At 45.9% G+C, this 288,358-nt stretch overlaps 1 protein-coding gene and 1 long non-coding RNA gene across 2 annotated transcripts; both read right to left on the reverse strand.

The window, feature by feature from the left end:
- Positions 1 to 68,884: 68,884 nt before the first annotated feature.
- Positions 68,885 to 214,849, reverse strand: LOC147689529 (uncharacterized). The gene is made up of 5 exons (XM_086937864.1): positions 214,798 to 214,849; positions 206,544 to 206,663; positions 204,670 to 204,825; positions 173,664 to 173,816; positions 68,885 to 69,379 (listed from the first exon to the last, which is right to left on the reverse strand). The coding sequence occupies exons 1-5, from the start codon at positions 214,847 to 214,849 to the stop codon at positions 69,264 to 69,266; spliced, it is 597 nt and encodes a 198-aa protein (XP_086793990.1). The 3' UTR covers positions 68,885 to 69,263.
- A 21,261-nt stretch (positions 214,850 to 236,110) lies between these two features.
- On the reverse strand, positions 236,111 to 254,901 carry LOC147689530 (uncharacterized). The gene is made up of 3 exons (XR_015299756.1): positions 254,867 to 254,901; positions 254,690 to 254,751; positions 236,111 to 236,141 (listed from the first exon to the last, which is right to left on the reverse strand). It is a non-coding gene; the product is annotated as an uncharacterized LOC147689530 (long non-coding RNA).
- Positions 254,902 to 288,358: the final 33,457 nt, after the last annotated feature.

The raw sequence follows: 288,358 nt of genomic DNA on the forward strand, positions 1-288,358 counted from the left end.
GATGATCTGCTGTGCAATGGCACTGCTCCCACTCTTATTCCCAATCTGAGGGGTGGATCACCTACTAGGTCCCTCCTCTGGGAGGAACCAGGAAGGGGGGCGGTTACACCCCCTTTCCTTTGTCCAGTTCCGCGCCAAGCCTGGGTCTGGAAAGTCCCAGGACCGGTTTGGACTGGCCCATGCACGGGGACACCTTGTGTGCCCCGGCATGTCTGATTCTATTCAGCCCTGTCCTACCCAATACACAAAACCCTGTCTGGGGTGGTGCTCGCACCTCCCAAGGCAGGAAACCCTTTGTCCAGGCCACCATCTGCCGAGTTTCGGTCAGCAGCAGGAGGCCAGACTCGTGTCTGTGGTGGCAGCATCCATTTTGTGATGCTGACGCTCTGTTTAACTTTAACCGGGGTTAAGGCTACACACATGTCGTGTCCCTCTAGAAGGGTGGAATGCTATCCCCGTCGCCAGAACTGGCGAGGGGATAGTATTCCAATTCGTATGACACCTTACTCGACATGTTTTGATAAAGCCAAACCAAAGATAGCATTTAACCGCGAGGATTATAATGCACTTAAGAGTATATGGTATGGCAATATCCCGGAACAGCTTAGGGAGTGGTTCCCGACAGCTGCAGACAGGCTCAGCTCATGCTAGAGCACCATCTCACATATTTCCAAGCACTCTGCCTCCAGGATTGATGAGGCCTTCCATAGGAGTGGCTGATAGGAACATATGTGTCCAGTTTTAGGGTTAGGCACAGGCATACTGTACCTAAGTAAGAGGTGATTACACCAACTTACCCCAGCTGAGTGATCAGCCAGTTGTGTCAAATATGGAGGCCAGGCCAGGGGTGGCATAATACATGCTGCAGCCCCTGGTAGGCCTGGGATACACCTATGCCCTGGGTACCTAGGGTACACTACTACAGGGGCTCATAAGGTGAACCAGTTCCAATTCGTAATGCACCTAAAGTGCATTGGCAGTAATTTAGAGAGAGAACAGCAGGCTGTGGGTCTGATTAGCAGGCCCACAGCCACATTAAGTCAGAAACCAGTGAAGCAAAAAGCAAAAATTTGGGGTGACCATAGGATAGCAGACCCTACTCTCCTACATAACCCCCCCCAAACGCAGGGACATTAGACTAACCTTGACCAGTTGTGTCTTCATGTTCTAAGTGGAAGTACCTGGAGAGACCATCTGCGTTGCCATGGTCAGTCCCTGGGCGGTGCTCCACTGTAAAGTCCATCCCCTATAGGGAAATGGACCACCTGAGTAGTTTGGGGTTTTCACCCTTCATCTGATTAAGCCATAAGAGGGGCTTATGGTCGGTCTGAATCTTGAAGTGAGTGCCAAACAAGTATGGTCTCAACTTCTTCAGGGCCCACACCACAGCAAAGGCCTCCCTCTCTATAGCTGACCAACGTTTCTCTCTGGGGGTCAGCCTTCTGCTAATAAAAGCAATGGGCTGGTCCTGGCCATCTACATTAAGCTGTGAAAGCACTGCTCCCACTCCCATCTCAGAAGCATCTGTTTGGACAATGAACTCTCTTGAGTAGTCAGGACTCTTCAGGATAGGTACAGAGCACATGGCCTTCTTCAGGTCTTCAAATGCCTTTTGACAGATTTCTGTCCACTGAACCTTTTTGGGCATCTTCTTAGATGTCAGATCATTAAGAGGAGTCACAATGGACCCATAGTTCTTAACAAACTTCCTGTAGTACCCAGTCAGGCCCAAGAAAGCTCTGACCCGAGTCTGGGTAGTTGGAGGGGACCAGTCCTTGATGGTCTGGATCTTACTCTCCAGTGGTTGAACTTGGCCTCCACCTACAAGGTGGCCCAGGTATACAACCTTACTCTGCCCTATCTGGCACTTTGTTGCCTTGATAGTGAGGCCTGCCTTCTGCAGAGCCTCAAGCACTTCCTTCAGGTGGGCCAGGTGATCCTCCCAGGTGGAGCTAAAGACAGCAATATCATCCAGATAAGCTGCGCAAAAGTCATCCAACCCAGTGAGGACTTGATTCACCAACCTTTGGAAGGTGGCAGGTGCATTTTTCAAACCAAAGGGCATTACCACAAACTGATAATGCCCACTAGGGGTAGAAAATGCTGTCTTGGCTTTAGACTCCTCAGATAACCTGATTTGCCAGTAGCCAGCTGTCAAGTCAAATGTGCTCAAATACTTGGCAGAAGCCAACTTGTCAATAAGCTCATCTGCCCTTGGAATAGGGTGTGCATCTGTCCAGGTGACAGCATTGAGTCCTCTGTAATCCACACAGAACCTCATCTCTCTCTTGCCATCTTTGGTGTGAGGTTTGGGGACCAGAACCACTGGGCTAGCCCAGGGGCTCTCTGAAGGCTCAATGACACCTAATTCCAGCATATTTTGCACCTCAGTCCTTACACAGTCCCTGACGTGGTCAGGTTGCCTGTAAATCTTGCTCTTTACAGGAAGACTGTCACCAGTGTCCACCACATGTGTACACCAGTTAGTCTGACTGGGTGTCAATGAGAACATATGCCTGTATGCCTGTAGAACTTGTCTGCAGTCATGTTGCTGATGTTCAGTGAGGCTGCCACCTAAGGCCACACCATCAACTGAGCCATCCTCAGGGTTCTAAGTGAGTAGGTCTGGGAGAGGGTCACTCTCTTCCTCCTGTCCCTCATCTGTAGCCATGAGCAAGCCCAAGTCTGCCCTGCTGACATATGCCTTCAATCTGTTTACATGGAGCACCCTGTGGGGGCTCCTGGGAGTTCCTAGGTCCACCAAGTAGGTAACCTCTCCCTTCTTCTCCAGAATTGTATGGGGTCCAGACCATTTGTCTTGGAGTGCTGCTGGGGCCACTGGCTCCAACACCCATACCTTCTGTCCAGGCTGAAATTCAACAAGGACAGCCTTTTGGTCATGCCAAGCTTTCTGTAATTCTTGGCTAGCCTCAAGGTTTTTGGATGCCTTTTCCATGTACTCTGCTATCCTGGAGCGGAGACCAAGTACATAGTCCACTATGTCTTGCTTAGGCTTTTTGAGAGGTAACTCCCATCCTTCCTTCACCAGACACAGGGGTCCTCTTACAGGGTGCCCAAACAACAATTCAAAGGGGCTGAAGCCAACCCCCTTTTGAGGGACCTCTCTGTAAGCAAACAAAAGGCAGGGCAGTAGGATGTCCCATCTTCGCCTGAGCTTTTCAGGTAATCCTTTAATCATGCCCTTTAGGGTCTTGTTAAATCTCTCAACAAGCCCATTGCATTGTGGGTGATAAGGAGTGGTGAACTTGTAGTTGACACCACATTCCTTCCACATAGCTGTCAAATATCCTGACATGAAGTTGGCATCTCTATCAGATATTACCTCCTTAGGAAACCCCACTCTGGAGAAAACTCCAAGTAAGGCCCTGGCCACAACAGGAGCTGTTGTGGTCCTAAGTGGAATTGCCTCTGGGTACCTGGTGGCATGATCCACTACCACCAGTATGAATCTGTGCCAAGATGCTGTAGGGGGATCCATTGGACCAACAATATCAATCCCCACTCTTTCAAAGGGAACCCCCACCACAGGTAGTGGTATCAGGGGGGCCTTTGTTGTTCCACCTGCTTTACCACTGGCTTGGCAGGTTTCACAGGAGCGGCAAAACTCCTTGGTGTCTTCAGACATGTGAGGCCAGTGAAAATGAGGGACAAGCCTGTCCCAGGTTTTATTCTGGCCTAAGTGTCCTGCTAAAGGAATATCATGGGCCAAGGTTAGAAGAAAACCCCTAAATTGCAGAGGTATAACCAACCTCCTGGTTGTACCAGGCTTGGGGTCTCTACCCTCTGTGTAAAGGAGTCCTTCATCCCAATAAACTTTATGGGCACCTTGAGTATTCCCAGCAGCCTCAGGAGCAGCCTGCTGTCTGAGGGATTCAAGAGAAGGACAGGTTAACTGAGCCTGCCCCAAGTCTGCCCTAGAAGGTCCCCCTGTCCCCAGAAACTCAACCTGATCAGGTTCAAGTTCTTCAGAGACAGTTCCTTCAGGGGTCTCAAGATCATTTTCCTGTGAAGCCTGATCCTCACTTGTAGGCAGTTGGGAAGGCGCAGCCTTAACCCTCCTGTTCTTCTTCTTGGAAGGAGCTTGGTCCATTGTTCCAGGATCCAAGACCTGAGGTTCAGAGAGGCACTTTTTGGCCTGTGACCTGGTCACAGCAAGGACATGTGATGATAACCCTAACATCTCTGCATGAGTCCTGTACTCAACTTCTGACCATAGAGAGTTCTCCAGGTCATTGCCCAACAAACATTCTACTGGGAGATCAGCACTAACCACAACTCTTTTTAGGCCAGTTACCCCTCCCTAGGAAAAGTTAACAAGTGCCACACTATGTGTAGTAGTGACATTGCTGGCATTGGTCACCAGGTAATTATCACCTGGCATGTATTGTCCAGGGTCCACAAAGTTAGGTGTCACCATAGTGACACTGGCACATGTGTCCCTGTAAGCTTGAGCCACTTTATTGTTGATCAAAGGCGTCTGTCTGTATTTGCCCAGATTACTGGGACTTATGTCAGGGGTCAAATCTATGTCCCCAACACAAATCAGAACAGCCTGTGTAAGGGTTCTGACTAGGTCAGAATCTCCTTCAGTTCCCAAAGTGATACCCACTACTCCCTTGGTTTGAGGACCAGCACTGCTAGCTGTACTAGTGGGTGCAGTTGCCTTAGGGGCTGCAGTGCTGGGGGCTCCACCCTTTTTACACTCACTTGTCCAGTGAGAGGTGTTCTTACAAGTTTTACACCAGGGTTTCTTCTGACCTTCTTTCTTCTTCTTCTTGGAAGTTTGGGACCCACCCTCTGTCTCAGTTTCTGGCCCTGTTGAAGACTTCTGGTCTTTAGATTTCTGCTCCCCACCCTTCTGGTCTGTTTTCTTCTGGTCACCACCCTGGTTCTGGTTCTAGTTCTTTTGCTTAACTCTGGTTCTTACCCATTTATCTGCCCTCTTTCCCAATTCTTGGGGAGAGGTCAAATCTGAGTCAACCAAATGTTGATGCAACTGCTGGTTCTGACAATTATTTAAAATTTGTTCTCTCATCAGCAAATTATACAATCCTTCATAGTCTGTAACCTTGCTTCCCAGCAACCATCCCTCCAGAGCCTTAGTGGCACACTCAACAAATTCAGACCAGTCCTGAGTCTGTGTCTGCTGGGTATCTCTGAACATTAACCTGTACTGTTCAGTGATTAAGCCTAACCCATCAATCAGAGCACTCTTCAGGACCAGGTAGTTTCTAGAATCCCCATCACTAACTGTGAGGAGTCTGTCTCGGCCTCTAACTTCAAAGGAGAGCCACAAGATTGCTGCCCACTGCTCCTGAGGGATCTGCTGTACTCTGCAGGCTCTCTCCATTGCAGTAATCCATTTATGGATATCATCCCCAGCTTTGTAGGGGGGCACAATCTTACTCAGGTTTCTGTTATCAAAAGACCTGTCTTTATCCTTGTGGATATTGCTGCCACCAGTGGGTTCTATTACCCCACTCTCTCTAGGCTGTCTTGCTCTAGCAAGTTTCTCTTGGGCCAGGGCAACCTCTAGTTCTTACCTCTGAATTCTAAGCTCAGCCTCTCTCATCTTGGCCTCATGTTCCCTTCTCTGAGGGCTAGTCATCTCCTTCCTGGAGTGACCATGAGAGCCTCTAGAGACATGGGAGGTATTGGATTCACCTGAGTGATTCCTCCTCCTCCTCCCATGCCCCTGGTTAAGTCCATTTGGGTGGCTGGGCAAGGTCAGCCTTGCCTCAGTCCCAAACACACTTAAGTTAGCCTGGTTCAGCCTACTGACCAGCACCTGACTATTTCTGTCATCATCTGACTCGCTGCTTTCCACCTCCTCCTCTTCTTCCTCTTCCTCTTCCTCTTCCTCCTCATCTACTTGAGGAGCTCCAGTGGTGGAGGCTTCCTCATCTACCAGGATGATAGGACCAGGGGTGTCTACAGTGTCATCCTCTGAAGGATGGCCTCCTTCAGCATTCCCTGTGGGGTTTGCCTTAGAGGGCTTTAGAGTCTCAGACTGGTCTAAGAGCTCTCTTAGGTGGTCTGTAGTAGGGGAAGGCCCTGTCTCCAGACCCCTTAAGACACAAAGCTGTCTTAATTCCTTAAAGGAAAAAATAGCAAATTTGGATGGTGCCCTTGGAGGGTCACTCTCAACAGGGATGTTCCCAGTGGAACCCTCTGCTCCAGACATTGCTCTAGTGTGGGTGGATATGTTGCAATCTACCTACACTGGTGTTTACCTACTAAACCTATCTAGTAGTTGTAGCTAGGGTGTGCTACTCCCTTTGCTCTACAACAACTAAGTTCAGTAGAACTTAAGTATACTAGTCTTGTTTTATATGTACCTAACAGGTACCTGTATGATCTTTCAAATGATAATCTCAAAGATTGTAATGGTAAAACAACCGCAAGCTCAGATCCCAATCCGCTGCTCACCAATGTGAGAAGTTGGCCTGGTATATAATGTTCACTAATTCTTAGTGATCACTTTGTACCATGCCAAGCAACCCTTATGATGATGGTTGTAATTCAACCTTGTAGACCAGTTATCCTAGTGGTAACGTGGACAAAGCAGTCTTAGGCTAAACTCTGAAAGGCATGTGAAGCCAGCTGTATTACCATACACAACCCCCTTGAATACCAAATGAAAGGACACCACACAGATATATATTGAAAATATATATTGATTTATTAACTATAAAATCCCCTGGACTCTTTATGAGCACAGAAGCACAAGCGTTAAATCACAAGACAGTTTAAAATACACAAAAGTTGCACAATATGGATGAGCCCTAGGAGCCACCTAAACCATATACTAAGAAAGTGGTATAAGAGATACCAATAGGAAAGGGAACAGGCCTAGGGCCTTGGGAATCGCTGGAGCTATTCGGGACTAGCAGTGACTAAGTCGGGAAAGGCCCGCGGGACTCGGGTGCAGTGTTCAAAGTGCACGCACTTTCCAATGCAAAGTCTATGGTGCGTAAAAAGTACAAAGTTAGAAAGTTAGGAACCTTCCGAGTGACCTACGGAGCTGAAACTTAAGACACAGGCCCTTGAGATGTGTACCAGTGCAGGAGCACTGGCGGAGCTGAGTTACCTCACCCACAGGAAGCGGGTGCACAGGGTCGAAGTAGTGTCGGGGTTCGTCACGCTGGTCGATGGTGCTTGGAGCTGAAGATGCTGCAGGCGGCTCGATGTGAAGAGTTCCGGTGGATCCAAGGGTGGATCTGAAGATGTGAAGACCTGAAAGCAGAGGGGACAGTGTTCAAAGTCACTAGCCATTGACTACCGTGGAACCAGATTGGAACCAGGCGATGTCGGGTGCAAACAGGCGTTGTCGGGTAGCTTCTTTCTGCAGCCACGTGGACACCCAGGGTCGAGGACGTCCAGGAGTCGGTCACGAGCAGTCCCACGCAGGCTTCTCGCTGTTGGCGGTGTCGGCGACCTGATCGGAGCGAACAGGCCTTGGCAAATGCAAGCCACGCAGAAGTTGAAAGATGCTTATCACTCGGACCAGCAAGGTCAGAGCGGGTGCTCCTTTTTACAGGAGCTTGGGTAGGTCTGGAGCAACCAGACCTGCTGTGTAAATCGTCGGTTTCGTTGCCAAGATGGCCGCTGACCACGTGGCTAGTGGCCAGGATGGCGCGTCGAGTGGCACAATGCAAAAGGGCCCCACGCAGATCGTGGAATGCTGGAGGGCTGATCTTCGGTGCAAGGGCTGCTCGGTGGTGGGGGTTCTCAGTCCCCAAAGCACAACGTCGAGGATGCCTCAGAAGCTGCGCAGTCAGCTTTTCAAGTGTCTTCCAAGAGGTCCGGTCCCACGTCACTCGGTGCCTCCACGGGTCCCTTCTTTGCAGGGACTGTGGATCGGGCTCTGAGAGGTCTGGGAGTCTGGTTCTTGTCAGGCTCTGGGCTCGGGCTCCGGTGGGAGGCGGCGGCAAAGCAGACGTCGAGTTGCTGGTTGGTACCTGTGTTCACAGGGTGGCCACTCCTAGGCCACAAGGGAGATTCTCTTCAGTCTTCTGTGCAGCAGAATGTCGAAGTCCAGTCGTCTTCTTAGTTTCAAGTTGATTCAGGATGATCTGCTGTGCAATGGCACTGCTCCCACTCTTATTCCCAATCTGAGGGGTGGATCACCTACTAGGTCCCTCCTCTGGGAGGAACCAGGAAGGGGGGCGGTTACACCCCCTTTCCTTTGTCCAGTTCCGCGCCAAGCCTGGGTCTGGAAAGTCCCAGGACCGGTTTGGACTGGCCCATGCACGGGGACCACTTGTGTGCCCCGGGCATGTCTGATTCTATTCAGCCCTGTCCTACCCAATACACAAAACCCTGTCTGGGGTGGTGCTCGCACCTCCCAAGGCAGGAAACCCTTTGTCCAGGCCACCATCTGCCGAGTTTCGGTCAGCAGCAGGAGGCCAGACTCGTGTCTGTGGTGGCAGCATCCATTTTTGTGATGCTGAGGCTCTGTTTAACTTTAACCGGGGTTAAGGCTACACACATGTCGTGTCCCTCTAGAAGGGTCGAATGCTATCCCCGTCGCCAGAACTGGCGAGGGGATAGTATTCCAATTCGTATGACACCTTACTCGACATGTTTTGATAAAGCCAAACCAAAGATAGCATTTAACCGCGAGGATTATAATGCACTTAAGAGTAAATGGTATGGCAATATCCCGGAACAGCTTAGGGAGTGGTTCCCGACAGCTGCAGACAGGCTCAGCTCATGCTAGAGCACCATCTCACATATTTCCAAGCACTCTGCCTCCAGAATTGATGAGGCCTTCCATAGGAGTGGCTGATAGGAACATATGTGTACAGTTTTAGGGTTAGGCACAGGCATACTGTACCTAAGTAAGAGGTGATTACACCAACTTACCCCAGCTGAGTGATCAGCCAGTTGTGTCAAATATGGAGGCCAGGCCAGGGGTGGCATAATACATGCTGCAGCCCCTGGTAGGCCTGGGATACACCTATGCCCTGGGTACCTAGGGTACACTACTACAGGGGCTCATAAGGTGAACCAGTTACAATTCGTAATGCACCTAAAGTGCATTGGCAGTATTTTAGAGAGAGAACAGCAGGCTGTGGGTCTGATTAGCAGGCCCACAGCCACATTAAGTCAGAAACCAGTGAAGCAAAAAGCAAAAATTTGGGGTGACCATAGGATAGCAGACCCTACTCTCCTACAACAGGTATGCACTTGTGACAAACAGGGACCCTCTCCTCTAGTCAGGGTAAGAGAACTACTCCTTTAGAAATAACGCTTGCTCGCCCTCTGGGTAGTGTGGCGCGAGCAGACAAGGCTAATCTTCAGGGCGATAGTTAGTTAAGCATTTATGATCACATACAGGAAACCCACTGACCCACCACAAACGGACACCAGTCGTAGGATTGTATCAAAAATACGTAAACTTTATGTAAAAATATATGCAGGGTTATCACAAGACAATATAACGTTTAGCGAATGAAGGCCACCAGATTTAAATAGGCAATTGTTCTTCAGTGTTCTTGGTCAGCAAGGTACGATGACAGGGAAAACAAACGCTGCGGACCATGGATCCGATGCGAAGTCGGGATAGAGTTCCAATGTACCTTGTGATGAGTGTCCGAGGCATTTCAGGCGCGGCTACTGGTGAGGGCGGACCCTGGACGAGGCTAACAGTTCTCCTAAAGGATCTATCCGGCTCGTAGCCCCCTCGAGGTGCGAGGCGGGTGAGCGGGATGGTGTGGAGGGTTGTGGCGATCCGGGATCTGATGCAGCTCACGGGGCGAGGTGCCGTTCAGGCCTGCAGGGCGTACTACTTCTTAGCACACAAGTTCATACCTGTGGATCTGTGTGGGGCATTGCGTTCTTGGGCAGACAGGTGCAGCACCAGGCCTTTGGTACCACAGTACGGAAGACCTTCTTGAGGTGCGGCACGGCCTTGGTATGCAGGAAGGCAAAGCAAGACAGTCGGGTACGTTACGACGTACAGACCATCCAAGGCTATCAGATGCGCCCCATGTGGATTCCGGCGAAAGAAGATGAGAGGCGCACAGCGTGCTCCGTAGCAGGCGAGGTGAGAGGAGAGCGGGCGGCCCGGCACTGAAGCGGAGAGCGACTCAAGCTTGAGCGGGGCTCTCTGCGGCGGGGCGACCAGGCTCTGAGCTGTCATGACCTTGGAGGGCGAAGGCACCCGAGTCACAACTCTGGCGAGGGAATAAGAACTAAAGGCCCAACAGCAAACGGGCACAGGCAGAATAGAACCCAATTGTCCTGGGGTTCCGTTCAGGGGGCAAGCTCATGATCAAGCCCTTGGAGATAGTTTCAGGCACAGGTCTTCAAAGTCCTTTCTGGTCCTTTTCCTCTCCGTCCTCAGCAAGGCATCACTGCAGGATTCCTTCTCCTCAGCTTCTCTTGGTCCTTCTAGTCGGGCAGAGGTTCGTCGTGGTCAAAACTGGATCTAATTTCTTAGGAGCAGGGCTCCTACCTTTATACTCGGTTTCTTTTGTCTTGGCAGCCCAGGGGGCCTGAGCCTGGTTTAACCCGGTTTTGGAGTACTCTGTTGACAGGACGCTGCCATCTTCTTTCAGGGTGCAGGGCAAGGACATCAGACGCTCCGCAGGAGGTGGAGCCAGCATTGTGGTGGTGGAGCACAACCCTATTCAGAGTCAAGGACTACTCCGCCCACCCATCCTGGTATAAGCACTCTATTCACCACCTCGTCACCCCGACTGTCCCCGGGAATTCCCCAGCCCTGTCACTCACACAAACCCAGACAGCAGATACACATCCTGGCAGAGGCGGGCTGAAATAGTCAGGCGAGCAAATGCTAACTTTCTAAAAGTAGCAGTTGCAAACACAGGATATTAAAATAAACCATGCTAAAAGAAATATTTTATTATTCTGAATTCAGGCATACCAAACTCGACATGCCACCGTGTTCCCTGAGCCAGCCGGGACTATAGCGTGTAATAGTTCCAGCCGCTCACCTTGGCCTAAGAGAACATGCAGCCCTTCAATAGTGAAGAACGAAAAAGGGCGGTAATTCACTAGTAGGACATGCCATACACATCAGGGCTTGTCCTACCTTACGCTCACAATGCACCCTGCCCGTGGGCCTACCATATGGGTGACTGATATGAATGTTAGGGAAGGTTTAGGGACTGGCAAGTGTGGGCACTTGCACAGTCAGCGTGACAGTACCAGACTGTACGCAGGATCTGCAATGGCGGACCCGAGACATTTTTTATGAGGCCGCTTTGGTGGGTGGCGCAACCAGAGCTGCAGGCCCAATAGCGGCATTTGTATCTACAAGCCCCGGCACTCTTGGTGCACGTTACTGGGGACTGACAGTAAACCAAATAAGCCAATCATGGAAATCAATTACGGATACACTTTACATAGGGAGCATTTGCACTGCGGCACGGGTTGGCCATGGCGCAGTGCCCTGAGCATCGAACACCAGCAAAAACATCTGAGGCACATCAGCAAAAAGTGGAAAGGAGACTCACACCAAGGTGCCAGGTCTAACAATGGCCATATTAGTCTGCCATATTAGTCTGCTGGTCACAACATTCCAATTTCAATATTGCTATGAACAAAAGCAGGCAGCCAAATATGAAAAGATAGGCAGGGAATACTTTTCAAATTTAGATGTAGGAGTGGGAACCGTGAAGTGTTTCTAAGCTAATCAAACTGTGAAAATGCAATGAGCGGTTCACATATATGTCAGGACATTTCTTTACACGGGGCTTGTAATGGTCCTGTGGCAAACTTGTCTGCTGCAGTGATTAATCTGACATTCGGACTACTCTTGAATGGGAGTTTCCTCATGTTGAATAATGAAGGTTGCTGTGGGATGCTACCAGGCATCCCATATCTTGTGATGGTCAACGCCAGGGTTACTTGCTGTATGAAAGTATTGTTTCCCCAAAACACACACAGTCAGAGAGGTGCCTTTTTGGCCTTCACAGAACGGTTCTGTCATACGTTTTGATACTCTTAGCAGAATGAAAGCCATGCTTCTACAACAGAGAGTGCCCTTAAGATCCGCCGAGGAACGTATGAACTTCAAGTTGCAAGGACCTTGGCTGAGATACAGGCTCTGCTACATACAAACTGCCCCATACATTAAGCAGAAATGATCGGTCTTATCTTTAACATGTCTGATACGAGCAGGATTGTACATGTTTTTAAGGCCATAGGTTCAGGACTGTTAAACACCTTCCAGGCAGTCCTCGGAATCATTCGAAATTTTGTGCACTCTGTGTTTGGAGGTCTGCCCCTAATTCTTGCACTTGTTCCTGCTGCTACGCTACAGACGGCCTCTCAACCGGCATCACTCCCAGCAACATGGAGAAAGCTTTCCTGGAGCGGAAGTGCCGTGAGCGCCTGGTGCACCTCCTAGGCATACCTCGCCCACGGGACCGTAATCAATCTTGGTTCCTGACATTCAGACCAGTCTGGCAAGACTGCATCTTACCTGTTCTACAATGACTGTTTTGCAGTGAAGAGTGCGTGCTTGACATCTGTCTGGCACTTCCATCGGTCACCCCAAAGGACATTGATACTTTGCTGGACCCGGTAACTGCCCATGCTGTGTTGTCCCCAGCGGCTTCGAATACTAATTATGGCATTCCTTAAGTCTTCTCAGGTGCTGTTTGCCCCTGCTGAGGTACGAGATGGATCCACAGGCACACAGGTTACAACAAGCGCACAACTTGCTGAAGCACCTGATGCTGAAAGTAATGAATTCCATCTTTGTGCAATAGATCTACTGAGCGAGGTGTTAAAACCGTCCCCGGCAGCTGCAGAGATTGATATTATTTTCACACCCAGCCAGGACTCTTAATCTTGAATTGTCCCGAAGTGTGCTGAGAAAAAGAATTTGGCTTCCATATTTTCAAAACAAACAAACAAGCAAATTCCTAAACTGACACTTTTTCCTTTTTGAAAAGACATGGCATTCTCTCTGCTTGCAGTAGAACAATTCTTATGAAACGAACTGCATTGAACATTTCCTTAACGATTCTAGAACTTGCACCAATTAGAAAAATTTTCAGAATGGTTTTAGAATTATTTTTAAAGGTTTTTACATGAAAATTTTAATGGCAGTACTTATTTTAGTAGTTAGCACTTAGTAATGTCATCCATCCGAAGGAAGAGTTTCCTAATATAGGCTTTACAGAAACATGCCCTCATATAGGCATAACTCACGTTGCCCATATTTAGGCATAGATTATTCAGTCCTTATTTAGGTATGAATCATGCAGTCCTTTTGGAGGCATGATATTTCACCCACATTAGTCCACACTCTCACGTAACGAGTTCTTGGAAAATAAACCTGTTATACTTATTCCTGCTGCTCAGCCTAGAATGTATGACGAGAGTGCCTGTTAGAATGTTGAGTGTGTGAGACTGTCAGTTGGATGGAGGGCTGAGTGGCAGGAGTCTGTTCCTGGTGGGGTTTCCCTTTTATCTTCTTAACTTACCATCTTACTTGAATAAAGGAACTAAAAGGAACTACAAGGACTATGTCACTATTATTTACAACATTTTGGCGACATTTTGGAGAACCTACAGCGTGCAGAAAAAAGAGCCTATTTACAAGAGAACTAAGGAACCTACAAGGAAAAAAGAATTTCAACCTAATGAAAAGAAAAAATCAAGGTAACAGAACAGAAACAGAGGACTTAGAAGACAAGGTAAAACGCTACCGTTTTTACTCTATTTGGCACTACTAAACCCCAGCAGTGACCCCGTAATCGGTCGCCCTAAGAGTGCCAGATTAAGCATACATGTTCCAGGTGAAGTCATCTTTACTGGCGTTATGAATAGAGAGGTGTGCCATTCTCTGCTGCCTGCTCGTATTTAAACTGGAGCTGTGCTGAGGAGTGGAGCTGGGAGCAGTAGAAAGAAGTGCAGTGTGGCAGAGAGGAGCCGAGAGGAGAGAGGCCTTCGATGGCGGGAGCATAGGTCAGCTGATGGAATCTGAGGAGCAGCGGTGTCGAGGTGAGAGCCTGCGGCTAGCGTGTGTGCGTTCATTGACGTTTATCTGATCTACGATGAGGCAAGGAACCGGCTCTGAGGGGTTTCCCTGCTCTGATCGATTGTAGGTGAGGAGTTTTTTTATTTATTTTATTTTATTTAATTTAATGCATTTTTATTAAACGCGGATTTTACCCGAAGGTGTCAGAGCACTGTACAATAGAACCAGTTACGTTACAGAGAACTGTTGCAGAAACAAAAATAGCAGGCCATAGAATTGGAGCGACACAGCCAAAAGGCACACAATCTGAAGCACAGCATGAACAGACTGTACAAGGAAAAATAAGAATAAATATGACAAATTATACAATGACTAAGGAACTTCCTGGCTAACAATAGCAGGCCATAGAATCAAAACAACGCAGGCAAAAGGAACACAATATCAAACGCAGCAAGCACAGGATGTACAAACAAAAATCAAAATGTTTGTGACAAATTTACAATGACTAAAGAACTTCCTGGAGGGGTCTGAGAGGGAGGGAATTAGTTCTGAAGGTGTTTAACTTCAGGGTGCATTTTGGCGCCTCTTGTTTTTAAATTGAAATGTTAACGGTCACCTTCCTGCAACGGTCTCTGGCACGAGCCCTGTCTTCGCCTCTTGGAGCGCTCTGCTGCTTCCATGCTTTGTTGCACGCGCGTGCCTGGAGCCACCCGGCGCGCTCTTGGTGTGCGTGCCATCAGGTCTCTCCCGCTCGCGGGCCCCGGCGCGAGCCCTGTCTTCACCTCGTGGTGCGCTCTGCTGCTTCCATGCTTTGTTGCATGTGCGTGCCTGGAGCCACCCGCCTCTTGGTGTGCGTGCCGTCAGCGTAATGTCGTCTCCATCGTGCGCTCCAGCGGATGTTTGGAATTCATCAAGACTTTATACTTCACATTCGGAGTCGGCATTTAAAGAGATGCGTCGGCTGCTTTATCCGAACTCTTGTTTTCCAAGGACTTTCACACTTCGTGTTTTTTGGTTTGGAGTAATTCAACAGTGCCATCTTGTGGCTATTTGGCGTCATTGCTCCTTAACAAAAAATGTAAATGTAAATGGATACTTGTATAGCGCACTTCCCACCCGCAACGGTCTCAAGGCGCTTGTACAAATACAGCTGTGGAACCCATCCTGGCTTTCCCTGTGAGGCGCCCACTCCTGGGCACCCCCAAGGTGGAGGCCAGGCATCCTTAGCGTTGTGGGGGCCGTTGTGGAGATTAAGCAAGCTTTTGCCCAGAGTTGCAGAGTGGGACTCCATGATTGGAATAGGCCGAGGCGGGGAATTGAACCCTGGTCCCGAGCTAGACCTCTGCATCAGGGTCTGCCGCTCTAACCATTGAGCCACACTTCTCCACAAGAAACAAGAAACACAAAGGATCACTAGTCGAGGTCTTTGTGAAGTTTGCGAGTGAGACGCCTTGAGGCCTGAAGGGGTCCCATGAAGAGCTGCTGTGGCCCATCGTGTGGAGAAGCTGGTGAAGTGTTCCCTGTTCTCACCACATTCGAGACTGCAGACACTATTGTTCCTAATGTCTTTCAATTTTTGAAGACGTGTTGTAAAAATGAGAAAATATTGCGTTTTTTTCTTGTTTTTACAGCAGCATATGTTCTTTTGACTTATTGCTAGGGTTTGTCATTTGCTCAATAGTCTATTTGGGGCATTTCACTAATTGTGGTGTGTAAGGAATACAGTCATGTGTAGATTTGGGAGAAATTATCTAGCATTAATATCTAGCATTAAGATGTAGTATTACTTGTAGATTATGTTACATGAGATGACTGTTTAGTTCTATGTCACCAATTATTTCATGGTTGTATATGAGATGACTGTTTGGATTTAAGTCACTCAATATTTTTGTTTTTATATATAGTTGTGTATTCTACTGTTTATGAGATGACTGACAAGTTGTTTAAGTCACTCATTACTTGTATAGTTATGGAACACGGGGAATATCGTTCCCCATTATGTGGTTATTGTGGGAGCTAAGTGCTCCAATTACATAGTTACGTGGTTTTAGGACCTTAGTGTCCGTGCTTGCTCATAGGTACATATGTATCCTATTACATGGAGTTTGCTCCATATTCGAGATTTTAGTAGTTTTGGGACCTAAATGTCCCATTGTTGATCATTGGAACTTGTGTATCCTATTACATGGACTTTGCGGGAGCATAGCGCTCAATTTCTATATTTGAGTGACATATGTGTCACCTAAGTGACGTGATTGTTGTCACATTTTTAAGTTTTGGTCATTGTGTCTGTGATGGTTGATCTTTCTCCGTCATGCCGTGAGTTGGGATCCTTTTGCCTCCTACTGACATGTATGGTTTCTAGGGTTTTGTGTGTGGTGTGTTGGCGTGGTGGTGTGTTGTTTATTTTGTTTTGGAAGTAATGTTTTATTTAAAGTAGAGAGAAGGTGGTGTGAATGTTATTTGCTGGTTTGCGTGATTTGCCTGAGTCAATATTAATTGCTGATCTTACCTGATTTTATATTAATTTTGAAATTGCGTGATTTGACTTATTCTCCGTAATTTCATTCCTATACATTGTTCTTCAAATTAAAGAAGGGAGATGTGTTATACTTATTCCTGCTGCTCAGCCTAGAATGTATGACGTGACTGCCTGTTAGAATGAAGAGTGTGTGAGACTGTCACTTGGATGGAGGGCTGAGTGGCAGGAGGCTGCTCCTGGTAGGGTTTCCCTTTATCTTCTTAACTTACCATCTTACTTGAATAAAGGAACTACAAGAGACTACAAGGACTACGCTACCATTATTTACAACAAAACCTTATAAACTTTGGGTTTTTCCCTGACACAGGTTTTGTTGGTCATCTTCCAGAAACTCATTAATTATGCATGAACCACTATTCCCACAAGGTTCATCTCTGACGTCTTCCTCTGTCAGACAATATGTCAGTGGTAACCATCCATAGCATCTTCTGGGTATAAATATTCCACCCTTTCCTCAAGCAAACTAGAGGAGACCTCTATTCCAGAGGAGCCAGTGATTCCCGGCCTGACACACTGACCAGAGACGCTGTCATCCTGCATTCAGAGACTCCAGCTTGCAGTGGTCTGACATCCCTCGCGGGGTGTTGGAATTCAAGACCAGGAAAGAGATTCCACAACTCTCTCATTCTCAGGTATGGAGCTGGCTAGAACCTAGAGAGAATCTTTGCATACCATACTATAGCATATAGCACCTAATTCCTACATTGCACTTACACTAAGGTTAGGTACATTTGGGTACATTTAGTTAGGGACGCATTTTAGGAGTACGCACTTTTAGCAATGTGTTTTATGTATATGAATGTATCCATAAGTATTGCACAATGATAGAGCTATACTATTTCTTTATTATTGGAATGCTGTGCATCTTATATCTCCTAAACTGTTAAACGATTGTCACAGCTCATATCTCTTACACGGGAAAAACAACTGTTCAATAAATACTTATTGAAACGCCTGTCTGTTATTTCTGTGTAACTCTGAGAACTTAAGCAGGCACAAGTAACTGAACGAAAAGGTATCTATTGTTGCCAGGATTCTGATGGATCAGGGTTGTCATGTTCACTGGTTGCCAGAAGCTATTCCCTCCTTGTCTCCAAGAAGTTTCTAGTGGCCCAGTAAGCTAGCTGGTCCACAGTAAACAGGTTAGCATTCCCGATAGGGGTGGACAGACTCCGTTCTACGCCAAACCTATAGTGTATGTTATCCAAACGCGCAGAACCTATTTATGGAAATAGGAAGTACACGACATGGCCCCAGCGTCATGTCACGACTGCGACATGGCGCCGCCAACGTTTGGCAAGGCACTTATTTAACAGTATATTCTGAGTAGTTCAGTCGTGCTTTTCTCAGAGACCCTTACTCACAAACTCCAAAGACGCCTGGAGTGGGAAGGCATAAAACTCCGCCACAGCTGAGTCGGCTACAATCCGATTTATTTGCAATAAATGCGACAAGACAGTGAGCCTCATTTATGAGAGAGTCACCTTGCTGCTCTGCGCTGCGTGACAGGGAAAGGGCAGGAATGCACCGTACTGTGCTGCGTGACAGGGACAGGGCAGGAATGCACCGTACTGCGCTGCGTGACAGGGCAGGAATGCACCGTATTTAGGTCAATATGGCTCATTCCTGTCCTTTCTCTTGCGCTGGTGCCCTTTTAGCAGCCTAGCGCAGGCACCCTTGCACCTTCCTGCGCTAAAACAATCCTGTGAGTCGTATTCCTCTTTCCATGTGTTCTGAAGGTTGCAGCGCACCTAGAAAGAGGAAGCAACAAAGAGAAATAAAGCTATTTTTCCTTGTTAAGCCTACTTGGGAAGGTGCATCTTTTTGGCCATTCCCAGGTTTACTAGATCTTGTAAGTATGACTATGCGTCACAATCCTTGGACGCTGAGTGGGAACACCCACGCAACCCCTATGGAATGTGCATGGAACGCCCATGGAACACCCATGGAACACCCGCGCAACCCCCATGGAACGCCCATGGAACACCCACTGCAATCCCCATGGAACGCCCGCGCAACCCCCATGGAACACCCATGGAACACCCAAGCAACCCCCATTGAACGCCTTCCCAATGCAGAGTAACGCAACACATTGATTTGCACTGCTTTGCGTTACTTCAGATGTTGTTAGGCCACTCAGACCACACAAAGTGGCTTTGCGTGGCGTTAAAAATCTGACTTAGAGGTTTGTGTCACACGTGTACCAGGTTGCGCGGTGCAAATATGATGCAAACCTCATGATTAAGCCCCTATTTGCTCTAAAAAAAAATCACAAGCAAGAGTCGTTCTTCACCAAAGGAAAAGTAAGGAATAAATAGTGGGTTGCTACCCCTGGTGGTTAAATTGGATTTATTCTCTCAGGAGAGTATTATTTACATAGTGTGAACACAATAATTTATCCTTTGATAGTCTATGGTGGAAACTGCCATAGGAGACTGTGCAGGAGAGAATTCGCAGTCCTGTGAGCTGCAAATAGTTTCCTTAGTGCCCAACCCTCACTTTTAGATAGGACAACCATCAGGACACTGCTCCTGAATTGGTTCCAGTCCTGCCAAGAACCACAAATCAGGGGTTAGACTAACGCATTTCAGTGTGGTGGTCCGCATCAGCGCACTGAAATGCATTGTCACGCATTTATAGCGCCTCCCCAGCTGTCAAGCCGAGAACTAGATGCTAATTAGCACCACTGACATGAAGCTGGCAACGAGTGGTTTACATTGCTTTCAGCATGCTTGGGGGCCTGGATTTAGGGGCTACAGTATAACAACTTTATCTGCGGCACTGCATTCCGATTCAATTCTGTTGCGTGGCGACTCGAGTAAATGAGTGCCTGCATGATTTGCCCTGCCCCATGGTTTCTTCTGACAGGCACTGACTACACACACCCATAGGCATGCCGGGCAGGCGCGCAACACCCATTGGAATCAAAGGGCTTCATTCCCCACCACCCCCGTCGTGTGCGGCAGCCCAGGGTCAGACGGCTCCTGGGCTCACACAGAGCTGCACCGAGCACTTCACAGGTCTTTAAAAGATTCAGCCCCACCGAAATTTTTTCTTAGCCCCCCCCATAATGTTACTCTAGTTGCGCCTCTGATGCCAGGTCACCCGTGGCGTGAGCAGGCAGTGCAACAGTCAGTATAAATTTGGCAGCGGGCACCATGCGTTGTCGTGCCATGTGGCCGTAATATGATGACAGCTGCGACCCAACCGTCAGAGTGGTCGCACTTCAATTTCAGCAGGCAGCCTGCACGAGTCATCAAGTCCTGGACAGCAGCCACTGTCCACAGCCCGGGCTGTGCAGGGGGCAGTTGTTGTTGTTGCTCCAACTAGCTTTGAATCAGGCATACTGATGTTAAACCATGTCCACCCGTACCAGACTGCTGTCATTTTCTGTGCCTACCAAATAATTGCATTACAGTATCTAAACCATAAATATAGAAGCCTGCCACTTTTATAAGTATAAGCTAAGTATAAGCTATATTCAACATTAAATGTATCATACTACTAAGACTTCTTCCCCATCAATACCCTGCAGGTTCTCCTCTTCCTACCCCCCCTCCCTTTCTCTCTCTAAAACAATGCCCAGATGGTATACAAGAGCCACTCCGTTTTGTACATTATGAGCTTTGCAAATACTGTCCTTCGCATATAATGGATCAACAAACCCTTTCCAATATTAATGGATCAACAAACCCTTTCCTATAACAATGCGCCACTGTCTTGCGCGCATGCGCAGGGTCTCGCCTTCTCTACCGCGCATGCCCCGGTAGATAACACTCTACCACGCATGCGCGGACCGGGAACACAGTTCCGCCCATGCGCACAGTGGACCTGGAAGCAACGGGACTAATACAGGGTTTTTCGACCTCGCGAACCACTCTAATTTAACCAAAACAAGATTTCGACATGGCGATTAGCTACTGGGACCTGTAAAATCTTCCCTGTGCCATAAAATAGTTCAGTGACTAGTTAACAATGGCCACCGCGTTAACGAGACCTAGGCACCCTTCCTTACGGACACAGCTGTCCAGAGTCAGCAGCCCTTAATTAACTAGACCATCCCTGTTGTACCTATTAACACCACTATAAAAACACCCGCCCATGCTTCCATCCTCACTATCACGGAAGCCACGGACGGAGGAGGAAGAACAACGAGGCTGGGGGTTGAGTAAGTACGGCATAGCCGAATGGGAGATACGAAAACATAATGGCATTTGTGGTTTCACCACCACATCTTAGAAGGTACTAGAAACCCCCTATTTTCTTTTACTTCTTTTCCCATATTTTGTCTTACCTGCAGTTGGACCCTCAAATACCCTTCGGTCTAGAGTTGGCTCATGGGGCATTTTTCCTCAACTTGCTAAGTATGTATATAAAAAATATTGAGTACAGAATTCCTCCAGCTGAATTCACTGTACTGTTTTTGTAAATAGTGTGTGATCTCGTCTGTGTGTGTGCTGAACTGTGTCAAATCAACCACCTCTATAATTATTGAAACTATGGACCTCTCTTGGGGTTCCATGTCGCCAGACTACTGCTATATGCATGTTTGTCTTTCTCTCTCCCACAAGTAATTTAGAGATTAGCGCTGTGGGATCTGCACATTAATAATACCGTGCTCTTGTCTTTCAGGCATACTACAATAGTATCTTAACATTAGCAAGGGAAATATATTAATATTAGCTGTATATCTATACACATTGATACATTTATTTACCACCACACCTTTTCTTGTACATACACTTTACTGTGGAGAAACATTAGTGAGTGACAAGGGGATCTGACCCCGGTCCTGACGAAGGGGCATGGCGCCCCGAAACATGTTGACCCGCACAGGAAAGTAAGCCCATTAACCCGCTTACCCTTTCCGAAACCACTTTTTTATTAATACCAGCCAGTGTTTATTAAACAATTTTTTCTAACACTAGGCCAGGTATTTTTTAACACCACTTTTTCATCACTTCTGACCCCACTGACACTCACTCCAATTCACTCACATAGCACCCACATTTAAAAGGTGCTCCAGCGTAGTCGCTTGTTGCAGCACTGCCCCGTCCGGCAGCCGGGCGGGAAGACCCCGATGATGAAGCATGACACCAAGGGCCCTTTTGGTGTGTGAGGGGTATTTTAACACATTGTGTGTATTCCATAGACATCAGGATACACACTGATCCTCTTAGAGGTGGACCTCTCTGATTACTGTCACTATTCTAGTGAGCACCTTGCACCAGTCCAAACGACCCTTATGGTGATTGGTTGTAAGTCAACCTTATAGACCAGCTATCCTAATGGTAGCGTGGACAAAGCAGTCTTAGGCTATACTCAAGAGGGCATGTGAAGCCAGCTGTTTTACCATATGCAATCCCTTTAAATACCAAATGAAAGGACACCACACAAGTTATATATTACAAAATATATGTATTTATTTCTAGAATAATCCCCTTAACTATTTATGAGCACAGGAGCACAAGCGTTAAACAAAGAACACAGTATAACATACAATAAGCTGCACAATTATGGATAGGCCGGTGGCCACTCAATCTATATATTAAGAAAGTGGTATAAGTACCAAGTCATGAACAATGAATAGGCCTAGGGCCTTGGGAATTGCTGGGCCTACACTGGACTAAAGAAGGTTAGGTCGGAAAGGCCCACAGGATACGGGTGCAGAGTCTATAGGCAACCGCGTTTATAATACAAGTCAATGGTGCGAAAAAATCAGAAAGTTATAGGTTTCGGAGACTTCCGACTGGACTAGAACTTAGCCACTTAAAACTAGGACACTAGAGGTGTAATCCTCTATAGGAGCACCGGAGTTAGATCGTTACCTCACCCACAGGAAGCGGGTGCATAGGTGCCAAAGTGTGTCGGGTTTCGTCGTGAAGTTCTATGGAGCCTAGAGATGAAGATGCTGCAGGCGGCCAGGAGAGAAGAACCTGGTTGGATGGAAGATGTAGAGTACCTGAAAGCAGAGGGGACAATGTTCAGGTCACTAGCCAGTGACCAGCGAGGAACCAGGAAGGAACCAGGCAATGTTGGGTTGCAATCAGGTGATGTCGAGGTGTTTGTCTCCGCTGCCACATGGGCCAGGAAGGATAGAGGATAACCAACTGGTGAACACGAGCTGTCCCCGAAGGCTCTTGCTGTCACCGGTGTCGGTACTCGATTTGGAGTCACCAAGCCTTGGCAAAGGCAACCCACGCAGGACTCAAAGATGTCTTCTTGATTGGACCGGGAAGGGCAGATCGATGGCTCCTTTTCAGGGGAGCTGGGGCCAGTCTGGAGCAAGCAGACCACCAGTGTAGTTTTGATGTTTCTTCGTCACAGAGGCCACTAGCCAACGGGCAAGCGACCAGACAATGCGTCGAGCAGGAAAAGTTCAAAAGGGCCCCACCCAGCACTCGAAGAGTGTGGAGAAGTGATCTTTGGAGCACAGGCTGCTTGGGGCTGGGGCTTCTCAAACCCCAAAGCACAGCATCGAAGGAACATTGGGAGCTGCACAGGAAGCTCTTTGTCGAATTTACAAGATGGCCGTTCCCACGTCTCACGTAGCCTCCATGGGTCTAAGATTTGCTAGGACTGTGGATCGGGCTGTTGAAATTCTGGGAGTCCAGGTCTTGTTGGTCTCTGTTGTTCGAGCTCCGGTGGGAGCAACAGCAAAGAAAGTCTCAGTGTGCTGATGGTGCCTGCTTGCACAGGGTGGCCACTCCTTGACCACAAGGGAGATTCTTCAGTCTTCTATGTTGAGTAGGATGTCGAAGGGTCCAGAGTTTTGTTTCAAAGTTTCAGTCAGGATGATCTAAATTGCATTGGCACAGCTCCTACCTTTATTCCAAATCAAGGGGCTGGTCACCTGCTAGGTCCCTCCTATGGGTGAGACCCAGGAAGGGGGTGGTTACACCCCTTTCCCTTTGTCCAGTTTCGCACCAGAGCTGGGGCTGGAGTGCCCCAGCACCGGTTTCAACTGGGCTATGCATGGGATGCCTTGTGCGCCCCAGGCAGTGTCTAGTTTCATTCAACGCTCCCTGCTACAATCCACTATCTCCTGTCTGGGGCGGTGTAACACCTCCCTGTGGCAGGATACCATTTGTCCAGGCCTCCCCTGCCGGAGTTTCGGTCAGCATCAGGAGGCCAGACTTGTGTCTGTGGCAGCAGCGTCCATTTTGTGATGCTGGGGCTCTGGTTAGATTTTACCGCGTTTAAGAAAAGTAACATGTCTTCTCCCTGTAGAAGGGTGGAATGCTACCCCTGTCACCAGAACTGGCGAGGGGATAGTATTCCAAAGCATATGACACCTTACACAACATGTTTTGATAAAGCCAAACCAAAGTTAGCAAGTAACCGCGAGGATTATAATGCACTTAAGAGTATATGGTATGGCAATATCCCAGAACAGCTAAGGGAGTTGGTCCCGAAAGCTGCAGACAGGCTCAGCTCATGCTAGAGCACCATCTCACATAAAACCAAGCACTCTGCCTCCAGGATTGATAAGGCCTGCCATAGGAGTGACGTATAGGTGTATATGTGTATATGTGTCCAGATATATATGTTTAGATATAGGTATACTATATCTAAGCAAGGGGTGATTACACCATCTTGCCCCAGCTGAGTGATCAGCCAGTTGTGTCATTTTGGATGGCCAGCCAGGGGTGGCAAAAGATATGCTGCAGCCCCTGGTAGGCCTTGGATGCACCTATGCCCTGGGTACCTATAGTACACTGTACAGGGGCTGATAAGGTGACCCAATATCCAATTGGAGATGTACCTAAGGTACATGGAGTCCATTTTACAGAGAGAGCAGATAGCCTGGGACCCTGATTAGCAGGCTCCCAGGCCAACTAAGTCGAATACCAGCTAAACACTAGGCAAAAAATCTGGGGTAACCATAGTCAGGTATCCACCTTCCTACACTCTGAATGTTAAAAATAGATATCTCACTCGGTTTCAAGAAAATATTTCTTCTGATTCAGTTTTATTTTTACCCATATGCAAAATTAAATCTTTTACGCACTACCCAATAAAAATATTTGTTTCTACAAAGCATACATTGCAAAACCATGTTTCCCTGTATTTTAGGTGGGGTCATGATTTTATTTGTTATTAATTTAAAATTAAGCTGTTTTTTAATCTTACAAGTAGTGTTTAAATTTAAGAGGTTGGCTCTACAGTGTTGATCGCTTTATTATTCCTTTATAATATTTGGCAAGTCTAATGCACATGTTAGGTTTTATTAAAAAAAACACCAAATGCAATAGAAATTATTCAATAACCTTTATTAAAGTTACAAGAAAGAAACAGCAGTATATGTTTGACTCCACTGTGATGGCGCTGGCAGCTTGCCGGCGCCATCCTAAAATAGTTACAAGCTTGAAGCTTGAACTTGTGCCCCCAGATCCGTTCGCTCGCAGATTTGCGGATTTTCGGCAAATTCGCGGGAGTTCGCGGATTGCGAATTTGCCGAAATTCCGCAAAATCCGCGAGCGGAACGGATTTTACGCTCACACTTAGAAATTACACCTTTCCAAATTGCAGAGATCACCTTTTGTCCTTTTCTTTAACAAACTCTAATTCCTAAATACCTAAAACAAAACTCAAAGTTCGCTTCCAAAGTCTTGTAGGATTTCTCTTGAATAATTAGTTCCAAAAATTGTTCCGGTAACCTTTCTTGCGAAGGGCGCCTTAATCTAGAAAGTAATTACACTTATCTTTTCTTGTCTTTGCAGGTTCCGATGCTGAAAAGAAGATGCCAGGCTTTTATTCTCAAGAAGATGCCGAAGATCGAAGACAGAAGTTCTTAGGATCGTAAATCAGGTAAGCGGCAGTCTTCTTAAGGACGGGAGCTCAGCACGTCCTTTCTCTGGAGCAGGCGGAAGGCAAAGCGCTTTCCAGAAGGCTGGGTGCGGTTTAAATACCTGACCGCACCCTGCCGCACCCCACGTATGCGTGCGCTCGGCCAGAATAGGTAGGGGCGCACGCGAGAGAGCAGCTTCGTTGCTTTTGCCCTGAAGCAAGCTGCATGATTTAAAACTAAGGGCAAGTTAGCTTTCAGATACTAAAAGGGCATTTCAAAACCGATTGAAAACATCAGGAGAAACTTAGCAAAACAATAATCAAAGGTACCATGTTTCGATAAGCACATAGTGGCACAAAGAGAACATTCCGTGTTCAACAAAACACACACCCTCATTATACATTCTTATGGAGTGCAGGTGCACGGGAAAGGGGTGGGTTTTTTAAGGCGAATAGCGCCAGAATAACATTGGAGCTCCAGTGGAGGCCTCATACGGAATCATGACACCTCTCCCCTCAGAGAACAAAGGATTTTGGGGTATAAATATTGGGACCTTGATCCCATGAACTTAGATCACTTTTGGACTACAAGAAGAAACCTTTACTGAGGAGAGGAACCTGAAGAAACTGAGGAGAGACTATTCCCAAGCTGTAGTGCTGCTTGGGGGATTGGCCTGCAGTGGTTGCCTTACTGCAAAAGGGTCAACAGACTTCACCCCCCCAGCTCCCCAAAGTTCTTTTGGAAGTGTATGCTGCTGTTTTGGGCCTTCTGAGGGACTGCTTGTCACAAGTAGGTGTAAGAACGACTCAGCGACAAGAAGCGTGTCGCCGTCGCTGTGCCTGCCATCGCAACTCCGAAGGAGAGTTTTGCCGCTGGAACTGTCGCACTGCACCGCATCGGAGAGAAACGTGCCGCAATGAAGAGGAAGCGTGTCGCTGTCGCTGCTGCTGCCGTTGCAACCCTGAACAAGCATTTACAATGCAACGGTCTCGCCTTAGCAAAAGTTAGAGCTATTGGCATTGTAAATGACAATTTTTTTATTTATGTGTTGGTTTTGAAAAACGATAAATAAATGGCATTGTCATTTACAATGCCAATAGCTTAATCTCTCGCAAATGTGAGACCTATTGCATTTGCACCCAGACACACACGGAGAGACACACACACACACACACACACACACACACACTGCCTCACACACACAGCAGCCACACAAAGCCACACACACTGTCCCACAAACTTCCTGTCCCACACACTCACTGTCCCACACACACACACACACACACTGTCACACACACTCACACACACTGTCACACACACACAGACTGTCTCACACACACACTGTCTCACACACACTGTCTCACACACACTGTCTCACATACAGTGTCTAATTTGGGGTTCGCCCACTTAGAGCGGTTTATGAAGCACAGTGTTTGTGGGGACACCCCCCTCCAAGATGCACAGACACAGAACAGGCAGGAGACACGTTACCTAAAAAACAAAACAATCAACTCTCATGAACCATCAGAGTCCACCCTTAAAAAGCTGGAGGTGACCACCCAGCAAGTAGCCAGAGGGGGACCCCGAAGCTTACCTTGGTCACAGTGCAGGTGGCTTAGAGTCCGGGTCCCTTGAGGGGAGGGGCCGGGGTGTGCCCTCCTGCAGAGTCACTGCGCTCCAAAGAATGATACAGATCCAATAAAGGGGTGCAAGGAATCCTGGTGTCTCCAGCAGCTGGGCCTCTCAGAGAGCCCCTGTGAAACCTGCCCCTAGAGACTTTTGGCAGGCCTCGCAAGATCTCAATTATACAGCTGGTGAATAGCCACCTTTGTGTCCCCCCAGCACCCTCCAACTCCTCACCTCCTTCTGGAGTCTAGATAGATATTTTCATACATCTTCCATAGCTGGTATATACTGGTCTCCACGGAAGTTACACAAAGTAGCTACTGGCGATGCATCAACATGTTTGTGATCTTGTGCACCCTCTCCGGGGCTGTACTGCCATTGGACGGGAGTGGGCAGGTCTGGTGGACATTGACTGACATCGACGGCATTACCTTGCTGCCTCCGGGCTGCTGTTTGGCCATACATATTACACGGCTTGACTGACAGCACGGTTCCTTCCAAGGACAGGCGCCATTGGCTTGCAGCCTCACTCGCGGTCACGCACGTTTGCCCTGGCCCATTCCCGTGAATCCCAACAGTAACGAATCGTTGACCAAATTGGCGCATGCGGCGGAATGCAAACGTCTTGTTGATTAGACAAACGATCATATAGAGATATGGCCACCTTTGAGTCTGCTTCACCAGGCCAACATAACCTTTGCTAGCCATGTAATATACTGTTCGCGTTCACCTCAACTTCAAGCGCCTAGTAAGCGCTATATAAAAGCAATTTTAATTCAGTTCAATAGAGCACCTAACATTTGCACTGCCACCCCCGGAGCATCTTTCAGACCACCCTTCCCAGTACTTCTCTCTTCTTCACACCTTCCCTTGTGAAGCGTTCCCGTTTTTGTGAGGTATGCTTCTGTGCCCATTTCGCTCACCTCAGCCACCTGGAAACTGGTTTGGAAGATGGATAAACTGCCTATCTGCTCTGCATAGGGGAAATGCGTCGTTTTGACAAGCCAGTTGTGAATCGTTTTGAGTCCCACTTTATTCTCTAACGATTTTTTTATCCTTCGAGTCCGTTTAGGTGTACTGCATTGTTTTACTAACCTAAGTAGATAGCAACACAAGTCCCTTGTAACGAGAACTGCTGGTCTGTAAATGATCGTCAGTGAGCTTGTCTCCATCTATGTGTTTTTTTTAAAATTTGTAAATAAAGAACAATTGCAACAAAAAACAAAGTGCCGGTCCCGCAGGGAGCGCTGGCTGCAGGGCGCGGTCATGTGACTGCGCGCCCCCGCCCTCTCCTCCAGGAGTCGATGCGAGGCGCGGGGCTGCCGGGGATGGCCATTGTTCTGACGCGGCTTGTTTAACCAGCACGTGGGTGGGTTTAAGACCACTGTCCGCCTTTCAAGCTGTTCAACTTTGACCGAAATGATACCCGCCCCTTAAGCACATACACACTAATGAACTTTTACAAATAATTGACAGAAATTATTCTTTGGAAAGAGGTTCAAAAGTAAAAAAAAACTAGCGCATATTTATATATTAATCCCCAATGGTGATCAACAAAAGCAGCACACGTGCTACCCTGGATACTTACACACCTGGTGTCGTATTACACATTATCACTGTTTGCGCACGGCGCACCTTTCAAAAGGTGCGCCCGTGCAAACAGTGATACTGCACCCCAATAATTATGGTGTATGCGCTGCCCCCACGGCAGCCACAAACTCACACTGCCCATGGGGGAAGCACATTCATGTGAAAACACGGAGCAGCAGCTCTGTGTTTTCACAACAAAGAGGTTTAAAGATCCCCTTGCAAGGGGAAGGGGGGAGGGGGTGGTCACTGACTGCACCCGCGTGCAAGGCTGCCACCTTTAAATGGCTTCCCGAGGGCTTCATTGACTGTGCCCGCAATATGGCACGGGCACAGAGTCAAAGGAATTCACTCGTATCGTATTCAAAAACTTTATTCGATACATAAAATGAATCATAAAAGTATTGAACATACAATCATATCGCATTTCAAATAGGAACACATTTATACTAATAGTGTTAAAAACTAATTAAAAGACACATTTAAACAGAATTTTTTTTAAAAGAGACATAATAATAACAATGACAGAGATTCAAAAAAGATTTACAGTATAAGATTTTTACAAAAATTCTATACCTGTAGTGCTACCCATAATTCTTTCTAATCTTTAGGGAGATTCTGATAAAATTTAACAATGCACAACAGATTTCCACAGAAGATAAGGATAGCAAATATTCATAACCTTCCTTGTACGTGCAAGGTTGCCTACCCTTCAAAATAGTTTTAATAAACCGGAGTCTTGGCTCTTTGTACAGGGAGCAAAAGAGAACCAAATGCAAGGTACTCTGCCTGTCCTTGTTATTACAGGGACAAGGGGACAGTTTCTCACCCCAGCCCCCTTGTTTAGGGAAAGCAAGTAAAAAGTGAAGGGTCTCCAGCCTGAACCGTGTTAAAAGAAATCGCCATTGCACATTAAGGGTGAATGTTAAATAAAACTGCGGCTGTGGTTTACAAGCATAAGTAGTTCCAGTGCCAATTATATCCATAGGAGGCTGATTCGCTGACTTCAAATACTTTGTCTTTATCTCCTTTTTATAGTTCCCCTTGATTTTCTCGGGGCTGTGAAAATAAAAACCAAGTTCGATTTTGTTCAACATATTGCAGACATAAGATAACCAGGGGATCTGTTTAGAATTTTCTAAAGCCATGCAATCAGTAATGATTTCTTTTGTTAATTGCAGGTCTTCAGATTGCCAGATTTTACCCCATAACAATAAAGGTGACATACGGATTATATCGGATACGCTGACCATACCAATTTCGTCATGACAGAAGGTGTTTGAGGTGCTTTTAGGAACTGACAAGACCCTTTTTATGAAGTTATTTTCCACCACCTGTATTGCGGCAGGCATTTCAGTCCCCCACACCCCTGCCCCATAGGTGGCAACAGATAGGCACTTTGAGGTGTAAAGGGTTCTGAGATGCATGATATGCTTTTGCCCCAATTTACTACAGAAGCGGAAGATACCCTCTATCGCCCTTGTCATGTTCTGGGCTCGGACCTTCATTACCGGTGTCCAGCTTAGTTTACTGTCAAACAGATTACCAAGATAATTAAAATTATCCACTTTCCCAATTATGCGGTTGTTTACCTCGAACTTCCTAATAGACGACCCCTTTGGGCCACAGGACATTACAAAAGATTTTTCAAAATTTACCTTTAGGTCTAAGTCAAGCATAAATTTGTCAAATGCATTTAAACACATTTGCATGCTGTTGCCTGTTAGTGTCATTAGGACAGTATCGTCCGCATATGAAAGCATAGGGATGCTTTTACCATTAATTTTTGGGAAATCACAGCCCTGGTTTAGTAGGTACTGTTCTAATCCATTTGTGTGAACCAAGAAGAGGAAAGGCGCCAAGATGCATCCTTGACGCACTCCTTCCGTAGAAGGTATTGGTTTCGTCAGTTCCCCTCCAGAGCCAAATCTGATGGACACATTTGTAGCTTCATGTAACCTACGGAGCAAGGTCACCAGAGGTTCCTCAAAGCCCATATCACTGATCATCTTCCACAACTTGCTCCTGCAGACAGTATCGAAAGCGCTTGTCAAGTCCACGAAGGCCAGGTGAATAACAGATTTTTTGGCCTTCATATACTTGCCCATGATCAGTGCCAAATTGAGGCACTGCTCATTTGTCCCCTTTCCATGCCTGAAACCATATTGGGAATCAACTATCAATCCTACAGAATCTGCCCAACTTTCCAATCTCACCAGGATTACTCTGCCGAGGATTTTACAGGCAGCGTCTATTAAAGAAATCGGACGGTAACAACGAGGGTCAGATCTATTACCCTTCTTTTTTTTTTTTTTTTTAAATGTTTTAAAACCTTTATTGTAAAAAGCACACAGCTATTCAGCCCAACATCCCGGAGGCAAGGCAGCATAGTATAGAACGGTCATAGTGCCTAGCGATTCATTTCAGGACAATGCAGGTTGTTTTATTGTTTTTTAAACAAAACTTAAACAAGCGCCCAAGGGCGCGAAAAAGGCAATGGAAATGAAGAAGACCACTAGTCGGTAGGAGGCGGAAGGAGCTGGAGAAGTTGTAGAAAGAACTGAGACAGAATGTAGCAAAAGCGGGGGGGGGGGGAAGGAAGAGCAGGAGAATCAGTACAAGAGTAACATAGCTGTCGTCAACGTCTATGGTGACAAGCGTTCATCTCGTGGCAACGGTGCAGGTGGTAAACACAAGTCCCCTCTATAGGCATTCCAGGCACCCCATACCTTGTTCCACGTCTGAGGCCGCCCCCTGGCAGTATACACAGTCTTTTCGCGCAACATACACCAGTCCATGTTGGCCTTCCATTGTACCACCAGGGGGGCCACATTAGAACCCCACCTCTGCGCTATGTCCCGTTTAGCGACCATATTGCCCAGTGTGGCCCATCGGGTCTGCGCCGTATCATAGTCATTAGGCTCCCAAACATTCAGGAGGCACCTACGCGCCTCCGCCGCCAACTCCACTCCAGTCACCTCCCGCATCACTCTATGAACCCTCTCCCAATAAGGGGCAATAACGGGGCACTCCCACAGTATATGAAGAAAGGTGGCAAGGGCTCCGCAGCCACGGCGGCAGAGGCCATCCGGCGAGAAGCCCATGTGCACCAGCCTGGGGCCGGTGACATACACTCGGTGAAGGATTTTAAACTGGACCAATCTCAGACGCGAGGAAATGGCTACCTCCTTAGGGGAGGACACAGCACTCTGCCAGTCCTCATCGTCCAGTTCCAGCCCATCGGCCACCCACTGTTCTCGCAAGCGCTGGAGGAGGTCCACCTGGACGTTGATTAGTTTCTTGTAGGACAGAGAGATGGCGCTATCAGGCATATGCCCGTCCAACACCCTGTCCTCCAAGGGGGAACTTTCGGGGATGTCACCCTCCTCCGGCCTGGCGGCAGTTATTGCGTGCTGCAGCTGGGCGTAGCGGAAAAACTCCGTAGCACTCAATTTATACTCCGCCTGCAGCTGTGGGAAAGTCTTGACCACCCCCCTGGAGAGCATGTCCTCAACCCTCGAGATGCCTATGAGATCCCACTTCTCGAAGCCCTTGGTGTGCCAAAGCTTGCCCAAAATGTCAGAATCAAAGAGAGGGGTAAATCTCGTCAGTCTGCCCTGCCAGCCCTGTATCTTAGTGACCGTCCGCCACGTATGGACCGCCGCCTTGGTCGGGCCAGTGAGGTTACGATCAAAGGATCTAGAATATAGGGCGCGATAGTAATTGCCTCCGTGCAAAAGCCAGCGGTCCATGGCATAACCGGGGTTGTCCACGGGACCGTAAAAACCATGATTGATGGCGGTAAGTTGAGAGGCCCAGTAATATCTCCGCACGTCCGGTAGCGCAATGCCCCCATCATACCATGGCATGGTGAGCTTCCGAACAGCGACACGGGGTCGTCCGTCCCAAAGAAGGGCACGCTGCAGACTCTCGACCTCCCTGAAGTAGCGGGCCGGGACAAGGTCCTGAGTATTCTGCAAGGCATACAGGAACCTGGGCAGGGACATCATTTTAAACAACGCCGCCCGGCCCAGCAACGAGAGAGGGAGCTTACGCCAACTCTCCACGTCCCGCCGCAAACGGTGTAGCGGGGGGAGCAAGTTGTTGTCATACCTTGCCTTAGGGTTATGTGAAATATAAATCCCCAAGTACTTAAAGCCTTGTCCCGCCAGTTGGATATTACAGCCTCTGGGAAGGCGCGGTGTGTCGCCCTTGAGGATGTAGAGGGAGGATTTGGCCCAGTTAATAATCAGGCCGGAGTAACGCCCAAACAGCCTGAGCACGTCGCACGCCACGATAAGCGACTTGCAAGGGGAGGTGAGATACAGCAGGATGTCGTCCGCGTACAGGGAGACCCTGTCCTCAAAGCCCGGGGACCAGGAGATCCCATGCAAGTCAGGGTGCGAGCGCAACATCGCCGCGAGGGGCTCCAGAGCCAGCGCAAACAGGAGCGGAGACAGGGGACAGCCCTGTCTGGTGCCTCGCTGAAGTGCGAAGGGAGCAGACATACGACCATTCACCGTAACAGCAGCCAGGGGGCTAGAATAAAGAAGTTGCACCCAGCCCAGGAAGCCCGGCCCAAAACCAAGTTTCGTCAAGACTGCCCACAAATAATTCCATTCCAAGGAATCAAAAGCCATTGTGGCATCAAGGGAGGCCAGCACCGCCGGTTCAGTGAGGGCGTGAGCTCTGGCCATAACGCCATGCAAGCGTCTCAGGTTAAGGGCAGTATTGCGGCGGGGTATAAAACCGGACTGATCCGGGTGCACCAGGTCGCTAATAACCCCGACCAATCGGTTAGCCAACAGTTTGGCCAGGATCTTGGGTTCGGCGTTGAGGAGAGAAATAGGGCGGTAGGACCTACAAACATCTCGCGGCTTGCCATCCTTGTGAATAACCACAATAGTGGCCAGTCGCTGGTCCAGGGGGAAGACGCCATCCTCCCGGGCACGGAGGAACATGTCTTTCAAGTGAGGAGAGATCACGTCCGGCCGGATCTTATATAGTTCAACCGGTATACCATTGGGTCCGGTTGCTTTACCCGTACGCAAAGCGCGGATCGCCAAGGCGATCTCGTCCGCAGTGATGTCCCGGTCAATGTCCACCCTGTCCTCCTCAGAGAGGCAAGGAAGATCTATCGCCGAGAGGAATTCAGCCGAGTCGGCCTCGGAGCGGTCTGACCCGGAGGTGTAGACCCCCCGGAAATAGTCAGCAAAGGACTCGGCGATGGCGCTCGGATCAGTAACCACCACTCCGTCCTCGCACAGGATCTCCGGAACCACTCGGCTCGCCATCTCCCGCCTGTCCAGCCAGGCCAGCAACTTACCAGCCTTATCACCGACGTCATAAATGCGGCCCTGCTGCTCTTTCGCTAAGAGCAGGGCTGCATTCGTGGCAAGATCGTGATACTCCGATTGCTTCAGAGAGAGTTCATGCAGGAGGGCGGGTTCGGGCTCGGGCCCCAGACGGGACTCGAGGTCCAAGACCTCCTCCTCAACTTGCAGGAGATCAGCATCACGAGTTCTTTTGGCCGCCGCGATGAGAGCCAAGGCCTCACCCCGCAACACCGTTTTAAAGGCCTCCCAAAGGGTGACCGCAGAGCCCACTGAGCCAGTATTTTCTGTAAAGTATAAGGCGATGGCCTTGGCCAGCAGCGCTCGCATGTTGTGGTTGCGGAAATACCAGGGATTTACGGCTGCCGGGCCGCTGGACAAAAGGACACCGAAGTCAAAGGAGATCCACAACGGCGAGTGGTCGGAAATGCCCCTTGCCAAAAAACGCGCCTCAGAAATGGCAGGCGATTGCGCCGCAAGGGTGAGGACATAGTCCAAGCGGGACAGACTTCCATGGGCACCGGAGAGGAACGAAAACTGGCGAAGCGCCGGATGTAAAAGTCGCCAACAGTCCACCAGACCCATAGAGTCAAGGAAGGTCGGCAGCCACGTTTGGGAACCCGGGAGGTCTCTCGGTGGCTGTCGATCCAGGGTACCAGAGCAGACTGAATTGAAGTCCCCCCCCAGGATCAGCAGGCCCGAGGGCAGAGACAAAATGGCGCCACCAAGGTCCCCGAAGGTGCTAGACTGGAGACCAGGGGGAACATAAACCGACAACAGGGCCAGGGACCGCCCCTCCCACCTCCCTGCCACAGCTGCGTAACGCCCCCTATCATCTAGCAGGGTGACGTCTATCTCAAGCGGAAGGGACGCACGTACAAGGACGCCCGTCCCCCGGGAGCCCGAAGAGAACCCAGAGTGGGCGACCATTTTATAACCCTTGCGATTCAGGGCCCTGCAAGAGTTGCCCACCAAGTGCGTTTCCTGCAGTAAAACCACATCAGGCATGGTCCTTTTTATCAGCTGAAGCACCACCCCTCTCTTGACCCTGTCACCTAATCCATTGACATTCCAGCTAAGCACCTTTAGTTTCCTACCCCCCATCCCCAAGCAACCAGCCCCACCCGACTCCGTTCGACCCGATCATACATTGTTCAACAAAACACACAGTCCATTGCCTTAAAGAAGAAAAAGAAATAGAACAAACAAGGAACAAACCCCGCGAAATTGCACCCCCCACCCTGCACCCCTGCATGTGACTAAAAAGCCCCCCCAACCAGCAGTGTGCCTGTCGCCCCATAACTACTCTACAAAAAGACACCCAGGGGAGTAAGGACTCTCCGCGAACACCTCCCGCCACCCTCCATGTACTGACAGGAAAGATAATACGGCAACTAAGAGCGACATTGGATAGCCCCAGAGGCAAGCAAGAGAGTCATTTAGTCACCCATTACAGAACCAAGTCTCATGGGTCCGGGCCGCCAGCCGCGCCACCCTCGTGGTCCTCCTGTGCCTCTCGGCGCGGTGGTAGAGTGTCCAGCCAGTCACTGACGTTCTCGGCGAAGTCGAAGAACCGGGCACGGCCCTCGTATTCGATCCGGAGCTTAGCAGGGAACATCATAGAATACTTAAGGCCCAGGTCCCGTAGCCGGCGCTTCACCCCAGAATAGCTTTGGCGCTGTCGCTGCACTGTCCTGGTGAAATCCGGGTAGAAATGAACATCAGCGTTCTGAAATTTAAGAGGGCCATGGCGCCTGGAGGCCTGCAGGATGGCATCCCTGTCGCGAAAGTTAAGCAGCCGGGCCACGATGGGTCTAGGCGCCACGCCAGTCTTCGGCGGGCCACCCGGCACCCGGTGGGCGCGCTCCACCGAGAAAAAGTTACTGAGGCCAGGCGGGGCAAGATGTGTTCTGATCAAATCCTCAACGAGGAGGTCCGTCGCCGCCTCCTCCGAACCCTCCGGTACGCCGACAATGCGGACGTTCTGCCGCCTGGCCCGGCTTTCGAAATCATCCAGCCGCTTCGCGAAGTGCTCCGCCGTCCTCTGCAGGTTCCGGACCTCCGTTTGCATATCCGAAACGTCTTCTGTGAGACTGGCCGTTTTAATGTCCAGATTCTTGACCCTGTCATTAGTCTTGCCCAGGTCGGCTCTGATGAGGGACAAATCAACGGCCATGCCATCCACCTTGTGTGTGAGGACTTCATGCTGTTGCTGCATGTCTGCCCGAAAACTAGTGATGGCTCCCAAAATGTCGTTCAAGGTGGGCACAGAGCCGTCCGGCGAGCCCGAGTGTGGGATGCCCTTGGCAGAGGGACCTGTAGCAGGCGGTGTTTTCAGCTGAGTGTAGCGCTCAATCCGATTCTGCTGTTGTTGTTGCGGTTTATTGCGCCCCCCTCTATTAGACGGCTTGTCGAGGTCCCCCTTGCCCGCCATGTTAGGTCTCAAAGAACAAAGGGCTATGCCAAGCAAGTCCAAGCCCAGAAACCCGGAATGGTGTCCGGGACGTCAGCGGGAGACAGTTCCAGGTGCGCTTCGCCGTCCAACTAGCACCGCTATCCAGCACAATTCACCGGTGACGAAAGCAGGCTGGCACTCCGCAGTTCAGCAAGACGTAGTAGCGGAGCCCGCAGAGACAATGGCACCGAGCTGGCACTGAGTCCCACTCGACGTAGCTCCGCGTAGGAGACACCGATTTGAGTTCTGAAAACGGTGCTCGCCTCAGGTAGCCACCAGCAACGAGTATCCACCCTCGTGGATCAGGATTAAGGGCAGGATAGTTGCGGAGGATCGGAAGGTCCGCGGAGCTCCGAGCTTACGCGGCCATCTTGGTTGCCCGCGAAGCTCCTCCCTCTATTACCCTTCTTAAAGATTGGCACTACAGTTGCCTCTTTCCATGTGCCAGGGATGCGGCCAACCACTACAGCTTTAAAAACATTTAATAGAATGGGTGCCCACAGACTGGTATTAGATTTAAAAAGATCCAGGGGGACAGCATCAGGGCCTGGCGCTTTTAATGATGCTCCTTTCCCTAGGGCTTCCTCAATCTCAGTCAATGTAATTGAAGAGCTGAGGGTCAAAGCCGAGGGAGATGGTAGCACCACGCCCCCTGTCTCCTCAACGCTTGGAATTATTAAACAGGATTTAGGATTAAAAATCTTACTATAGTGTTGAACCCATTGTTCGGCAGTAACCTGCATAGCTATGGCTTCACTGTTATTACTCTTAAAAAGTGGGCGGTTTATGACCTCCCAAAAAAGCCTGCTATCTTTCAGTTCTGCTGCCTTTTCAAGATCATCCCAGGCCATATCTTTCAGGTCTTGCTTTCTTTTTATAATAGCGTCTCTATAAGCTTTCCTACTAATCTTTACAAGCTCTCTATTTCTTGGCTTTTGAGACAAAGCTAATTTTAGTGATTTGTGTGTGGCAGAGCACACAGAATCAAACCATCTAAAGGCCCTTTGGCCACCTTTCCCTTTAGGCTTTTTTAGGCACTGTCCTATATGGCAACACAACTTCTCAAAACTTCCTATGACCTTATGTGAATCAGATCCTGCTAGACATGTATCTATTTCAGCTTTACAGTTAGCAGTAATATCATCTTGCAACTGGGACACATTTATCTTCCCCCATTTCAGAGTAACACCCTGATTTTTGTTATATTGAAGAGATTGTTCACAGGACCTTGGTGATTCATGTGTCGGAACCCAAAGTGATAGAATTAAAGGATTATGATCACTAGCGGGATTTGCTACCACCTCCAACTTATCCACGTGTTTAAGAAAGGTACTTGATACCAAAACAAAATCAATTGTACTCATTTCACCCCTCAAGCCCTGAAAAGTCGGAAGATGCGGGGTGTCTGGGGAAGACCAGGGGTCTACTACAAACAAATCATTAGTTATGATGATATTATTCAGGGCGTCCCCCTGCGGTGTGTGCCTAAAATGGTTTAGAGGCTGGGCATTCAAATCCTCTAAACCACATACATTCGATCCTGCATGGATGCAAAGTGTACAATTAAAATCACCAACCCAAATGAGCGGAGAAGAAGGGTGCCTACAACGGACTTTACCCAAAGCATACTCCAAATCTTGGATTATTGAGGTATCATGTCCATTAAAGATGTTATAGTACCAGTTAATTAATAACACTGCTTCAGGAAAAAGGTGTTCCAATAGCAACACTTGATACCAGTTTGTTTCTACCAGTGTCGAGATTTTGAGATCCTGTAAGTTTGTAGACAACGCAGTCAATATTCCACCTTTGGCCCTTCCTGATGTAGATGGGACAGCCGGGACAGCAAGTGATTGAAAGCCCTCGATGTCACAGGTGGTCCTAGACCATGTCTCTTGTAAACACAGGATTTCATGAGATTTCACAAAATCTAACCAAATCTCATCCTCTAGCTTATTTGTTATTCCGAAGATGTTCCAGGACAATAGGGATATTAATGAAGATGAAGAAGATGAAGACCCTTGTGTTTCGTGACTATTTCCCAAATCATCTCCTACGACAGTGGTATTTGGGTTAAGCAATGATAGCCTATTCTGTTCATGGCCCTTGTCTGTGTTGACCATTGGCACAGCAACAGACCCTATCCGTGAATGTCCAGCAGTCGCATTTTCACCTTCCGGAATTTTCCGCACTAAGTTACCATCGTTAATGCATATCCCTTGGTCTTCTTTTATTCCCCCAGTTTTTACTGATGTTTCTATGGCCTTAGTCCTGGATGGCAGTCAATCTACCTCATCTAGGTTCATTAAAAGGTCAAAGCGATTCCTCAGTGAGATGTTGTTATTATAGTTATTATTATTATTTGGGAACCAGCCAGGGTATTCTGAACCCCGGAACCTTGGTTTTCGCGGGTTATAAGGGACTTGTATAAAATTTCCCATACTTGGTGGCCCCATGAAATTGACTGTCTCGTGCCAAGGAGTATAAAGGTGATGCGGGCCATAATTCGTATTTGGATTATGTGCCCAACCCGTTTGGTGTCTACCATTTATGCCATGTCCTTGGCGGGAGGAATTGTGATCAGGGAAGGACTGATAGAGATTGGGATAAAAATATTCAAGACCTATGCACTGAATGTCCCCCATCCGCTCAAACCTGGCCTTGCTACAAATAATATCCTTAACCCAGTTATCTCTAAAATTTATCAAAATACAATCACCCTCCAGGTCTTTTTTGCTTGGACCAACCCAGGGGACCCTCCGAACACTTAAGATTTTTGTGACTGTATCCTCAGTCAGTGGCCTATTTGTATTTAACCAAAATTTTGTTTTATTTAGGAGGTCCTCATTTTTCTCATATTTGTTCTCTGGGATTAATGGTACACCTGTCAGAATTGCCATATAAGGGGCAGACTCCGGGGGTATATTTACATAGATCTCTCTACCTTGCAATGGGGTTTTGCTGGGAGCCTGAGGTTTACTCTTCGGAGTTTCCTTTACTTCCTTATTAATCTGGGCCGGTGCAGATGTAGCAACCGGTGTGGTTACCACCGGCGTGTTACTTGGCTTAGTGCCCAACGCGTTCCCCTGCTTGGTTTTTATTGTAGGAGTCGGTGCTAGAGAGAGGGTGCCGCTAGATAGGGGTTGGGATATCAGGTTGGGCTTAGGGCCCTTTTTCCCTAAACTGGTGTTATCACTATTAGTTTTGCCAACAGTGGTAGCTGGTGTTTTTTTACTTCCTACCAGGTTTTCCAATAGAGCGGTGTTCTTAGATGTTAGGAACTCCAATTGGTCTAATTTTGAATTTATTATTTGAGTTTTCTCCATTAGGGGGTTCCATAAACTTTTTATAAGTTTCTCGATGCCGACCATTAGGTCTTTATCTTCCTTACCGGGGTGCTTTTTCCCTGATTGCGAGATGCTCTTATCAATGTTGGAAAGTTGGGATCCTATCTGAGATAATCTGTCCTCAAATGGGTTTAAAAGCTTTTTTAGCGTTTCCCACACTACGGTCAAAAATTCAACGTCTTCCCCGTTTATGACACAAAATGGTGTTTCATTATTCTCCTTTACTATTGTTAGTTTATCCTTGTCTTATCTCCAGCGAATCCACCACAACCTCTGATATAGAGTCAAGAGGTAGTGTGATGGTTGCTGGAGATGGGGATGGCAATTTGGTGGACAATTGGGATTTTGCAACCTTTACTTTTTTCCTAGCGTAAGATGTTTGATTTCCACGCTTCCTTTTGGTGTATGGCACTAACTGTCTCTTTTCTGGCGTTCCCCCAGCCTGCTTTGTTAACACCGATACCGGCACATCTTTTTTAGAATCATTCAATTCCTCTATTACTCCAGACATAGGTGTCATTGAAGGATTAGAGGCCAATGAAGTTGATGGTGGGGTCTCACCTAGTGTCGGTATAGTAGGAACAGTTGGCTGATGAATATCTGCAGTCGTTTCAAGCAATTTTAGTGGCTGGGCAATAGAACGGTCGGGAGTTTTGGCAAAAGCAAAGGCACCTAAAGAGGACTTTTTAGCCGCAGCTATCTCATGTGACAGCCTCCTTGCAGCGTCCAGTTCAGATGACACTTGACGCTGCATTTTGGCAATCTCATTGTCTATAGCGGAATGGGTTTTAGTGATAAAATCATCTAAGGTTCCGTTTTTTAATTTAGTTTTGGCAGCCCTCTCCTTATACTCCCGGGATGACATATTACCTTGTGATTACAGGACGGGCCCGTATATAGCGGCTTAGAGGGCTGGCCCAGCCCAGTCCACTCAGGCCTCGAACGGCCTCAAACGGTCCCGCCCTTGTCCCGGGCTTCTCCCGCGCGCTCTCCCGCGCTGCGGGAGTACTAATGGCTTAATATAGAGAATAAGCACCCAATAGGTGGAAGGGTAGGAGGGGTCGGGGAGAGCGGCCCAGGTGTTGCTGCTCAGGGCTGGCGGGTGCTCCTGGGAAATGCAGTCCCTGGTGAGCACACGCACTCGCTCGCAGCCCCGTGAAAACACTCCCTCACCTTTCCCTTCAAACTGCTGCAGGCAAGGACTCCACACGCAGCGGGACCCGCGGAGCGGGTTCCGCAAGAAGTCAGTCAAATAGCAGGGCAATCCCAAACGGGTGAAGCACGATCAGCAAGGCAAGATGTCCCACTCGCTGCCTCAGGGAGTACTGGTGATGAAGGCTCGGTGGAAGGGTAGGAGGGGTCGGGGAGAGCGGCCCAGGTGTTGCTGCTCAGGGCTGGCGGGTGCTCCTGGGAAATGCAGTCCCTGGTGAGCACACGCACTCGCTCGCAGCCCCGTGAAAACACTCCCTCACCTTTCCCTTCAAACTGCTGCAGGCAAGGACTCCACACGCAGCGGGACCCGCGGAGCGGGTTCCGCAAGAAGTCAGTGAAATAGCAGGGCAATCCCAAACGGGTGAAGCACGATCAGCAAGGCAAGGTGTCACTCATTTGCATATGGCAAGCAGCTATGCAAATGAGGGAACACCCTCTGTTGATAGCGCTGGCGCTTTAAGTGCGCCAGCGCTATCAGCATTATAGAAGGGGACGCTAAGGCGTCTGTGTCCCCTTCTATACTACAAAAGTGCCCGGGGAGCGCAAAGCGGGCGCAAACGCCTGTTGCGCCTTCGGGACACCTTCTGTAATATGGCCCCAGTAGAGCTCATTGTGTTAGTGACGCTTAGTTAACAAATGACAGGCTAAATTAATACATTCAAGATAGTGAGTCAACTTCTGGGTCTTTGGCCATTTCTTGAGACATCGAAATTGGCATGGTGTTTAAAAAAAAAAAACCAAAGTAAATTTTAACTATTTGATTTAGATGCTCTAGCAGCACACAAGGAATCGGAACTAATGCAACACGAGGGACAGACAGACCGTCTGACTACGCTTTGCAAATATCGAGATTAATATTCTGGATGGTGAACGTAAAATAGCATGTACACGCAGTGCATCCCATCATGCCCTTCTCCAAACTAAAAAAATATGTTTCTAAGTACACTTTTGAATTAAACCTCAGCTGTGCACTGGAAAGGTGACCAAATATCAGTGAATGCAAAAACCAATCTGCCCCGACAGGACCCTGCCTAGCTATTTCCATGCCTAGCAGACTTTGATCATCAGTTGACCCAGCCTTGAACTCATGAGAATCATAATCATCCATTTTCGAATCGCATTGGATTATCTAATATCGGAGGCCAATCTTCTACAATTTGTTTAGCACAGAGTTCGCTCTGGAAGACCAAACAGTCTGAGGATGTACTCGGTGGCGGAAGCTTGCTGCGGAATCCGAAAACAAAGACGCCAGGAGCGCCCATCGACAAGAAAGCGTAAAAGCTTCACAGAGAATTGTTCCATTCTCAGTTTAATTTTTATAAACATATGCTGCAACAGGAAAGTGTGCGTGCACAGGCACACGACAGAATTGTAAGGTAGGAACACTAATTGAAAGCCAGAGAACACAAGAGAAAGCAACATGGAGCGCAGGGAAAGCAACATGGGGCGCAGGTTGGGAGGAGAGAAGCACATATGGACGAGATGGCAGTGCTGGGGGAAGAGTAAAACATCATGGAGACAGCTGGCAAACATGCAGGGGGGGCATATGGACAAGAAAGCAACATGAAGCAGGGAGATGACGAAGAAATATGAGTCCGACAGCTCAAAACACACATTCATGGGAGTGCTTAAGCAAAAATAAAAAAGCCGTCTCCGGCAATGAGGAGCAGAGAGTTGAAAAGCGGTGCTCTGCAGGACAGCACCTACTTCCGGTTTGGCCGGTAATGCTTCCGGGTCGCCGCAGGCAGCGCGGCGGCCCGCCCTGCACGGGGAAGGGAGGCAGCTTTCGAGGAGGACAGCACCTGGCCGCGAACGCGTTCTCGTGCGCGTGGCCTTAACAAATCGGCGCGCGCGGCCAGTGCTGTCCTCCTGGGAAGCTGAGCCGCTAACAATAAGGTCTCTGGCGAGAGCGAGCTTCGCTCGCTTCTAGCCGAGACCTAAAGAAATAAGGTCTCTGGCGAGAGCGAGCTTCGCTCGCTTCTAGCCGAGACCTAAAGTAACAAGGCCTTGAGATCTCAAAACTGACTTCAAGTTAATGCCATTAACTCATTCAGTCCTTCTAGTTTCTCTGCATTCCAGTTCTTGTTGTGTTTACCTGTATACATGATAAATCCAGGATTATTAGTTGCAGGAAGCATAACAAAGAAAAACAGAACTGCTACGCCTAATAACTTGTGGCATGAGACAGCATGAGGTTTCCTCTGTATAAATGTGTTGCCCGGAGGTAGAATGAAAAAGACATTTAAGTGAACAAATAGTCTCATCTGACATCAGAAATAGTGGACGACAAGGATACCAGTACAGTCCGAATCAGTAGAAGTAAAGTTTGCACTTACAAGAGATAACAGCAAACGGCACACGTCACTAGCATTGTATTGATGACTCTGGAACAAAGGAAAGGAAAATACAAAATAAACAGGTGTGTCTGTACTGCATGCCAGGATTTGTTCACAAAACAGAGATGAAGAAAGCTTTAATGTGGAAGGTAGCAGTGGGTACATTCTTTTTAATGCCAATAGGTCCCGATGCTAAAATGTTTTAATATATAATTCTGCCATCAGGGTGCACAGCAAACCAAAAACTAGGGTAAAGGGAAAAAGAGCTATTACTTTCCAAGCACACACCACGAAAAATGAACGCAGGAGGCGTATTACATCTCAATGTGCTGTATGAGCTGTAGCTCTACTGCAAACATCCTTCATGTGACCTTGCTTGCTTAGCCGAGAGGAAGGGGATTTTCTAGTAGGCATCTGAAATACTCACAAAACTCCCACCCCAAAAAAGTTCAATCAAAACGATTACTAGGTTAACAAGGAGGTTATCCCTTGTGGGCTTAAAATGTCAGTTTCTTATATAAATACAGTTCTGTTTATGGGATTTGACTCGAAACAGTGCCTTGTTCCAGTCGATCGGTGAATGCACGTTCCTTTTGTTTGTTATACACCAAAACAACTTTTCATATAGCTGAAAGCAATGTCTGTTTAATCAACACACACGCTTACTATAAAACATCTAAATACAAATACATGTAGAACACCAAAACTTTAACTTCTGATTTTGCAGACATAAACGAAATGCATTGGGAAGCCTAAATACTCAATAAAAAGTCACATTTAATTGGAGTCCGAACATCTGCTCTATTATGGTCCTACTTTGACTATCTGATGCTCATGAATTTCCCTTCTCCAGGGTAAAAAAATGAATTCGTAAATTTCACGGCGCAAAAATTAAAGCTAATACCAGAGTTAACAAGCCGTGAGCGTGCACTCTCCCGAACTTCCGGTTTCGGGATGTGCACGCTCACGGCAGTCGGGGGGCGGGACTTCTGTCTTTGCGAGAAGTCCGCGCCCACGGAGTGAATGGCCCAGAGAAGCGGTGGCAGCAGAAGTCAGGAGTGGCGGCTGAGGCGGTAAGTGGGGCTTGGGGGGCTTGGCACCTGTGTGTGAGCGTGTGTGTATGCAGTGTGTGTGTGCATGCAGTGTGTGTGTGTGTGTGTGTGCGTGTGCGACTGGAGAGGCATGGCTGACCCTGGCAATCTGGAGATGTGCTTCTGGAGATGTGCACGGCTCTGGGAGGCTGGGTCATGCGCGTCCACGATGTGCAATCGGCGCTCGTGGCCAGGCCTGGCTCCGTTGAGAGCTGACTCAATCACAATAGGTCTCGAACGAGACCTAAAAAGGAGGGTGTCGCTGATGGAGCTGTCACACTGCACCGCATCAGGAGAAGAATCTCGCAATGAGGTTGGACTGTGTCGCCGTCGCTGTGCCTGCAGTCGCAACTCCCAAGGAAGGTGTCACCACTGGAACTGTAGCATTGCACCGCATCGACCAAGAGCACCTCGCATCCCTGAGAAGCGCGTCGCCGTCGGAGCTGCTTCCGTCCCATCTTGGATGTCACCGCTGTAGCTGTCGCATCGAGCTGAAGCTTCACGCATCGTGGGAGAAGAGCGTCGCCGCTGGAGCTGCTGCCGTCGTATCTTGGATGTCGCCACTGTAGTCCACGCATCGAACTGAGAACTTCTCGCATCCCCGAGAAGCGTGCAGCATCTGGAGGATCTTCGCGTCTTTATTTCTTTGCACCTGAACTTTGCTGTATTTCCCATCGTTGCAACATTTCTTGTCGTGGAGGGGCAACGCAGAGTGTCGCATCTAAGAACTGAACTAAGCTTAAATCTACCATCTTAAAGTAATCATAGTGTGTATTTTTGTCGTTTATGGTCTTGTGGTAACCCTATATAAAGTCTACTTATTTTTTATATAAAACCTGTGTGGTGTCCATTTGTAGTGTTGTCACTTGGTTACTGTGTGTGGTCACAAATGCTTAACTTACAAGGTCTCTGAGGTCAAGCCTTGACTGCTCTCTCCACGCTACCTGGAGGATGAGCAGGGGTTATTTTAGTAGTGTAATCCCTCTTATCCTGACCAGAGGAGAGGGTCCCTATTTGTTCACAAGTACCTACCTGTGCCAACCAGAGACCCCCAAATTAGAGATGCAAAGCGAGGCGTCGGGAAAACGGGTGCTAACATGAGATAATGCATGTTAGCACCAACTTGTAAATAGGGCAATCGTTTTATCTCCTCTTTTTTCCTTTAAAGCCATAAAAGCTGAGATAAGGCCCTTGTGTATATGCCCCTTGGTGTGTTGTAGGAGAGCACTCATTGCCCCTTTGCATTACTACTGACGCTGTAAGGCCAATTCTTAGATGAGACGTCTGCCTCGGAGAATGGGCCGCTGCCTAACTCTTCAAAGCAACAGGCTTTGGGCAGTCAAGGCAGTGGACTTAAACTTACATTCAAATGAGCCAAATTCCCCACAAAGTGGAGCTGAACAGTAACAAATGAACTTTCATCCAATAACATCCTTGGGAAGTGATTTATTGATATCATCTGAAATCAACACGTTTTGCGCTGCTCTGCCACCTTACCCTGTTGGTGACTTCACAGCTTCACCTCATTCGACAGCTCAGCAGAAGCAGGGTCACAGATGTAGCAGGACAGCAGTGCTCTCAGTCATGCAAAGCTCACAGGGGTGTTCGGTGGTTGGGGCCCTCTCTCATCACTGTAATGCACTGCAGACTCTATCCTATCACTAAAGTTTCCAGAAGTAAAAAGACAGCTTTTCTTGATAGTAAGAGCTTTCAGAGGCAGTTAATGCTCAGTGGCATGCTGTACCCTGTGATGAGGCTACTCTCAGAAGCATCTCTCACCATGAAGGGCTCCAAGCTTCAAAGCTGCACATGTCAAGAACTACGGGGCATATTAGCAGGAGCCATATCGCCGCTTTAGCAGCACTTTTTGCCGCTAAAGCTGCGATATTTTTATCGCCCTATCAGCAAGCTGTCACTAACAGCAGTTATCGACAGCTTTTAGGTGATAGCGACCGGTTTGGGGCCCGCTTTGCATGTCAGAGATATTTATCGCTAATGACATGCAAAGTGGGCGTACCAAAACTGTTAGCGACTTAAAGCAGTCGCTAACACAGCTATCGCCTTTTAGCAAGGCAGGCGAAGCGATAAAAAAAATCACGGTAAGCGAGATTGTCGCTGTAATCTAACGACTGCTAATAACATGACTTACCTGTTTATCCAATGGGAGGTGGATTGTCAGGTTAAGTCCCCATTGGCGTTAATGCGTGAATATGGCTGGATTTCCAGCGATATTCACGCATTTCGCCGCTATCGTTGGATATTTTAGCACAATGGAGAAAAACGTTGCTAATAGCATGTTTTCTCCGCTTGTTGTAATTGGCCCGGCCGCATTAGCGATTAGCTGAACCTATACGTTGTCCTCCTTAACTTGGCTGTATGTGAAAACGCCATTTTGAATGTTCCAGCGGCCATCTTAGATCATGAGCGGCCTCGTGGCCGACGTGCCCTTTAGTCCGTTGTCCGTTCTGCTGACCACTCCTATCTGCCCAGCAACAGGCTATTTTTAGTACTGGTCAAGTCGCACATGCGCAGTTCCCACTGACCCGTAACCCTCCTGGAATGTGCACCAAACTGACCAGTGGAGTTGTGCCCCCTCCAATGAGCTGGCAGTATTCCAAAACATGACCATATATGTCCTTAAATGTGTCTTAACTTGTGCCGCCTATCTTTTATTGCCCCAAAACTGTATATAAACGGGGTCACACCGGTGTTCGGTGTGATACCTCTAGCATTACCGAAGGGTGCTGTTTGAGTGTACCACCACCCCATGGGGTCTTAATAAACTTGTTCTTTGCCTTTTACAGCTTCCGTGCCAACAGTTCTTGAGTGTAAGTGGGTTATCTTTGGAGTGTGTAGGCCTTGGGAACCCCGAATTACTTCAATTGGCGACCACGAAGGGACTCATCGGTGACTCGGATGCCCGAAGGAGAGGTCGTGACGAAGGCTTGGAAACTCGCCATGGACGCGCGCTGCCACGAGTGACCCGAGTCTTGGCTGCCACGGTGTTTTTTCCTTTCCTTCCGATCTGACCTTCCAGGTGGCGCCGGTCTCCGACTGAGTTCCGAAGTGTCTGCATCGCAGAGAGAGTGCCGTTTGGCTGATTTGGCTTACAAGACCTTGGCAGTTGGAATCTGGACATTTGGGAATTTGGGTAAGCTTCGTGATCGGTAAGGTAGTCTTCGGACGCTTACTGAGGTCCTATGATTTGTGTTTGGTAAGGTAGTCTTCGGACGCTTACTGAAAATCTGTGCTTTGTGATCGGTAAGGTAGCCCCCGGACGCTTGCCGAAGTCCTATGATCTTTGATTTGAGTTAGCTAACATTGTGAATTTGTGATCTTTGAACTTATATGTGTAGTGCACTTCACATAGGCAGGCATGTAGAGATGTTTCTCTAACTTTGTTTTTTTCCTTTGAGCGGCACAATCGTGTGAAGAACTGTAAGTGCCATTTTGTCCGGTGTCACGCTTTCGTGATACTTTTCGAACATGCCTGTTTTCAGCACACTCCGAGGAATGTGCTGTCTTGGAGAAGGTACCTCAATTAGGTTAGCGGAATCACAGCCGGCTCCCCCAGAGGGAACACCAAATAGGGATATGTACATAAAATTTGGCCTTCCCCCTATTATGTACAGTAAATTATGGCATAAGTATACCAAGTCCGATCCTGAATTGCAATGGCCTCTACACGGGTCGTTTGATTTAATTAAAATACAATTTGTAGAGCAATGTTTGTTTCAACATAGGTCTAGACAAAATATGTTTGATTGTGTGCGAATGTGGGAGAAAGCGGCGCGTGAGCGAATGAAGCGTGAAGTTGCCTTGGCGGACAAAGAGCAGCGTAAGGCTGCTCGGGATAAGGCTTTACAGCTTGAGGAAAAGGAGGCTCAGGAGAAGAAAGAAAGGGAGGAACGGGAACGTAAATTGCAAACGACTGGTCAATTTCCTATTCGTCGACCACTCTATCCTGTCCTTAATAATGACATAGATGATTTTTCTTTGCTAGAACGGTCACCGCCTCCGTATGTTTCGCCGACGGCTCCGGATAAGGATTCAGGGGACGACGGACGGGATAAGTCGGACAAGAAGGGTATATCCGCTCTCAGGTTCACTGCGGAGAGGTCCGCTCACCTGCGCAGTTGGGCTCGTAAAGTGAATAAGCGTAGTATTACTCAGGAGCAATTGTTAACAGAAAAGAAAGGGTGGTCGGATCTTGAATTGATGTACTTTTTGTCTAGTCTGGCGGATGAAGTTGTAGGCGCATATCGTGACCTTTCTGATACGTTTGAACCAAAAGCATTGTCAGTGTATCGTGAAAATTTGACCAAAGGTGATTTTGATCTTTCAGATGTTGATGACCTGTTTGCACAATTGATCAAGCTGCGGGATGAGACAACCCGATTGCGGGAGGAGCGGAAAAAGAGGCAAAAGGAGTCCGAATTGGAGACTAATGGGCAGGCCAAAGAGTGTTCTCTCCGTGGTTCAGATAAGAATTCTGCGTTGCATGTTATGCCTATGCGTGAAGCCACACCTTTGTATGTTCCGCCAAAAGGGGAAGGTACGGATGATGATAAATTGTCGAAGGATGCGAAAGGGTATTTTTTGTATAATTGGGTATATACGCCGTGGAATAGAGCGGATGTTATGGCATTGAAAAATTCTTTACCTGATCTTCGGAAGAATCCGGCGGCATTTTATGAGGGGGTGGAGGGGGCTATATCGTCTTGTGTGATGACTCTGGTAGACATAGATTTGTTTTTTGGGCTAATATTACCACCTGATATGTGGAGGCAGATTCGTAAAAATAATGACGAAACGATATTGGGGGGAACATGGAAGGAAATAAATGCTGCAGATTTAGACAGAGAACCAGCCTGTAAGCCTTGCCAGTTAATTCTAGATCTGCCGGCAGCTATCTTGATTAAATTAAAAACGCTTGTTCCCTCCAAAAAGATTGATTGGACTATGCTAACATCGTGCAAGCAGAAACCCGATGAAACGGTTTCAGATTTCTTTACACGCTTCGAGGAAGCTTTTAATGATTACAGTGGTCAATCTTTAACAGATGATACGGGTCGGCATTTGTTTGTAGATAAGTATGTAGCTAATCTCCTTCCAGAGATTGCAAAGCGATTGAAGTCGAGTGAAAGTTCCTGGGCCACGGCGACCCCTGCGTCCTTGTTAACTATGGCTCAGTATTATGAGCGGCAGGAAGTGGAGGCTAAAGAAAGTGTAGAGAAAAATGCGAAGGAATTGAAAACAAAGGTGTTGTTGGCGCAAGTTCGGGGAACACAGGGTAGAGGGAATGAGAGAGGTAGACGAGGTGGAGGAAACGCATCGTATGGTCGTACGGATATTGCGGAGGATCAGTGTGCTTATTGTAAGGAGTTTGGGCATTGGGCCGAAGATTGTCCGGTACTTCGTGAACAGCGTAGTCAGCGTGGTCGAGGAAGTGGAAGGTCGAGAGGAGGTTATACTGGAGCGAGGGGTAGCGGAGGTGATCGTAGACAGGTTGAGGAGAGGGGCCGTGGCCAGGACGAACGAAATACGTTTGATAGACGGAATCAATATCAGATTTTGGAAGGAGCGAATGTGGAACATCAGGATTATGTGCATGCATAGGATTGCGTAGGATGGGGTAAGGAATCAGTTGAAGTGCCGGTAGATCAGCAAGGTCCATATGTAACAGCGGGTATTTTGGGTTCTACTGATCAATTTCTAGTCGACACAGGAGCTACTCGTAGCGCTCTGTCGAAAAACTTGGTTCCGAGGGCTCCACTGTCTGGCGAAATGATTACGTGTGTAGGGTTTGATGGTACACCCTCCCCCAGCCCATTGTCCAAGCCCCTTGCACTATGCATTGACAAATATTTCAGTTTTGGCCAATTTTTGTTATCACCCCATACCCCAGACAATATCCTGGGCATTGATTTACTTAAATATTTTCGAGCGACAATACGGTGCGCTCCAGAGGGAGTGCGGGTTATTCTGAATGACAATTACCCTGACCCTGACGATTGCCCTGACCCTGACAGATTTTATGCCATTTTAGACATTCCTGCTTTGGCCTCTCTGCCGCACACGTTGTGGGCGACCTCAGATACGGATGTGGGAGAGATGCGTATTCCACCGATACACATTACTGTTAAGGAGGGGGCCCCTCTACCACGAGTGCCACAGTATAAGATTTCGAAAGAAGGTGAAATTGCATTGACACATATTGTTCAGGATCTGATTTCTGCAGGGGTGGTGGAGGAGGTCCCTTATAATGTTTGTAACAGCCCTATTCTACCGATTCTTAAGAGAGACACTGATGGCAAGATCTACCGATTTATTATCGATTTGCGAGAAATTAACAAAATTGTCATTCCCCAATACCCGGTGGTGTCCGATATTACGACCTTGCTTACCTTAGTTCCACCGACAGCCACCACCTTTAGTGTTATTGACTTAAAGAATGCGTTCTTTTCCATCCCTGTTCATCCTGATAGCAGATATCTGTTTGGTTTTACGCTCAATAATAAATCGTATAGATTTTGTCGTGTTCCCCAAGGATATACTGAAAGTCCTAGCATCTATAGCCAGGCTTTGAAAAGGCAGCTAGATTCGTTTAAATTGCAGTCTGGCGTTGCGCTCATCCAGTACGTGGATGACCTTCTGCTTGCCGCTGACTCCTATGCACAATGTGAACAGAGTACACTTGCGTTGCTTTCCTTTTTGGCGCAAAACAATCACAAGGTTTCGAAGAAGAAGCTCCAATACTGTAGACCCCAGGTGACGTACCTCGGTCATCTGTTGTCTAAGGAGGGGCGTGCATTAACATCTGATCGAATTCAAGCAATTTTAGACACACCAGTCCCTCGCACCCAGAGAGATGTACGTGCCTTTACTTTTCGAACATGCCTGTTTTCAGCACACTCCGAGGAATGTGCTGTCTTGGAGAAGGTACCTCAATTAGGTTAGCGGAATCACAGCCGGCTCCCCCAGAGGGAACACCAAATAGGGATATGTATATAAAATTTGGCCTTCCCCCTATTATGTACAGTAAATTATGGCATAAGTATACCAAGTCCGATCCTGAATTGCAATGGCCTCTACACGGGTCGTTTGATTTAATTAAAATACAATTTGTAGAGCAATGTTTGTTTCAACGTAGGTCTAGACAAAATATGTTTGATTGTGTGCGAATGTGGGAGAAAGCGGCGCGTGAGCGAATGAAGCGTGAAGTTGCCTTGGCGGACAAAGAGCAGCGTAAGGCTGCTCGGGATAAGGCTTTACAGCTTGAGGAAAAGGAGGCTCTGGAGAAGAAAGAAATGGAGGAACGGGAACGTAAATTGCAAACGACTGGTCAATTTCCTATTCGTCGACCACTCTATCCTGTCCTTAATAATGACATAGATGATTTTTCTTTGCTAGAACGGTCACCGCCTCCGTATGTTTCGCCGACGGCTCCGGATAAGGATTCAGGGGACGACGGACGGGATAAGTCGGACAAGAAGGGTATATCCGCTCTCAGGTTCACTGCGGAGAGGTCCGCTCACCTGCGCAGTTGGGCTCGTAAAGTGAATAAGCGTAGTATTACTCAGGAGCAATTGTTAACAGAAAAGAAAGGGTGGTCGGATCTTGAATTGATGTACTTTTTGTCTAGTCTGGCGGATGAAGTTGTAGGCGCATATCGTGACCTTTCTGATACGTTTGAACCAAAAGCATTGTCAGTGTATCGTGAAAATTTGACCAAAGGTGATTTTGATCTTTCAGATGTTGATGACCTGTTTGCACAATTGATCAAGCTGCGGGATGAGACAACCCGATTGCGGGAGGAGCGGAAAAAGAGGCAAAAGGAGTCCGAATTGGAGACTAATGGGCAGGCCAAAGAGTGTTCTCTCCGTGGTTCAGATAAGAATTCTGCGTTGCATGTTATGCCTATGCGTGAAGCCGCACCTTTGTATGTTCCGCCAAAAGGGGAAGGTACGGATGATGATAAATTGTCGAAGGATGCGAAAGGGTATTTTTTGTATAATTGGGTATATACGCCGTGGAATAGAGCGGATGTTATGGCATTGAAAAATTCTTTACCTGATCTTCGGAAGAATCCGGCGGCATTTTATGAGGGGGTGGAGGGGGCTATATCGTCTTGTGTGATGACTCTGGTAGACATAGATTTGTTTTTTGGGCTAATATTACCACCTGATATGTGGAGGCAGATTCGTAAAAATAATGACGAAACGATATTGGGGGGAACATGGAAGGAAATAAATGCTGCAGATTTAGACAGAGAACCAGCCTGTAAGCCTTGCCAGTTAATTCTAGATCTGCCGGCAGCTATCTTGAATAAATTAAAAACGCTTGTTCCCTCCAAAAAGATTGATTGGACTATGCTAACATCGTGCAAGCAGAAACCCGATGAAACGGTTTCAGATTTCTTTACACGCTTCGAGGAAGCTTTTCATGATTACAGTGGTCAATCTTTAACAGATGATACGGGTCGGCATTTGTTTGTAGATAAGTATGTAGCTAATCTCCTTCCAGAGATTGCAAAGCGATTGAAGTCGAGTGAAAGTTCCTGGGCCACGGCGACCCCTGCGTCCTTGTTAACTATGGCTCAGTATTATGAGCGGCAGGAAGTGGAGGTTAAAGAAAGTGTAGAGAAAAAGGCGAAGGAATTGAAAACGAAGGTGATGTTGGCGCAAGTTCGGGGAACACAGGGTAGAGGGAATGATAGAGGTAGACGAGGTGGAGGAAACGCATCGTATAGTCGTACGGATATTGCGGAGGATCAGTGTGCTTATTGTAAGGAGTTTGGGCATTGGGCCGAAGATTGTCCGCTACTTCGTGAACAGCGTAGTCAGCGTGGTCGAGGAAGTGGAAGGTCGAGAGGAGGTTATACTGGAGCGAGGGGTAGCGGAGGTGATCGTAGACAGGTTGAGGAGAGGGGCCGTGGCCAGGACGAACGAAATACGTTTGATAGACGGAATCAATATCAGATTTTGGAAGGAGCGAATGTGGAACATGCGCTCTACAAGTCCAAATCAAATCAAATCAAATCAAATCAAATCAGGATTATGTGCATGCATAGGATTGCGTAGGATGGGGTAAGGAATCAGTTGAAGTGCCGGTAGATCAGCAAGGTCCATATGTAACAGCGGGTATTTTGGGTTCTACTGATCAATTTCTAGTCGACACAGGAGCTACTCGTAGCGCTCTGTCGAAAAACTTGGTTCCGAGGGCTCCCCTGTCTGGCGAAATGATTACGTGTGTAGGGTTTGATGGTACACCCTCCCCCAGCCCATTGTCCAAGCCCCTTGCACTATGCATTGACAAATATTTCAGTTTTGGCCAATTTTTGTTATCACCCCATACCCCAGACAATATCCTGGGCATTGATTTACTTAAATATTTTCGAGCGACAATACGGTGCGCTCCAGAGGGAGTGCGGGTTATTCTGAATGACAATTACCCTGACCCTGACGATTGCCCTGACCCTGACAGATTTTATGCCATTTTAGACATTCCTGCTTTGGCCTCTCTGCCGCACACGTTGTGGGCGACCTCAGATACGGATGTGGGAGAGATGCGTATTCCACCGATACACATTACTGTTAAGGAGGGGGCCCCTCTACCACGAGTGCCACAGTATAAGATTTCGAAAGAAGGTGAAATTGCATTGACACATATTGTTCAGGATCTGATTTCTGCAGGGGTGGTGGAGGAGGTCCCTTATAATGTTTGTAACAGCCCTATTCTACCGATTCTTAAGAGAGACACTGATGGCAAGATCTACCGATTTATTATCGATTTGCGAGAAATTAACAAAATTGTCATTCCCCAATACCCGGTGGTGTCCGATATTACGACCTTGCTTACCTTAGTTCCACCGACAGCCACCACCTTTAGTGTTATTGACTTAAAGAATGCGTTCTTTTCCATCCCTGTTCATCCTGATAGCAGATATCTGTTTGGTTTTACGCTCAATAATAAATCGTATAGATTTTGTCGTGTTCCCCAAGGATATACTGAAAGTCCTAGCATCTATAGCCAGGCTTTGAAAAGGCAGCTAGATTCGTTTAAATTGCAGTCTGGCGTTGCGCTCATCCAGTACGTGGATGACCTTCTGCTTGCCGCTGACTCCTATGCACAATGTGAACAGAGTACACTTGCGTTGCTTTCCTTTTTGGCGCAAAACAATCACAAGGTTTCGAAGAAGAAGCTCCAATACTGTAGACCCCAGGTGACGTACCTCGGTCATCTGTTGTCTAAGGAGGGGCGTGCATTAACATCTGATCGAATTCAAGCAATTTTAGACACACCAGTCCCTCGCACCCAGAGAGATGTACGTGCCTTTATAGGGTTGACGTCTTTTTGTAGGCAATGGATCATGGGTTTTTCGCATATCATAAAACCTTTGCTAGCATTACTGTCCAAAGCCACACCAATGCTTCTTGAGTGGACAGACGAATGTCAGAAAGCTTTTGAGCAGTTGAGGCTGGCCCTTTGCTCCGCACCTGTGTTAGGTACACCAGACTATACGAAACTTTTCACATTGTACGTGCATGAGAATGATGGGTGCGCGTTGTCAGTGTTAGTGCAATTACACGGGGATAAGCAGAGACCATGTGCATACTTCTCTGCAATTTTGGATCCTGTAGCACGAGGGTTGCCAGGGTGTTTTCGAGCGGTAGCAGCAACTGCAGTAGCCATACGACAGAGTGAGGGAATAGTGTTATCACACAAATTGTTGGTGTTAGTTCCTCACGCAGTAGATGCCCTGTTAAACCAAACCAAGACCCAATATCTCACGAGTGCACGGCTAACGGGATACGAGCTGACACTCTTGGCACCACATATTACATTGAAAAGATGCGCTACTTTGAACCCTGCCACTTTATTGCCCTATCCGGCCGAGGAAGGTCAGGAAGAAAAACATCATGACTGTGTTTTCCTGACCGAGGAACAGACAAAGGGTCGTGTTGACTTACAGGTTGTGCCACTTCCAGATGTGGATGGGGAACTGTGGGTTGATGGATCGTGCCTAAGGCTGCCAGATGGCACGACTTCCGCAGCATATGCGATCACGACACTTAAGACAGTGGTAGAAACAGCTAGGATACCACAAAAATCAGCTCAGGCAGCAGAGCTGATAGCTTTAACAAGAGCCTGTGAATTGAGTGCCGGATTATGTGTGAACATATACACGGACAGCCGGTATGCCTTTGGAGTGGCCCACGACTTCGGGCTTCTTTGGAGAGAACGCGGGTTTCTGACATCACACGGAGAGCACATTATGCATGGAGAGCTAGTGCGTGATCTCCTAAAGGCGTTGCTTGGCCCTAAGAAAGTAGCGATAGTAAAGTGCAGTGCCCATAAAAAGATTACGGATAGAGTGGGTCAAGGAAATGCCTTTGCAGACAGTATAGCAAGGCAAACGGCTATGTCCCGAACTAGCTCCCCCATGTACGTGGTACAATCACAGGCTGAGCGATGGAGTGATGCTAGAGCAGAGATACGGGATATCCAGGAATCAGCCACAGAATCTGAACTTGCGGCTTGGGCAGCAGATGGGGTACTAGATGACGAGGGTTGTTGGAGAAGCAAAGACATGGAGAAGTGGAAATTGCCTGCGGCTTACTTACAGGCGATGGTCCAGATGACACATGGACTGGCTCATGTCGGAGCTCTTGCAATAACTCGGCTTTTAACACGAGTTTGGGAACATCCCGAGATTGCTAATACTGCAACGAGAGTAGTGCAGACCTGCCTGGTGTGTTTGCAACACAATCCTGGAAAGGGGACTCATACTCCGAAAGGAGGTTTCGTTCCACCTTCGGCACCATTTGAAGTGCTTCAAATGGACTACATCCAACTCGAGCGCTGCAACAACCTGAAGTACGTCTTAGTGGTGGTGTGTGCTTTTAGCAAATGGGTTGAGGCCTACCCCACGAAAGACAATACAGCTTTGACAACAGCTAAGGTGTTGCTTAAGGAATTCTTTCCTCGCTTTGGAGTTTGCAAATTTTTGTGGAGCGATAATGGGCCCCATTTTGTTGGAAAGATTGTGGAGTATGTACTGAAGGGGTTAGGGATTCAGCAGAAGTTCCACGCTGTATTCCACCCTCAGTCAGCAGGTTTGGTCGAGCGGTATAATGCCACGTTGAAGCTCAAGCTAGCAAAAATTGTGGCGTCTACATCATTGAAGTGGCCAGATGCGTTGCCGCTAGCACTACTATCTCTTAGATCAGTACCTCATTCACGAACCGGCCTTACGCCCTATGAGGTGGTGTTTGGCCGCCCTATGAATATTTGCGGGGTGCCCAAGCCGCGATTAATACATGATGTGCCTTGTGTTATGATGAATGATTATTTGGCACGATTAACAAATGATTTGCTCTCTATTCATCAACAGGTTCGAGAAGCGCTCCCTGACAACTCTACTGGAGAAGGCCATGATCTTCGTCCTGGTGATCATGTAATGGTTCGCTCGTTTGAGAGAGCAAGCAGTTTGGAGCCCAGGTGGAAGGGTCCCGAGCAGGTCCTCCTGGCGACCCGCACCGCAGTACGAGTGACAAACAGGAAGCGGTGGGTGCATTCGACACATTGTCGCCATGTCTCTCCGGATCTGGTGACTCCTGCTGTGTTGACTGATTACAAGGAGATTTTGGAGAAAGAAAAGAGCCCAGCTGTGACGTCGGCCGAAGTGGAGGGAGCCTTCCCGGACCAAACTGCGATTGGGAGAGAGCGCTACAACCTACGCCCACGATAAGAAGATTTTTGTTTCCTTTTTAAATGACTGGTTGGTTACCGCTCCAGGTTTGTGAAACGGAAACCGGGAATTCCAAGGGGGGGGGATCAGTTCTGCCAGAGTAGCGACACCCGTCTTGGCCCGGAGAAGAAAACAACGGCTACCTCGGAGTTCAGCACCGCATTTTTCTTTTTTTTTATTAGGTATACACGTACGTGTATCTGAGACAATTTGTGGACGATTTGTGAACAATTGGTGCTATTTGAGATTTTGCACGAATATTCTTGAAATATGGCGTCAACGGTATCCCGTGATAAGAAAATATTGGGTGCCTTTCTCTTTGTCTTGACTATTGTGGTGATAGCTGTTATAGCCTGGGTAGTCGAACTTGTGGTGCCTGTACGTGAACATTTGCTGCCGACTACCCCGGCACCGTCTGAACATTTTCATTTCACACTGCCCTTTCATGAAGAGCGCCATCGCCAAACGTATTTAAATAACAGCTTCATTCAGATTCTTCACCACACACATAACATGACCAATACCTCGAATTGTTGGGTGTGTGGAATGTTGCCTGGGCACCAGAAGAGGGGGGGCACCCCACTTATTCCACTTCCGTTTTCACACAATGGGTCATGCAACGCTTGGTACACCCTCCTTTTTACGTTGAGATGGCCAACTAAAGGGGGGGTGCTTTTCCGTTTGAATAAAGTATGTTTCCATGACAAAGATGGGTTTCCCCAGGCTGAGGGTACACGTTTCGAATGGGAAGAGTATAGGCCTGACAATGTATCTGCCCCACGTGTATACAACAATCAGCGGAATGTTAATGTATCTAGTGCTCATGTTATAAATGTCATTGCCACAAAAGCCGATTTGTGTATCAGAAACAAGGGCACGATTGCAGTGGGGAAAAGTGAATGTAACATTTCTCTTACGTTTGATAGCCCGAATGGCATCTCATTTGTTGCATCAAGAAATACATACTTTATTTGTGGAACGAAGGGATACCATCAGCTTCCAGTGGGGTGGTTGGGCACGTGCTATGTATCGTTTGTGTTACCCCCTGTATTCATTGCCCCTCCGATGTACCACAACGATTATATACTGTACCATGATTTCGTTTTGAATAGGGTTAAACGAACTGTTGCGCTGGAGGACATTGACCAAACGGACACTGCGTTACAACAGTATGTGGATTTTAATCTGGGACTATTCTCCTTTGTGGGGGCTGCACTGAACAGCCGGAAAATCAGACGACTGACACGTGTTGTTGAGGCTGTTGCAAATGACACTGCCATTGCCCTGGGGAATATTACCGAGGAACTACAGATTTCCAGAATTGTCACCCTCCAAAATCGAATGGTGTTGGACGTTGTTTTGGCTGATCGTGGGGGGGCATGTAGGATTATCGGAAGCAGCTGTTGCGTATATGTCCCGGACAATTCTCCATCTGTGTATGATGCTATTTCCAAGCTTCATAAAATAGCTGCTGAAATACACCCGGACAATGGAACTTGGACACTTTCAGGGTGGTTCTGGTCTATGATTGCAACTTGGGGCTGGAAACTGTTGACAATTCTCTGTATACTTGTGGGAGCAATGTTTTCCATATGTTTATGTATTCAATGTGGTCCAGCTTTATGTTCAATGTGTTTATCAGCTTGTATACCATCAAGACGAGCTCTTGCCCATGACAAAATGATGCTTCACAAGGAGGTAACACAAATAATGTTAATAGACATCGAGGACGAACATTCTGACTATGTTCACTATGAGGTAGATTCAGCTAACCGCTAAAAGGGTCGTCTGTTGTAATTGGCCCGGCCGCATTAGCGATTAGCTGAACCTATACGTTGTCCTCCTTAACTTGGCTGTATGTGAAAACGCCATTTTGAATGTTCCAGCGGCCATCTTAGATCATGAGCGGCCTCGTGGCCGACGTGCCCTTTAGTCCGTTGTCCGTTCTGCTGACCACTCCTATCTGCCCAGCAACAGGCTATTTTTAGTACTGGTCAAGTCGCACATGCGCAGTTCCCACTGACCCGTAACCCTCCTGGAATGTGCACCAAACTGACCAGTGGAGTTGTGCCCCCTCCAATGAGCTGGCAGTATTCCAAAACATGACCATATATGTCCTTAAATGTGTCTTAACTTGTGCCGCCTATCTTTTATTGCCCCAAAACTGTATATAAATGGGGTCACACCGGTGTTCGGTGTGATACCTCTAGCATTACCGAAGGGTGCTGTTTGAGTGTACCACCACCCCATGGGGTCTTAATAAACTTGTTCTTTGCCTTTTACAGCTTCCGTGCCAACAGTTCTTGAGTGTAAGTGGGTTATCTTTGGAGTGTGTAGGCCTTGGGAACCCCGAATTACTTCACGCTAACATATCCAGCGACAGGCAGTCATAAAAAAATGCAATAGGCGCATTTTGCGATAAATATCGCTATTCCTTGCTAATATGCCCCTATGTTTTCCAGTTCCTTTTACCTGAAAAAGTGTGTGAGCTCCTGTCCAGCTATAAGACTCTGACACACATTACACACAGCTGGGATCATATCTCAAAAGTTACATTAAAGCAGAAACAATAACTGCAGTTCAGAAGCTCAGGAAATCCAGCAGCACAGTGGTTTTATAACCAGAAGTCATATCTGAAATTAATATAACTAAATGGGCATAACTTTTTAGTTTTACATGCATAAGGGTGTCACTCAAAGCGTCACTCGTAGGGCACTGAAGTTTCCCACACGATCACAGTGCACACACGGAAATCTCACACGTATGCAGACAAACTTGGCAGCTAGATCTTCTCCAATACATCCTAATTAAGTTTACTAACGTAGAGGAGGTCACCATGAGCCTCAGCTGAGTCTTTGAAAAAAATACAGCAGGCACTAGGTTAGCACCCTTCAATTTCTGGTGCTTTACAGAAGTTTTAAGATCTTCTTAGAGATTCTTGCTGCTCAAATGGGTGTAACTTTTAATATTTATATGTTTCTCTCCTATACACTGCTTGGCTATGCTCAGAAAAAAGTGTCACTCGAAGACATTGAAAGTCACTTATAATTACACAGAAATTATGAAAATGTCAATCATAAGCAATCTGAAACCTTGGTAGTCACATGGGTCCCAAGAGGCACCGCAGGCTTCCTGTTGATTTCTGGGTGGTGGTCCTGAACATTGTGCAAAGGACTTCATCTGCGGTGTCTTACCTCGACCGTTTCACACCCAGTGTCCCCTCTACTATCCCAGGAGTCACAATCTGAAATGAATCATCTGCTCCAAAACAGACACCACATGAGACTTCTGAGGAGTTTCAGGCTTCCTGTTGATCTGTGAGTTATTGTGCTGAGCCTCAGACAGAAGACTCAGGGTGACACTTACAAGCGGGCTGCACCACTGTTGAGTCACTACAGCGGCGAAAGCACTTCATTCACACCTATGAGGTGCAGCAAAGCCGCTCTGCGTGCCTTTGCAAGGCCTCATAGATATGGAGTAAGACCAAGCACTGCACGTCGCTGCCTTTCCTGACTCTACATCAAGGACACGTTCCATTGGCATTGATGTGGGTTTTCCAGCGCAGCACCCTTGGATTCTGACGCTGCCCCTGATTGGCTTAATCACGTAAACCTAGAGCAGCACCAAAAACATACATCTCCCCAGAGCAGGCGTAACAAGGAGAAATATATTTACTTCTCGTTTTTTTGCTTTCCATGTGTGTTGCATTGTGCAGCACACATAGAAAGAGTAAAAAGACTCTCGGTATGTTTTGTGTGGGAAGGTATCCTTTCCAGAGCAAAATCAATCCTGCATGAAATGGAGGCACCCTTGCACCACGGTCAAAGGGTGCCAGGCAGCCAATGGTGTGCCACCGCAGGGGGAAAAGGACAGGAATGCACCTTACTTCATCAATACGGTGCATTTCTGCCCGTTCACATTGGCGTAGGGAAGCACAGTAAGAAGACCTGAGGTGCTGCCTTACATCAATTCCTCATAAATGAGTCCCTTAGTCTGCCCAAGAATTTCTCGCAAACACTGGTGAGAAAAAGATTTAAGTCTTTTTAGACCAAAAATCCCATGGTTAGTGATCTAGACAGATGCATTATTTGTTGCACATACACCAACTTTATTTCATTGCCCCAACTCAACAAAATACTATTTCATGCTGATGTGAGCCTTGGGAAAGCTCATTGGGTACACACTAGCTCAGTGGCACAATGATTCTCATGCCATTCTCTCTATGACACATTCAGCTTGCTATACAACACTCTCAACCCAATGCGCATTGGATTCCTCTTGGAAGCTGCTTCTTAGCTTTTAGACACCATGAAAGCAAACAACTAAATGGTAACAGAATGCTTAATGCTGCTGACCCCTCCAGTCAACACTTCATTACACCTGTGCAGAATTTCAGAAAGGTAGAAGACCTGCTGGGCCACTAACCATTGGCTTCTGCAGGGATCAAGTTCTCCATTGAATAGCCAACCATTTTTGGGCTACAGCCTCCCCAGTGGTTCTGCTCCGGAAACAGTTATTGTCAGAATATCATTTTTAAAAGTATTGGCTCAAAGAAAAAACATGAATTTACTCGTATAAACCCAATTGGGTGTACCTTTTCCCCGATGGAGCAATATATTTGTAAATTACATGTAAGATACAATACTTATGTCAGTCAATATTCTGGTGATGAAGTTCTGGGGCCACGCCCTGGAAGCTTTCTCTGCCAAGTATGAAGCAGGCGTTCACTCAGAATCAGAAGTCTTCTTTCCCTGCACCTCAGCAGGGCAAACACTTCCAAACACCAAACTGACTGCGTATTAGGACTGAAATGTTATCACCTCCCCACCTGAAAGAAACACATGACTGCTTTCCAATCACACACAATGATCTAACAGTCTGTGTGTGTCTACATCACAGTAATGAAGGCAGTGGTCCCACAACAGCATGCCTCATCCCTCTTGGGGCAAAGTCATTGTGCGAAACTGGACACATGTGGTGCTATCTACTAGGGACTTACAAATAAATTAAATATGCTGCCTAGTGGTATACCCATTCTGACATTTTTAGAGAGGAGGTCACAGGCACTTTGCCACTGGTTAGCAGTAGTGAGGTGTGCACAGTCAAATGCCCACCAAAATGAATAAAGCAAAAGAAGGCATAAATCTGGGGGAATACCACACAAAAGATGATCATTACAAACCGTCATGAAGGCTCAAAGATACGTTAGAAAGCTAGGTCCAATTTCCAAACCAAATATGTGTCACGCTGCCATCACCACAGTAGCCAGAGGTAAAAGTATGAAAAGTATCAAGGTCAATTTAGTGACAGATTGGTTTGCCTAGGCCGCTTTCCCTGTGTTTACTTGTTACCACCCACAAAGCGTGATGTGGCAGAGCAGGATGTATATGGGAACACACAGGAAAGTCCCACAAATATAAATGCATTCTGTGTTGCACAAGTGTGAAAAATTGGGTCCCTTGACGCTGCTTTTCCCGTTCTGGTCCAGTCCAGGAGGACCACAACATACACTGTCCTCTGCGCCCGTCGCCAGCTGCCAGCAATCAGAGGAGCACCTGGAGGCGCCACAAGAGGGAGTGCGGTCTCCCGCAGCGCGGGTCCCATGACGCTGCTTTTCCCATTCTGGTCCGGTCCCGGAGGACCACAACATCCATTGTCCTCTGCGCCCGTCAACAGCTGCCAGCAATCAGAGGAGCGCCTGGAGGCACTACAAGAGGAAGTGCGGTCTCCCGCAACGCGGGACGCACGCGCGGACGAAGCCCGGACAAAGGGCAGGCCGTCTGTGGCCATCAGGGGCTGGAAGAGGTAGGGCTGGGCCCCCTCTGAGAATTGCTTCTGGTAAACACAGTGCTAGTCGGTCCTTTTGCCGTCGACTCGTGGTCGGCGAGATAAGGAGTGAAGACCGTGACTGTGAGTAACTGGACTGGGCCACAATCCCCAATCTTGTTTTTTGGTACGAACAGAGGGGTAGAGATGGGCCGTTTGGTATATTGATCAGTTTTGGGGTGGTTCTGATCTGCTAACCAGAGTGTGTTATGGTGGTTTTGTGCTGCTACTTGGTAGTGATTACATGCTAGCTGCTCCACTCGAATACACTAGCACTGTGCAAACAAGGTCATCTAAATTGGGTCATATCACCTCCCAAAATCTTCGATCTGTGACCAAGCAAAAGGGTACCCTCCCCTCTACATCTATACAGCCCACTGCAATCAATAGAATGCTCCGAAAAGCTATAGGCGAGGTGTCTAGCGAAATTGAGAGTGCCGAAAGACGCTTATCGCTAACCCCGCAAATTACCTTTACTCCCATGTCCCAAGACCCCGAGGCCCATGTTACCCCCAACAGTCCATACGATTTATCAGTGTCACCAATCGTGGACATTCCATGTGCTCAGATGATGAACAAAGAAGACTTTGGAAAATCCAAAGCTGGGGGAAAGACACCATCTGTAAAGAAAAAGGGGGCTAGCCTTAGGAAATACAAGCGTAAGAAGGGTAAAAGTAATCCTGTCTCGACCAAAGCAACGTGTGTTGGAGTTGATTCAAATATGGAGTATGTACCGAGACCAGTAACACCCCCTAGTTGGGCGTCCCAATTAATTACTGATCTGAAATCCCATTTCGAGCAGCTTATTAACTCACAGATTAAATTGATTGTGAGCTAGTTGGGTAAAGTAGTTACTTTATTGTGAACAGGGGGAGGCATGGGTGGCACAATGCCTACACCTGTAGCAGCTAATTCTAACAGTCTTGAGGCCATCCCTGTCAATTTGCCCCCAGCACAACCTAGCAGACACCTAGTTGTTCAAGCAAGTTCTATAATAGGGCGAACATTGCCTTTTATTCCCCCACATTTACAAGCAAGTAGCAACCCCAACAAAAACCCTTCGAGTATTGATGAGGCAACCACTGATCCGTTAACAATTATTCCGCAAGATACAACCCACAAGTGGCCTATTCCAGAACTCCTGCTGCTGGGCCAGCCCAGGGGGCTGCTACTCAAGGTGAAAAACAACTATTTACCTTGCATTAATTTGCCTCCTAAGGCTTCCCCTTATGTTGTCATATTAACGGGGCTACCAGAGTTGAGGCCAGACCGTACAGAATCATTTGTCGAATTAAAGAATAAAATAACGTTCTGGCTGGACAGGAACAGACCACTTTCAGGAAATGAACAGGGGGAAATATTGTTTGTTCGAAGGGTGAGTTGGTTGGGGAATAGGCACAAGGATATAATTGGTGACTGTGTGATAGTAAACTTTAGGGACCACAGAGTACTTTATCACTTACTAAGATAGGGGTCCTTAAATCAGACGAGCAGCATCAGGCCTTTGCCCCTGGGCTTCTTTTATCAGATGGGAAAACCGAGTTACGGTGGAGGTCCTGAACATCAAGGGAGAATTGTTAGCCCCAATGCTGGGATGGGGCTCAGCCATCCAACGTTAGGCGCTTTTCCTGGTAACCAAGGTACACCATGTCTGAGGAATAGATTTGACCCTCTGATGTCATTAGAGGAGCTCGATTGACTGGAGAGCATCTGTGCTCCCCACAAGAACCCTTTACAGGAAAAGGGATGTCTTTTTAATGCTCCCCGGGCGATACTTCCATCTTCACACTCCACATTGAATATGGCTACTAGTCACGAGGATAGTACAAAATGGGGCTTTCAGTTGAGGTACCAGCAAGATTCCTTGAATCCACCAATTTCAAAGGAGGTTGTTTTAGCAACGGAGAATTTTGGTATGAGTCCCTTTGACCCTTTGTTAGTTTCTCCAGTTTTAGATAATTACACTGGGTTCCAGGGCGGGTCATTAGGGAGAGAAGATATATTGGGGCCCAAACGGACATCTCTGCCCTCCCAGCAGATAGCGAGCCACCAAAACTCTTCCATGATTTTGTGGAATATTGCGGGCCTTTCATCAAGAATTGGCTCGGCTGACTGGACAGAATTTGTAATGATGTACGATATTCTGCTCTTTCAAGAGACTTGGGCTACTATGCCCCTTTTCTTCCTGAGATATTTACATTTTTAAAAGCAAGCGATACCTTGGGGAAGGGGCAGGCCATCAGGAGGTTTGACTGTTTGGATCAAGCAAGAGGGGGGATGGACAGCCCAGGAAGTTATCCTCGAAAGTCCAGACATCTTGATTCTGAAGCTGAAAAAAAAGGGAATGCCGGACCTTCTTTTGATTAATGTGTATGCTAGAGGGGTCCCGGGAGGCAAAATCTCGCCAGCAATGATGGGCGAGAATGTTTTTTAGATACCCTAAGTATTTTAACTGATGTCATCCGAGCAGGAGATTTTAAATGCACTTTTGAGGCCTTAGATGGGGAAGATATGGATTTAGGAAGTGAGGAGGATGCCAAGTGGGACATTCCCCAGCTCTCAATCCCGCCTATAAAGAGATGGACTGACGCAGCCCTGCATCTTAAGGGTCTTTGCCTTGCTAAAGGCTTCAGGGCTGCAAATGGGAGAATTATATTGGACAGGATGGCTGGGAGCACTTTCATCTCGGGCCCTAGAAGTAGTCGCATTGACTATTTTATTCTGAGTATGCCTCTTTGGCCATTGCTGATGGACATGATGATTCTCCCGAGATGTGAAAGCGATCATGATCCATTAGTTATGAGTCTCAAATCCCTCTCCCTGGTTACATCACCCCCCCAACGGTCCAGCAACACTGGTTCAGGCGAGCTAGCTCTCACTAATAATAGGAGAAGAGTTCCGTGGCAATATGACATTGAAAATGAAGAGGCAAGGGACCAAATCAAAGCTCTCATCGAGGCTGCCCTTCTTTCTCTCCAAGCCTGTGACTCCCAGGAGTCCATTAATAACAGGATATTTGGGATGCACAAAACATTGTTTGGGGACCTCAAATTGTATTTCACAAAACCACAGTTAGAGGGGAAGGGACCCCAATCCAGTAGAGCCTCCTGGTATAATGGCTCATGCAGGAAGGCTTTCAAGACTTTGGCTATGGCCATTAAATCTTGTGATGGGCACGCCACCAGACTAGCTCGTCGATCATATAGAGAGCAGCAAAAGATAGCCCGAAGTGCTTGGGAGGAGAAATATTGGTTGGATTTGCTGGAGGCTAGTAAAGATAGGGATATGATGAGATTTTGGCACACTCTCAAATGGGGAAGGGGCGGCATCTCCAATACCCGTGGAAATAATGTCTCCCCTGAAGCTTGGGTTTCATATTTTGAAGCACAATTTAGGGGACCCCCCAGTGACCCCTTAGCTCCCACGGACTTAACTCAAGGACCTGGTGTCCTTTTGACAAAAACAGAGGTCTTAAGAATCTTGAAACTCATTCCTAGTGGAAAAGCCCCAGGTCTAGATTGTGTCCCGGCTGATCTATATTTATCAGACCCCGAAACCTGGGCTTCATATATTTTATTCCTGGCTAATGCTGTGGCAAGTGGAGCATCATTGCCAAGAACATGGGCAGGAGCAGAGACTATCCCTATATTCAAGAAGGGGGATCGCTCCCTCCTTAACAACTACAGGCCCATTAGCTTGATAGATAGTATTCAGAAAGTGGTAGCTAGACTGGTCCTGGGTAGACTCCAAAATTGGATTGAGGAAAAAGAAATTTTAACACCTCTACAGGCCGGTTTTCGCTCCCACACTAGTACTGTCGATCAGGCCTCTCGATTTGAGGCTATTCATTGGAAGGTAGTACCTCTGGGTGGGGGATCGTTATATGCTGCTTTTATCGATCTAAAGACAGCTTTCGATTTGGTTCTGCATGCCAAACCATGGCAGGCTCTCCGCTAAATGGGGCTATCTCCAGCACTTTTGAATATTATTGTCAAGCTCCACCACGAAAACTATGCCCAAGTAGGATGGGGGAAGCAGGCGAATGTGACAAGCAAGTTTAAGGTTGGAATGGGAGTCAGGCAGGGGTGTGTCCTGGCCACTACCCTTTTTTCTTTGTTTATCAATGTGGTTACACACTACTTTGATAGACAACCAACAGATGCACCAATAATTGCGGGTCTCCATACCCCCCTACTGATGTTCGCCGACGACACTTTGTTGTTATCGCGAACACAAACGGGGCTGCAGTACGCACTCAACTGTTTTGAGGCCTTTTGTCTTGACAAGGATCTAGTTATAAATGTTACAAAGACAAAATTTATTGTCTTTCACAAGACCAAAATAGTGAGGGGGAGGGTTAGTTTAGAAGAGGCTCCCCTGATCAAATTGATGTATTTATGTACCTAGGTTTAACTATAGATAAAAACTTTTCCTGGAAACCTCATATTGATATCATGAACCTAAAGCACTCACAGTTGGTGGGCGTCCTGCTTATAGAGCACAAGCAATCTAAATCTAAGCCCATTGCTCCAGCGCTGCAAATTTATAACAATAAGGTGGGGGCCTCGATGCTGTATGGTGCGAAGTTATGGGGCTTCAGTGACTTAACACCCCTTGCCTTAGCACATAACAACTTTCTTAGAGCTCTCTCAGGACTCCCTAAATCCACTCCACTGCTCCCTTTGTATTTGGACACTGGAAGCAGGAATATTCAAGATCAGGCTCGGTTTCGCCCTATAGCCTATTGGCGCCGGCTGTGAACGACTCCCGAGTTGGCTCAGTACGCCCAGGCTTTGAGCGAAGTCAAGTCAATAAATACCTCTGACAGAATCCAGTGGCTTAGGGAACTCAAGTCCACACTAATAGCAATAGGGATGAGGAACCTGTGGGACTCTCTATCTTCAGTGGTGTTCACCTCCAAGAAGCTATTAAAAGAAGCATTTTGGTCTTATATCGATCAGCAGCGACTATCCCAGAGCAAAAGTACCATAACAAATGGATTCTTGGAGTTCAAGATGTCTTTGTTTTTAGAGCCATATTGGGACATCATTAGGAGCACCCTCGAAAGAAAATTATACCACCAATTCAGGGTGGGGTCCCTACCACTAAGGTCCTTTATGCTTAGCTGGAAATGGGGCTGTGATGGCCTATGTCCGTTTTGTCTAGACGTGAGGGAAACAACTGTGCATTTCTTTTTTGTTTGTCCATCCTACAGGCAACCACGTCTGAAATGGCTAGTCTCAACATGTAAAATGATGGGTTTTAGGGTAGCCTCTGCAGCTCTTAGGGTGCTCAGGACAGATACGGAACATGCCATTGTAATAGCTGTGGCAACATTTCTGGGGTGGGCTTGGATGATAAGGGCCAGAAAGTTGAAACTATTACAGTAGAATTTTTTTTTTGCTCTCTGTTTTTTATGTAAATTGTTTTTATAGTTTATAATTCTGGCTTTTCTTTTTTATCTTTGAAAAATGCTGATATGTATTGTATTTTAATCTTGTTGACTTTTATGATTTTTTTTCCAAAAATCGAAATAAAGACTTGAACAATGGAACAATGGAAAATTGTTGTAGGGGACATTGGCCAGAGGTGGAACCGAACATCGGGATGATCAGCTAGAGTTTGATCATCTGAACCTTTCAGAGTCCCCTCTCAGAGGTGAGTGGGCCTTTTTGGTGCTAGTCCTGGGAAGGAGCTGCTCAAGTATGAGATGATACTGGGAAGAAAGGGATGCAGATAGCTAGCCATGCAGCCTGCAGCATATTTCAAGGTTTAAACGTCCAGCCTTGGTATCCCTCTTTCAAATTCTCATTCTCTGAGATACAATGTCAGTAAGAAGTTAAACCCCTTTGAAGTCATGTTCATTGGTCAAACCTGCCCCGTGCACCCAGCGGCTCCCGCTGAGAGCTCTGGGACCAAGTACATCACAAATGTTGTACAATACCAAAATAACGTATGCCTAGGTTTTGACTAATCATATACATGTTCACTATAATGTTCATGGTGACTGTCGTTTTTATTGCTCTTCAAAGTTCACCACTCAGGGCTGTCTCCTTGCTCCAAAAATTCCATCCTCTCTTTGTCTGCCCGCTCTGTACTTTCAAACTCTTCCATCCACATCATTCCATTTCCTCTCTATAAATGACATATATATAAATACATATGTATAATAAATTTTCAAGGCTTCAATGTGCCTACAGGTGGAACCCAACATGCAGACAAAGCTGTCCCAATGGAAGTGGGATTGGCTGATAAACAGCATAATATTGTCTTTACAATGTGCATCCATTTGACCCTCGGCATCAGATGGTTCCAGTGGACACAGGGATCTGATTAAGAAGGGTGAGAAAAGGATGGATTGTTGACTTCTATGGCCATTTTACATTTTATTGGCAAGAATACACTTTAAATCAAAACGATATCCTTTTTTTTTCTTCAGGCTGGCAACTCCGACGTCACAGGCATCCTTGTTAGCACACGATTTCATGCTGAATCCTGAAACACAAAGACAGCACATCTCAGTTTCCCATCCTCTAGTGTGCTTTGAACTTTGGTGAAACTGTAGAACTCTGTTTAACTTCCATTGTTTGACTGGGTGAGATAGTATGTGAGTATGAAAAGCTGTATATCACATACACCTGCATGTTTGATGATTGAACTGAGACTTTTTTTTCTACACAAAGAAGGCTCCAAACAAGTCACTTATTTCCGTTAAGTTATGATACTAAGAACTTAATAAGAGAACATCATGTGCTATTGGCTGCACTTGGTGGGAACCTCATACCCAGATGGGTAAGGCAAAAATAACACATTTCCAGAATGAACACTTTTGCAACAATAAGTCACTTCAGTATTATATTATTTGTTCATTGTACTGCAGTCTACCTTCCTAAAATCTTTAAGCTGACACGTGTTTCGCTTGGTGTTTGGATTGATCAAATAAGCTTTCTGAAGGCTGAATTGGGCAATAAAACAAGAAACCAAAAGTTGAAACAAATAAAGAACCTCATTCCAAAGTTCATCTTATATGTTTTCAAAGTTCATCTTATATTTTTTCAGGTAAGCAGTAAGTATATTGCACAAGATGACCCTGCACACCCCAACAATTACTTAACACAATATAAATGCTTAATATGCATATGTTCACAAAACATCCAATTGTTCTCCCAAGAATATCCAAAGTCAGATTTCTTCTTTAAGCAATCCTTTTATTCACAATTGAAGATTAAAACCAATAGCCAACACGTTTCGTCCGTAACCGGACTTCTTCAGGGCTACATTTAAAAAATACAAAAAATATATATAAACATATGTACATGATATAGGAAACTTGTCCACAGAAAAATAATTCATAATGTTTAACAGAGAGTAAAATTACAGAAAAACAGATATTTTATAGTAGACACTATTCAGAAATAGACTTTGATTTTATCTCATTTTCTTCCAGGGAGAACACACACAAAAGACTGAATTTCAGTCATGTCTCTTTAAAATATTCATGTAACAAGAAGACAAAGCCAAGTTTACACTGGTTTAACACCTAGGTTTCTACAGGCAAACAGAATGTCCAATGAAAATTTAGGATAAGTCAGGAGAGTCTAAGCAGATTTAATTTAAAGCTAAGTACACAGATTATACAACATATTTCATAATTTGAAAATTCAGAATACCTTAATTTAAATATATCTGTATGGCACAGCTTCAGATTGGTCTTCAAACTTGCGTTTCAAAAATAGTTCTGTAAACAGATATATGCGAGTTTCAATATTTCATACATTGATCATATCATATCCTTCTTCAGTGTAATAAACCTCCATTATTCCTAAAGTTATCACATATCATTTTATTTTCTTTAAATCATTTTCTAATTCGGTATCGTGATCTAGTTTGCTCATGGAGATAATTCATGTTTAATTTTGACAGAGACAAGAAAGCCCTTCTATTTTGGACACTTGCTAAGAGGCAGAATTATGGTAAACTCAATAGTCAAAAGGAACACCTATGTTAAACACTTACTTCAATAAAAAAGGGGAGATCATATGTTCGAGATGTGCCAAAGGTCCTAATTTTCAATGAGAGTAAAGACATGAAGTAAGTGCCTGCAAGAAAGATTTTAAGGATGTTTACACAGGGCTAAACAACTGTCTATTACAGATATAGGTGCATATATTATTTTTATGAAGAGAACAGCAGGATATTAATTTTTTCGGATTCTATGAATCCAGACCCACTTAGTAAGTGGTTATTCATATGTGGCATGCAACATCGCATTTTCAATTTGTATGTCCCTTAACTGGAATTCTATCTGTTTGAACAAGAAGATGAAAATAATGTTTTTACTCTAATGTGAATCATAGATCTAAAATGCGCTATTATAAATTTCCTTCATCCTTTTTGAGACATCTGTACAGAGAAAAGCCGGGTAATAGAAGATATGCCCTTCTAATTCATCAGTTTTATGTGAACTATATGTACATAAAATACATTTGTTAGGACACTTTTCTTAAGGTCCTACTTGTAAAAATAATTGGCCCCATCATGCTGAACATGCTATTTGCATACCCGATTTATAAGCAATCCATAAAGGATGTAAGAGCCGAAAGTTCGCCATCTATAAGTACGATATTATTTGGCATCCTGCATAAACTCCAAACAATGCATAGTGTTTCTGATGGAGCAAAAGTACTTTTCATTGACCCAAGGATTTGATTGATCCCTGCATATATAATGTTGACCTCTGTTGGGGTTTTGTTTGACGTCTGGTTCTCTGTAATTTTACTCTCTGTTAAACAGTATGAATTATTTTTCTGTGGACAAGTTTCCTATATCATGTACATATGTTTATATATATTTTTGGTATTTTTTAAATGTAGCCCTGAAGAAGTCCGGTCACGGACGAAACGCGTTGGCTATTGGTTTTAATCTTCAATTGTGAATAAAAGGATTGCTTAAAGAAGAAATCTGACTTTGGATATTCTTGGGAGAACAATTGGATCTTTTGTGAACATTTGCATATTAAGCATTTATATTGTATTAACTAATTGTTGGGGTGTGCAGGGTCATCTTGTGCAATTTGATGTGTAAAACAAAAAGGATTTTTTGTTTTCTAACTTTGGGATCTAGGGGATTGTATCCCAGACCATCTGCACCCACACATATGTATACATTAGGAACTTGGTCACCGGTGCGGGCATAATAGCCTTAATCCCCTCTGCTGGCTTGAGTTTTGTATTTTGGGCTGGCCCGCATGGAAGTATCACCCTATAGATTGGACAACTTGTGAATTATATCTCCTTACTCTAAGGTCACAATGTTTGAGGACAATAGAGAGGAGTTGTTATGTGACCTATTTAATAAAGAAAAAAACACTGCACATCCGGTAGCTCCCCCTATAAAGAAGGATAGTCTTAAGAACAAATTCATCCGGCTTGAGAAACTACACAAGCAAGAGCTCGCCAAATGGTGGGATGGTGCAACACTCAAGAAATACCTAGAGAACAAACGCATCCCGAGAGGATTGCGTATTCTCATCTTCCCGAACTATGAAGATCTAGAATCAGATCTCCTAGGGGAATGGGAGGAGGGTTTGCACATGGCATCATTTAAAATGATGGACATCCTGATCCGCAATGCGGAAAGGAGAGGCAAAAAAATAAGGGAGGAAATACTGGCTCTTGAAAAAGAAATCAGTGAAATGAACTTACCAGATATGACTCAAAAGAATTATGAGATTTTAAAAAAGGAATTGGCTAGCTAGCAATTATATCTCAAAGGCAAAAAACAACAAAAAATAGAGAGAGATCGCGGTGATTATGAAAGGGGACGTATATTTACTTTTTCACGCAAATTTGATGATGTGGGAACAAAAAGCACCACAACCCCAATCACTGAAACACGGGCACCAAGCATCTCATCTAGTAGCACTTCTATTTCCTCTGTCTCTTCAGTTGAGACTGACCCAGGTGAGGGAACGAGCACATCCACCCTTAACCCAAACCCAGAGTCTGATTTTTTAAAGGAGGTACAGAGGTACCGCTTGGGGAACAACAAAAAAAGAGGACTAAACGAAGAACCAGGCGGGTTGGCCAGAAATACAAGATTCACAACCAAGGCAAAAATGGGAAAAAACAAATAGGCCCTTGTAATCAGATTGTGAACTATGATATGGACAGTGAAATGGGCAGTGACAGGCAGAATGATGTAAATGTGATTAATCTGTCTTCTAAGAATTTTTCTGTTGAAGAAATATCCATTTTGCAAAAAGGTTTACATTTCTGTGTAACTGACAAACAAACTTTGGACAATGTACATGTTGATCTATTTCGTTTCACACGCAATTTAAAATTAAAACAATACTTTGCAGAGCAACCTGATGTCCGTATTCCTGTCCAACATGTAAAAAATGTTTCTGAATTTACAATTGCTGAAGTTGACATCTCACATACAATTGCGACACTAGATGAACATGATGTAGTGGGGGATTTGATCATGCACTCGCGAAATCTTGATATGTATGAGGACACTACAATTGATAGTGGTTTAAAAAATCGTTCAAAATTCATACCACCAAGTCCTAAAACTGCTATTGATGAATTCTCCACTAGAGTTACACAAGACCTTTACAGACTGGAAGACATGCATTTGTTGAGTAATAGATGCAAGCATTCTTATAACATTAGCAAATCTGACAAACTTTTTTTACAGACTATATGTGACGACCCGTCCTTGGTAGTTCGTGAGGCTGACAAGGGCGGGAACATCGTCATTCTGGATTTCTTGGATTACTCCAATGAAATACGTAGACAGCTTAATGATACTACCTGTTATGCTGTGTTACGTGCAAATCCTATCAAAGATATTGAATGTGACATCAATTTCGAGATTAGTCGAATGGAGGGAATCTGGCTTAATATCTGAACCTGAATACAGATATTTAAGGGCAGACAATTCACATTTCCCATGTATCTATGCACTTCCCAAAGTGCACAAGGGCGGTGTTTTTCCTCCTGGAAGGCCCATTATATCGGGCAATGGAGGTCCTACTGAACACTTAGCTGAATATGTAGATTCATTTCTTCAACCTTTTGTACGGAACTTGCCATCCTATTTACAGGACAGCAGAGAACTTCTCTGCAAATTAGAAGATGTAATATGGGATGAGGAGCTTTTCACGTTCGTAACTATGGACGTGGAAAGCCTGTATACCTGTACAGAATTGGAGAATGGGATGAGGTCCTTACAGCATTTCCTCTATAAACGAAATGCATGTCATCTTGAACATACCCAGATGTTGTTGGCTATGGCTGAATTGATTTTGACACGTAATGTCTTCTTACATGAGGATGGGGTACTGCCATGGGTTCCAGGTTTGCTCCATCTTATGCAAACCTATTTATGGGTTTGTTTGAGATGGCGCATGCCTGGGGCCATGGCGCTACAGAATGGTTGGATGACATAATTTTCTATGTGCGTTATATTGACGACATCTTTCTTATTTGGAAGGGCAGCACTGATGGATTGAATGATTACTTTCGTTACTTAAATAGAAATGATCGTAATATCAAACTTACCATCAACTTCTCCAAACAGGAAATTGTATTCCTCGATCTAAAACTTTATGTAAAGGAGGGTACAATTCAGAGCGACATGCACAGAAAACCGACCTCGTGCAATAGTATATTGCATGCGGATAGTTGTCATCCTAGGAATACCATAGTAGCCATTCCATATGGCGAGATGATACGTGCAAATCGCAATTGTAGTGAAGATGCCAATTTTGAAAATACCATAGACAGGATGAAGACTGACTTTTTGGCTAGAGGTTATGCAAAAAAAGATATTGTCAAAGCTGAAAGTAAGATTAGAAAAAAGAAACGCTGTGAGACCCTGATTAAACAACCCAAAAAGAACACTAATGTTTCCCTGAACCAATGTGCATTCATAACAGAATATGGAATGTACAGTAGCCATATCTATAACATCTTAAGGAAACATTGGCATCTTTTGAAATCAGAAACATTGCCTACAGGTGTCATCTCAGACAACCCGAGGGTTGTCTATAAAAAGGGTACAACAATCAAAAATATTCTTTGCCCTAGTTATGTAAATCCCCCCCAAAAAAGTGGCTCTGCATGGCTAACAGAGAAACCGGCTGGTTTCTTTGTATGTGGCAATTGTACAGTATGTGAATACGGAATGAATAAGATGGTTAGCTACAGTTACAACAGCTTGAAGACACATAGGATCACCTCATTCATAAACTGCAATACAACCTTTGTTGTCTATGTGATTATCTGTCATTGTAACATGATCTATGTAGGCAGTAGTATCAGATGCCTGAAAATACGAGTTCAGGAACATATTAGAAACATAAGAAACAATGATATACACAGTCCAGTGGCGCAGCATATCCCCCAAAGTCATCCTTATGAAAAGGAGATTAAATTCCATGCAATTGACAGGGTCCCGTTAGGCAAACGAGGGGGAGACAGGACAACGTGTCTCAGACAACTTGAGGCACGATGGATATGCAGATTGAGAGCTGTGAATAAGGGACTGAATGTAAATAATGAATTCCATCATTTTTTGTAGAACTGTGTATTTCTACTTTTCATTGACCTAAGGGTTTGATTGATCCCTGCATATATAATGTTGACCTCTGTTGGGGTATTGTTTGACATCTAATCCCCCTAGCCTGAGTTCCATCAATCGATGTTTCCGAAATACCCATCTAATTTGATCTTTATCAACTTATGCTGCCTAATAATTTCAATTTGGTAGTTAATACTGAGTCAAGGTTTTTTTTATTAATTACTGAATATATCACTGGCTGCTTTTCACCCTTTCATGTCTAATAGAAATTTAGAAATCTCTTTATTTAATGTTTGTCATTTCGATTACACACAAATTGGGTTTATTGTGAATATGAACCCTTTTCACTCCGGTCATGTGGTTTTCTTAAAAAAATATCTCTTTGGGAGATTATTGAATTATATTTCCCAGAAAATGTTAGCATTCCCCTTTTTTTCTTTCATTATATATCACGTCCTACAACTTCAACATCTTTTGATCCTAAAAAGAACTACTTGATGTAATAGTATAGTCTTCATGATTATCAAAATATTCTAAAATGGCCACTTTCTTTGTTGCTTTTTTTGAAATAAATATCTTGTGATCATAAATAGTCTTTCTGGTCGTCTTGACTAGTTCATAATGGCGGCCACGCTCGGAGCGCGTAAACACATCGCCATGACACAATTAAGCATAAATTTGAAGGACCAGCGATGTCTCATAATTACCGGCATAATTGTATAATACTAAATAATAGGTCTGGCGTCTTCCTCTAAGAAGATATTTAACGAGTGATTTTATAATGAACAAATAAGAACTTGATCAATCTATGATGGCTGCCGTCATAAATACAAACATGGCTTTTGTGTTGATTTGACCGATCCAAAATGGCTGCCAGCTTCGTGAATTTCATATATTTGCGATTAACAATAAAAGTGCCCTGAATTTGATTATGACTCAGTATAATCGATTCTTATTCAGCTTGCCGCCTAGTAATAAAAGTCTATTAAAACATTTTTCCTGATAGATTATTTCAAAGAAGTAGTCTACGGTGTATTTTGACTAGGTTAAGATGGCGATTCAGAAAAGGGGGTAGTGATGGACAGACTGTCTGAATTAAGCAGAACAGTCGTACACAGTCAACAGATCAGGGCTTGCTTGAATCCTGATGGTGCAGTGAGCAAGGGACTCATGTCTGAGCATACCCTTCCACGCTTATGGATGGCAAAACGATTCAGAAAAGGGGGTGGTGATGGACAGAGTATCTGAATTAAGCAGAACACTTGTACCCAGTCAACAGATCAGGGCTTGATCTATCAGCGTTTTTTTGCTCACTGCACAATCCCAGCTCAGAACCTGGCTACATGCAGATTAGTCTGTCCCTGGCCCAGTGCATCATGGGAACAGGGCAGACCAAACTACCAAGCCAATTATTTTACTGGGAAGGAAACAAGCTTCCGTGGACCAATTTCTGGCATAACAGCCGTCTTCGGCCTGGCTTGCTTGAATCCTGATGGTGCAGTGAGCAAGGGACTCATGTCTGAGCATACCCTTCCACGCTCATGGTGGACAAAACGATTCAGAAAAGGGGGCGGTGATGGACAGAGTATCTGAATTAAGCAGAACACTGGTACCCAGTCAACAGATCAGGGCTTGATCCATAAGCATTTTTTTGCTCACTGCACCATCCCAGCTCAGAACCTGGCTACATGCAAATTACTCTGTCCCTGGCCCAGTGCATCATTGGAACAGGGCAGACCAAACTACCATGCCAATTCTTTTACTGGGAAGGAAACAAGCTTCCGGGGACCGGTTTCTGGCATTACAGCCGTCTTCGGCCCGGCTTGCTTGAATCCTGATGGTGCAGTGAGCAAGGGACTCATGTCTGAGCATACCCTTCCAAGCTTATGGTGGACAAAACGATTCAGAAAAGGGGGTGGTGATGGGCAGAGTATCTGAATTAAGCAGAACACTTGTACCCAGTCAACAGATCAGGGCTTGATCCATCAGCCTTTTTTTGCTCACTGCACCATCCCATCTCAGAACCTGGCTACATAAAAATTAGTCTGTCCCTGGCCCAGTGCATCATGGGAACAGGGCTGACCAAACTACCAAGCCAATTCTTTTACTGGGAAGGAAACAAGCTTCCGGGGACCGGTTTCTGGCATTACAGCCATCTTCCGCCTGGCTTGCTTGAATCCTGATGGTGCAGTGAGCAAGGGACTCATGTCTGCATACCCTTCCACGCTTATGGTGGACAAAATGATTCAGAAAAGGGGGTGGTGATGGACAGAGTATCTGAATTAAGCAGAACTCTCGTACCCAGTCAACAGATCAGGGCTTGATCCATCAGCGTTTTTTTGCTCACTGCACCATCCCAGCTCAGAACCTGGCTACATGCAAATTAGTCTGTCCCTGGCTCAGTGCATCATGGGAACAGGGCAGACCAAACTACCAAGTCAATTCTTTTACTGGGAAGGAAACAAGCTTCCGGGGACCGGTTTCTGGCATTACAGCCGTCTTCGGCCCGGCTTGCTTGAATCCTGATTGTGCAGTGAGCAAGGGACTCATGTCTGAGCATACCCTTCCACGCTTATGGTGGACAAAACGATTCATAAAAGGGGGTGGTGATGGACAGAGTATCTGAATTAAGCAGAACACTCGTACCCAGTCAACAGATCAGGGCTTGATCCATCAGCATTTTTTTGCTCAATGCACCATCCCAGCTCAGAACCTGGCTACATGCAAATTAGTCTGTCCCTGGCCCAGTGCATCATGGGAACAGGGCAGACCAAACTACCAAGCCAATTCTTTTACTGGGAAGGAAACAAGCTTCCGGGGACCGGTTTCTGGCATTATAGCCGTCTTCGGCCCGGCTTGCTTGAATCCTGATGGTGCAGTGAGCAAGGGACTCATGTCTGAGCATACCCTTCCACGCTTATGGTGGACAAAACGATTCAGAAAAGGGGGTGGTGATGGACAGAGTATCTGAATTAAGCAGAACACTCGTACCCAGTCAACAGATCAGGACTTGATCCATCAGTGTTTTTTTGCTCACTGCACCATCCCAGCTCAGAACCTGGCTCCATGCAAATTAGTCTGTCTCTGGCCCAGTGCATCATAGGAACAGGGCAGACCAAGCTACCAAGCCAATTCTTTTACTGGGAAGGAAACAAGCTTCTGGGGACCGGTTTCTGGCATTACAGCCATCTTCGGCCCAGCTTGCTTGAATCCTGATGGTGCAGTGAGCAAGGGACTCATGTCTGAGCATACCCTTCCACGCTTATGGTGGACAAAACGATTCATAAAAGGGGGTGGTGATGGACAGAGTATCTGAATTAAGCAGAACACTCGTACCCAGTCAACAGATCAGGGCTTGATCCATCAGCGTTTTTTTGCTCACTGCACCATCCCAGCTCAGAACCTGGCTACATGCAAATTAGTCTGTCCCTGGCCCAGTGCATCATAGGAACAGGGAAGACCAAGCTACCAAGCCAATTCTTTTACTGGGAAGGAAACAAGCTTCTGGGGACCGGTTTCTGGCATTACAGCCATCTTCGGCCCGGCTTGCTTGAATCCTGATGGTGCAGTGAGCAAGGGACTCATGTCTGAGCATACCCTTCCACGCTTATGGTGGACAAAACGATTCATAAAAGGGGGTGGTGATGGACAGAGTATCTGAATTAAGCAGAACACTCGTACCCAGTCAACAGATCAGGGCTTGATCCATCAGCATTTTTTTGCTCACTGCACCATCCCAGCTCAGAACCTGGCTACATGCAAATTAGTCTGTCCCTGGCCCAGTGCATCATGGGAACAGGGCAGACCAAACTACCAAGCCAATTCTTTTACTGGGAAGGAAACAAGCTTCCGGGGACCGGTTTCTGGCATTATAGCCGTCTTCGGCCCGGCTTGCTTGAATCCTGATGGTGCAGTGAGCAAGGGACTCATGTCTGAGCATACCCTTCCACGCTTATGGTGGACAAAACGATTCAGAAAAGGGGGTGGTGATGGACAGAGTATCTGAATTAAGCAGAACACTCGTACCCAGTCAACAGATCAGGACTTGATCCATCAGTGTTTTTTTGCTCACTGCACCATCCCAGCTCAGAACCTGGCTCCATGCAAATAAGTCTGTCCCTGGCCCAGTGCATCATAGGAACAGGGCAGACCAAGCTACCAAGCCAATTCTTTTACTGGGAAGGAAACAAGCGTCTGGGGACCGGTTTCTGGCATTACAGCCATCTTCGGCCCGGCTTGCTTGAATCCTGATGGTGCAGTGAGCAAGGGACTCATGTCTGAGCATACCCTTCCACGCTTATGGTGGACAAAACGATTCATAAAAGGGGGTGGTGATGGACAGAGTATCTGAATTAAGCAGAACACTCGTACCCAGTCAACAGATCAGGGCTTGATCCATCAGCATTTTTTTGCTCACTGCACCATCCCAGCTCAAAACTTGGCTACATGCAAATTAGTCTTCCCAGGCCCAGTGCATCATGGGAACAGGGCAGACCAAACTACCAAGCCAATTCTTTTACTGGGAAGGAAACAAGCTTCAGGGGACTGGTTTATGGCATTACAGCCGTCTTCGGCCCGGCTTGCTTGAATCCTGATGGTGCAGTGAGCAAGGGATTCATGTCTGAGCATACCCTTCCACACTTATGATGGACAAAACGATTCAGAAAAGGGGGTGGTGATGGGCAGAGTATCTGAATTAAGCAGAACACTTGTACCCAGTCAACAGATCCGGGCTTGATCTATCAGCGTTTTTTTGCTCACTGCACAATCCCAGCTCAGAACCTGGCTACATGCAGATTAGTCTGTCCCTGGCCCAGTGCATCATGGGAACAGGGCAGACCAAACTACCAAGACAATTATTTTACTGGGAAGGAAACAAGCTTCCGTGGACCAATTTCTGGCATAACAGCCGTCTTCGGCCCGGCTTGCTTGAATCCTGATGGTGCAGTGAGCAAGGGACTCATGTCTGAGCATACCCTTCCACGCTTATGGTGGACAAAACGATTCAGAAAAGGGGGCGGTGATGGACAGAGTATCTGAATTAAGCAGAACACTGGTACCCAGTCAACAGATCAGGGCTTGATCCATCAGCATTTTTTTGCTCACTGCACCATCCCAGCTCAGAACCTGGCTACATGCAAATTACTCTGTCCCTGGCCCAGTGCATCATTGGAACAGGGCAGACCAAACTACCATGCCAATTCTTTTACTGGGAAGGAAACAAGCTTCCGGGGACCGGTTTCTGGCATTACAGCCGTCTTCGGCCCGGCTTGCTTGAATCCTGATGGTGCAGTGAGCAAGGGACTCATGTCTGAGCATACCCTTCCACGCTTATGGATGGCAAAACGATTCAGAAAAGGGGGTGGTGATGGACAGAGTATCTGAAATAAGCAGAACACTTGTACCCAGTCAACAGATCAGGGCTTGATCTATCAGCGTTTTTTTGCTCACTGCACAATCCCAGCTCAGAACCTGGCTACATGCAGATTAGTCTGTCCCTGGCCCAGTGCATCATGGGAACAGGGCAGACCAAACTACCAAGCCAATTATTTTACTGGGAAGGAAACAAGCTTCCGTGGACCAATTTCTGGCATAACAGCCGTCTTCGGCCCGGCTTGCTTGAATCCTGATGGTGCAGTGAGCAAGGGACTCATGTCTGAGCATACCCTTCCACGCTTATGGTGGACAAAACGATTCAGAAAAGGGGGCGGTGATGGACAGAGTATCTGAATTAAGCAGAACACTGGTACCCAGTCAACAGATCAGGGCTTGATCCATCAGCATTTTTTTGCTCACTGCACCATCCCAGCTCAGAACCTGGCTACATGCAAATTACTCTGTCCCTGGCCCAGTGCATCATTGGAACAGGGCAGACCAAACTACCATGCCAATTCTTTTACTGGGAAGGAAACAAGCTTCCGGGGACCGGTTTCTGGCATTACAGCCGTCTTCGGCCCGGCTTGCTTGAATCCTGATGGTGCAGTGAGCAAGGGACTCATGTCTGAGCATACCCTTCCAAGCTTATGGTGGACAAAACGATTTAGAAAAGGGGGTGGTGATGGGCAGAGTATCTGAATTAAGCAGAACACTTGTACCCAGTCAACAGATCAGGGCTTGATCCATCAGCCTTTTTTTGCTCACTGCACCATCCCATCTCAGAACCTGGCTACATGCAAATTAGTCTGTCCCTGGCCCAGTGCATCATGGGAACAGGGCTGACCAAACTACCAAGCCAATTTTTTTACTGGGAAGTAAACAAGCTTCCGGGGACCGGTTTCTGGCATTACAACCATCTTCCGCCTGGCTTGCTTGAATCCTGATGGTGCAGTGAGCAAGGGACTCATGTCTGCATACCCTTCCACGCTTATGGTGGACAAAATGATTCAGAAAAGGGGGTGGTGATGGACAGAGTATCTGAATTAAGCAGAACTCTCGTACCCAGTCAACAGATCAGGGCTTGATCCATCAGCGTTTTTTTGCTCACTGCACCATCCCAGCTCAGAACCTGGCTACATGCAAATTAGTCTGTCCCTGGCCCAGTGCATCATGGAAACAGGGCAGACCAAACTACCAAGCCAATTCTTTTACTGGGAAGGAAACAAGCTTACGGGGACCGGTTTCTGGCATTATAGCCGTCTTCGGCCCCGCTTGCTTGAATCCTGATGGTGCAGTGAGCAAGGGACTCATGTCTGAGCATACCCTTCCACGCTTATGGTGGACAAAACGATTCAGAAAAGGGGGTGGTGATGGACAGAGTATCTGAATTAAGCAGAACACTAGTACCCAGTCAACAGATCAGGGCTTGATCCATCAGCGTTTTTTTGCTCACTGCACCATCCCAGCTCAGAACCTGGCTACATGCAAATTAGTCTGTCCCTGGCACAGTGCATCATGGGAACAGGGCAGACCAAACTACCAAGTCAATTCTTTTACTGGGAAGGAAACAAGCTTCCGGGGACCGGTTTCTAGCATTACAGCCGTCTTCGGCCCGGCTTGCTTGAATCCTGATGGTGCAGTGAGCAAGGGACTCATTTCTGAGCATACCCTTCCACGCTTATGGTGGACAAAACGATTCAGAAAAGGGGGTGGTGATGGACAGAGTATCTGAATTAAGCAGAACACTCGTACCCAGTCAACAGGTCAGGGCTTGATCCATCAGCGTTTTTTTGCTCACTGCACCATCCCAGCTCAGAACCTGGCTACATGCAAATTAGTCTGTCCCTGGCCCAGTGCATCATGGGAACAGGGCAGACCAAACTGCCAAGCCAATTCTTTTACTGGGAAGGAAACAAGCTTCCGGGGACCGGTTTCTGGCATTATAGCCGTTTTCGGCCCGGCTTGCTTGAATCCTGATGGTGCAGTGAGCAAGGGACTCATGTCTGAGCATACCCTTCCACGCTTATGGTGGACAAAACGATTCAGAAAAGGGGGTGGTGATGGACAGAGTATCTGAATTAAGCAGAACACTCGTACCCAGTCAACAGATCAGGGCTTGATCCATCAGCGTTTTTTTGCTCACTGCACCATCCCAGCTCAGAACCTGGCTACATGCAAATTAGTCTGTCCCTGGCCCAGTGCATCATAGGAACAGGGCAGACCAAGCTACCAAGCCAATTCTTTTACTGGGAAGGAAACAAGCTTCTGGGGACCGGTTTCTGGCATTACAGCCATCTTCGGCCCGGCTTGCTTGAATCCTGATGGTGCAGTGAGCAAGGGACTCATGTCTGAGCATACCCTTCCACGCTTATGGTGGACAAAACGATTCATAAAAGGGGGTGGTGATGGACAGAGTATCTGAATTAAGCAGAACACTCGTACCCAGTCAACAGATCAGGGCTTGATCCATCAGCATTTTTTTGCTCACTGCACCATCCCAGCTCAGAACCTGGCTACATGCAAATTAGTCTGTCCCTCGCCCAGTGCATCATGGGAACAGGGCAGACCAAACTACCAAGCCAATTCTTTTACTGGGAAGGAAACAAGCTTCCGGGGACCGGTTTCTGGCATTATAGCCGTCTTCGGCCCGGCTTGCTTGAATCCTGATGGTGCAGTGAGCAAGGGACTCATGTCTGAGCATACCCTTCCACGCTTATGGTGGACAAAACGATTCAGAAAAGGGGGTGGTGATGGACAGAGTATCTGAATTAAGCTGAACACTCGTACCCAGTCAACAGATCAGGACTTGATCCATCAGTGTTTTTTTGCTCACTGCACCATCCCAGCTCAGAACCTGGCTCCATGCAAATTAGTCTGTCCCTGGCCCAGTGCATCATAGGAACAGGGCAGACCAAGCTACCAAGCCAATTCTTTTACTGGGAAGGAAACAAGCTTCTGGGGACCGGTTTCTGGCATTACAGCCATCTTCGGCCCGGCTTGCTTGAATCCTGATGGTGCAGTGAGCAAGGGACTCATGTCTGAGCATACCCTTCCACGCTTATGGTGGACAAAACGATTCATAAAAGGGGGTGGTGATAGACAGAGTATCTGAATTAAGCAGAACACTGGTACCCAGTCAACAGATCAGGGCTTGATCCATCAGCATTTTTTTGCTCACTGCACCATCCCATCTCAGAACCTGGCTACATGCAAATTAGTCTGTCCCTGGCCCAGTGCATCATGGGAACAGGGCTGACCAAACTACCAAGCCAATTTTTTTACTGGGAAGGAAACAAGCTTCCGGGGACCGGTTTCTGGCATTACAACCATCTTCCGCCTGGCTTGCTTGAATCCTGATGGTGCAGTGAGCAAGGGACTCATGTCTGCATACCCTTCCACGCTTATGGTGGACAAAATGATTCAGAAAAGGGGGTGGTGATGGACAGAGTATCTGAATTAAGCAGAACTCTCGTACCCAGTCAACAGATCAGGGCTTGATCCATCAGCGTTTTTTTGCTCACTGCACCATCCCAGCTCAGAACCTGGCTACATGCAAATTAGTCTGTCCCTGGCCCAGTGCATCATGGAAACAGGGCAGACCAAACTACCAAGCCAATTCTTTTACTGGGAAGGAAACAAGCTTACGGGGACCGGTTTCTGGCATTATAGCCGTCTTCGGCCCCGCTTGCTTGAATCCTGATGGTGCAGTGAGCAAGGGACTCATGTCTGAGCATACCCTTCCACGCTTATGGTGGACAAAACGATTCAGAAAAGGGGGTGGTGATGGACAGAGTATCTGAATTAAGCAGAACACTAGTACCCAGTCAACAGATCAGGGCTTGATCCATCAGCGTTTTTTTGCTCACTGCACCATCCCAGCTCAGAACCTGGCTACATGCAAATTAGTCTGTCCCTGGCACAGTGCATCATGGGAACAGGGCAGACCAAACTACCAAGTCAATTCTTTTACTGGGAAGGAAACAAGCTTCCGGGGACCGGTTTCTAGCATTACAGCCGTCTTCGGCCCGGCTTGCTTGAATCCTGATTGTGCAGTGAGCAAGGGACTCATTTCTGAGCATACCCTTCCACGCTTATGGTGGACAAAACGATTCAGAAAAGGGGGTGGTGATGGACAGAGTATCTGAATTAAGCAGAACACTCGTACCCAGTCAACAGGTCAGGGCTTGATCCATCAGCGTTTTTTTGCTCACTGCACCATCCCAGCTCAGAACCTGGCTACATGCAAATTAGTCTGTCCCTGGCCCAGTGCATCATGGGAACAGGGCAGACCAAACTGCCAAGCCAATTCTTTTACTGGGAAGGAAACAAGCTTCCGGGGACCGGTTTCTGGCATTATAGCCGTTTTCGGCCCGGCTTGCTTGAATCCTGATGGTGCAGTGAGCAAGGGACTCATGTCTGAGCATACCCTTCCACGCTTATGGTGGACAAAACGATTCAGAAAAGGGGGTGGTGATGGACAGAGTATCTGAATTAAGCAGAACACTCGTACCCAGTCAACAGATCAGGGCTTGATCCATCAGCGTTTTTTTGCTCACTGCACCATCCCAGCTCAGAACCTGGCTACATGCAAATTAGTCTGTCCCTGGCCCAGTGCATCATAGGAACAGGGCAGACCAAGCTACCAAGCCAATTCTTTTACTGGGAAGGAAACAAGCTTCTGGGGACCGGTTTCTGGCATTACAGCCATCTTCGGCCCGGCTTGCTTGAATCCTGATGGTGCAGTGAGCAAGGGACTCATGTCTGAGCATACCCTTCCACGCTTATGGTGGACAAAACGATTCATAAAAGGGGGTGGTGATGGACAGAGTATCTGAATTAAGCAGAACACTCGTACCCAGTCAACAGATCAGGGCTTGATCCATCAGCATTTTTTTGCTCACTGCACCATCCCAGCTCAGAACCTGGCTACATGCAAATTAGTCTGTCCCTGGCCCAGTGCATCATGGGAACAGGGCAGACCAAACTACCAAGCCAATTCTTTTACTGGGAAGGAAACAAGCTTCCGGGGACCGGTTTCTGGCATTATAGCCGTCTTCGGCCCGGCTTGCTTGAATCCTGATGGTGCAGTGAGCAAGGGACTCATGTCTGAGCATACCCTTCCACGCTTATGGTGGACAAAACGATTCAGAAAAGGGGGTGGTGATGGACAGAGTATCTGAATTAAGCAGAACACTCGTACCCAGTCAACAGATCAGGACTTGATCCATCAGTGTTTTTTTGCTCACTGCACCATCCCAGCTCAGAACCTGGCTCCATGCAAATTAGTCTGTCCCTGGCCCAGTGCATCATAGGAACAGGGCAGACCAAGCTACCAAGCCAATTCTTTTACTGGGAAGGAAACAAGCGTCTGGGGACCGGTTTCTGGCATTACAGCCATCTTCGGCCCGGCTTGCTTGAATCCTGATGGTGCAGTGAGCAAGGGACTCATGTCTGAGCATACCCTTCCACGCTTATGGTGGACAAAACGATTCATAAAAGGGGGTGGTGATGGACAGAGTATCTGAATTAAGCAGAACACTCGTACCCAGTCAACAGATCAGGGCTTGATCCATCAGCATTTTTTTGCTCACTGCACCATCCCAGCTCAAAACTTGGCTACATGCAAATTAGTCTTCCCAGGCCCAGTGCATCATGGGAACAGGGCAGACCAAACTACCAAGTCAATTCTTTTACTGGGAAGGAAACAAGCTTCCGGGGACCGGTTTCTGGCATTACAGCCGTCTTCGGCCCGGCTTGCTTGAATCCTGATTGTGCAGTGAGCAAGGGACTCATGTCTGAGCATACCCTTCCACGCTTATGGTGGACAAAACGATTCATAAAAGGGGGTGGTGATGGACAGAGTATCTGAATTAAGCAGAACACTCGTACCCAGTCAACAGATCAGGGCTTGATCCATCAGCATTTTTTTGCTCAATGCACCATCCCAGCTCAGAACCTGGCTACATGCAAATTAGTCTGTCCCTGGCCCAGTGCATCATGGGAACAGGGCAGACCAAACTACCAAGCCAATTCTTTTACTGGGAAGGAAACAAGCTTCCGGGGACCGGTTTCTGGCATTATAGCCGTCTTCGGCCCGGCTTGCTTGAATCCTGATGGTGCAGTGAGCAAGGGACTCATGTCTGAGCATACCCTTCCACGCTTATGGTGGACAAAACGATTCAGAAAAGGGGGTGGTGATGGACAGAGTATCTGAATTAAGCAGAACACTCGTACCCAGTCAACAGATCAGGACTTGATCCATCAGTGTTTTTTTGCTCACTGCACCATCCCAGCTCAGAACCTGGCTCCATGCAAATTAGTCTGTCTCTGGCCCAGTGCATCATAGGAACAGGGCAGACCAAGCTACCAAGCCAATTCTTTTACTGGGAAGGAAACAAGCTTCTGGGGACCGGTTTCTGGCATTACAGCCATCTTCGGCCCAGCTTGCTTGAATCCTGATGGTGCAGTGAGCAAGGGACTCATGTCTGAGCATACCCTTCCACGCTTATGGTGGACAAAACGATTCATAAAAGGGGGTGGTGATGGACAGAGTATCTGAATTAAGCAGAACACTCGTACCCAGTCAACAGATCAGGGCTTGATCCATCAGCGTTTTTTTGCTCACTGCACCATCCCAGCTCAGAACCTGGCTACATGCAAATTAGTCTGTCCCTGGCCCAGTGCATCATAGGAACAGGGAAGACCAAGCTACCAAGCCAATTCTTTTACTGGGAAGGAAACAAGCTTCTGGGGACCGGTTTCTGGCATTACAGCCATCTTCGGCCCGGCTTGCTTGAATCCTGATGGTGCAGTGAGCAAGGGACTCATGTCTGAGCATACCCTTCCACGCTTATGGTGGACAAAACGATTCATAAAAGGGGGTGGTGATGGACAGAGTATCTGAATTAAGCAGAACACTCGTACCCAGTCAACAGATCAGGGCTTGATCCATCAGCATTTTTTTGCTCACTGCACCATCCCAGCTCAGAACCTGGCTACATGCAAATTAGTCTGTCCCTGGCCCAGTGCATCATGGGAACAGGGCAGACCAAACTACCAAGCCAATTCTTTTACTGGGAAGGAAACAAGCTTCCGGGGACCGGTTTCTGGCATTATAGCCGTCTTCGGCCCGGCTTGCTTGAATCCTGATGGTGCAGTGAGCAAGGGACTCATGTCTGAGCATACCCTTCCACGCTTATGGTGGACAAAACGATTCAGAAAAGGGGGTGGTGATGGACAGAGTATCTGAATTAAGCAGAACACTCGTACCCAGTCAACAGATCAGGACTTGATCCATCAGTGTTTTTTTGCTCACTGCACCATCCCAGCTCAGAACCTGGCTCCATGCAAATTAGTCTGTCCCTGGCCCAGTGCATCATAGGAACAGGGCAGACCAAGCTACCAAGCCAATTCTTTTACTGGGAAGGAAACAAGCGTCTGGGGACCGGTTTCTGGCATTACAGCCATCTTCGGCCCGGCTTGCTTGAATCCTGATGGTGCAGTGAGCAAGGGACTCATGTCTGAGCATACCCTTCCACGCTTATGGTGGACAAAACGATTCATAAAAGGGGGTGGTGATGGACAGAGTATCTGAATTAAGCAGAACACTCGTACCCAGTCAACAGATCAGGGCTTGATCCATCAGCATTTTTTTGCTCACTGCACCATCCCAGCTCAAAACTTGGCTACATGCAAATTAGTCTTCCCAGGCCCAGTGCATCATGGGAACAGGGCAGACCAAACTACCAAGCCAATTCTTTTACTGGGAAGGAAACAAGCTTCAGGGGACTGGTTTATGGCATTACAGCCGTCTTCGGCCCGGCTTGCTTGAATCCTGATGGTGCAGTGAGCAAGGGATTCATGTCTGAGCATACCCTTCCACACTTATGATGGACAAAACGATTCAGAAAAGGGGGTGGTGATGGGCAGAGTATCTGAATTAAGCAGAACACTTGTACCCAGTCAACAGATCCGGGCTTGATCTATCAGCGTTTTTTTGCTCACTGCACAATCCCAGCTCAGAACCTGGCTACATGCAGATTAGTCTGTCCCTGGCCCAGTGCATCATGGGAACAGGGCAGACCAAACTACCAAGCCAATTATTTTACTGGGAAGGAAACAAGCTTCCGTGGACCAATTTCTGGCATAACAGCCGTCTTCGGCCCGGCTTGCTTGAATCCTGATGGTGCAGTGAGCAAGGGACTCATGTCTGAGCATACCCTTCCACGCTTATGGTGGACAAAACGATTCAGAAAAGGGGGCGGTGATGGACAGAGTATCTGAATTAAGCAGAACACTGGTACCCAGTCAACAGATCAGGGCTTGATCCATCAGCATTTTTTTGCTCACTGCACCATCCCAGCTCAGAACCTGGCTACATGCAAATTACTCTGTCCCTGGCCCAGTGCATCATTGGAACAGGGCAGACCAAACTACCATGCCAATTCTTTTACTGGGAAGGAAACAAGCTTCCGGGGACCGGTTTCTGGCATTACAGCCGTCTTCGGCCCGGCTTGCTTGAATCCTGATGGTGCAGTGAGCAAGGGACTCATGTCTGAGCATACCCTTCCACGCTTATGGATGGCAAAACGATTCAGAAAAGGGGGTGGTGATGGACAGAGTGTCTGAAATAAGCAGAACACTTGTACCCAGTCAACAGATCAGGGCTTGATCTATCAGCGTTTTTTTGCTCACTGCACAATCCCAGCTCAGAACCTGGCTACATGCAGATTAGTCTGTCCCTGGCCCAGTGCATCATGGGAACAGGGCAGACCAAACTACCAAGCCAATTATTTTACTGGGAAGGAAACAAGCTTCCGTGGACCAATTTCTGGCATAACAGCCGTCTTCGGCCCGGCTTGCTTGAATCCTGATGGTGCAGTGAGCAAGGGACTCATGTCTGAGCATACCCTTCCACGCTTATGGTGGACAAAACGATTCAGAAAAGGGGGCGGTGATGGACAGAGTATCTGAATTAAGCAGAACACTGGTACCCAGTCAACAGATCAGGGCTTGATCCATCAGCATTTTTTTGCTCACTGCACCATCCCAGCTCAGAACCTGGCTACATGCAAATTACTCTGTCCCTGGCCCAGTGCATCATTGGAACAGGGCAGACCAAACTACCATGCCAATTCTTTTACTGGGAAGGAAACAAGCTTCCGGGGACCGGTTTCTGGCATTACAGCCGTCTTCGGCCCGGCTTGCTTGAATCCTGATGGTGCAGTGAGCAAGGGACTCATGTCTGAGCATACCCTTCCAAGCTTATGGTGGACAAAACGATTTAGAAAAGGGGGTGGTGATGGGCAGAGTATCTGAATTAAGCAGAACACTTGTACCCAGTCAACAGATCAGGGCTTGATCCATCAGCCTTTTTTTGCTCACTGCACCATCCCATCTCAGAACCTGGCTACATGCAAATTAGTCTGTCCCTGGCCCAGTGCATCATGGGAACAGGGCTGACCAAACTACCAAGCCAATTTTTTTACTGGGAAGTAAACAAGCTTCCGGGGACCGGTTTCTGGCATTACAACCATCTTCCGCCTGGCTTGCTTGAATCCTGATGGTGCAGTGAGCAAGGGACTCATGTCTGCATACCCTTCCACGCTTATGGTGGACAAAATGATTCAGAAAAGGGGGTGGTGATGGACAGAGTATCTGAATTAAGCAGAACTCTCGTACCCAGTCAACAGATCAGGGCTTGATCCATCAGCGTTTTTTTGCTCACTGCACCATCCCAGCTCAGAACCTGGCTACATGCAAATTAGTCTGTCCCTGGCCCAGTGCATCATGGAAACAGGGCAGACCAAACTACCAAGCCAATTCTTTTACTGGGAAGGAAACAAGCTTACGGGGACCGGTTTCTGGCATTATAGCCGTCTTCGGCCCCGCTTGCTTGAATCCTGATGGTGCAGTGAGCAAGGGACTCATGTCTGAGCATACCCTTCCACGCTTATGGTGGACAAAACGATTCAGAAAAGGGGGTGGTGATGGACAGAGTATCTGAATTAAGCAGAACACTAGTACCCAGTCAACAGATCAGGGCTTGATCCATCAGCGTTTTTTTGCTCACTGCACCATCCCAGCTCAGAACCTGGCTACATGCAAATTAGTCTGTCCCTGGCACAGTGCATCATGGGAACAGGGCAGACCAAACTACCAAGTCAATTCTTTTACTGGGAAGGAAACAAGCTTCCGGGGACCGGTTTCTAGCATTACAGCCGTCTTCGGCCCGGCTTGCTTGAATCCTGATGGTGCAGTGAGCAAGGGACTCATTTCTGAGCATACCCTTCCACGCTTATGGTGGACAAAACGATTCAGAAAAGGGGGTGGTGATGGACAGAGTATCTGAATTAAGCAGAACACTCGTACCCAGTCAACAGGTCAGGGCTTGATCCATCAGCGTTTTTTTGCTCACTGCACCATCCCAGCTCAGAACCTGGCTACATGCAAATTAGTCTGTCCCTGGCCCAGTGCATCATGGGAACAGGGCAGACCAAACTGCCAAGCCAATTCTTTTACTGGGAAGGAAACAAGCTTCCGGGGACCGGTTTCTGGCATTATAGCCGTTTTCGGCCCGGCTTGCTTGAATCCTGATGGTGCAGTGAGCAAGGGACTCATGTCTGAGCATACCCTTCCACGCTTATGGTGGACAAAACGATTCAGAAAAGGGGGTGGTGATGGACAGAGTATCTGAATTAAGCAGAACACTCGTACCCAGTCAACAGATCAGGGCTTGATCCATCAGCGTTTTTTTGCTCACTGCACCATCCCAGCTCAGAACCTGGCTACATGCAAATTAGTCTGTCCCTGGCCCAGTGCATCATAGGAACAGGGCAGACCAAGCTACCAAGCCAATTCTTTTACTGGGAAGGAAACAAGCTTCTGGGGACCGGTTTCTGGCATTACAGCCATCTTCGGCCCGGCTTGCTTGAATCCTGATGGTGCAGTGAGCAAGGGACTCATGTCTGAGCATACCCTTCCACGCTTATGGTGGACAAAACGATTCATAAAAGGGGGTGGTGATGGACAGAGTATCTGAATTAAGCAGAACACTCGTACCCAGTCAACAGATCAGGGCTTGATCCATCAGCATTTTTTTGCTCACTGCACCATCCCAGCTCAGAACCTGGCTACATGCAAATTAGTCTGTCCCTCGCCCAGTGCATCATGGGAACAGGGCAGACCAAACTACCAAGCCAATTCTTTTACTGGGAAGGAAACAAGCTTCCGGGGACCGGTTTCTGGCATTATAGCCGTCTTCGGCACGGCTTGCTTGAATCCTGATGGTGCAGTGAGCAAGGGACTCATGTCTGAGCATACCCTTCCACGCTTATGGTGGACAAAACGATTCAGAAAAGGGGGTGGTGATGGACAGAGTATCTGAATTAAGCAGAACACTCGTACCCAGTCAACAGATCAGGACTTGATCCATCAGTGTTTTTTTGCTCACTGCACCATCCCAGCTCAGAACCTGGCTCCATGCAAATTAGTCTGTCCCTGGCCCAGTGCATCATAGGAACAGGGCAGACCAAGCTACCAAGCCAATTCTTTTACTGGGAAGGAAACAAGCTTCTGGGGACCGGTTTCTGGCATTACAGCCATCTTCGGCCCGGCTTGCTTGAATCCTGATGGTGCAGTGAGCAAGGGACTCATGTCTGAGCATACCCTTCCACGCTTATGGTGGACAAAACGATTCAGAAAAGGGGGTGGTGATGGACAGAGTATCTGAATTAAGCAGAACACTGGTACCCAGTCAACAGATCAGGGCTTGATCCATCAGCATTTTTTTGCTCACTGCACCATCCCATCTCAGAACCTGGCTACATGCAAATTAGTCTGTCCCTGGCCCAGTGCATCATGGGAACAGGGCTGACCAAACTACCAAGCCAATTTTTTTACTGGGAAGGAAACAAGCTTCCGGGGACCGGTTTCTGGCATTACAACCATCTTCCGCCTGGCTTGCTTGAATCCTGATGGTGCAGTGAGCAAGGGACTCATGTCTGCATACCCTTCCACGCTTATGGTGGACAAAATGATTCAGAAAAGGGGGTGGTGATGGACAGAGTATCTGAATTAAGCAGAACTCTCGTACCCAGTCAACAGATCAGGGCTTGATCCATCAGCGTTTTTTTGCTCACTGCACCATCCCAGCTCAGAACCTGGCTACATGCAAATTAGTCTGTCCCTGGCCCAGTGCATCATGGAAACAGGGCAGACCAAACTACCAAGCCAATTCTTTTACTGGGAAGGAAACAAGCTTACGGGGACCGGTTTCTGGCATTATAGCCGTCTTCGGCCCCGCTTGCTTGAATCCTGATGGTGCAGTGAGCAAGGGACTCATGTCTGAGCATACCTTTCCACGCTTATGGTGGACAAAACGATTCAGAAAAGGGGGTGGTGATGGACAGAGTATCTGAATTAAGCAGAACACTAGTACCCAGTCAACAGATCAGGGCTTGATCCATCAGCGTTTTTTTGCTCACTGCACCATCCCAGCTCAGAACCTGGCTACATGCAAATTAGTCTGTCCCTGGCACAGTGCATCATGGGAACAGGGCAGACCAAACTACCAAGTCAATTCTTTTACTGGGAAGGAAACAAGCTTCCGGGGACCGGTTTCTAGCATTACAGCCGTCTTCGGCCCGGCTTGCTTGAATCCTGATTGTGCAGTGAGCAAGGGACTCATTTCTGAGCATACCCTTCCACGCTTATGGTGGACAAAACGATTCAGAAAAGGGGGTGGTGATGGACAGAGTATCTGAATTAAGCAGAACACTCGTACCCAGTCAACAGGTCAGGGCTTGATCCATCAGCGTTTTTTTGCTCACTGCACCATCCCAGCTCAGAACCTGGCTACATGCAAATTAGTCTGTCCCTGGCCCAGTGCATCATGGGAACAGGGCAGACCAAACTGCCAAGCCAATTCTTTTACTGGGAAGGAAACAAGCTTCCGGGGACCGGTTTCTGGCATTATAGCCGTTTTCGGCCCGGCTTGCTTGAATCCTGATGGTGCAGTGAGCAAGGGACTCATGTCTGAGCATACCCTTCCACGCTTATGGTGGACAAAACGATTCAGAAAAGGGGGTGGTGATGGACAGAGTATCTGAATTAAGCAGAACACTCGTACCCAGTCAACAGATCAGGGCTTGATCCATCAGCGTTTTTTTGCTCACTGCACCATCCCAGCTCAGAACCTGGCTACATGCAAATTAGTCTGTCCCTGGCCCAGTGCATCATAGGAACAGGGCAGACCAAGCTACCAAGCCAATTCTTTTACTGGGAAGGAAACAAGCTTCTGGGGACCGGTTTCTGGCATTACAGCCATCTTCGGCCCGGCTTGCTTGAATCCTGATGGTGCAGTGAGCAAGGGACTCATGTCTGAGCATACCCTTCCACGCTTATGGTGGACAAAACGATTCATAAAAGGGGGTGGTGATGGACAGAGTATCTGAATTAAGCAGAACACTCGTACCCAGTCAACAGATCAGGGCTTGATCCATCAGCATTTTTTTGCTCACTGCACCATCCCAGCTCAGAACCTGGCTACATGCAAATTAGTCTGTCCCTGGCCCAGTGCATCATGGGAACAGGGCTGACCAAACTACCAAGCCAATTTTTTTACTGGGCAGACCAAACTACCAAGCCAATTCTTTTACTGGGAAGGAAACAAGCTTCCGGGGACCGGTTTCTGGCATTATAGCCGTCTTCGGCCCGGCTTGCTTGAATCCTGATGGTGCAGTGAGCAAGGGACTCATGTCTGAGCATACCCTTCCACGCTTATGGTGGACAAAACGATTCAGAAAAGGGGGTGGTGATGGACAGAGTATCTGAATTAAGCAGAACACTCGTACCCAGTCAACAGATCAGGACTTGATCCATCAGTATGGTGGACAAAACGATTCATAAAAGGGGGTGGTGATGGACAGAGTATCTGAATTAAGCAGAACACTCGTACCCAGTCAACAGATCAGGGCTTGATCCATCAGCATTTTTTTGCTCACTGCACCATCCCAGCTCAGAACCTGGCTACATGCAAATTAGTCTGTCCCTGGCCCAGTGCATCATGGGAACAGGGCTGACCAAACTACCAAGCCAATTTTTTTACTGGGCAGACCAAACTACCAAGCCAATTCTTTTACTGGGAAGGAAACAAGCTTCCGGGGACCGGTTTCTGGCATTATAGCCGTCTTCGGCCCGGCTTGCTTGAATCCTGATGGTGCAGTGAGCAAGGGACTCATGTCTGAGCATACCCTTCCACGCTTATGGTGGACAAAACGATTCAGAAAAGGGGGTGGTGATGGACAGAGTATCTGAATTAAGCAGAACACTCGTACCCAGTCAACAGATCAGGACTTGATCCATCAGTGTTTTTTTGCTCACTGCACCATCCCAGCTCAGAACCTGGCTCCATGCAAATTCGTCTGTCCCTGGCCCAGTGCATCATAGGAACAGGGCAGACCCAGCTACCAAGCCAATTCTTTTACTGGGAAGGAAACAAGCGTCTGGGGACCGGTTTCTGGCATTACAGCCATCTTCGGCCCGGCTTGCTTGAATCCTGATGGTGCAGTGAGCAAGGGACTCATGTCTGAGCATACCCTTCCACGCTTATGGTGGACAAAACGATTCATAAAAGGGGGTGGTGATGGACAGAGTATCTGAATTAAGCAGAACACTCGTACCCAGTCAACAGATCAGGGCTTGATCCATCAGCATTTTTTTGCTCACTGCACCATCCCAGCTCAAAACTTGGCTACATGCAAATTAGTCTTCCCAGGCCCAGTGCATCATGGGAACAGGGCAGACCAAACTACCAAGCCAATTCTTTTACTGGGAAGGAAACAAGCTTCAGGGGACTGGTTTATGGCATTACAGCCGTCTTCGGCCCGGCTTGCTTGAATCCTGATGGTGCAGTGAGCAAGGGATTCATGTCTGAGCATACCCTTCCACACTTATGATGGACAAAACGATTCAGAAAAGGGGGTGGTGATGGGCAGAGTATCTGAATTAAGCAGAACACTTGTACCCAGTCAACAGATCCGGGCTTGATCTATCAGCGTTTTTTTGCTCACTGCACAATCCCAGCTCAGAACCTGGCTACATGCAGATTAGTCTGTCCCTGGCCCAGTGCATCATGGGAACAGGGCAGACCAAACTACCAAGCCAATTATTTTACTGGGAAGGAAACAAGCTTCCGTGGACCAATTTCTGGCATAACAGCCGTCTTCGGCCCGGCTTGCTTGAATCCTGATGGTGCAGTGAGCAAGGGACTCATGTCTGAGCATACCCTTCCACGCTTATGGTGGACAAAACGATTCAGAAAAGGGGGCGGTGATGGACAGAGTATCTGAATTAAGCAGAACACTGGTACCCAGTCAACAGATCAGGGCTTGATCCATCAGCATTTTTTTGCTCACTGCACCATCCCAGCTCAGAACCTGGCTACATGCAAATTACTCTGTCCCTGGCCCAGTGCATCATTGGAACAGGGCAGACCAAACTACCATGCCAATTCTTTTACTGGGAAGGAAACAAGCTTCCGGGGACCGGTTTCTGGCATTACAGCCGTCTTCGGCCCGGCTTGCTTGAATCCTGATGGTGCAGTGAGCAAGGGACTCATGTCTGAGCATACCCTTCCACGCTTATGGATGGCAAAACGATTCAGAAAAGGGGGTGGTGATGGACAGAGTATCTGAAATAAGCAGAACACTTGTACCCAGTCAACAGATCAGGGCTTGATCTATCAGCGTTTTTTTGCTCACTGCACAATCCCAGCTCAGAACCTGGCTACATGCAGATTAGTCTGTCCCTGGCCCAGTGCATCATGGGAACAGGGCAGACCAAACTACCAAGCCAATTATTTTACTGGGAAGGAAACAAGCTTCCGTGGACCAATTTCTGGCATAACAGCCGTCTTCGGCCCGGCTTGCTTGAATCCTGATGGTGCAGTGAGCAAGGGACTCATGTCTGAGCATACCCTTCCACGCTTATGGTGGACAAAACGATTCAGAAAAGGGGGCGGTGATGGACAGAGTATCTGAATTAAGCAGAACACTGGTACCCAGTCAACAGATCAGGGCTTGATCCATCAGCATTTTTTTGCTCACTGCACCATCCCAGCTCAGAACCTGGCTACATGCAAATTACTCTGTCCCTGGCCCAGTGCATCATTGGAACAGGGCAGACCAAACTACCATGCCAATTCTTTTACTGGGAAGGAAACAAGCTTCCGGGGACCGGTTTCTGGCATTACAGCCGTCTTCGGCCCGGCTTGCTTGAATCCTGATGGTGCAGTGAGCAAGGGACTCATGTCTGAGCATACCCTTCCAAGCTTATGGTGGACAAAACGATTTAGAAAAGGGGGTGGTGATGGGCAGAGTATCTGAATTAAGCAGAACACTTGTACCCAGTCAACAGATCAGGGCTTGATCCATCAGCCTTTTTTTGCTCACTGCACCATCCCATCTCAGAACCTGGCTACATGCAAATTAGTCTGTCCCTGGCCCAGTGCATCATGGGAACAGGGCTGACCAAACTACCAAGCCAATTTTTTTACTGGGAAGTAAACAAGCTTCCGGGGACCGGTTTCTGGCATTACAACCATCTTCCGCCTGGCTTGCTTGAATCCTGATGGTGCAGTGAGCAAGGGACTCATGTCTGCATACCCTTCCACGCTTATGGTGGACAAAATGATTCAGAAAAGGGGGTGGTGATGGACAGAGTATCTGAATTAAGCAGAACTCTCGTACCCAGTCAACAGATCAGGGCTTGATCCATCAGCGTTTTTTTGCTCACTGCACCATCCCAGCTCAGAACCTGGCTACATGCAAATTAGTCTGTCCCTGGCCCAGTGCATCATGGAAACAGGGCAGACCAAACTACCAAGCCAATTCTTTTACTGGGAAGGAAACAAGCTTACGGGGACCGGTTTCTGGCATTATAGCCGTCTTCGGCCCCGCTTGCTTGAATCCTGATGGTGCAGTGAGCAAGGGACTCATGTCTGAGCATACCCTTCCACGCTTATGGTGGACAAAACGATTCAGAAAAGGGGGTGGTGATGGACAGAGTATCTGAATTAAGCAGAACACTAGTACCCAGTCAACAGATCAGGGCTTGATCCATCAGCGTTTTTTTGCTCACTGCACCATCCCAGCTCAGAACCTGGCTACATGCAAATTAGTCTGTCCCTGGCACAGTGCATCATGGGAACAGGGCAGACCAAACTACCAAGTCAATTCTTTTACTGGGAAGGAAACAAGCTTCCGGGGACCGGTTTCTAGCATTACAGCCGTCTTCGGCCCGGCTTGCTTGAATCCTGATGGTGCAGTGAGCAAGGGACTCATTTCTGAGCATACCCTTCCACGCTTATGGTGGACAAAACGATTCAGAAAAGGGGGTGGTGATGGACAGAGTATCTGAATTAAGCAGAACACTCGTACCCAGTCAACAGGTCAGGGCTTGATCCATCAGCGTTTTTTTGCTCACTGCACCATCCCAGCTCAGAACCTGGCTACATGCAAATTAGTCTGTCCCTGGCCCAGTGCATCATGGGAACAGGGCAGACCAAACTGCCAAGCCAATTCTTTTACTGGGAAGGAAACAAGCTTCCGGGGACCGGTTTCTGGCATTATAGCCGTTTTCGGCCCGGCTTGCTTGAATCCTGATGGTGCAGTGAGCAAGGGACTCATGTCTGAGCATACCCTTCCACGCTTATGGTGGACAAAACGATTCAGAAAAGGGGGTGGTGATGGACAGAGTATCTGAATTAAGCAGAACACTCGTACCCAGTCAACAGATCAGGGCTTGATCCATCAGCGTTTTTTTGCTCACTGCACCATCCCAGCTCAGAACCTGGCTACATGCAAATTAGTCTGTCCCTGGCCCAGTGCATCATAGGAACAGGGCAGACCAAGCTACCAAGCCAATTCTTTTACTGGGAAGGAAACAAGCTTCTGGGGACCGGTTTCTGGCATTACAGCCATCTTCGGCCCGGCTTGCTTGAATCCTGATGGTGCAGTGAGCAAGGGACTCATGTCTGAGCATACCCTTCCACGCTTATGGTGGACAAAACGATTCATAAAAGGGGGTGGTGATGGACAGAGTATCTGAATTAAGCAGAACACTCGTACCCAGTCAACAGATCAGGGCTTGATCCATCAGCATTTTTTTGCTCACTGCACCATCCCAGCTCAGAACCTGGCTACATGCAAATTAGTCTGTCCCTCGCCCAGTGCATCATGGGAACAGGGCAGACCAAACTACCAAGCCAATTCTTTTACTGGGAAGGAAACAAGCTTCCGGGGACCGGTTTCTGGCATTATAGCCGTCTTCGGCCCGGCTTGCTTGAATCCTGATGGTGCAGTGAGCAAGGGACTCATGTCTGAGCATACCCTTCCACGCTTATGGTGGACAAAACGATTCAGAAAAGGGGGTGGTGATGGACAGAGTATCTGAATTAAGCAGAACACTCGTACCCAGTCAACAGATCAGGACTTGATCCATCAGTGTTTTTTTGCTCAATGCACCATCCCAGCTCAGAACCTGGCTACATGCAAATTAGTCTGTCCCTGGCCCAGTGCATCATGGGAACAGGGCAGACCAAACTACCAAGCCAATTCTTTTACTGGGAAGGAAACAAGCTTCCGGGGACCGGTTTCTGGCATTATAGCCGTCTTCGGCCCGGCTTGCTTGAATCCTGATGGTGCAGTGAGCAAGGGACTCATGTCTGAGCATACCCTTCCACGCTTATGGTGGACAAAACGATTCAGAAAAGGGGGTGGTGATGGACAGAGTATCTGAATTAAGCAGAACACTGGTACCCAGTCAACAGATCAGGGCTTGATCCATCAGCATTTTTTTGCTCACTGCACCATCCCATCTCAGAACCTGGCTACATGCAAATTAGTCTGTCCCTGGCCCAGTGCATCATGGGAACAGGGCTGACCAAACTACCAAGCCAATTTTTTTACTGGGAAGGAAACAAGCTTCCGGGGACCGGTTTCTGGCATTACAACCATCTTCCGCCTGGCTTGCTTGAATCCTGATGGTGCAGTGAGCAAGGGACTCATGTCTGCATACCCTTCCACGCTTATGGTGGACAAAATGATTCAGAAAAGGGGGTGGTGATGGACAGAGTATCTGAATTAAGCAGAACTCTCGTACCCAGTCAACAGATCAGGGCTTGATCCATCAGCGTTTTTTTGCTCACTGCACCATCCCAGCTCAGAACCTGGCTACATGCAAATTAGTCTGTCCCTGGCCCAGTGCATCATGGAAACAGGGCAGACCAAACTACCAAGCCAATTCTTTTACTGGGAAGGAAACAAGCTTACGGGGACCGGTTTCTGGCATTATAGCCGTCTTCGGCCCCGCTTGCTTGAATCCTGATGGTGCAGTGAGCAAGGGACTCATGTCTGAGCATACCCTTCCACGCTTATGGTGGACAAAACGATTCAGAAAAGGGGGTGGTGATGGACAGAGTATCTGAATTAAGCAGAACACTAGTACCCAGTCAACAGATCAGGGCTTGATCCATCAGCGTTTTTTTGCTCACTGCACCATCCCAGCTCAGAACCTGGCTACATGCAAATTAGTCTGTCCCTGGCACAGTGCATCATGGGAACAGGGCAGACCAAACTACCAAGTCAATTCTTTTACTGGGAAGGAAACAAGCTTCCGGGGACCGGTTTCTAGCATTACAGCCGTCTTCGGCCCGGCTTGCTTGAATCCTGATTGTGCAGTGAGCAAGGGACTCATTTCTGAGCATACCCTTCCACGCTTATGGTGGACAAAACGATTCAGAAAAGGGGGTGGTGATGGACAGAGTATCTGAATTAAGCAGAACACTCGTACCCAGTCAACAGGTCAGGGCTTGATCCATCAGCGTTTTTTTGCTCACTGCACCATCCCAGCTCAGAACCTGGCTACATGCAAATTAGTCTGTCCCTGGCCCAGTGCATCATGGGAACAGGGCAGACCAAACTGCCAAGCCAATTCTTTTACTGGGAAGGAAACAAGCTTCCGGGGACCGGTTTCTGGCATTATAGCCGTTTTCGGCCCGGCTTGCTTGAATCCTGATGGTGCAGTGAGCAAGGGACTCATGTCTGAGCATACCCTTCCACGCTTATGGTGGACAAAACGATTCAGAAAAGGGGGTGGTGATGGACAGAGTATCTGAATTAAGCAGAACACTCGTACCCAGTCAACAGATCAGGGCTTGATCCATCAGCGTTTTTTTGCTCACTGCACCATCCCAGCTCAGAACCTGGCTACATGCAAATTAGTCTGTCCCTGGCCCAGTGCATCATAGGAACAGGGCAGACCAAGCTACCAAGCCAATTCTTTTACTGGGAAGGAAACAAGCTTCTGGGGACCGGTTTCTGGCATTACAGCCATCTTCGGCCCGGCTTGCTTGAATCCTGATGGTGCAGTGAGCAAGGGACTCATGTCTGAGCATACCCTTCCACGCTTATGGTGGACAAAACGATTCATAAAAGGGGGTGGTGATGGACAGAGTATCTGAATTAAGCAGAACACTCGTACCCAGTCAACAGATCAGGGCTTGATCCATCAGCATTTTTTTGCTCACTGCACCATCCCAGCTCAGAACCTGGCTACATGCAAATTAGTCTGTCCCTGGCCCAGTGCATCATGGGAACAGGGCAGACCAAACTACCAAGCCAATTCTTTTACTGGGAAGGAAACAAGCTTCCGGGGACCGGTTTCTGGCATTATAGCCGTCTTCGGCCCGGCTTGCTTGAATCCTGATGGTGCAGTGAGCAAGGGACTCATGTCTGAGCATACCCTTCCACGCTTATGGTGGACAAAACGATTCAGAAAAGGGGGTGGTGATGGACAGAGTATCTGAATTAAGCAGAACACTCGTACCCAGTCAACAGATCAGGACTTGATCCATCAGTGTTTTTTTGCTCACTGCACCATCCCAGCTCAGAACCTGGCTCCATGCAAATTAGTCTGTCCCTGGCCCAGTGCATCATAGGAACAGGGCAGACCAAGCTACCAAGCCAATTCTTTTACTGGGAAGGAAACAAGCTTCTGGGGACCGGTTTCTGCCATTACAGCCATCTTCGGCCCGGCTTGCTTGAATCCTGATGGTGCAGTGAGCAAGGGACTCATGTCTGAGCATACCCTTCCACGCTTATGGTGGACAAAACGATTCATAAAAGGGGGTGGTGATAGACAGAGTATCTGAATTAAGCAGAACACTGGTACCCAGTCAACAGATCAGGGCTTGATCCATCAGCATTTTTTTGCTCACTGCACCATCCCAGCTCAGAACCTGGCTACATGCAAATTACTCTGTCCCTGGCCCAGTGCATCATTGGAACAGCGCAGACCAAACTACCATGCCAATTCTTTTACTGGGAAGGAAACAAGCTTCCGGGGACCGGTTTCTGGCATTACAGCCGTCTTCGGCCCGGCTTGCTTGAATCCTGATGGTGCAGTGAGCAAGGGACTCATGTCTGAGCATACCCTTCCAAGCTTATGGTGGACAAAACGATTTAGAAAAGGGGGTGGTGATGGGCAGAGTATCTGAATTAAGCAGAACACTTGTACCCAGTCAACAGATCAGGGCTTGATCCATCAGCCTTTTTTTGCTCACTGCACCATCCCATCTCAGAACCTGGCTACATGCAAATTAGTCTGTCCCTGGCCCAGTGCATCATGGGAACAGGGCTGACCAAACTACCAAGCCAATCTTTTTTACTGGGAAGGAAACAAGCTTCCGGGGACCGGTTTCTGGCATTACAACCATCTTCCGCCTGGCTTGCTTGAATCCTGATGGTGCAGTGAGCAAGGGACTCATGTCTGCATACCCTTCCACGCTTATGGTGGACAAAATGATTCAGAAAAGGGGGTGGTGATGGACAGAGTATCTGAATTAGGCAGAACTCTCGTACCCAGTCAACAGATCAGGGCTTGATCCATCAGCGTTTTTTTGCTCACTGCACCATCCCAGCTCAGAACCTGGCTACATTCAAATTAGTCTGTCCCTGGCTCAGTGCATCATGGGAACAGGGCAGACCAAACTACCAAGTCAATTCTTTTACTGGGAAGGAAACAAGCTTCCGGGGACCGGTTTCTGGCATTACAGCCGTCTTCGGCCCGGCTTGCTTGAATCCTGATTGTGCAGTGAGCAAGGGACTCATGTCTGAGCATACCCTTCCACGCTTATGGTGGACAAAACGATTCAGAAAAGGGGGTGGTGATGGACAGAGTATCTGAATTAAGCAGAACACTCGTACCCAGTCAACAGGTCAGGGCTTGATCCATCAGCGTTTTTTTGCTCACTGCACCATCCCAGCTCAGAACCTGGCTACATGCAAATTAGTCTGTCCCTGGCCCAGTGCATCATGGGAACAGGGCAGACCAAACTGCCAAGCCAATTCTTTTACTGAGAAGGAAACAAGCTTCCGGGGACCGGTTTCTGGCATTATAGCCGTTTTCGGCCCGGCTTGCTTGAATCCTGATGGTGCAGTGAGCAAGGGACTCATGTCTGAGCATACCCTTCCACGCTTATGGTGGACAAAACGATTCAGAAAAGGGGGTGGTGATGGACAGAGTATCTGAATTAAGCAGAACACTCGTACCCAGTCAACAGATCAGGGCTTGATCCATCAGCGTTTTTTTGCTCACTGCACCATCCCAGCTCAGAACCTGGCTCCATGCAAATTAGTCTGTCCCTGGCCCAGTGCATCATAGGAACAGGGCAGACCAAGCTACCAAGCCAATTCTTTTACTGGGAAGGAAACAAGCTTCTGGGGACCGGTTTCTGCCATTACAGCCATCTTCGGCCCGGCTTGCTTGAATCCTGATGGTGCAGTGAGCAAGGGACTCATGTCTGAGCATACCCTTCCACGCTTATGGTGGACAAAACGATTCATAAAAGGGGGTGGTGATAGACAGAGTATCTGAATTAAGCAGAACACTGGTACCCAGTCAACAGATCAGGGCTTGATCCATCAGCATTTTTTTGCTCACTGCACCATCCCAGCTCAGAACCTGGCTACATGCAAATTACTCTGTCCCTGGCCCAGTGCATCATTGGAACAGCGCAGACCAAACTACCATGCCAATTCTTTTACTGGGAAGGAAACAAGCTTCCGGGGACCGGTTTCTGGCATTACAGCCGTCTTCGGCCCGGCTTGCTTGAATCCTGATGGTGCAGTGAGCAAGGGACTCATGTCTGAGCATACCCTTCCAAGCTTATGGTGGACAAAACGATTTAGAAAAGGGGGTGGTGATGGGCAGAGTATCTGAATTAAGCAGAACACTTGTACCCAGTCAACAGATCAGGGCTTGATCCATCAGCCTTTTTTTGCTCACTGCACCATCCCATCTCAGAACCTGGCTACATGCAAATTAGTCTGTCCCTGGCCCAGTGCATCATGGGAACAGGGCTGACCAAACTACCAAGCCAATCTTTTTTACTGGGAAGGAAACAAGCTTCCGGGGACCGGTTTCTGGCATTACAACCATCTTCCGCCTGGCTTGCTTGAATCCTGATGGTGCAGTGAGCAAGGGACTCATGTCTGCATACCCTTCCACGCTTATGGTGGACAAAATGATTCAGAAAAGGGGGTGGTGATGGACAGAGTATCTGAATTAGGCAGAACTCTCGTACCCAGTCAACAGATCAGGGCTTGATCCATCAGCGTTTTTTTGCTCACTGCACCATCCCAGCTCAGAACCTGGCTACATTCAAATTAGTCTGTCCCTGGCTCAGTGCATCATGGGAACAGGGCAGACCAAACTACCAAGTCAATTCTTTTACTGGGAAGGAAACAAGCTTCCGGGGACCGGTTTCTGGCATTACAGCCGTCTTCGGCCCGGCTTGCTTGAATCCTGATTGTGCAGTGAGCAAGGGACTCATGTCTGAGCATACCCTTCCACGCTTATGGTGGACAAAACGATTCAGAAAAGGGGGTGGTGATGGACAGAGTATCTGAATTAAGCAGAACACTCGTACCCAGTCAACAGGTCAGGGCTTGATCCATCAGCGTTTTTTTGCTCACTGCACCATCCCAGCTCAGAACCTGGCTACATGCAAATTAGTCTGTCCCTGGCCCAGTGCATCATGGGAACAGGGCAGACCAAACTGCCAAGCCAATTCTTTTACTGAGAAGGAAACAAGCTTCCGGGGACCGGTTTCTGGCATTATAGCCGTTTTCGGCCCGGCTTGCTTGAATCCTGATGGTGCAGTGAGCAAGGGACTCATGTCTGAGCATACCCTTCCACGCTTATGGTGGACAAAACGATTCAGAAAAGGGGGTGGTGATGGACAGAGTATCTGAATTAAGCAGAACACTCGTACCCAGTCAACAGATCAGGGCTTGATCCATCAGCGTTTTTTTGCTCACTGCACCATCCCAGCTCAGAACCTGGCTACATGCAAATTAGTCTGTCCCTGGCCCAGTGCATCATAGGAACAGGGCAGACCGAGCTACCAAGCCAATTCTTTTACTGGGAAGGAAACAAGCTTCTGGGGACCGGTTTCCGGCATTACAGCCATCTTCGGCCCGGCTTGCTTGAACCCTGATGGTGCAGTGAGCAAGGGACTCATGTCTGAGCATACCCTTCCACGCTTATGGTGGACAAAACGATTCAGAAAAGGGGGTGGTGATGGACAGAGTATCTGAATTAAGCAGAACACTCGTACCCAGTCAACAGATCAGGGCTTGATGCATCAGCATTTTTTTGCTCACTGCACCATCCCAGCTCAGAACCTGGCTACATGCAAATTAGTCTGTCCCTGGCCCAGTGCATCATGGGAACAGGGCAGACCAAACTACCAAGCCAATTCTTTTACTGGGAAGGAAACAAGCTTCCGGGGACCGGTTTCTGGCATTATAGCCGTCTTCGGCCCGGCTTGCTTGAATCCTGATGGTGCAGTGAGCAAGGGACTCATGTCTGAGCATACCCTTCCACGCTTATGGTGGACAAAACGATTCAGAAAAGGGGGTGGTGATGGACAGAGTATCTGAATTAAGCAGAACACTCGTACCCAGTCAACAGATCAGGACTTGATCCATCAGTGTTTTTTTGCTCACTGCACCATCCCAGCTCAGAAGCTGGCTCCATGCAAATTAGTCTGTCCCTGGCCCAGTGCATCATAGGAACAGGGCAGACCAAGCTACTAAGCCAATTCTTTTACTGGGAAGGAAACAAGCTTCTGGGGACCGGTTTCTGGCATTACAGCCATCTTCGGCCCGGCTTGTTCGAATCCTGATGGTGCAGTGAGCAAGGGACTCATGTCTGAGCATACCCTTCCACGCTTATGGTGGACAAAACGATTCATAAAAGGGGGTGGTGATGGACAGAGTATCTGAATTAAGCAGAACACTCGTACCTAGTCAACAGATCAGGGCTTGATCCATCAGCATTTTTTTGCTCACTGCACCATCCCAGCTCAGAACTTGGCTACATGCAAATTAGTCTTCCCAGGCCCAGTGCATCATGGGAACAGGGCAGACCAAACTACCAAGCCAATTCTTTTACTGGGAAGGATCAAGCTTCCGGGGACTGGTTTATGGCATTACAGCCATCTTCGGCCCGGCTTGCTTGAATCCTGATGGTGCAGTGAGCAAGGGATTCATGTCTGAGCATACCCTTCCACGCTTATGATGGACAAAACGATTCAGAAAAGGGGGTGGTGATGGACAGAGTATCTGAATTAAGCAGAACACTTGTACCCAGTCAACAGATCAGGGCTTGATCCATCAGCGTTTTTTTGCTCACTGCACCATCCCAGCTCAGAACCTGGCTACATGCAAATTTTTCTGTCCCTGGCCCAGTGCATCATGGGAACAGGGCAGACCAAACTACCAAGCCAATTCTTTTACTGGGAAGGAAACAAGCTTCCGGGGACCGGTTTCTGGCATTACAGCCGTCTTCGCCCCGGCTTGCTTGAATCCTGATGGTGCAGTGAGCAAGAGACTCATGTCTGAGCATACCCTTCCACGCTTATGGTGGACAAAACGATTCAGAAAAGGGGGTGGTGATGGACAGAGTATCTGAATTAAGCAGAACACTCGTACCCAGTCAACACATCAGGGCTTGATCCATCAGCGTTTTTTTGCTCACTGCACCATCCCAGCTCAGAACCTGGCTACATGCAAATTAGTCTGTCCCTGGCCCAGTGCAACATAGGAACAGGGCAGACCAAACTACCAAGCCAATTCTTTTACTGGGAAGGAAACAAGCTTCCGGGGACCGGTTTCTGGCATTACAGCCGTCTTCGGCCCGGCTTGCTTGAATCCTGATGGTGCAGTGAGCAAGGGACTCATGTCTCAGTATACCCTTCCACGCTTATGGTGGACAAAACGATTCATAAAAGGGGGTGGTGATGGACAGAGTATCTGAATTAAGCAGAACACTCGTACCCTGTTAACAGATCAGGGCTTGATCCATCAGCATTTTTTTGCTCACTGCATCATCCCAGCTCAGAACCTGGCTACATGCAAATTAGTCTGTCACAGGCCCAGTGCATCATGGGAACAGGGCAGACCAAACTACCAACCCAATTATTTTACTGGGAAGGAAACAAGCTTCCGGGGACTGGTTTCTGGCATTACAGCCGTCTTCGGCCCGGCTTGCTTGAATCCTGATGTTGCAGTGAGCAAGGGATTCATGTCTGAGCATACCCTTCCACGCTTATGATGGACAATACGATTCAGAAAAGGGGGAGGTGATGGACAGAGTATCTGTATTAAGCAGAACACTCGTACCCAGTCAACAGATCAGGGCTTGATCCATCAGCGTTTTTTTGCTCACTGCACCATCCCAGCTCAGAACCTGGCTACATGCAGATTAGTCTGTCCCTGGCCCAGTGCATCATAGGAACAGGGCAGACCAAGCTACCAAGCCAATTCTTTTACTGGGAAGGAAACAAGCTTCTGGGGACCGGTTTCTGGCATTACAGCCATCTTCGGCCCGGCTTGCTTGAATCCTGATGGTGCAGTGAGCAAGGGACTCATGTCTGAGCATACCCTTCCACGCTTATGGTGGACAAAACGATTCATAAAAGGGGGTGGTGATAGACAGAGTATCTGAATTAAGCAGAACACTCGTACCCAGTCAACAGATCAGGGCTTGATCCATCAGCATTTTTTTGCTCACTGCACCATCCCAGCTCAGAACCTGGCTACATGCAAATTAGTCTGTCCCTGGCCCAGTGCATCATGGGAACAGGGCAGACCAAACTACCAAGCCAATTCTTCTACTGGGAAGGAAACAAGCTTCCGGGGACCGGTTTCTGGCATTATAGCCGTCTTCGGCCCGGCTTGCTTGAATCCTGATGGTGCAGTGAGCAAGGGACTCATGTCTGAGCATACCCTTCCACGCTTATGGTGGACAAAACGATTCAGAAAAGGGGGTGGTGATGGACAGAGTATCTGAATTAAGCAGAACACTCAAACCCAGTCAACAGATCAGGGCTTGATCCATCAGCGTTTTTTTGCTCACTGCACCATCCCAGCTCAGAACCTGGCTACATGCAAATTAGTCTGTCCCTGGCCCAGTGCATCATAGGAACAGGGCAGACCAAGCTACCAAGCCAATTCTTTTACTGGGAAGGAAACAAGCTTCTGGGGACCGGTTTCTGGCATTACAGCCATCTTCGGCCCGGCTTGCTTGAATCCTGATGGTGCAGTGAGCAAGGGACTCATGTCTGAGCATACCCTTCCACGCTTATGGTGGACAAAACGATTCATAAAAGGGGGTGGTGATAGACAGAGTATCTGAATTAAGCAGAACACTGGTACCCAGTCAACAGATCAGGGCTTGATCCATCAGCATTTTTTTGCTCACTGCACCATCCCATCTCAGAACCTGGCTACATGCAAATTAGTCTGTCCCTGGCCCAGTGCATCATGGGAACAGGGCTGACCAAACTACCAAGCCAATTTTTTTACTGGGAAGGAAACAAGCTTCCGGGGACCGGTTTCTGGCATTACAACCATCTTCCGCCTGGCTTGCTTGAATCCTGATGGTGCAGTGAGCAAGGGACTCATGTCTGCATACCCTTCCACGCTTATGGTGGACAAAATGATTCAGAAAAGGGGGTGGTGATGGACAGAGTATCTGAATTAAGCAGAACTCTCGTACCCAGTCAACAGATCAGGGCTTGATCCATCAGCGTTTTTTTGCTCACTGCACCATCCCAGCTCAGAACCTGGCTACATGCAAATTAGTCTGTCCCTGGCCCAGTGCATCATGGAAACAGGGCAGACCAAACTACCAAGCCAATTCTTTTACTGGGAAGGAAACAAGCTTACGGGGACCGGTTTCTGGCATTATAGCCGTCTTCGGCCCCGCTTGCTTGAATCCTGATGGTGCAGTGAGCAAGGGACTCATGTCTGAGCATACCCTTCCACGCTTATGGTGGACAAAACGATTCAGAAAAGGGGGTGGTGATGGACAGAGTATCTGAATTAAGCAGAACACTAGTACCCAGTCAACAGATCAGGGCTTGATCCATCAGCGTTTTTTTGCTCACTGCACCATCCCAGCTCAGAACCTGGCTACATGCAAATTAGTCTGTCCCTGGCACAGTGCATCATGGGAACAGGGCAGACCAAACTACCAAGTCAATTCTTTTACTGGGAAGGAAACAAGCTTCCGGGGACCGGTTTCTAGCATTACAGCCGTCTTCGGCCCGGCTTGCTTGAATCCTGATGGTGCAGTGAGCAAGGGACTCATGTCTGAGTATACCCTTCCACGCTTATGGTGGACAAAACGATTCATTAAAGGGGGTGGTGATGGACAGAGTATCTGAATTAAGCAGAACACTCGTACCCTGTTAACAGATCAGGGCTTGATCCATCAGCATTTTTTTGCTCACTGCACCATCCCAGCTCAGAACCTGGCTACATGCAAATTTTTCTGTCCTTGGCCCAGTGCATCATGGGAACAGGGCAGACCAAACTACCAAGCCAATTCTTTTACTGGGAAGGAAACAAGCTTCCGGGGACCGGTTTCTGGCATTATAGCCGTCTTCGGCCCGGCTTGCTTGAATCCTGATGGTGCAGTGAGCAAGGGACTCATGTCTGAGCATACCCTTCCACGCTTATGGTGGACAAAACGATTCAGAAAAGGGGGTGGTGATGGACAGAGTATCTGAATTAAGCAGAACACTCGTACCCAGTCAACAGATCAGGACTTGATCCATCAGTGTTTTTTTGCTCACTGCACCATCCCAGCTCAGAAGCTGGCTCCATGCAAATTAGTCTGTCCCTGGCCCAGTGCATCATAGGAACAGGGCAGACCAAGCTACTAAGCCAATTCTTTTACTGGGAAGGAAACAAGCTTCTGGGGACCGGTTTCTGGCATTACAGCCATCTTCGGCCCGGCTTGTTCGAATCCTGATGGTGCAGTGAGCAAGGGACTCATGTCTGAGCATACCCTTCCACGCTTATGGTGGACAAAACGATTCATAAAAGGGGGTGGTGATGGACAGAGTATCTGAATTAAGCAGAACACTCGTACCCAGTCAACAGATCAGGGCTTGATCCATCAGCATTTTTTTGCTCACTGCACCATCCCAGCTCAGAACTTGGCTACATGCAAATTAGTCTTCCCAGGCCCAGTGCATCATGGGAACAGGGCAGACCAAACTACCAAGCCAATTCTTTTACTGGGAAGGATCAAGCTTCCGGGGACTGGTTTATGGCATTACAGCCATCTTCGGCCCGGCTTGCTTGAATCCTGATGGTGCAGTGAGCAAGGGATTCATGTCTGAGCATACCCTTCCACGCTTATGATGGACAAAACGATTCAGAAAAGGGGGTGGTGATGGACAGAGTATCTGAATTAAGCAGAACACTTGTACCCAGTCAACAGATCAGGGCTTGATCCATCAGCGTTTTTTTGCTCACTGCACCATCCCAGCTCAGAACCTGGCTACATGCAAATTTTTCTGTCCCTGGCCCAGTGCATCATGGGAACAGGGCAGACCAAACTACCAAGCCAATTCTTTTACTGGGAAGGAAACAAGCTTCCGGGGACCGGTTTCTGGCATTACAGCCGTCTTCGCCCCGGCTTGCTTGAATCCTGATGGTGCAGTGAGCAAGAGACTCATGTCTGAGCATACCCTTCCACGCTTATGGTGGACAAAACGATTCAGAAAAGGGGGTGGTGATGGACAGAGTATCTGAATTAAGCAGAACACTCGTACCCAGTCAACACATCAGGGCTTGATCCATCAGCGTTTTTTTGCTCACTGCACCATCCCAGCTCAGAACCTGGCTACATGCAAATTAGTCTGTCCCTGGCCCAGTGCAACATAGGAACAGGGCAGACCAAACTACCAAGCCAATTCTTTTACTGGGAAGGAAACAAGCTTCCGGGGACCGGTTTCTGGCATTACAGCCGTCTTCGGCCCGGCTTGCTTGAATCCTGATGGTGCAGTGAGCAAGGGACTCATGTCTCAGTATACCCTTCCACGCTTATGGTGGACAAAACGATTCATAAAAGGGGGTGGTGATGGACAGAGTATCTGAATTAAGCAGAACACTCGTACCCTGTTAACAGATCAGGGCTTGATCCATCAGCATTTTTTTGCTGACTGCATCATCCCAGCTCAGAACCTGGCTACATGCAAATTAGTCTGTCACAGGCCCAGTGCATCATGGGAACAGGGCAGACCAAACTACCAACCCAATTCTTTTACTGGGAAGGAAACAAGCTTCCGGGGACTGGTTTCTGGCATTACAGCCGTCTTCGGCCCGGCTTGCTTGAATCCTGATGTTGCAGTGAGCAAGGGATTCATGTCTGAGCATACCCTTCCACGCTTATGATGGACAATACGATTCAGAAAAGGGGGAGGTGATGGATAGAGTATCTGTATTAAGCAGAACACTCGTACCCAGTCAACAGATCAGGGCTTGATCCATCAGCGTTTTTTTGCTCACTGCACCATCCCAGCTCAGAACCTGGCTACATGCAGATTAGTCTGTCCCTGGCCCAGTGCATCATAGGAACAGGGCAGACCAAGCTACCAAGCCAATTCTTTTACTGGGAAGGAAACAAGCTTCTGGGGACCGGTTTCTGGCATTACAGCCATCTTCGGCCCGGCTTGCTTGAATCCTGATGGTGCAGTGAGCAAGGGACTCATGTCTGAGCATACCCTTCCACGCTTATGGTGGACAAAACGATTCATAAAAGGGGGTGGTGATAGACAGAGTATCTGAATTAAGCAGAACACTCGTACCCAGTCAACAGATCAGGGCTTGATCCATCAGCATTTTTTTGCTCACTGCACCATCCCAGCTCAGAACCTGGCTACATGCAAATTAGTCTGTCCCTGGCCCAGTGCATCATGGGAACAGGGCAGACCAAACTACCAAGCCAATTCTTCTACTGGGAAGGAAACAAGCTTCCGGGGACCGGTTTCTGGCATTATAGCCGTCTTCGGCCCGGCTTGCTTGAATCCTGATGGTGCAGTGAGCAAGGGACTCATGTCTGAGCATACCCTTCCACGCTTATGGTGGACAAAACGATTCAGAAAAGGGGGTGGTGATGGACAGAGTATCTGAATTAAGCAGAACACTCAAACCCAGTCAACAGATCAGGGCTTGATCCATCAGCGTTTTTTTGCTCACTGCACCATCCCAGCTCAGAACCTGGCTACATGCAAATTAGTCTGTCCCTGGCCCAGTGCATCATAGGAACAGGGCAGACCAAGCTACCAAGCCAATTCTTTTACTGGGAAGGAAACAAGCTTCTGGGGACCGGTTTCTGGCATTACAGCCATCTTCGGCCCGGCTTGCTTGAATCCTGATGGTGCAGTGAGCAAGGGACTCATGTCTGAGCATACCCTTCCACGCTTATGGTGGACAAAACGATTCATAAAAGGGGGTGGTGATAGACAGAGTATCTGAATTAAGCAGAACACTGGTACCCAGTCAACAGATCAGGGCTTGATCCATCAGCATTTTTTTGCTCACTGCACCATCCCATCTCAGAACCTGGCTACATGCAAATTAGTCTGTCCCTGGCCCAGTGCATCATGGGAACAGGGCTGACCAAACTACCAAGCCAATTTTTTTACTGGGAAGGAAACAAGCTTCCGGGGACCGGTTTCTGGCATTACAACCATCTTCCGCCTGGCTTGCTTGAATCCTGATGGTGCAGTGAGCAAGGGACTCATGTCTGCATACCCTTCCACGCTTATGGTGGACAAAATGATTCAGAAAAGGGGGTGGTGATGGACAGAGTATCTGAATTAAGCAGAACTCTCGTACCCAGTCAACAGATCAGGGCTTGATCCATCAGCGTTTTTTTGCTCACTGCACCATCCCAGCTCAGAACCTGGCTACATGCAAATTAGTCTGTCCCTGGCCCAGTGCATCATGGAAACAGGGCAGACCAAACTACCAAGCCAATTCTTTTACTGGGAAGGAAACAAGCTTACGGGGACCGGTTTCTGGCATTATAGCCGTCTTCGGCCCCGCTTGCTTGAATCCTGATGGTGCAGTGAGCAAGGGACTCATGTCTGAGCATACCCTTCCACGCTTATGGTGGACAAAACGATTCAGAAAAGGGGGTGGTGATGGACAGAGTATCTGAATTAAGCAGAACACTAGTACCCAGTCAACAGATCAGGGCTTGATCCATCAGCGTTTTTTTGCTCACTGCACCATCCCAGCTCAGAACCTGGCTACATGCAAATTAGTCTGTCCCTGGCACAGTGCATCATGGGAACAGGGCAGACCAAACTACCAAGTCAATTCTTTTACTGGGAAGGAAACAAGCTTCCGGGGACCGGTTTCTAGCATTACAGCCGTCTTCGGCCCGGCTTGCTTGAATCCTGATGGTGCAGTGAGCAAGGGACTCATGTCTGAGTATACCCTTCCACGCTTATGGTGGACAAAACGATTCATTAAAGGGGGTGGTGATGGACAGAGTATCTGAATTAAGCAGAACACTCGTACCCTGTTAACAGATCAGGGCTTGATCCATCAGCATTTTTTTGCTCACTGCACCATCCCAGCTCAGAACCTGGCTACATGCAAATTTTTCTGTCCTTGGCCCAGTGCATCATGGGAACAGGGCAGACCAAACTACCAAGCCAATTCTTTTACTGGGAAGGAAACAAGCTTCCGGGGACTGGTTTCTGGCATTACAGCCGTCTTCGGCCCGGCTTGCTTGAATCCTGATGGTGCAGTGAGCAAGGGATTCATGTCTGAGCATACCCTTCCACGCTTATGATGGACAAAACGATTCAGAAAAGGGGGTGGTGATGGACAGAGTATCTGTATTAAGCAGAACACTCGTACCCAGTCAACAGATCAGGGCTTGATCCATCAGCGTTTTTTTGCTCACTGCACCATCCCAGCTCAGAACCTGGCTACATGCAAATTAGTCTGGCCCTGGCCCAGTGCATCATGGGAACAGGGCAGACCAAACTACCAAGCCAATTCTTTTACTCGGAAGGAAACAAGATTCCGGGGACCGGTTTCTGGCATTACAGCCGTCTTTGGTCCGGCTTGCTTGAATCCTGATGGTGCAGTGAGCAAGGGACTCATTTCTGAGCATACCCTTCCACACTTATGGTGGACAAAACGATTCAGAAAAGGGGCTGGTGATGGACAGAGTATCTGAATTAAGCTGAACACTCGTACCCATTCAACAGATCAGGGCTTGATCCATCAGCGTTTTTTTGCTCACTGCACCATCCCAGCTTAGAACCTGGCTACATGCAAATTAGTCTGTCCCAGGCCCAGTGCATCATGGGAACAGGGCAGACCAAACTACCAAGTCAATTCTTTTACTGGGAAGGAAACAAGCTTCCGGGGACCGGTTTCTGGCATTACAGCCGTCTTCGGCCCGGCTTGCTTGAATCCTGATGGTGCAGTGAGCAAGGGTCTCATGTCTGAGCATACCCTTCCACACTTATGATGGACAAAACGATTCAGAAAATGGGGTGGTGATGGACAGAGTATCTGAATTAAGCAGAACACTCGTACCCAGTCAACAGATCAGTTCTTGATCCATCAGTGTTTTTTTGCTCACTGCACCATCCCAGCTCAGAACCTGGCTACATGCAAATTAGGCTGTCCCAGGCCCAGTGCATCATGGGAACAGGGCAGACCAAACTACCAAGCCAATTCTTTTACTGGGAAGGAAACAAGCTTCCGGGGACCAGTTTCTGGCATTTCAGCCGTCTTCAGCCCGGCTTGCTTGAATCCTGATGGTCAGTGAGCAAGGGACTCATGTCTGAGCATACCCTTCCATGCTTATGATGGACAAAACGATTCAGAAAAGGGGGTGGTGATGGACAGAGTATCTGAATTAAGCAGAACACTCGTGTAGGAGAGTAGGGTCTGCTATCCTATGGTCACCCCAAAATGTTGCTTTTTGCTTCACTTGTTTATGATTTAATGTGGCTGTGGGCCTGCTAATCAGACCCACAGCCTGCTGTTCTCTCTCTAAATTACTGCCAATGCCCTCTAGGTGCTTTACGAATTGGTTACGGGTTCACCTTTTAGGCCCCTGTAACAGTGTACCATAGGTACCCAGGGCATAGGTGCATCCAAGGCCTACCAGGGGCTGCAGCATGTATTGTGCCACCCCTGGCCTGGCCTCCATATTTGACACAACTGGCTGATCACTCAGCTGGGGTAAGTTGGTGTAATCACCTCTTACTTAGGTATAGTATCCCTATGCCTGACCTTAAACTGGACACATATGTTCCTATCAGCCACTCCTATGGAAGGCCTCATCAATCCTGGAGGCAGAGTGCTTGGAAATATTTGATATGGTACTCTAGCATGAGCTGAGCCTGTCTGCAGCTGCCGGGAACCACTCCCTAAGCTGTTCCGGGATACTGCCATACCATATATTCTTAAGTGCATTGTAAACCTCGCGGTTATATGCTATCTTTGGTTTGGCTTTATCAAAAGATGTTGAGTAAGGTGTCATACGAATTGGAATACTATCCCCTCTACAGTTCTGTCGACGGAGATAGCATTCCACCCTTCTAGAGGGACAAGTCATGTGTGTAGCCTTAACCCCGGTTAAAGTTAACCAGAGCCTCAGCATCACAAAATGGATGCTGCCACCACAGACACAAGTCTGACCTCCTGCTGCTGGGAGTCCTTCCAGCGAGGGAGGCTTGGACAAAAGGGTTTCCTGCCGTGGGAGGTGCGAGCACCACCCCAGACAGGGTTTTGTGTATTGGGTAGGACAGGGCTGAATAGATTGAGACATGCCCGGGGCACACAAGGTGTCCCCGTGCATAAGCCAGTCCAAACCGGTCCTGGGACCTTCCAGACCCAGGCCTGGCGAGGAGCTGGACAAAGGAAAGGGGCTGTAACCGCCCCCCTTCCTGGTTCCACCCAGAGGAGGGACCTAGTAGGTGATCCACCCCTCAGATTGGGAATAAGAGTGGGAGCAGTGCCATTGCACAGCAGATCATCCTGAATCAACTTTACACGAAGAAGACGACTGGACTTCGACATTCTGCTGCACAGAAGACTGAAGAGAATCTCCCTTGTGGCCTAGGAGTGGCCACCCTGTGAACATAGGTACCAACCAGTGAATCGACATCTGCTTTGCCGCCACCTCCCGCCGGAGCCCGAGCCCAGAGCCTGACAAGACCCAGACTCCCAGACTTCTCACAGCCCGATCCACAGACCCTGTAAAAAAGGGACCCGTGGAGGCACCGAGAGACGTGGGACTGGACTTCTTAGAAGACACCCAAAGAGCTGACAGCGCAGCACCAGAGGCATCCTCGACGTTGTGCTTTGGGGACTGAGAACCCCCACCACCGAGCAGCCCTTGCACCGAAGATCAGCCCCCCAGCATCTCCACGATCTGCGTGGGGCCCTTTTGCATTGTGCCACTCGACGCGCCATCCCGGCAACTAGCCACGTGGTCAGCGGCCATCTTGGCGATGAAACCGAAGAACTACACTGCGGGTCTGGTTGCTCTAGACTTGCCCTAGCTCCTGTGAAAAGGAGCACCCGCTCTGACCTTGCGGTTCCGAGTGTTAAGCCTTTTTTGACTCCTGCGTGGCTTGCATTAACCAAGGCCTGTTTGCTCCGATCAAGTTGTCGCCAACAGCGAGAAGCCTGCGTGGGACAGCTCGTGACCGACTCCTGAACGTCCTCGACCCCCGGTGTCCACGTGGCTGCAGAGAGAAGCTACACCTCAACGCCTGTTTGCACCCGACATTGCCTAGTTCCAATCTGGTTCCACGGTAGTCACTGGCTAGTGACTTTGAACATTGTCCCCTCTGCTTTCAGGTCTTCACATCTTCAGATCCACCCTTGGATCCACCAGAACTCTTCACCTCGAGCCGCCTGCAGCATCTTCAGCTCCAAGCACCATCGACCAGCGTGACGAAACCCGACACTACTTCGACCCTATGCACCCGCTTCCTGTGGGTGAGGTAACTCAGCTCCGCTGGTGTTCCTACACTGGTACACATCTCCAGGGCCTGTGTCTCAAGTTTCAGCTTTCTAGGTCACTCGGAAGGTTCCGAACTATCTAACTTTGTACTTTTTACGCACCATAGACTTTGCATTGGTGAACACTGCACCCGAGTCCTGCGGGCCTTTCCCGACTTAGTCACTGCTAGTCCCGAACAGCTCCAGCGATTCCCAAGGCCCTAGGCCTGTTTCCTTTCAGATTGGTATTTCTTATACCACTTTCTTAGTATATGGTTTAGGTGGCCCCTAGGGCTCATCCATATTGTGCAACTTTTGTGTATTTTAAACTGTCTTGTGTTTAACGCATGTGCTTCTGTGCTCATAAAGAGTCCAGGGGATACTTTTAGTTAATAAACCAATATATATTTTCAATATATATCTGTGTGGGGTCCTTTCATTTGGTATTCAAGGGGGTTGTGTATGGTAATACAGCTGGCTTCACATGCCTTTCAGAGTTTAGCCTAAGACTGCTTTGTCCACGTTACCACTAGGATAACTGTTCTATAAGGTTGACTTACAACCAATCATCATAAGGGTTGCTTGGCATGGTACAAAGTGATCACTAGAATTAGTGAGCATTATATACCAGGCCAACTTCTCACATTGGTGAGCAGCGGATTGGGATCTGAGCTTGCTGTTGTTTTACCATTACAATCTTTGAGATTATCATTTGAAAGATCATACAGGTACCTGCTAGGTACATATAAAACAAGACTAGTATACTTAAGTTCTACTGAACTTAGTTGTTGTAGAGGAAAGGGAGTAGCACACCCTGACTACAACTACTAGATAGGTTTAGTAGGTAAATACCAGTGTAGGTAGATTGCAACATATCCACCCACACTAGAGCAATGTCTGGAGCAGAGGGTTCCACTGGGAATGTCCCTGTTGAGAGTGACCCTCCAAGGGCACCATCCAAATTTGCTATTTTTTCCTTTAAGGGATTAAGACAGCTTTGTGTCTTAAGGGGTCTGAAGACAGGGCCTTCCCCTACTACAGACCACCTTAGAGAGCTCTTAGACCAGTCTGAGACTCTAAAGACCTCTAAGGCAGACCCCACAGGGAATGCTGAAGGAGGCCATCCTTCTGAGGATGACACTGTAGAAGCCCCTGTCCCTATAGTCCTGGTAGATGAGGAAGCCCCCATCACTAGAGCTCCTCAGACAGATGAGGAGGAGGAAGAGGAAGAAGAGACAGAAGGGGGGAGCAGTGAGTCAGATGATGAAAGAAATAGTCAGGTACTGGTCAGTAGGCTGAACCAGACTAACTTAAGCCTATTTGGGACTGAATCTGGAAACAATCCATTCAGACCCCCAGGTGGACTTAACTAGAAGCCTAGAAGGAGAAGGACTCACTCAGGTGACTCTAACAACTCCCATCATTCTAGAGGTTCTCATGGTCACTCCAGAAGGGAGATGACTAGCCCTCAGAGAAGGGAACATGAGGCCAAAATGAGAGAGGCTGAATTGAGGATCCAGAGACAAGAATTAGAGGTTGCCCTGGCCCAAGAGAAACTTGCTAGAGCAAGACAGCCTAGAGAGAGTGGGGTAATAGAACCCACTGGTGGCAGCAATATCCACAAGGATAAAGACAGGTCTTTTGATAACAGAAACCTGAGTAAGATTGTGCCCCCCTACAAAGCTGGGGATGATATCCACAAATGGATAACTGCAATGGAGAGAGCCTGCAGAGTACAGCAGATCCCTCAGGAGCAGTGGGAAGCAATCTTGTGGCTCTCCTTTGAAGGTAGAGGCCGAGACAGACTGCTCACAGTTAGTGATGGGGATTCTAGAAACTACCTGGTCCTGAAGAGTGCTCTGATTGATGGGTTAGGCTTAACCACTGAACAGTACAGATTAATGTTCAGAGATACCCAGAAGACACAGACTCAGGACTGGTCTGAATTTGTTGAGTGTGCCACTAAGGCTCTGGAGGGATGATTGCTGGGAAGCAAGGTTACAGACTATGAAGGATTGTATAATTTTCTGATGAGAGAACAAATTTTAAATAATTGTCAGAACCAGCAGTTGCATCAACATTTGGTTGACTCAGATTTGACCTCTCCCCAAGAATTGGGAAAGAGGGCAGATAAATGGGTTAGAACCAGAGTTAAGCAAAAGAACCAGAACCAGAACCAGGGTGGTGACCAGAAGAAAACAGACCAGAAGGGTGGGGAGCAGAAAGCTAAAGACCAGAAGTCTTCAACAGGGCCCCAAACTGATACAGAGGGTGGGTCCCAAACTTCCAAGAAAAAGAAGAAAGAAGGTCAGAAGAAACCCTGGTGTAAAACTTGTAAAAACACCTCTCACTGGACAAGTGAGTGTAAAAAGGGTGGAGCCCCCAGCACTGCAGCCCCTAAGGCACCTGCACCCACTAGTACAGCTAGTAGTGCTGGTCCACAAACCAAGGGGGTAGTGGGTATCACCTTGGAAACTGAAGGAGATTCTGACCTAGTCAGAACCCTTACACAGGCTGTTCTGATTTGTGAAGGGGACATCGATTTGACCCCTGACATAAGTCCCAGTAACCTGGGCAAATACAGACAGACACCGTTGATTAATAACAAAGTGGCTCAAGCTTACAGGGACACATGTGCCATGTCACCATGGTGACACCTAACTTTGTGGACCCTGGACAGTACATTCCAGGTGATAATTACCTGGTGACCAATGCCAGCAATGTCACTACTACACATAGTGTGGCACTTGTTAACTTTTCCTGGGGAGGGGTAACTGGCCTAAAAAGAGTTGTGGTTAGTGCTGATCTCCCAGTTGAATGTTTGTTGGGAAATGACCTGGAGAACTCTCTATGGTCAGAAGTTGAGTACAGGACTCATGCAGAGATGTTAGGGATATCATCACATGTCCTTGCTGTGACCAGGTCGCAGGCCAAAAAGTGCCTCTCTGAACCTCAGGTTTTGGATCCTGGAACAATGGACCAAGTACCTTCCAAGAAGAAGAACAGGAGGGTTAAGGCTGTGCCTTCCCAACTGCCTACAAGTGAGGATCAAGCTTCACAGGAAGCTGGTCTTGGGACCCCTGAAGGAACTGTCTCTGAAGAACTTGAACCTGATCAGGTTGAGTTTCTGGGGACAGGGGGACCTTCTAGGGCAGACTTGGGGCAGGCTCAGTTAACCTGTCCTTCTCTTGAACCCCTCAGACAGCAGGCTGCTGCTGAGGCTGCTGGGAATGCTCAAGGTGCCCATAAAGTTTATTGGGATGAAGGACTCCTTTACACAGAGGGTAGAGACCCCAAGCCTGGTGCAACCAGGAGGTTGGTTATACCTCTGCAATTTAGGGGTTTCCTTCTCACCTTGGCCCATGATATTCCTTTAGCAGGACACTTAGGCCAGAATAAGACCTGGGACAGGCTTGTCCCACACTTTCACTGGCCTCACTTGTCTGAAGACACCAAGGAGTTTTGTTGCTCATGTGAAACCTGCCAAGCCAGTGGTAAAGCAGGTGGCACCACAAAGGCCCCCCTGATACCACTACCTGTGGTGGGGGTTCCCTTTGAAAGAGTGGGGATTGATATTGTAGGTCCAATGGATCTCCCTACAGCATCTGGGCACAGATTCATTCTGGTGGTGGTGGACCATGACACCAGGTACCCAGAGGCAATTCCACTTAGGACCACAACAGCTCCTGTTGTGGCCAGGGCCTTACTTGGAGTTTTCTCCAGAGTGGGGTTTCCTAAGGAGGTAATATCTGACAGAGGTGCCAACTTCATGTCAGGATATTTGACAGCTATGTGGAAGGAATGTGGTGTCAACTACAAGTTCACCACTCCTTACCATCCACAATGTAATGGGCTTGTTGAAAGATTTAACAAGACCCTAAAGGGTATGATCAAAGGATTACCTGAAAAGCTCAGGCGGAGATGGGACATCCTTCTACCCTGCCTTTTGTTTGCTTACAGAGAGGTCCCTCAAAAGGGGGTTGGCTTCAGCCTCTTTGAATTGTTGTTTGGGCACCCTGTAAGAGGACCCCTGTGTCTGGTGAAGGAAGGATGGGAGTTACCTCTCAAATAGCCTAAGCAAGACATAGTGGACTATGTACTTGGTCTCCGCTCCAGGATGGCAGAGTACATGGAAAAGGCATCCAAAAACCTTGAGGCTAGCCAAGAATTACAGAAAGCTTGGCATGACCAAAAGGCTGTCTTGGTTGAGTTTCAGCCAGGACAGAAGGTATGGGTGTTGGAGCCAGTGGCCCCAGCAGCACTCAAGGACAAATGGTCTGGACCCCATACAATTCTGGAGAAGAAGGGAGAGGTTACCTACTTGGTGGACCTAGGAACTCCCAGGAGCCCCCACAGGGTGCTCCATGTCAACAGACTAAAGGCATATGTCAGCAGGGCAGACATGGGCTTGCTCATGGCTACAGATGAGGGACAGGAGGAAGAGAGTGACCCTCTCCCAGACCTGCTCACTCAGAACCCTGAGGATGGCTCAGTTGATGGTGTGGCCTTAGATGGCAGCCTCACTGAACATCAACAAAATGACTGTAGACAAGTTCTGCAGGCATACAGGCATATGTTCTCATTGACACCCAGTCAGACTAACTGGTGTACCCATGTGGTGGACACTGGTGACAGTCTTCCTGTAAAGAGCAAGATTTACAGGCAACCTGATCATGTCAGGGACTGTATAAAGACTGAGGTGCAAAAGATGCTGGAATTAGGTGTCATTGAGCCTTCAGAGAGCCCCTGGGCTAGCCCAGTGGTTCTGGTCCCCAAACCTCACACCAAAGATGGCAAGAGAGAGATGAGGTTCTGTGTGGATTACAGAGGACTCAATGCTGTCACCAGGACAGATGCACACCCTATTCGATGGGCAGATGAGCTTATTGACAAGTTGGCTTCTGACAAATATTTGAGCACATTTGACTTGACAGCTGGCTACTGGCAAATCAGGTTAGCTGAGGAGTCTAAAGCCAAGACAGCATTTTCTACCCCTAGTGGGCATTATCAATTTGTGGTGATGCCCTTTGGTTTGAAAAATGCACCTGCCACCTTCCAAAGGTTGGTGATTCAAGTACTCACTGGGTTGGATGACTTTTGCGCAGCATATCTGGCTGATATTGCTGTCTTTAGCTCCACCTGGGAGGATCACCTGGTCCACCTGAAGGAAGTGCTTGAGGCTCTGCAGAAGGCAGGCCTCACTATCAAGGCAACAAAGTGCCAGATAGGGCAGAGCAAGGTTGTATACCTGGGCCACCTTGTAGGTGGAGGCCAAGTTCAACCACTGGAGAGTAAGATCCAGACCATAAAGGACTGGTCCCCTCCAACCACCCAGACTTAGGTCAGAGCTTTCTTGGGCCAGACTGGGTACTACTGGAAGTTTGTTAAGAACTATGGGTCCATTGTGACTCCTCTTAATGATCTGACATCTAAGGAGATGCCCAAAAAGGTTCAGTGGACAGAAATCTGTCAAAAGTCATTTGATGACCTGAAGAAGGCCATGTGCTCTGCACCTATCCTGAAGAGTCCTGACTACTCAAGAGAGTTCATTGTCCAAACAGATGCTTCTGAGTTGGGAGTGGGAGCAGTGCTTTCACAGCTTAATGTAGATGGCCAGGACCAGCCCATTGCTTTTATTAGCAGAAGGCTGACCCCCAGAACGAAACGTTGGTCAGCTATTGAGAGGGAGGCCTTTGCTGTGGTGTGGGCCCTAAAGAAGTTGAGACCATACTTATTTGGCACTCACTTCAAGATTCAGACCGACCATAAGCCCCTCTTATGGCTTAATCAGATGATGGGTGAAAACCCCAAACTACTCAGGTGGTCCATTTCCCTACAGGGGATGGACTTTACAGTGGAGCACCGCCCAGGGACTGACCATGGCAACGCAGATGGTCTCTCCAGGTACTTCCACTTAGAACATGAAGACACAACTGGTCAAGGTTAGTCTAATGTCCCTGCGTTTTGGGGGGGGGGGTTGTGTAGGAGAGTAGGGTCTGCTATCCTATGGTCACCCCAAATTTTTGCTTTTTGCTTCACTGGTTTATGACTTAATGTGGCTGTGGGCCTGCTAATCAGACCCACAGCCTGCTGTTCTCTCTCTAAATTACTGCCAATGCCCTCTAGGTGCATTACAAATTGGATACTGGTTCACCTTATAGGCCCCTGTAACAGTGTACCCTAGGTACCCAGGGCATAGGTGCATCCAAGGCCTACCAGGGGCTGCAGCATGTATTGTGCCACCCCTGGCCTGGCCTCCATATTTGGCACAACTGGCTGATCACTCAGCTGGGGTAAGTTGGTGTAATTACCTCTTACTTAGGTATAGTATCCCTATGCCTGACCTTAAACTGGACACATATGTTCCTATCAGCCACTCCTATGGAAGGCCTCATCAATCCTGGAGGAGGAGGAGGAAAAATGTGAGATGGTGCTCTAGCATGAGCTGAGCCTGTCTGCAGCTGTCGGGAACCACTCCCTAAGCTGTTCCGGGATACTGCCATACCATATACTCTTAAGTGCATTATAATCCTCGCGGTTATATGCTATCTTTGGTTTGGCTTTATCAAAACATGTCGAGTAAGGTGTCATACGAATTGGAATACTATCCCCTCGACAGTTCTGTAGACGGGGATAGCATTCCACCCTTCTAGAGGGACACAACATGTGTGTAGCCTTAACCCCGGTTAAAGTTAACCAGAGCCTCAGCATCACAAAATGGATGCTGCCACCACAGACACAAGTCTGACCTCCTGCTCCTGGGAGTCCTTCCAGTGAGGGAGGCTTGGACAAAGGGTTTCCTGCCTTGGGAGGTGCGAGCACCACCCCAGACAGGGTTTTGTGTATTGGGTAGGACAGGGCTGAATAGATTGAGACATGCCCGGGGCACACAAGGTGTCCCCGGGCATAAGCCAGTCCAAACCGGTCCTGGAACTTTCCAGACCAAGGCCTGGCGAGGAGCTGGACAAAGGAAAGGGGGTGTAACCGCCCCCCTTCCTGGTTCCACCCAGAGAAGGGACCTAGTAGGTGATCCACCCCTCATATTGGGAATAAGAGTGGGAGCAGTGCCATTGCACAGCAGATCATCCTGAATCAACTTTACACGAAGAAGACGACTGGACTTCGACATTCTGCTGCACAGAAGACTGAAGAGAATCTCCCTTGTGGCCTAGGAGTGGCCACCCTGTGAACACAGGTCCCAACCAGCGAATCGATGTCTGCTTTGCCGCCGCCTCCCGCCGGAGCCCGAGCCCAGAGCCTGACAAGACCCAGACTCCCAGACTTCACACAGCCCGATCCACAGTCCCAGCAAAGAAGGGACCCGTGGAGGCACCGAGAGACGTGGGACCGGACTTCTTGAAAGACGCCCGAAGAGCTGACAGCGCAGCACCAGAGGCATCCTTGATGTTGTGCTTTGGGGACTGAGAACCCCCATCACCGAGCAGCCCTTGCATCGAAGATCAGCCCCCAGCATCTCCACGATCTGCGTGGGGCCCTTTTGCATTGTGTCACTCGATGCGCCATCCCGGCCACTAGCCACGTGGTCAGCGGCCATCTTGGCGACGAAACCGAAGAACTACACTGCGGGTCTGGTTTCTCCAGACTTGCCCTAGCTCCTGTGAAAAGGAGCACCCGCTCTGACCTTGCTGGTCCGAGTGTTAAGCCTTTTTCAACTCCTGCGTGGCTTGCATTAGCTAAGGCCTGTTTGCTCTGATCAAGTTGCCGACACCGCCAACAGTGAGAAGCCTACGTGTGACAGCTCGTGACCGACTCCTGAACGTCCTCGACCCCCGGTGTCCACGTGGCTGCAGAGAGAAGCTACACCTCAACGCCTGTTTGCACCCGACATCGCCTGGTTCCAATCTGGGTCCACGGAAGTCACTGGCTAGTGACTTTGAACATTGTCCCCTCTGCTTTCAGGTCTTCACATCTTCAGATCCACCCTTGGATCCACCGGAACTCTTCACCTCGAACCGCCTGCAGCATCTTCAGCTCCAAGCACCATCGACCAGCGTGACGAAACCCGACACTACTTTGACCCTATGCACCCGCTTCCTGTGGGTGAGGTAACTCAGCTCCGCCGGTGTTTCTACACTGGTACACATCTATAGGGCCTGTGTCTCAAGTTTCAGCTTTCTAGGTCACTCGGAAGGTTCCGAACTAACTAACTTTGTACTTTTAACACACCATAGACTTTGCATTGGTGAGTGCGTGCACTTTAAACACTGCACCCGAGTCCCGCGGCCCTTTCCCGACTTAGTCACTGCTAGTCCCGAACAGCTCCAGCGATTCCCAAGGCCCTAGGCCTGTTTCCTTTCAGATTGGTATTTCTTATACCACTTTCTTAGTATATGGTTTAGGTGGCCCCTAGGGCTCATCCATATTGTGCAACTTTTGTGTATTTCAAACTGTCTTGTGTTTAACGCTTGTGCTTCTGTGCTCATAAAGAGTCCAGGGGATACTTCTAGTTAATAAACCAATATATATTTTCAATATATATCTGTGTGGGGTCCTTTTATTTGGTATTCGAGGGGGTTGTGTATGGTAATACAGCTGGCTTCACATGCCTTTCAGAGTTTAGCCTAAGACTGCTTTGTCCACGTTACCACTAGGATAACTGGTCTATAAGGTTGACTTACAACCAATCATCATAAGGGTTGCTTGGCATGGTACAAAGTGATCACTAGAATTAGTGAGCATTATATACCAGGCCAACTTCTCACAACTCGTACCCAGTCAACAGATCAGGGCTTGATCCATCAGCGTTTTTTTGCTCACTGCACCATCCCAGCTCAGAACCTGGCTACGTGCAAATTAGTCTGTCCCTGGCCCAGTGCATCATGGGAACAGGGCAGACCAAACTACCAAGCCAATTCTTTTACTGGGAAGGAAACAAGCTTCCAGGGAACGGTTTCTGGCATTACGGCCGTCTTCGGCCCGGCTTGCTTGAATCCTGATGGTGCAGTGAGCAAGGAACTCATGTCTGAGCATACCCTTCCACGCTTATGGTGGACAAAACGATTCGGAAAAGGGGGTCGTGATGGACAGAGTATCTGAATTAAGCAGAACACTCGTACCCAGTCAACAGATCAGGGCTTAATCCATCAGCATTTTTTTGCTCACTGCACCATCCCAGCTCAGAACCTGGCTACATGCAAATTAGTCTGTCCCTGGCCCAGTGCATCATGGGAACAGGGCAGACCAAACTACCAAGCCAATTCTTTTACTGGGAAGGAAACAAGCTTCCGGGGACCGGTTTCTGGCATTAAAGCTGTCTTCTGCCCGGCTTGCTTGAATCCTGATGGTGCAGTGAGCAAGGGACTCATGTCTGAGCATACCCTTCCACGCTTATGGTGGACAAAACGATTCAGAAAAGGGGCTGGTGATGGACCGAGTATCTGAATTAAGCAGAACACTCGTACCCAGTCAACAGATCAGGGCTTGATCCATCAGCATTTTTTTGCTCACTGCACCATCCCAGCTCAGAACCTGGCTACATGCAAATTAGTCTGTCCCTGGCCCAGTGCATCATGGGAACAGGGCAGACCAAACTTCCAAGCCAATTCTTTAACTGGGAAGGAAACAAGCTTCCGGGGACCGGTTTCTGGCATTACAGCCGTCTTCGGCCCGGCTTGCTTGAATCCTGATGGTGCAGTGAGCAAGGGATTCATGTCTGAGCATACCCTTCCACGCTTATGGTGGACAAAACGATTCAGAAAAGGGGGTGGTGATGGACAGAGTATCTGAATTAAGCAGAACACTCGTACCCAGTCAACAGATCAGGGCTTGTTCAATCAGCGTTTTTTTGCTCACTGCACCATCCCAGCTTAGAACCTGGCTACATGCAAATTAGTCTGTCCCTGGCCCAGTGCATCATGGGAACAGAGCAGACCAAACAACCAAGCCAATTCTTTTACTGGGAAGGAAACAAGCTTCCGGGGACCGGTTTCTGGCATTACAGCCATCTTCAGTCCGGCTTGTTTGAATCCTGATGGTGCAGTGAGCAAGGGACTCATGTCTGAGCATACCCTTCCACGCTTATGGTGGACAAAACGATTCAGAAAAGGGGGTGGTTATGGACAGAGTATCTGAATTAAGCAGAACACTCGTACCCAGTCAACAGATCAGGGCTTGATCCATCAGCATTTGTTTGCTCACTGCACCATCCCAGCTCAGAACCTGGCTACATGCAAATTAGTCTGTCCCTGGCCCAGTGCATCATGGGAAAAGGGCAGACCAAACTACCAAGCCAATTCTTTTACTGGGAAGGAAACAAGCTTCCGGGGACCGGTTTCTGGCATTACAGCCGTCTTCGGCCCGGCTTGCTTGAATCCTGATGGTGCAGTGAGCAAGGGACTCATGTCTGAGCATACCCTTCCACGCTTATGGTGGACAAAACGATTCAGAAAAGGGGGTGGTGATGGACAGAGTATCTGAAATTTAGCAGAACACTCGTACCCAGTCAACAGATCAGGGCTTGTTCAATCAGCGTTTTTTTGCTCACTGCACCATCCCAGCTCAGAACCTGGCTACATGCAAATTAGTCTGTCCCTGGCCCAGTGCATCATGGGAACGGGGCAGACCAAACAACCAAGCCAATTCTTTTACTGGGAAGGAAACAAGCTTCCGGGGACCGGTTTCTGGCATTACAGCCATCTTCAGTCCGGCTTGTTTGAATCCTGATGGTGCAGTGAGCAAGGGACTCATGTCTGAGCATACCCTTCCACGCTTATGGTGGACAAAACGATTCGGAAAAGGGGGTCGTGATGGACAGAGTATCTGAATTAAGCAGAACACTCGTACCCAGTCAACAGATCAGGGCTTGATCCATCAGCATTTTTTTGCTCACTGCACCATCCCAGCTCAGAACCTGGCTACATGCAAATTAGTCTGTCCCTGGCCCAGTGCATCATGAAGGTACATCCTGACTATGGTTGCCCCCAACTTTTTGCCCTGTGTTTTAGCTGGTTTTTGACATAGTCGACCTGGGGCCCTGCCAATCAGGACCCCAGGCCTACTGCTCTCTCTGTAAAATGGATTCCATGTACCCTAGGTGCATTTCCAATTGGTACTGGGCCACCCTATCAGACCCTGTAACTCAGGGCATGGGTGTACCCAGGGCTGCCAGGGGCTGCAGCATGTATTATGCCACCCCTGGCTGGCCTCCTAAATTTGACACAACTGGCTGCATGACAGCTGGGGCAAAGTCGTGTAATCACCCTTTGCTGTAGGTGTAGTATACCTATACCTAACCCTAAAATGGACACACAGATTCCTATCAGTCACTCCTATGGCAGGCCTTGACAATCCTGAAGGCAGAGTGCTTGGAATTGTGTGAGATGGTAACTGGTCTATAAGGTTGACTTACAACCAATCATCATAAGGGTTGCTTGGCATGGTACAAAGTGATCACTAGAATTAGTGAGCATTATATACCAGGCCAACTTCTCACAACTCGTACCCAGTACACAGATCAGGGCTTGATCCATCAGCGTTTTTTTGCTCACTGCACCGTCCCAGCTCAGAACCTGGCTACATGCAAATTAGTCTGTCCCTGGCCCAGTGCATCATGGGAACAGGGCAGACCAAACAACCAAGCCAATTCTTTTACTGGGAAGGAAACAAGCTTCTGGGGACCGGTTTCTGGCATTACAGCCGTCTTCGACCCGGCTTGCTTGAATCCTGATGGTGCAGTGAGCAAGGGACTCATGTCTGAGCATACCCTTCCACGCTTATGGTGGACAAAACGATTCAGAAAAGGGGGTGGTGATGGACAGAGTATCTGAATTAGGCAGAACACTTGTACCCAGTCAACAGATCAGGGCTTGATCCATCAGCGTTTTTTTGCTCACTGCACAATCCCAGCTAAGAACCTGAATACATGCAAATTAGTCTGTCCCTGGCCCAGTGCATCATGGGAACAGGGCAGACCAAACCACCAAGCCAATTCTTTTACTGGGAAGGAAACAAGCTTCCGGGGACTGGTATCTGGCATTATAGCTGTCTTCGGCCCGGCTTGCTTGAATCCTGATGGTGCAGTGACCAAGGGACTAATGACAGTGCATCATGGGAACAGGGCAGACCAAACTACCAAGCCAATTCTTTTACTGGGAAGGAAAAAAGGTTCCCGGGACAGGTTTCTGGCATTACAGCCGTCTTCGGCCCGGCTTGCTTGAATCCTGATGGTGCAGTGAGCAAGGGACTCATGTCTGAGCATACCCTTCCACGCTTATGGTGGACAAAACGATTCAGAAAAGGGGGTGGTGATGGAGAGAGTATCTGAATTAAGCAGAACACTCGTACCCAGTCAACAGATCAGGGCTTGATCCATCAGCATTTTTTTGCTCACTGCACCATCCCAGCTCAGAACCTGGCTACATGCAAATTAGTCTGTCCCTGGCCCAGTGCATCATGGGAACAGGGCAGACCAAACTATCAAGCCAATTCTTTTACTAGGAGGGAAACACGCTTCCGGGGACCGGTTTCTGGCATTACAGCCGTCTTCGGCCCGGCTTGCTTGAATCCTGATGGTGCAGTGAGCAAGGGACTCATGTCTGAGCATACCCTTCCACGCTTATGGTGGACAAAACGATTCAGAAAAGGGGGTGGTGATGGACAGAGTATCTGAATTAGGCAGAACACTTGTACCCAGTCAACAGATCAGGGCTTGATCCATCAGCATTTTTTTGCTCACTGCACAATCCCAGCTAAGAACCTGGATACATGCAAATTAGTCTGTCCCTGGCCCAGTGCATCATGGGAACAGGGCAGACCAAACCACCAAGCCAATTCTTTTACTGGGAAGGAAACAAGCTTCCGGGGACCGGTATCTGGCATTACAGCTGTCTTCGGCCCGGCTTGCTTGAATCCTGATGGTGCAGTGACCAAGGGACTAATGACAGTGCATCATGGGAACAGGGCAGACCAAACTACCAAGCCAATTCTTTTACTGGGAAGGAAAAAAGGTTCCCGGGACAGGTTTCTGGCATTACAGCCGTCTTCGGCCCGGCTTGCTTGAATCCTGATGGTGCAGTGAGCAAGGGACTCATGTCTGAGCATACCCTTCCACGCTAATGGTGGACAAAACGATTCAGAAAAGGGGGTGGTGATGGACAGAGTATCTGAATTAAGCAGAACACTCGTACCCAGTCAACAGATCAGGGCTTGATCCATCAGCGTTTTTTTTGGGTTTATTGTGAATATGAACCCTTTTCGGTCATGTGGTTTTTTAAAAAAAAAATCTCTTTGGGATATTATTGAATTATATTTCCCCAAAAAATGTTAGCATTCCCCTTTTTTTCTTTCATTATATATCACGTCCTACAACTTCAACATCTTTTGATCCTAAAAAGAACTACTTGATGTAATGGTATAGTCTTCATGATTATCAAAATATTCTAAAATGGCCACTTTCTTTCTTCCTTTTTTTTAAATAAATATCTTGTGATCATAAATAGTCTTTCTGGTCGTCTTGACTAGTTCATAATGGCAGCCACGCTCGGAGCGCGTAAACACATCGCCATGACACAATTAAGCAAAAATTTGATGGACCAGCGATGTCTCATAATTACCGGCATAATTGTATAATACAAAATAATAGGTCTGGCGTCTTCCTCTAAAAAGATAATTAACAAGTGATTTTATAATGAACAAATAAGATCTTGATCAATCTAAGATGGCTGCCGTCATAAATACAAATATAGCTTTTATGTTGATTTGACCGATCCAAAATGGCTGCCAGCTTCGTGAATTTCATATATATGAGATTAACGATAAAAGTGCCCTGAATTTGATTATGACTCAGTATAATCGATTCTTATTCAGCTTGCCCCCTAGTAATAAAAGTCTATTAAAACATTTTTCCTGATAGATTATTTCAAAGAAGTAGTCTACGGTGTATTTTGACTAGGTTAAGATGGCGGCCATTATCGAACCGATACACATGTCATCATCATTCGACTTCTTTGCCTATCAATTAACTTTGTTAATTGGTAGTTAACTATCATTATTGAGGGTATAAATACTCTGTCTTAACAACTCGCAAAGTACACCAGACGACCGCACGAACTACGAGACGCTGGTATCCTACGTACGGTGAGTTATCCTCCGGAGCGTTTTAGGATATGCGCTTACTATAGGGCCGTTCTTAGCATGTTAATATTCTCTTTGTTTATAATCCTAAGTCATTCGATGAAGTTACATTCATGCTCCCTTACTAATAATGTGCGCCATTTGGAGCTCACATTAGATGTTTAATATCGTCAAAACTTAAAGATGGCGGCCATTTGTTCGAACTACTCCTCCTGGACTGTTTACTAATCGGAATTGCTAACGATCTATTAGACAAGATAGGGCTAACTAATTCTCTATACAGTATTCTAAGAAATATGTCTTGGGGAAAGTTATTTCTGTTTGGGTATTCTTCTTGTGACTGGTGAATACGAAGGTGATATTTATGCTCCATACGAAACACTATGCATTGTTTGGAGCTTATGCAGGATGCCAAATAATATCGTACCTATAGATGGCAAACATTCAGCTCTTACATCCTTTATGGATTGCTTATAAATCGGGTATGCAAATAGCATGTTCAGCATGATGGGGTCAATTATTTTTACAAGTAGGACCTTAAGAAGAGTGTCCTAACAAATGTATTTTATGTACAGATAGTTCACATAAAACTGATGAATTAGAAGGGCATATCTTCTATTACCCGGCTTTTCTCTGTACAGATGTCTCAATAAGGATAAAGGAAATTTATAATAGCGCATTTTAGATCTATGATTCACATTAGAGTAGAAACATTATTTTCATCTTCTTGTTCAAACAGATAGAATTCCAGTTAAGGGACATACAAACTGAAAATGCGATGTTGCATGCCACATATGAATAACCACTTACTAAGGGGCTCTGGATTGATAGAATCCGAAAAAATAAATATCCTGCTGTTCTCTTCATAAAAATAATATATGGACCTATATCTGTAATAGACAGTTGTTTAGCCCTGTGTAAACATCCTTAAAATCGTTCTTGCAGGCACTTACTTCATGTCTTTACTCTCATTGAAAATTTGGACCTTTGGCACATCTCGAACATATGATCTCCCCTTTTTTATTGAAGTAAGTGTTTAACATAGGTGTTCCTTTTGACTATTGAGTTTACCATAATTCTGCCTCTTAGAAAGTGTCCAAAATAGAAGGGCTTTCTTGTCTCTGTCAAAATTAAACATGAATTATCTCCATGGGCAAACTAGATCACGATACCGAATTAGAAAATGATTTTAAGAAAATTAAATGATATGTGATAACTTTAGGAATAATGGAGGTTTATTACACTGAACAAGGATATGATATGATCAATGTATGAAATATTGAAACTCGCATATATCTGTTTACAGAACTATTTTTGAAACACAAGTTTGAAGACCAATCTGAAGCTGTGCCATACAGATATATTTAAATTAAGGTATTCTGAATCTTCAAATTATGAAATATGTTGTATAATCTGTGTTCTTAGCTTTAAATTAAATCTGCTTAGACTCTCCTGACGTATCCTAAATTTTCATTGGACATTCTGTTTGCCTGTAGAAACCTAGGTGTTAAACCAGTGTAAACTTGGCTTTGTCTTCTTGTTACATGAATATTTTAAAGAGACATGACTGAAATTCAGTCTTTTGTGTGTGTTCTCCCTGGAAGAAAAAGAGATAAAATCAAAGTCTATTTCTGAATAGTGTCTACTATAAAATGTCTGGTTCTCTGTAATTTTACTCTATGTTAAACAGTATGAATTATTTTTCTGTGGACAAGTTTCCTATATCATGTGCATATGTTTATATATATTTTTTGTATTTTTTAAATGTAGCCGTAAAGAAGTCCGGTTACGGACGAAACGTGTTAGCTATTGGTTTTGATCTTCAATTGTGAATAAAAGGATTGCTTAAAGAAGAAATCTGACTTTGGATATTCTTTGGAGAACAATTGGATCTTTTGTGAACATATGCATATTAAGCATTTATATTGTATTAACTAATTGTTGGGGTGTGCAGGGTCATCTTGTGCAATTTGATGTGTAAAACAAAAAGGATTTTTTGTTTTCTAATTTTGGGATCTAGGGGATTGTATCCCAGACCATCTGCACCCACACATATGTATACATTAGGAACTTGGTCACCGGTGCAGGCATAATAGCCTTAATCCCCTCTGCTGGTTTGAGTTATGCATTAAGTATATTAGTGGAATTAAGACATCATGTGCTTGACTAACAATACATTTTAAGAGCGTAAACTTCCACAGCAACAGCCAGCCAGGACACTGACAGGATATCAGTGATATATGTATTTTAGTGAAAGATTTCAGGTGCACTTAGAGGGGTAATAATCACAAAAGAACAAGGATTAAGGCTGCTTTGCCAGCACCGGTACTGAAGTCCTGAAAATAAGTATCTACTGAATTGAAGGTACAAATGGTCTGGGACACAATCCCCTAGGTCCCAATGGTTAAAAGACAAGAAACCTTGACCTTCAACAAAAACTATACAAGAATGACCCCGCACCCTTCAGAATGTTGTTACACTTCTCAATCCAATTCATATCATTGTTTGTCTTATTGATGATTCCAAAAAGGTTCTCCCAAGAATTTTACATGAAGTCTCTTCAATTTAAAATGAATTCTTTATTCTCAACGATGTTTTAAAATGAATAGCCAACGCGTTTCGTCCGTTACCGGACTTCTTCAGGGCTTTTAAGGCATCCTTATAAAGATAAATTCACAGAAACCTTCACATATTTATGAAGGTCAGATAATTTAAAAAAACAACAAGCGTCAAAATCCCATAGTGTAAGGGGTTCAAAAGTGGAATTTCGCAAAGAAGAATAAAAGCCGCAACGAGTATCCACGTCTAGTCCTGCATGTGGTCATCTGGTTCAGTTACTCGGAGCACTTAGAGGGGTAATAACTTGGTACAAAGCATAATGTTTCATAGATGTGTTGTAATACCATTGCTGATGTGGCTGTTCAGGGTAGCAATTACTGAACCAGTGTGTGTTGTTTTGACTGTTACCCCCATTGTACATATGGGGGCTCAACAACTTTTTATATTTTTTACTTCACAGTAAGAAGAAGCAAATATTGGGGAGACACACTTTGGCTTACCAGACAATCAAAAATAATAGGAAGAGCATCTCACACCAGTCTACAGATGACTACACGTTTGCTATCCCCCCATGCCACAGCTGTTCCTGCTGGCTACCCATAGCCATTGAAAATGGTGGGAGTGCAAGGCCTTGCTCTGATTGGGTGAATGCTTTGTCAATCGTATTCTTCAACAACATGATCTTTCAACAAATCTGATTGGGCATGCTTTCAACCAATTAGAAGATATTGCATACAGTTAAGACTATTCTGATCTGGCTGCTAGTGGGTTTCTGTGTTTGGATGCTGCAAAAGCATCTTCTGCCTTTCCCTAGCCTGCTTCTAGGCATATTTATTTGCAGTTTTATACATTGTGATCTTGGTTCACAAGGAGGGTTCTACAAGAGAACCAGACTATGTTACATACATATTTTGTTCATGTAGGGAAACATAATGTAAAGATCCGATGTGGAGGTATCTAATTACAGAATAGGTTGAGGAAAGAGAAGCCAAGTAATTGTCAGTGGCGAGGCTGTAAATGGCCCAGAAACATAATATCATCAATAAAACAACACTTTGGAGACAGTCAAGGAGAGGACTGTAGTGTAGTTCCTAAATTCCCAATAGGCTCTGCGCATTGGAATAACATAAACGGCAGTTTAGACGTAGAACTGAGGTCGACTAGGTCTCTACTGAATATGTTAGACTTAATTAGGTATGCCAGGTAGCTCAGAGGTCACTAGAAACTTTCTCGAATGAACAGGAGGAGTTAACTTCCCTGATTAGACAAGAAGGGATTAGCTTCTGACAACCGCATAAACATGACAACTTTGCTCCCTCCAGAATAAGGAATATATCTACAGAGTCGTGTGAAAACAATAGATAACTATTTCACTCAGTCAATCGTACATACTTAGTTTCACCAGAGTGCAGAGAAATAGAGAGATGGGCGTTTTCAATAAAAGGTGTTATTTATTGAGCAGTCTTCTTTCTCATGCAAGAGAAGTGAATTGCCACAATTGCAATACTTGTCATAAAGTAAAGTGCGTACAGTAAAAGGAGTATTATGAAATAATACTGTAGATAGCTAGACGCAACTGGATGACAACTGATTTGCGGTTGAGGGGGGAAGGGAAGAAAACTTGAAAAGCAGATTGCAGATTGCTTCAAACAGTAAGCATAAACGATAACCAATGTTTGGATGCACCACGGAAATACGAGACGCTGCCCGGCCTCCGGGATTTGGGCTGAAAGGCTGTGTAAATGACGGTGGGCAGTGACCTGGGGTGATGAAGCTGCGCAAACAGATTCCACTCTGAATGATGTACCGTGCATTTGGTTCTGCAATAAAAAATGTTTCAAAAAAAAAAATGAAATAATACTGTAAAAGCATTGATATGGTTTCTGAGCCATATGATACTTAAAATGGAAAAAACATATACAATTACATGCAATGATTAAAGTTGACTAAACGTACTCAACTAGTGCTTCTAAGATACGCCTACCCCAGTGTACCTAACCTAAGCCTAGTACGTGGGAAGGAGCAAGGGAGTTGCAGTTTAAGTTAAGTTAGTTTTGCCAAGAATCTCAATCAAGAATTCTCCAAGGGTCTAATCAGCTCCGTACCTTGGTTTTAGAATGAAGGAGGTCTTGTATCTCGTTCTCAGGACTCGATCTCCCAGTAACCCGCAAGGGTGACTGGAAACACTGGAGCTGGATTTTCTCGGCAGGAGAAAAGACAGCGTCTTTCTCGGTGCGTCAAATGGGAAGGACAGCTTTCTTTGGCACTCGCATCAGCTGTGCTTCGGGTAAGTAGATAGCTGCTCTGCTCCAAACCACTGTGTGTTGCTTAAGGCAAATGCTGGTATATTTATACCTGGAAAGTGCCGTGTTTGGCGTAAGGTTGGACATAAGACATCAATAAGAACCGTCACTAGGAACTGGCAGTTCTTTCAGGACTCGCAGGAATTCTAGGACAAATCAAAACAAAAGTATGGGGAATTCCCAAGTTGCTGGAGGTTTGGTTTGTTTAAAGAACTCGTTGTACTTTCTAGGAGTCTAAGGAAGTAGCCTTACCGTATTTGGACTGCATTGGCTATTAATAAATATGGATATGATTCTTATGCCTTTATAAGGATATGATTTGTTATAACCACATAAGGGCATAAATCAGGGATATTTAATTAGGGTCCTAGATACGTTTACAACACCCACTACACGTATAATGTCCATCATTACTAAATACAAAGCAATATATAAACATATAGGTATGCATGTGTTTTCCAGCCCACCCCAAAATACATCAAATGCATTTGAAATGGTATAGATACACGAAACGAGTATTATACTGTACGCTTTCAAGCAGTGGTATCATTCAGATAAAATGTTGTTCATTTATAATGTTGACTGAAGGAATCACGAAATTTACATTCATGAAATGGCTCTTAATACAGAAAAAAGAGGTCGAGACCATTTCATTACATATTCATACAAGATTGTACATGCGCTAGAGGCTGATTTAAAAATATTTGTCTCTAGAGTCTCTAAAAATAGAAATTCTGTTCTCTAAGAATAGTTCCGAAAAGAGAATGCACAAAATTCGGTAAGATGCCCAGAACTGTTTCAAAGGGTGCTAACAGTCCCGAAAAAATTGTCCTGAATACATGTGCGATGCCACTGGTATATGGCATGTTTAAGATTTGGCTTAATATTTCTACGAAATGCATGGGGCAATTTGTCGATAATAGGGTATGTATCTCTGCCGCTGTCCTTGCAACTTGCAGGTCATACGTTTCTTTGGACGAGGTTAAAGGCACATTTGTTTGTAAAAGAATAGACTTCATTCTGCTTAAATTATCAATTTGAATAGAAGAGATATTCACAGAAAGCCATATTGCTGCCTCCATGTCTGGATTGCTGTTTGGATACAATACTTGCATACAACAAATGACCCTGGTAGTGACACTCACAAGATAGGCTTTTCCTGGCATCATGCCACAACAGCTGTGGTCACTTATTATAACGTAGCTACCGTTGGAAAGTTGTCTGGAAAAGGGCTCTATCTGTGTAGCAGGGGTGCCGTTCAGATGACATGAATGTTTGTTTGATGAACCTTCGCAGGCTCCATGCAAGTTAATGCCTTGACACAGAAGTGTACCGCTTAGTGATTTTTTACAATTGTTACCACTAAGAAATACCTCTTTTTTCCCTTCACTATAACATTTATGTGTAAAAGGTAAATTCAAGGTTGATTTCATGTATCCTTTACCCAATCTTTCAAATAGCCCTGCTGGTATATATTTTTGGCAGTATTGAAACTGAAAAGTTGTTATCGGGATTGTAATGGTGCCATGTATTATCCATTCAATGACAGGTCTATCTGACATTGTCAATGGTAATCTTTCTAGTTTTTCAGTGCTCAGCACCGTATAGTCTGCTCCTTTTTGTGCCAACGAGATTTATCTATCAGTAAGGTTAAAGATAGAAAATAATGACTTTATGTTGATTAGACGCCATGGCACGTGGCCTGAACAGGGGTTTTGTAATGTCCAGCCTAGCTGTACAATAGAACGCATTTGGGATTGACCATGTTGTAACATTAGCATATCCTGTTCAATTATATCAATAGCAGATGTTACAATGCTGTCCAGTGAATACATTCTGGAGGACAGAGTCGTTAACCCATTATTCACTACAGAATGTGATTTTTCCAAATTAATACGATCAATTTCTTGTATTTTTTCTGCAGTTTTAATTTGTGTTACTTTCCAAGCTTCATTGTAAGCTGCGTATATACCGGCGTATATGAAACGTTTTTGACGCTGTTTGCGAGGTCCCACTAAGAAATCTCGCAAGTCAGCACCTTCTTTAAGTAAAGTTAAGTGTTGCTTAATTTCGGGAAGTGTGGATCTCTGTAGCCAGTTGAGGCATAGTTTTCCTACACTGTATGTTGTAATTATCCCTGGATGCTGTCTTTGGGAATATCTAGGGTCTCGCCTGTTCTGTTTGAACCCCTGTATTTTGTTCAGGAATCTATCTTGACAGTTATTAGTGTCTGTGGGCCAGATCAACCATTTGTTCCAATCAGGAATTGTTCTGTTTTGTTTTAAAATATAGGACACGTCTTACCCTTCATCTGTAGTGGTGTTTCTATCAGGCATAGGCTTTGGTATAGACGGGTTGTTTAAATCTTTTATCTTGGCTAAACCAAGACAGGCTGTTTGTTGAATGGTGTCATTCAGGAACATTATTTGTTCTGGGAACAGGTTCTAACAATTATTCTAGACCTTGTACTTGCCATTCTTTTGTACCCCAGATGGTTTTTGTCTCAATGTTGTTTTTCCAAAATTTCAAAACCAAATGTAGACATTTTTTCATAAACTTTTTCAGAATAAATCAGTTTAGTATTTGTCAACACGTTTTTCACTCCTGTCTTATTTAACATTTTGTAATAAAATGTTTCTAGATTAGTGTAATTAAACCCTGAGAAGTATAGAAATTTCCCATTAAATGTTTTCGAACTTCCTTTTGGCGGGGTTAGACAATGTTCCCAATGATTATAACTAAAAACATTTCTAGGATTTGCAGATTTATGCAGATAGTGATTCCCAAAGTGATTATAACAATACATTTCCTCATAATTCGACGAACCCTGTAAATATTCAAGTTTTGTAAATTTTGCTGACATTTCTAAATCTGAAATCATATTATTAATATTTTCAAAGTCCCAATCATCAGAGAAAGTACTAGGTGATACAAAGTCACTTAAGGAGATCTTAAATTGGTGTGGATATTTCAAGAGCTCAACCGGGCCGTAGATTTCATAGTCAGTTTTGTCCCATGCTATACCACCAGGTATAGGGATGGCTGTGATGTTCACTGATGACTGTTCTCTTTTTTCAATGTGAGAGGATCTGTGTGGTTTCAGGACCAATTTGATGTTCTGACTTGCTGTGTCCATTGTACTATATTTTCCATCAATAATTCTACCCAAACTTAAAGCCAAGATGAGCCACATAAGGAGGAAAAGTACACCTAATACAATCCATAATGTAATCCATGGTTAAGTTAGATATGTTTCTCTGAGTTATTGAAAGAGTTCTGTGATTTTTTTTCTTTGAATGTTTTTGTTGCTGGCTTGTCTCCATGTTCACTTGGATCATCGGAAAAGTCATCAAAGTTGATGAAGTAGCCGGATGCAGTTCTGTCAATTGGTGCAATTGCTTCCGGATTTCCATTGATCTTTGGATTTTCTTTTGTTACATTTGTATAGTCCGAGCTACATCGTTGTAGACAGGTGTTTCTTGACGAACTGTTTCGATTTGGGTATCAAGAGGTACAAGTTCCATGGCTTTGTTGCATAGTCCTTTATTATTCACTGAAGGTTTATCAAATGTGATTAGTCTCTCAGTTTGAACCTCTTGGATTGTAGCAAGATTGGTCTTCTGCTAGCCCACTGGGCCTACTACTTATTATTGGCCACATGGTTGTGGTTTCACCAGGTCGATTGATACAACTCGGTTCTCCTTTTTTCCAGCAAGTGGCGGTAGTACTACTGATCTTGTTCCGCTGACAGCTAAGACAGGTACTGCTTTTCTGTTAGAAGGCCCAAATTCCTTCTTCACCGCGATCTTTTCTCTGACCAGATCCCCAATCTTTGGAATCCAGACAGGTCTTGCTGGGACAGGTGGTTTTTCTTCAGTGGTTGTTGGCTTCAGCTTTTCGTTACTCAGACTCTTTCTTGTTTCATTTAAGTCCTGTAAAACAGCCAAACGATCTTTGATATCAAAGGTTTTTTGTTTCACCACTGAAGTCTAACAATCCAAATCCTGGATGATCATTCTAGTACCAAATAAAAGTTTGTACAGACTGATACCTCCTAGAGAATTTCTTGGCATGTTATTAAGACTATGTTGGACACTTATTAGACGTTTGACCCACCCGTCACCCAAACCTAATACCCTCGCTGTTATAGATTGCTTTATGTCACGTTTTTTTCTCTCCACTACCGCATTTCCCTCTGGATATATTGGACTAGAATACCGCAATGCAATGCCCATGCTGGCCATGGCCTTATTTTAAGCCCGAGAGCTAAACCCAGGACCCTGGTCAGAATGTAGCACGGCAATTGCATATGTGCCGATAAAGACTCGCAAATCTTTTATACCAGTTCTGGCGTCAGCCGAGCGCTGGGGCCACATCCAAATGAATCTCATTTTAATAATTATGGGATTGCATTTCTCCGTCTGGATGTCTGCACATAGATAGCCTGATGCTGTCTAATAGAGGTGTCTGGGTAGGTGTCTGGTCCGGTTCACAACTGCGATCTCTGTTGCAGTCCTGACAATTCATTGCAAAGTTATAAATTTGCACGCTCATCTCCGGCCACCAGTATCGTGATTGTAATTCTATTAGAGATTTCAGGATCTCTTGGTGCCTCAGACCCAATCCCATGTGTGCTTCTTCAATCAAGAAGACTCTCCAGTTCGTGTTTGGAATTACTCTATCCCCCACTCCAGGGATTTGAGCAAACAGAACAGAGTTCGCATCAATTATGTATGTATTGCCGAATGGATAGTTTAGAGGTAACGCCGCATAATTGCCTTCCATTGAAGCTTTTACTCCAAACAGCGTTTCGCCATCTATTTGTTTTTTCGTATGCTTTTTTGTAGCTACGGAAGCCGAGTGATCAGTTGCCGCTGTGGCTCTGTCAGCCAATGAATTCCCTGCAACGTGAACGCCATCACGTTGAAGACTCTGCGTATGTATCACGTTAGTCTTTTGTAGTTATTTCTGCAAAAGAACTACTTGTTCCCATAATCTTTTATGCTTTATTGTGGCACCTGTCTCATCTTTGTAACCGTTTTTTATCCAGGTCTGCATGGAATTATTGTAAGACCGGACGCAGTAATGCGAATCGCACACTATTAGTGCCGGAATTCGCGATCAGCATTTTCAAGCGCCATCTTTAGAGATCTTATTTCAGCTCGCTGAGCTGTACAGTTTCTGAGTGATTCTGTTTTAGTGACCATCGGTCTGAATTTACCTAAGCGCCAGCGACCTTTAACAATTGTGCACGCAGCATTGTGTGCCGATTGCGTGGAGGGACAGGTCGGGCGCCATCTTGGGTGTCCCGAACCCCTACTGGAACGGAGTTAGCGCTCCAGCTCGGGGAGGGGCTTGCGCATTAAACAGGATCAGTGCGAGCAGTTCTGGGTGTTTGAGCGAGGTGGTGGCAGCGCCTTGCGATAGCGCTTGGAAAAATTAAGGCGAGCAGACTGCGAGTGAACCTCTTCTGCCCTCCTTGTCTGCACAGTACTAGCGCAGCAGGCGCTCTTAACTATTTTTTATCCTATTTTAAAAACGAGTTCGTTTTCACTCACTCAATTGATGTGATAATTGTGTAGTGTGCTGTAACTTGTGTGCTTTTTAATAACCTACCTAACTGTTGCTTGCTGGTCCCCCTGCTCCCTGGTCCACCGCGGCTCGCCAGTGCCGATTGCGTGGAGGGACAGGTCGGGCGCCATCTTGGGTGTCCCGAACCCCTACTGGAACGGAGTTAGCGCTCCAGCTCGGGGAGGGGCTTGCGCATTAAATGGGGATGCCTCCTAGGACGCGCAGCGGTCGCGCGCAGCGGGCGCGCCGTCTGCGCGCCGAAGGAGCGCCAAAGGAGGGCCCGTCTGTGCCCGTCCGTGCCTCGGACGGGCCCAGGGCCAGCCATTCTACTCGGCGACCTTTGGGCTCGGTCAAATCCGCTATGTACAGGTATTCTCACCACGATCTATGGAGACTTGCTCCCTCTGCTATTAGTGGATGCTGTACACGTGCGGATTCGAATTGCCACATGTCTGTTTGCCCGTCCTGTGGTTTTGCCCTTCAACCCTCTCCCCCCCCAAGATCTGACATTGGTGCTCCCTCCACGAACATACGGGCAGGACTGATCAATGCCAGATCTGCAGTTAGGCATGCCGCCGAGATCTTTGATCTATTGGTGGAAGACCAACTGGAGGTGCTGTTCCTTACGGAGACATGGCTGACCAGCACCTCCGCACCTAGCGTAGAACTTGCCATCCCCAGAGGGTTTAAGATCGCTAGAGTGGACCGACCCCTAGGCAGAGGGGGTGGACTAGCGGTTGTGTTCAAGGAAGAGTGGTGCTTTGCATCGGAGCCGCCGCTTGCGGATATAGGGGGTGAGGTTCTCCACTTTTCCATCACAACGTCCCCCCACTTTACTTTAGGAGGTTCTCTGATATACAGACCCCCGGGCTTGGCTACCCGCTTTTTGGACGCCCTAGAAGAATATCTGGTCCCTCGAGCCCTAGGTTTTCCTAGGTTCCTACTAGTTGGGGACCTGAATATTCACATGGATGTCCCAGATCTGTCAGATGCCCACAGACTAGGTGAAATTTTGGAGCTTGCCCAACTCAGGCAATGGGTGACTGCCCCGACGCACATGGGGGGCCACTTGCTCGATTTGGTCTGTTCCAACTTCCCTATCCAATCTGTGGTGGTTGAAAAAACGACCTGGTCCGACCATGATTTGGTCAGATTTAACTGGGAGATTGCGGAGCCTTGTCCTCCACCCTCCATTCCTCACTCCCAAAAAATCAACCTACCTGCATTTAGACAGGCTCTGAGTAATACTCGCCCCAATTTGAACTTGCTCCTGGGTGATGCGATTTGCAAATTTAATGAGTGGCTTCAGCAGGCGGCTACCGCCTCCATTAGGCAGACCATACTGACCAGATCTAGACGTACCCCCTCCCAACCCTGGTTTTCCCCTGAATTGAGGGAACTAAAACTGGGGTGTAAGAAGTTGGAACGAGCATGGAGACGTGATTATAGCCTTGAGGCTAAATCCGCTCTTCGGCTGGCGCAAAAGGAATACCATTCAGCCATTAAGGATGCGAAGGGGAAATATTATGCTGGGCGTATCGCCAAGGCAGATAACAGTAGCAAGGAGATCTTTGCCATTGTGAAAAGCTTCGTGGCACCCGTCGCTGAGGCCTTCTCCCATCCATCCTCGCAGCAATGGTGTGAGGAACTGTCCTCCTTTTTTATTAATAAAATAAAGAGGATTCAGCAAGACCTTACAGCTGCCCTTCCCATCGACCTGGAAATAGCAGGTCTGTGTCCCTCTCTCAGCCCTAGTTCGGAACAGCAGTTCACGATCTTCGAGCAGATTGCGGAGGACACCATTTCTCCCTTAATTCAGTCCCTGAAATCCGGTTCACCCGCCGATCCGTGCCCGGCTCGGGTGCTTTCGGAGGTGGCGGAATTAGTCTGTAGGGAGATCACGCAGATTGTTAACCTTTCTTTGAGGACGGGCGTGGTCCCTACTGCTTGGAAACAGGCTAAGCTTTTACCTCTCCTAAAGAAACCTGGCCTAGACTGGTCGGCCCCCGGGAACTATAGACCTATTTCCCTTTTACCGGCACTCACTAAAATCTGCGAGAAGGTGGCATTTCGACAACTAGAGAGGTTTGTTGAAACTTCCAATGCCCTCCATTCGGCCCAATCGGGCTTCAGGGCTGCTTACAGCACCGAGACAGCCCTCTTGGAGATGAGCGAGGCCATCCGGGACTGTTTAGACGGGGGCGGCAGAGCAGTCCTAATTCTATTGGACCTCTCTGCCGCGTTCGACACCGTCCCCCATGAGCTCCTCCTTAGCCGGTTAGCGGATATAGGTATCGGAGGGGTGGTGTTAGACTGGCTGTCTTCCTTCCTGTCGGATAGGACCCAGCAGGTCTGGTTGCCTCCCTATGCCTCTGAGCCTGAACCTCTGCTTACAGGTGTCCCGCAGGGCTCCACTCTTAGCCCCCTTCTGTTCAATGTCTACATTACACCTTTGATCTATTTAGCTGAACAGTTCGGGGCCAAGATTATTGGGTATGCAGACGATACCCAACTGTTGTTCACCTGGCCTGATGATAATCTGGATACCTCTACAGTTCATTTGTGTTTGTCCTCGGTATTTCGCTGGTTGACGAAGGCCCAGCTGAAATGCAACGAGGACAAATCTGAGGTTCTTTTTTATGGCTCCTTTCCCTCCTCGTTTATGAGCACTCTTTGGCCTTCTGACATTCCAGGCCCGAAAGAGATGGGGAGACCTGCCAAAAACTTGGGCATCTGGTTTGACGAGGACTTAAGATTTAAACATCACATTAAAAAACTGACTGGCACCTGTTTTGCGACTCTAAAAATGCTTCGCAAATTCTTTCCCTTGCTCCCTAGAGAAGCAAAGGAGTCTGTTGCGCGAGCACTTATATTGTCCAGGCTGGACTATGCTAATGCATTATTCAGTGGAATTCCTTCCTACCTGGTCAAGCGCCTGCAACTCATCCAGAACGCGACAGTCCGTCTTTTATTTAATATACCTAGATGGAAGAGCGTTCGTGCGGAGATGCGTACACTTCACTGGCTGCCGGTTGCACAGCGCATCAGGTTTAAGTCACTGGTTCTGGCATTTCGTGCTATTCATGATCAAGGCCCCCAGTACCTGAGAAAAAGATTTATTAGCTACATTCCCGCACGGACCTTGAGATCCTCCACCATGTTTCAACTGTCCCTTCCCCGTTTCAAGCGTGCCAGACTTGGTGGTCAGTCGATTGCGGTGGTTGTGGCTCGCGCCTGGAATGCTCTTCCTTTTCACCTGCGCTCCACACCCACTGTAGCCGCATTTAAAAAACTTCTGAAAACATATTTGTTTAACAGTGCTATTTAAGAGTTCATCTACCTCTGTGAGGGTCTGCTTTCTGCCTCTTTTATTTCCCCCGCGCCAGGATACTCCCCAGTAGCAGAGCGCGCTATAAAATGGTTTATAATAATAATTGTAAATTTGTTTTTCCACAACGTAGTGTTGTGCAAATCTGTCCGTGTCGATTACACAGGTGTACTGTTCGAGAGGTAGAATTTCTACTGACAGCGGGCATTCATATTCGTATTCCAGATTTTCTAGTTTTTTCATTTTTGGATCAAAAGCGTGTTTCACGTCTTCTGTAGCAAGAGAATTTTCCCATTGTATCCATTTTGGATCTAGAGCTATAGCATTTGGAATGCCTGGTCTTGTTACTGCCTCAAGGGCTGATACTGCTGTCAAAACAGATATCCTCTTCCCTTGGGCTAGGGCTCTTGCTTTTGCTACAGCAGTTTGAACCACATTTAGAATTTCTTCAGTATCAATCAATCAATCATTGACACTTATAAAGCGCGCTACATACCCGTAGGGTCTCAAGGCGCTGGGGGGGGGGGGGGCACTACTGCTCGAACAGCCAGGTCTTCAGCTTCTTCCTGAAGGAGAGGTGGTCTTGGGTCAGGCGCAGGTCGGTCGGGAGGGAGTTCCAGGTCTTGGCGGCCAGGTAGGAGAAGGACCTTCCTCCTGTAGTCGCTCTTCGGATGCGGGGGACGGCGGCGAGGGCGTGGTTGGCTGATCGGAGGTGGCGTTTGGGAGCGTAGAAGTTGACTCGGCTGTTGAGGTAGCTCGGGCCTTGGTCGTGTAGGGCTTTGTGTGCGTGGGTGAGGAGGCGGAAGGCGATTCTTTTGTTGACGGGGAGCCAGTGAAGGTCTTTCAGATGTCCGGAGATGTGACTGGTTCGTGGGATGTCGAGGATGAGTCTGGCTGAAGCGTTCTGGATCCGCTGGAGTCTCTTCTGGAGCTTGGCTGAATTTCATTTCAGCTTGTGTGTACAAGTGTGATTTGTAAGCTATTGGTACAGTTTCTCCCTCATTAGAGGTCAAGTATGTGAATTCGCATCTTCCTGGGATGACTCGGATTACAAGGTTGCGTTCGTTTGCGCGTGTTTGCAGTTTTGTTTTAGTTAACATGTCTGTCTGTAATCATCTTAAAATTTCTGTGTGTTTTTGAGTCCAATTAATTGGTTTAAAATCAGGTTTTATTAGTTTGCAGAGAGGTTTAACCCTCTCTGCATAATTTAGAATGTATGTTCTTCCGAAATTCAGGAAACCTAGAATAGATTGTAAGTTTTTCAGCGTTTTTGGAGCGTGGAGTACAGCACACTTCTCTAAGAAGTTGTCTGCTAGGCTTTTGCCTTCACTTGATAATTCATATCCTAAAAATAGGACAGTTAGATGGGCAATTCATGATTTTTTAAAGTTAAATTTGTACCTTTCAGATGCGAACCCAAGTATTATTCACTCTTTTCAAGTGAGTCTCCAGGATATTCGTCTGTAAGATAGATGTCATCGACATAAGATAATGCCTCATCATCATAAATTTGTAGTAACTCTGTTACCCTGGCTGAAAATAATCTTGGGCTATTCTTGAATCCCTGTGGGAGACGACAAAATTGTTTTGGGTCCCCATGCTGGAGAAAGCAGTCAAATATCTGCTTTCAGGTGCTATGTTTTGACAGAAGAAACCATTTGAAATATCTAATGTCGTTTTATATTTTTTGCGCACGATGTTATTCATTAGTGCTGCACTGTGTGAGTTTTGTACTGCAAAAGTTTTACAGCAAGAGTATAAGTGTCTGTAGTTCAAAACTAGACAATATGAATCGTCTGTCTTGGAGACAGGAAACAAAGGATTGTTCATTTGTGAGGTGCATGTTTCAATCGCCCCCTGATATTCAAGGTGATCCAAAATTTCTCTTACTTGTTTTTTAGCTTCTTGCTTAACAGGATACTGCCTCTGTGCAGTAGGTTGATTTTTAACTGGATTTTATGGTGAGGAGAATCCTCATCCCACCCTACATGATTTTTATATAATGTAGGGGCCTGGGCCACTGCCCAATTTCTAGGAAATGTGTATTTTTTATGAATTGGAATGTGATTTGAGAAGGCAGGCATAATCATTTCTTCGCCATATGGGCACGCCCTGACAAACTCTGGTAGCCAGTCCCTTTCTGCTTGAAGGATATCATAGCCTTTAGATAGATTCTCCCAAAAGAGACCTCTTATTTTCCTACTTGTATCTCCCTCTATACGTAATGTTATTTTGTATAGTTTATGGGGCACGCTCACTCGGGTGTCTGCAGTTTCCACTGGAATGTATTCATTCGTATCCACTGTCTCCAGAAGATTAATCAGGATCTTGCGAGCTATGGTCACTTCCGCTGCGCTGTCTAGCATTGTCTGGGCCCACTCTCCATTTTTCAGTTGTGTCCTCAGGATTCTCGGCATGTTTTATTTTAATACTGGCTACCGTCTTTCTGGGAAATTTGTATTTTTTTAGTTTGATGAGCAGGTTCTTTGTCTTTGGACTTGACATGCTCTTCTTTATGTTCTGACCATCCTCTTCTTTCCGATTTCTTTGAGGAAGTCTGAAAAGATCGAGAGGGACGTGTATCAATATCTTGATATCTGTCAGGTTTTTTCAAATTGTCCCTATTTCTAAGGTTGTATCTTTTTTCAGCGGGCTCCCGTTGTGGAGACTTGCCCCCCCCCCCCCTCTGGAGATCTATTTCTTCCTTGGGGAGACCTTCCTCTGGACTAAAACTGTTTTTCTCTGGGAGAGGTTTGTTTATTACCCTCCCACTTCTTCTTTTGAGAATTGAGATTATTTTTAATGAAAGTCTTTTCAGGACTTTCAATTAGTTGGGGTTTTACTGGTTTACCACCCAAGCGTCTCGTATCCCTAAATTGCTCTCTGTGACTGGAGGAGTGAACTCTACTTGCAAGGATACGAGACGCCGGTATTAGAAACCTTCGGATGCGAGCTAATTGATTTAAATACGACGTGGCTACCCGCCCCAATTAGGTTTTGGCTTTTCATAATACGTTACGGTTCCTACTCATTAGACGCCATTGCAATCTACCTCAGATTTTGATAAATTTGAAAAGTGGATTTCCTCAACTGATTATCGTATGAAAATATCTCTATGTACCATGAAATTGTAGTGCACCCCTGTTTACACCCTTGTCCTGATGAAGACCCCGATGTAAGGCTTCAAGTACGCCTACTGTTGTAGCGTGGGGCCAAAACGTCGACGGCTACTTCCCCTCTTCCTCAGTTGACACCGCCCGCATTTCTTGGATATTATATACCAGTGTCAATATAGACATTTTTGCGAAATAATGGGATATTTCATGAATCCTTTCTTTGGCTCAGGGACCTGAAGCCGATTCATTGTCTAAAAAATTCAAGAATTTGATATATCTATTTGTCACGATTATTATCATTCTTTTTCTATTCCTTTCTTCTTCACAGCATCACGCTACCTCACTTCTTTTCCTTTGGGGCACTGTTATTATAACTTTTAAATTGCAGTATTTGCTCATTGTGATTAATTTACAGTGTGTCTATTGCTTTGTTATCGTTGCTTTAAATAAATGTGAATAATGTCTACCACAAATATGACTGTACCACCTCTTGATGTAACTCCATTTTCTATAAGTTTTATAGTTATGGTTTTTCTTATATTGACCGGGATGATTATTGCATCCGGGTCTTTATTTTGGACAAGTGTGTTGTCCGCTCCGAGTTGAGCTGCTATTGTAGCTCTCTCCCTTTCGTCCTCACTGTCTGACATTTTTACTGACAGAAAGTTTGCAGAGCAGGTTTTAAGGAAACAAAGATTAGGTGCACAATATTTTGGAACACTGTATCCTTCAACGTTGACTAAACCGAAAACTAATACATAGGAATCTCTTCCTACTAAGTTTCGGCGGATATTAACCTTTCACCCACTCCAGACATCTATTGGAGTTTTTACGGAAAAAAGGGGTCTGTGTGAAAAAGCACGACTGAGTTACTCTAGTATCTTGCGTTAGATTATCGCCTTACCAAACGTTGGGCGCCATGTAGTGTAGTTCCTATATTCCCAATAGGCTCTGCGCATTGGAATAACATAAACGGCAGTTTAGACGTAGGACTGAGGTCGACTAGGTCTCTACTGAATATGTTAGACTTAATTAGGTATGCCGCTAGCTCAGAGGTCACTAGAAACTTTCTCGAATGAATAGGAGGAGTTAACTTCCCTGATTAGACAAGAAGGGATTAGCTTCTGACAACCGCATAAACATGACAACTTTGCTCACTTCAGAATAAGGAGTATATCTCCAGAGTCGTGTGAAAACAATAGATAACTGTTTCACTCAGTCAATCGTGCATACTTAGTTTCACCAGAGTGCAGAGAAATAGAGAGACGGGCGTTTTCAATAAAAGGTGTTATTTATTGAGCAGTCTTCTTTCTCATGCAAGAGAAGTGAATTGCCACAATTGCAATACTTGTCATAAAGTAAAGTGCGTACAGTAAAAGGAGTATTATGAAATAATACTGTAAAAGCATTGATATGGTTTCTGAGCCATATGATTCTTAAAATGGATAAAATATATACAATTACATACAATGATAAAAGTTGACTAAACAAACTCAACTGGTGCTTCTAAGATACGCCTACCCCAGTGTACCTAACCTAAGCCTAGTACGTGGGAAGGAGTAAGGGAGTTGCAGTTTAAGTTAAGTTAGTTTTGCCAAGAATCTGAATCAAGAATTCTCTAAGGGTCTAATCAGCTCCGTACCTTGGTTTTAGAATGAAGTAGGTCTTGTATCTTGTTCTCAGGACTCAATCTCCCAGTTACCCGCAAGGGTGACTGGAAACACTGGAGCTGGATTTTCTCAGAAGGAGAAAAGACAGCGTCTTTCTCAATGCGTCAAATGGGAGGGACGGCTTCCTTCGGCACTCGCATCAGCTGGGCTTCGGGTAAGTAGATAGCCGCTCTGCTCTAAACCACTGTGTGTTGCTTAAGGCAAATGCTGGTACCTGGAAGTTGCTGTGTTCGACGTAAGGTTGGACATAAGACGTCAATAAGAACCGTCACTAGGAACTGGCAGTTCTTTCAGGACTCGCAGGAGTTCTAGGACAAATCAAAACAAAAGTATGGGGAATTCCCAGGTTGCTGGAGGTTTGGTTTGTTTAAAGAACTCGTTGTACTTTCTAGGAGTCTAAGGAAGTAGCCTTGCCGTTTTTGGACTGCATTGGCTATTACTAAATATGGATATGATTATTATGCCTTTATAAGGATATGATTTGTTATAACCACATAAGGGCATAAATCGGGTATATTTAATTAGGGTCCTAGATACGTTTACAACAGGACAATGAACAGAAATAATAATTTTCCTGCTCAGCCCCAGAATAAGCACTCTGGTTACGTTGTAGTTATTAGAGGAGATAGCGACAATCCTACAAAAAAGAATTGCAATAGTCTAAACTAGCAATGATAAGGGCCTGAAATGGATTTTTGTGGAGCAGCTCTGCAGGAATTGAGAAATGTTTCCAATTAATTTACGCATGAAGAATCAGGTGGTAAGCTTCTCAATATGTGCCACAAAAGAGTTTGACATCAAAAATAAGGCAGAGAATTATTAGACAACAACTTGCCTAAGGACAATAATTTGGAAAAACCTCAAAACAAATCAACATACCCATAAGCTCCCAACTATACAATATAGTCAACTAGATCCTGGAGAGATACAAATACTGCACTTTTATTGAAGGCAGGGCATTCGTTACTATTTCAGATGAATTAGTGGAAATGTATTTATTTCAATTGGCTGCAAGTGCTGTAGTGTTAAACTAGACCAGGTATACTTTTTTATTCATTTATCACAAAAGTTCACATTTCGATTACTCTCCTTCATTTAAATGTAAAACAGCATGTTTGTTTGGACCCAAGTGACTTATTGTAAATGTGATACAGTGCTTCATCTAGTAAGGTATCCCCCAGTAATTGAGCTGCTTGGCAAGTTTTTAAAAGACACACAATTGATAGACGGAATGCAGCACAAATCAAAACATTCACCCCCAGTTAAGAGATTTGGGTTAAATAAATAATTCTTTTACCCACTACGCCACCCCAGTTTAGGCCTGGCCATATGCAAATTAGTCTTGAGCCTGTGCCTCATGGGAACATTCCAGACCGAACTGCCAAGCCATGTCTTCCCTGGACCGGAAACAAGCATCCGAGGACTGGTTTCGGGGTTTCACCGCTCATCAGGCAGGATAGCTTGAATACAGTGGCACATTGAGCCCGAGAACCACGTCTGGGCATATTCGGCGCACTTAGGGCGAGGAAGAAAAAGGCACACAATCGATGGACGAAATGCAGAACAAATCAAAACATTCACCCCAATCAAGAGATCTGGGTTAAGTACATCATTCTTTAGCCCTCCACGCCACCTCAGTTTAGACCTGGCCATATGCAAATCAGTCTTGACCCTGTGTCCCATGGGGACAGTCCAGTCCAAACTGCCAAACCAGGTCCTACCTGGGCAGGAAACAAGCATCATAGGCCCGGTTTGAGTGTTTCACTCCTCTTCATCCAGGATAGCTTGAATCCAGTGGCACAGTGAGCCCAAGACCCACGTCTGGGCATACCCGGCGCACTTAGGACGAGGAAGCAAAAGAAACACAATTGATGGACGAAATGCAGAACAAATCAAAACATTCAACCCCAGTCAAGAGATCTGGGTGAAAACCATCATTCTTTTACTCACAATGCCGTCCCAGTTTAGACCTGGCCATATGCAAATCAGTCTTGACCCTGTGCCTCATGGGAACAGTGCAGCCCAAACTCCCAAGCCAGGTCCTTCCTGCTCCAGAAACGAGCATCCTAGGACTCGTTTCGGGGTTTCACCCCTCATCAGCCAGCAAAGCTTTAATCCAGTGGCGCAGTGAGCCCGGGACCCACATTTGGGCATACGCGGCTCATTTAGGGCGAGGAAGCAAAAGATACACAATTGATGGACGCAATGCAGAACAAATCAAAACATTCACCCCACTCAAGAGATATGGGGTAAATCTATCATTCTTTTGCTCACCATGCCACCCACCCCAGTTTAGACCTGACCACATACAAATCAGTCTTGACCCTGTGCCTAATAGGAACAGTCCAGCCCAAACTGCCAAGCCAGGTCCTCCCTGAACCGGAAAAGAGCATCCTAGGACCGGTTTCAGGGTTTTACCCCTCATCAGCCAGGATAGCTTGAATCCAGTGACGCAGTGAACCTGGGACCCACGTCTGAGCATACCCGGCATACTCAGGGTGAGGAAGCAAAAGACACACAATTGATGGACCTTCATTCTTTTGCTCACCATGTCACCCCAGTTTAGCCCTGGCCATGTGCAAATCAGTTTTTAAGCACAATTGACCCGAGTGCAAGAGTAATTGTGAGGGGAGACTTTAACTGCAGATTTGAGCCAGTGGTGAGATCAACCTACCCGTTGCAGAGATCCTCATTGTGCAGATCCATCACACATTGGTAGGCAAACTAAAACATATTTTGAGTAGGATCCCCAGGGAGATTGGGGGGGTAATAGTTGTTAATAACTCAGCTAATCAGTGTCACAATAATGACTACCGTAAAGCAAAGAGAGAGCTTATTATGGCAGCTAAATCAAATGATTTCACGACACTAAAAGATAAAAAGTTCAAGTACAAAATAATATTATTAGTGCAAACCAAGAAAAACTGGGATGGCAGTGTCTGGACAGAATTGAATATTGCAGCCAAAACCAAAGATCACCCAGGCCTCTGGCGATGGATAGCCAAAGGTAAGAAACTGGGAAGAAGTAAGAAGGACCTTTTCTTAAACGAAGGGACTTGGGTCAACTATGTTTCAAAAATATATTCTGGGACTAAAATGGACTCAATAAATAACCAGCAAGGACATATAACAAACCCCTCAATAATCACTCCATTTTTTAGTCTAGAGGACACCCTAGCAGCAATTGATGCCGTAAAGTCTGGGAAAGCCCCAGGCCCAGATAAACTACCAGGTGACCTGTTGAGGCATGACAAAGCTGTTTGGAGGCCATATGTCAATCTTCTCTTTTATGCAATGGCGGACGGCGCCCCACTACCGGAGTCATGGAAAGGGGCTGAAATTATTACTAGTTTTAAAAAAGGTGACCGCCAAGACCTTGCAAATTATCGGCCTATCCGTTTAAACAATACTTTACAACAGATTTCTGCTAAGCAGATTTTATCAAAACTATATGATTGGATTGTGGAGAATCATATTTTATCACAATACCAGGCAGGGTTTAGAGCTAGAACTATTACAATTGACCAGGTCCTTAGATTTCTTTGTATGAGTCGGAAATATAAGATTAAAAAAAAAGGCCACTTGTACATAGCTTTTATAGATCTGAACACCGCCTTCGAACTCATCCCAGGAGATTTGCTCAGGAGTTCCCTAAAAAACCAAGGTGTCCCTGAGGATCTTCTTGTGCAAATACGATTGCACGAAGATAACTATGCAAAAGATAGATGGGGTCGGAGGGGAGAGCTTACTGAGGCAGTTCCCGTAAAGAGGGGTGTAAGACAGGGCTGTGTACTGGCACCCACCCTATTTTCATTATATGTAAATGATGCCACAAAATATCTTCTGGGGTGTACACATGATTCACCAAAGTTAGGTGGGGTGCCAGTACTAACTCTTTTATTTGCGTACAGCACTATTTTAGTATCTCAAACCCCCGAAGGGCTTCAATGTTTATTGGACTCATTTACCATTTATTGTGATTTTAAGGGTCTAAAAATTAATTCTAGCAAAACAAAATACATGGCAGTTAATCCACATAAATCATTCAAAAAGAACATAACTGTCAAAAAACAGAAGCTAGAATATGTGTCACATTTTAAATACCTAGGTATCACACTCGACACTAAAACTACCTGTTATCCGCACTTCCAAAAAAGTAAGACCATCTTGCTTCAAAGTTCCTTTCCAATACAAAAAAGACACGCAAATAGTATTACCAAGGCAGTGTCTCCTGCACTTAAAGTGTATAAACATAGGGTGCAATAGGCATCCCTTTATGGTTCAGAATTATGGGGGACCGCCTATAGGAATACTTTTGCGGGGGAAGAAAATACATTTCTAAGGAAGTTGCTATGTCTACCTGTGTGCACACCTGATATTCCTATTGTCATGGACTTGAACTTAAAACTGAAGACCTCCAGGCCTCTAAGCAAACCTGCCGAAAACTGGAGAAGAACTGGCTCCGTGGACGAACACCGGACAGCTACACAGCACACAAGAACGCCACCCGCAGACACTATCACCTCATCAGATCTGCCAAAAGGGCCTCCTTCAAAATCCGCCTAGACAACAACGCACACATCAGCAAAGAGCTCTTCAACATCGTGAAGGAACTCTACAACCCCAGCTCCAACACCAACAACATCCCACCTTCCAAGACCAGTGTGACTCGTTGGCCACCTTCTTCCACTGCAAGATCGCAGACATCCACGACAGCTTCAACACCACGACTGCCCCGACAACCACTGAGACCTCCGCCCCCACGACCACCATCGCACCAACCGCCTTCTCTCCTGGACCAAGATCAACGACGACGACACCATCAAGATCATGAACGCCATCCACTCCGTATCGCCGTCAGACCCATGCCCACACCACATCTTCAACAAAGCCAGCACAGCCATTGCACACCACCTCCGGAAAGTCATCAACATCTCCTTCGAGACAGCAACCTTCCCGGAGAACTGGAAGCACGCCGAGATCAACGCCTTACTCAAGAAACCCAAGGCGGACCCCAAGGACCTCAAGAACTTCCGGCCAATCTCCCTGCTCCCGTTCATGGTGAAGATCATCGAGAAGACCGTCAACAAACAACTGACCCGCTACCTCAAGAAGAACAGCATCCTGGACCCTTCCCAGTCCGGGTTCCGAAGCCACCACAGCACCGAAACTGCCCTCATCGCCACCATCAAGGAAATCAGGACCCTGCTAGACAACTGAAAAACCTCGGCCCTCACCTTCCTGGACCTGTCAGCCACCTTCTACACGGTCTGCCACTGCACACTACAAATACGCCTCCACGACGCCGGGATCCAAGAGAAGGTCCTGGACTGGACCACCTCCTTCCTCTGCGGCAGAACACAGAGCATCCCCTTCCTCTCCAAAGCCACCGAGATCATCTGCCGCGTACCCCAGGGCTCATCCCTCAGTCCTACGCTGTTTAAACCCTTCGCTGCGGCGGCAATTCCGCCGCAGCGCTGGGGGGGGGGGCCCGAGCGGCGCCCGCATGCTCGTGACAGAGCTGCTCCGTCACAAGCCGCGGTTGCGCTGTGCTCATGACGGAGCGGTTCCATCATGGCCCGCCCGCTTAATAGAACGCGCCGCGCAGGCGCAAAATCAGCGCCACGCAGGCGCGGCGGCAGGGCCATGACAGAACCGCTCCGTCATGAGCACAGCTCAGTCGATGCTCATGACGGAGCGGCTCCATCATGGGCATGGGAGGGGTTAACATCTAAATGGCTCCTCTCGCCCATGTCACCCGACTGCACAACCTCAACATCATCTCCTATGCCGATGACACCCAGCTGATCCTCTCCCTCACCAAGGACCCCCACACCACCAAAACCAACCTCCACGAAGGAATCAAGGCCATTACTAAATGGATGAGGAACAGCTGACTGAAGCTGAACTCAGACAAGACGGAGGTCCTCATCCTCGGTTCCACCCATTCGGCCTGGGACGACTCCCGGTGTCCAACCGCACTGGGAACAGCTCCAACACCCACCGACCATGCATGCAACCCAGGAGTCATCCTCAACTCCACCCTCTCCATGACTAAGCAGGTCAACGCCGTCTCCTTCTTCTGCTTCAACACCCTCTGCATGCTCTGCAGGATCTACAAATGGATCCCCTCTGAAATGAGAAGAACGGTCATCCAGGCCCTCGTCAGCAGCAGGTTGGACTACGGAAACACCCTATACGCAGGAGCCTCGGCCAAACTCCTGAGACGGCTGCAACGCATCCAGAACGTCCTGGCATGCCTGATCCTCAACCTCTTTCGCCGCAGCCACATCACACCACACCTGAGAGACCTGCACTGGCTCCCCGTCAACAAGAGAATAACCTCCAAGCTCCTCACCCATGCACCTGCAACCGCCAGCTCTGCTCCGCCAGCCTCGCCCTCTCCACAGTCCCCCGCATCCAAAGAGTGACCTCCGGCAGCAAATATTTCTCCCACCTCTCAGCCAAGACCTGGAGCACCCTCCCCACCAACCTATGGCAGACCCAAGGCCTGCTGGCCTTCAGAAAACTCCTCAGGACCTGACTTTTAGAGCAGTAGCAGCATTTCCCACCCCAGCGCCTTGAGACCCTCACAGGTAAGTAGTATGCTTTACAAATGATACGATTGATTGAAAACGCATGGACCACCAGCCTTCATTAAGACCATTGCTGTTTTGGGTGCGATTGTGGACCACAATAGAACTAGCAAGTTACAAAGAAGGGCTTGAAAGGATTCTAAGGTCTGACAAAGGTACTAGCCTCCAGTGGGTCAAGAATGCACACATGTGGTTTTGCAAACTTGGGTTGAAGCATTTCCGGGAAGCACCTACTTTATGAACAGCAGCCTCCAAAAAATATTGAAACTGCTTTCTGGCGTTCATACAAAATAGTGTTTCCCATAGCCCAGATATTGGTAGTTTAACGTCTCAGTCCCTTCTTATAAAACCAACCCCAGCTTTTGAGGAATATCTGGATGAAGTGCAGCCTCAGTTGGCAAAATCTTTGTACATGAAATTCCGCTATGGTGTTTTGCAAATCAATTCAAACACAGCTAAATGGGGTCGTAGAACTGGTGAGAAAAATTATGAAGACTGCTGTGTACTATGCCAATCCGATGTACAAGAAAATGATGTACACTTATTATTCTTCTACCCTGTATATGCCACCCCAAGGCAAAAATGGATTAAACCCATTTGACAAAACTTGGGAATTAGGGGGCACATTATCAAGGGGGTTTATCTCCGCTTTTTTGGCTTTAAAAGCCAAGAAAGCGGAGATAAAATTATCTCCTTATTACCTAGCTGTCGCTAACACCAGTTAGCGACAGCCAGTAGGAGATAGCGACCATCTTGGGCCCCACTTTGCATGTCAGTGATATTTATCACTAATGACATGCAAAGTCGGCGTGCCAAGATGTTAGCGACTGGAAACAGTCGCTAACATCGCTATCTCCTATTACCAACTTTTGGAGATATTCGTGCTGAGCGCGAATATCTCAAAAAAGCTAACGCCTGCCCTGAGCAGTTCTTAGCCATGTTATCCAATGGGAGGTGGATAACATGGCTAATAGCATTAGCTCGGTAAGGCATGAATATTGCTGACTTTTCAGCGATATTCATGCATTGCGGCCGATTTTTATCGCATTTGCGATAAACCTTGGTAATACCAAGGTTAATTTGCGATAAAAATCACCGCAGCTCAGCGCTAATTTTTGTCTCTAACCAAGCAATAGCGATAATTATCGCTTTTGCTTGGTAATATGCCCCTAGGTCTTGTTTTGAGGCGGATTGAATATTAAAAAACTGACTTCACTGAAATTTCTTTTAGGGTCAGTAGATATTGTTTGCTGTGGGTATACTAAGAGGAAAAATGGGTTGAAATTTCAATGTTCTAAATTAAATGTGTAGTCCTAATATCTAATATGCACTTTTTTGCGCATGCACTTTAGAACTGTTCAGAGATTAGGCAGACCGTGTTGCTGTGTATGCTACGTCTTGCTCAAGTTCGTTTATAAGCACCTTTGAAGCATTTGCACTTTTATTGCTGTTTAGTCTCTATGAGAGGAAGCTCTATTTATTACATTCACACTTCTAGTATTGTATTTTACCAACCCAACCTGGATTTTCGATTCTCTTCATGGTTTAATTACATTGGAATGTAAGCTTAGCATTGTTAATATATTCTATTTGACATATCAATTGGCGGCATTTTATTTAAATGTAAATATTTTAGTATCTACACTTGCTTAAGGCTGCACCATTGGAATGTTTTCTATTTTAATTGTGTTTTAACAACCAATATGTATGAACTGCTATTATTTATCTTTTATGTTTTTTTAAAAAAACACGAAATAAAGATTAATGAATGATACAGTGTTCATGATTTTTCTATAGAATATGTCACATACAGAAGCATTCGGGTACAATACTCTACTTACAAAATCTCAATACCTCACTTCCACCAAATCTATAAAAACTGCTGAAAACTGCAGACACAATAGGCTATCTTTAAAAACTAAACACACAATAGGCAACCTTTAAAAACTGAACTACCTTTAAAAACTGAACACACAATAGGCTACCTTTAAAAACTGAACACACAATAGACTACCTTTAAAAACTGAACACACAATAGGCTACCTTTAAAAACTGAACACACAATAGACTACCTTTAAAAACTGAACTACCTTTAAAAACTGAACACACAATAGACTACCTTTAAAAACTGAACACACAATAGACTACCTTTAAAAACTGAACACACAATAGACTACCTTTAAAAACTGAACACACAATAGACTACCTTTAAAAACTGAACACACAATAGACTACCTTTAAAAACTGAACTACCTTTAAAAACTGAACACACAATAGACTACCTTTAAAAACTGAACACACAATAGACTACCTTTAAAAACTGAACACACAATAGACTACCTTTAAAAACTGAACACACAATAGACTACCTTTAAAAACTGAACACACAATAGACTACCTTTAAAAACTGAACTACCTTTAAAAACTGAACACACAATAGACTACCTTTAAAAACTGAACACACAATAGGCTACCTTTAAAAACTGAACACACAATAGACTACCTTTAAAAACTGAACACACAATAGGCTACCTTTAAAAACTGAACACACAATAGACTACCTTTAAAAACTGAACTACCTTTAAAAACTGAACACACAATAGACTACCTTTAAAAACTGAACACACAATAGACTACCTTTAAAAACTGAACACACAATAGACTACCTTTAAAAACTGAACACACAATAGACTACCTTTAAAAACTGAACACACAATAGACTACCTTTAAAAACTGAACTACCTTTAAAAACTGAACACACAATAGACTACCTTTAAAAACTGAACACACAATAGACTACCTTTAAAAACTGAACACACAATAGACTACCTTTAAAAACTGAACACACAATAGACTACCTTTAAAAACTGAACACACAATAGACTACCTTTAAAACACACAATAGACTACCTTTAAAAACTGAACACACAATAGACTACCTTTAAAAACTGAACACACAATAGGCTACCTTTAAAAACTGAACACACAATAGGCTACCTTTAAAAACTGAACACACAATAGACTACCTTTAAAAACTGAACACACAATAGACTACCTTTAAAAACTGAACACACAATAGACTACCTTTAAAAACTGAACTACCTTTAAAAACTGAACACACAATAGGCTACCTTTAAAAACTGAACACACAATAGACTACCTTTAAAAACTGAACACACAATAGACTACCTTTAAAACACACAATAGACTACCTTTAAAAACTGAACACACAATAGACTACCTTTAAAAACTGAACACACAATAGGCAACTTTTAAACACTGTACACACAATAGGCAACTGAACACACAATAGGCTACCTTTAAAAACTGAACACACAATAGGCTACCTTTAAAAACTGAACACACAATAGTCTACCTTTGAAAACTGAACACACAATAGGCAACTTTTAAAAACTGCACACACAATAGGCAACTGAACACACAATAGGCAACCTTTAAAAACTGTACACACTTTAAAAAAAACTGTACACACAATAGGCAACCTTTAAAAACTGTACACACAATAGGCAACCTTTCAAAACTGTACACACTATCACAAATCTTCTTATGTGATCTACTTCCATTACCTTCTGCAGTATATTTACTGTTTTGCATCTCTATAAAACCACCACAATTAGACATTACTTATCTATACACCTATTAACCTTCCACCCTACCCTCCTCCAGCCTGTACCATACTAGGAACTTGGCTGCTTCATCGGACACTATCCCAGTTCTCAATGTCTGCTCACCCTTCTTGAGCTCCATCGTACATGTTAAGTCCACAAAACAAAGAGGGACATATTCACAAGAAGATATCGCCACCAGAACATCACTTTGAGCGATGTTGTGGTGGCGATATGACCTTCTCCATATTTACAAAGTGGCATTAAGCCACTTTTTGTGACTTAACGCCGCCTTGTAAATAAGGCCCCTTTACACGCTTCGCTTAGCGTGAAAGGGACATGAAATGGGTGTATCTGGGGAAGTTCTACTGCAACATCCATTGCTTTTGGTGCTGTATTATGTTAGATTTGGGGGTCTCTGGTTGGCACAGGTAGGCACTGGTGACAAGCAGGGACCCTCTCCTCTAGTCAGGATAAGGGGATCACCCTCTAAAATAACTCCTGCTCACCCTCTAGGTAGTGTGGCGTGAGCAGACAAGGCTTATCTCAGAAGCGTTTTACAGGTTAAGCATTTGTGAACACATACAGTAACTCAATGACAACACCACAAAAGGGATACCACACTAGGGTTTGTATAAAAATAAGTATTCTTTATATAAAAGGCTTTGCACAAGATCCAAATAACGTTTTAAAATGAGGTCACAATACTATCTTAGGAAAAGTGTTCTTTGTTCCAAAATGCGTGTCTTGAACAGGCTGTGTGAGTCGTATTTCTTCAGTTCGACCCGTACGGTGATGAAATACCAAACAGAGTCTCACGCGCGCAGCGGACGCTTCTTGTTCACTGCGCTGCACACCAGGTGCGAGTCATACACAATACCTTGAAAAGTGCGTCCGACGCGGACGAAGCGCTGGCAGGAGTGAAGGCAAACCAGAGACGGTGTTGCGGCTCCCCGAGGTGAGTCCGGCTCGTTGCAGGCGTCTAGGAGCGAGGCGTCGGCTTGGGACTCCGGGGAGGTGCGGACGGTCCGGGTCTTTCTAGGCGTTCACTGCGCTAGGCGGCATTCGAGCCGTACCTTCAGTAGCGGGCGCTGCTTTCCAGATGCGGCCAGCGCGGCATGATGCGGCCGGTACATGGTGTACAGGCCGGGCTATGAAGTGCGGGGTGGTCTCAGGGATCAGGAACGCGGTTCGAGGCGGCTGGTACGCTTCGAACGTACGGGACGTTCTCTGCCTTGCGATGTGCTCCTATCCTGACTTCCAGCGGTGGGGGCGGCGAGGCGAGCAGTGAGGCTCCAAAGGGGGGAGGGTGAAGGAGAGTGCGGGCGGCCCTGGCTGGACATTGCGAGCATGGCTCAGAACAGAGCGGAGTCACACGGTGCAGGCGGTCGGGCACAGGCTTCACAGCAGACAGGGGAACGAGGCGCACTGAGATCGTAGCTCCAGTGGCAAAGGAGATTGTGCCGAGTCCAGCAGTTTGTTAGTGAAGGCAGGAGGAGTCCAATAGTCTTGGGACTCCGTTCAGGGGGCAAGCTCACCCACAAGCCCTTGGAGATAGTTGAAGTACAAGCAGAATAAAGTCTCTTCAGTCTTTTCCTCTCCTTTCACAGCAAGGCAACCTCTGCAGGCCGATCCCCCAGGTCAGGGACTGTACTCCTCCTTGCAGCTTTCCCAGTTCCTTCTTGTTGGGCAGAGGTTCCTCCTGGTTCAAGCAGGATCTCATTTCTTAGGAGCAGGGCTCCAATATTTATACTACAAATGTTTTGATCTCCCAGGCCAGGGGGCCTTTGCCTTGTTCAGTCCAGTTCTTGAGTACTTTGTTGTGGTGACTCTGGCTTGTTCTTTCAGTGTGCAGGGCAAAGACATCAGACGCTCCACAGGAGGTGGACCGAGCATTGTAGTGGCAGAGCACAGCCCTATTCAGAGTCTAGGGGCACTCCCCCCACCTATCTTGGATGTAATCTTCCTATTCACCACTTGGCTGCCCAGCCTGTCTCCTGGAATTCCCCAGCCCTGTCACTCACAGAAACCAGACAGCAGATACACATCAGAGCAGAGGCGGGTTGAAATGGTTAGGCAAGCAAATACCAGCGTTCTAAAAGTGGTCTTAGCAAACACAGAATATTAAAATAAACTTTACTAAAAGATGTATTTTATTATTCTGAGTTCAGGCATACTAAAATCGAATTTCTACCATGTTCCCTGAGTCTGTTAGGATCATAGGATGTAACAATTCTAACAGCCCATTCTGGCCTATGAGAACAGGTAGCCTTGCAATAGTGAAAAACTGAATTGGCTGTAATTCACTATTAGGACATGCCACACACACCAGGGCTTTTCCTACCTTATACTTACAATGCACCCTGCCCTTGGGCCTACCATAGGGGTGACTGATATGAAGTTAAGGGAAGGTTTAGGGACTGGCAAATAGGTGCAATTGCCCAGTCAGCATGACAGTACGAGACTGCACGCTGGTTCTGCAATGGCAGACCTTAGACACATTTTACCAGGCCGCTTCTGTGGGTGGCAAAACCAGCGCTGCAGACCCACTAGCAACATTTGAATTTACAAGTCCTGGCACTCCTGGTGCACTTTACTGGGATCTGACAGTAAACCAAATAAACCAATCATTGAAACCAATCAACATATACACTTTCTACAGGGAGCACTTGCACTGTGGCACTGATTTGCAGTGGCACAGTGCCCTGAGCAGCTACCACCCGCAAATCACATGAGGCAACAGCAGCAAAAATGGAAGGGAGACCCAGGCCAATGGTGCCAGATCCAACACATTTGATTTACAAGAAGGTGTAAATCTGAGGCTGCACCAAAAACTAACGCCATGCAAGAGCAGGCATTAAAATGGAGAAACGAGGAGAAATACTTTTATTTCTCCTCGTTTTTGCTTTCACTATGTCTGCTGCATTTTGCAGCACACATAGAAATAGCCTCCATGTGTACATCAAAAATCATGAGAAAGAGAACACAATGCATTGTCTGGCAACACTTCTTAAAATTCTCTATGAGGTCCTAAACCTAATCCCCAGGTTCCAGCAAATCCACTTCCTTCTGATGCTTTGGTATGTTGAACAGAAAAATATGACATGCTCGGCCGATTTGGCCGCCTAAGGGCAGAACAGGCAGAATTTGTCACAATGACTCGAGTGACAATTCCATTTGACTGGAAAAGAGAAAATAGGCAAGATCCCCTTGCAAATTTAATCCATTGGCTGCTGCCGTCGGACAACGGTCGTCGCGTGCACTACCGTGGTAGTGCTGCGCTCGTCCGTTGGCCGACTCTGCCCCACCCGTTTTTTGAACGTTTAGCACTGGAGCTGAACGTTCAACGCAGCCAATGGGTTAACATAGAAAGGCTTTACAAGGGGGGGGTTCAATCTCATCTAAGAATGCTTCCAGATGGTAAGGTACTGTGAACTCCAAAAAAGAATTAGTAAGAACCCAGCGATAAGAGGGTATAGAATTTGGTTGTTAGTATAACACCAATAGGTGACTTTTAGCTCAGATTTAAAATTAACCCAGTATCTGCAGGGAAAACCAAAGATTCTTGTACCCAATCTGGCCCAGCCGATCTTTCGTTATCCAAAGCCAGGCAATCTTACAGGTCATCTATGGCCACATAAAATGTCATGAGCTCTGGGGTAACTCAAACTCTCATGCAGCATAAAAGGCGTCTTAACCCAGCTGGGTCATTGATGCCTTCAAGGCCATATTGTAGATGTAGGGGACAAGCGGGTGCTAGCTGGTAAGCTACTTAGGTTCCACATAAAAACGATTTTCTATTATCTCTAAGGGTCTAGTGTCTTGTTGGAAGCAGAAAAGCTCTCCACCATACAGAGTGGCTCCTAGTGCCGGACCTTTGTAGATTTCAAGGGCTGGAGTCACCGGGTGAAAAAAGGAGCCGCGGTGAGCCCTCAAAATACCCCCACAACGTATTTTGAGCCCACGCATCTGAATACGGGGTAACCAATCAAATCTATAGTGAGCGTAACCCCCAGATAACATCTGTACTCTCTCAAGAGAGAGTACAGAGGTGTACATCGATAGGCCTGCTGGAGGTGAGACCTGCTTTTTTTGGTGCCTTAGAACTTGGTACTTTAGGTATTTTACATGGGCAACAATTTGATATATCTATTCTGGCTTTACAGTCTCAGGTGACAACCGTTAGTAGGACTTGACCGAAAGGAAAAGATATAGATTATAAGAAAAGACCGAGTGAGTATGGGCCTTATTGGGCTCGTATAACACTACTTAACTCGTCACCTGATTAAAGAGAACACGTAGAGACACCACACTGGTTTGTAATATCTAAGGCCTGACACAATGTTTCCCTATTCTAAGACACACTAAATACTAACATAATACCCTTTGTATCCTGAGAACTCAAGATACAGGTTGTGGGCCTTTCACAACTCCTTCACGTCTCTGCGATACTAAATATATATTGGATATTAAAGTTTGGATTATGATTTGTCATAGAATCTTGCCCTGAAGAAGGCTGCTGTGACATCAACAGCTTGAGATGAAACTCATGTTAGCAAGGGGCTCGTATAACTAATCAAGGAACAAAAAGAACTATTGAAACCACGATCTCAACTCATTACTGTGTGCCTGGAGAACAGTACTGATAATTGCTTGTAGTCAGACCAGGGCGTCAGTCTAAACTATCCAGGTTAGAGAGAGAAAGAAATCTGTTCGAAGTCGACACTGGAAAACCATCCCCAGCAGCAACCTTTGAGGACAAGGGCTTAGAGCCCACCCTTTCCCTGGGTGACAAATGCTTATAAGAAAATGCTGGGGGGACAAGGTTAATGTTTTCTCTCACTAAACGGGCCCTAGCTCCTCTCTTGGCCAACCACTGAGCCAGACCAGGGTTCCCACAATTGATAACAACACAATCCCCTCTAATGTTTTTAGGTGATGGACCCACCCTCCTTACCAATAGGATGTCATCATATTCAGGGATTTTGAAATCCATATTATTCATCAATCAATGACATACCATTTTCTTTTGGTACCCATAAGACTCTTCACGGCATCCCTGGTGTGGGGTAACTCCAGTTAGAGTGTTCACATAGGGACAGCAGGTAGGGGTCAGACAGGACTGAGGCTGAGGGGAGTCGCTTGAATCAGCGAGCTAGGCCCTTCTCGATGCGCACAATCCTAAAGTTTGAACCCATGAGCCATCTGCCTCTCTTGTTCCTGACTCTGGGGGGCACAAATCACTTGGAACTTGGGAGGACTGGTCAGAACCTACGCTCTCCAGTAACCTTGAGGGGACAGCTGAAGGAGTTATATTACCAACAAAGCTAGCCAACTGAGGCTACGTCAAAAACTGACAACCTTAGGCAACAATTAAAGAGGAAATCAGCAGGCTAACAGTATGTTCATGGTACCAAATCTTATTGAAAAAGGGAGAAATACATGCATGCACAGAAGACGAACATCTGTCCAAAATGCCATCCCAGTCGATAGGTGGTAGTACACCATCCTCAGCTGTAGGTCTAATTGAAGCCTGTCCAGAGAGCAGCAATGGGCGCGGGGGTCTACAGACTCATTGTGTCCACTACTGCGACTGAAACTGCATTGTAATTTAGCCCATCCCCCATGCTTAGTTTTATGCTTCCTTTTGGAGCTAGGTTCACTGTCACTGATTTGCGTGACGTACGGATTGCAGAAATATGTAGTGGGCAGGGCAGCAATCTGGTCTGTAGCCATATCCACCATTAATCCAGGTGGAATGATGGAACCTTTGGATGGACCTGCCGGGGAAGCTAGACGACAACCAGAGGCAACTCCAAAATCCAAAGAGAGACACCTTTCGGTCAGTTCTATTTTCTTTGAAACAACGTTGACAACACGAATAAAAAAAAGACTCTAGAGGTAAGGACTCTGTTCTTTCTCCGCTATGCAAGGACCTCAAGAAAATGTGGGGTGGGAGTGAAAAAGTGCTAAGCCCACCTAGAGATAGCTCAGCCAGGGCACTACATGACAACAACAGGAGGGTCAGCAAGCTACAAATGAAAGAAAACAGGCCTTGCCTCTACTTTCAATATGAGACTCCCCCCCCCCCCACTCCTGGGTCCCACCTTGCACTGGAAAAGTCTGGGGGAAGTAGTCTCACCCCAAACCGGTGCAGGGACAAAAAGTTTAGCAGGTATGTCCAACCCCCAGTAGCCCGTGTCTACATAGTCATGGAAACTTCAAATGCTAAAGCGGCGATAATGGGCTTGATCATACGCCCTTGTGAATTCACATAGAAGTTTAGGTTCACACCAGAACATGGGCTTCTATGGGAATTCACAAGGGCAGATTATCAAGCCCATTATTGCTGCTTTAGCGGCAGTTTTCTGCTGCTAAACCGGTGATACTTTTAATACCGTTTCTTGATAATATGCCCTAAGGTTCCTTTGCCAAGGCCACTAGGGCAAGTAAACAAAGAAGGGGACACACAACACACAGGGAAGTATTCACAGCACCTGAATGATTTCCAGATGGTCCAGCGGGCTCAGGCCGGTAGTGGGGCCAAGTTTAAAAAACCAAGAAGAGGGCAGAGCCCAACCTCCTCTGCTCTCAGTCTGGCTTGGATGGCTCACCCTTGGCATGGGGTCTGCCTGGTCACAACCCATGCGTGTCCTGTGCCACAGGCTCAGGTGCAACACTTTGTAGCGCTGATGATCAGGCAGCCAAGCCCCTCTCTGATCGTTGGCATCTGACAGCGCAGGGATCTCTGGGACTGAAGGTCCCTTCCAGAAATGCAGAGATGCCCCCACACACTACAGCGGTAGTCCTCTTCTACTATTACCTTTACTCCTAGGTATATATAGTTTCCTTATGATACAACAGCATCTACCACCAGCACAATGTTATCACCAGGACATCCATGGGTAACAGGGCACTCTATAAATGTCATTAAAAAAAGAAATCACTACCAAAGCCATGCACAAAATCCGCAATCTATGTAAAATGCATTCTCTTACTAGAGAGATTCGCTTCTGCACAGAGGTCCCTTTTTGCATAGTCAAGGTTGCAATTAACTAATTTGGTATCAGGAATTTGGAAAACTGCATTAGTAGATTTGTGACCCTTCCATACCACTTACTCATCGCTAGAACGCTATGCCCTCCGCCCTGAACACCCAAGGCTGGATTCAGAAAGATTGATGTATAATTATGTGGGACTTACTATTGTAGTACCTTTAGCTTACTCATGAATTTCACAAGTGAAGCAGGATCACCCCTGGCATTCTCCTGGAATTAAGGAGTGCAACAAGTGTGATCACATCAACATCTTTGAGAATCGGGCACCTCTACCTTCACACTATTGCCGAGCTGACTGGCTCTTCATTAAGAAGAGTGCCCCCCCTCCACAAACTACTTGCAATAGTCCTCAAAGCCTTTTATAGTAATCCCAAAATGTTCTTTCTGATGCCAGATATATCTCTTCCTGCAACTTAAAATTAGCTGATCATTGCTTCTTAACCGCACATAGACTCCACCCCTGCACCTCTAGGTCAAAGCACTGGAACACTCTTCCACTGGCCATTGGACAGTTCAAATGTCATGTGCTTAACTGTTCATGCAGCCAGGCTTTAAATGTGCTGGGTCCCTCCAGCTCTCAGACCGGATAGTATTTTAGAACAGACTTTGAAACGGGTCCCTATATTCATGCCCTTGACTTCCATGGGATTTCTGAACAAAAAATGTAATAAAGTTTTAGGGAGTCCATGTCAGTGATTCAGTTCTGGTTTATATTTCACACCTTGTCCTGAATCTTGCACTCCATTAGTGTTAGCTATTTCCTAAGCCGTGTTCAGGTGTTTATGACAGCCGCGGCTGCGAGCTCTGGACTTGACACTAAAACAGTGTGAGTTTCTCACAATTCCTGAAAATGGGAGGTTCGGAATACATGCTCAACCAATCCCTGTCCCTTCTCCACACAAACAATCCTTAACAAAGCCAATAGTCTTGTCTAGTTTAGGTGTTCCTTTGTTGTTGGGTTATTATCTATACTAATACTAATATTATAAAGAGAGAAGTGGAAACCTTTGAGGAGGGTAAACTCAAGAACTACAGCACCAATCACAACACTCAATACACCATTGGAAAGGGTACTTTCAGCAGATGGACAAAGGCTATACATCTGGCCACCATATACATTACAAAGGTCAAAGAACATAGGGTGTAAAGTAGTCCCTTGTGGGCATTGTCGTGGGCGTGTTAAATTCCAGTGGGCGTGTCATGGGCATGGGCGTGGGGGCGTGGCAAGTTATGTTATGTTATGTTATCTGTTTTGTAAAGCGCAAACAGCTGCCCCAGCAACGGGGCGTCCCGGCGCTAGAACCATAACACAACCAGCTGAGACAAGAAACGAGACCTACAAGGAGGGAAAGAGATGGGTTTTGGTCGCTCTGCGGAAAGCTAGCATATTGTCAATGCATCGGATGTGGAGGGGAAGGGAGTTCCATAACTTGGCCCCCAGTAGTTTGAAGGAACGCCCTCCGATGCGGCAGAGCTTTGTGTGTGGTACCATGGCTAGATGTTGCCCCTTGGACCGGAGATTCCGTTTGGGATTATAGGGGGTCAACAGCGAACGGAGGAGCTCTGGACCTTCGTTCTTCAGGATTTTAAAGGCGAATATGAGGGCCTTGAATTGGATGCGGGCTTCGATGGGTAGCCAATGTAGTCTGTGAATGGTCGCTCTCGCCGAGCACCTTCTAGGGAGACCTACTATAGCCCTTGCAGCCGAATTCTGGATCCGTTGGAATCTCTTTATTTCAGATTTGTTTGCTCCTAACAGCAGGACACTCGCGTAGTCCAACCTGGACAAGATGGTAGATTGTACGATCAGTTGTCGCGTTTTGGAGTCAAAGTAGCCTAAGATGGGGTTCAGACTTCTCAGTAAACCAATACAAGTTGCGGCAACTTTTTTGGTGTGCGACTGGAAGCTAAGAGTAGAGTCCAGCCAAACTCCTAGATTTTTTGCTATAGTTTTCGGGGGGGGTGCTGGGCCCAGTGATTGGGGCCACCAGAGGTTATTCCAGTTGTCACAGTTTTTCCCCATTATCAGCACCTCGGTTTTGCCACCGTTGAGCTGGAGGCAGTTTGCTGTCATCCATTTCGCGACGGCAGTCAGTCCATCCCGGAATCTCGTGGCCTCGGGGGAGGGGGCCTCATTGAGGCTGATAACCAACTGAGTGTCGTCGGCGTACGATACTATTGTGAGGCCCCATGTCTTGGCAACCTCCGCCGAGGGTTGCATATATAGGTTAAACAAGGAGGACTGAGGGCAGAGCCCTGTGGGACTCCTTGTCCTATGTCTTGGGGTTGGGAGATGAACGGAGGGGCAGATACCCTGAAAGATCTGTTGGTTAAAAATGATCGGAACCATTGAAGCGCCGAGTCTACGATCCCGATGTTTTCAAGGCGTTTTAGTAGGATGGCATGGGAGACCGTATCAAAGGCCGCGCTGAGATCGAGCAGTATCAGCGCGGCACTTTTACCGGTGTCCATGATTTCCCGTAGGTTTTCCGTGGAGGTGAGGAGCGCGGATTCCGTGCTATGGCCCGGCCTGAACCCATGTTGGGAGGGGTCCAGGATGTTGTTTTTTGCCATGTGCTCACTGAGAATTTTGTGGGCTTCCGCTAGTTTCGCTACCCATGGGAGCAGTGAAACGGGGCGGTAGTTCTCCGGTTTAGAAGGGTCTAGGGAAGGTTTTTTTATTATCGGTGTTATTATCGGTGTTACCCAGGCCTGTTTCCAGCAGGTGGGTACCGTGGCTGTGGTAAAAGAGAGGTTAAGGAGTGAGGTCAGGGATGGGAGGAAGAATTCCAAGGCTCCCAGGAAGTGAATTGGTCTCATCGGATCTGTGGGGGCACCAGATTTCACCTTTCTACAAAGTTTGGTGAGTTCTTCACCTGAGATAGCGGGTAGGCAAGTGAGCCTAGAGTCTCCAGAGGTGGCGTTGGGGGGGCTGATGTCGTCTGGACTATCCTGGGTGAAGGCGTTGTAAATTTTCTTCACTTTTTCCGTGAAGAAGGTGGCTAGGTCTTCGCATTGCTGCGTGGAGGTGATGTGAGAAGCTGGTTTGTCACCATTTTGCAATTTTTTGCACAATTTGGAAGATAGTTTTCGTGGGGTTGGGGCTAGCTTTTATCTCATTAGCATAGAAGGTAGCGCGGGCTACCCGGATTGCCTTGTGGTATGTTCTGAGAATGTCCAAGTATGCGCTTTTGTCCTCCTGCTTGTATTCCTTCCTCCATTGCCGTTCCGCTTTTTTACAATTTTTCCTCATCGTTTTAAGGTTCTCGTCGTACCAGGGGTTGGAAGGGGTGTTTCGCCCTTTTGTCCACTTGGCTGGTATAATGGCGTCCAGTCCCTTGGTGATCCATTCCTGGAAGGACGCATATGCTGTTTCAATGTCGTTTATATCCTCCAGGTTAGGTTCCCCTAGGCTGACCGCTAGGTCACATTGTTGGAGTTTGTGCCAAGGTCGTTTTAGGCGTGCGGTGGGTGATTTTTTTACGGGGGGGGAGTTGTTCGGGATTGAGAGGGTTATTAACGAGTGGTCCGTCCAGGCCATGGGTTTGGGGTCGTCAGCTTTGGCCTCTGGTATGTTAGTAAATACCGGGTCAAGCAAGTGGCCCGCGACATGTGTGGGGGTTCGGACGAGCTGGATTAGCTGCAAAGCAGCTAGGTCTGCAACGAAGTTGCTGATTTTGGCATCTGAAGAATCGTCTAAGTGGAGATTGAGGTCTCCTAAGATCGTGAAGTTGGCCGAGCCAGTGATCATGGCGTGTGCTGTCTCAATAAGCTCTTCAGTGAATTTCGTAGAGGGCCCTGGGGGTCTGTAAATAAAAAGGCCAGAAAGAGTGCAATGGGGACTTGTGGAGATTTTGAAGCGAGCGCATTCGCTGTCCGCAATACTTATCTTTTGGAAGGAGCAAGTAAAAGAGGATCTATGGATGGCTGCAATGCCACCTCCTCTTGAGTCTCTATTGATGCAAGTCATAGAGAACCCGTCCGGTATAGCTAGATTGGGGATGCTAGTTAGGTCGTCTTTAAGCCAGGTTTCACACAGAAACATTATATCTGGGTTCTCATCCATTAAGAGCGTTCTTACCTCCGCATGGTGTTTGATCAGGGATCTGGCGTTCAGCTGCATGATGGTAAGTGACGTTTCCTTTCTTTTGTTCTCTTTGTGGCTGATAGGACGTGGGTCAGGTATGACCAGATTACAGTTTTTGCAGTGGAGGGCGGTACGGCCCATGCATCCCTCTGTATTGTTACATCTAGGGCCAGGGTTGAGCGACCTCAGTATCTTGCTGTCATATACGTATGATTTTTGGGCAGGGGTTCTGGCGAGAGGCGAGGACTTGGCGAGGACGGGCGCAGACGGGCTTGCCTTAGGCGCGCCTTCGGCGCGCAAACGGCGCTCCCGCCGCGCTCGTCCGCTGCGCTTCCTGTGTAAGCACATTTGTAGGTCGTCTCATCAACCTCAAAGTTAGCCACCTTTACTCCAGTGGACGTGTCGTGGGCGTGGTTGTGGGGCGTGGCGTCGCTTGACCACAGCAAGGCGTTCATTATGGATGTCGGCGTATCGTGGCCGTCAATCATATATGGCTGTGGAAATGGGCGCGTACTACAAACATAAGCGCCTCAGCTTCATGTGCAACTTTAAAAATATGGCCGTATGCTAAAGTAAATGCCAGTGGAGTAAATGGCCGTATCGTGGCCGTGCAAACCCACAATATTAATTTGCATACAAAGGGGCGCAGCTACCAACAGCAAGGCCGCGCCAACATACCTTTGTCATGATTGGATGAGTCAACATTGTCAGAGGGAAGGAAGTAAACAGGCGGCTTCCGGGGACATTGACAAGCCGCATTGACATTACGCTTTAACTTGCTTTGGGCACTTACCAAAACACTCTAAACGGCTACGTCACATGGCTACACAAAACCAGGCAGACTACGGAGAAAAAAAGGAGACATCGCTAACACTCAAACAAGCACTCGCAAACACACATTTAGGCAGGACAAATCTTCACATGCGCACATTTGCACCGGTAAAACATTCCAAATCGGCATGCAAAGACAACGAAGGAAGTAAAGATAACGCAAAGCATCAAGCACACACAAGAAAAGTAGTAAATAACCGGACAACGCGCAGGCACTCAAACCACTAAATAACCGATCACGCACACACAAACAAACAACTACATAGACGGACAACAAGCACAACGAAGAACATGAATAAAATGACAATGCACAGGCACTGGAAACACCTTTATCAAACGCAAATTCAATCAAAATATTCAAACAGGCCCCAACAAACGCACATTCACGCTGCACATTTATTACAACTTAGGAAGCACACACAACAAAAGAAATACAAATACAAACAACTTACAAAGCAACCTATCATCTTCACACTTACCAACACTACATGCACAACCCCACAAACACTTTCATAAGAAAATAGTACATGAAGTGCCATCCCGACGTGAAGCTGCATAAATAGCACTTCCGTTTCAAAACTTTGGGACACACAATTTCAATATAAACGCTCAAACAGAATTTTCATACTGTACTGCAAGTTAAAATTTACAATGGTAAAGCGGAAAACTCAACTTGCAAGGATAACATATAAAACACGCGCACACAAAAATAAGCGCAGTGTACAACCACATTCCAATGAAACCAAAATGTTGTATACCGTGAAATCTTAACCTCATAGCTGCTATGGAACGTCCAGCTCCAGTGCTGGACGTTCCATTGCGCAGGTGCAGTTTAAACGTTCAACGGCCGATGGCAGCACTACGGAGGTAGTGGTGCCGTCGGCCGGTGAACGTGCACAGCACTTAAGGGGTTAAAATAAATTAAACTTTAACATTACAACCATTACACATACATTTTCTACCCCGGACAACGTTGGGACGGGCTGCTAGTATGGGATAAAATAACAGAAAGCTCAGAGAAAAACCAAAATACTGGTTGGGTGGCACACACACACACACAGGAAAGTCACGGCAATACCTGCAAAAGTCACGCCCCATGCAGAGATCCCCCAACCTTTTATCTCATTTGAGCTCTGCATGCAGTTTTTCCTAAGAGTAAAGCTATGTCAGTTGTGCCCATGTACCTCAAGCAAGCAGTCATTTGCCCGTTCCACTGACCTGTTAACATGTTTCGGGTTCTATGGCACTCACATATCTATGACCTTTTTATTTTTTGTTCCACTCCACTTGTTTCCACTCCACCTGTACTAAGTGTATTCTTTTTGTAATGTACAACACTGTTTTTCAAAATGTTAATTGCGGCTGCATTTAAATAAACACATATTTTATTTTATTTCATAAATAAATGCTTATTTTATCTCAGCATTCTTCTCTAGTACTCTAAGACAGAGTGTATCAGTGTGCTGTACAATTATACAACATGATGCACAGCTTTTTACTGGAACCTGTTAATAAGTAACCATATTAAATAATTGATAACGATGATGAATCATTCGTGAGGGTTACCTGGTTGGTGGCCACCTGATCTTGTAAAGTTGACACACCGGTACTCGTTGCCTGCACAGGGAATGTTCCCCGTGGATGTGCATCCATTAGAGGACCTGTCGTTGAAGCAATTTGGACACATGAATCCGTTTGCCACCCCTTGTGCATAATGCTCTAAAGGAAAAAGGAAGATACATCTCAGGAGTTTTTCCACTACTTTTGAGGAATAAAACACGTCACAAAAGTGATGATGTCCAATCCAACGTCAAAGAGATATGAGGACCTGTCCTTACAGAACCACATCCCTCCTGGCAAGACTGCCCCAGTTAGCCGCCTCCACAAGGCAGCCACTCACTTCTCAAATCTCCAATATACAGGTCGCCCATTGTGCATTCCTGGACAAACATACACTTTCCAGACAGGGGATAACCAAGTCCATCGGTACATCTCCTCCACTGGGGACATGCTGCACCAAAGGGCCTGCCAGTCTCACCTGCAATGCAAGCTGCCCCAGCATCTTTATAGATGAATGTGTTAACATTTTCCCCAGAACCTCTGACCACGACACTGTGGCCCGTGGACTCCACAGAATAACTTTGGAGCCAACCCCATTGACCTCATATAATGTAGGCTGAGAGGCCTTTTCACTCTCTACTGGGGTAGCGAAGCCAGGCCATCAAGACTTATTCTTGGAGAAGTATTTATATAGCAAGATAAAGTAAATAACACTCAAACAACTCAAGATGGAAAAGACTTTTGTTTACAGGTGTGTTAAAGAGTAAATTAAACACAATACACGGGGAACCCTGGAAGGCCCCAACTCCTTCTTGTGTTGAGGAACAACATAGAGCGCTCATATAGTGTCCTGCACTTGGTTGCTGTGACATTGGTGTCCCAATGGGCTACGCTTGAGTTGAACCAGAGAACTTTGGGACTTGCTACGAGGGATGCAACGTTACATTATTGCAACAATCTTATGATATTTCCGACTCTGTCCAAATGGCTCTGACCCGGGGGGACTCATCTGCTGGTTGAAGCTTCAGCTACTCAACTTTGAGTGGGAACACTCTTCAAAACCTATTAAGGCTGTAACAGTTTTTTAGTTTGTAGCAACGGAGGGATGTGATAGTGGATCGATACTCACTGTGAAGTCCTCCATTGATTATGGATGGTGTTATCACACTCCCGGTCCCAACTGAAATCTTCTAGTTGTAAGGTACACCACCAGTCCCCATGAGAACAGGTCTTTAGGATGGAGACCCAGCACAAAGAAAAGTGGTATCATCTTTATAAGTTCCGCCATCTAGACTTCGTCTTTGCGTCCTTGGATTTGGAGATGGATGGCTCTGGGTTGGGCTCTATGCAATGACGCATCCTTCCAGGGGCGGGCTGGGAATCCAAAGCATCTCTGGCAAATTTTGCAAGACCAGCCCCCCAACGGTGCAGAGGCTGTGCAGTGAGAGAGCCTGACCACTACAAAGGGGGGCGTTGAAGGGGAGGGTTCCCCACCCAAAAACATTTTGGGGAAAAAAAGTGCATTGTACAACACATTTTTCACTTTATATGTTCAATTGTTTTAGCTTTAAAGCATAGTAAATGATGAGCTTAGTGTGCAACAGGATATAACCACCAGCGCATAGTAAACGGTGCATAGTAAACGATGAGCTTACTGAGCACCAGGATATGACCACCAGCGCATAGTAAACGGTGCATAGCAAACGATGAGCTTACTGTGCACCAGGATATGACCACCAGCACATAGTAAACGATGCATAGTAAACAATGAGCTTACTGTGCACCAGGATATGACCACCAGCGCATAGTAAACGATGCATAGTAAATGATGCATAGTAAACGATGAGCTTACTGTGCACCAGGATATGACCACCAGCGCATAGTAAACGATGCATAGTAAACTATGAGCTTACTGTGCACCAGGATATGACCACCAGCGTCTCTCATCTCTGCACAGCCTCTCTCTTACATATATTTTGTTTTATAGCACCTCTCATACCAGTGTAGGGTGATGGAGCACTTCACACACACACACATACAGAGACAATGTATCATACATGTGTAATCACATTATACAAAACGTTACATAAGGCAAAGGGGACTATAAAATGTAGGATTCAAATGCTACTGATACTTGTAGGGAGGTTTTAAGAGTGCTTGGTCTGGAGAAGCACAAATCCAACATTCAAAACATAACACAGTGGTTAGGGTTGACTTTACTAATAAGAATTTATTTCTACCCAAAAAAACTTTTTTAGCATCATCACGAGAAAGAAAGACTGGGAAAAACATAACTTTCTAACCTATACCATGCAGCTTGCATGCAGCTCGTTGATGGCACCGCATTGCTCATAGTGCTAGATTACTATTGGATCCTATGACCTTCACAGTCACAAAATAATCTCCGTGACAGTAGCCAAATGAGCTTTGCACAGAAAATATTGTTCTGTGAAAATGCATGGAACTTGATCTTTACAGCAGGCATAGTAACCCTCTGCGCTACCTGCGATGAGTCAAAACTGGCACTAGACAAAACACCCATCTTTCTCCAGCAGGTACTTTAATCACTAGAGTAATCTAGACACTTTTATTGTTGCCTGAAAACTGCTGAATACACAAGAAACTTGCTGAGCTTTTAAAACCGGCCCCCACTAACAAAACTGCCCCCCATCCTTCCATCCTCGAGGGGAAACACTGATGTCCAAGAGGGCCCGTCCAGCCTTGCATCCTCCATATTCTCCATCCTGCTGGGCGCTGTGCAGGTCATCCCATTATTAGGACACCCTCTATTTCTTAAGAGGAATTCAGCTCCTTTTTTCAAGGAGGAAGTCAGCTTCTCTACTCTTCACAGGTCACACCAGCCAAGCATATTCTAAGAGTACACATTTTGTCCCCAACCGGGATAGGACAATAGCAACCCTCCAGAATTTTGTTTGAAAGTAATGCACTTGTTTTGAGATGGTGCACAGATGTCCAGATGAGAGGCTTCTAGAGCTTATATCCCTCATTAGTGGTTTGGTGGTAAGGACAAGTAGTCTGACACCTTCCAGTGGTTCTTTATATCAATCGGCCAGCCTCTCTTTAGTCAGGGTAAAGTATGTCTCATTATTGAGTCTGGCTTCTGCGGTGACCATAGAACAACTGCCTCTTCTGTGCTATAGGTTCAGGGAATGCTTTCTCACTGGAGGTATTCCATATTTGTAACCATTATGAATCCACAGTCTTTCCACTATTGGGTTTGAGCTGATACATTCTGGCTGAGTTTTCATAACTTCTACTTTGCCGGGACTTTCAACTTACAGCAATGGCTTGCATTCTGGTAGGATCTACTGCTAGCATTTCTCTTCCTTCACCATATATGAAGGCACCTGACAAGGCTCCTGTCATACCTAGACCCACCAAGGCACTTCCACATTACTTGGTGGGAGCACACGCCAAGTAGTTTCTTGTGGCATCTTGTGCTATGGTTACCACCACCTCCACTTTTAAGACCCTTGCCCAGCAGGCATTCCAAACCTAGACCTTATTTTAGGGCAAGAGTAGCTGGCCTGGACTCACCATTCATCTTCAGCTAGACATTGCTGATAGCCTCATCAGTTGCAATGATTATTTGCCAAGGGATTGTGAGGAAATTCTTTGACTGGCCTACTGGTTCTAAAAAATACACAGCTGGACAGGGAGTGGGGTTGTTGCAAGTGAGCCAATCTGATGCCCTTTACATACACAGGCTCCTGGGATTCCTTGCTGTTGGTTGGGGTTTGGGGTTTGGAACCTGTCCTCCTATCCAAGCAATCCACAGCCAGCTCTATTACCTCAGAGAGGCTTCTAGAGCAACTCCGAAAAATCTGCTGGACTGAAATCTTTACAGGTGGGGGAATATTTGGGATATTACGCTTCAAGTGACCCTATGCCCCACAGCAATGACACTTTTCCCTATTGAGCTGATGTGCCTCTTTCCTACCTCCCACTCACATTTTTGTGAAACTTAAAAAAGGGAATTACTGTTTTCATTCATTTTTTTATATATATCTTTTTTATTAAGTAGACAAACAAAGGTCCTGCTGTTGGTCCATTAGCAAATATGTTTATATCTGTCTCACTGTTTTCATTCTTGACATTTTGGCCCTTTGCCGCATGTTCTTGTCACCAAGGTTGCCTCTTCTGCCTCCCTCTTCACAACTCAATTATAAGAATGTTCTGTAAATAATGTTATGCCACTGCTCTGTCAATCAATCATGACAAAGATTTTCTGAGCAGACGTAGCAAAATTGATGTATGCACATCAAATTCAGCAATCCGTGGAAGTTTGTCAGTTTCTTTCCCTTCACATACCGCACAAACTTTAAAAATTCCATTTTGCAACACTCTTGCACATCGCACTTTGGAACAGACCCTGCCTCCTGCTGGGCACTTGCACTTTCCTTCACTCCCTGGAGGACGCCAGAACTTCACAGAGCCGGTCCCGCAATGCAGGGCACGCACCGGGCCAAGACCGGGTCAAGACGGGCCAAGACGGGCCAAGATGGGGCCAAGACTGGTCAAGACGAGGTCAAGACCGGGCCAAGACCAGGCCAAGATGGACCAAGACCAGGCCAAGACGGGCCAAGACTGGCCAAGACCGGGCCAAGACTGGCCAAGACCAGGCCAAGACCGGGCCAAGACCAGGCCAAGACGGGCCAAGACGGGCCAAGACCCGGCCAAGAGGGGCAATCTCAGCCCATCAGAGACCGCAGTAGGCCGGGCTGGGCCACCCCGTGAAAAGTACTGTAAGGACTAATTGCCATTAATATGATTTCATATTATATTTATCTTATCAAATTAAGCAGGAAGGATTAAGATGGGCAAAAGGACGGCGGGGGCTCCTCCCTCGCTTATCACAGGTGGGCAACAATCCCTGATGAGTGACCTGACAAGGGGCTATGGGGGCAATCGAGGAACAAATGAACTCAGTTGAGGAGCCCCAGGTCCCCAAAATGGGCGTGTGCATGAGTCCTCAGGGCATATGTATGTTAGGGATCGGGAATGGGATCCAAAGCCTCCATCTAAACCTTCCAGAAACCCGAGCCTCTGGAGGAAACCCAAAATTCATCTTTTCCACCAAGTAAAGTAAGAAAGTTTTAACCAACACAAGCAAACAGGCTAAGACGGATGAAGACAGGAGGTCTGTGTCCTCTGCAGTATCTTCAACTAACAGGCTAATAGTGGGCCACTCGGCCGAACTCTGTAAAATGATTAGGAAAATAGATGGCTTGCATCATTATGATGTCGACGCGTTGACTAAATTAACAGATAGGGCCCGATTCACAGAACTAACTTAAGACAAAATCCTAAACTTACTACTTTTGGTATTCATAGAAGGATCCAAAGCCTCCATCTAAACCTTCCAGAAACCCGAGCCTCTGGAGGAAACCCAAAATTCATCTTTTCCACCAAGTAAAGTAAGAAAGTTTTAACCAACACAAGCAAACAGGCTAAGACGGATGAAGACAGGAGGTCTGTGTCCTCTGCAGTATCTTCAACTAACAGGCTAATAGTGGGCCACTCGGCCGAACTCTGTAAAATGATTAGGAAAATAGATGGCTTGCATCATTATGATGTCGACGCGTTGACTAAATTAACAGATAGGGCCCGATTCACAGAACTAACTTAAGACAAAATCCTAAACTTACTACTTTTGGTATTCATAGAAGTTAGGATTTCGTCTTAAATTTGTCTTAAGACACACTTAAGAAAGACTTAAGACAGACTTAAGACAAACTTAAGACAGACTTAAGTTAGGATTCTTTCTTAAGTTTGTCTTAAGTCTGTTTTAAGTCTGTCTTAAGGTTGTCTTGAGTCCATCTAAGTCTGTTTTAAGCCTGTCTTAAGGTTGTCTTAAGTCTGTCTTAAGTCTGTCTTAAGTCTGTCTTAAGTCTGTCTTAAGGTTGTCTTAAGTCTGTCTTAAGTCTGTCTTAAGTCTGTCTTAAATCTGTCTTAAGTCTGTCTTAAGGTTGTCTTAAGTCTGTCTTAAGTCTGTCTTAAGTCTGTCTTAGGTCTGCTTTAGGTGTGTCTTAAGACAAACTTAAGACAAAATCCTAACTTCTGTGAATACCAAAAGTAGTAAGTTTAGTATTTTGTCTTAAGTTTGTTCTGTGAATCGGGCCCACCGAGTGGGGGCTAGTGAAGGTGTTTTGAATGGCGTTAAAAGGGTTATGAATAGCAACATTAACACAAAATCTAACATCATTCCCTGCTCCACAGTAGTTTACAATCACACGAGGATAACCCACTCTTCCAAACTGCCCCACAAGAAATCTGGGCTTTAGACCCTAAGGTTCATCGGGTTCCCCATGGTGCATCTCTAGCTGCACCATCTTCTACTAGGTTGCCAGCATAGTACGAGGCTCAAGGATACTCAAGGGAAAAGGGCTTGAAAGGCTACAAGGTTGGCGGGTATCCGGCATGGCCACCGAATCCACGGCGACCATGTGTAATACCTTTCTCCAACTACCCCCTGCAGTAACTCCCTGTACAGTAATTGTGGGTAATGTCCCAGGTCCACGTACATTAGTGTCTGAAGCCTGGGCGGCCTTGCCTAATTAAACTCTGTTTTGGTAGGGCCGAAAAACTGGTCTAGCAGAAACTCTCTTTACTAAACTTAAAATGGTCGGACGGGTCCCTTGGGTAGGGAGAGACCGTAAAACCCTACAGGGCGACTGTGTCGTATTGAACTTTAGTGACCCACACTTAGTACATCCTGGTATCAATGTCTTACCTTTAGGGTATTTGTACCAGCCACAAGCTGTTAATCAGTACACAACCCAGGCTGGGGGTGCACATGCAAACACCACGAGGCACTAGAATGTTCGGGTTTGTGACTCTATATTATGCTTACAAGAGACATGTATGCTGAAGGAAAAACACATTAAAAGGTACCGAACCTTCCACACTCCAGCAAGTATTATGGACCAGGAGAGAAACAAGGGTGGCCTATGTATTTATGTATCCAATACTGTCGGGGTGAAGAATCGAACACATACCATCCGAATCAGATCTTTTTCCAAAAAAACAACGAACAAGAACAAAGAACAACGATGGGTATTCCGCTTGGGTACTCATATCCATGGTCTCAATGATGATGTCCCCTGGAGTCAGCTGTCAAACTCACACTAAATCAGAATCTGTACCATACCTTTCCTATGGGCTCATTATTTACGTGTTCCCCTAAGGTCCCATGTTGACCCCCTTTGGTACATGCTCACATAATTAATGACCAAGCTCCTACCGACACAGTAATTAAATTGATATCACACCTATGCTGTAATATAAGGCTTTTCTGACCTCCTGAGCCTTTCCACACCCGAGGGATCCTGAAATGTATTCACCCTCGATGTTTTAACGTAACCACTTTTACATCGAGCATGTTGACAATTCAATTGCAGGCTACTCGCGCTGCAAAATGCGGAGCGTCACCACGCATGCGCACTAGAGAGCACCGACATCTGGCACAGACGCTTCTCGTTCGCGCATGCGCTTTCTAAAAAAACGCACGCATTGACAAACACTCCTCATACGCATGCGCTCATCTAAACAACTTCGCGCATGCGCTCTTTCAGCTCTCTCCTTCAGCCGATGGCTGATTACTATTACGAACCGGACACACCATATAAGAGATATCATTTAACTGGTCAACCAACGGATTACCCTTATAAGGGCGTAAAACGCATCCAACAATTAACCAATGACCGGCTAAACAATCAAGTACCTCGAGCATAAATACGAGAGGGTGAGCTCCCTTAAGCCATTACCAGCGGAGCAGCGTAGGGGGTAACAAGGAGGAAATTCCATCCGGAGCCTGTAAGTATTTGGTACACAAAACACCATCTCCTACCTAAACAGTGAGTACTAAATACTGAAATCTAATCTCTGTCCATCCAGGTTGCGAATTTAGCAACAACACCCCCAACGTTCTTTTGATGCTCATGAAGCAAGAAAACTTTATACAATAGGTATGACCAAGTGCCTCTTTGACTTAATATGTGTTATCTATGTTGTGTGTTTTGTGTGTCTTCTTTCCTTTACAGGATCAATGCATCTTTGGTGCTCCAGGTGACTGCACCTGTTTGAGCTAGCCCAATCTGGGCAACCAAATTCATTCTTTTTTGGCTTTTTGTTTTTGACTTTCTAGGTCATGCAACTGCATTTTCCTTCACCGCTGTAGGCACACTATAGCCTTAGTTTTCCTTTAAAAACACTGTAAATAGTCTTTCACTTTTTGGTTAATTATACACCAATTAGAAAAATGTGAGTAAGGTGGGGAAGTTGTGCCCCCCGTCTTGAAGAAGGAGCACATGCTCCGAAACATGTCGACGCACACCAGAGGTCCTGTCCATAGTCACGACAGCTAACTACCTCAACCTGCACTTCTTTTACTAGTACCAGCCCGAGGTTATGAATAAAGTTTTTTCTCTGATACCTATGAGCCAGGTACTTTTTAATCTTCACTATATCCCACCACTCACATTTTTATAAATACCCAACCACTTCCACCACACATAGGGCCATATGTATCATAGTTCCGTTTTGCGAATTCCAAATAGCGAATTTTAAGGAATCGCAATTTGGAATACAAAATCGCTTTTTTAATGCGATTCCTTACCATTCCTAATTTGTGATTAGCTTCGCGGGTCCCACGTCGGGTCCCACGTCGCTGGAAGGGGCATCCCGAGGCTGTGCTTTCTCCTCTGCTGCTGGGCGGTGAGTGTGTGACAGGGCTGCGAGCAGCAACCCGGACTCAGTATCCCAGGAGTCCCGGGTTGCCCTGGCCGTTTCCAGCTGGCCTGCTCTCCCTGACCGCCCCGCCCAGCCCCACCTGCTTCAAAAGCGGCAGTGATTTCCCTCTGCCTTGGGACTCACACGGACGCCGTTTTCCTGGCTGCTGACGCCACTTTGCTGCCTGCCCACGGACCTTCACTTACACCTAGTGGAACCCGCTTCGCGGGTCCCTCGTCGCTGGAAGGGGCATCCCGAGGCTGTGCTTTCTCCTCTGCTGCTGGGTGGTGAGTGTGTGACAGGGCTGCGAGCAGCAACCCGGACTCAGTATCCCAGGAGTCCCGGGTTGCCCTGGCCGTTTCCAGCTGGCCTGCTCTCCCTGACCGCCCCGCCCAGCCCCACCTGCTTCAAAAGCGGCAGTGATTTCCCTCTGCCTTGGGACTCACACGGACGCCGTTTTCCTGGCTGCTGACGCCACTTTGCTGCCTGCCCACGGACCTTCACTTACACCTAATGGAACCCGCTTCGCGGGTCCCACGTCGCTGGAAGGGGCATCCCGAGGCTGTGCTTTCTCCTCTGCTGCTGGGCGGTGAGTGTGTGACAGGGCTGCGAGCAGCAACCCGGACTCAGTATCCCAGGAGTCCCGGGTTGCCCTGGCCGTTTCCAGCTGGCCTGCTCTCCCTGACCGCCCCGCCCAGCCCCACCTGACCTGCAACGGCTCCTCCCCCTTACCTTCAGTCAGTACTTACTGAGCCAACTGCCCAGCTGCGCGGGAGCGCGCGGGAGGGCGCCGGGAGAAGCCCGGGACAAGGGCGGGACCGTCTTAGGCCGTCAGTGGCCGAAGGAGGCCGGGCTGGGCCCTCTCTCTTGACTCCTTCCCGTGACATAACCAAGGTAATGCCCTCGCCTACACACCGGGAAACCCCCTCAAGGGATGGAGCCACCAGCTCCGGGACTTTGGATAACTATTTCAAACCCAATAAAGGTGAGGCGGTTATGGACGGTTCACTTGAGAAACGCAGGGCGGAGCGCAGGCGCTCCATTGAATCTATGAAAAACAGGCCCTTGATCGACATTAGCCCCTTCCCCACCACTCAAGAGGGAGGCGTGCTCTCTAGCAGTTTAAATAATTCGACATTAGAGGACTTCCCTGCTCTACTAAGGGAAATCCCCCCCACTCCAGGGATAGCGCTTGTACAAAACATAGAGCCAGTTCCCCTAGGGACTTTGCATTCTCCTGTCAACCTGCTAACCCAAAGTCCACCTACCCAATTGGCCAATAAGAGCAAGCCCAAAATAAATGTAGTGGTGGAGTTACATAGGCCCCCACCCAGCAAACGTGCTCGGAAAACAACGGGGGGGCGGGGGAAACCTAAAATATCCCATCTAGATTTTGGCAAAAAACAGCAAAATAGTGTTCTTCCGGGGAAGCACACGGAGATAGTGCCTCCTTCTAAACTCTCAAATACCGGTACCACTGCCACTACCAAAGATCAAGAGGGTACTACGCCAAACCCAAATAATCCACTTTATGCTAAAGGGAACATTGAATTCCTACTCCGTTCCCTTCTGCAGCCGATCACCGATAGCTTAAAAAAAGTCGAGATTAGGCTCACCTTACTAGAAACTTCTCTCACCACCCTGAGCACTCTAGTAAGCAAGCAGACAAAGCTAGTGGAAAACCCTCCTGCGGCTGAGGAACCTCCTAAAGAAGATGTCGCAAATAATGCTAATAGAGCCCCACCAAGAGGCACGCCATCTGCTCCCCCACTGCAACCCCTTATGGCCATTCAACTCCAGGCACAGCACAACAACCCCAGCTCCAGACCCACTCATCCTGTGGATTTAATCCCACATAGCTTACAAATAGAGTCCTCTGGAATGCATCAAGGCCAGGTCAATGTTCCCCCACTCACGCCCGTTTGTCCAACTCCCAGACCACGGAGGCCAGACCTTCCACCTGAGGCCAATAGATTAACGGTGGTTCTAGCGGGTGCCCCTCACTTAAGATCAGGGGAAAATGAGGATTACCAGTCTCTTAAGAAAAAGGTAATCAAATGGCTCAACTGGAACCGACCCTTGCCTCCCCAGTATAATAATGAAATCATCATGGTGAGAAGGGTTCCATGGCTAGGGAAGACCAGGAAAACTATAGTGGGGGATTGTATCTTGGTAACCTTTAAGGATCCAGGCACGGTTCGACACATTTGCAGAGGAATGAACCGATCCCTAGATTCCACCATACAGACCCTCGCAATATCCTTTTTCTTCCCCCCGATTCCTAAACGCCAGGCCCCAATATATGATGATTGGACAAGGGTGGAACAGAGGCGCAAACACAAAGGCCCTGTACAACGCCCGTATCTTCAACCACCGGATACACCTTTCTGTGATTTTAATCGCTTCAACTGCCTGGACGGCTTGGATGGGGTCGATTGACTTACTGCTTGCAGGACAGCACCAGGGGTTTTGGGTTCCCGTGGGTCATTGGAGCATTTCACTCTGTCCTCCGGCCCAAGTTTGGGCCCACTGAATGATCCACTTGCCATAGATCACGGCAGAACCGAATTCTCTCATCTAGCCACTGATGGAGTAGTTGCTGCAGAGGGGACATCTTTGGTTCCCCTCTCTGCGGATGAGGGGGAGAGGGGATCTATGGTGCCACATGTAACTTATGCCGCCCCCGCTCCAGGCCTGGCAATACAAGAGGAGCCAGGACCTACCTCTTCCAACCCTTGCGTTTTGACATCTCCCACTTCTGAACACCTGAGGATAATCTCCTGGAACATCGCGGGACTAGTCAACAAATTGGAAGAGCCGACCTGGGAAAAGTATATAGAAACTGGCGATATATGTATGTTCCAGGAAACCTGGGCCAGAGAGGACTATGGACACCAAGGCTACACATCATTCTTTATTCCAGCTAGGTGGGAGGGCAAAGGCCGCCCTTCAGGGGGCCTTGCGATATGGGTTGCTGCTCACCTGGGCTGTGTGGCATCACGGCTCCCATGCAACTCGGATGACATCCTGGCGGTCTCATTAACATGGCCAAACAAAGCCAGCCTCTTGCTGGTTAACATCTACTCCAGGCCGACGGGAAAGGCAAAAGAATCACCGACTTTTAATGAACTCTCGAACTTTTTATCTGAACTGTCGACTGATTCATACTATGTGGTGGGTGGGGATTTTAATTCTCACTTCGAGCCACTCCCCGGCCTCCAGGAAGGGTTTTTATCAGATGAAGAAGCTAGGTGGGCAGTACCAGGGGTTGACGTCCCATCTCCGAAAGCTTGGACCCCATTGGCGTTGCAAATCACTGCCCTCACCTTAAGGTATGGACTTAGAGCGTGTAATGGGAGAGTTAGCTCGGACATACCAGGTAAAAATACCTACAACCGCCGGGGAAGAGAGTCACACTTGGACTATGTTCTGGTCCAATTGGCGAGGTGGTCAACTATACAGGATTTTAGGGTAACAGATAGGCTGGATAGTGACCACAATGCCCTTGAGTTAGACCTTGTTCATCCAGCACCTCAGGGCTTAGTGACCCAGGAAGAAGGGAACTACCCCATACTCCTCATAGATAATAGTAGGAGAAGAATTAGGTGGGAGCATCTGGTCACAAAAAAGGACAAACTCCCACTGCTTTATGCAGAGATTACCCCCATCCTGAAAATTGTGGGGGAACTTGATAGTGTGGCAAGCAAAATAGACATAAGGAGTAAATTATTTGATACCCACAAGGAACTTATAAAAGTTGCAGCACCCCACTTCACATGTAAGGCACGAAAGCCAAGAGAGAGGTGCCAAGGCAAAACTCAATGGTACAATGTGGCCTGTAGACGGGCCAAAACAGAACTCCTCGGAGTAATAAAGGAGGGCAAAGGAGGGGAACGCCTTAAGCAATGTAGGCAAACCTACAAGAAACTTCTCGCCCAGGCTAAAATAGAATGGGAGGAGAACCAGTGGGAAGAGCTCACTAAGGCCCTAGCAGTGCAAGATCAACGCCTGTTCTGGAGAATGGTGAACGGGGGATCAGGGAGTTTACATTCGGCAGTGGAGCCTAACATAGCTCCTGGAGTGTGGCAGGCCCACTTCCAGTCCTTATATAGCGCTGAGTCCGGAGAACTTCCTGTGACAGTTGAACCAGAGAGGCAGGGCTTTCAGGTGGATCAAATAACATTGAGCGAGGTCACTGCTGCTATCTCAGGCCTGGCTTCGGGGAAGGCCCCTGGGCTGGATGGGCTACCGGGAGACCTGTACAAGCAGGAGCCTACCGTCTGGGCGCCCTACCTCGCTGCTCTTTTTAATGGTATCCTCGTGGGATGGAAATCCCTAGTACTTGGCTGGGGGCAGAGGTGGTCCCGATATACAAAAAGGGATCCCCCCTCCTCCCAGCCAACTACAGACCGATTAGCCTGATAGATGTAGCGCAGAAGCTGCTCGGCAGGGTTCTCCTGAATAGGCTTCAGGAATGGATTGAGGAGGCAGGCGCCCTCAGTCCATACCAGGCAGGCTTTAGGAAAGGGGTATCGACTGTGGACCAGGTCTTTAGATTGAATCTGGTCTACTGGAAGACAGTGAGGTTTGAGGGCGGCAGTTTGTACACGATTTTCGTGGACCTACGAGCCGCCTTCGACCTCGTGCCCAGGGGAAAACTATGGGTCATTCTGGCAGGGATGGGCGTACCACCAGACATCTTATTGACCTTGCAGAGGCTACACCATAACAATTATGCCCAGGTGAGGTGTGGGAGGTCGGGGGAGCTGACTGATAGATTCCCCGTGGGCAGAGGGGTAAGACAGGGCTGTGTGCTGGCGCCGACCCTGTTTTGCCTCTTTGTCAATGGGGTAATCGCTCATCTGAACGCCACCGACTACACAGATGCCCCCAAGCTAAATGGCAACAGTGTGCCCGCAATAATGTTTGCGGACGACACGCTGTTGGTATCTAAAACTCCCATGGGCATCCAAAGGATACTGGATGCCTTTGTGGCCTTTTGTCAGGATAGAGGACTGGAAATCAATGCCACAAAAACCAAATATATGGTATTGAATCCAAGCCCCAAACAGCGCCCGAATCCCCTGCTGGGAGCAGCACGGCTGGAAAGAGTAGCCACGTTTGAATACCTAGGCGTGACACTCAACGAAAATATGACCTGGGGGACCCATCAAACTAGGGCTAACCTTAAACTAGTACAAATTACCGGGGGGATCTCCCGGATGATGACCGGTTCGACCTATCGCCCATTGGGGGCCCTAATTCAGATATATAAGGCACAGGCCAGGGGGGCGATCCTGTATGGGGCTGAACTGTGGGGCCATACTTTATGTCGGAATCTGTCATCCACGGAAAACAGATTCATAAGACAAATTACCGCACTTCCCCCTAGCACCCCACTTCTCCCTTTGAGGCTTGATCTTGGGCTACGGCCTCTTGCCGACGAGATAAGTCTAAGACCCATTGCCTTCTGGCGCAGGCTTTGGAGCAGCGACGATCTCGCCGACTATAGGGCGGAACTGGTCGAACTATTACAACACCCTAAGGCGCTCAGTATCCCCTGGGTCCAAAATATCCAGTCCATTTGCACAGATCTGGGGCTCCCCGAACTGTGGACTAAACCAGCAAATACAGCACCTAGAATCTCTAAGAGATCTCTGGCGAATCTGTATCATGAACACAAAAGGGTAAGGGCCTTGGCTACCCAGACAGAGGGATCCCTTTCTTCCAAATTCCTGCAAAATAAGGACCTCTACGCATTCGAAAAGGCTTTTGATCCCATATATCCCGTACTCACTAGAAAGTTATTTCTCCAGTGGAGATACGGTACATTGCCTTTGCGCTCCTTTTCTAGCACCTGGTCGCAAGTCCCTTCCACCAAGTATTGCCCTCTTTGTGTTGACAAAGAGGAAAATGACTTGCATGTGATTTTTTTCTGCCCAGCATATAAGGCAGCCAGAAAGTACTGGCTGCTGCCTCTGATTAAGAACTTGGGTGGCAGGGAATATATCCCTATGTACAGGATTTTAAAATGTGATGTTTCCGGCCCAATTGTTTTTGCGCTTGCCAAATTCTTTACAAATGTTTGGTATACGCGTAATCGTCTTTTAAAAAATGCTGGGTAGTCTGTAGAATTGCTTTATTTTTAACAATGTTAATAATGTTTGATGTGGATTTTTAAATCATGCACTGATGTTTTATCAAATGTGACAGAATGTATGTGATTTTTAATCTATGTGTATCTTTTATGACCAATTGGTCGAAATAAAGATTGGAATAGTAATAGATTAGCAAATTGCTAATCGCAAATTACCCATTCATTTCTATGGGCCAGGAGGCCCATAGGAATGAAGGGGCAATTTGCGATTAGCAATTAGCTAATCGCAAATTAGGGATTTTTTCAAGGGTGCATGGGTGTCTCAAGAACACCCTGCTGCACCCCTGAAAAAGACATTTGGGGGCATATGGCACACATACATGCCCTAAGGGCATGTATGGGCATCATATGGCACCTTTGGTTTGTTTGAAAAAAGCATTATTAAAAGAATTCGCAACTTACCACCAACTAGAAGTTGGTGGTAATTTACAATTCCTTAATGGCATTTTTTTCTTTTTTTTTCTTTGATACATTGCATTTAAGGAATCGCTAAATTTGCGATTCCTTAAGTGCAATCGCAAAATAAGGAACAGCAATTTTTGCGATTCCTTATTTTGATGCACAATTGTTTCATACATACCATTTAGGTATTTATTCGCAAAGGCCGAAATTCGCAGAATTTTAGCCTTTGCGAATGCTAAATAGCTTGATACATATGGCCCATAGTCTCTACTAACAGTGCTCCCGCGTAGTCATAGGTCGCAGCACGCTGCATCCCGTTAGAGGGGTGCGAAGGCCCCAATGATGAAGCATGACACCAAGGGGCCTGTTGGTGTGTGAGGGGTATTTTACAAAACACTGAATGTCCCCACATTTGTGGTCGTCTTTCCCCCTTATTCACTGTGAGTAGGATTCTTTTTGTTTATGTAACAGTGCCCGTGGAGTAAGAATCCTAACTCTTCACTCTACCTCCCTTCTGTTGTTATTTTGTATCTAGGCAGCGCAGAGCTGCGGGAGCTTTTCCCTGACACACTACACACACATAGTAACACACACCATAGTTAAGAAGCCAGCGGTCAACACATTATGGAAGACGAACTCGGCCTCACCTTTGGGGAGGATGAAATTGACAAGATTCTCACGGCCATCAACCCTTTTGAAGGCCTGAGTATCCCAGAAACCGGTCCTAATATCAATGACTGGAATGAGCTGTTAAATCTCAGGCGAAATCAAATAAAAGCAGCCCTACACGGTCTATTCATGACCGAATACTTACGGAACAAAATGGCACTATCGGGACTGATTGTTAAAAATGAACCACTTATTTTCCAAAACGACCTTATTTTTAAGAAAGAGTGGTCTCTGATTTCCTGGCACTGCTCTAGAGACTGGCTAGTCTTAATAATCAAAACAGCAGCTAGGATCACCCAAGAGCTGAAAATTGAAATTAGTAAAATAGAGGTACAGCTCAGTACATACATTTCACCAGCAGATCTGAAAATCAGGCAGGACGAATTAAACCAACAAATGACGGAGTTTAAGTTTACCCTAAAACAAAGTAAATCGAACAAACTAACCAAAGACAAGGCGAAATTCACACCCGAAAGTGCATACTCTTACACCAAACCAGACCACATTCCGAAGAGTTCATACAGCGATGCTGACAGTGATATCTCAGATTCAAATTCAAGTGGCAACAGAGGATCCAGACCGCGGAGGGGTGGTTGGAGACAGAGGAGACAATTCCCCAGGCAACGCGGATGGAGGGGTTACCAACCGCAACCACAATACCCACAATTCATGGGCCCGCCACAATTCAACCCATTCGAATATGGACCTCCACCTGGAGGACCCAACTACCAACAGTGGAACCCTGATTACAATGAGGGATATTACGGCCAACAACAACCTTTTTTAGGCATGCGCCCTGCAACACAGGGACGAAACCGGAAGAGCAACACCGTCGCATGGGAGGATCAAGACCAAGCCAACGCTCGCACAACGAGGAGCATGACCGGATCCCTCCTGAACCAGCCTTCAACGAGCAAGAGGGGGACTTAGTAGTAAACCTTACACCTTGGCCTTTAACAGACACACAAAGAAACATACTAAATAAAGGACTAGGCGTTGTGCCCACACAAAAACCTGACATCTTCAAATTGAATATGGAACTTCTGGAATTCACACGAAAATTAAAATTACAAGCCTACTTCCAAGATAAACCAGCAACAAAAGAAACAACGGACACTGGCTTAAAATTGAAGTCTACATTCACTCCCCCGGATTCTGCAATGCCAGTTGAAATTCTCACTTTTGAGAAAGCCATAATCACTGAGGTTAACAAACTCAATGCGAAGGGCATCAATTTTTTCCACAATACCAGTGGCAATGAACAAAAGGCCATTAGGGAGCTAACTAACCACAAAGAATTAATCATTAAACCTGCGGATAAGGGCGAAGCCATCGTCCTACAAACCCTAGACGCTTACGATACTGAATGTATGCGTCTATTATCTGACCAACGAAATTACAAAATCCTTTTGGAAGATCCTACAGAAAAGCTACGCATCAGGATTGGGGGTATGGTAGAGGAAGGTCTAGCTCACGACTGGCTGAGCAAAAAAGAGGGAGACTTTCTGCAACAACCGTCACCACGAATTCCATACTTCTATAGCATCCCCAAGATTCACAAAAACATCACCAACCCACCTGGAAGACCCATAGTTTCCGGTATTGGCTCCATCCTTGAGCCACTTTCCAAGTTTGCTGACGCCTTCCTACGTCCTCTTGTGCAATCCACCAATACCTACCTGAAGGACACCAAGTCAGTACTACAATTATTGGAAGAGAAGACTTTTGACCCAACGAAACAACTCTTGTTAAGCCTCGATGTGGAAAGTCTATATACTAGTCTACCACACGATGAGACTTTACAAATCATCGAGGAAGTACTTTTCACAATTTCCTGGAAATACCAAACTCCCCGTGGCTTAGTGCTCGAATGCATCTCCCTGGCACTACAACACAAAATCTTCCAGTATAACCAGACAATCTACCTGCAGACCCATCACCAGTATGGGCAGTACTTTTGCTTCAAGTATAGCTGGACTATACGTTCACCACCTAGAGCAGAACAAGATTCTACACTCGGACAATCCATATAGACCCCACATCAATACCTAGAAAAGGTATATTGATGACGTCTTCATCATCTGGGACGGTGATTTGGAAACTGCATCCAACTTTGTGATCTGGCTGAACAACCAGAATGCATACTTGAAATTTACTAGCACAATCTCAAGTCAATCAATGGTGTTCCTGGACTTGAATATCTATGCTGAAGGCAACAGACTCAAGAGCACCACACACTTCAAACCAACTGCCAGGAACTGACTCTTGAGGTATGACAGTTTCCATCCCAGACATCTTAGGGAGAATCTGCCATATGGACAGTTTTTACGGATAAGACGCAACTGCACAGAACTGAGTGATTTCAAGACTCAAGCTGGTGATTTAAAAAAGAAATTGATGCAAAGACAATATCCCGCAAGGATTATTGATAAGGCGATGAAAAGAGCCAAGAACAATCATAGGGACACACTGCTGGAAGAAAAACCACAGAGTAGAGATGACAACAAGAGACAAATATGCGTCACGACCTATTCCACAATATCCAATGAGGTATCCAGGATCATAAATAAACATTGGAGGATACTAAACTGTGGAAGCATGAACTTGGAGAAACCAATACATGCACACCGTCGGGGCAGGAACCTCAAGGACTTACTGGTCTACACAAGACCCAAACAGAATCTTCCGATGAGACAAACCACAATTGGGCTCCAGGGACATTTTCCCTGTGGGAACTGCAGCAGTTGTCACCTAAATCTAAAAAGCAAGACATTGACATTCAGGAATGGCACAACTTGGGAACAACGTGCTTTCACAAATTGCAACACGAAAAAATGTTGTGTACATGATCACATGCCCATGTGGTTTAGAATATGTAGGAATGACGACAAGAGCTGTAAAAACAAGAGTGGGTGAACACAAAAGCAATGTACGCTGCAGAAAATCCACTACCAAAATGGCGTCCCACTATTTGGAAAAACAACACTGTGTAAATGATTTGCGATGGACAGTAGTCGAACACATACCATCCGAATCAGATCAGAGGTGTGCGAAGGCCCCAATGATGAAGCATGACACCAAGGGGCCTGTTGGTGTGTGAGGGGTATTTTACAAAACACTGAATGTCCCCACATTTGTGGTCGACTTTCCCCTTGTCCACTGTGAGTAGGATTCTTTTTGTTTATGTAATAGTGCCCCTGGAGTAAGAATCCTAACTCTTCACTCTACCTCCCTTCTGTTGTTATTTTGTTGAGAAACAAGGGTGGCCTATGTATTTATGTATCCAATACTGTCGGGGTGAAGAAGGTAAATCTGAAAATCAAGACAGTTATTATCAGATTTTACTATTATATGTGGATAAAAAGTATTGTGTTGCATTGGTAAATTTTTACAACAATATCCCTGAAGGGCAGATAATCAGTGTACTGATGAATTTACAGAAGGACCTCAACAAACTGCAGGATGATCTGTCCAGGGATATGTGTATTATTTGTGGAGGGGATTATAACCATTTCTTGTGCCAACATATTAGGCAGGGTATCTGTGGCATAAGATAGCGATGATGAACAGGCAGACTTTTTACACATACCAACGGGGTCAGTTTGATCTGGGCTATGCTAAAGATCTGTGTAAACCAACTCTGCCCCTTAGGCCTACTTTTAATGGTAGAGGTTGCAACACTATTATTGACTTTGTCCTAACCTCGAATAGACATCCTAGTAAGGGCTGCAACTTTGTAACTCTTTCGATTGATTTAGACCCATATTTCTCTGGTTAAGCCTCGAATGCACAAGGTACAACGTTTCTATTAGCTATATGCTTCTCTGTAGAGGAGCTCATCGGTGCAATTAATGAGAGTGCAGCTGGCAAAGCTCCGGGGCCGGATGGAGTCCCTGTGGATTTGTATGAATACAATAATCCTGTTTGGGATCCATTATTAACAAATGTTAAGGTAGTTGTTGCTGTCACAGCTTTATTTCCTCATGGTTTGATGCAATAGTGATCCCGATTTTTAAAAAGGGGGATAGAAATGAACCTAGATGTTACTGCCCAATCTCCCTGATGGATTCCCTCCTGAAAGTGGTAGGGCAGGTTATTTTAAATAAGCTGTTGTATTCCGTATAGGTGCCCTAATATAGGCTTTACTAAATCATGCCCTTATACAGGCACAACTCACGTTGCCCTTATTTAGGCATAGATTCCCCATTCCTTATTTGGGGAAGAACCATGCACTCCATGTATAGGCCTTGTCTTTCACCTACATCAGTTCACCTTTACATAACAACTAGCTCTTAGAAACAGACCCTTCTTCCCGGAAAACGTCCCCGGTACAGAACTATTGATTTCAATAAGACCTCATCCGTAAGCATGAACCCCTTTTACTTCCCCAAGGTTCATTCCTGACGTCTTTCTTTGTCCATCATTACATCCATACTAACCACATATTACGTCAATGCTGACTATACATAACACCTTTGGGGTATAAATACACCACCTTTTGCTCAAGCAAACTAGAGGAGACCTCTGTTCCAGAGGTGCATGTGACTCCCGGACGGACGAATTGACCAGAGATGCTGTCATCCGGTCTGCAGTGATTCCAGCATGCAGTGTTTTAACTTCCTTTGCGGGTGTTAGAGTTCGAGATCAGAACAGAGATCCCACAATTGTCTCATTCTCAGGTTTGGAGCTGACTAGAACTTAGAGGGACTCTTGTCATAACAAACTATAGCATAATATCCTGTAGCTTACAGAATCTACTCCTTACCACGCACCTACACTCAGGGTTAGGTACATTTGGGTAGAATTAGGTAGGAATGCATTACTGGAGTTCTCGTACTTTTACTCGTACTTTTAGCCATATGTTTTATGTATACGTATATATTCATTGAACAATGCTAGAGCAATGCTATTTCTTTATGCTGGTAATACTGTGCATCTTATATCTCGCATACTGTCTTACGATTGTAACAGGTCATATCTCTTACACCAGAAAGACAACTGTTCAATAAATACTTATTGAAGCGCCCGTCTGTTATTTCGGTGTAACTCTGAGAAACATAAGCATGCACGACTGACTGAGGAAAACATTATCTTATTGTTTCCAGGATTCTAAGGGATCAGGGTTGTCATGTTATGTGGGTGCCAGAAACAACTCCCTTCTTGTCGCCAACAAGTTTCTAGTGGCCCTGTGAGCTAGCTGGTACACAGTAACAAGGTCAGCATACTCGATAGGGGCTTATAGACTCAGTCCTACGCCAAACCTATAGTGTATGTTATCCAAACGCGCAGAACCTCTTTAGGGAAATAGTAAATACACAACAAAGCTGCAGATATGGGCAGACGAAGCTAGTGTCCTTTCAAACATGCAATATGGGTTTCGATCAGGTCTGGGGACCATTGAGCAGGGATTAAACCTAAGCATGATAATAAGTAAATATACACAGGCGAAGGAGGGATGGGTTTTTTTGCCATTCGTAGACCTTAGCGCTGCTTTTGACTGTGTGAGACACGAAATGTTATGGATTATACTGGAGGACATGGGTGTTGATCCCCCACTTATACTTTTTATGAGAGAATTGTACAGAGATGCAGGGGCGAGGGTCCGGTTCAGGAAACATGGTGAATGCCCAGCTAAATTTCCGATTAAAAAAGGAGCGAGGCAAGGTTGCATGCTTGCTCCTTTTCTTTTTGCTTTATATGTTAATGGCCTTGGTCAATATTTAACAGATCATTGCCGGGATTCGCCGATTATTAATAAGTGTCCAGTTCCAGTTTTACTTTACGCAGATGTTGCGGTTTTAATGGCACATACTCAATTAGGCTTCAAAGAATAGTAACTAACTCTGCTACTTTTATGCAAGACAGGGGTTTGAGTGTGAGCACTAGTAAAACCTATATAATGAAATGTGGAAAGAAGAGCATCAAATGTTGCAACATTTTTATCAAAAATAATAAGATTAATTGCACTAACAGATTCTCTTATTTGGGGATCAACTTGACCATGCGGGGACGTGGTCTGCTGCTGTCCAGGCAAGGAAAAATATGTTTTCAAGAGCCACAGGTGCTGTGACTAATTTTGCTAGAAAATTCCCTGAACTACTACAAATATACAAGTCAAAGTGTCTATCGACAGCTTTGTACGGAGCAGGCATATGGGGGTTCACGGACGAGTAGCCACTACAACTAATCGAGAATGCATTTACAAGATATCAGTTGGCTGTTCCAAGCTCAACTGCTAATTTTATTTACCATTCCGACCTTGGTATCGCATTTATTTCGAATTTGATTAGAATCGATCCGATCTTGCTGTGGCATAAGGTTTGGACGATATATGAGACCAGTTTTGATCGTGACATAATTAAGGATTTCCTAAAGCTTGATAAGGTTTCCTCTATTCCCTGGCTCTGTTATATTAGACACTCAGGGCTAGGTGAAGGTAAATATCATTTACCGATTATAAAATATTGAATTTTACCAATTTGGTATTTTAGAATCGGTAAATGATATGTAGTTAATGATTAAATTTTACCGAATCGTTAAAATTCGGTAAATACCGATTCGGTATTTATCGAATCTGTATTCCCCATTCATTCTTATGGGCCTGGAGGCCCATGGAATGAATGAGAATTACCGTTTCGGTAAACACCGAATTGGTAAATAGGGGGAGACCTACAAGGGTGTCAGGGGGGTCACATTGACACCCTGTTGCACCCCTGTATAGTGCATGGATGCACATGTGGCAGAATACATGTCCTAAGGGCATGTATGTCTGCCACATGACACTGAATAAAAACCAAAAAATTGTTTTTTGAAAGGTATTCGGAATTTACCACCAACTAATAGTTGGTGATAAATAACGAATCCTTAAATGTAAAAAGCACTCACTTGAGTGCTCTCTACATTAAGGATTCGGTAATTTACCGAATCGGTATGTTAAGAATTTGGTAATTTACCGATTCCTTAAGTTACCGATTCGGTAAATTACCGAATCCCACAATTTGGCCACCTACATCTGAAAAGCCTAATTTCGGCCGTTACCGAATTAGGCTTCCTATATCTGGCCCTTAGCGAGTGAAATCGGCCACCCCGAATATTATGAGAGGTCAGAGAGCATGGCTACTATTTCAAGGAAGGTATTGAAAGCAGATTGTCTGGTCCATTTACAATATCAGAGATGGTCTAAAGAGAGTGGAAAAACAACTGTTATGGACAATCAGCTGATGCTAACATGTTCTGGCATCCAGCCATACTTAGTCCAAGTTCTGGGTAGCTTTGATCGAATTCTTTTGACCCATTTTCGTCTGGGGATTTTTCACAGACTCATTAGCTTCCCAGTTACTAATGATTGGAGTAGAAACTTGGTGCTGTGCCCATGTGATGATTCATCAAGCCAATTAACAATGCTCATTGTCTTATTTTGTACATTTTATTCAAGTTCTAGGAAGAGGTTTATAATTCCCATTTTGAAAACTTTGGGCTTAAGACAATGTCGTATAGCATTCCTGATGCTACAAACTCTGGATAATGAAATGTTCACGAAGTCTGTTGCTCCATTTTTTTAAAATGTCATTAGGTTTGGGAAAATCTATGTGAAACTAGAACTTGGCTCATGCAGATATGATGTATTTATCCAAAGTTTATGTAATGGAATGTTTACAAAGTCTGTTGCATTATTTTTAAAACAAAAAAAAAGCGTATTAGATGGAGGACAACAATGTGTAACTGGAATCCTTGCTTTTAATCACGCAGATGTGATGTGTTTATTTAAGGTTTCTGTGTTCTGTTTGTTATGTACTTTATTGAACTTGTGTATTATACTTGTGCTTGTATGAATTAATTTCAAATCAAATAAAGCTATCTTTGATTTGAAAATTCCATTATTAAATGTTTTCCAACTTACATTCAGCATCTTCCCTGGACTTTTAAATTGTTTTAATACTGATTAGAACATTGGAATGTTTGGGCGCTCCATTGGAAACAATGGAGTGCTCTGGTCTTCTAACGGCTGGTAGACACCCTGAGCATCAACATTTTAATGTTTACCAAAGGCCTCATGATGCCCAAGGGCATTTCAACCCCTTCGGTTCCGTGAGGCCTTTGTTTTACAAATTTGAATATTTGGCCCTTTAGGGGCCTAATGTTCTAATAGCCTTCGGGCCCTTCGTAGTGGTTTCTACTGGCCTTTAACACTGAAGCAAGCCGTTAATGGCCAAGTCGAGTCTGCTATGGCGGGCTCTAAGGCTATGTTAATGTTCCACCCAAATCCAAAAATGATGGAAACCTTCAGGCGGTTCTACTATGCTCCATTGGAGCCACGCTGCCTGCTAAGGAAAGTGCTTAGTAAAGGAACTATATTTTCTCACCTACACTTGACGGAAACAGGTTCGGTGCCAGTTAAGAAATCCGCCCATGAACTTACTGGACATGGAGGGGTACTTGCCTGAGATTCATCTCTCCCGGGAAGGAGCTACAGTGGCCGTTGGAAGCTCATACCAACCCAACTCTAAGACATTAGCACGCTTCATCTCCTGTATCCTCCTCTTTCTGATTAATGTCTTCCTCTCTGCCCCTTTCATTCTCTTTTATCCTGTGTGGCTTTACTTGTTTTTCACTATCAAGCTTTGCTTCTTTATTTGACACTCTATTTCCCACTCGCCCTCTTTGAACCTCCACCTTTTCCTTTATCTTCTAAAGTTTACAGCCCTATCTATGGGGGCAGCAATGCTGCAGGATTAGGTATGTACCCAGTGGGGGAAACCGGGACCCCAGGAATGGCAATGGTGGAGGGTCCGAATCTGAAAAGACTAAACCTACTGCTGTTTCTGTGCTTGTCATGAGGACAGTTTCACTATTAAATGTTTTGAAATTTATACTGATGTTAGCATGTAATTCACAAATGTACCAGGTGTGCACTTTTCACGTTTAGACTGACCACAGCTAATGTAGACCTCATTTTGAAATGGTTAGTGCAGTGTCTGGCTGCCACCTTGTTCCCTGAAGTGTATCTTTCTTTATTTCAGTAGAAAATGAACCAGCAATCTCAAATGTTGTTACTTTTGTTTCCTGTTCCTATGTGAAAAGTTATGTGTACACAATCTGTTCAGAACACACTAACGAGCATGTGCAGAGTACTTCTTGGACCAAGCATATCTCATTATGTTGCAGATAACCATAAATCCAAAGCACGATAGAGATGGATTATTCTGCAGCAGCCTGTGAAAATAATACATTTGTGTTATCTTCACGCACCTTAAAGCAATCGGCCCTATGTGTGGGAATCATGGGTAGCAGAATCTTTCACTGACTTAGCAAGGTAGGGTGGTCTCTTTATGGTAGGACTGACCTTGCTTAATGTACCTTTGAGAATGGGTAATAGTGTGTGTTTGTGATCTTTGATTTGCTTTGAATATATTGACTAACACATTATTGTATTGTATCACTGAACTCACCTGCTAGCCGTGAGGGCAACGGCACAGCACACTCTCTCGGACGCCGTGAGGGGAACACCTGGACCCACCACTCGCCTGCCGCCACACAGGAACTGCAACTCCCGGCAGGCATGGGGGCTGTGACGCGCACTCCTCACGACGGCAGCGCGCCCGGAGCCGCTACAAGAAGCCGGAGCACCGCGAGCTCTGGGGGCCATATCACTGAACTCACCTGCTAGCCGTGAGGGCAATGGCACAGCACACGCTCTCGGACGCCGTGAGGGGAACGGGTGGACCCACCACTCGCCTGCCGCCACACGCGAACTGCAACTCCCGGCAGGCTTGGGGGCTGTGACGCGCACTCCTCTTGACGGCAGCGCGCCTGGAGGCGCAACAAGAAGCCGGAACACCTCTCGCCTCGGGAGTCGCGCGTGGGAGCTGCCCGGGAGAAGCCTGGAACAAGGGCGGGACAGTCTGTGGCAGTCCGGGGCAGGACGAGGCTGGGCTGGACCTCATCCCTTGGCTGTTGCAGAAGAGGCGATTTACGGACCAAAATGAGACATTTGATTATACTGAACCCCATAACTGTATTTAATTTATTAAGGTTGACCTCTTGCTGGTCTCATCTTACCAGTATTTCAAATTCATGAAAGCTTTTGTTTTTTAATTTTTAATTTAATTTATATGTTTTGAGGGTATTCTTTTTGCATTAAGTTTTAGAATGTCTAAACCGAAGGCTACTAAAACCCCCCCAGTGTTGGCGACTATGGACAATTATTTGGTGAAAGTGGTTAGTAAAATCAATAAGGAGCGAAGGATGTCGTTAGGTAAGGAGTGCTCCCCAACCAAATGCCCAACACTGCCCAATTCACATGATGTTTTACAAATAGATGACTATCCAGAACCCGAGAACCCTGATATCTCAACGGAAACTAACGTCCAACTAGTTGATACACAGGATATTTCTGATGTCCCAAGTGTGTCCCCTGTCCAGTGCTCGCCGGCATCTAGAGCGCTGAGAGCATGTAGGAAAGTACCTACTAATCGGGGGGAAATCGTACCTGTAATAAAAGGAGAGCTGAAACTTTACCCAAAAGTACCGTAGGGGACATGGAACCAACAGTCAAGAATGGTACACCAATAATGAATATGGAACAATTTGATCTTTTAATTAGTATTATTGATGCTAAAGTTGATAAGATTATTAAACCCCTTGTGGCAAAAATAGACCAGATCTCTACCGAAGTAATTAGATTAGGTGGCCTACTGGATACCCACATTGCTTTAGTTGAAAAGTACAGGCCTGTCGATAATACCCACCAAAGCAGTTCCTAAACAACCAACAGGGGGAAGATTAGTAAATGATGCTGTTACATCCGCTCCCCCACCTTCTGTCCCACCGCCTACCACCTGTCAGATTAAGCAATTTACTACAATAGTGGTACCAGCGAATCCAGCTGGAGTTATTGAAACTAGGAGAAAACGCCCTATTAATCTCCCCCCAGATTGTGCACCATATGTGGTCACTCTAACTAATGTTCCACCAAATGAGAAAGATCTTATCCGGCCCCAACAGGAATCTCACGATTCTTTGAAAAATAAAAGTGTTTCATGGTTGCACAATCACTGTGGATTTCCAACTACCTACTCCGATCAAATTTTAACTACCAGAAGGGTAGACTGGATTGGTACTTCTAGCAAGACGTGCAGGGCTGATTGTGTAATTGTTAATCTTAAACACCCCCGGCATGTGGCAACAGCTTTGTTAAGGGCAGCTTCATTAATCGCCAGCGAGGACTGTATTTGCGTTCGCCCACTTGGCTTTTTTTATAGCCACTTAGCTAAAATGCCCCCGCATAATAATGGAAACAGAAATTTTCCACCTGTCTACTACCCGGTGTATGGGGTCCCCACGCAAAATAGATTCCTAGCCTTAAGCACTCTGGACTCTAATGACTGACTCGCGCAGGTAGATGAACCCGCTTTATGCGTGCCCGCAATTGCTCAGGCGTCTAATCAGAGTGAAATGTTTTCTAACCCTGATAAGATCATGGTGGAGGGCCAACACCTGATCAGTGGCACTAGTTTCACAACAGCTGGGAACTCTAATAAAGGGGATGGGGTAGTGGGTACTATCCCCCTGAATATTTTAAGTGTCAGGACACATAAGGGTATATTGATTGTTAGCTGGAATGTCGCCGGACTAAAATCTAAGGGGGATGTCCTGGGCTGGAAGGATTTTATTAATACCCACGACATACTCTGTTTCCAGGAAACATGGAGTAGGGAGGAGCTCAATGTTGAGGGGTTTGTATCTTATAATTTGCTGGCACAAAGTTCAACATCGGGGAGAGCCAAAGGGGGACTTTTGTTCTTGGTCTCTATTAATAGGCGGATCAAGGTTCTAAAACACCTGACTGTGGGGTCACATGTACAGATCCTATGGCTTGTTAACGACCAAGGTCGAAATGTTCTCCTAATCAATTACTACAACAACATTTTTGATGATAGTAGGACGTCTGTCGTTAAAAACTTAGCTAGCACTATTGATAATTTAACTGATCAATCTAATGTTTTCTTTGATTATATTTGGGTGGGCGATTTTAATATTTCATTATGTGAATTGTCATCCCAGAAAGTTTTTGGGGTTTTGAATAATGCCGGATGTGAAGATCTCCATTTTAGGCATAACTGATATGGAGAAATGCTGTATAAATTTATTAGAAGTAATGACCTAGAAATCCTGGAATTTGCTAAAGATGTAAACGGGCAGACCATTCCCACTTTTAAAAACTGGAGGACTAGCTCAGTAATCAATCATGTAATTGTTTCCTCCAGCATCAGTTCTTATTGTGTAGCTCCTAGGATCGAAGTTACAACTTTGAGCGATCACAATTATATTATCCTAGAATGTTCTCTATGGAGTGAAAGCCCTGTAGCCGTGGGTCATACTGTCACTAATGTGGAATCCCACAGACCGAACGGAGTCAGAGTTAGATGGATAGGGGAAAGAGCTAATGAATTAATTGTTGATATTGTCACTGAATGTCTGTCACATATTATCCTTATCCTTGAAAATAATACTGACTGTGAACAGGTCTTAACAGCTTTTAATAACATAAATTCATCTATTTATGCCAGGTTCACCAGACCAAAAAAAGTCAAGTCCAGAAATGGATTAGGTTGGTTTGACTATACGTGTACCAAGTTACTAACAGAGCTGAAACTTGCACTTGCCAAAGAACCTAGAGATACGATTTTAATAACCAAACTGAGAGCCGAATACAAGTATGCCTGAAAAAATAGGAGGGGTGACTTACAACAGGAAGCATGGGACTCTCTAAACCAAGCTGCAGAGTTACATATTAATACATTATTCTGGGCTACGGTTAATTCCCCCTTTCTCAAAGAGGATATCATACCGGAATTAACCTCTAATGTCCCTAGTGATTGCTGGGTTACACATTTCTCAAATATTTTTTGCTCTGGAGGTGGCCCAGTTACTACCCCTTGCAGTTGGCCTGTATTACCTCTGGATCTTACTGTCGCCGAGGTTGAACTTGGAATACTTGCTAGCAAGGGGGGAAAGTGCAGGGACCCGATGGGGTTCCTATTGATGTTTATAAAACTGTCCCGGAGATCTGGAGCCCTCTCCTTGCTAACGTTTTCAACGCAGCTGTACATCTGCATGCTCCTAAAACTTGGGGGGAATCTATTATTATCCCAATCTTCAAGAAGGATAGTAGGTCAGATGTAAAAAACTATCGTCCCATCTCCCTCCTTGTCTCCTCTATAAAAATCATGAGCCGTGTCATGCTGGCCAGGCTTGAAGAGTGGGTTTATGAAAAGGGCATTCTGGCCGATAGCCAGTATGGATTTAGGAAGGGACGGGGTACACTAGACCAGTGTCTAAATCTTGACCTTATAATTGGTAAATACGTTGATGCGAAAGGCGGTGCATTATATATATGTTTTGCTGATCTAGGCAGCGTTTTGATATGGTTGATCACGCCATTTTATGGCCTATCTTGTTACGGATGGGAGCCCCTGAGGGTATAATCTTCTTCCTTGCCAGGCTGTACCAAAAGCTGCAAACCTGTGTACGCTTTTTTGTTATCTCGGAATCACTTTCTCTAATGACAGAAAATGGACCAATGAATTTAACAATATCAGAAATAAAATGGCAAAAAGCGAACATGGTATCTTCAGATTTGCAGCAAAAATTTGGGACAGGCGAACCAGGGATATGTTGCAAATCTGTCAAGCTAGATGTGGCACTATCGCACTGTATGGGGCGGCTATTTGGGGTTATAGCTGTGACCATAAATTACAGCTGGAGGAAAATTCCTTCTTAAAAAAGCTCCTGTGTTTACCCACCTCTGCCACCACTGTACTGATCCATCTGGAATTAGACATCAATTTTCTGATTGATCAATTATGTTTAAGACCACTTATGTTATGGCGATCTATATGGCTCCAGGACGAAAAGTCCCTTAATAGATCTATTATTGAGGATTGTCTTTCATTGGACATGTACAGGAAAATCCCCAGGATAAAATATGTCGCTGATTGTTTTTTGCAAATATTTAATCTTAATGTTCTGATGGACCCTAAGGCTGCTTTGACGATACCAAAAGCCGAGCTGAAAGCAAAATTTATGGATAATTTGGAAAGGAAGAGAGCTTTTGCCAGTGGATCCATGCTAACTGTCACATTTTTCAGTAGATATTCCCTCACTGAAGGTTTTCCACCTTACCTAGCCTTGGTGACTAGGCAATCGCACAAGTTTGTCCTAACCAGACTAAGGTTTGGAATAGTGCTCACCTGGTGGCCTTACCTAACCTCAAGCAACATCCCAAAGGTCCTTGTCTGTGTGACAGCATATCTAAACAGAGCACCTAGCACTTTCTACTAATATGCAAACTGTACATGAATTTTCATATAAAGTATTTAAAACCTATGTTTGTCAAATATGGGGTACGTACAGTTGATGAAGTAATGAGTCTTATTTTTAATATGAAATCGGCTGATATTTGTTTTTATACTGCTGTGTTTTTAAACAAGTCTATCAGTGTGCGAAAAGGCATGATATTTTAATGTATTTGGTCTTTATTCCATGATATTCTATTTATACACTGCTGCTTTATGTATCTTTTTATATGTGCTTTTATGGTCATTTTATATGCTCCGAATAAAGCTTCATGAATTGAATTGATTAAAAACTAATTTGATGATTTGAGTTTAAAACTTTTCTAGCCCTTTGATAAACCTTTATGGTTTTGAAACTTAACCACTCTCTGTCTTACTTGTGGGGCCAAATGTGTTTCACATCATTGACTTGTTTTGATGTTTGAGTCCAGCCTCAGTGGGACCTAAAGATCCATCGGAGAGTGCTTTCCGAACCTGAATTTGATCCTGGATCCTTCGTTGATGGTGGGTTGATTGCTTTCCTTGGGCTTCCAAATAGCAGCCAGCTGATAAAAAAGTATGTGTTGCTAATGCTACTATGGTTTGCACATTGAGGTCCCCTTTAAACATTTTTAAAACTTTTTCATTTTCATGAGCCAAGTCACATGTTGGATGGCAGATCAGGCATGTTCCTTACCATGAGCTTCGTAATGGTTACATCTCTCTGAGCTGCAGCAGTGTCGCATGATCTGCCACAAAACGGTAGAACCCCTGATCAGAACTTCTTTTCCACAGGTGGGCCGCATGGAGGGCTCCAAACACCCCTTTTCCGCAATTAAAACGTGTTTGGAATCTACACGAAAAGAACACATTTTATGATTAAAAGAAAAGGGAATTGCAGCAACAAGCAGCCTAATATCTAACACCTACACAAACACAGGCACTCTATCTCACAATGACACTGTGGCACCCTGGGTCATTTTTAGACTGTTTTTAGAGTCTCTTCATTGCTTGCTCTAGCCCTTCAGTACATTATGAACTTGTTTCTCTCAGTTCAATGTGTGTTATTGAGACCAACAGCTACTCTTCTGAGGTCTAACAGCAGCAACATCTGCTTCTGGCATGGCAAGAAAGTTCTATAAATGTTCCAGAGGTTAAAATGATGTCATAATACATAGAAGAGTGCACATCTGATTGAGGTGCAATACAAACGACTGGCCATACAATTCAATCTAAATATTGAGCTAGTAGAGTGTGGGCGAGTGACCCACACTTCTCACCCCCATAAATCGCAACACATTTGTAACAAATTGAAGACCCTTTGCTGGTCTCCCGCTGCACTGTTCACCAACTTCTTACAGCATTTTGTAAATGGTCTTTCTAACCTAATTTCCAGAATATCTTCTCAGCTGTGCTCTTTATGCCAAGTTCATAGGCATTTAGGTTTAATTGCTGTTATCAGACTGTCTCAGCCAGCAATGTTCCAGTACTTTACCAAGATGGCGCCAAATTTGCATCTTCCTGAAATTCTACACCAAAGGAGTGGAAAATATCCTAATTTTTATCTCTAAAGTATGTGAAATGACAGAAAATTGTGAAAAATTACACATAATGTACACAAAACGCACTTTGGGTTATCTCGAATGAACGTAAAACTCAGGTACGTTCTTCACATTCAAAAGTCGCCAACCAAAGGAATGGTTCATTTTGGAAATTTCTCTAATGGCACATTTTCTGCCAGAATCTGACCCACACAAGACCTTTTATGCTCGAACAGCTTCAACTCCAGAAAATTTAATAAATGACACAATGGCGTTACCTCTGACATTTTGCATAGTATGCATAATGGAAAAATACCTAAATTACACAAGCTTTCCATAAAACAAGCATGGTCTTACTTTTCACACGCTGTGCTGGCCTGCGCCCTGAGTAAATAAGGGAAGGGCTCCATGTTAGATTGAATGTGCTGCCCCCCGAGCAGCCGTGAGCCTGCGGTGCCCTGTTGGCAGCGCGTTCAATTGAAATATGGATCAGCTGTTTAAAAGCTTCTCCGCGTTTCACAGTGCGGGCGGCAACCCACCTACACTTTTAAGGGAGGTTAGAGATCCCCTTTCAGTCGTATGAGGTGAGTGACTGAACCCGCATTCAGGGTAATGTCCGAGGAGGTCCATTGGACCCTGTTTCTCCTCCTCGAGAGGGCTGCTGTGAGGAAGCGCACTGAAAGTGCACTACCTTTTTGTGACGCACTTTCAGTACACCTCTTAAAGGCATATTTGTGTCTGTGCCAAAGTCGGTAATATGGCACCGGCGCAGAGGCAAAGTGAATCCCTCATTTACATGGAGCTACGCCCCTATGCAAATGTGGACACGCCCTCTCATGATAGCACTGGAGCAACTTGTGTCCCAGCACTATCTTTATTAAAGATGGGGACACACAAGCGTCTGCGGCTCCTTCTGTAATACCATTGTGCCCGGGGGAGCTCGAAGCGGGCACACATGACTGTTGCGCCCCCTGGGGACAATTATAAAACGGCTCTAGGTCGGCAATGAAGATACAATTCATCCATGTACCTTTTATTATTTCCCGGGTGCTACTGCTGCAGTGAGTGATTCCTCGGCGGCACATTTGAAAAACGCCATAGCAAGCGACTTTGCCGAAGTTTTTGCAAACCTCGCAAATGAGGGAACTCCCTGAAACGAAAAGAACATTTACATTATTAGATTTTGTGTGTTGTTAGATTTTACATTATGCAAATATTTTGGAACTGGGCCCAGCATGTTTGTCAAAAACTTATATTTACGATATGTGTTGGCTCTGAGAATGTCTTCAAAGGTGAACCCTGGTTCTACTGTACAACATATTGTGGAATATACATTGTTATTCGATTACACCACACCTACATTTCTCTTTTTCAGACTATTGTCCAGTCTGGGGACTGTGTACATTAAATGATGCTGAGCCACAGGCTGGTGAATAATGTTCTATACTGTATGCAAGCACTGGCAATGCTAATAAGTCTGGCTTATAAGTGAAAGTTCCTCTTCGGTCACTGATGTATTTTAGAAAACACACTAAGTCATCATGAATGCACTCTGTCACTCATTCCTGGACTGATAGATCGATTCATTCATCCAATGGGTCATTCTTGTATTTAGACAATTATCCACCCACAATAAAACATACTGACAAATGCCCACATGCACGAAGAATAAAAAGAGCGCACATAGAAAAGTGAAAACATACCACCCCCTAAACTTGGTGAGAAAATGCAAATATACTATTGAACATTGCCAGAGGCGGTCATCTTTCAATGGTGATGTACACAGCGTGAAACTGTTTTACATTTTAAACATAGATGCACCATGAAGTAACAATGTGTTGGCCACCTTGGAGCAGTAAAAGCAATGACACAATGTGCACAATACAATCTTAAAATGCTAAAGCCATATTAAGCCTAGGTGGCCGGCATAACACTTCTAAATATGTTTACCATCTTGGAATTATGAAACAATGATATACTATAGACAATACCATTTCAAGATGGGCAACCATTTTGGAAATAGCGACAACAGCGGATGCAGCAAATGACATTGTGGGGCAAGCGAGCAGCCGGTTGGAGTGTGCGTGAGCTGCAGGACACTCATGAAAAAAAATGAAAGAAATGAAAGCGGACCTATGAAATAAAAACATGGAAAAAGAATTGATTGGTCACCAACCCGGACAAAGAAATGCCCTCATTTTCTGATGGATGTGCACATACGATCAGGGCCTATTGGAGTTAATAAATGTATTTCACAATACGTAGGCCAGGCCTACTCCCTTTGTAATGTTTAATAATATATGATTAAGTATCAAGGACCCCCTGAAGGAATGAACAAACTAGTCCTAGGTCAGGGAACAAATGAATGAAATAAAACAACCTAGGCACTAAGGTGTTGCAGCTTGTCAAACCTAAGGAATAATAGAGAGGTTGGACTACACAGGAATCATTTTCTGACATTTATTGATATTCATGTTAAAAACAAACAAGACATTAAACAAGGTTATCTAGATTAAAACTTAAAAAAAAATGCATCACAATATACAGATTTTCAAACAAATGTAAATTAAATCAATTATTAGTACATACAATGTCAACAATACAAAAATAAAATGCAAATTTAAAAAGTGGCAGGAATATTGTTTCTCGGCGCGCGTTTCGGCAACCAGCGCCTTCTTCTGGAGTGGCCACAGTATGTTCTAAAAATGAAAAGAATAAGTTTATTATCTAAACCTAGATTAAAAAGGATATATATATATACACTGAAATATAACATCAAAAATAGCCTGAACCTGTTACATCCTAATAACCTCTAGTGTTTGACAATTATACATCCATTTCCTTTTACATTTCAGAACTGGGGAGGAAACCCAGTTCATAGAAAAAGTTAATGGAGACAAAGATCAAACTAGGACATGGGGCCCTTAGAGACACAGTTCATAAAAACAGAGATAAGACTAGGACATAATGTCCTTAGGGTCAATTTCATTTTTCATAAAGGGGGATTTCAAAAACAGTTCCTTATTTTTGATGTATGATAATAGTTTTAAGTCAGAATTTCATGATATCATTGTGCATGGATCACTTACTGGACAATCACTTGGATCAATGCCTTCAATTGATCGAAAATGGAATGGTTTAAGTGCAGAACTTTCTGGAAAATATACAGGAAATATACATTCTTAGTTATTTTGTCAGGTTGGTCGTGCTGGTCATTATACCGATGTACCATCTTAAACAGCGGGTGCACATAACCCATTAACTTCATATTTATACTCACTTATTATCAAAATAATATTTGACTTGTATAATCACTGATGGTTCCGTTCAAAATGTGGGCCTCAGGCTCATAGGTGGAATGAAAAATTCTGGAAACCAGAAATAAACGCTATAATTATAAATTCGTATACACCAATTGTGACAACATAGAGGTACATCCCCAAATGGGGACAGATACCATTTTTAATGCACTATAAAATGCTCATGGATGGACTCATATAACACCGGCAAGGACTCATCATAAACAGATGTCGTCAAGATGTACTATCTATAGCTCGTATTTTATGTTTAATAATTACCTTCGTGCCGTAAATTTCTCAAGTACGGCAGTGGTAACAGGAGCGTTTCCTATAAATTTGATGTAAATCTATAGAAAGAAACATGTACATTAAGTCCAAATAGTGCCTCTACGTGCATAGAAAACGTAACGTGTCATAACGTATCTAATGGAAGTACGGTCACATGAACCTGATTGGCTGTTAAATTGCAACCTCACTCGCAACTCGGAACGCTGGCATGTTTAAGTCTATTAAAAATAGAAAACGAACGAGAATATGAGTCCTCATTATTCGCATTTATTCTAGAATTCTCGCATTTAGACTGAGGACAGTTTCAGGTAACTTTAACATACCTCATATATAAATCAATGATACTTTAGATTTCGGGAAAACCTCCTGATGTGGGGAAATCCCTGTTTATATAAGAGGAGAAAAGTGAACTGTCAAAGATGGTACAAATTAATTTTTTTTTTAAATATCTCTTCTACTTTCCAATCGTTTTCTACGGATTAGTAACACTCACCAGGATAAAAAAATACCCCTCCCCTCGCACTCGGACGCTGCGAGAAGCCTACATATTTTTTATCAGGCTTAGCGCGAATATCTCCAAAAGTTGGTAATAGGAGATAGCGATGTTAGCAACTGTTTCCAGTCGCTAACATCTTGGCACGCCGACTTTGCATGTCATTAGTGATAAATATCACTGACATGCAAAGCGGGGCCCAAGATGGTCGCTATCTCCTACTAGCTGTCGCTAACTAGTGTTAGCGACAGCTAGGTAATAGGGAGATAATTTTATCTGAGCTTTCTTGGCTTTTAAAGCCAAAAAAGCGGAGATAAACCCCCTTGATAATATGCCCCTAAGAGTAGTCTCCTAATAGCCGCCAACTCCAAGCCTAAAAAACACCGCATATGATAAAGAAAGTTGCTGCTCCATTGAAACCAAGATTTGTGCTCCATGATGGCACCCTCAGATTTCTTCTAGGCTCACGGTATCAGTTTCAGCTATAGAGTGTGGCTATTGACCAGAACTGTACGGGCCCGATTCACAGAACTAACTTAAGACAAAATCCTAAACTTACTACCATTTTGGAATTCACAGAAGGCACTTACTCATTTCTGTTAGAAATGGGGTAGCATGGTGTGGAGCGGGTAGGCTAAACTTTAGGGCATTGTGTAAAGCATCCGCGCAGCACACACAGGTGACACACAAGGCACACTACAAAAAGAGTCCACACTGGTTTGGGTGAAAAACAATATGTGTATTGTAAGATGAACACATTAGAATGTAATCACAGTTACCAATAAACTGCGCCAGCCGGCACTAGGTAAGGACTCATACGGGGACTATTTACAGGGCAGCACCACTCGGGCCGCTGCCGGAACCATTGTAACAGGACACAGGGTAAAAGAAAGTGTGTCAATAAATGTATCACAGCCAGCAACTACTGGCAATGAACTGAACTCAGCTCAGCACATTAGCATGAGGCATAAACAGGTGAGCATTTCCTGCATAACATTAGGCACGCCACACTCCTTATCAGCATAGATGCACTAGGCAAAACTCATGAGGCAGGAAACACAGTGTGCATAACAATGGCATAAACACCTTGGGTTCGGCATGAACCACCCGGGATCATCCTGGTACAACATTGGGCCTGAACATCAGTAGAAAGGCACCACAACATGAAGTGGACACCAAGTCTCCTTGGCGTAACCCTGCGGACATAAATCTCAGTAGCAGAAATGCATGGGTTACATTTAGCATAAACACATTGACATGAACCTCCTTACGTATAAAACCTGCTTAACCTCATGCGGAGGCATCAGGGGGTTGGCTGCACTCCCACATTAACCTTAGGTATGACATCTGCGATGCCGGCATTAAGAAAAAGCGGCACCTATCGTTGGCACGCCCTTTAGGAAGAATCACAGTACCCCCATGTGCTCTCTATAACGGCATGAGGCATTCTAGGCGATATCAACAAAGCATCCGTAACATTTCCTAGGCAAGGATATACTAAGAGGCATCAGGCACAACATAAACATATTTAGCATTTCCTAAGTAGGGTCACGCTAAAAGGAACAGACCCCGGGCAAGGGTTAACTTTAAGCGCCGTGCCTCAATAATCAGAGGAGTTTTGTGCCCAGTTCAGAAGTCGACCAAACAGCTTCAACCTTACTTGAGGCCTCAGTGCCAACAGGGCCATGGGAACATTAAATGGGGCCCTTTCTGCTCATTCCAGGTCTCTTGAGGTGGGGGCCGGTTGGGGGGCTGCCAGTCTGTTAGAAGTCCTGGGCAAAGTAGCGCCTTAGGAGCACAGCTTAAGGAGCACAGCGCTTCCGGGATACAGCGCCAGCTGCATAGTCCTATCAGTAAGCGCCCAGGTGGTACAGTGCTGATTCACAGGGGCCAATCTCTACAACAGGGTGCTTAGCAGGCAGAAATTTGTCCCAGTCCTGGGCAGGCAGCGCTTAGAGGCTACCCAGTGCTTCAGTAGCACAGAGCAGGGGGTGGCCCAGTTCTCTCAATATAGCGCTTAGGCAGAACAGCGCCTTAGGACTCAGCTCCTCTTCCTCTTGCACCCTGAATACAGTGCTTACGATGTGCTCAGTCCCACCAGGGGCTTCAGGGACGACAGGTAGCACTCCTCCCCTCCTTCTGGGCACAGTCAAAGGTGCTCCTTGGCAGTCAGAGAAAGCGCTCATCTTTTCCAGGCGCTAGGGAGCAGGCAGGGCCCAGGTGTAGCGCTCACAAAGCGCTAGGGCAGGAGGGCAGGCAGTGCTAGGTCAGGTCAGCGGTCAGTGGGTACTCATCAGTACAGGACAGCAGCTCCTCGGAACCATCATCCCCTGTTACGTGGCACTCCTCCTGGTACAGCAGCCTGAACTCCAGCAGAGGGCTCTCACTGGCCCTGTGGACCGTGGAGGGGTACAGATGGGCTCAGGGGCCAGCACACAGGCCCATGCGGCGGTACCCCCTGGCAGTAGGTCCCCTCTCATTCAAGTCCACGCTCTGACTGAGCACATGGTGGCACAGCCCCCCTATTTATACACCCCTCACCCCACCTACCAGACAGTGCCAGAAGCTTCTAGAAGCATCTGGGGAAACTGGTTGTAACTGGCTCAGGGGGAGGAGTAGAGCACCCTGGGTGCCAGGCTTTCCCTCCAAAAGCTGGGATGGCTGGGAGCCGAACAATAGGACTGCAAACCCACCACAGTCATGTGGCACCACACACAGCCATGGCATCCATTTTAAAAGCGACATTTCACCAAGGTGCATTCTGGCAATGGGGGAATTACAGGTGCGCACACCATTGCATCACATTTACATGGCATCTCACACCACACATGGCCTATACATTTCTCTACCATAGGGGGGACATCCTCAAATAGGGGGGTGAAAAGTGAAAGATTTCGGGAAAGGGACCAAGTCCAACAATTTCGGTATTCACATAAGTTAGGAGTCCTAACTTTAGGACTCCTAAATACCTTCTGTGAATACTGAAAGTCTTAAAGGTAGGATTTGTCTCAGTTTAGGAGTATTAACTTTAGGACTCCTAAACAGAGAAAAATCCTAACTTTAAGACTTTTGGGGCCCAATTCACAGAACTAACTTAAGACGAAATCCTAAACTTACTTCTTTTGGTATTCACAGAAGTTAAAATTTTGTCTTAAGTTTGTCTTAAGACAGACTTAAGACAGACTTAAGTTAGGATTTTACCTTAAGTCTGTCTTAAGACAAAATCCTAACTTCTGTGAATACCAAAAGAATTAAGTTTAGGACTTTGTCTTGAGTTAGTTCTGTGAATCTGGCCCTTGGTATTCACAGAAGGCATTTAGGAGTCCTAAAGTTAGGAGTCCTAACGTTACTACTCCTAAACTGAGAAGAATCCTATCTTTAGGACTTTCGGTATTGACAGAAGGTATTTAGGAGTCCTAAATTTATCTGAATACCGAAATGAGTAAGTGCCTTCAGTGAATACAAAAATGAGTAAGTGCCTTCAGTGAATACAAAAATGAGTAAGTGCCTTCTGTGAATTCCAAAATGGTAGTAAGTTTAGGATTTTGTCTTAAGTTAGTTCTGTGAATCGGGCCCTACCTGACTATCTATTCAGAGGCACAAAATGTATGGCTTACGACTCACGGTCAACAGAAAAGTTGCTCCCTTCTGCAATCCCAGGAAGACACGTGCAAGGGCGCCATCCAAACATCATTTAAAGAATTAGAGGGATAGAGACCGGTGCCACTTTGGGAGGAGAGGTCATCTCTCCCACTCTCCCATGAAACTCAAAACTGCTCGGTGGTGTCAAACCAAACCCACCAGGTAGGGTCGAATTAGGTCAGGGAAAACACTGGTGGTGCGGAAAACCACTGGGCATAAGCAGAGGTGCACACATGCGGCTAAAAGTAACAGCGTTCCAGAAGGCCCACCGCTAATGTGACAGCAGGAGGAGCGGCCCTTCTTTTCACCTGCTCCAGTGGAACAGTCCTATCAGCTAAGCTTTAATTCTTCAAAAGACCCAATGGATGCAATATTTTAATACAATAAAGAGGTCAAAGGGCTGCAAGCTCCCCTTCAGCCACACACTACTCCCTCTGATGAATTATAATTTGAAGGCAACCAGAGTGACACAGTGCAGAAGATAAAATCAAAAAGCAAAAGAAAACCATCGCTCCAAATGGAAGAATGGACAGAAAGAAGTGTTAACCCAAAAGAGAAGGGACCAAATCCATTGAAAGCAAGCCCCTGTATGCAGTCCCGGCAGTGACAAGCTTAGGTCAGGGGTGCACCCTCGAACCTCAGATGGACAACCCGGGGGGCTATCGAATGGATCCCCCAGTATTGATCAGGCAAATAAAAACTGAACTCTGATCACGCTTCCGCTTGAAAAGAGAGAGCATGTAGTTAAATCCGAAGTACACCACGCGCCATTATTACCAGCAGCTGTATCGGAGGACTTAACGCTGCATTCGATGAAGTGACAAGCAAACAGGATCCGCCAGGAGGCGCACCTTGGCCCCAGGAGCACACACTTAACCAACCTATGAATGACTAACGGACTGGGGGGCATTAGTCAGGCAAATACACAATATGGAGCAAGCATGAGCGAGATCGAAGGGTGTTCAACCCATGCGCAAATTTTATGTGATCTGGGGATCATTGATGGAAAAAGGCAAAATATAATACTTGAAATGTATGTATAAGTGGGCTGCTCATTCTCTTTGCTCTCTCGTACAAGGGAAATCCGTGCAACTATATAATTGATTGCTTTCCGTCTTTTTTTCTTTTTCTTTAACGTAATGTAAAAAGACTTGATTATTATGATTACGTTCGTGATTACGATTCAGTTTGTACAAATTGGCTTTATACTTAACTTTTGTGTTGACAATAAAAAAATAAAAAATACCTATTAATGACTCTAGACGGTTGTTAGGCACAGGCTGGCCTCTTCTGCCATTTCCTTTGCCTCACCTTGGAAGCTGGTAGTAAGAGTTACATTAGCACCTTCTTTGGTCTCTTGGGATCCATCTCCGGATCTGGCTGAAACTAGTGTAATAGTGAACAACACTCAACACCCCCCCCCCCCCTCCCCCCAATGCAGCAGCATCGAACAGAGGAAACGCAGGGACTTGGCAGGCTCTGCTGCATTCATTCCAACCAGCAGTCGGCGCTCTAAGGTATCAGTCAAACAAAGCTGACCTGCGGGTCAATTTACTCAATACCTTGTCCATTTATATCACTGCGATTGAGACCAGAATAGCGGCCTTTATTCATCTGATCCAATGAGCACAAGCAGATGTGGCACCATCGCCAGTGGCCTCTACCTGACACATTATCCCCCCTTCCTGCATACCTTGATGCGGCACTAAACGAAATAAAACTCCAGCTGAAGCCAGGAACGGCACAACCGCAACAAACAAACCGCCTGATTCATCAAGCTAAATTGCACTCGCAAAGGGCAAGATTCTCAGAATCTTGCCTTTTGCAAGTGCAATTTTTGCATTTGGGATTCATCATCCCAAATGCAAATATCGCTATTTAAGAATTCGCACATTTGCGAAGAATTGAATTTAAGGAATCTCTATTTGAGATTCCTTAAATGCAATTCATGAAGCATTTTCAAATTGCGAAATGGCAATTTTGGGCCGCTATTTACCCCGAGGTCAGACCTCTCGGTAAATAGCAAAAACTTAGAAAAATGCATTTAAATGCATTTTTCTAAGTTGCATGTTACACACACACATGTCCTTTGGACATGTGTGTGTGCAACACCAATGTAGATTACATTTCAGGGGCGCTACAGGGTGTCCTTTGGGCACCCCTGCACCCTTGAAATCGCATCCTTATTTGCGATTAACTCATTGCTAATCGCAAATAAGGAATAACTCCCCATTCATTCCTATGGGCCTGTAGGCCCATAGGAATGCATGGGGAGTTATTCCTTATTAGCGATTAGCAATCAGCTAATCGCAAATAAGGAACATGTAGGAATCGCAATAATTATTGCAATTCCTACATGAATCCCGTTTTGCAAGTCCTTAATAGCGATTCGTTATGAATCGCTAATAGGGGCTCGCAAAACGGGAGAATGATGAATCAGGCTGTAAGAAACTAGAAATGACCCGCAATGATAAGATGCAGTTAATGACAGGACTGAATGACCCCAACGTCAGAGCAGGCCGAGTCTATAGACCTCCCCAAAGAGACCTCCTCATGTCATCGGGCGGGGGCTAACTGTCAGCGTCAACAAAGCAACGCAAATATCGAAGAAAGTCCCACAGCAAGCAGCCCTCTCAAGGGGGCAAAGACAAACAGATGGATCAGAGATATTCCATCTTCAGAAGAGCTTCCAACAGAAGGTGGCAGCTCTGGAACCATCAGTGGAGGCCAGAGCAGGAGGAGCATGCTGGCGTCCTCCAACAACAGCAAGGTCCACCTTGCAAAACAACTTTTTTTTTGTTTAAGAAATTTTTATTAAGCATTAAAAAGCGATACAAGAGACATGTCATGAAAAATTAGGAAAAAGTACATATGAGTATGATAATAATTAAAAGACATCAATCTATAATAATTTATATAGAGAAAAGAAAGATATGAATAGATAGAAAGGAGAAAGAAGAAAGAAAAAGAATAGAAAGGAAAAAAGAAAAGGAGGAAAGCAGAAGACAGGGAAAGAGAAGAGGGGAGAAAGAGGGGAAAAAGGAAGTAGAATTAAGGGATCATGAAGGACAAGGAGCACGCGGTAAGGGAGAAGGATTGGAAGAGAGATAGGAAGTAAAGGGAAGCCATAATAAGTCAGATTTAATTTTCAAAGGAAGAGAGGTAGAAGAGGCTATAGAAATTCTATGTTCGTCACATAAATAATTCCACCATGTGTGGACCGAGAGTTTTGAATTATCTTTCCAACACGATAAAATAACTTTAAATGCAAGTGCAATACAAAGGTCTAACAACTTAGCAGAAGAGGGTGTAACAATATCAATATCATCAGATAATGAACCTAAAAATATGTGTATAAAAGACAATTGTGAAGAGAGAGATAACATTTTCATACATATATTCCAAACATCAGTCCAGAAAGATAAAACTGGGGAACAATGGTAAATTTGGTGTTGTAGAGTACCAGGAACTTTGGAACAGGACCAACATAAAGGAGAGGAGGTTGGAGAAAATTTATGTATAGTAACCGGGGTAATAACAACTCTATGGTAAATAAAAAGTAAGGATTGAGTAATGCGTGCAGCAACAGAAACTCTGAAGAGTCTAGACCATAAACGATCCCACAATGCAGTGTCAAAAGAGACATCCAGATCAGTTTCCCAAGCAGTCTCTACTGTTGACTTAGATCGAACAGAACAATTAGACAATAAAAATGAATAAACAAGAGCAGCTTTGGGTTGTTGGGTAGAAAAGAGAGGGTAAAGTGGAGTGACAGGAGTGAAAGAGGAAAACGAATCAGAGGAAGAAGATACAGAAGATAAGTGAGATTGAATAGCAGAGATTATAATAGAATATTCAGCAAGAAAAGAGGAGGGTAAATTAAACTTATTTTGTAACTCTACAAAAGAAAGAAGAGTGGAATCAAGAAAAAACTGATGTACAAACATTATATCCTTTTCTTTCCAGTGTTTAAAGTAGAATGATTTACCTTTATATCTAAGAAATTTGTTGTACCAAACTACAGATGATAAAAAACATTGTAGAGGGGAAAGGGTAGAGGAAAAAATATTTTGCAAGGTAGATTGGCAATATTTCAGAATAGGATACTTGGATATAAAGGTACAATTTGACATGAAAGGAACATGTTGAAATGAGAAATCTTTTAAAAAAGAGCGTTCCAGGAGCACCCACTTAGGAACAGGAGTATCAAGGAAATCATATGCCAATGAGAAGGATTGTTTGATAAGAAAGGCAGAATGATAAGAGCCAAAATCAGGGAAACGAACACCACCTTCATTTTTAGGACGAACCAACTTATGTAACCCAATGCGGGGATGTTTATTATTCCACAAAAATTTTGTGCATATAGAATTGATACGAGAAAAATAGGATTTAGGGATTTTGAAGGGAAGCATAGAGACTGTATATAAAACATGAGGGGTAATCATCATTTTGATGGTATCTAATCTACCCCACCAAGAAAGAAATAGGGGAGACCAAATCTGCAAAAGGGATTGAATTTTCTTAATTAACGAATCAAATGTTATTTTAAGGGTATCTTTTAGAGAGGAAGAAAACCATATGCTGAGGTACTTAATTTTAGAAGGACACCATGCAAAATCAGTATTATTAAACATATATTGAAAACACAAAGGGTTAAGGGGAAGCACTTCTGTTTTGGATAAATTGAGCTTATAACCTGATATTGAGGAATATAACTGAACTTCATCTAAAAAGGGCGGGAGGGATGTTTCGGGATTGGACATGTAGATAAGGACATCATCAGCGTACGCTGAGAGTTTAGTTTCGACAGAGGAGAATTTTAAACCAGTGATATGGGGGTTGGAACGAATACGTTGTAAAAAGGGTTCAAGGCATAAGATAAATAATAAAGGAGAAAGGGGACAGCCTTGTCTTGTGCCTCTTGTTAAAGAAAAGAATCTAGAAAATTGATTGTTAACAAAAATGCTGGCACGAGGGGAGGAATAAAGGAGTTTGACTAACGATATAAAATTTGGACCAAAACCAAACCAAGTAAGGGTTCGAAACATGTACTGCCAATTAATACGATCAAAAGCTTTTTCAGCATCTAAGGATAGGGCTGCTAACGGGATTTTGACATTTTTACTGTGAGAGAGGACATTGGAAAAAAGACGGGCATTATCAGCTGCGAGTCTGCCCTTAACAAACCCCACCTGGTCTGTGTTGATTAAGCGAGGGATAATAGAATCAAGGCGAGAGGCAAGAATTTTAGCAAAAATTTTACAATCATAATTAATTAAGGATATGGGGCGGAAATTTTTACATTGGGAATGGTCCTTATCGGGTTTCGGGATGATGACAATGAGGGCATCCAAAAATGACCCAGAGGCCTTAGCTTCAGAAATAAAAGAAGTAAATAATTGAAGGAGTTTGGGAGCAAAAAAAGAATGAAAGGAGGAGTAGAATTCAATTGGTAGGCCATCAGGACCAGGGGCTTTTGATTTCTTAAGGGAATGAATAGCTGAGGTAATCTCTTGAAGAGTAATTTCACGTTCTAGGTGTGAAAATTCAACAGGAAGGTCTGGGGGGGAGGGAAGGCCTTCAAAAAAAGTTGTTAAGTTAGCATCAGAAGGATGAGTATCATCTGTATATAAGGCTTGATAGTAGTTGTGAAAAACCTCCGCAATGTCTTCATCAGAGGTGACCAGCTTGTTGAGTGAGTCATTAAAAATTGGACCGACAGCTTTTCGTTCAGATTTGATTTTCAAGTAATTGGCCAACATTTTACCTGCTTTGTTCTGACCCCCATGATATTTAGATTTTATTTTAAGGAGGGTATGACAAGCTTCATTAGTTATAATTTTATTAAGAGCAGTTTTGGCATGAATCAAGTCCTGAAGGGCAGATGGAGATTTGGAGGAGAAATAAGTATGTTCAAGTGTTTTAATATGTTTAAGTTGATCTTCATATTTTTGCTTATTAAGTTTCTTTTTGGCAGAAACATAGGAAATAGTAAAAGCACGAAAAGAAGCCTTAAAAGCATCCCAAGTGTTAGGAATGGAGGTATCAACGGGGTCATTTAAAGAAAAATATTCATTAAAAAACTCAGTACATTTTTTCATAAAAGTGGCATCAGATAAAAGAAAAGAGTTAAATTTCCAACGACTAAAACTAGAGGGACTAATGGATAGATCTAGGGTAGTATAGACCGGTGCATGGTCAGAAATAAAAATAGAGCCAATAACAGATTTTTGAAGGGAGGGAAGGAGAGACTTACTAATCATAATATAATCAATCCTTGAACGTGTATGGTGGACATTAGAAAAAAAAGTATATTCCAGTAGGTCAGGATTACATACTTTCCACGAGTCATATAGAGGACGAGAGGCAATGGCAGAATGAAAAGCCTTATGGGTTTTATCAGGTTGAAATTTACTCGAAGACAAGCGATCTGAAAAAGGGTCCAACCATTGGTTAAAATCACCAGCAACGATGAAGTTAGGACAATCAATGGAAGCAATAAGCAATTTAATGTCTTTCCAAAATTTGGGGTCTGGACGAACAGGGCCATAAATATTTAATAAGACCATCGTCTTGTTGTGAATAACAACCTTTGCCATTGCCCAACGACCTTCATCATCATTTTGAGAAGAAATAATTTGTGCATTTAAAGCCTTGTGAAATAATATAGCAACCCCTCCTTTTTTGTTGACCGCAGGAGAAAACACAACCTGACCCACCCATTGTCTCTTTAGTTTAAGGGAGTCAATGTCCGAGCAATGAGTTTCCTGAAGAAAGACAACCTGTGAATGAAATTTGGTTAAATGAGACAATACCTTCTGACGCTTGACAGGATGACCAAGACCACGAACATTCCAAGAGACAAAATTACACATGTTGGAAGGAGGGAAGAATGGGCGACGAGTGGAAGCGATACACATCAAGGAGGTCACTACATAGGGGAAGACAAAAAATAACAGTTAAACATTGGAGTTTTAGAACGCTCATTGCAAGAAGGGAAAGAAGAATTAGGCAGCATGAAAAGAAGAAAAGGAGAAGTAAAGAAAACAGCAGAGGGAGCTTGAGAAGAAGGAAGCGAGGAAAGGGAGAGAAGAGAAAGAAAGAGGAAAGATACATAAAGAAGGAGAGAGAATTAGAAAACAGGTCAAGGCACAAAGGCTTGATCTGAGAAGAGAACAGTAACCAAAACATGTGAGACGCGGGTACACCAGAGAGAGGACATGACCCACGAGCAAACCAGATACGGACATAAGAGAAAGGATAAACACAAGGATGTGAGAAGAGAGTCAAAAACAAAATAGAATAGGGAGATAAGTTAAGAGAAAGTAGATAGATTGGAGTGGTAATTTTAGAAGAAGAAAAACATAGAAAGACGAAGAGGCTTTAGCTGGCAGTGTCCATGGTGGAAGGCGTGACACTCATCAAAAAGTCTCGAAGTTTCTGGGGGTCATCATAAGACTTGGTACGGCCATTGTGTGTGATCTTGCAGAAACAGGGATGAAGAATTCCATACTGAATGTTGAGTTGTCTCATCGTAGGACGAAGGTTCAGGAATTCCTTACGTCTAGCATTGGTAGCAGAAGAGAGGTCTTGGGAGATGAAGATGTTGTGACCAGACCACTGGAGACGACGTTTGGCCCTGGCGGCTTTTAGAACAGCCATGAGCTCTGTGAACTCCAAGAATAACATGATGATTCCACGTGGTTTGGTTGCATTGGAATTGAGACGACCAAGACGATGCGCTCTCTGGATGTTGAGAGGATGAGTCGATGGGGAGAGTTCCAAGAGTTCCTGGAGAAGTTTCCGGATAAAAGAGACCATGTCGGACCCCTCCAAATTTTCCGGAACACCATAAACGCGTAGGTTGTTGCGTCTATTTCTATTTTCCAAATCTTCGGTGTGTAATTTGAGTTTGTGGATTTCTTGCTCCAAAAGTGGAATCCGAGTGGAGAGGTCTTGGTCATCGCTGACACGTTGCTCTAAGCTCAAAACCTTATTTTCCATAACCACCCAGCGCTCCTCGATCTGCTGAAGTTTAACGTTGGTAGCAGTCATAAAGGGTTGGAGCCCACGCACCTCCTCAAGGATGGAATCCAGAACAGGATTAGTCGAAGAGTTAATGGGGGAGGGTGGGTCATTTTTTGGTCTTTTAGGTTTTGTTCCTGTTTGCGATAACTTCGGCGGAGTAGAGACATTTGCCATGGTGCAGGATGACAAAAGGAAACTATGCCCAACAATGCTGTAGAATATGAAATAGAATGTGGATGCCCAAATGTAATAGGGGCACACCCTGTGGCAAAAAATAGGACACTGAGAGAAAAAAGAAGGAGTCGTCCAGTGACACACTAGTAATCAGTGCCAGGATGAAGTAACAGCCACATGAGGACAAACAAGAGGCATCCACTAAAACAAAGTCTTGACACTATGATAGACCATCATGGCAGTATGGAATGTCAGGTTAGGTGAAAGAAAGCGCCAAAACATTCACAGGTAAGTATAGACAGTGCATTAAGGCAGTGGAGGAGACCGATGATCATTTGAGGTCAGAGGAGCAAGAAACTTGAAGTAGCGTTGAGGTATTCATCACATTCCTTGAGCATATCAATAGTAGAAAGCTAGGCATCCAGAGGCACAAAATGGCGGCCGTTCCACCTCATAGAAAGAACTGCGCATTTAAATTAAAAGCGGGAGCATCATCAAAGGTGAAAAAGAGTCCACAGCAACTCCTCAATGTCGTAGGACCATATGTGATGACAGAGCCAAGCTAGCGCCATAGCGAAAGGGGAGAGAGCAGAAACAGCGCTGATAAAACACACGAACCGGCGGCATACAAAATGGCGGCCGTTCGTAGTGCGAAGTGAAGAGATAATTACCATGGAAAATAGTCCTTGAAAATGCGCTCTTTTCGTTCAGCAAAACGCTGCATTGTGGAGTCCCCACCTTCCGATGCTGAAATCTGGCAAGAAAAACCGTCCGAAAGGCGGTTTGGCGATTTCTCACGGCATCCGCGGGTTGTCCGATACGTAGCTCATGGAAGAGACGTCCTCTATCGCCGGCGCGCAAGCCACGCCCCCCACCTTGCAAAACAACTAACATGAAACAAGTGGGTGTGCCTTATCCTTCTACCACAGAAGAAGTCACCAAGAGTATACGAGATACAAGCAGAACCATGGGTCATCCAGAAAGAAACAGGTCCCAGAGACCCCCAGCAGCAATTAGACAAGTGTGAAAATGCGACCACCTAAAAACACCAAGGGGCATATTTACATGTTCTGGCGCATCTGCCTAGATGCGTCACGTTGTAAATAAGTCGCAACGTGGCGCATTGTTTACGCCGTCGCTGCGTCACAAAAGTGACGCAACTGCGGCGTAAAAGTGTCTCAAGGGGCTTGTAAATCTGCCCCCAAATGGGCGGCATGCCAGATCTTAAGTCCAGATCAGAGAGTTCTGCAGCTCTAAAAACCATCAGTGCAGGAATGTGTTATTCTGGCAGGAGAGCAAGTCAGGTGCCTCCAGACCTAGCAGTCATCATGGAGGTAAAAGAACCAAGCAACGGTGCCATCCTGCAGGCCCCAATACAACTCCCATCCAACGATGATCACAGTCACTTGAAAGATGAGAGCAAGGTCAAGAAGGCAGCGAAGGCGCAAAACACCTGGACCTTGCAGAGTAAATTCATTTTCACCCAATGTAAATGATCTTTATGTGCTGATTAATTAGAATCATTAAAAAAAGACAGACCAGAGCAAAATGTAAAAAACCTGTAACGGATAAGGCACAATTTCAATTGATACAGTGTGCTTTTTTGTTTGAAAAAGGGAAATGTATTTCAAAAATTGTTAAAACTCCCAAGGGGTAGAGAATCCTCATAATTACTAGGAAGCAGAACAGTTTTTTCTTAGCAAAAAACTGTATGGCGGGAGCTTGAGATTGCATTCCATGTGCTGGGCTGTCACTCGCGGTCCCCACACTGTGCCCCCGCTGTACTTGTAAGTCAAGTCAAGTCAAGTCATAACATTTATATAGCGCACTACATACCCAGAGGGTTTCAAGGCGCTTAGGAAGGGGAGGAGGATTATTTGTCAAATATCCACGTTTTAAGCTGCTTTCTGAACGCTAGGTGATTCTGGGTGAGGCGAAGGTAATCGGGGAGAGAGTTCCATGTTTTGGCAGCCAGGTATGAGAAGGATCTGCCTCCCATGGTGGTCTTGTTGATGCGAGGTACAGTGGCGAAGGCTTGGCTGGAGGAGCGAAGTTGGCGGGAGGGGGTATAAAAGGACAGTCGAGAGTTGAGGCACTCTGGTCCGATGTCGTAGAGTGATTTGTGTGCGTGGGTAAGCAGTCTGAAAGTGATCCTCTTATTGACGGGTAGCCAGTGGAGGTCTTTAAGGTGACCAGAGATGTGTTCGTTGCGTGGGATGTCTAATATGAGCCTGGCTGAGGCGTTTTGGATTCGTTGTAGTTTCTTCTGGAGTTTTGCGGTAGTACCTGCGTAGAGGGTGTTTCCGTAGTCCAGTCGGCTCGTGACCAGAGCATGGGTGACTGTTTTTCTGGTTTCGGTGGGGATCCAGCGAAATGTTTTTCTGAGCATGCGAAGAATGTTAAAGCAGGAAGAGGATACGGCGTTGCCTTGTCTGTTCATAGAGAGTGAAGAATCCAGGATGACGCCTAGGTTCCGTGCGTGGTCTGTCGGGATGGGTGCTTTTCCGAGGGCTTCCGGCCACCAAGAGTCGTCCCATGCAGAGGGGGATTTACCTAAGATGAGGACTTCTGTTTTGTCTGAGTTCAGTTTCAGACGGCTTTGTTTCATCCATTCAGCGACTTCTTTCATTCCCTCGTGTAGGTTAGTTTTGGCGGTGCTGGGGTCCTTGGTGAGGGATAGGATCAGTTGAGTGTCATCCGCGTAAGAGATGATGTTGAGGTTGTGTTGGCGGGCGATGGCCGCGAGGGGGCTCATGTATACGTTGAAGAGGGTGGGACTGAGTGAGGATCCTTGTGGTACGCCGCAGATGATTTCAGAGGCCTCGGACTTGAATGGTGGGAGGCGAACTCTCTGGGTTCTTCCGGTGAGGAACGAGGTGATCCATTCCAGTGCCTTTCCTTGGATTCCGATGTTTCTGAGGCGTTGTAAAAGGGTGCTGTGGCAGACTGTGTCGAAGGCTGCAGAGAGGTCGAGGAGGATGAGGGCGACTGTGTCTCCATTGTCCAGTAGAGTTCGAATGTCGTCTGTTGCTGCGATGAGGGCGGTCTCAGTGCTGTGTTTGGCTCGGAAGCCAGATTGTGAGGGGTCGAGTGATTTGTTGGCTTCGAGGAAGGCGGCGAGCTGGATGTTGACAGCTTTCTCGATGACTTTGGCCGGGAATGGAAGAAGTGAGATGGGGCGGTAGTTTTTGAGTTCGGTGGGGTCTGCTGTTGGTTTTTTCAAAAGGGCGGTGAGTTCAGCGTGTTTCCAGTCTTCTGGGAAGGTAGCGGAGTTGAAGGAGCAGTTGATGACGTCTCGGAGGTGCGGAGCTATGACGGAGTCTGCTTTGTTAAAGATGTGGTGAGGGCATGGGTCTGTGGGGGAACCAGAGTGGATGGAATTCATCAGGCGGATGGTGTCCTCAGTGGAGATTGGGTTCCAGGCGTTAAGGGTGTTAACGGGGGGAAGATGGTCAGCTGATGGTAGGGTGGGTTGGCTTCCGGGTTGGTTGTCAAAGCTATTGTGGATGTCAGCAATCTTGTTGTGGAAAAAAGAGGCTAGGGAATCGCAGAGGGTTTGAGAGGGGGTGATGTCGTTGGAGTTGGCCGAGGGGTTGGAAAATTCCTTGACGATGTTGAACAGTTCCTTGCTGTTGTGGGCGTTGTTGTCAAGTCGATCTTTGAATGCTGTTTTCTTGGCTTTTCGGATCAGTTGGTGGTGAGTACGGATGGCGCTTTTGAAGGCGTCCTTGTTGCTGGTGGATGGGTCTTTTTTCCAGGTTTTTTCAAGGGAGCGGCACAGTTTCTTGGACTTCTTGAGGTCGTCGTTGAACCATGAGGCCTTTTTGATGCCAGGTTTGTGTTGACGTTTTTTCAGTGGTGCTAAGTTGTCGGCGGTGTTGGATAACCAAAGGGTGAGGTTGGAGGCGGCTTCGTTGGCATTAGAAGAGAGGGCTGGGGAGGTTTGAAGGAGCGAAGTGGAGATCTGTTCTGTGGTGATTTTGTTCCAGTTTCTTTGTAGAGTTGGTTGGAGGTGGATGGTGGGTTTCGGCTTGTTGTAGGTAAAATGAACGCAGCTGTGGTCAGTCCAGAGGAGATCCGTAGTGTGGCTGAAGGAGACATGGTTGCTGGAGGTGAAGATGGGGTCGAGAGTGTGACCTGCGATGTGGGTGGGGGAAGTGACCAGTTGTTTAAGTCCGAGGTTGGCGAGGTTGTCTAAGAGGGTGGCGGTGTTGCGGTCGTTGCTCTTTTCAAGGTGGAAGTTGAGGTCTCCCAGAAGGATGTAGTCTTTGGAGGGGAGCGCGTGTGGAGTGATGAAGTCCGTGATGTCTTCACTGAATTTTGCGCGCGGTCCTGGTGGTCTGTAGAGGAGGGTGCCTCTGAGTGTGGTCTTGGGGTCGATGTGGATCTGGAAGTGAAGGTGTTCGGAGTTGGCGAGGTTGGCGTCAGAGCTGGTTGAGATGCGGATAGTTTTCTTATGGACGATGGCGATTCCACCTCCTGTATGGTCAGTGCGGTCCTTGCGTGTGATCTTATAGTTATCAGGGATAGCGATGGCGATGTCAGGGGCGGAGGAAGCGTTCATCCATGTTTCCGTTAGGAAGGCGACGTCAGGAGAGATGGTGTCAAGTAGGTTCCAAAGGTCAATGGCGTGCCTGTGGACCGAGCGGGTGTTGAGAAGGATGCATTCTAGGTGGTTGGGTTCGGGAATCTGTGTTGTGGTCGTAGCGGAGATGTTGTCGGTGCCGCTAAATTTGCAGGAGGGGCAGGAGAACGGTCCATGGGTGCGACCAGGAGCGGCTTGGAAGCAGTTGGGGGCGCGACCGGGGTTAAGGGCTAGGAGGGTGGCGGCATCGTAGGTAACGCGGGGGGGCTGGGCAGTGCGAGGGGCAGGGGGTCTGGCGCTGGGCGCGGTCCAGGCGCGGACGGGCGTAGACGGGCTTACCTTTGGCGCACCTTCGGCGCGGATTGGGCGCGGACGCTGCGCGTGAACGCTGCACGCGGGAACTACTGTCATATATGGATAGTGGAAGGGGAGGGGCGAGGGCGTCTCAGCTGGGAGGCGGGGCGGGCTTCTGACGACGACAGACAACAAACAAAATGGAGGCGGAGGGGGGGAGTACAGCCAAACACGCAAAGCACAGTCAAACAATTCCTAAAATGCAGTTTAACAATGCAGGCAAGCGGAGCGCCGATCTGGCAGGTAGCAAGCACAGACAATGTTGAATTCTGACAAACAAAGCGGCACAGCGCGCAGAACAGTCCCAATTCGTCACAACAAGCAATGCAGAGCGCGAGTGAGCCCAGCAGCGATCAGGCAGGCGGCAGGCACAGAAAGGAATCACTTCAGAGAGGCAAAGCGCTAAAAGCGAGGCAAAGCGCTAAAAACGATACCAGGTCTCTCAGGGGACGCTGGGGAGCGACCACTCAGCTCAAGGGAGGAGAGCAGTCACAGCGTTTGCAGTTAGTGAAGCGCTGTTCTACTAAGTGGGAGGGCGTCTCAGCTGGGAGGCGGGGCGGGCTTCTGACGACGACAGACAACAAACAAAATGGAGGCGGAGGGGGGGAGTACAGCCAAACACGCAAAGCACAGTCAAACAATTCCTAAAATGCAGTTTAACAATGCAGGCAAGCGGAGCGCCGATCTGGCAGGTAGCAAGCACAGACAATGTTGAATTCTGACAAACAAAGCGGCACAGCGCGCAGAACAGTCCCAATTCGTCACAACAAGCAATGCAGAGCGCGAGTGAGCCCAGCAGCGATCAGGCAGGCGGCAGGCACAGAAAGGAATCACTTCAGAGAGGCAAAGCGCTAAAAGCGAGGCAAAGCGCTAAAAACGATACCAGGTCTCTCAGGGGACGCTGGGGAGCGACCACTCAGCTCGAGGGAGGAGAGCAAGTCACAGCGTTTGCAGTTAGTGAAGCGCTGTTCTACTAAGTGGGAGGGCGTCTCAGCTGGGAGGCGGGGCGGGCTTCTGACGACGACAGACAACAAACAAAATGGAGGCGGAGGGGGGGAGTACAGCCAAACACGCAAAGCACAGTCAAACAATTCCTAAAATGCAGTTTAACAATGCAGGCAAGCGGAGCGCCGATCTGGCAGGTAGCAAGCACAGACAATGTTGAATTCTGACAAACAAAGCGGCACAGCGCTCAGAACAGTCCCAATTCGTCACAACAAGCAATGCAGAGCGCGAGTGAGCCCAGCAGCGATCAGGCAGGCGGCACCCACTCGGGGCTGATGACGGCTCCCGGCCATCATGAGTTACGGTGGGCGTGTGCTGATGACAGCCGGGAGCCATCATAACCATGCCCACGATCGGAATGTGCCACACAGGTGCAGAATTCCGGCCGCAGCCAGGGGGTTAACTTGTAGTTGGAACTTTGTTGCCCTGCAAGAGAGCTGGAGCGAATGACTGTTCAAGAGTGTCCTCATGGCAGGGTGGCAGGGTATTATCGTAGCGGTTTCTGTCTCAGCTGGCTGACGGTGGGGCAAATGCACAAAAAATGTAATACTGTCTCCTTGTAACTGCCACATAAACAACATTAAGGGTCCAACCAGGTTTGTTTCCAGGCTGGAACCTGTTCTTTTGATGGAAAGACTCCCAGGTGGGTGAGAAGCAGAAAATGTTGGATTGATGTGGCTATATGACTTATGAGGTAGGGTTGTGGGCCCCAATCTGTGTAGCTTTGCAGAAACATCCATCCATGGTTTTTTAAGCCACCTCCGCTTTGTTGAGTTTCTCATCTTGTAATTTGGCATCTTTATTACCAATTTGTAGAGGCTTCTCCCCTGTGCGATTCTCTTTTGTGGAATGCTGTCCCCTCCTGGGTCCTTACGCATGTGCATTCCACAACGGAGCCTTGAACTCGGTTTTTGAATGTAGAAGTCAGTTATTTTGAGTTGTCTCCTCTGTTGGCTGGTGAGCAATCCCTGTCGCCAAGAAAGCTGTTTTGCTGGCGCCTTCCAGTTTCCAGCGACTTCTTCACTACATTTATGGTGCGGACAAGCGGCAGTGGGTGCAGAACCCATGAGGACCTTCGAGATTGGGATACCGCTTTTCATCTATTTCACTTCGGAAGTCCTGAAACCTCACAACCCTCCTGTCGTTTATGCAACATTCCGCCCTCCTATCGGCACAAGTTTGGTAACCTGTCAGGGGGCGGACGTTTCAAGGTACTGCCTCCGCGCTTGCCCCCTCAGCTAAGCAGCAGTTCAAGCAACAGCTTACTTCAAGCCGGGAGCAGGCACATGGAACGCAACGTCGCGCCACCCAAGGCGCCATTTCTTGGTCAGGCACTCGTTAGCCAGGAGTCAGGCCTAGGACGAGGGAGCATGTGATGTCATTACGCACGTTATGCTCGCATCATAGACAGCGTCGCACCTATTTTGTTTTGGCCATGTTCGACTGTGCCTGCCTCTGCAGATGAGGCGCAGTTTACAGGGGTGACATGCACACCATGCGGGTCAGCCTGCGTTCCAGCCAGCTTGCCATCTGCTAATCAGCCTACAATTTCAGTGATGCGCACACCTTGCGCGTCAGTGGCGATTCCTCATCATTTAAGTTCTTGTTATTTTGGTGACATGCACACCCCGCGTGTCAATCGCAGTTTATCTTTATTTGCACTTCAGTAAGCCAGCTTTACACACCTACCATGACACGCACACCTGGCGTATCATACTTTCCACTTCCACGTGCTGCACCTTATTTACAGCAACGTTGACACGCACACCCTCCCCTTTGCTCTGGCATTCCTGTGTAGCAAAGCCCTCTCCTGCTATATAGCTTTTCTCCCTGTGTGCCGCTTATCACCACATCATAGAAGCATGGCTAATCCTGTTAACTCTAACCAATCAAGGGAGACCACAGGGAGCCTGAGTTTTGGCCTACAGACAAGAAAGATTTATAACTTATTTCCTGTACATTTCAGGATAAATTCAACAATATCATATTGTTGGATTTATCAATACCATTCTCCTAAGTCCCTGAATAATACGATTCGGTAATCCCTCGCTTTAAATATGAGTTCATAAACTATTGCAATGTTAACGTATGTGGCTGGAGATCTACAATGGGGAAAATGTAATGTCAATTTTACCAACACCAGGGCTTATAAAACATCTTTTATAAGGACCCTGCTTAAAGCTACATGATTCCCCATCCTTGGGATCCCAGGGGAGACATTAGGGGTTGTGGATATTCAAAAATAATTTTTCAAGTTTTTATTTATTTTATTTAGTTCTTTGCTGAGAACAACCAATTCCATACAAAACAATTGTTATAACTATACACATAATACATTCAATACAGATTTAAAAACGTTTTTAAAAATGTCAACAAGTTGTGACATACAAGTTTGTCTGGGGAGAGTTAAAAAGTGAAAGCAGACTCTGCACAGATGCGCTATTATATCTAAATTGTATTGATTTTAAATAGCGCCTTCTAGTTGCAACCAGTATCGGGTTTGGGCATACCGTCAATACGTGCTTCAGATCTCGCTCACCACCATTGCAGAGATCACAATTACTGGTAGCGTTTTCATTGTGAGTCCATTTAACAGTCAGTGAATTAAAAGGGAGTAACCCAAGCCCCAATAAAATCATACACCGCAGAATTCCATGCCTTAAGGAAAAACGAATATATAGTCAGGCCTGTTTGTATGCAAATGATTCTGCATAATGTTTATAAAAATAATGTAAATCCTAACCCCACAGTGCTTCTAGCACATACATTGGATTTTGGCAAGCAGATTACTACAATGGGGGATGTGAAATTAATAATTTCTCTATCACCAGGGCATATAAAACATATTTTATAAGGGTCCTCCTTATATGTAGTAACCCCCACCCCTGTGGTCCTAATATTTCAAAATATAGGAGTTTATCAGTTTGTAAATGCCCCACCACCAAAGTCGACTTTGGGCACAATATACATTTTAAATCAGTACTGTGACACATAGCTGCTTTTAAAATGACCTCAGGCTCTCTGGGGTGCACACATGCAAGTGCAGAATGGGCGGCTAGTCTGTAAAGTGCCGGACGTAAAGGAAGTGTTAATCCCGCTGCCCTATTATGTAGTAGGGGCTTATAGGATATGTCAATCATAGGGGTACTCTAACACATAGTGTACCCTAATCTGTGTGGGTTCACTGTATTTTCACCATTGCACAGGACCTGGGCCTGGTTAAGATCTTGGTGGCAAATGCCTAAGAAATACGCAAACACAGGGTTTAATTTTGATAAATGCTTTATTGGTTATTGCTTCAGCATATTGATTGGACATATTGTAAAGGTTCAATATAATGATTCATAGTGCGTTGTTGATCACTGCAATAATGACAATGATTCCTGCTAAAGGTATCTCAATGTGGTTTATTATGAAACAACATGATTAAACTCAATGTCAAGATAATCAACGGCGGACTCCCAGTTCTGCACTCAAGCAAGTTCCAATGTATCTTGTCCCCGCGCAAGCTACCCCAGTGCCAGCCGTTGCGAGATGCCTCTGCGCTCCAGATCCAACATTATTTTCAACTAAATCGTGAGGTTAGTTCGGTTCCAGTGTATTGCTCGTCATTCTCGGAGTGGTGAGTATATGATGGCATCCGCAGGTTTTTAGGCGGGCCATACTGTGCCTGCAATTACTACGATGAATTCCAGTGCAATACTCTGGAACCAAACCATCCTCATGATTTTCTGAATCATTGATACACACAAATTGATGTCTAAGATTGTTAGGAGGGCCATACTGTGCCTGTTTATACTAAGAGGAAATTCAGCACAATACACTGGAATGGAACTATTTCCACGACTCTTTGAGCCATCGATACACACAAATGTTGACGTCTAAGCCCTGATGAAGGTCCCCTTGAGGGAATGAAATGTGTTGGCTGAGCTTTTGCGCATTCTTGCTTTGAATTTGAAATTTGAATAAAGAACATTTTTGATACACTTACAGTCTACTGGACTTCATTGCCTTGTGCACCCCTGTAGTGTAGTTCCTATATTCCCAAAAGGTTCTGCACATTGGAATAATATATCCTATAGATTTGACGTAGGACTGAGGTCAACTAGGTCTCTATCAAATATACTAAACTTAATTGTGTGAATGCCAGCTAACTCAGGTGTCACTAGAAACTTTCTCGAATACACAAGAAGGGATTAGTTTCTGACAACCGCATTATCATGACAACTTTGTTTCCCAAGAATAAGAATATATCTCTCAGAGTCGTTGAAACAATAGATAAGCTTTTCACTCTGTCAATCGTGCATGCTTCGTTTCTACACAGTTGCAGAGAAATAGCGAGACGGGCGTTTTCAATGAAAAGGGTTTATTGAACAGTCTTCTTTCTCATATAAGAGAAGTAAACTCCTACAATCTGTGTGCAGACTGCAAAGTATAATGCGTACAGCGTAAACAGTAATATGAAATAATACTGTAAGAGCATTGTATGGTTTCTAAGCCATATAAAAATACATACATAAATAACATTGACTAAAATACTCAACTGGTGCTTTTAAAATACGCCTACCCCAATGTTCCTAACCTAAGTCTAGCACGAGGGAAGAAGTAAGAATTGTATAGCATAGGTTTTGTTTTTTGCCAAGAATCTACCAAAGATTTCTCTAGGTTCTAATCAGCTCCATACCTTGTTAGAATGAAGGACGTCTGGTATCTCTGTCTTGGGACTCGATTTCCCAACACCCCCCAAGAGGAGCCGGAAACACTGGTGCTGGATTCTCAGCAGGAGAAAGGCAGCTTCTTGATCAGTGCGTCAGCTGGACAGTCGACTTTCTGCTGCACTTACTCAAGCGAGCTGCGTCGGGCAAGAAGGTCTTCGAAATGCTCTAAACCATCATATCTTGCTAGAGCAAAAGAAGGTATATTTATACCGTGAAGGTGTTTAGGAATGCCATAGTTTGACGTAAAGTCGGGCATATGAACATCAGGAAAGAACCCCTAGGGAATAGTTGGTCTTTGTAAAGTAACCGAGTTCTTGGACAAATCAATATTCAAGCAAGGGGAATTTCCCTAACTCCTTAAGCTGGTTTTCCAAGAAATCATTGTGACGTTTGGCACGGGTGGAAGTAGCCGTGCCTGTATTTGGGTAGCATGGGCTATGCCTAAATAAGGGCTTGATTTCTAAGCCTATTCAAGGGCAATGTGAATTGTACCTATATAAGGGCATGAATCTGGAAAATTCTCTTGGTGCTTAAAATGCCACACAACGCCCACTCCACTTTCTTATATACGACTTTACTAAGTTCTAAACAAATAAAAACATATCTAAACATGATGTGCTAAACCCATAATACATAAAAATGCATTGGTACTGGTTGTACACGAAAAGCATATGTGCTGTACGCATTTAAAGCAATGCTTCATTCAAAGCATATAGATGACATTTGAAAATGCTATCCAAATGAATCACAAAAATACATTTATGAAATGGCTCTTAATTACAGAAGAAAAAGTCGAGACCATTCAATGGCAGATTATATAAACTGTTTGAATGTGGACAAGGTCAAATATTGTCTCTTGGAAGTTTTCAAATAATTCTAATTCTTTATTGATAGTTCTACTTTAAGCAGATTACTTTGTGCCACAAATGAAAAAATACAAATTTGGAAAAACAAAAGTTTGATCATAGAAAAAAGAGAGTTCCAAAGTTAAAAACTTTGTTTTGAAAAAATGAAGGTCGTATTCAGAGTCTCTCAGAACACTGCGTGCCAAATCAAAAGTCAGTGTTATTTTTGGGAGATAACATAAAATCTTCTAAGTCTGAAAATAATTTGACTACCATTGTAGGTGAAAGCTGGGTTACCTCGTTAAGAAGATTAACCACACATAGATGTGAAGCATCGCCGTCAGCTTTGGTCGCATTAGCAATGTTCGAATTGGGTACCTGTGTGCCGCTTTCCTCTCGTACCTCAAAATCAGCATTTTGCGTCTGTGATATCTCAATGAATGCCGTCATCAGAATTGGTAGCCGCTGGGGACAACACAGTGCATGGGCCGTCACTGGTTCAAGCAAATTATCAACATCCGTTGGCATGGCTGATGGGAGTGTGAGGGTGCACAGACAAAATATCGACTCCAAAATATCGAATGGACAAAATATCGAGTTAAAAATATCGACAATAATAAAATATCGACAACAAAAATATCGTTGGTCAAAATATCGATTAAAATAATGATAAAAAAATATTGAGTACAAAAATATCGACTCAAAAAAATTGACAAGACAAAATATATATAAATAGTCAAACTAAAAAATTTCGATAATATGTAGAAAAAAGGTTAAAAAAAAATGTATTAATAGTAATATAAATTGTAGTTAATGTTTAGGAGCGGGATGTTGGGTTAATAGGGGATAAGGGTGGGGAGTAATTTAATAATAATTAATTAATTAATTTATGTTTGTAAATATTTTTAATTAATAATTAATTGGTAATTAATTAATATTAATTAGTTAATTAATTAATATAATTTTGTACATATTTTAATTAGTAATTAATTGGTAATTAAATAATATTAATTAGTTAATTACATTAATTAGAGTAATTTATTTATATATATAATTTTTAGTTATTGTTAATTAATTAATTGGGAAAAAATAATATTAATTATTAAATTAATTTAATTACAGCTAATGTGCTAATATATTTACTTTATTGTTATTGTTAATTAATAATTAATTGGTAATTAAATAATATTAATTAATTTTGGGAAAAGGAGTATTTTTGGGTTCAGGGTCAGTTTTCAGTTTTTGGGTAAAGGGGTATTTTTAGGGTTCAGGGTCAGTTTTCAGTTTTTGGGTAAAGGGGTATTTTTAGGGTTCAGGGTCAGTTTTCAGTTTTTGGGTAAAGAGGTATTTTTAGGGTTCAGGGTCAGTTTTCAGTTCATGGGTAAAGGGGTATTTTTAGGGTTCAGGGTCAGTTTTCAGTTCATGGGTAAAGGGGTATTTTTAGGGTTCAGGGTCAGTTTTCAGTTTTTGGGTAAAGGGGTATTTTTAGGGTTCAGGGTAAGTTTTCAGTTTTTGGGTAAAGGGGTATTTTTAGGGTTCAGGGTCAGTTTTCAGTTCATGGGTAAAGGGGTATTTTTAGGGTTCAGGCTCAGTTTTCAGTTCATGGGTAAAGGGGTATTTGTAGGGTTCAGGGTCAGTTTTCAGTTTTTGGGTAAAGGGGTATTTTTAGGGTTCAGGGTCAGTTTTGGGTTTTTGGGTAAAGGGGTATTTTTAGGGTTCAGGGTCAGTTTTCCCTACTGTTGCACCCACTGGAGTGGGAATAGTCATTTTAACCCTTACGCTATCCAACGCTTTCCCTACGCTTGCACTCTTTGGAGTGGGAATAGTATTTTTTAACCTTCTGGTATCGTACGGTAATATAATAGTATCTTATTTAATTATAGTATGTTACTATATATATATATGTTTTAACAAATAAGATTGTAAAAAATTATTTTTATTATTTGTATTTATTATTTAATTATTATAAGTTAATTTAAGTATTTTAAAGTATATTTTAGTAATTACATTTTAATATTAATTTAATTTAACACTGTTTTTAATAAAGTCGATATTTTTTACAACTATATTATTGTAAACGATATTTTGTACTCGATATTTTTGTACTTACCTGTTTGTAGATACAAACTCGATATTTTGACTGTCGATATTTTGTCCACGATATTTTTGCAAGTCGATATTTTGTCCCTCGATATTATTTCAGTGATCCGAGTGTGAGACATGTGTCTAACACGCATTCTTCTCCGCAAAGCAGGCAGTGTAGAACAGGTAAGATGCAATCTTGCCAGATTGGTCTGAATTACATAAACCATGTGGTATTCAATTCTCTTAAACAAGTTAAATTCAAAATTTGGACTATGCGCTCACGACACGTCATCATCAGTAGAGTATTTTACACGGTGATCTGGGTGTCTGCTGTGGATTGGCTTGCCATATCGAAGCAGTAGGAGCAAAAATAGTATCCCTGCAGCAAGTCCCAAAATGAGAGGCAGTGTCAGAACCCCACAAGTGACAAAAGCCTGCATTGGCGCCTTGACTTGGAGAAAACAGGGTATGAGATGGAAAACCTCGCTTGAGAATAATGGCTGGTCGAGACTGACTCAAACCAGACACCTCAAGATTGCTGCCACCTCTAGTTTCTAGGTGCGGTCTAGTCAATTGTCCACAGGTGCCCCAGCCTCAACGCTAATGTGAAGCTCACGCTCCCCACCTAATGCGCACTTCACTGAGGCAATTTCCGAAGTCAGCAGCAAAGAATAAACGCTTGAGTTTTCAAGTATAAATTAGGAGATATTTTGTCCGGTATTTGTCCGGTTTCTAGTTCCGTAGTGTTTAAGGTTATTAGCGACATTCCTCAGAGATAGCGCAAGAGAAAGTCAGTCACCTGAGAAGTTCGTCGGAGGATTCACTTGAAGTCGGAGACACGGAGTCAAGCGCCACCTGTCAACCAAAAAGCAGATAACAGAGCTAAGTTAATTTTCATTTACTAAATAAAGCGAACTATGATTTGTGAAGGAAACGATATTCACTGAGCAAAGAATTAATAAACTCTTACCTGAAACAGAGGTAGTCTTCGACCTAGAGGAATAAGAAAATAAATAAGTTAGGTAAAGGCAAAGGTTCGAGAAGGAAGGAACAAGAGTATAAATAGAGAGTACATACCAGAAGCGATAGATGTATATATGTGCAGGTTCCTGAAAAGATATAAAAGAAAACGATAAGAACATTAGTCAGTACCAAATTAGGGAAGTCTAAGGTTCACACACGGATGTATACACAGAAGAATTATTAAAGAAACTCCAGAACCATTAAGAAGTAAGTTTGAAGAAACATAAGAAAAGAAAATAATCTAGAGGAAGAGGACATAGTGCTAACATAAGTTGTTTTTTTTTCAGGTTATTACATGGTTTGTAGAATACGCAATATCTGAGGGAATACTCAGGAAAAACAGAGGAGAGGCATAGTTTCCTAAGCTTGGGGTAGGTAGTGATTCCAAGGGAAAGAAAGGTATAGGAAAAAAGTAGAGTAGGTTAACATTCTTCTCTTGTTATTGTATTATAGATTCTCTTCATGAAATTCTATCCACTTAAGTAAGAAGTGATAGACAAGTTGGAGTCAAAGCTCAGGATCAGTCTCTTCTTGATTTATTATTTTATCCACTCCCCCTTTCCTTCTTTTGAGTGTTTTGGGGACCAAGTTTTATCTTTGGTCTCGGAGGCATTCTTGAGAAGGGAGTTGGGAACAAGCATCTCTGTTCCTGCGCAAGCTCTTGGTAAGGAAATAAGAATCATGACAGAGTGTAGTGCCCAAGTGGAATATTGCGCCTGAGCAGAGATGACGGAAGGAATACATTTACAAACCCTGGGAACGGTTTTAGAAACCATACAAAAAGAATTGGTGGCTGTCAGGGAGGAAAATAAAAGTTTGAGGCAGGAAGTAGTAAATTCTAGAAAGAGAATAATCAGAATTAGCCCAGAGACTAAAACACACTTTGGGTTTGGGACCAGACACATCTACCTTTTCAGTTGAAGATCCTAATAAATTTACAACACAAGTCATTCATTCTTTATCCCCAGTTATTCCATTAGCCCCTCCTGAGCGCTTTGGTGGAGATTCACAGGAGGCACAGATATTCATCACACAGTGTAGTTTACATCTCATGTGTCGCTCTTCAATCTTCCCAGATGCGCAGTCTAAGGTAGCCTTTGTTCTGTCATACTTGAATGGGGACGCAGCATCGTGGTCAATGCCTTTAGTTTCACAAGATGATCCCATTCTACAGAATTATGAAAGCTTCAAGCAAGAATTTCTTCGCATATTCGATAGAAGGAGGATCTCTCAAGCGGTGGATATTGAATTACTCGACTTAAAGCGAACCGAGACTTAGTTGCATACCAAACTCAATTCAATAAGCTTGTGGTAGAAACAGATTTGCCAAAAAGTCAAATAGCTGCGTTCTTTTATAGAGGGCTATGAGATGAACTCAAGGATGTTCTGGCCCAAATACCCAATTGACCCACAGGAATCTCTGAATTGGTGGACTTGGTCTAGGAGATCGACTTCTGTCAAGGTGAAAGAAGAGGAGAAAAGAAAAGAGATTTAAAAAACATTGTCCCTAGATATGATCGGGTCCGATCCGAAGGAAATAGAACAATTAAAGAACCCATGGGCGCAGAACCTATGCAGATAGGAACTATAAGAGGCCCTTTAACCAAGGAGGAAAAAGAGAAAAGATGATCAAGCAATCTTTGCATGTATTGCGGTTCCAGTGGACATTTTATACGAAATTGTCCAAAGAATCCCAAAAATTCCTTTAAGCCGAAGGAAAACTCGCAGCACCACCTGTAGAAGGAGTTGGACCGGTGGATGCTTATCAAAACTCAACTCCCGGGGAGCATCAAGTTGCAAATACCTTGCAATCTTCTGCTCCACATTTGTCATTATCTATGGTGCTTAAGTTTCGACAAGTAACGTTAACTGAAGTGTCAGTAATGATCGATTCCGGAGCTACAGGAAACTTCTTTGATTTAAAATTTGCAGCCAAGGTGGGACTGCGAGCTATACTGAAACCCAAGAGTGAACCAGTCCAGGCAGTAGATGGTACAAACCTATCATCAGGGTCCATAGTAAGTCACACTGAACAGGTTCATTTAATCTCTACCGACGGACATGAGGAAGTTATTCAATGTAATTTAATTGATGCCCCTCAGTTCCAGCTTATTCTAGGTATGCCATGGCTAACTGAGCATAACCCGACCATCGATTGGAGTTCTAGAACTATAGTAATGGATTCAGAGTATTGCAGAAAGAACTGTTTGGCGGCTGAAGAAAAGAAGAATGAAGGAAATCCAGCTCATTCCTTTTGTATGACAGGAATGTCGGTATGTGTCATAGATTCACAGGAAATACCACCTGAGTATAAAGACTTTGAAGATGTTTTTAATGAAATCGAAGCCAAATAGCTCCCACCACATCGGGTCTATGATTGTACGATTGATTTGGAAGTGGGGGTGAATCTGCCTTGCAGTCGGGTTTACGCACTAACCGAAAAGGAACATCATCATTTGAAGGGTTATCTGGATAAGTACCTAGCCAATTGGTTCATTCAGCCATCACAGTCGCTAGTATCTTCACCTTTGTTCTTTGTGCCTAATAAGGAAGGAGATCTGAGGGCTTGCATAGATTATCGTGCAATCAACAAGATTACGAAGAAAAACCGATATCCTCTTCCCCTCATCTCTGTCTTACTGGATCAAGTAAAAGGAGCACAGATTTATGCCAAATTGGACCTCCGAGGCGCCTATCATCTTGTTCAAATGCGCAAAGGAGATGAGTGGAAGACGGCTTTCAGAACAAGATTCGGATTGTTTGATCACCAAGTTATGCCGTACGGTCTATGCAATGCCCTGGCGGCCTTCCAACACTTCATTAATGACATTCTCAGTGAATTTATCAATCAGTGTGCCATTGTATACATTAACGACATCCTGATTAATTCACCTGACAAAGATAAACAACAAGGACAGATGAGGGGAGTATTGCAGACACTCAGGGAGAACAAGTTGTTTGTGAAATTAGAGAAGTGTGCTTTCAATGTCTCGCAGGTCGAGTTCTTGGGTTTTGTTCTATCTGCAAATGGAATAAACAGGGATGAGCAAAAAAGAAAAGGCCGTGATTGAATGGAAGTCTCCAGAAAGGGTTAAGGAGGTTCAAAGTTTCATTGGGTTCGCAAACTTCTATAGAAGATTTATCAGCGAATTCTCCCGGAAGATTCTTCCACTTACTCGTTTACTCCAAAAGGGTGTTCACTTTAATTGGACAGAAGAGTCTGGGGAATCCTTTCAGTCATTAAAGAAAGACTTTACCACTGCTCCAATACTCTTACATGCTGAGACTACAGAACCATTTTCCGTGGAGAAGGATGCTTCGGATCAAGCAGTGGGAGGAGTACTTTCTCAGCAACATAAGGTCACTGGACAGATGCATCAAGTTGCTTATAGATCACGGAAGCTGACGCCTGCTGAGGTGAATTATACAATTACTGAAAAAGAGCTTTTAGCAATAAAAGATGCCTTCAAGGAGTGGCGACACTATCTCATGGGAGCTCAGCATCAAGTTACTGTCTTCACAGATCAGACATCTGACATTTTTTAAATCAGCAAGGACACTAACTCCAAGGCAGCTTCGGTGGGCTCTATATTTTGCAGACTATGACTTTCTGATTACTTTCAGACCAGGAGCCCAGAATGGTAAAGCGGGTGCCTTATCGAGATTAGGATTAAGTGATCAAAGAAATCAAATCGAAGATCAAACTATCATTCCAAGTTCTAAAATATTCGGAGCCACCATTTCAACGGATAGCCAAGAACAGATACATCAGGTCATGAGTCCAGAAGAAATGCAGGATTGGGCCAAAGAAAAAGTTGAGAGAGAGATTCAACATCAGCTGCTGTGTTATAAGGGAACCTTGTACTTGCCCACCAAAGAATTACAAGATCAAGCAATGCATGAAAGCCATGACAGCCTCTTAGCGGGACATAAAGGGGAGGCGAAAATAGAATAACTAGTCAAAAGATACTATTGGTGGCCTAATATGACTAAGGACATTGAGGTGTACGTAAAAACCTGTGAAGTCTGCGCTCAGGGAAAATCTGAACGGCAAGCTCCTAAGGGGCTGTTACAACCACTACCCACACCTCCCTATCCTTGGCACACAGTCACACTAGATCTCATAGTAGATTTACCTCTTAGTCAGAATTTTAACACTATACTAGTGTTTGTGGATGCATTACCCAAAATGGCACACCTTCTGGCATTAAAAGGGGTTCCCAGTGCTAAACAGTTGGCCCATTATTTTAGTACATACATTGTGAAGATTCATGGAATCCCTAAGTGTAGGACAGTAGGGTCTGCTATCCTATGGTCACCCCAATTTTTTGCTTTTTGCTTCACTGGTTTTTGACTTACTGAGGCTGTGGGCCTGCTAATTAGACCCCCAGCCTGCTGTTCTCTCTCTAAATTCACATATATGTACTATAGGTACATAACCCAATTGGAAATGGGCTCCTTGTCAGCCCCTGTACCATGCACTATAGGTGCTCAGGGCACAGGTGCCACCAAGGCCTACCAGGGGCTGAAGCATAGCTTTTGCCACCCCTGGCTGGTTCTTAAATTGTCACAACTGGCTGATCACCCAGCTGGGGCAAGTGGGTGTAATCACCCCTTGCTTAGATATAGTATACCTATATCTAAACCTATATCTAGACACATATAAACCTGTGAGCCACTCCTATGGAAGGCCTCATCAATCCTGGAGGCAGAGTGCGTGGTTTAATGTGAGATGGAGCTCTGGCATGAGCTGAGCCTGTCTACAGCTGTCGGGAACAACTCTCTAAGCTGTTCCGGGATAATGCCATACCATATACTATTAAGGGCATTATAATCCTCAAGGTTATATAGCAACTTTGGTTTGGCTTTATCAAAACATGTTGTGTAAGGTGTCATACGATTTTGAATACTATCCCCTCGACAGTTCTGTCGACGGGGATAGCATTCCACCCCTCTAGAGGGAGAATACATGTTACTTTACTGAAACGCGGTTGATTTTTAAAAGAGCCTCAGATCAACAAAATGGATGCTTCTGCCACAGACACGAGTCTGACCTCCTGCTGCTGACCGAAACTCAGCAGAGGAGGCCTTGACAAAGGCTTTCCTGTCGCAGGGAGGTGTTACACCACCTGAGACAGGAGATAGTGGATTATAGCAGGGAGGTTTGAAAGAAACCAGACACTGCCTGGGGCGCACAAGGCTGCCCCTTGCATAATCCGGCCAAACCGGTTCTGGGGCACACCAGCCCCAGTCCCAGCGCGGCCTGGATCAAAGGGAAAGGGGTGTATCCACCCCCTTCCTGGGTCCCACCCATAGGAGGGGACCTAGCAGGTAATCCAGCCCCCTAGATTGGTATAAGAATGGGAGCAGTGCCAACGCACTCAGATTATCCTGATGAAACATTTGAAATAAAACTCTGGACCCTTCGACATCCTACTCAACGTAGAAGACTGAAGAATCTCCCTTGTGGTCAAAGAGTGACCACCCTGTGCAAACAGGCACCATCCAGCACCTCAATGTCTGCTTTGTTGCAGTTCCTGCCGGAACTCGAATGACAGAGATCGACGAGATCAAGCTTGCCTGCCTTCTTACAGCCCGATCCACAGTCCCTGCAGAGCTGAGACCCGTGGAGGCGACCGGAAGCGTGGAGCACGCCATCTTGAAAAGACCACAAGACGCTGACTGTGCAGCCCACGAGTGACCCTCAAAGCTGTACACCGGGGTTTGAGAAGCCCCAACCCTGAGCCACTTTTACAACGAAGCTCACCCCTCTACACTCGACGAGTGCTGCGCGGGGCCCTTCTGCATTTTTTGGCTCAATGCATTGGCCTGGTCATTTGCCAGCTGGATTGTGGCCCCTGTGCCGGCAAAAACCTAACTACGACTTGTGATTCTGATTGCTCCAGACTTGCACCCACTCCTCTGAAAAGGAGCACCCGCTCTGACCATCCTGGTCCGAGTGAGAAGCAATCTTCCAGCCCTGCGTGGATTGCTCTTGCCAAGTGTTGTTTGCTCTGATCTTAAAGCCGACAGCTCAGCCGGTGAGAGCCTGCGTGGAACAGCTCGTGACCCCCTCCTGGACGTCGCAGATGCCCCAGAGCCTACGTGGCAGTGGAGAGATGCTCCTCAACAACCACCTGATTGAGCCCGACATTGCCTGTTCCGTCCTGGTTCCACCCTGGTCACTGCTGAGCGACCCAGACTCTGTCCCCTCTGCTTTCAGGTACTTTTCTACTCTGATCCACCCTTGGATCACACCGGATACTTCCCTCACATCGCCTGCAGCATCTTCAGCTTCAAGCACCAACAACCTGCGTGACGAAACCCGACGCCACTTCGACCCTATGCACCCGCTTCCTGTGGGTGAAGTAACTCAGCAACGCCGGTGTTACCACACTGGTAGACACCTCTAGGGTCTGTGTCTAAAGTTTTGTCCATCTAGGTTCAGCGGAAGTATCTTTAAACTCTATTTGTGTAACTTTTACGCAACATTGACTTTGCATTGGTGCATGCGTGTGCATTATCGCTGCACCCGAATCCCGCGGGCTTTTCCTGACTTCAGCATTGCTTGTCCCGACTGCTCCCAGCGATTCCCTAGGCCCTAGGCCTAACCACTGTTCGATTAGTATCTCTTATACCACTTTCTTAATATATGGTTTGAGTGGCCACCCGCCCTCATCCATAATTGTGCAACTTTCATATGTTATACTGTGCTTTTGATTTAACGCTTGTGCCCCTTTGCTCATAAAGAGTACTGGGGATTATTCTAGTAATAAATACATATATTTTTATAAAATATACTTGTGTGGTGTCCTTTCATTTGATATTACAGGATTGTGAGTGGTAAAACAGCTCGCTTAACACGACCTCTTGAGTTTAGCCTTTAAGGCTGCTTAGTCTATGCTACCATTAAGATAGCTTGTGTATAAGGTTGACTTACAACCAGACACCATAAGGGATTGTTTGGACTGATACAAGGTGGTTCCAGAATCGGAAACATCATATATTAGGCCAACTTCTCACATTGGTGCGCAGCGGTGCGGATTTGAGCTTGCTGTTGTTTTACCATTGCAATTTTTTTATCAAATTGAAGATCACATCAAGTACCTTAGGTACATATAAATCAAAAGCTTAGCATATTTAAGTTCTACTGAACTTAGTAGTTGTAGATTAAAGGGAGTAGCACACCCTGACTACAACTCACTAGCAAGGTACAGTAAGAAAACACTTAGTGTAGGTAAGTGCACTACTTGCACCTCGCTAGCAGTCATGTCTGGCACAGGAAGAGCTGCAGGCTCTGCCTCTGTGACAGTTGACCTTACCAAGGCAACTTCCAGCTATGACAAACTTAGCCACAAAGACTTGGGTGCCTTGTGCATTGCAAGGGGGCTAAAAAGGGGTAGAAACCCCACCATTCCTTCCCTGATAGCCATCCTAGAAAAGGATGACTTAGATAAGGCGAGTGCAGCTCCCTTAGATTTAGGAGATGGAGTGAACACCCCTGAGAATTAGAAAACTCCAGATGAGGAGGAGGAAGAAGAGGAGGAAGAGGAGGAAGATGGCTCAGTGGTAGATGAGCCTGAGGATCAGGATCAGAGGGGTAACCAGGTTGTAGTTGCCAGGTTTAACCAGGCCAACTTAGACCTACATGGGAATGGAGAGGGCCAGCACCTCCCCAGATCCTATAACATACTTCCCCCAGGCAACAGAAGGTTTAGATCTCCATCAGGGGACTCTCATATTTCTAGTGTCTCAAGGGAATCTCAAATGGGAATGACTTCCCCCCAGAGAAAAGAGCATAGGGCCAGGATGAGGGCTGTCCAACTCCAAATAGAGAGGGAAGAGATAGCCTTGGCTCAAGCTAAACTTGCTTTAGCAAGAGAACAGAAGTTGTGTGGCTTAGATGCCACTGGTGGCAGCAATAATCCTAGAGAGAAAGACAGGAGCTATGACAATAGAAACCTGACAAAAATTGTGCCCCCCTACAAGGAAGGGGATGACATCCACAAGTGGATAACTGCTCTTGAGAGAGCCTGCATGGTACAGCAGGTTCCTCAGGATCAGTGGGCAGCAATATTATGGTACTCCTTTTTTGAGAAAGGGAGGGATAGGCTCCTCACAGTTAGACCTGAGGATGCCAAAAACTACTCTGTCCTGAAGAGTGCTCTTATTGAAGGGTTTGGCCTAACCCCTGAGCAATACAGGTTGTTGTTCAGAGACACCCAACAAGCACAGACTCAGGACTGGACTGATTTTGTTGATTGTGCCACTAAGGCTCTGGAGGGTTGGCTGCAGGGAAGTAAAGTCTCAGACTATACAAGATTGTACAATCTTATAATGAGAGAGCAGATCCTTAATAACTGTCAGAACCAGCTGTTGAATCAATACCTTATTGACTCTGATCTGACCTCTCCCCAAGAATTGGGAAAGATGGCAGACAAATGGGTCAGAACAAGGATTAAGCAGAAACCTCAGAACCATGGTGGTGACCAGATGAAAACAGACCAGAAGGGTGGGAATCAGAAAGATGAAGAAAAGGACCAGAAGCCTCCAGGCCCCCAAACTAGTAATAAGGAGGGTGGTTTCCAAAATGGCAACAAGAAAAAGAAGAATGATGGCCCAAAGAAACCTTGGTGTAATACCTGCAAATCAGTTTCACACTGGGGCAGTGAATGCACCAAGAAAAATCCAGTCCCCACCACTGCAGCTCCTAAAGCACCTGCACCCCCTAGTTCAGTTAGCAGTGGTGGTACACAGCCAAAGGGTATAGTAGGGTTAACCCTGGGTACTGAGATGGAATCTGGCCTAGTCAGAGTCCCTACTCAGGCAGTTCTCCTATATGATGTGGACTTATCTTTGTCCACTACTGTGAGTCCCAGTAACCTGGGCAAGTATAGGCAGACGCCTTTGATAAATGAGAAACTGGCTCAGGCCTACAGGGGCACTTGTGCCAGTGTCACTTTGGTGGCACCTGACTTTGTGGACCCTGGTCAGATTGTACTAGGTGAGAATTACCTAGTGGCCAATGCAAGCAACTCCACTACTTCACATAGTGTGGTTGTTGTGAACTTCTCCTGGGGAGGGGTAAATGGCCTAAAGAAAGTTGTGGTAAGTGCAGACCTCCCAGTAGACTGTCTGTTAGGCAATGATCTTGAAAGCTCAGTTTGGTCAGAAGTGGAGTACAGGACTCATGCAGAAATGCTAGGGATTTCAGCTCATGTCCTTGCAGTGACAAGGTCTCAGGCTAAGAAGTGCCTTCCTGAACCAGTGGTGGATCTTGGAACAATAGACCAACCACAACCCAAGAGAAGGAGCAAGAGGGTTAAGGCTGTGCCTTCCCACTTGCCCCAGGTTGAGGATCAAACTTCACAGGAAGCTGATTCTGCAGTCCAAGAGGGGACTGTCTCTGAGGAACTGGAGCCTGATCAGGTTGAGTTTCTGGGGACAGGGGGACCCTCAAGGGCAGACCTGGGGCAGGCCCAATTAGATTGCCCTTCACTTGAACCCCTCAGACAGCAAGCTGCTGCTGAGGCTGCAGGGAATGCTCAAGGTACCCATAACGTTTATTGGGATGATGGACTCCTTTACTAAGAGGCTAGAGACCCCAAGCCTGGCACAACCAGGAGGTTGGTTATACCTTTGAAGTTTAAGGGCTTCCTTCTTACCTTGGCCCATGATATTCCCCTTGCAGGACACTTAGGCCAGAACAAGACTTGGGACAGGCTTGTCCCTCACTTTCACTGGCCTCACATGTCAGAAAATGTCAAGGAGTTTTGTCGCTCCTGTGTCACTTGCCAAGCCAGTGGTAGGTCAGGTGCACATCAAAGGCCCCCCTGATACCACTACCTGTGGTGGGGGTACCCTTTGAAAGAGTTGGAATAGATATTGTGGGTCCCATGGATCCTCAATTAGCATCTGGGCACAGATTTATAATGGTGGTAGTGGATCATGCCACCAGGTATCCATAGGCAATTCCCCTGAGGACCACAACAGCACCTGTTGTGGCAAAGGCCCTTCTTGCAGTTTTCTCAAGAGTGGGTTTTCTAAAGGAGTTTCTTTCAGACAGAGGTGCCAACTTCATGTCTGGATACTTAAAGGCACTGTGGAAGGAGTGTGGAGTAAACTACAGGTTTACCACACCCTATCCCCCACAGTGCAATGGGCTTGTGGAGAGATTCAACAAGACCCTCAAGGGAATGATAAAAGGATTACCAGAGAAGCTTAGGCAGAAATGGGACACCCTTTTACCCTGCTTGCTCTTTGCTTACAGAGAGGTCCCACAGAAGGGGGTTGGCTACAGCCCTTTTGAACTGTTTTTTTGGCCACCCTGTGAGGGGTCCACTATGTTTGGTGAAGGAAGGATGGGAGTTACCTCTCAAAAAGCCTAAGCTAGATGTTGTGGACTATGTACTTGGTCTCCGCTCCAGGATGGCTGAGTATATGGAGAGAGCATCCAAAAAGCTGGAGGCCAGTCAAGAATTACAGGAAGCTTGGCATGACCAAAAGGCTGTTCTGGTGGAGTACAAACCAGGGCAGATGGTGTGGGTGTTATGTTATGTTAACATTTTATTTCTATAGCGCACGGCTACTCCAGAGGAGTGTCCCGGCGCTTTATCGGGGCAGCTCAGTAAAAAACATAACATCATAAAACAGACACCAAACAAGAGAAAAAGAAACTTCCTAAAGGTTAAAAAGCCAGGTCTTAAGGCTCTTCCTAAACAGAAGGAGATTAGAGGAAGACCGTAGGTCCAAAGGCAAGGAGTTCCATAACTGAGGGACCCTCAAACTAAAAGAGCGTCCGCCAGTGCGAGCCTTCCTCACTCGAGGAACCACAGCCAAAAACAAAGATTCCGACCGCAGTGATCTAACTGGGCGGTAGAGAGTCAGTCTCCGTTGCAGGTACTTTGCTCCGGCGCCAAATAGCGCTTTATGCGCCAAGGTCAGTGCTTTAAACATAATCCGCTTCCGGATGGGCAACCAATGAAGCAATCGCACCAGACCCGAGGCTCTCGCTCGCCTATGGAGACCAAAAATAGCACGGGCCGCAGAGTTCTGCACAACCTGCAGCCGCTGAACAAGATAGTCCGGAAGACCTACATAGAGGACGTTCGCATAGTCCAGTCTGGAGCCTATTAAGGTTTGCACAGTGACCTTTCTATGCTTTTCTGTTAGCAGAGGCAGAAACTTCCGGAGCATCTTAAGTATGCCAAAGCAGGTACCCGCCAGGCCAAGAATATGTGATCTCAGCGACAGATTATTATCAATCTTCACTCCCAGATTTTTTGCCACAAGCGATGCCTGGGCAGGGGGACACATATCTATTGGCCACCAGGCCTGCCAATCGGGGTCAAGAGACCAGCCGAAGAACAGCACCTCCGATTTGTTGGAGTTGGCTTTAAGGCTGTTCCGCTGGAATCAGCTGAAGACCATCTCCAGGCAACCCCGGATGTTCTCTCCATCAAAAGCCTGATCTTTCCCACACGTGAAGAGCAATTGAGTATCATCCACGTAGGACACGATCTGGGCCCCAGAGGACTCCACCAGTGCCGCCAAAGGTGTCATAAAGATGTTAAACAGAGTCGGGCTCAACACAGAACCCTTTGGAACACCGACTCCCAGTGGCGGCATCTCGGCAGAGCTCGGGGAGGCCCAGACCGTTTGTCGGCGGCCCTCGAGAAAAGATGTAAACCAATTGAACACCGTCCCCCTCAGACCGATGTCGTAAAGTCTGGAGAGGAAAACCTCATGGGGGACGGTATCAAAGGCCGCCGACAGATCCAGCATGACAAGCATGACCCTTCCTCCAGAATCCAGTGTCTCCCTGATGATCTCTGACACCTCCAGAAGTGCCGTCTCCGTACTTAAATTGGGGCGGAAGCCGGACTGCGATGGGTGAAACAGGTCATTGGATTCGAGAAAGCTAGAGAGAACGCCATGCACATGCTTCTCCGTGATCTTAGCCAACGCCGGCAGAATGGAAATCAGCCTGTAGTTAGCCAAAACCTCAGAGTCCAACCCAGGCTTTTTGAGGAGGGGGATCACCATAGCCCATTTCCAGGGCAGCGGGACCCTCCCCTCCCTCAAAGACAGATTCACCAAAGAGTTGACCAATGGGTTAACCACGGCCGCCATCTTGGCCAAAAATTTGGCTGGACAGGGGTCTAATGGCGAGCCCAATTTAAGATTGGCCAGAAGAGCTAGGGAGACATCAGCGGAGACAGATGGAAACTCAGCAAGAACCGCACCCTGCGTGGACGGTGAAGATAATCCGGCCTTCAAACTAGAACACACTTCCGCAGACCTCACTGTGAAAGAGTCCTGGATAGACTTTATCTTGTCCGTGAAAAATTTGGCAAGATCACAGACCCAAAGCTCCGATGGAACACTTTGGGACACGTTGGATCTGGGAGCCGTAAACTCCCTCACCACAGTAAAGATCTCTTTACATGAGTTAGAGGCAGCCTCAATCCTCCTGGCCAGATAATCCTTTTTCTCACGGAGAATATCCTGATGATAGGATTTGATCATTGTCCTGTAAGCCAGTCTGGCCTCCGGATCGTAGTGGAGGCGCCATGCCCTCTCCGCCACCTTACACTGGGCACAGGTGGCACACAATGCCTCAGTGAACCACGGAGCTGAAACCCTCTTAGCCGTGTCCCGAGGGGCCATTGCGGGGGCCAGATCATTCAACCTCTCCAGCAACCACCCCTGCAAGGACTCCACATCCTGCTCTAAATCCCCTGAAAGAGGGCAAGGATGGTCCAGAGCGGCCTGAGCCAACAACTCAGGAGTGACTCTATGCAGAGCCCTCCGAGCAGAGCCATGCTGTCTAGGGGCGCTGTTGGGTAGTTTTTCGCTACCCAGTACACAGAATCTGGCCAGCCTGTGTTGGAGCCAGTGGCCCCAGCAGCACTCCAGGACAAATGGACTGGACCCTACCCAATTGTTGAAAAGAAGGGAGAAGTCACCTATGTGGTTGACTTTGGAACCCCTAGGAGCCCCCACAGGGAGCTCCATGTAAATCGTTTGAAAGCATTTGTTGACAGGGAGGACATAAGTCTCCTCATGGCCACAGATGGGGATCAGGAGGAAGAGAGTGAACCTCTCCCAGACCTGCTTTCCCAGAACCCTCTTGATGGTTCAGTTGATGGAGTAGCCTTGGCAGGCAGCCTCACTGAGCCGCAACAGGTGGACTGCAGACAGGTGTTGCAAGCCCACAGACATATGTTTTCACTCACACCCAGTCAAACTAACCGGTGCACCCATGAGGTGGACACTGGTGACATTCTGCCTGTGAAGAATAACATCTACAGGCAACCTGACCATGTCAGGGATTGTATAAAGGCTGAGGTGCAAAAGATGTTGGAGCTTGGAGTGATTTAGCCATCAGACAGCCCATGGGCTAGCCCAGTGGTCCTTGTGCCAAAACCTCATATGGAAAGAGAGAAATTAGGTTTTGTGTGGACTACAGAGGTCTCAATGCTGTCACTAGGACAGATGCGCATCCCATTCCAAGAGCAGATGAGCTCATTGATAAATTGGCTTCTGCCAAGTTTCTGAGCACATTTGATTTAACATCTGGCTACTGGCAGATCAGACTAGCTGAAGAGTCAAAAGCCAAGACAGCATTCTCTACCCCTAGTGGACATTATCAGTTTGTGGTAATGCCATTTGGTTTGAAGAATGCACCTGCCACCTTCCAAAGGTTTGTGAATCAAGTCCTTGCTGGGTTGGATGACTTTTGTGCAGCATATCTAGATGATATTGCTGTCTTTAGCTCCACCTGGGAGGATCAACTGATCCACCTGAAGAAGGTTCTGGAGGCCCTGCAAGAGGCAGGCCTGACTATCAAGGCTACCACGTGCCAGATAGGGCAGAGCAAGGTTGTGTACCTGGGCCACCTGGTAGGTGGGGGTCAGGTTCAGCCATTGGAGAGCAAGGTCCAGACCATACAGGACTGGGCTCCTCCAACTACCCAGACACAAGTCGGAGCTTTCTTGGGCCTGACTGGGTATTACAGAAAATGTGTAAAGAACTATGGGTCCATTGTGACACCATTGAATGACTTGACATCCAAGAAGATGCCCAAAAAGGTTCAGTGGACAGTTAGCTGTCAAAAGGCATTTGTTAACCTGAAGAAGGCCATGTGCTGTGCACCTATCCTGAAGAGTCCTGACTACTCCAAACAGTTCATTGTACAGACAGATGCTTCTGAGTTGGGGGTGGGAGCTGTGCTTTCACAACTGAATACAGATGGTCAAGACCAGCCCATTGCTTTTATTAGCAGAAGGCTGACCCCCAGGGAGAAAAGTTGGTCAGCTATTGAGAGGGAGGCCTTGCTTTGGTTTGGGCCCTGAAGAAGTTGAGGCCATACTTGTTTGGAACTCACTTCAAAATTCAGACAGACCATAAGCTCCTCTTGTGGCTAAATCAGATGAAGGGTGAAAATCCCAAACTGTTCAGGTGGTCCATTTCCCTACAGGGGATGGGCTTTACAGTGGAGCACTGCCCAGGGACTGACCATGGTAATGCAGATGGTCTCTCCAGGTACTTCCACTTAGAACATGAAGACTTATCTGGTCAAGGTTCAGTTTAATGTCCCTGCGTTTGGGGGGGGGGGGGTTTGTAGGAGAGTAGGGTCTGCTATCCTATGGTCACCCCAATTTTTTGCTTTTTGCTTCACTGGCTTTCGACTTACTGAGGCTGTGGGCTGGCTAATCAGACCCCCAGCCTGCGGTTCTCTCTCTAAATTCACATACATGTACTATAGGTACATAACCCAATTGGAAATGGACTCCTTGTCAGCCCCTGTACCATACACTATAGGTGCTCAGGGCATAGGTGCCACCAAGGCCTACCAGGGGCTGAAGCATAACTTTTGCCACCCCTGGCTGGCTCTTAAATTGACACAACTGGCTGACCACTCAGCTGGGGCAATTGGGTGTAATCACCCCTTGCTTAGATATGGTATACCTATATCTAAACCTATATCTAGACACATATAAACCTGTGAGCCCCTCCTATGGAAGGCCTCATCGATCCTGGAGGCAGAGTGAGTGGTTTAATGTGAGATGGAGCTCTGGCATGAGCTGAGCCTGTCTGCAGCTGTCGGGAACAACTCCCTAAGCTGTTACGGGATAATGCCATACCATATACTATTAAGTGCATTATAATCCTCGGGTTATATAGCAACTTTGGTTTGGCTTTATCAAAACATGTCGTGTAAGGTGTCATACGATTTGGAATACTATCCCCTCGACAGTTCTGTCGACGGGGATAGCATTCCACCCCTCTAGAGGGAGAAGACGTGTTACTTTACTGAAACGCGGTTGATTTTTAAAAGAGCCTCAGATCCACAAAATGGATGCTTCTGCCACAGACATGAGTCTGACCTCCTGCTGCTGACCGAAACTCAGCAGAGGAGGCCTGGACAAAGGCTTTCCTGTCACAGGGAGGTGTTACACCACCCGAGACAGGAGATAGTGGATTGTAGCAGGGAGGTTTGAAAGAAACCAGACACTGCCTGGGGCGCACAAGGCTGCCCCTTGCATAATCCGGCCAAACCGGTTCTGGGGCACACCGGCCCCAGTCCCAGCGTGGCCTGGATCAAAGGGAAAGGGGTGTATCCCCCCCCTTCCTGGGTCCCACCCATAGGAGGGGACCTAGCAGGTAATCCAGCCCCCTAGATTGGTATAAGAGTGGGAGCAGTGCCAATGCACTCAGATTATCCTGATGAAACATTTGAAACAAAACTCTGGACCCTTCGACATCCTACTCAATGTAGAAGACTGAAGTTTCTCCCTTGTGGTCAAGGAGTGACCACCCTGTGCAAACAGGCACCATCCAGCACCTCGACGTCTGCTTTGTTGCAACTCTCGCTGGAACTCGAGCAACAGAGATTGACAAGATTAAGCTTTCCTGCCTTCTTACAGCCCGATCCACAGTTCCTGCAGAGCTGAGACCCGTGGAGGCGACCGGAAGCGTAAGGCACGCCATCTTGAAAAGACTACGAGACGCCGACTGTGCAGCTCACGAGTGACCCTCGAAGCTGTACACCGGAACTTGAGAAGTCCCAACCGTGAGCCACTCTTGCACCGAAGCTCACCCCTCTACACTCAACGAGTGCTGCGTGGGGCCCTTCTGCTTTCTTTACTCAACGCATTGGCCTGGTCACTTGCCAGCTGACTTGTGGCCCCTGTGCCAGCGAAAACCTAAATACGACTTGTGATTCTTGTTGCTCCAGACTTGCACCCGCTCCTCTGAAAAGGAGCACCCGCTCTGACCCTCCTGGTCCGAGTGAAAAGCAATCTTCCAGTCCTGCATGGATTGCTCTTGCCAAGTGTTGTTTGCTCCGATCTTGAAGCCGACAGCGCCGACAATGAGAGCCTGCGTGGGACAGCTCGTGACCTGCTCCTGGACGTCGCAGATGCCCCAGAGCCCACGTGGCAGCGGAGAGAAGCTCCTCGACAACCACCTGATTGCGCCCGACATTGCCTGGTTCCACCCTGGTCACTGCTTAGTGACCCAGACTCTGTCCCCTCTGCTTTCAGGTACTTTTCTACTCTGATCTACCCTTGGATCACACCGGACACTTCTCTTTCACATCGCCTGCAGCATCTTCAGCTTCAAGCACCAACAACCTGCGTGACGAAACCCAACGCCACTTCGACCCTATGCACCCTCTTCCTGTGGGTGAGGTAACTCAGTAACGCCGGTGTTCCCACACTGGTACACACCTCTAGGGTCTGTGTCTAAAGTTTTGCCCATCTAGGTTCAGCGGAAGTATCCTTAAACTCTATTTGTGTAACTTTTACTCACCATTGACTTTGCATTGGTGCATGCGTGTGCTTTAAGCGCTGCACCCGAATCCCGCAGGCTTTTCCCAACTTCAGCATTGCTTGTCCCAACTGCTCCCAGCGATTCCCTAGGCCTTAGGCCTAACCACTGTTCGATTGGTATCTCTTATACCACTTTCTTAATATATGGTTTGAGTGGCCACCCGCCCTCATCCATAATTGTGCAACTTTCATATGTTATACTGTGCTTTTGATTTAACGCTTGTGCCTCTTTGCTCATAAAGAGTACTGGGGATTATTCTAGTAATAAATACATATATTTTTATAATATATACTTGTGTGGTGTCCTTTCATTTGATATTACAGGATTGTGATTGGTAAAACAGCTCGCTTAACACAACCTCTTGAGTTTAGCCTTCACGGCTGCTTAGTCTATGCTACCATTAAGATAGCTTGTCTATAAGGTTGACTTACAAGCAGACACCATAAGGGATTGTTTGGACTGATACAAGGTTGTTCCAGAATTGGAAACATCATATATCAGGCCAACTTCTCACACAAAGGTTGTAATCTTAGATTGAGGTACCCAGTTTGTGTCACACTTCTGGAAGGCCTTTGTAAAGGGACTAGGTATAGAAGCTAGGTACTCGACAAGTTATCACCCAGAGACAGACAGACAGACTGAAATCGTAAATCAGGAACTAGAACACTACTTAAGATTGTTCCTTTTAAACGAGGAAGGTAAATGGCCAGATTATTTGTGGGCTGCTGAATTTGCACATAATAACTCCAAGAATGTTTCTACTGGCTATTCCACATTTTATCTAAATTATGGTAGACACCCAAATTCCGCAATAAAACAGACTGACATATCGGTCCCTAAAGTGAAAGACCTAGTGTCCCATTTAGAGCAAGTCCATCAGTCAGGCGTACATAATTTAGAACAGGCTAAAGAAAAGTATAAAACTTATGCAGACAAAAAGATACAAGAAGGTCCACTGATTGAGGGAGGAGATAGTATCTGTTTAAGTACTAAGAATCTTAGACTAAAAGGAAACTGTACGTTTCAACCCAGATTTATAGGGCCATATCTGGTAGAAGAAAAGAGAAGTCCAGTTACCTATCGATTGCAATTACCCACCAAGTTGAAAATACATCTTATCTTCCATGTTTCCTCGTTGAAAAAGCCACCACCCGAACTGCGCAGGTCTTTACCTCCTAAACCTTTTCCTTTAGATACTGGAGTTGAATTTGAAGTCAAAGAGATTTTTGATTCAAAGATAGTGAAAGGAAACCTGTTCTAATTGATAGATTGGAAGGGCTAAGGGCCAGAAGAAAGGTCATGGGAATTGGAATCAGATGTACATGCTCCCAGGTTAGTGAAATCATTTCATCAACGATTCCCTATGAAACCCAAGATGGTAGGACCTCCTTTGATGGGGGTACTGTCAGAACCCCACAAGTGACAAAAGTCTGCATTGGCGCCTTGACTTGGAGAAAACAGGGTTTGAGATGGAAAACCTCGCTAGAGAATAATGGCTGGTCGAGACTGACTCAAACCAGACACCTCAAGTAGGCCGCCACCTCTAGTTTCTAGGTGCGATCTAGTCAATTGTCCACAGGTGCCCCAGCCTCAACGCTAATGTGAAGCTCGCGCTTCCCACCTAATGCGCACTTCACTGAGGCAATTTCCGAAGTCAGCAGAAAAGAATAAACGCTTGAGTTTTCAAGTAGAAATTAGGAGATATTTTGTCGGGTATCCGTCCGGTTTCTAGTTCCATAGTGTTTAAGGTTATTAGCGATATTCCCCAGAGATAGCGCAAGAGAAAGCCACTCACCTGAGAAGTTTGTCAGAGGATTCACTTCAAGCCGAAGTCGGAGACACGGAGTACAGCGTCACCTGTCAACGAGAAAGCAGATAACAGAGCTAAGTTAATTTTCCTTTACTAAATAAAGAGAACTAAGATTTGTGAAGGAAACAATATTTACCGAGCAAAGAATTAATGAACTCTTACCTCAAACGGAGGTAGTCTTCGACATAGAGGAATAAGAAAATAAATAAGTTAGTTAAAGGCAAAGGTTCGAGAAGTAAGGAACAAGAGTAGAAATAGAGAGTCCGTTCCAGAAGCGATAGATGTATATATGTGCAGGTTCCTGAAAAGATATAAAAGAAAACGATAAGAACATTAGTCAGTACCAAATTAGGGAAGTCTAAGGTTCACACACGGATGTACACACAGAAGAAATATTAAAGAAACTCCAGAACCATTAAGAAGTAAGTAAAAATTCTTTATTGTTTGATTACTTAAAATCTTACAATACTTCCAAAATAAATACATATTCAATTTATAGACTACAATACCATAAAAACAATTATATCCCTACAATAAAAATTGTTAGTAAAAAGTTTTTTTAAAAAACAATTTTTCCTAATTTATTCTTCCAATTTGGTAGTTATTATCTTTAGGAACTTTACAAAGGCAACGTTCATGACTATATCATTAGGATGGAGACAAGTTTTCAGTGCCTGCCTGCATGTCCTTACATCCCGGAGATTGAGGTGAGGTTTAAGTAGTGCACATCTTTCACTACGAAGTCCAGGACAGATACATAGGAGATGTACAATATTCTCTTCTCCACCTTTGCAGAGGCTACACAATAGGTTGGTGTTAGTTTTTTTCCATAGCGGGACATGACTAAGGCCTGGTAGAATTCCATATCTTGCCTTCATGAGACATTGTTTGCTTTTTTCGGACCATGGTGTCTCCAGGTATTCTTGTACTTTCTTTTTTTCATATCCATGTATTACCATCCACGAGTGCTTTCTTTTTGCCAACGTATTTTTGTCATGTAAAAGTGATAGGTGGTTAGTTGTTCGATTCACAATTTTTTTAAACGATCCGTAGTTTATCGTATTATTCCATGTTGGCATTAGAGAAAACTCTTCTATTGCCTCGTTGAGATATCTCCATACAAGTGATTTTGTATTATTTGTTACTTCTTGCCAGAGTAGTCGAGATATATGATTGTCATGATCATTTTTAAACCTATACCATGTTTTAATAAACTGACCTTTTCTTGCTAACTCTTGATTGTTTAAGCCAAATTCCAGTCTAATTTGTGCTGGAGAGGCATTTTTTGGGAGATGGAAAAGAGATCTATATACTTTAGAACGTACCTTATTAATCAGTTCTGCATCCATACCCATTAGTGCCTCACTACCATATGTTATAGTTGGGAGCAGTTTAGCCCCTATGATTTTCAAGAGCGGCCCAGAAGTCAGGTTTCCAAGCGATTTTTGTGCTATCTTGAATGCTGCTGTTAGCGAATTGGCTTTCCTTTGGATGTCCTGTTTTTGTAGGAGATAATTTCCCTTCTGGTCAAATAGTACACCAAGATATTTATACACTTCTACTTGTTCTAGTTTATTATTTTCCATGAACTATTTGTTTTTTGTCTCACGTTTTTATTCCTTGTGACCACCATGTTTTTGTTTTGGTTTCATTTATTACCATTCAATTTTCCTGAGCATACAAGACTGTTCTGTTAATTAAGCGCTGGAGACCTATTTTAGTTTGACTTAGTAGGATGGCGTCGTCCGCATACATTAGATTAGTTATCGGCTTGTCCCCCAACTTAGGAGGATGTGCATTCAGTTCATCCAGGTTCCCTGATAAGTCTCCTAGAAATAGATTAAAAAGGAGAGGGGCCAACACACATCCCTGTTTTAGCCCTTCTAATGCTGGAATCTCCTTTGCTAATGATTGGCCATCCCCCATCCTTACTCTTACCCAGGCTTTATTGTGCAGCAATTGTATAAGATTTAATAACACTGCTGGGATGCCTTTTTCAGAAAGTTTTTCCACAATAAGTCCCTTTGCACACAGTCAAAAGCAGATTTGAAGTCTACAAAGCATAGGTACAAGGGCTGTTTTACTCTAAGCGATTTTTGATTATAAGTGATAGTGCCATGATGTTTGTCATTGTTCCATTAAGAAGTAAGTTTAAAGAAACATAAGAAAATAAAATAATCTAGAGGAAGAGGACTTAGTGCTAACAGAAGTTGTGTGTTTTCAGGTAATTACATGGTTTGGAGAATACGCAATATCTGAGGGAATACTCAGGAAAAACAGAGGATAGGCACAGTTTCCTAAGCTTGGGGTAGGTAGTGATTCCAAGGGAAAGAAAGGAATAGGAAGAGAGTATAGTAGGTTAACATTCTTCTCTTGTTATTGTTTTATAGATTATCTTCATGAAATTCTATCCACTGAAGTAAGAAGTGATAGACGAGTTGGAGAGGACAAGTTCAGCACCAGTTTCTTCTTGATTTATTATTTTATCCACTCCCCCTTTCCCCCTTTTGAGTGTTTTGGGGACCAAGGGGCATATTATCAAGGGGGTTTATCTCAGCTTTTTTGGCTTTAAAAGCCAAGAAAGCGGAGATAAAAATATCTCCCCATTACCTAGCTGTCGCTAACACCAGTTAGCGACAGCTAGTAGGAGATAGCGACCATCTTGGGCCCCACTTTGCATGTCAGTGATATTTATCACTAATGACATGCAAAGTGGGCGTGCCAAGATGTTAGCGACTGGAAACAGTCGCTAACATCGCTATCTCCTATTACCAACATTTGGAGATATTCACGCTAAGCTCGAATATCTCCAAAAGCTAACACCTGCCCTGAGCAGTTCTTAGCCATGTTATCTAATGGGAGGTGGATAACATGGCTAAGAGCATTAGCTCGGTAATGCATGAATATCACTGACTTGCGATATTCATGCATTGCGGCCATTTTTTATCGCATTTGCGATAAACCTTGGTAATACCAAACTTTATCCGCGATAAAAATCACCGCAGCTCAGGGGTACATTTTTGTCTCTAACCAAGCAATAGCGATAATTATCGCTATTGCTTGGTAATATGCCCCCAAGTTTTATTTTTGGTCTCGGAGGCATTCTTGAGAGGGAGTTGGGAACAAGCATCTCTGTTCCTGCGCAAGCTCTTGGTAAGGAAATAAGAATCCTGACAGGCAGTCCGTCAAACACGGAGTGCACAAAGTTTGGAAATATTCCTAGGACTGTTTCAAACGGTGCTAACAGTGCCGAAAAAATCGTCCTAAATACATGTACAATACCCCTCATATCAGACATGTTTAAGATACGACCTAGCATTTCTGAGAAATGTACAGGGCAGTTTGTAGTTAATAGGGTGTGTATCTCTGCAGAAGTCCTTGCAACTTGCAGATCATAGGTCTCTTTGGCCGAGGTTAATGGCACAGTTTTTCTGAAAAAGAATGGCTTTCATTCTGCTTAAAGAATCAATTCGTATAGAAGAGATGTTCAGTGAAGGCCATAAAGGCAACTCCTGGTCTGTCTTGGTTTTTGGAAACAATACTTGCATACAGCAAGTAACCCTGGCTGCCACAGTTACGAGATAGGCTAAACCTGGCAATATGCCACAGCAGCTGTAATCATTCAACATAATGTAACTTCCATTAGAAAGTTGCCTAAAAACTGCATCAATCACTGCAGTTGGTGAGCCTTGCAGTGGCAGGATAAATCTTTAGAGGAACCATCGCAGACCCAGTGTAAATTAATACCCTGACAAAGGAGAGAACCGCTTACAGCGTTTTCACAATTTTTACCACTAAAAAACATTTCTTTCCCACCACTCCAACATTTGTGTGTGTGTGGTAATTCCCATGATGTCTTGTTCTATTCTTTACCCAACCTTTCATATATGCCTGCTGGTATATATTTTAAGCAATACTGAAAATGGAAAATTGTAACAGGCAGAGTGATTGTACCATTTATTATCCATTCAATGGCTGGTTTTTCAGTGACTGTAAAAGGCAATCTTTCCAGTTTTTCAATGCTCAGCGCCGTATAGTCTGCTCCCCTCTGTGCCAGTTTGATCTGTTTATCAGTGAGATTGAATTCTGAAAACAGTGATGTGTTATTGATTAAACGCCAAGGCACATAGCCTGAACGAAGGTTTTGTAATGTCCAGCCTAATAGCATTATAGAACATAATTGCGACTGACCATGTTACAAAATTACCAATTCCTGTTCCATTATGTCTATGGCAGAGGATACTATGCTGTCCAAAGAATATATCCTGGATGACAGAGTTTTTAACCCATTGTCAACTACAGAGAGAGATTTCTCTAAGTTAATACAATCAATTTCTCATATTCGTTCTACAGTCTCTGATTGCGTAATCTTTCATGCTTCATTATACAGAGTATAGATACTGGCGTATGTAAAACATTTATGACACGGTTTAGTAGGTGCTTGTAAGAAGTCCCTCAGGTCAGCGCCATCTTTAAGTAGAGCTAGGTGTTGTTTTACTTCCTTTAGTGTAGACTTGTGTAGCCATTCAAGGTACAGTTTCCCTACATTGTATGTTATTATTCCTGGATGCTGTCTCTGAACATATCTTGGATCTGGCCTAGTGTATGTGAACCCCTGTGTTTAATTCAGGAATCTATCTTGACAGTTGTTTGTGTCTGTGGGCCAGATTAACCATTTTTTCCAATCTGGGTCTGATCTGTTATGAAGCAAAATAGTATGTACGTCGACCACCCCCTCTGAAATGTTACTGCTATCAGGTGTAGGTGTAGGTATGGACGGTTTGTTTAACTCTTTGATCTTGGCTAATCCAAAACAAAATGTCTGTTGGACAGTGTCATTCAAAAACATTATTTCCTCTGGGATGATGCAGGCTCAAATTAAAGCTTCTAAACCTTGCACCAGCCAGTCTTTTGTGCCCCAGACAGTTTTGTCTCAATGTTTTCTTTCCAAAGGTCGAAACCTAACGAAGACAACTGAGCATAAAAGGCTGCAGAATACATTTGCTTGGTACTTGTCAACAAACTTTTCATTCCTGTCCTATTAACATTTTTAAAGTAAAATGATTCTGGATTTGAAACATTAAAACCTGAAAAGTATGGAAATGTGCCATAAAAAGCTTTTGAGCTACCCTTTGGTGGCGTAGGACAATGTTCCCATTGGCTATAAATAAATACATTTCTAGGATTTGCAGATTTGTGCAAGAAATGATGGCCACAGTGATTATAACAATACACTTGTTCATAATCTGATGAACCCTCTAAGTATTCATGATTTGTAAATTTTAAGTATGGGCGAAATTTGCGAATTCGCGTTCCGTGAATTTGCGCGAAATTGAATTCGCAATCCGCAAAATCCGCCAATTCGTGCGAATTTACGAATTTTTGTTTTTGCGTGTTTGCGGGGTTTTTTGCGTGTTCGAAGGGTTTTTTGCGTGTTCGTGGGCCGCTTGCATGGCGAAGTTACCCATGCGGTCGTGTATGGGTACAGCACCCTCTGGTTCACCACTGCCACCCTCTGGTTCACCACTGCCACCCTCTGGTTCACCCCTGCCACCCTCTGGTTCTCCCCTACCACCCTCTGGTTCAGCACTGCCACTCTCTGGTTCCCCCCTAGCACCCTCTGGTTCAGCACTGTCACCCTCTGGTTCACCACTGCCACCCTCTGGTTAACAACTGTGACCCTCTGGTTCAGCACTGCCACCCTCTGGTTCACCACTGCCACCCTCTGGTTCACCCCTGCCACCCTCTGGTTCACCACTGCCACCCTCTGGTTCATCAAAAGATGCGCCATGGTGCTGGGTTTTAACAATGTGACGCATCTGAGAGATGCGTCATGTTGTAAAGGCCTGTGTCATCAGGAGGCGTTCCTGCACAGGGGAGGGCGTTCCTACGCAGGAACGCCTCCTAAAAGTGGCTAAGTGAAATCTACAAGATTTCACTCAGTCAATTTTAGGCCAATGCTGCGTCAAAACCCTGCGCCTGCTTGAAGCAGGCGCAAGGCTTGATGCAGCATTGGGGAGATAGGGCCCCCCAGAGCATTGCTGGAGCTGCGTCGCAAGCACGATGCAGCTCCAGCAATGCGCTGCCTTTACGGCACAGATGCATGACGCATCTGTGTCGTTTTTGCCACATGGTGCGCCGCATTGTAAATGCGGCGCACCATGGGTGGCGAAGCTGCGGCGCACAATAACTGGCGCATCCCTGGGGATGCGCCAGTTATTGTAAATCTGCCCCTAGACATTTAGCCAACGAGGGAGCACTTATTGATTAGACAGTAGAAAGTACTCCAGTTGAGTAGAGGTATTGCACAAAAAGGTGGCATCTTCGTGAACAAGCACGCAGGGCCGGATTCATTCTGCCCCCTGTTAGACTCGTTTTTTGTGCCCTTCTGCCCTCTGTTAGACTCGCTTTACCCTTGTTTTTCTGCCCTTCTGCCCTCTGTTAGACTACTTTTTCCCTTGTTTTTCTGTCCTTCTGCCCCCTGTTAGACTCGTTTTTTGTGCCCATGTGCCCTCTGTTAGACTCATTTTTCCCTTGTTTTTCTGCCCTTCTGCCCCCTGTTAGACTCTTTTTTTGTGCCCTTGTGCCCTCTGTTAGACTCATTTTCCCTTGTTTTTCTGCCCTTCCGCCCTCTGTTAGACTTGTTTTTCTGCCCCTCTGCCCTCTGTTATTCCCTTGCTTTCGTGCCCTTCTGCCCTCTGTTAGACTCATTTTTTGTGCCCTTCTGCCCCGTTAGACTCATTTTTTTGTGCCCCTCTGCCCTCTGTTAGACTTGTTTTTCTGCCCTTCTGCCCTTTGTTAGACTGCTTTTTGTGCCTTTCTGCCCTATGCATCATCACATCATCACTCAGCGCTACCCCAGCATCACTCAACACCACCACATTATCACTCAGCACCACCACAGCATCACTCAGCACCACCACAGCACCACTCAGCACCACCACAGCACCACTCAGTACCACCACAGCATCACTCAGCACCACCACAGCACCACTCAGCACCACCATAGCATCACTCAGCACCACCACAGCATCACTCAGGACCACCAGAGCACCACTCAGCACCACCACAGCATCACTCAGCACCACCACAGCACCACTCAGCGGCACCACAGCATCACTCAGCGCCACCACAGCATCACTCAGCGCCACCACATTATCACTCAGTACCACCACAGCACCACTCAGCACCACCACAGCATCACTCAGCACCACCACAGCATCACCCAGCACCACCATGGCACCAATCAGCACCACCACAGCAACACTCAACGCCACCACAGCATCACTTAGCACCACCACTGCATCACTCAGCACCAACACAGCATCACTCAGCACCACCACAGCATCACTCAGCACCACCACAGCACCACTCAGCACCACCCCAGCATCACTCAGCACCATTCCAGTATCACTCAGCACCACCACAGCACCACTCAGCATCACCACAGCACCACTCAGCACCACCACAGCACCACTCAGCGCCACTCCAGCATCAATCTACACAACCATTCAACAACAACTTGTTCAAATATGTTCTCCCAATGTTTCAAACTTTATTACAAATGTCACAAAAAGATGTTAATATTTCACTTCTGTTCTTGGATTTTCGTCACAATAAAATACACTGAACATAATCTTCACAAAAGTTATTTACAGAAGTTTAAGCTATTGCCATTATAAATTAAAATCATTTTTATTTAAGTTTTAATTATTTAAAAAAATGAAAAGCCATTGTAATTTGTAATATCAATACAGCTAAGTCACGTAAATACAAAACATATTGCATTACAAATGCAATAGGTGTCACATTTGCGAAGGTTATAACTATTGGCATTGTATTAATTTAGCTATTTTCAAAACCAACACATAAATAAAAAAAATTGTCATTTACAAGACCAATAGCTCAAACTTTCCTAATGCGAGACCTATTGCATTGCAAATGCTTGTTTTTATATCTGTCAGTGCTTCCTGTTGAGGTTTAATTTTCGTGACAGGCGCCTCATTGCATACTTGTAACTATTCTCTGACCCTGCTTCAAGGTACAGAGCAGGGTCAGAGAATAGTTTCAAGTATGCAACGAGGCGCAAGGAAGCACTTACAGGCTTACAGCAGCAGGTGCCCAAGTTGAAGTTAATTTCTTTGTAACCCTTTTGTAAAAGGTTACAAAAAATTAGCTTCAACTTTTGCACCTGCTGCTGTAACCCTGTAAGTGCGTGGCTAAAAATTCGGCCCCGCTGATTTGTGGATTTTACCGCGATTTCGCGAGATTCGCGGATCGCGAAATCGTGGAAAATCCGTAAATTCTGCGAGCGGAACGAATTTTCAGCCCATGCTTAGTAAATTTTGCAGACATTTCTAAGTCTGACATCATATTATTAACAGTCTCGAAGTCCCAATCATCAGAAAAGGTACTAGATGAACAAAGTAATTCAAGGAAATCTTGAACTGGTGTGGAATCTTCAACAGCTCTGCCGGACCGAAAATGTCATATTCAGTTCTGTCCCAAGCTATAGCACCAGGTATATGAACGGCTGTGATGTTCACTGATGGCAAGTCTCTTTGTTCATGATGAGATGATTTGTGCGGCTTCAGGAGTAAGTTGATGTTCTTACTTGCTGTGTCCTTTTGAACATATCTTCCATTTATCAGCATTCCCAAAGTTATTACAAGAGTCAACCAAAGTAGAAGAAAAGTACACCAAACACAATCCAAAGTTCAATCCATATTGAAACCAAATAAGTCTTTTCCAGTCGACGGAAAAGTTCTGTTGCTTGTTCTTTGAAAGTTATTTTTACTGGCATTGTTTCAGGCTCACTGGGATCCTCGGAAAAAGTATCAAAGTTAATGAAATAGCCAGAGGCAGTTCTGTCAATTGTAGGGATTGCATCAGGATTTGTTGAAATCGCTGGAAGCACTTGATCACTTGTTACATTTTTATAGTTAGATGCTATTTCATTGTAGACAGGCGTTGACAAACTGTTATTTGGGTCTCAAGAGGTACAAGTTCCATTGCTTTATTGCATAGTCCTTCTTTTCGGACTGCCGATTCTACAAAGGTGATGAGTCTGTCAGTTTGAACCTCTTGGATAGTAGCCAGATTTGGGCGTCCGCTACGTCTTTGGAGTCCACTTGACCTACTGCTTATGATCTGCCACATGATGTGGTTTGACCCGGTCGATGAACACAAACCTGTTCTCCTTTTTACCAGCAAGGGGCTTCAATAATACTGTTCTTGATCTGTGGATGGGTAGGACAGGTACTGGTTGTCTGTAAGAAGGCCCAAATTCCTTCTTGTCCCCGAACTTTTCTCTGACTAGATCCCCAATCTTTGGAATCCAGACAGGCCTTGCTGGGAGGGTCGGTTTCCCTTCAGTGGTTGTTGGCTTCAGGAGCACGTTACTTTGGCTTTTTCTTATTTCATTTAAGTCCTGCAAAACTTCGACAGGGTCTCCTGGCGGTTCCTGTGGTCCGTTCTCCACTGGAAGGGGATGGCGAAGGAATTCATTCAGGCAATTCAGACCCTATATGTGTCATTGGTGGCGGAGATTCGGATTTCAGGACAGGAGTCCGATGTGATCAATATTAGCAGGGTCACTAGAAAGGACTGCCCCTGTTCTCCTCTTTTGTTCTCATTATATATCGACCCCTTTCTGCAGAAACTTGAACAATGCTATGATATCCAGCCTATAAGAGCTAATGGCTTTGAATATAAGACATGGAACTCCCTGCCAGTCGATCTCAGATTCTGCCCTTCTGAATCTGTCTTCCGGGCCAGACTTAAAACCTGGCTCTTCTCTAGACTCTGATTTATCATGTCACTTCCCCTGTCCGCTCCTCCTTTCCCCTCTAAGACTCAGGTTCCAGCGCCGGGACACCCCTCCGGGGGTAGCTGTGCGCTTTATAAGCTACATAAAATAAATAAATAAATAAAAATAAAGACATTGGCTTATGCCGATGATGTCGCAATATTTACATCCGACATAAGATTGTCATACGCAGCAGTTATAGATCAGGCTGTGCACTATGATATCCACCAGAGTACAAACTTAGAGGTCGATTATGATGGCGGTGAATCTGCATCCTCGGGGCCGGTGAAAGCCACCGCCGGCCTAGAGGATGCGGATTCACCGCCGCGGTCCTTGAAAATACCCACCGCCAGATCATGATGGTGGTGGGATCAGCGGCGGACGGCAGGTCCGTCCGCCGCTGATCCACGGGGTGTGGACCACAATATGGTGGCTGTGTCTGCAAGACACCTCCAGCCATATTATGATGGGTGCGGAGACATGCTTTTCCGTGGCGGATATTCCGCTGTGGAAAAGCATGTGGACCTTTGCTTCTGGGGGCCCCTTGCGGGCCCCAGGATGTTGGGGGGTTGGGGGTGCACATAGGGGGTACCTATGGTGCCCCCTGCATGTGCATTAACAAAGCAGCAGGCACAGAGTGGTGCCTGCCGCTTTGTGCATGCACATGCAAATCATGCATTTTTAACTTTGCGGCGGGAAATTTAAGTATACGGGATGTGACCGCCAGGGTGGCGGTCACATCCTAATTCCAACGGAGGGACTGCCGCTGCCCCTGCGGACGGTCCCCCCACCTCGGGCTGGTGGACAGATGCAGGTCCGTCTGCCATCCTAATAGGCCTCTTAATACTAATAAGACTCAAATTCTATATTCCGACATGGAGTCTTTTCCAGATCTGCCGATTGTGCCAGTAGTGACTTATCTGGGGCTCCAGCTTACTGTAGAGGTTCCAGATATAAATATGGGTCCTATGATGAAACTACTAATCAGATGCTGGAAAGATTAGACCATCTACATTTGTCTATACACAGGCGTAGCAATGTCATCAAAATGATGGTACTACCAAAAATATTATATCTCTTCCGGACCATTCCCTTGGTGCTTTCTGCTTTATTGTTTAAAAACCTCGACAGGATGTGCTCTGGATTTATGTGGAATTATCATAGATCAAGGAGAGCAGCCAAGTGGTTTACACTCCATCAAATGTGCGGGGGTTGGGCCATCCCTAATTTCCTGTTTTATTACTGGGCATGTATGCTGAAACATATGGCGATACTTCTGGTTGGAGAAAGGAGTCGGTGCTTAGAGGCATTCCGCCCAACTATTTTTAAAATCGGTTTGGGGAGGGAGGCTAAACATGGTCTGTTCAAAATTTTAGAACCTAGCTATTACAAAAAAACTAGATTGAAGATTCTGCAGGCGGCTTACATGGTTTGGAGGAAAGTGCGCAACAGATTCAAAATATACAACATTAATAGTTATACACCCTTTTCGGCTTCCAGGGTTTAACCTGTCATTTTCCAAGACCCAATCATACAAAGATGGAGCAATCTTGGGATTAGCACGGTGGGAGATTTGGGTCAGGAAAGCCAATTAGCTCCCTTTTCTTTTTTACAAGAGAAGTATGGCCTTGATAAGCGGGATTTCTTCAAATATTTACAGATCCGTAGCTTTTTGGATAGTAAAAAACTGCCCATGGGCGTAGAATACGGGAAGATATCATTAGTGGAATTAATATGTAGGAAATCTCGGATAAGGGCGATATACCAGTCTTTGTTGGAATCCCTGCCTGATGATCTAGCCATTCAAAACGATAAATGGGAACGGACGTTTGGGAGGGAGGGGATCAGCATTGAAGATTCACTTGAAGTAGCCAATTAAACTTTGTTATTGGGCAGTCTCCAAAGTCAACATTTTATGTCTATCTTTGATCTGTATTATACACCGGCAAAAATAGCCAAATGGGGTGGGAGTGTGGATGGCTCCTGCAATAGGTGTGGGACAGTATTGGCAGATACAGTTCACTTTTTTTTTCCCGGTCCCAAGCTAATGTAATTTTATCTGGATTTGGAGTCTTTCCTGGCCAAATATTTGGGGTTCCCCATATCTATTTCTTCAGACATGGTTATTATGGGGGTAGGTGTGAACGGGAGCTGTGGAGTTCTGGACTTTTTGTTTCCGTCCAGAGGTGTCAGGGATAACACCCGAAGACCCCGGAGTTCTACCTGTCTCGGTGCACAAATAAACAGAAACACGGGCTTCTCGATGGTGGCGTCAAAGACCAAAGGTTTATTACTGCAGGGACACAGAAGTCACAGAAACTACACACGGGCAGTATCTAGGAGCCTGTTCGATTTTTACAAAGTGGGTTGCTCCTTATATACTAAATTTTAGGCTTGGGGCAAATTCTTTACATGTTAGTACATTTCTAAACCTTTGTGTCCTAAACAATAAATATTTGGCGTTGCACAGGAATCGCCAACAATATCTGATGTCAAAACATTACGAACGAGGGGTTCCCAGTATTCCATCATAATCCCATGTCAACTTTTCATTCAAGAGCCGGACCGCCTCATCGTAAATTTTGTTACCTCCCCCTAATAAAGGCCCAGAAGGAAAGGAGCAGAGCCAGGTGCAGAAGATAGAAAAGCAGGATAAGAGATGTTTGTGGGTCGTAAATGGGCAAGGCTACCAGCTTCGGCCGCCTATTCATGATCAGGCCAACGAACACGAGAACCAGTATAGCAGGACTGGCCTCAGGCAGAGGAGGCAGTTTCTGTCGAGTCATGCAGCCATGGCGTTTTCTGTCTTAAGGTGCACGTGTCACTAGAGAGGTGAATCACCGGCCAAAGCCTACGTGTCCTTAATTGAAATGAAGTGATCAGAGGTCATTGCGTGTCCATTGACTATGTGAGGGCAAGAAATACAAAATGGCTGCCGTAATCTAAAATGGATGCCATGGGTAGATCAGAAATGTGTTTGTAACAGGAGTGCTCTTGCTCGTAGCATAGCGAAAACACCAGGATATGCTAAATGGATCATTTGCGGTTCACTGATACCAAAATTATGTATTTACGACAATGTTGAAAACACGGGTTCAAATCGTCACGGAACCTCAGACCCTCCTTTTGCCCTTACATAGGCAATTACTCAGTCTATGTCAGAGTCTAACTCTATGCTCATCAGGTCAGTGACATGTTGTTGTATCATCATCCTTTCTCGCACCTTTTCTCCAAACGCAGGTGGTTTTCTGAAACAGGTTGCAGCACAGAGACTACATAAAGCGGGACCACATTGGATAATAAGGCAGCACGAGAACAGGAATACTAGGATGATACCAATGACCATCAGAACCTTCCATCCCCACGCCGATAACAGAGTCCAAAGCCATTCCATTAAGGACCAGTTTCCCTTGTCTACGTGAATAGACTCGGAAATCTTGTGTAGCTTAGAGATCGCCTCATAGACAGTCGGAGCATTATTGGGAATAAAAACACAGCAGCTCGATTGGATCATTCTGCATACCCCACCTCGATCTGCAAGTATTACGTCTAGAACCATACGGTTCTGCAACGTCATGAGACGATCCGCCTGAAGCTCAGCTGTTAAGTTACTAAGGGCACCAGCAGTTTCTGTAATAGTAGATTCAACTACCCGTGTTAGCTGACGTAGATTTCTACTATTGGCCATAGGCCCCCAGAACGGAAGGAAACCTTTGAAGAAGTCTCCAGCTTCCTGACCAGCGGTATCTTCCTTGCTGAAAACACCTCTTGCTACTCTGGTCTTGTGATAATCTGAAGAAGCAGTGTACGTTGGAGGCAACAGTCGAGCAATATAACATGAACCTGAAAAGTCAGCAGGCAACCATGTATACGCTCTGTCTTGACAGATGAAGTAGGTACCCCTAGCAGTAAGAAAGGCAGGGGAAGAGTTAGACGGAAACACGTAAGTCTCAACGCACTCACTCTTCCCTAGCTGAGCTCTCGGATTCCTCCCATTTCCCTGCAAACAGACTTGACCTCGGTGAGGTACGACCCAGACTGGAGTGGAGCTCTTACACTTGCTTTCTCCCAAACTAAGGCGATACTCTGTAGAATTCCAACTCAAATATACCCGTAATTCATCTCTAGGGTAAGACGGAGTATTATTGACGTCTTTAATCATGTCAATGATTCCCTGAACTAAAGCTTTATTGGCAGAGTTGTATTTAGTGGAACGTGGTGGACGCGGAGGATAGGTCTCCAGGGCATAGGAAAAAATGGTCTGAAAGGCCTGAAATGATCCATTATAGCTAAAAGGCAAGACTAGATAGGGAATGCCTTTATCCATAGTGTGGGGTATCAGGCCACACACCCAGCAGTTTGTAGTGTTAACTACCAGTTGGTGTTGGTGCAAGAGCTGTACAAATGTGTTATTAATGAATTCTGAGCGTCGAGCTTGTTCGTGTTCAGGAAACGAGTGAAAAGAATGCATAGAAGCAACAGTAGAAGAAACAGGATCAAAGGGAGGTACTGTAGTTGTTACCGGTGTAAAAATTAAATGCACACCAAAGACGATTCCACCCACCAACGTTATTAAAACAATCAAAAACGTAACTGTACATTGTATCAGAAAGCATTTGCTATGAAGAATCTTGTAAAGTCTATTTCTGCGAACATAAATTACATTCTCTCGTTGCAGCTCAGGAAGCTCCATCTTCTACAATCCGCTCGCGACCACTGATGATGTGTACGTAGATGAAAATGCCTCTATCAGCCCTGGGAGTTCCCAGAACTAACAGAAAGATCAACTTGTGTCTGACCCCCGCAGATTCAACTAGGCACACAGCCACGACCCTACGGCTACCCAGACGGCAAGGCAATTTTAAAACAACATAACAATACAACGTATTAGCAAACTTCCTGGCTGGAGGCAATGTATCAAAATTTAAAGGTGTAAAATAGGCAGTTTCCTGCTTTATTTGTCCATATTGCGAGATCGTAAATTGTATCTCAATTTTGCAGGAGCTGTTTGATCTGGAAACAGTGTATTTTCAGCAGGGGTTGCAATGTTTAAGTTCGCAGATGGTAAATGTTCTTTTGATGCAGAGGGCAAATGTTCGGAGTTCAAAGGAGCAGTTTCAGAAGGGGAGTCAGAGTTCGGTGAATCAGTGATCAGTTCTGCATCGCTGAAAGGGATGAACCTGGGGACTTGTTCAGTTTCAGAAGCGCCGATTCCTTTCTTCACCCAGTTATCATAAGGAAGTGGCAGAGGCACACGCTTGGCGTGCGTTGTATGAATCCAGTTTTTTCGGCCAGCCACACGAATAGCAGTTCTCGTCGCCAATAACACTTGAAATGGTCCGACGAATCTGGGTTGGAGATTTTTCGTCCGTGCAAAATTTCGGATGACCACTTGATCACCTGGTTTCAGCTGATGACCTGGACTCTCCGGTGGCTTTGGCAATGCATCGAAAACCTGTTGGTGAATAAGACTCAATTTAGCAGTCAAGTCGTAAAGGTAATCAATTACCATTGGATATTCCAACTGCTTAAATTCCTTCGGTCTAGGTACCCCCCAAACATTTGCAGGACGACCAAAAACTATTTCATATGGACTAAGCCCTACTCTAGAATGCACGGTCGCTCTTGTGGATAACAGAGCCAAAGGTAGTGTATCTGGCCAGGACAAACCCGTGGATGCTTGTATCTTAGCGAGTTTTAGTTTGAGGGTGCCATTGTAACCCTCAACTAAACCAGCAGACTGGGGATGATTCGCACTGTGGAACTTCTGTTTTATCCCTAAGCCGGCACACACACTCTGCATAACTTTCCCTACGAACTCACTTCCATTATCTGACCATACAATCCGTGGCATTCCGAATCTGGGGAAGTATTCTTTGAGAAGGATTTTGGCAGTGGACAAGGCAGTGTTGTCCTTCAGTGGATATGCTTCGATCCATCTGGAAAAAGCACAAACTACCACTAGGACGTATTTTAGATTATTGCAACGATCCATGTGGATGAAGTCTAACTGAATCACTTCGAAGGGGCAAGAAGGAGGAGCGAAGTGACCAGCGGGTGTGGGGATTCCCTTGCCAGGATTATGCATCAGGCATACCATGCAATTCCTCACCACTCTCTCTGCACACTTACTAATCCCATCATTCTTCTAGACTGGAGCCAACATCTTACAAATCCCTTTAGAACTGATGTGCGCTGCTCCATGCGCCATCGTTACTACTGCAAGCACATACGCATCAGGCAACATCCAACGCTGTTGTTCCGACAGATCAATCCAACACCCACTCGAGTCCAATTTACCCGTATTCTCTTTCCATACAAGCTTTTCCTCCTCAGTCGCTTCTTTCTGAATTTCTTTCACACTTTCCACTGTATCTTCACACATTCCAGACTCAGAAATCCATCTTGCAGACGTTGCAACATACATTCTACTCATCATATTCCTAGCTGTCTGTTTAGCGGTCTCATCAGCAAAAGCATTCCCACGACCAACATCATCCGTGATTGCTTTATGAGCACTGCATTTCACAATCGCAACTTCAGTCGGCAAGGTTAGAGATTCCAACAAGTCGTTAACTAGCTGACCATGTTGAATCTTAGTCCCATGGGACGCAATGAAACCTCTTTCTTTCCACAAACGGCCAAAACTATGGGCCACGCCGAACGCGTACTGACTATCTGTGAACACATTCACTCTCTTTCCCTTAGCTAAAACACACGCTCTCATTAGTGCGATCAATTCTGCAGCTTGAGCAGAATTCTGACTCACTCTCGCAGTCTCCACAATCGTACTCAAAGTCGTTACTGCGTAAGCAGCAGTCACATCACCATTCTCCAATTTAAAGCAAGACCCATCAACATACAACGTGCCATCTGGATCTGACAACGGAGTGTCTTTTAAATCAATTCGTCCTTTTGTCTCTTCCTCAGTTCTGAAACAACAGTCATGTGGTTCCGAATCACTCGACTCCTGATTAGTCGGCAACAATGTTGCTGGATTCAATACATTGCATCTTTTGATCTGAATATGACTCGCTAGCAGTGTCAGCTCATAGCCTGATAATCTAGCACTGGTAAGGTGTTGTGTCTTGGTTCGGTTCATGAGTGTATCCACGGCATGTGGAACCATGACCACTAGCATGTTGTTCATCACCAAACCAGCAGATTGTCGAATGGAAGCTGCAGCTGCCGCTGTAGCTCTCAAACAACTAGGCAACGCTCTAGCTACCGGATCTAATGTTGATGAAAAATACGCACAAGGGCGTTGTTTATCACCAAATCTCTGTGTCAGAACACTCAACGCGCAACCTTCTCTCTCGTGAACATAGAGCATGAATGGCTTACTGTAATCAGGTGTACCTAATACAGGAGCTGAACATAATGCATTTCGTAACTCAGAAAAACTCTGCTGACATTCGGCAGACCATGGCACCGGACTCGGAACATTTTTCCCAGTCAAAGCTACCAATGGTTTTGCCAAAAGAGAAAAATTTGGGATCCATTGCCTACAGTATGAGGTAATACCTAAAAAGGCACGTACTTCTCTCTGTGTGCTGGGAACATTCATCTGCGTAATTGCTTTTATTCTCTCTGGGGTCAACTTCCTTCCCTCCTTTGACAAGAGATGTCCTAGGTAGGTCACTTCTTGGCAACAGTATTGCATTTTCGAAGGTGACACCTTGTGATTCAAACTAGACAAATGATGCAATAGGGAAATTGTAGCTGCTTTGCAAGTTTCCTTGTCATCAGCAGCCACTAGAAGATCATCGACATATTGCACTAAAGCAGAACCAGGAGGAAGTACAAAGGAATCTAACTGACTTTTTAATGCCTGGCTGTAAATGGATGGACTCTCACAATAGCCTTGTGGAGCACGTTTAAACCTGAAGCTTCGACCTCCTAGAGAGAAGCCGAAAATATCTCTGCTTTCTTAGGCTATCGGAATGCTGAAAAAGGCATTCTTCAAGTCGATAACTGAAAACCATGTGGCTGTAGCAGGAATCAACGTTAACAATGCAGTAATGTCTGGAACCACAGGAAACTGCGGAATCACAATTTTGTTAACCTCTCTAAGATCGATTACAAACCTATAGACTGGAGGCTTTGAAGGATCAGTACGTTTCAGAATTGGCAATACAGGACTGTTACAGACATTTCCTCTAGTTTCTTCTACTACGCCTTTTTTGATCAAATCTTGCACAATCAATAAAAGTGCACGTTCACCTTCACTAGAGATCTTGTATTGTGGGATTCGTGGAAATTTGACATTTGCTTTCAAAGTGACTACATAAGGTGGGATTTCTAAAAGACCTACATCGTTAGGACCAGTCGCCCAAAGAGTATCAGGGAGTGAACGCAGCTCTGGTGGGAGTGCATCCATTGACAAGTACATCGGAGAGGTGATTCTCTTGCCCAATGTAAGCTGTACTCCTGAAGGAGAACAGTACAATGTCGCATAGAGGCGTTTTAACAAGTCTAAACCAAGCAGATTTTCATTACAACCAGTCGTCAAAATCAAGGGTGCTTTCAATCGACAGGGTCCAACAGAAATAGACAAAGGACCAGATACGGGGTTGTAAACAGGGGCGCCTGAAAAACCTACAGAAACATTTGTTAAGCCAGACAAAGGTGCGCCAGGGAGTTTCGCATGAATGATAGAACTTTTTGCGGCACCAGTATCCAACAGAAACGGTTCGACTACACCTGATGTTGCTACTGCGACATAAGGCCCACTCTGATCTACTGGAACTGATACTACTCCCTCTCTTTGTCCATGGCTGTCCTAGTACTCACTTTGTTGAAATTCCTCATTAACTTCACAGTAGTCTTCAACATGATACTGTTGAGATCTATTTTGTTGGGCAGACTGTCCATTTCGCTGATCAAAATGATTAGAAGGACGATCATTCGTTTGTGGAGGCATAGCACCTCGTCCTCGACCTCTATAATTTTGCATAGAACCACCACGACCTCTCTGAGCTGCTGCAGCATTATTCTGTGCTAAGACTGGACAGTCATTCTTATAATGACCTTCTTTCTTGCAGTAAGCACACTGGTTCCACTGATACTGCGGCCTCGGCGAACCATAATCTGTCCTTTGATATGACCCTTGCTGTGTATTAGTCTGATTCGTGCGAGGCGGATATGCTTGCTGCAAAAGGACTTTAGTTTTTAAGTCTCTCGTTTTCTTATCCGCTAAATTCATCACGCAAGCTTCAACTGTCTGCGCTAACTCTTTATAGTATCCGGCAGGATTCTTACGCGGATCTGGCAAGGCCTGTTTCACTGCTAACACTTCGGCTCGCTTCCACGGAATGTGTATCCACACTCTCTGGAATTGGGCCGGAGTGGCTGCAATACCACGGTTCACATCAGCTGGCACAGCTTCGCTCCAAATTGGAGGAACCTCCCTCATTGGATATTGGCGATTCTGCTTCGTACTATGTTTCTCTAACTCCCTCGGTGAACGAAGGGATGGATCATTCCTATAACTTAAAATCAGTTCCATCGCTTCCTTTATATTCTGACCGACTATCATACCTGCAGCAAATTCTTTTTGGACATGAATTAATTCGTCTAGATTTGATTCAGAGTCATCTTCTTCCAATTCCTCACGCAAAAGGGAGCACATTTCATCAAACACATATCGTTGTGTCGGTTCATTCCATTGCATAAATGTATCTAATACATCTCTAGTACTATATCTTCCACTTTTCGAAATCCATCTAAGAGCTGTGGAATCTAATATTCCCCGTTCTTCAGTACTGGGGAGCTGACTACGTCTCTGAACAGAGTCAGAGGCAGGAGTCTTAATTAAAGTTTTATAGAAGGGAGATAGAATATTAGAGACGGAATCAGTGATTCTCCGACGAACAGAAAGTGGAGTCATAATACTAGCAGAAGCCGAAAATAGAGTAGCAGTCGGAACAGATAGAACAGGAACAGTAGGAGTAGCAGGCAAAGTAGCTTGTGAATCATTTTCGGGGTCCTCTACTATCTTAGCTGTACTCGATGGCAAGGCAGGATAGCACTTGTCTATCGCTAAATTACGCTCTCTATTGGCCACCTCCATTGCTTTCTCAGACTCGTTGAGTTGCAGCTGCTTAGCAGCCTGTTCTAAAGTTAACTCTTGCTCTTTCTGTTCTTTCTTTAACTTCTTAATTTCTCTCTGTTTAGATTCTTTTCGCCAATAACGGAAAGAATCAAACATTGCCGGCCGGGCTTTCTTCTTAAACAATTTCACTTCCAAATTATCAAGGACTTCGGGTTCAAAACTACCATGCAGTGGCCAACTAAGGACACCGTCTTTCTCTGTATATCGGATCCATACCTCATTATAAGATATTGGACCCACTCCAAACTTACAATACAGATCATAAAGAGGAGTCCCAATCGGAGGAACCAGACATGAGTCCTCCAACCGGGAATCACTGTTGCAACCAAAACACGACAACATACAATTTTTCCGACTTACCATTTTATAATCCGGAACACAGAACAAACAAAAACACAAACAAAAAGGTGTGCACTCGAACCAAGAACTTAGGCCTATCAAAGCGAACAAATGTATCGATACCCAAACTAAACCAAAAGATTACCGTGACCAGAACAACCAGTGATAATCTTACGAAACCAAACCAAACCAAGAACTAAACAGGATTATCCAAACAGGAGCAACCCTTACGAAGTAACCAACTAGCAACCACTTAATACTTAACTGAGGCACTGAAGACGTCACCAAGGAGAAACCCGTCACGTCTCGCCGTACTAAGGACTGCACCTCGGGTCCAAGACAGGGCGACGGTCAAGGCAACGGACCACTGCAGCCGTCCGAACGGGAACCCTCGTGGAAGAGAACGTCGGGCCACTTTTGCGATATGCCGGGATCGATGAAGTGGGGCGCCGCCCTCAGGAATCTTCACACAAAGCTTCTCGAACTCTTCAGGCTTTTGGACCGGTACCGAATGACGTCGCCCCACATTGGGCGCCAATTGGAGTTCTGGACTTTTTGGTTCCGTCCAGAGGTGTCAGGGATAACACCCGAAGACCCCGGAGTTCTACCTGTCTCGGTGCACAAATAAACAGAAACACGGGCTTCTCGATGGTGGCGTCAAAGACCAAAGGTTTATTACTGCAGGGACACAGAAGTCACAGAAACTACACACGGGCAGTATCTAGGAGCCTGTTCGATTTGTACAAAGTGGGTTGCTCCTTATATACTAAATTTTAGGCTTGGGGCAAATTCTTTACATGTTAGTACATTTCTAAACCTTTGTGTCCTAAACAATAAATATTTGGCGTTGTACAGGAATCGCCAACAATATCTGATGTCAAAACATTACGAACGAGGGGTTCCCACTATTCCATCATAATCCCATGTCAACTTTTCATTCAGGAGCCGGACCGCCTCATCGTAAATTTCGTTACCTCCCCCTAATAAAGGCCCAGAAGGAAAAGAGCAGAGCCAGGTGCAGAAGATAGAAAAGCAGGATAAGAGATGTTTGTGGGTCGTAAATGGGCAAGGCTACCAGCTTCGGCCGCCTAATCATGATCAGGCCAATGAACACGAGAACCAGTATAGCAGGACTGGCCTCAGGCAGAGGAGGCAGTTTCTGTCGAGTCATGCAGCCATGGCGTTTTCTGTCTTAAGGTGCACGTGTCACTAGAGAGGTGAATCACCGGCCAAAGCCTACGTGTCCTTAATTGAAATGAAGTGATCAGAGGTCATTGCGTGTCCATTGACTATGTGAGGGCAAGAAATACAAAATGGCTGCCGTAATCTAAAATGGATGCCATGGGTAGATCAGAAATGTGTTTGTAACAGGAGTGCTCTTGCTCGTAGCATAGCGAAAACACCAGGATATGCTAAATGGATCATTTGCGGTTCACTGATACCAAAATTATGTATTTACTACAATGTTGAAAACACGGGTTCAAATCGTCACGGAACCTCAGCTGGTCGCACGCTGTCACTGGCCTTGTCTTCATGGCAATGGCCATAGCCAGACTCTGTATTACTTCTAACTGGATCAGCCCTCATCCTCCTACCTGCTGTAATTGATTCTCCTGATTCCTAGCTGTATATAATTTAGAGAGTTCAGTGTATCAATTAAATGGACGAAGCAGACGAGAGAAGGGCTTACGACTCTGGGCTCCTATGATGGATTGGCTTCCGTAATATGGGCATGTAAATATTTCATATGCCGGAAAACCCTGTGATCATAAAATGTAAAGTTGTGAATATGTTATAAAGGTATCAGTTATTATTTTATTATTTCCCCCCCTTTTTTTTCTTTTTTTTATTTAGTTTATCGAGGGCTTGTTAGATTAGGCTCAATAGTTGGGTATTCTAGATACCTGTCTTTGTGTTCAAATGTGGATCTATCTGAGGTAATGTCAGGGTAGAATATGTTTCCTTCTGTGTATAAATTCAGGAACTGGGTATAAGGAGCCAATATGTAATGAAATATGGATTTGGCAACTGTTTTTCTTTTTGTGCTTATTCAGAAAGGAGGTACAATGTGTCAATCCGCAATTTCTTTTCTTTTTTTGTATTTCTTGTCTCTATGTATGTTAACAACAACCACAATAAAAAAAATAAGTCCTGCAAAACAGCCAAACTGTCTTTGATATCATAGGGTTTTTGTTCTAGCACTGAAGTCTGACAATCGAGATCCAAAATTATCATTTTTGTTCCAAAAAAGGATTTAATATGGACTGATTCCCCTAGAAAACTTCTTGGCAGATTATTAAGACTATGTTGGACACTTATTAGATGTTTGACCCACCTGTCACCTGAGCTTAATACCCTAGCTGTTATAGATTGCTTTATGTCCCGTTTTTTTCTCTCCACTGCTGAATTCCCCTCATGATGGAATGGACTAGAGTACTGCCATGCAACGCCCAATTTGGCCATGGCATCCTTGTAAGCTCGAGAGCTAAATGCAGGACCCTGGTCAGAATGTAGCGTGCCGACTGCGTAGGTGCTGATAAAGACTCGCAAATCTTTTATAACTGTTCGAGTGTCAGCTGAGCGCTGAGGCCACATCCAAATGAATCTTGTCTTAATGTTTGTGGGATCTCATTTGTCCACAGGGACATCTGAATGAATGAATGAATGAAAGCAGTCTTGTATTGCGCAACTTAGCCCAGAGGCATCAAGGCGCCTAACAGAGTATGAAATAGTGTAGGAGTCAGGTGCCAGATTACAGATACGCCTCTGAGAAGAGCCACGTTTTTAAAGCTTTCCTAAATAGCGCAGTAGAAGGTTGTGCCTTTAATTCAGCGGGAAGGGTATTCCACAGTTCCGGGGCCAAGGAGGAGAAAGCTCGCCCTCCCCACCTGACTCTACGAACCCGAGGGACTGCCAGGAGATTCTTGCTAGAGGAGCGAAGGTTCCTGCTGGCGGTGTATGGAGTCAGCAGTGATCTTATACCATCCGAGCTTTCTCAGAACAAGGCCCCATGGACAAGGCATAGGATCTTAAATGAGATCCTGGCCTGAATCGGGAGCCAATGAAGGCTCTTCCTAGCCAATGTAGCAGAGGAGAGACTGGGGACATCCAAAACAAATCTGGACTATCTGCAAGCGTTGTATCAGGCCCTTGTTTATGCCTGAATAGAGGGCAACCGCAATCTGTTTGCGGGATTTCAGGGTAAGAAAATGGGCGATTTTCCTCAAGATCCTAATAACACCCCAGCAGGTAGAGATGGTTCTATTTACCTGCTGGTCCATAGCAAGCGAGGTGTCAAACATCACGCCCAGGTTCCGGTCGGATTTTGTGGGCAGTGTACAGATTCCAAGGGATGGCGGCCACCAGTCGCTACACCAGATGTCCTGATCTCGGCCGAAAATCAAGACCTCCGTTTTCTCTCCGTTCAGCTTCAGTGAATTCATTATCATCCACCTTGAAACTGCCTCCATGCAGTTCCTGAAGCTGAGCGCGGAGGTACTCACCGAGTGGGAGAGAGACACCATAATTTGGGTGTCGTCGGCGTAGGATATCACCTCCATCCCAAAAGATTTTACTAACCTGGCCAGTGAGGTCACATAGATGTTGAAAAGGGTAGGACTTAACGCCGACCCTTGTGGGACCCCACACTGCACAGGTTTGAGCTGGGACAGGTACTCCCCCAATTTGACCTTCTGCTCCCTCTGATTGAGGAAGGAGGTCAACAGGCTAAGCGCAGAGCCCTCCACCCCTATCTCCCAGAGGCGAGCTGTTAGAGTCACGGGGGATAGGGTGTCAAACACTGCCGTCAGGTCGAGCAGGACCAGAAGGGTAGTCTTGCCCTGGTCGACCTTCGAGCGTATGTTGTTTACAACCACCGTAAGGGCCGTCTTGGTGCTATGGAACATCCGGAAGCCATGTTGGGACGAATCCAGAAGGCCAGAGGAATCCGTGAAGGCAGTCAGATGTTGGTTGAGATGTATCTCAAGCACCTTTGCTGGAGCCGGCAACAGAGATATTGGTCGAAATTTTTTTAGTATCTCCGGATCTAAAGTTGTTTTTTTCAGCAGAGGTTTGAATACTGCCTTTTTCCAGGATGATGGAAAAATGCCTTCAGTTATAGCACGGTTCAACACTTCGAGGAAGTGGGGCAACAAGACTTCACTACAGTCCTCGAGAGTCTAAGGGGGCAGGGATCAAGGGGAGATCCCGATTTGATCCTGGTCAGAAGCAGATCTGCCTGCTGGAGGGAAAGAAGAGGAAAATTAGACTGACTACTCTGGGGTACCTTTGGCAGCCATTCTGTAAGCGACGGGGCCAGCGTGAGCGGGGAGCCCAGGCGAGCCCTTTGTGTATCAAGAGAGGCCTGAATATCCGCTATCTTTGAGTGAAAGAACAGTGAGATCTTGTCACATAACTTTTGGGAACCTAAAATAGGGTCCGGTGTTTGCAGAGTACAGAGGGAATCAACAATCTTGAACAGTTCCCTGGGGGAGGTAAGAGAGGCCGTAAGGTTTGAAAAATGGGCCTGCTTTTCCTGGATTACCTTAGCTTTGTATTCCCTAAGGAGGAGCCTATGCTTTTCCCTTTCCCTGAGATCCCAGCTCGCTTGCCAAAGCCTCTCTTGTTTCCTGCAGTGCTGCCTAAGGAGCCTGAGTGATTCTGAGAACCAAGGAGTCGAGGGTCTCTTTCTGGTGGAGTAACGATACGAGACCGGGGCCAGCAGGTCCACTGCTCTTACAATGGCGTTAGAGAGCTCCATCGCAGTGGCACTGACATCTCCTGTAGGAGAAGTCTGGCCTTTAACCATCAGGGGGGCCAGGGTGTCATTGGAAATATTCCTGAAATTCCGCTTGGGCTCCCTTTTTCTGGTGTCAAAGGACTTAGTGGAGGAGGATGGGATTTTTAATACCAGGGGGACAGCCAGGTGGTCAGACCACACAAGAGAATTGGGGGGACCTGTCGTTAGTCTGAGGTCATTGGAAAAGACCCCATCCAGTGTGTGACCAGCTAGATGGGTAGGGCTGTCCACCAATTGCAGAAGACCACATGCTGCCACAGAGTCCACCAGAGAAAGAGTATTACTGGAACCCAAATCCTCTAAATGGAAGTTCAAGTCTCCCATGACGGTCAGATGGGGTCTCCAAAAATAGGGATATAATATTTTGAGTAAATTATGGCTAAAACCAGCTCTGGGACCCGGGGGTCTATAGATCAAAAGACCCAAGAAAGAACCAGAGGAGGATGAGGTAATGGAAAAATAGATTGCCTGGAAGGAATCTGAAGGGGAGGAAAGGGCTGTGACACGTCAGATGGAGGAAACCCTATACAGAATGCCCAAACCTCCTCCTCTACGACCCACTCTATGCATCCTGGCTATTGCGTAGCCCTCAGGAATGGCATTGACAAGTTCCGTGCCAGAGGAGTCAGAAGCCCATGTTTTTGTGATAAAGACCCAGGTGGGCTTCCTGGCAGAGACGAAATCACTGAAGGCAATGTTATTCTTGACTAGTGATCTTGCGTTAATAAGGAACCCCCACTCCAAGATTACATTGGGCGCGGTTGAGGTTTTAGCAAAGGGCTGTATTTCAAGAATGTCAGGGATTTTTGACTCAGTATTACCAATGTAGCAACAACAACCAGGGGGGCAGAAGAAAGCCTCAGGAAGAAGCTTATGATGGCAGGACAGTTTGGGAGGTTTAAGTGCAGCTAAGTCCAGGTAAGAATAGGTCACACTTACTCGGGGGCTAACGGAAATTGCTGTCTCCTCCCCAGCCCCCTGCGCGTCCTCAGCGCGGACGGGCGCCGACAGGCTGGACTTTGGCGCGACTTCAGCGCTCGACCGCTGCGCACGGCCGCTGTTCGTGGAGAGAGACATCCGGGTTAAATAACGGTGGACCTATGACACAAAGCCCGCGTAACCCTATGCAGCCAGTCAGGGCGGGGGAAGCAGATATTTGCCGGCGCCCTCCACAACAAGCGGGAGATCCCGTGGTGGAACGGGCGCTGGCAGAGGCGGCGTAGGGAAGGTAAGGAGCAGCTTCTGCCCAAAATAAAGGTCACAGTTTTAACAGTATTTAAAATTCCTAAGCAACATATTAATAATGCAGCAGGAAAAGTTTAAAAGCGTCTCAGCATAAAAACGCCACAGTACTGGGCATCTGAATCATGTACCCGGCACCAGCAACTAAAAAAAAAGAGAAAGTCTAATGCTATCTAACAATAGTGTCTGTAATGGGCTGGCTACACTGTAGTCAGGTATCTAGCGGTGTTCTCTGCTGCGATCTCTGTTGCAGTCATGGCAATTAATTGCAAATGTGTGAATGTGACCATTCATCCCTGGCCACCAGTATGCCTCTTTTAATTCTGGTATAGATTTAGAGATCCCCTGATGTATCAGACCCTTTCCCAAATGTGCTTCGTGTATCAAAGCTACTGTACATTTCCTGCTTGGAATGACTCTTTCCCACACTCCAGGAATTCGAGCAAAAGCAACGGAGTTTGCGTCAATCATATATGAATATTTGAGCGTAAAGTTTTGAGATAGCGCTGCACAGCTGCCTTTGCTTGTGGCATTGACAGCTAGCATTATTTGCCGTCTATTTTTGTTTTTGAATGAGGGATTGCAGCTACGGAAGCCGTTTGCACAGCTGCCTTTGCGGCTTCATCAGCCAATGAATTCTCTGCAACGTGAACGCCAACACGTTGATGACTAAGTGTATGTATCACATGAGTTTTTTTATAGTTCTTGTCGTAACTGAACTACTTGTTCCCAATGCAACTTATGCTTGATTGTGCCACCTTTTGCATCCTTGTAACCGTTTTGAATCCAGTTTTGCAAGTATTCATTGTAAGATTGAACACAATAATAAGAATCGCACACTAGGAGTGTGGGGAATTCGCGATCAGTATATTCAAGCACCATCTTGAATGCTTGTAGTTCAGATCTCTGAGCTGTACAATCTACTAGAGATTGTGTTTTAGTGATCATTAGTCGGAATTTACCATCGCATCAGTGACCTTTAACGATCGCGCACGCAGCACTATATGCTTGTTTTCCCTCCATAGCGGGTTGGGCTGATAAGTCAGTATAAATTATTCATTCCTACTGCTCTAGAGGCAGAATCTCAGTAGGCAGAGAACATTCTTGTTCATATTGTAGAAATGCTTGTGTTTTCAAATAAGGGTCAAAAACGTACTCAATGTCTGTTGCAGCAAGAGAATTAACCCATTATATCCATCTCGGATGTAAAGCTTTAGCATTTCAAATGCTCGCTTTTGTCACTGCCTCTAAGGCAGGTACAGATGTAACAACCATAATGCGCTTACCCTGTGCGAGGGCTCTCTCTCTCTTGCTGCAGTGAATTTCATTTCTGCTTGTGTCTACAATGTGATTTGTGAGCTATTGGTACTTGTTCTCCTTCATTAAAGGTTAAGTATGTGAATCCGCATTGTCCTGGAATGATTCGGATTACTAAGTTGCATACGTTTACGGGTATTTGTAAATATTTTGTTGCTAACATGTCTGTTTGCAATGAACGCACAATTTCTGTGTGTTTTTGAGTCAAATTAACTGTTTCAAAATCAGGTTTGACTAATTTGTAGAGAGGTTTAACCCTTTCTGTGTAATTTAGAATGTATGTGATTCCTATCAGTGATTGGAGATCTTAAATGGGGGCTGTCTCCAGACGTGGAAGAGCCATCTAGGCATGGGTTGCTATTACGTGTTGGTAGGTGTGTAGCGCATCTGATGATTATTGAATGTGTTAAATACCTCAGCCTTTGTTGCATTTTTGGCAGGTCAAACCTGCCAAAATATAACGGGCTAAAAGCATACAATATTAACTGTATCGTCAGGGGCAACAATGGCCGGGGGATCGTCGCCCCACTGGCTAAGAGCCAGCATCAAAAAAATAAAACAATATTTTATTATTGTTTTATTTTTAAGCCGCTGGCTCACCATTGTGTGCAAGGAGGGACAGGGCATCGGAGGGTGGAGGAGGAGTGCTATCTGCACTTCCTAAGTGCACATATGTGTTTGGCCGGCCCTCTCAACACGACAAAAAACCACACACTCACTTAGGTTTCTCTAACCCGGGCGTATTGAACAGCTGAGTTAGAGAAACCCCAAAGACTCCCTGACCTGAGCGGAGTGTCTTTCCAGCCCGCTCAGGCCAACCTCTGCGCTGCACATAGTCACAGTGTCTGCTGGGACAAGGAAGTCCTAGCACCGAGACGCGACATGCCCGGCAGAAGGTAAGTTTAACTTTTTTTTAAAAAATTAAAAATTATTATTATAGTCCCCACACCCCCTCCCACCTTCTTCCCCAGTACCCAATGTGGCACCTCCGGCATACCCACACCGCCAACACCTCACCACTTTTTTGTATGTGGTGGCCGCCACTGTGTTACATGTGGATGTTGGTGAGTTATACAGCAAAATCCGTAAGTTATTTCCGACCCCATGTAGTAATAAGTGTTATTTTTTGCACCCTATACATTTATTTACTTATTTATTTAAACTTATAAGGCGTGCAGCTACCCTCAGTGGGTTTCCCGGCGCCAAGGGATAGATTAAAAGAGGGAGAGAACATACCATGAAATTTTGCTGAAAAGACACACCCTATTCGCTACTGAAAAAGCCAGGTTTTAAGTCCCTTACGGAATCGAAGAAGATTAGTTTCGATTTTTAGACTAACAGGCATAGCGTTCCAAAATTTCGGACCTAGATGAGAAAATGAGCGGCCGCCCATCTTTACCAGCTTGAATCTCGGAATCACTAAATCACTTTTCCCCGAGGATCTCAAGGAGCGGCTAGGCTTATAGGCCTGGATGAAATCCTGTAAGTACCTAGGGGCTGAACCTTGTTTAATCTTAAAGATGTAGCATAGAGCCTTAAATTTATTTCGACTAGCAATCCTAAGCCAAGGAAGATCATGGAGTGCTTGGGAAGCAGAGACTCTCCGAGGAACATGGCATAAAAGCTGTGCAGCCGCATTTTGCACAACTTGGAGTTTGTTTACTGTTGTTTGGTCAGCTACAAGATAAAGGACATTTCCGTAGTCCAGGCGGGAAACAACCAATGCCTGGACTACAGTCCTAAGTGTGGAAACAGGGAGCATCCAAAGGATTTTTTGAAGCCATCTTAAAGTGGCGAAACAGGTGGCGGCTACCTTTACTGCCTGCTGCTGCATCGAAAGCTTTTCTTCGATGATGAATCCGAGATTGCGAACCTGAGCAACGGCTTGAGGAGTGAGGCCCATATCCTTGGGCCAATGTTGGGGACCCCATAGATCTCTTCCCTTGCCCAGGATCACAACCTCGGTATTGTCTCCATTAAGTTTAAGGAAATTACTCCACATCCACTCGGAGACCCTAGTCAATCCCTGTTTCAGAACAGATATTTTGCCACCTTCCACATTAGAGAGGGAGAAAATGATTTGCGTAACGAATATAAGGTAAGACCCGCTTCCTCCACTATGGTGGCCAGGGGTCTAACATAGATATTAAAAAATAGCGGGCTAAGGATAGACCCCTGGGGAACACCCTACGCCGACGAGCAAATTTTAGAAGATGCCTTTGCAGAAAAAACTTGAAAAGTGCGGCCACTTAAAAAAGAGGCTATCCAGGCTAGAGCAGGACCCTCAACTCCTAGAAACCGAAGAGATTTAAGAAGGATGGAGTTTGACACTGTATCGAAGGCTGCACTCAAATCAAGAAGAATGAGTGCAGATGTTTCTTCACGATCGATACAGTGAAGCAATCTCTCTGTAACTCCTAAAAGCATTGTTTCAGTGGAGTGATGGGACCTAAAGCCTGATTGAGATGAATGCAGAAAGCCCAATCTCTCCACAAGATGAGTAAGCTGTGTGTTAATGTGTCTTTCTAAGATCTTAGAAAAGATAGGGAACAGCGAAATAGGCCTAAAGTTAGATAAATTAGAAGCATCAACTCCAGCCTTTTTTAGGAGAGGAATAATCATTGCATGTTTCCACTCCTGTGGGACATGTGACTCTTCCAAGGAGGAGTTAAGAATCTTCTTCAAAACACAGCGAGAGTCCAAGTCAAGTTGTTTCAAAATCTTGGCCGGTAAAAGGTCATGTGGGGAGCCTGGTTTAACACTTTCCAAACAGCGAGCAAAGGAAACATCATCAAAAGGTAGCCAGGCTGTAAGTTTAATTGCCGAACAAGGCATGTTATTGTGAACAGGAACTGACATCGAAGTTCATTCTTCGGCAAGGGTGGGAGTGCCCAGAGAGTCATATATGAGCTCCACCTTTGCTATGAAGAATTCCGCGATAGAATTACATTGTTCCTCATCTAAGACAGCGGGGGCAGGGATCGTGTCAGAGCCTGTTAGCTTCTTCACCACTGAGAAAAGTGTACGGGAGCAGTTTTGGGCCTGTGTCACAGTGTTGGCGATATAGGTAGCTCTAGCCATTTTACACTGTTTATGGTAATCTCTAAGGGCCTCTTTATAGTCTGCTTTGCAGGACAGTAAGATCGTCTCCATATCCTCTGGAGGGCCTTACATCGGGACTTCATAGTCTTTAAGTTTTCGGAAAACCATGACGCAGGGGGACTGTGGGGCAAAGAATGTTTAGATACCAAAGGGAGAAATTTATCAACAGCAGCATTCAGCCACTTAAAACCTACTGCGTCTAACATAGGAAAAGGTAAGCTGACATCTGGTAAAGTTTCAGACAGGAGCATATTAAGTTCATTGATGTTAAGTTTGCCCCAACGTCGGAAGCTCTCTTCCGTGTTACAGCCTCTATTATCAACAGTCCCCATGCGGGTCAGCGAAAATTGAACTGCAAAATGGTCCGACCACTCCAAGGGGCGAGCAACTAGTTCGCAGTTAAACTGAAGATTAGAAAGGATAGGGTCGAAAAAATGCCCTGCCGTATGCATAGGTCCTGAATTGCAAAACAGAATATTAAGAGCTTCTAAGTCAGATAAAAAGGCTTTGCTGACGTTACACTGTGGGTCCTCCAAATGTAAATTCAGGTCACCAACAATAGTAAAGTTAGCAGCCTTCAATAAAAGAGAGGCAATGATATCTGAAAAGGAAGTCGTCCATAATTTAGAATTCCCAGGGGGATGATATATCAGAAGAACAGACAGGGTCATCTGGGGGCTTACAGCTAGTTTAAATTGAGCGGCCTCACATCCTTGGAGAGGGAAGGTTTCAAATTTACAGCTGTAAATGGACTTAAAAATTATTGCAATGCCACCTCCCTTGCCTTGCCAGTGTCTCTATCCTTTTAACTATGACATAATAAGGAGGGAAGGCCACAGCAATATCATGTCCAGAGCTGGCATGTAGCCAGTTTTCAGTCAAAAACACAGCGTCAGGTTTTTCAGCATCTAGGAAGTCATAAATATGATTGTTATGTTTGGGAAGGGACCTACAATTAATTTTCCAAAACTGGAGTTTGTGACAGAGAAAGGGCGTTTTTTTAAAATTTGGTTTACCATGATTACGTGATCTCTTCATCAGTCTATACCTAGTCATCCTACCCAATGAAAAACCACAGCGATTACATTTAAAACCATGAACGGGAGGAGTACAGGTTATAGACTGAGAGAGTCAATGATGCCTAAACGACTTTAACTCCATAGTAGTATAATTAAGATTATTACCGAAGTTGATGGACTTGGCTTGTTCCTGAGCAGAATTAGTGGCCCCTGGGCCTGTCCTAGCGCGGACGGGGGCAGAAGGGCTTGCCTATGGCGCGCCTCCAGCGCTGCGCACCTGCATTCTAGGTCCTCAAATAGTAATTCACAAATGACCCTACAACACTAGTACGCTACCCAAGATGGCGTCTTGGGAGCGTCTCTAAGCCCCTGGTCCCACACCCAAGATGGCGGTCGGGAGCAGACACAGCGCGAAGCTCACCAAAGTGGTGAGTGGTGGTCTTTTTGTTTTTAAAGTGCAGGAAATGCGAACAGTTTTGGGTCAAAGCAGCAGCAAAACGACAATTGTGCAAATTTAAAAAAATAAACGAGTGCCGGAACGGCAATTAAAAACACGGGCAGTATTTCAATTCAGCTGCGTGACAAGCGAGTTCTGTGTTACACGCTAGCCTCCTAAGTCCGTAAATACTATTTACCAAATGACCCTACAACACTAGTACACTACCCAAGATGGCGTCTTGGGAGCGTCTCTAAGCCCCTGGTCCCACACCCAAGATGGCGGTCGGGAGCAGACACAGGGCGAAGCTCACCAAAGTTGTGAGTGGTGGTCTTTTTGTTTTTAAAGTGCAGGAAATGCGAACAGTTTTGGGTCAAAGCAGCAGCAAAACGACAATTGTGCAAATTTCAAAAAATAAACGAGTGCTCAACGGCAATTAAAAACATGGGCAGTATTTCAATTCAGCAGCATGACAAGCAAGTTCTGTGTAATAAACATGCCCTGTGATATTAGTATTTATCAGGTGTAATAAATAGCACCTGAATTCGTAATTAGCCCTTAGTGGTGATGAGAACGAGTGCAAACCTTTTCAAAGAGCCCACCAACATTGCACAGTCACCTTCAGACTTTGAGTAACCGCATTCTACAGTCACCTGCAGACTATAAGCTCCCACGTTCTACAGTCCCCTTCAGACTATGAGCACCCACATTCCACTGTCACCTTCAGACTATGGGCACCCACATTCTACAGTCACCTGCAGACTATGAGCACCCACGTTCTACAGTCACCTTCAGACTACGAGCACCCACTTTCTACAACCACCTTCGGACTATGAGCACCCACATTCCACCGTCACCTTCAGACTATGGGCACCCACATTCTACAGTCACCTGCAGACTATGAGCAACCACGTTCTACAGTCAAGTCAAGTCAAGTCAAGTCAAGTCAAAAACCACTTTATTCGATTTTGTTAAAAATCATAAAAGCATACTACAGCAATTAAAAATCATTCCAAATACATATTTTAAAATTTCATATAATGCAATACAATTAAAAACACATTTAAAAATTTTCATATGGTGCAATTCAATTTTAAACATTAAAAGTTCATGAAAAAGACTCATGTGCAAAAAAGCCAGAAATACCTAATTCATCCCAGTCCCCGCAGTTGGGCTTGTACTTTCCTCCTCCTAATTCGAACAGCAGCCACAAGATAATTTGCCACACTAAACATTACCAAGGGAGATTCAAGCATTTGTAGGAACAATAGAGCGGGTTTTGCTTGCAGAAACGCTTTCCCCTTCAACAAGGGTAACAAATACTTTTTCCTTGGAACTTGATAAAAAGGGCAGAATAACATAAGGTGCATATTGTCTTGTATGGAAAAGTTGTCACATTCACATACTGGTGCATCCTCAAGTTTGAACCATCCCTGTCTATCACAGAGTACCAAGTATATCTGGTTGAATCTAAACTTA

Source organism: Lissotriton vulgaris, chromosome 9, assembly GCF_964263255.1.
Source record: "Lissotriton vulgaris chromosome 9, aLisVul1.2, whole genome shotgun sequence".
NCBI classification, from domain to species: Eukaryota; Metazoa; Chordata; class Amphibia; order Caudata; family Salamandridae; genus Lissotriton; species Lissotriton vulgaris.

Coding starts and splice junctions, on each gene's coding strand:
- LOC147689529 (XM_086937864.1), bottom strand. CDS start 214,849: ATGAATAAAGGCCGCTATTCTGGTCTCAATCGCAGTGATATAAATGGA. Junction 204,826..206,543: donor CACCCGGGAAATAATAAAAG/GTACATGGATGA, acceptor CTTTTCGTGTAG/ATTCCAAACACGTTTTAATT. Junction 173,817..204,669: donor TAACCATTACGAAGCTCATG/GTAAGGAACATG, acceptor TTTTTCCTTTAG/AGCATTATGCACAAGGGGTG.